Here is a 238,371-nt window from a genome sequence, read left to right on the forward strand (position 1 = left end):
AATCACGGCTCACTGCAGTCTTAACTTCCTGGGCTCTAGCGATTCTCCCACCTCAGCCTCCCGAATAGCTGAGACCTCAGGCGTGTTCCACCGTCCCCAGCTAACTTTTGTATTTTTTGGTAGAGGTGGGGTTTCACTATGTTGCTGAGGCTGGCATTAAACTCCTGACCTCAAGAGATCCACCTGCCTTGGCCTCCCAATGTGCTGGGATTAGAGGCATGAGCCACCACGTCCTGCCCTAAACAGACGTTTTAATTACGCTTGTCAAGTCCTCTTGTGAAATATTCATCTGCAGTGACTTGGTAAATGTGTTTGCTACCACACAGGATAAACAGTGTACAGACAAACATTTGACATACCTATGTTACCACAGTGTAAGAATGAATTTGGATCTGAGGTCGCTAAGATGCAGGCGTTTATCTTACCTCCCTCCAGCACCGGCATGGCTGTGGGGAAGGCCTCCCTCCTCCCTCTGAAGTTCTTGTCGCCATCAGTAGACTGGACATCTGCCTACAACCGACTTCACAGAAAGGACCTGACACCTGGCATGCTTCTCGTGTGCTTGAGAGCCTGTGTTTGTGTGGAAAGCAGGGATGTTCTCATTCACACCATGGGAAGAGAAGAATGTTGCGAGTAACAATCAGTACTTTTTTTTTTTTTTTTTTTTTTTGTGAGACAGAGTCTTGCTTTGTCACCCAGGCTGGAGTACGGTGGCGCGATCTTGGCTCACTGCAAGCTCTGCCTCCCGGGTTCACGCCATTCTCCTGCATCAGCCTCCCGAGCAGCTGGGACTACAGGCGCATGCCACCATGCCCAGCTAATTTTTGTATTTTTAGTAGAGACAGGGTTTCACCATGTTGGCCAGGATGGTCTCGATCTCTTGATCCACTGCGCCCAGCCAGGAACTTCTTTTTTTTTTTTGAGACGGAGTCTCACTGTGTCGCCAGGCTAGACTGCTGTAGTGCGATCTCGGCTCACTGCAACCTCCAACTCCCTGGTTCAAGGGATTCTCCTGCCTCTGCCTCCTGAGTAGCTGGGATTACAGGCGTGTGCCACCACACCCAGCTAAATTTTGTATTTTTAATAGAGATGGGGTTTCACTATGTTGGCCAGGATGGTCTCGATCTCCTGACCTTGTGATCCGCTCGCCTCGGCCTCCCAGAGTGTTGGGATTACAGGCATGAGCCACTACACCCGGCCTGGAACTTCTCTCTCTTTTTTTTTTTTTGAGACGGAGTCTCGCTCAGTCACCCAGGCTGGAGTGCAGTGGCACCATCTCGGCTCGCTGCAAGCTCCGTCTCCTGGGTTCATGCCATTCTCCTGCCTCAGCCTCCCGAGTAGCTGGGACTACAGGCGCCCACCACTATGCCCGGCTAATTTTTTTGTATTTTTAGTAGAGATGGGGTTTCACCGTGTTAGCCAGGATGGTCTCGATCTCCTGACCTCGTGATCTGCCTGCCTCAGCCTCCCAAAGTGCTGGGATTACAGGCGTGGGCCGCGGCACCCGGCCCAGGAACTTCTCTTATATCTAGAAGCCACCGGATGTTAACTAAGAGTCCTGGGAAGAAATGGTAGTCATTTAAAGCTTTTTTAAGAGGGAAGACTTGCACTGGGTCTTAATGAAAATACATAGGACAAAATTTTTCCTTCTGTATCAGCTCACGTAATCTTTCTGGCAATCTCATGAAGTAAATTTTAGCAGATAGAGTAGACACAGATGTAACATGACTTTTCCAAGATCACACACCTAGGAGGAAGGACCAGAAATGGAGCTCTTCCCATGTTGAATATCTGAATCTAATGATCTTTGCACTATGCCATAGGACAGGTGGCCAGGAAAGCATCTGAGACTGGGTGATGTAAGGGCTGGATACAGAGACAGAAAAAAGCAGGCAGTGTAACAGGAAGGAACGCAGCTAGCTATGGTAGATGGGATGTTGTTTTCAATTCCTCATTCCCTATTGCCATGTGACCTTGCAGTGCACGAAATGGGGGGAGTAGGATTCCTGTCCCACTGATGTTGGTTGGCTTCAGTCAAACATTATTATTATTATTTTGAGATGGAGTCTTGCTCTGTCGCTAGGCTGGAGTGCAGTGGCACGATCTCGGCTCACTGCAACCTCTGCCTCCTGGGTTCAAGCAATTCTTCTGCCTCAGCCTCCCGATTAGCTGGTACTACAGGAGCACGCCACCACACCCAGCTAATTTTTGTATATATAAATTTTTTTTAGTTGAGACAGGGTTTCACCATGTTGGCCAGGATGGCCTCAATCTCTTGACCTTGTGATCCGCCCGCCTTGGCCTCCCAACGTGCTGGGATTACAGGCGTGAGCCATTGCACCTGGCCAACCAAACTTATTTTTTAAGGTGGGTAGAAGCCATAGTGTACAGATCTGGAGATTGGCCTTAAGAGGTGTTGAGCATGTCATCAGCCCTTGTCACAAGTTTATGCCCTGAGTAGCTGTTGGATCATGGAAAGTGAAAGGCACTTGAAACAGACCTGAACTCAGCCTGAAGCCAAGCCTGCTGACCCTCAGCCTGAAACAAAGCTGTCCAAGCCTGCTGACCCTCAGTTTGAAACAAAGCTGTCCAAGCCTACTGACTCTCAGTTTGAAACACAGCTGTCCAGCTAGACCATAGTCACCTACAGTCTCATGAGCATGGCACTGAATGCTTTGTTGTAAGGCACTGAGTTTTGGGCTGGTTTACTAGGTAGCCTTTTTTGCAGCTCAAATAAAGGCTGTCTGATAGTGCAATTATATAAGAATGGTGAAATCAGGGCCTACGCCTTCTTAAGGAAATCTTCACTCACTGCAGTCTTGCAAGTCAATGGTCTTATTCTGCTTATCCAACTAATTCTGGAGCAGCTACATCTGGGAACCCCGTAGGCTCACGTCTACAACAGTGTCTTCATCCTGTCTTCTCAATCAGCCCCTTCTATTTCCAGTTCCAGGAATGGCCAACCACACCAGAAACCTGGGACTCACCTGGTCTCCCCACTCGCCTCTCCCTCCACCTCCTGCTCATCACCCAGCCTCAAAGGGTCTGTCTCCTCAGTGCCTCTCCTCTGTTCGGACCTCTCTGTCCCTACCACCGCTGCTGTGGTTGAGAGGGTTGTCAGCCCTGACTTCGAGAACAATCTTTTTTTTTTTTTGAGATGGAGCCTCAGTCTGTCGCCCAGGCTGGAGTGCAGTGGTGCGATCTTGGCTCACTGCAACCTCCGCCTCCCGGGTTGAAGTGATTCTCCTGCCTCAGCCTCCTGAGTAGCTGGGATTACAGGCATGCACCACCATGCCCCGCTAATTTTTGTATGTTTAGTAGAGACTGGGTTTCACCATATTGGTCAGGCTGGTCTCGAACTCCAAACCTTGTGATCCGCCCGCCTCTGAGATCAGAACTGAGATCACGCCACTGCATTCCAACCTGGGCAACAAGAGCTAACTCTGTCTCAAAAAAAAAAAAAAAAGTTTTTAAAGACAGGGTCTCGCTATGTTGCCCATGCTGGTCTTGAATTCCTGGGGTCAAGTGATGCTTCTGCTTTAGCCTCCCAAGGAGCTGGAATCATGGGTGCCCACCACCATGCTCGGCTACTATTTTCTTCAAAATTCAAATATTCTAGCTTAACAGTACCTATTAGATAAATAAATGGCAATTTTCTGGAACATTCTTTTTTTGGTTTTGTTTTGGTTTTTTTTTTTTTTTTTTTTTTTTGAAACGGAGTCTCCCTCTGTCGCCCAGGCTGGAGTGCAGTGGCGCAATCTCGGCTCACTGCCAGCTCCGCTTCCCGAGTTCACGCCATTCTCCTGCCTCAGCCTGCCGAGTAGCTACGACTACAGGTGCCTGCTACCACGCCCGGCTAATTTTTCTGTAGTTTTAGTAGAGACGGGGTTTCACCGTGTTAGCCAGGATGGTCTCGATCTCCTGACCTCGTGATCCACCCGCCTCGGCCTCCCAAAGTGCTGGGATTACAGGCTTGAGCCGTGGCACCCGGCCCAGGAACTTCTCTTATATCTAGAAGCCAGGCTTGGTGACTCTACTTGCTCACCAGATGATCCTACACCTGCCACCTCCGATGGATCCACTGCCTCTGTGCCTGCCTGTACTGCTGATGCTCCAGTGGATAACTCAGCATCCCAGCCTAGGCCCAATGCCACTGAAGATGGACCTGCCCCCTGGAGACCCAGGAGTTCTACCACTCAGCTGTCCCCAGAAGTGCCCAGACCCTCATTCTTATCCAGGACCTAGGAGCCCTACCCCCTGGCCTTCCGTCATCAGCCGTAAATGATGATTTACTGCTGTTACCATCATCACTGCATTTAGTAACCAAGGGCCTTCCAAGGTGCCAGCTCTGGAACGAAGGATGCCTTTGGGAGGTGATGACACTCAGGTACACGGGTGCTCAACAGATTGCTTCCTCCTATCCTCAGATGGTCTTTGCATGCATGCAGCCATTGGCACTCCCATTGTACGCAAGGAAACCAGCCCAGGGTCACACAGCTGGTCAGCAGCAACACAGCTGGTCTCAAATCTAAGGTGCCTGGCCATGCCTCCATGAGGGACCGCCTGCAAGGGAGGTTGATCCTGGCTTTGGGGAGCCTTTCCTGGGCTGCACGAGTAACCTCCAATGTTTGAGGCCCCAAACTCTGCTCACATCTTCCTTTCCCTGTCTCTGCTTGGGCTATGATCACGGTGACTCTAGCAACCCTTCATGGACATTATAGTACTCTCTGCCATTCACTTTTGGTCTAATCTGACTTCAACCCCCACTTACTTGGTCTCTCCTTTTACAACCAACACAACCGAAATCCGAGGGCTTCTTTTTTTTTGAGACAGAGTCTCATTCCATTCTGTCACCCAGGCTGGAGTGCAATGGCACGATCTCGGCTCACTGCAACCTCCACCTCCTGGGTTCAAGGGATTGTCCTGCCTCAGCCTCCTGAGTAGCTGGGATTACAGGCGGGTGCCACCGTGCCTGGCTAATTTTTGTATTTTTAGTAGAGACGGGGTTTCACCATGTTGGTCAGGCTGATCTCGAACTCCTAACCTCGTGATCCGCCTGCCTCAGCCTCCCAAAGTGCTGGGATTACAGGCGTGAGCCACCATGCCCAGCCAAATCTAGGGCTGGAACATGGCTGCAGCATATAAATAGAATTGAATTCCATAGTTTTGTTAACCCTGTTTTTTGTTTGTTTGTAGTTGTTGCTGTTTTTGAGACTGAGTCTCGCTCTGTCGCCTAGGCTGGAGTGCAGTGGTGCAATCTCGGCTCACTGCAGACTCTGCCTCCCGGGTTCAAACTATTCTCCTGCCTCAGCCTCCCAAGTAGGTGGGACTAAGGCGCCCACCACCACACCCGGCTAATTTTTGTATTTTATTAGAGACAGGGTTTCACCATATTGGCCAGGCTGGTCTGGAACTCCTGACCTTGTGATCCACCCACCTCGGCCTCCCAAAGTGCTGGGATTACAGGCGTGAGCCACCACACCCAGCCCCTGTTTTGTTTTTGTTTTGCTTGTTTCTTAGGGTTGTTTTTCTATTTATGGTAAAGGCATTGGCTTTCCATTTGTAGCATCAATAGAATATTTCCTGTTTACAATAACCTTATGTCATAGTAAATGGTAAAGGGATTTAAAGCAGTGGTTTTCAGCTGCCAGAGGCCTGAGTGAGTTTGGGCACACTCTGTGTGATCGGGCAGAAGGCCTGTGGGAAGTTCAGCTGAGGACAGGGCCAGGAAAGGTGATGGACAGTGGGGGTCTGTCCTGGTCACCAGACCCCTGGGTCCTGCCCACCTGCTTGGAGCTCCCCACCCATCACACATGATGCTGCCAAGCCCTCTGGGTATTGTGGGCAAATACCTTAGGAGAGAAGCTGATGAACTTTGTTTCTTGAAATGCACAGATTCCTTGGACGTCCCTGAGAGGTCAATGATGAAGGTCAACTTGGTTTTCTCCCCCTCATTTGGGTTCAGAATTTAAAGTCCACACACACAGGCAGTAAGATGATTATAGATAAGGACATCATCACTCGGTTTCAGATGTTAAAATGTCTAGGTGGGTTAGGGGTGATTTGAGATCACACAACCTTGTGCCACAAAGAGGAATTCCCAGGCCAGGGGGAGACATTTTATTGCCATGTTATGATCTCATCATTGAGTTGAAAGGCAATCTTGTTTCATTTTGGATTCTTTCTTATGTTTATGTCTTATAAGGGCACTTTGAATTTCCAAGCAAATAATAATTTTGAATTAGCTTTTAATCATTGACTTCTAGCACAGTTATATGATCAGAAACATGCTGTGTGATTTGATTGCTCTCAAATATATTGAGATTTGCTGGAACAAAATAAGTCAGGTTAATTTTTGTAAATGTACCATGCATGCTTAAAATGAATGTATCTACATTTGTTCCTGAGATACAGGTTGATGGACGGATGGCTACATGGATGTGATGGAGATGGTTTACTATCGGGACCTTCCGCATCCTGCTGATGTTTTGTTGCTTAGGATATGAATGGCTGAGCGGAGGCTGTAAAACCTGGCACTCTGCTTGGGTATGAAGTTCTTCCTGCCATCCTGCCATCATTTGTTTTTTATGTTTTGTCGCCAAAAGTGACCTTGAGGAACCCTGGGAGCTCAGGAAGGAAGGAGAGCCCAGAAGCAGGGACAGGGAGCTGGTTGGGGAGGACCAGAAATCAGGTTTGTGAAGGTTCCAGAGAGGACCTGTCCTTGCGAGGAGTGTGGGAGACTGAGATGGGGGAGGGGTCATTGGAATGATGCGGGCGCTACTTGGCATTGTCCATTGTGAGGCACCACCGGGGTCATCAGGGATTGGTGGAGAGGGAGTATAAAGCCCCAGGGTTGCTAAGGGAGGGCCCAGACCGAAGAAGGTTTGGTGGATAGCAGAACCTTTTTGTCTCCCTCTAATTGCTCCTAAGCCTCACGCTCCCTTGCCCCACGTGTCCTGTTGCTTCCCTGATCTTCTCCGTGACCTGTAGCTAAACCTTCCACCAGCGCTTGAGAACTTAATTTGAACCGGATCCTTTCCCAGACCCCTTTCTTCTCCTCCTCCTCCTCCTCCACCTCCTCCAGGTGCCCAACAGCCCCCTTCTCCTCCTTTCCCTTCCCTTACTTCCCCCCTTCCCCTCCCCTCCCCCTCCCCCTCCCCTCCCCCTCCCCTCCCCCTCCCCTCCCCCTCCCCTCCCCCTCCCCTCCCCCTCCCCAACTTAGATCCGGCCCCGGTCCCCGTCCCCTTCCCTCCCCCCTGCCCTAAGCCACCTCCACCTCTGTCCTGGCCGCCTCAGGGCGCCCTGAAAGGACCAGGACATGCGGCTGCGCTTTTGGCTCCTCATTTGGCTCCTGCTGGGATTTATCAGCCATCAGCCCACCCCTGTGAGTAGACGCTGGACCCGCCGGGTTTCTTCCTTTTTACTGGGCTGTGTCACGCGGCATGAAATTACACAGCTCAGGCCTGTAATCCCAGCACTTTAGGGGGCCGAGGTGGGCAGATCACTTGAGTCCAGGAGTTGAAGACTAGCCAGGGCATCATGGCGAAACCCCATCTCTACAAAAAATTCCAAAAAAGATTAGTCGGGCCTGGTGGTGCGTACCTGTTATCACAGTTACTGGAGAGGCTGAGGTGGGAGGATCGCTTGGGCCCAGGAGCTGGACGTTGCAGTGAGCTGAGATGGCCCCGCTGCACTCTTGTCTCTAACAAACAAAATGGACCAAAACAAAGTGAAATGTCATTTGATTTGTGTCACCTGGTTTGATGCCTTTTTTTTTTTTTTTTTTTTTTTGACAGAGTCTCACTCTGTCGCCCAGGCTGGAGTGCAGTGGCAAGATCTCGGCTCACTGCAACCTCCGCTTCCGGGGTTCAAGCAATTGTCCTGCCTCAGCCTCCTGAGTAGCTCAGATTACAACGCCTGGCTAATTTTTGTATTTTTAGTAGAGACGGGGTTTTACCATGTTCGCCAGGATAGTCTCCATCTCTTGACCTCGTGATCCGCCTGCCTCGGCCTCCCAGTGCTGGGATTACAGGCGTGAACCACCGCGCCTGGCCAAAATATATAACCTTAAGTGTAAGTTTACTAACTTTGGAAAGTACATACACCAGCATAAACCGACCCCCTTTCAAGATCTACATTATTTTATTTATTTATTTATTTATTTGAGACAGTTTCTCCCTTGTTGTCCAGGCTGGAGTGCAATGGGGCAATATCAGCTCACCGCAACCGCTGCTTCCCAGGTTCGAGCGATTCTCCTGCCTCAGCCTCCCGAGTGGCTGGGATTACAGACATGTGCCACCACTCCCAGCTAATTTTGTATTTTTAGTAGAGATAGGGTTTCTCCATGTTGGTCAGGCTGGTTTTGAACTCCCGACCTCAGGTGATCCGCCCGCCTTGGCCTCCCAAAGTGTTGGGATTACAGGCGTGAACCACCGTGCCCAGCCAAGATCTACACTATTATGTCACCCCAGAAAGTGAACTCCCACTCTTCCCAGCCAGTCTCTTTCTTATCATAGGTTAGCTTGCTTATTCTGGAATTTCGCGTATACAGATGCATGCCATGCCATAGGTACTCTTTTGTGTCTGCTTTATTCTGCTCAACACCATGTTTCTGAAATCATTACCGTTGTTGTATGGTTCTCTAACTCCATCATTTCCATTTCAGACTCAGCATATGCTGAGTTCCACCTGTTGAAGGGCTATCTCTGTTTAATTCACCATCTTGAAAGAAACATTTAAAATTGAGATGTTTTCAAGAATATATAGTTAAATCCTGAGGAATCGATGTAGAAATGTTATCACAAGCTGTCTGAACTTACTCAGGGGAAGTCTTCGTCTTCACTCACATAAGAGTCTAATGGAATTAATATCAACAATCTTAGAGAAATCCCACACTATTCATGCCATTTTCATGATCTCCACCTTGGTAATTTTTTTTTTTTTTTTTTTTTTGAGACAGAGTCTCGCTCTGTCACCCAGGCTGAAGTGCAGTGGTGCGATCTCGGCTCACTGCAACCTCTGCCTCCTGGGTTCAAGTGATTCTTCTGCCTCAGCCTCCCAAGTAGCTGGAACTATAGGCACGTGCCACCATGCCCTGCTAATTTTTTGTAATTTTAGTAGAGATGGGTTTCACCGTGTTAGCTAGGATGGTCTCAATCTCCTGATCTCGTGGTCCACCCACCTCGGCTTCCCAAAGTGCTGGGATTGCAGGCGTGAGCCACCACACCCGGCCCACCTTGTTAATTTTTAAGCACTAAAATTTGATACTTATTTGTGAATGAAGTAATCTCTTCATTGTATTTTTTTTTTTTTTTTTACTTATGCTGAGCTTTAAATGACAAAGATTCATATAATCCAAGAGAGAAGTATTATTTAGAGGGATTCTTTTACCATGTGATATATAATAAATGCATCCAATGTTATACATCAATTTAAAAAACAAGTAAATAACTTTAAAGAAAAGATAACTACTGGCCAGGTGCAGTGGCTCACACCTGTATTCCCAGCACTTTGGGAGGCCGAGGCAGGTGGATCAAGAGGTCACGAGTTGGAGACCAGCCTGGCCAAGATGGTGAAACCCTGTTTCTACTAAAAATACAAAAATTAGCCGAGTGCGGTGGCAGGCGCCTGTAATCCCAGTTACTCAGTAGCTGAGGCAGGAGAATCGCTTGAACCCGGGAGGCGGAGGTTGCAGTGAGCTGAGATCATGCCACTGCAATCTAGCCTGGGTGACAGAGCAAGACTTTGTCTCCAAACAAAAAGAAAAGATAATTACTTTATACTTAGCTTGTCTTAGCCATGAGTGACGGGCTGCATGTGGCCCAGGACAGTTTTGAATGCAGTTCAACACAAATTTGTAAACTTTCTTAAAACATTAGGAGATTTTGGCCAGGTACAGTGGCTCATGCCTGTAATCCCAGCACTTTGGGAGGTTGAGGCGGGCAGATTACCTGAGGTCAGGAGTTCGAGACCACCCTGGCCAACATGGCAAAACCCCATCTCCACAAAAAATACAAAAATTTGCTGAGTGCATTGTCAGGCACCTGTACTCCCAGCTACTCAGGAGGCTGAGGCAGGAGAATCACTTGAACCTGAGAGGCAGAGGTTGCAGTGAGCCGAGAGCACGCCACTGCACTCCAGCCTGGGTGACAGAGTGAGACCCCATCTCAAAAACAAAACACCAAACAAAAACAAAAACAAAAAAAAATGGCTGGGCACGGTGGCTCACACCTGTAATCCCAGTACTTTCAGAGGCCGAGGCAGGCAGATCGCCTGCCAGGAGTTCAAGGCCAGACTGGCCAACATGGTGAAACCTCATCTCTACTAAAAATACAAAAATGAGTCGGGCATGGTGGCAGAGACCTGTAATCTCAGCTACTCGGGAGGCTGAGGGAGGAGAATGGCTTGAGCCCAGGAGCTGGAGGTTGCAGTGAGCCGAGATTGCACCACTGCACTCCAGCCTGGGCGACTGAGTGGAGCGGAACTCTGTCTCCAAAAAAAAAAAAAAAGAGTTTTTTTTTAGATCATCAGCTATTGTTAGTGTTAGTGTATGTTATGTGTGGCTCAAGACAACTTTGCTTCTTTTAATATAGGCAGGGAAGTGAAAAGATTGGATATCCCTGCTTTATACCAAGAAAGACAACACCCCACATTTGCAATGCCTAAAAACACTACCAGCCATCTGAAAAACATGAGACTTCTAACTTCTGTTCTTTTTTGTAGCAGTGGAATCCCACGGTGATATCTGAGGGATGTGGTTACCTTTTGGAGGAGGTTGACGGTTTCTAAGGATGATTCTTTCTGAGTGAAATATTGTCGGTGTCATTGACCTTTTCATTCTTTCAACTATTATTATTCCAGGTCATCAATAGTCTGGCTGTCTATCGTCATCGTGAGACTGACTTTGGTGTAGGAGTTCGAGACCACCCTGGCCAACATGGCAAAACCCCATCTCCACAAAAATTGGATAATTTGATAATTATCATTATTGGGTTTCTGAGACGTGACACATTTACCATTCTCTTCTGCACAAGTTACCTTTGTGTGAGTATACTAACTTTCTGTAGAGGTATACTTGTAATCACAAATAAGAATAAATTATATAAAACAATTCACGTTTCTGGACTTCATTATGAATATGTGGTTTTACCCAAAAAATCAGGGAAATGATTTATTAGCATAAGAATTATGAAAATGTCTGCCATTTACATTATGAAAATTAAATAGGTCGGTGTTTGTTTAATAGAATGTCAACAGAGCTTTTGGTCAAAAATAAGTTTTTTTAGCCTTTGTGCTATTTATCACAAATGGAGTATGAGGTTTCGTCACTTAAATAGGAAATTCTTTCTAAACTCTTCTGCTTTATAGTTCTATCGTATGGGTGGAAGGAAAGCTTCCAATCTCCTCTCTGAAGATTCACTGCAGAAATGAGCTGACAACAGACAGCTTAACAGGAAAAGAAAAACATAGAACAGGCATAAACATGGGAACCAGCTGAAAAATGAGACTGCTAGAAGGGCCGGATGGTTGATGCTTAAAGAGCACCCTCTTCTGAGGGGAGAGGGAGATAGATGGAGATGTAGGCCATTTAGAGGGGCAGCAAATGATTTTTAGGGGAAATGAAAGAGGCCAAGGAACAAACAATTGGCCTGAGACAAAGTTCCTCTGAGGTCATAGGGACGAGGTGACAAACTGCCGGAAGGTGAAGGGCAGAACTGCACTGCGTCTCATGATGCAGAGAAAGCCCCAGAGAATCTCTTAGAACTGCCCTCCAAGAGAATCAATGAAAAGTGTGTCTGGGCAGGGTAATTTTGAATGACATCATTCAAAGTGCATGTTCCCACTTGCAACTGGAAAGAGATCAGTATGTCAAAAGTCTGTACTTGGTAAGAATTTGGCTGCTAAGTTGTGCCATAATTTGTCTTTTGAGCCTTTTTTCCTTTGGGTAAGTTGAGCTCTACATTTTGTCTTACCATTCATGACAGTAAAAATGTGGTTTTCTGGGGGCTGAACCTCCTTCTGAACAATGATCCAAGATAAAAGTACTAATACCACAATGCTTTTTTATATTCAAGGGAAGAGGAAGTATGTTTCAGTTTTACCACCTAGATAATTACAAGTCATTTGGCACTGCCTTTCAAGATATGTAGAAAACAGAAAATATATGAGTTATGAAGATATCTAGGCACATTTAACATTCTCTATGCCACTTAGTCCTGAACAGAGAATTTTTGGTATAAATTGGAGGAAGCTTTTTTTTTTTTTTTTTTTTTCTTTTCTCACCCCCGAAACGAGTCTCCCTCTGTTGCCCAGGCTGGAGTATAATGGTGTGATCTCGGCTCACTGCAACCTCCACCTCCTGGCTTCAAGCGATTCCCCTGCCTCAGCCTCTCAAGTAGCTGGGATTACAGGTGCCCACCACCATGCCCAGCAAATTTTTGTATTTTTAGTAGAGTCGGGGTTTTACCATGTTGGCCAGGCTAGTCTCAAAACCCGACCTCAAATGATCCACCCGCCTCAGCCTCCCAAAGTGCTGGGATTACAAGCGTGAGCCACCACGTGAGCCAGGGGAAGTTTTTAAATTTACCACTTTTTAACAGTTCCATTTAGGAAAGTTCAGTTGAGCTGCTGGACTTGGACAACTTCGCACCTCTCATCTTTGTCCTTGTCATCTAGTCATCTATACCATTACCTCCTAAGCAGGGACATCATGGGTGCCATGAAGCATTCATGCGTGATGGCATTTCTTTGCTTCTCATTTCTTCATGTGTTTGACATTTCTCCTAGCTCCAAACTGGGCCAGCTACCTTTCCTATGAAATCTAGTAGTAGCTGTGGGATTGACGTGGTTGCTCTTTTCATCTTTTTAGATTACCCATTGCTTCTCTCGAAATCCTAGTATATGATTTTTTTTTTTTATCCTATGTGCAGAAATCAGGAAAAAACAAATTCTACAAAGAATTTGAAAGATATTATTTCAGGCCAGGTGTGGTGGCTCATGCCTGTAATCCCAGCACTTTGGGAGGCTGAGGCAGGTGGATGACTTGAGGTCAGGAGTTCAAGACCAGATGGGCCAACATGGTGAAACCCCATCTCTACTAAAAAGACAAAAATTAGCCAGGCATGGTAGCAGGCACCTATAATCCCAGCTACTTGGGAGGCCGAGGCACAAGAATCGCTTGAATCTGGGAGGTGGAGGTTGCCGTGAGCCAAGGTAGCGCCACTGCACTTCAGCATGGTTGAGAGTGACACTCCATCTCAAGAAAAAAGTCATTTCAATGACTACCTCAGGAGATTCATAGGTATCTGACCCACATCTGAGATGGGATTTGCATTGCATTTTCGCTATGATGAGAACAAATATTTAATATCTTAGAAGATTAAAAGCATACTGTGATAATATGGAAATCTTGGTGGGAATTCAGTCATTAGTGAGAATGTTTTGCGTTAAGTTCAAACCAGCCTCAATGAAGCTGATGTGAGGGAAGGGAAAGTGAACTCTGAGTAGAGCAGGGACAGAAGGAAGATGCTCCAGTGCAGATCAGGAAGGAGCAGGGGGTGAAATGTTACAAATTCTAGAACTCAGAGAGCTGAAGGTAATTACTTCCTTTTCAAGTTGTGAAACATGTTAACCTGTGGTAAAATACTTATAAGATGATAATTACCATCTAACCGTGTTGAAGTGTACAGTTCAGTTGTGTGAAGTATATTCATGTCATTTTTTTTTTTTTTTTGAGACGGAGTCTCACTCTGTCACCAGGCTGGAGTGCAGTGGTGGGATCTTGGCTCACTGCAACCTCTGCCTCCTGGGTTCAAGCAGTTCTCCTGCCTCAGCCTCCCGAGTAGCTGGGACTACAGGCGTGCATCACCATGCTCAGCTAATTTTTGTATTTTTAGTAGAGACGGGGTTTCACCATGTTGCCCAGGATGGTCTCCATCTCTTGACCTTGTGATTCACCCGCCTCAGCCTCCCAAAGTGCTGGGATTACAGGCGTGAGCTACCGCACCTGGCCTATTTTTTTTTTTTTTTTTTTTTTTTTTTTTGAGACAGAGTTTCAATTTTGTTGCCCAGGTTTGGAGTGCAATGGCACAATCTCAGCTCACCACAACCTTTTCCTGCTGGGTTCAAGTGATTCTCCTGCCTCAGCCTCCCGACTAGCTGGGATTACAGGCATGCACCACCATGCCTGGCTAATTTTGTATTTTTAGCAGAGACAGCATTTCTCCATGTTGGTGAGGCTGGTCTCAAACTCCCGACCTCAGGTGATCCACCTGCCTCGGCCTCCCAAAGTGCTGGGATTACAGGAGTGAGTCACCGTGCCAGCCTCATGTCATTCTTGTGTGTGTGTGTGTGTGTGTGTGTGTGTGTGTGTGTGTGTGTGACAGAGTCTCATTCTGTCGCTCAGGCTGGAGTACAGTGGTGTGATCTCGGCTCACTGCAACCTCCGCCTCCCAGCTTCAAACGGTTCTCTGCCTCAGCCTCCCGAGTAGCTTGGATTACAGGCGCCCGCTGCCATGCCTGGCTAATTTTTGTATTTTTAGTAGAGACAGGGTTTCACCATCTTGGCCAGGCTGGTCTTGAACTCCTGACCCCGTGATCCACCTGCCTCGGCCTCCCAAAGTACTGGGATTATTTATACGCATGAGCCACCGTGCCCAGCCGTCATTCTTATATTATTATTTCCTAGGTGTCTTTCCTGAAGACTATCTTCTGGTCTCGAAATGGACATGATGGATCCACGGATGTACAGCAGAGAGCCTGGAGGTCCAACCGCAGTAGACAGAAAGGTATGGCTCTGTTGGAGTCCCCATAGTGTGGAAATGAGTTTGCCCTGGAAAGGGAAAGAACAGCTTCTTGACCTCAGGTTTCTCACCTTCTCCTCTCCTCACTCTCACCAAGGGCTGAGGTCCATTTGTATGCACACAAAGAAAAGAGTTTCTTCCTTTCGAGGAAATAAAATTGGCCTGAAAGACGTCATTACTCTACGGAGGCATGTGGAAACAAAAGTTAGAGCTAAAATCCGTAAGAGGAAGGTGACAACGAAAATCAACCGTCATGACAAAATCAATGGAAAGAGGAAGACCGCCAGAAAACAGTAAGATGTGCCTTGACACAAATACTGTTGTATGAACCATGTGCCAATCAAAGTAGACAACTGTAAAGTCCTTGAGAATATTTTCTACAATATTTGTGGCAAATTCAGTGGGCTCAAAATTGAGTTTGTCCTTTCTGCTTCATTAGTTTAAGCTGTATAATTCCTTTCCCTTCCTACATTCTTGTTTGTAATTTTTTCGGGGGAAGAGGAGTTGCTAGTACTGGCATTGGTTTTCCTTTCTCTCTTTTTTTTTTTTTTCCTGAGATGGAGCTTTGCTGTTGTTGCCCAGGCTGTAGTGCAATGGCACAATCTCAGCTCACTGCCTTTTGGCTTCAAGCAATTCTCCTGCCTCAGCCTCCCAAGTAGCTGGGATTACAGGTGCCCACCACCACGCCCAGCTAATTTTTGTATTTTTACTAGAGATGGGGTTTCACCATGTTGTCCAGGCTGGTCTCGAACTTCTGACCTCAGGTAATCCACCTGCCTCAGCCTCCCAAAGTGCTGGGATTAGAGGTGTGAGCCACCACACCCAGCCTTTTTTTTTTTTTTTTTTTTAAATTTTGAGATAGAATCTCGCTCTGTCGCCCAGGCTGGAGTGCTATGGTGCAATCTTGGCTCACTGCAACCTCTGCCTCCCAGTTTGAAGCAATTCTGCCTCAGCTTCCTGAGTAGCTTGGATTACAGGTGTGTGCCACCACATTCGGCCAATTTTTTTTTTTTTTTTTTTGAGACAGAGTCTCACTCTGTCACCCAGGCTAGAGTGCAGTGGCATGATCTTGGCTCACTGCAACCTCCGCCTCCCAGGTTCAAGCGATTCTTATCCCTCAGCCTCTTGAGTAGCTGGGACTACAGGCATATGCCACCATGCCCGGATAATTTTTGTATTCTTAGTAGAGGCGGGGTTTCACCATATTGGCCAAGCTGGTCTAGAACTCTGGACATCATGATCCACATACCTCGGCCTCCCAATGTGCTGGGATTACAGGCGTGAGCCACCGTGCCCGGCCCAATTTTTGTATTTTTAGTAGAGACAGGGGTTCACCATGTTGGCCAGGCTAGTCTTGAACTCCTGACCTCAGGTGATCTGCCTACCTCAGCCTCCCAGTGTGAGCCACCGCACCCAGCCTGGATTGTTGAATTCAATGCTTGGGTCACCTCCAGATTCATTTTCACAGTCTTTCATGTTTTGGTCATATTACATTGTATTTTGCTGCCATATGACTGATCTCTTTTTGTTAAATGTGAGATACTTGTTAAAAAATATTTAGCAATGAATTGAGGCCTAGTGGCATGTTATCTTGCTGCAGAAGAGATGGGAGTCTACTTCTGGGGGATGGTCACGGGTCCTCCATACAGGCTGCAATTGAGGTCGTCGGTGCAGGCTCAGTCCCTAGAAAGGCCAGGGTATTTCCTGTCCACCTCTATTCTGATGCATGACTCTTCTGGGTCTCAACCAGAGCCAGTGGACTTCAGTACGGGTCGCTTTCATTGGCAGACCCTCAATCCACTTGTTTTCCATCTAATCCCACGCATGTGTGCAAAAGCTGCTGTGCTTCTTTGCATCTCAGTAGTTCCTTCTGGAATTCAGCAATGAAACTCAGGGAAATGGATTCCAAATGCGAGGCTGACTTTCGTCCTGGGTTTCCTTCTTCTCCATCTTCACCTCATGTCTGTTTACTGCCATGTTAGCTATTTGATGTATTCAATCATGGGTTTTATATTCTGTTTGGTGTCCCCCATTGTTCTCATCGGAGATCAGAAGCTTCAGATGCACTTATGTCAACTCAAGAGTAGAATGCTTCCTTAGCTTCCCTCCAGAGTCAGGTTTTGTGTTTCTAGTTCCCAAGTGCACAGCAGGAGTAGTGATGTCCTCACTGGCTTCTCATTTGCATTAAACTGTGAGCTTCTTTAGCGTGGGGACAGGACCCTGCTCCCATTGCATTCTCAGCACCACACCACACACTCCTTGTTGGAGGCCACTCCAGACAGCATGTGCTGAAGGATGCCCTGTGGTCAGAAACAAGTTCATTAACTTTCCCTTTGAAGTGTTTTCGCCCCTGTTTCCTAGCGTTCTGGGAATTTTACACATCCTTCCTATAAAACCAAGTATCAGGTGAGATCCTTAGGATCAGGACCATGAATCAAGTGGTGTGAGGGCAACACAGCAAACTTACCCTTTTTAGGCCATTTCCTTTTTCTGCCCTCAAACTCTGTGAACTGAACCTTGTTAAAGTCAGTCAACACCAGGGTGGATGGTTTGCCGTTGTCACCTATTTTCAGGACATAACACCCTGACTTAGGAGCCATTCCGATCATTTCTAATTCAATAGATGCACCCAGCATTCAGATTGCCTTTTCTCTCAACCAGGATCTTTAAAGTCGATGACAAGAGTTCCAGTCCTGAATCATGGCAAAGTGCAGTAGTGAACTGCGGGGTTAATGACACCATATTCTGGAAGGATCTCTCTATGGCTGATGGTCTCAGTTCTGGCATCAGCCTCTGACTGAGAAGCAGGTCTCACACAGGAAGAGTCAGATGAGGAGCAATCCTCTGCTTCCGATGGAGTTAGTTGTGATGAGTTGGTGAGGTCTGGTTTTTCACACTGAACTAAAATGATCTTTCGCTGTGTCAAACACAAGACTGACCCCAGACACACACATAGTGCACCTCATAGAAGCTTTTAATAGTCTTTATATTTACTAAAGAATAGGACTAACTATGGAACTATGAAGATGAGCTGGAAATGACAGGTGACTTGCCAGCAGGCCAGAGTGTGATTTTTTTTGGTCCCTCAATGGGAGGTGTCCATTCTCCCTTCGGTTGTGAGAATCAGTTGGTTCATTTGTGGGAAGGTTGCAGGGGGGATCTTTGAATCACAGCCTTCAGATGCCAGAAGGGCAGAGGGAATCCCACATGGACTGGTGGATCATGTGTGTGCATTTCTCTCCCTTCTAACCTGAGGAAACTAAGCATGAAAGAATGTGAGCACACAGAAAAGGAGAGGCAGGTATCAGAGGCAGAGGAAAATGGGAAATTGGATATGAAAGAAATACACACCTACAAGTGAGTTCAGAAACTGAACCCCACCCTCCTGGGAAACGCCCATTGGAGTGTTGTTTATAACCTCTGTACAATGTTTAGACCCAGTAAATGCAGAAATAGAAACAAATGGTCAGAAGACCTATCGTGAGAGAGAGAGAGAGTTCACAAAACAGAAAACAAAGTACCTGAATATTTACCAGTGACCAAAAGATGTGAAGTAGCAAAACGTCTCCTGACCCCATTGCCAGCTAGACTGTGTGGAAACTCGGTTCATACCAGCCATTCTAGGGGTGGGGTGAGTTGTTGTCATCCTTAGGAAAGTGTGTTGTTGTAGGATCAACCACATCCTTCAAAAGGACTATGCCTGTTTATAAGCCCAGCTCTTTCTGCCCTGTGAAACACGGTAAGGATATTAATACAAAGAGAATACAGCTTTATGATAAAAGATGCTCAATGAAGGATGAATTAGGGATATACTGAGAATGGGGAAGGAAACTATCATCTCAGAAGTCAGCAGGCAGTAAGCAAGAGGAGGAATCAATATAGCAACAGTTTGGATCAGACCGTACAGTTTTTTTGTTTTTGTTTTTGTTTTTCTGAGATGGAGTCTCACTGTGTCACCCAGGCTGGAGTGCAATGACGTGATCTTGGCTCACTGCAACCTCCGCCTCCCAGGTTCAAGTGATTCCCCTGCCTCAGCCTCCCGAGTAGCTGGGATTACAGGTGCCTGCCACCACGCCCGGCTAATCTTTTGTATTTTTAGTAGAGACGGGGTTTCACCGTATTAGCCAGGATGGTCTCAATCTCCTGACCTCGTGATCCATCCGCCTCGCCCTCCCGGAGTGCTGGGACTACAGGCATCAGCCACCGTGACCGGCTCAGACTGTACTCTTATAGCCATCTGAAATACGTTTTCTAGGTAGAGATAGATTGTGTAAGGGTACAGTTGTGAGGATAACAGAAACATGGCAGATTATTTAAAATCATCCTGAACATGGTGCTTTATCTGATGAAAGTGATTGTAATCCATAGGAAAATGTTTCAACGTGCGCAAGAGTTGCGGCGGCGGGCAGAGGACTACCACAAATGCAAAGTAAGGAGCTTCCTCCCCGCAGTTGCAGGATAGTTCAGTGCTGATGCAGATGATGCCACGGCTCTTAGACTCTCTCAACATTCAATTTCTCATGTGTTGGCTTTTTCAGATCCCCCCTTCTGCAAGAAAGCCTCTTTGCAACTGGGTAAGTTTGCTTGTTTTCCTTGCTTTTGAACATAGTCTGCCAGGTCAGGACATGGATACATTTTTCTCCCTACAGCTCTGTGCTCAAGCCCTGCAGAGGGAGATGGCAGAGAGGAAGGCTGCCTACAGGCATCACAGTCCCATCCCTGTTGGTAACCGTGTTGTGCAAAAACACCTTCATCCCCACCCAGTGGGGCCCCTGATCTAATATTCAAAGTGTCAGAGGTTCCATATTTGTAATAGCAAATGGGCCCTGACTGTAAATTAGTGAAGAGTGAATGTAACTTATTACCCACAGGGACAATTCCAAATGAAGGCCTTAAATGATGCTCAGCTAAGCTGGTTCTTGTGTGGCCTCTGTACCTTCAAAAGCTGCCGAGTCCTATGATTACACGTGATGGGACTTGTGCACTTGAAGTGAAACACAGTTTTAAAACTTGCTTTGTTTAGAATTCCCACCTCATTTTTCCATGGACAAAAGTATTCTTTATGTCCTAGTGCACTTACAATTTGGTATTACCTGGGAGTGAAAAGAAATATTACAGCCATGCCTAACTGACTTCTTGAGGTAAGATTGTTCTGTCAGAAAACCCTCTCCCAGTTCCCCTGCAGCTCTTCAGGAACCCACATCTCTCCAGAGCTCTTTGTTCTCATGGGTGGCACCTCCAGAGTGAAGAAGATCCTTTGTCAAGAAGGGAAACAGAGGGGAAATGAGAGGGTCCTGCAGGCAGAGCTGGAATCAACTTCCACTCTGCCTCTTGCAAGCTGTGTGACCCTGGGCACAATTTCTCCTTCCTCTGGAAACCTCTGTTTTCTTAGATTTGGAGCAGGGTGGTCACACTGACCTTGCAGAGTCCTGAGAATCAGAGACAGAACATAAAAGGCCTGGAAAACATTCTCCAAAAAGAAGCTGCAACATGTGTGGACAATGGGCTTTTCATGCCTCTCTTACTGTCTCTTACTGTCTGTTGACCTGGTGCAAGAAACATGCTCTGGTGATGGCTGTGAGGGAGGAATGAGGATAGACATAGACACTCCTGTGTCTCAAACATGCCTCTTTATTACTCTGTTATGACTCTGTCTTCCCTGGGGCAGGACCCCAGCCTGCCTACATTTGCAGACAGACACAGTGGCATGTGGAGACAACAGTGTGTCCCAATGACTTTTCTTTACTCCCCAGCTGTCGGCAGTACTCAGTGGAAGGGTGATATCATGACACTGATACTGCTATTTTGAAACCTGGAGGATGGAAAGGTGCAAAAATCTATCACCAGCAACAGAAGGTGCAGACTGTGTTGGTGGCGGTAATTTTGTCCATCAAATGAATATGTGTGAAAACATTCCCTCCTTTGGCCCTACAGGTCAGAATGGCGGCAGCGGAGCATCGTCATTCTTCAGGATTGCCCTGCTGGCCCTACCTCACAGCTGAAGCTTTAAAAAACAGGATGGGCCGCCAGCCACCTCCTCCAACTCAACAACATTCTATAACTGATAACTCCCTGAGCCTCAAGACACCTCCCGAATGTCTCCTTCATCCCCTTCCACCCTCAGTGGATGATAATATCAAGGAGTGTCCTCTTGCTCCTCTTCCACCCTCAGTGGATGATAATCTGAAGGAGTATCTCCTGGTCCCTCTTCCACCCTCTCCTCTTCCACCCTCAGTGGATGATAATCTGAAGGACTGTCTCTTTGTCCCTCTTCCACCCTCTCCTCTTCCACCCTCAGTGGATGATAATCTCAAGACTCCTCCCTTAGCTACTCAGGAGGCCGAGGCGGAAAAACCACCCAAACCCAAGAGGTGGAGGGTGGATGAGGTGGAACAATCACCGAAACCCAAGAGGCGGAGGGCGGATGAGGTGGAACAATCGCCCAAGCCCAAGAGGCAGAGGGAGGCCGAGGCACAACAATTACCCAAACCCAAGAGGCGGAGGTTGAGTAAGCTGAGAACACGCCATTGCACTCAAGCCTGGGCAATAAGAATAAATCCGTGGGTCGAAAAAAAGAAAAAAATCAAAAAACAAAACAAAACCCACGCTCCAAAAACAAACTAACGAAGAATAAATAAATAATATAAAAATAAAATAAATACTGCAGTCCTTATGTTATTGCTTTGTTTCAATATCTGGTATGATTGCCTGAGGGACCTGAGGTTTTTAATTAATTGTAGGGTTTTTTTTTAATCTTTAGAAGTGGTTGGTTATGTAAAATATTATTATTTTTTTTTTTTTGAGACTGGGTTTTGCTCTGTCACCCAGGCTGGAGTGCAGTGGCTCGATCACAGCTCACTGCAGCCTCAACCTCCTGGGCTTCAAGCAATCCTCCTGCCTCAGCCTCCCAAGTAGCTGGGATCACAGATGTGTGCCACCACGCCTGGCCAATGTTAAAAAATCCTTTAACTTTTTTGTAGAGATGCACTCCTGGACTCAAGCGATCCTCCTACTGGTCCCGACCACCAGCCTCTTTCCGATAAACATTTACACTGTTTATTATCTGATGCCATTTCTATCTTCTTCCTTGTCGTCCAGACATCAAAGAATTAGGTTTCTTCAGGGTTTTCTTTTTCAAGTCCTCATTGTTAAAGATCACTCACATTAGGGCCAGACACCACGACTCATGCCTGTAATCCCAGCACTTTGGGAGGCCGAGGCGGGCAGAGCACTTGAGGTGGGGAGTTTGAGACCAGCCCGGCCAACTTGGTGAAACCCCACCTCTACTGAAAAACATACAAAAATTAGCTGGGCGTGATGGTGCATGCCTGTAGTCCCAGCCACTTGGGAGGCTGAGGCATGAGAATCGCTTGAACCCAGGAGGCAGAGGTTGTAGTGAGCCAAGATCACATCAGCACACTCTAGCCTGGGTGACAGAGCAAGACTCTGACTCAAAAAATAAATAAAATAAATATCACTTACATTAGATATACCCAAGGGGTGGTCTATAGAGAGTTGGAAGCAGTGGTTATTGCAACAGGGACACGGAAGTCATCTGGCTATGCCAGGATGCCCAGGGGATACTCGGGGTGGGTGGCATGGTGCTGCTGGGGACTCACCGCACAGGACGCTCTGATTGACGCACTGCCAGGAGTAGCGCTCTGTCTTGGGGCTGCAGCCGGCCTCCTCAGCTCGAGTGTAACAACAGTCGTGGCCATGGCAGCACCTGCGGATGTCACATGGGCAGGACAGCAGGTGGGTGAAGCTCTCTCCTGGCCCTCCTCTGCTGCCAGGACCATGGGTGACTGAAGACCCCCAGGGAGGCACAGCATCCTCTAAGATTTTTTTTTTTTTTTTTTTAATTTAAGAGACAGACAGGGTCTTTCTCTGTCGCCCAGGCTGGAGTGCAGAGGCACAATCATAGCTCACGGCAGCCTTGAACTCCTGGGCTCAAGCAATCCTCCCACTTCAGTGTCCCAAGTAGCTGAGACTACAGGCACACGCCAGCATGCCCGGCTGGTTTTTTAATTTGTATTTCCTTTGAGACAGCGTATCTCTCTGTCGCTCAGGCTGGAGTGCAATGGCTCAATCAGCTCACTTTAGCCTTGAACTCCCGGGCTCAAGTGATACTGCCACCTCAACCTCCCAAGTATGCTACTACAGGAACACAAACTCCTTTTTTAAATTTTTTGTGGATATGGGGTCTCACTATGTTGCCTAGGCTGGTCTCGAACTCCCAGGCTCAAGCAGTCCTCCTACCTCAGCCTCCCCAAATGCTGGGATTACAGGTGGGAGCTACTGTACGCCTGGCCTTATCTAAGCTGTTTCCCTGAAAATGCCCGTCTTGGGTAATGATTCCATTGGCCCCACCATGCCCTGTCCTGCCTTCCTGGCTGTGCCCAAGCTTGGTCCCTGCCTGCCTGCCTGCCTGCCTCACTCTCTCTCTGGGTCTCGAGCTCCTGTGACACGTGACTCCTCTCTCTTCCTGGAGTGATCCAAGCCCTGCCACTTCCTGACTTTGCCCACACTGTACCCTCTGCCTGGGGCAACTTCATGTCTGCCCATTGTCCCTTAGGCCTCAGCCCAGGCACAAGCCCCTGCCTGCGGAGGTCATCCAGGCCTCACCAGGCTACACCCTCTCGTAAAATTGGATTCCCTCCCTTCAGGGCAGGTTTATAATGAAACCCTCCTCAGAGGCCAGCTGCGGTGACACCCATCTGTAATCCCAGCACTTTGGGAGGCTGAGGTGGGAGGATCACTTGAGGCCAGGGGGTCGAGACCAGCCTGGGCAACATAAGAGAGACTCTTGTCTCTCCTGTCTCTATAACAAATTTAAAAATTAGCTCCCCAGGCCAGGCTCAGTGGCTCCTGCCTGTAATCCCAACACTTTGAGAGGCCGAGGCAGGTGGATCACGAGGTCAGGAGTTCGAGAGCAGCCTGACCAACATGGCGAAACCCTGTGTATACTAAAAATACAAAATTAGCCAGGCATGCTGGCACGCACCTGTAATCCCAGCTACTCGGGAGGCTGAGGCATGAGAATCACTTGAACCCAGGAGGTGGAGGTTGCGGTGAGCCAAGATCACGCCATTGCAGTCCAGCCTGAGCAACAGAGCAAGACTCTGTCTCGAGAAAATAAAAACACACAAAAAATTAACTCGCCATGATGGCACATGCCTATAGTCCTAGCTACTTGGGAGGCTGAGGTGGGAGGATTCCCTTCAGCCCAGGAGTTTGAGGCTGCAGTGAGCCACTATGATTGTGCCACTGCACTCTAACCTGGGCAAAAGCGAGACCCCAGGCCAGAGTGCATGATTTTGGGTCACTGCCACCTCCACCTCCCAGGTTCGAGTGATTCTCCTGCCTCAGCTTCTTGAGTAGCTGGGACTACAGGCATGTGCCACCACGCCTGGGTAATTTTTGTATTTTTAGTAGAGACAGGGTTTAGTAGAGACCATGGTGAAACCCCGTCTCTATTAAACAAATCTCTACTAACCCCATCTCTACAAAAAACAGCTGGGCATGGTAGTGCACACCTGTAATTCCAGCTACTTGGGAGGCTGAGGCACGAGAATCATTTGCATCTTGGAGGCAGAGTTTGCAGTGAGCTGAGATCGCACCACTGCACTCCAGCCGGGATGACAGAGCAAGACCCTGTCTCAAAAAAAAAAAGAAAAAGGAACAAACAACAGCAACAACAACAACAAAAAAAACCTGTGTCAATCACAGCCTTCGAGCTAGGGGAGAGGCGGCCGAATTCTGCCCTCTGCTAACGAGCTATAGCTTTGTGGAAATGGGTGAGTGGCGTGCCCTTGTGAGCCTCAGGGCCCCATCTGTAAAATGGGCCTAACTGTCATGCCCGTCTTTAAGAACAGCCTTGGGGGTAAATGAGTGGAAGTCATGGAAAGATCTCAGCCCACAACCTTCCACAGAACAGGCGCTTCTCACACAGGAAGTAGGAGGAGTGCAGAGGCTGCAGGCATGAATCCAGCCAGACTGCCTGGGTTCAAGTCCCAGCTCCCACGTCTTGGTAACTAAGTGGCCTCAGACAAGTTACTTAGTATTTCTTTTTTCTTTTTTTTTTTTTTCTCAGACAGAGTTTTGCTCTGTCACCCAGGCTGGAGTGCAGTGGTGTGATCTCCGCTCACTGCAACCTCCGCCTCCCGGGTTCAAGCAATTCTGCCTCAGCTTCCTGAGTAGCTAGAATTACAGGCACCTGTCACCACGCCCAGCTAATTTTTGTATTTTTAGTAGAGACGGGGTTTCACCATGTTGGCCAGGATGGTCTCGAACTCCTGACCTCGTGATCTGCCTGCCTCAGCCTCCCGAAGTACTGGGATTACAGGCGTGAGCCACCGCACCTGGACACGTTACTGAATATTTCTGTGCCTTGGTTTCTTCATCTGTGAAATGGGATTGTTATGAGAACACAACGGGATTCCCAGGGCAGTTCCTAGTGCATAGTCTGGCTGCCTTTGTGTGTGTGTGTGTGTGTGTGTGTGTGTGTGTGTGTTTAATATAGAGACACTCTATCACCCTCCTGTCTCCACCACATCTCAGATGGGAAGGGAGAGTGTCCTGGATTAGCCGCAGGCCAAGCATGGGTCATCCCTTCATCTGCATAGGGCGCCAGTTCACATTAGCCTTTTATGAGCCACAGACCAAATCCTTCATCCAGATAAGGGGTAGCCAATAGAACCTCAAAAGCAGTACTTCCTGGGTGCCATGGCTCGTGCCTGTAATCCCAGCACTTTGGGAGGCCGAGGTGGGCCGATTAACGAGGTCAGGAGTTCAAGACCAGCCTGTCCAACATGGTGAAACCCCATCTCTACAAAAAATATGAAAATTAGCCGGGCATGGTGGGTGCTTACCTGTAATCCCAGCTACTTGGGAGGCTGAGGCCAGAGAATCACTTGAACTCAGGAGGCGGAGATTGCAGTGAGCCAAGATCATGCCACTGCGCTCCAGCCTGGGTAAGAGACTTCTCAAAAATAATAATAATAAAAAAAATAAAATACAAAAACTAACAAAACACCTAGGAAACTTTGTAACCAGGCTCTTGAGCCGCTTGCTTAGGCCCACTCCCGCCCTGCAGAGTGCTTTATCTGTTTCATAAATTCCTGCTTTCACTGCTTCCTTCCCATGTCTCATTGCTATGCTACTTTGTGGATTTTGTTCAATTCTTTGTTCAAAATGCCAAGGACCTGGACGGCTCACACTCACAGCCCTGCTTCCCGGAACAGGCCTGGCTGAGTTCCAGCTGTGCAGTGAAGCCCAACTGTGGGAGGCGGGTGACCCTGGACTCCCTCTCATGATCTGGACAGAGATGGGGTCTGGGGGTACACCTGGTCTCAGACCAGCCCCAGATTCTTTTGTGACCTGAAGGCAGCTGGCTGGTCATTGGAACTGGCAGAGTCCCTCCAACGATTGGGGAGGGAGCCTCTGAAGCAATCTTTAGAGTGACATCTGGGACACAGTGAGGAACCCCCTGGCTGCTGAACGAGGGGTGTCTGTGAGCCAGGACCACTGGGCACCAAGGGCCTGAATCCAGGCTCCTCTGCCCCAGGACTCGTGGTATGCTGTGACTGCAGGGACAGGCAGGACCCCATCCCCTTCTCCCCAAATGCAGTCACACCCCAGACGGGCCCACTTGCAAGGGTCCTGCGCTTCATTTATGCTCTGCTGTCCTCATCTTGAAATTTTTAGCACATGCCTGTAATCCTACCACTTTGGGAGGTCGAGGCAGGTAGATCACCTGAGGTCAGGAGTTCGAGACCAGCCAGGTGGAGAAACCCTGTCTCTACTAAAAATACAAAAATTACCCAGACGTGGTGGCGGGCACCTGGAATCCCACCTACTCGGGAGGCTGAGGCAGGAGAATCACTTGAACCCGGGAGGCAGAGGTTGCAGTGAGCCAAGATCGTGCCACTGCACTCCCGCCGGGGTAACAGAGTGAGACTCCATCTCAAAAAAAAAAAAAAAATTCTTAGTAACTTCTGAATAAGGGCCCCACATTATCATTCTGTACCAGGCCCCACAAATGATGTAGCCAGCCCTGCACACCCGCCTTGCTCACCAGTTGCCCAAAGTGGCTGACCTGGAAGGATCCTTCATACTCTGAAGCCCGCGGTGCTTATGTCTTGGGAACTGCATCCTTTACTCTGAACAAAGGGCAGCGAGGTAGAAGAGGCTGTAGACAGGCCCAGAAGAACCTCACAGTCTCTATCTTTCCCTTCCATCTGGTAGGTTGGGCTGCCCGAGCTTCCCCTGCACAGGGCGCCCCGCAGGAAACTTGTTTCAGACAGAGCTGTATATTCTCCCAGTGAGGTGACAAAGTCAGGAGGAAGGAAACCTCAGGTCGGGCTGGAGAACTCTTTGCTGAGCTTGTTCACTGCTCCTGGCATCCCCACTATGCAGAGGAAAAGGGGACTCCCCAAGCAGTGGGATCCCCCGCTTCCCAGCCCAGGCTCTGTCTGCCTTGGCAGAGGCTGGGCTGGCTGAGCACCTGTGGGCAGCCACGCACCTCAGGATGTTGCGCTACAGCCTGACCCTATAGAAAGCCAAGTGCAAACGCTGCTCATTAACCTCCACTCCCAAGAATCAGGCTGCTTGGCCTTGTCTCTGCTGTGGCCCCACCACTCGAGCCCTTCCTGCCAGGCTTGGAACCTCGATGGCCATTTAGGGACAGCATCTAAGCCACCTTTGCAACCTTGGCCTTGGAATGGGCTGTTGCACAGGGAGCTCAGCAAATGTTCCTCCAAGTGCCTCAGGTCCCGATTCCCTCTCATCATCCCTAGAATAGCTTTTCCTTTTGAGATGCTCAGGACAGGCAGACACAGGCCTCCTGTTCCCAAGAAGCAGAGAAGGGGACATGGGGCTGCAGGGCCAACACAGGGAGAGTCTTCCTGAGTCCTCCTCCTGCCAGCTGGTTTTTGCAGCTGCGGCCAGCCCTGGAGGCAGGAGACACAGCCCCCGGGTTCTGCGGCAGCGCCTGCCCCCGTTCCTCCAAGACGGCGTTCTGGGTGCTCTGAGCAAAACTGGATGCTGGCAGGAAGCAGCTCAGCCCTGGCCTTCACGGGAAGGGCAGGCACCCTCTCCTGACCTGGGGCTTCCCAGGCCCTCCTTTGGCACGTACTGAACTGTTTGTGGAACCATCTATGCCACCTCCCTCTTCCCTCCCAGGCTGAGACAGGACAGAGCCGCTCTTTGGAGCTCCTTGTCCCTGTGCAAGGCCAGGGAAGCAGAGGGCAGGGGAGGAGCTGGGAGGAGCTGGCAGGACCAGCGCTGCTTCGGCTTCGCAGCCTCCACCTCCAAAACCAGACAGAGCAGGAAAATCAGACTCCAGGCCTGGGAGGGCAATGAGTCCAAACGCCTTCCCCTTCCTGGCTCTCACCCAGAAGTCCTCCAAGATGCCAGAGCAAGGGCTTTTCATCTTTACTTTCCTCCTGAAACCTGAGACCCCATGAAATCAACAAGGAGCAAGTGAGTACTTCCCGGAGGAAGCTTTACCTCTCAGCTGCTTCTCAGGGAATATCTACCCCAACGCTGAACTCCTGAAGATTTCAGTTAAATGCGACCCTCAGCCTGATCCCACGGAGAGCCCCAGGGTGTGAACTGCACATCTGAGATTGTCTTTGTTTTTTTGAGATGGAGTTTCACTCTGTTGCTGAGGCTGGAGTGCAGCGGAGCAATCTTGGCTCACTGCAGCCTCCGCCTCCCGTGTTCAAGGATTCTCCTGCCTCACCTTCCTGAGTAGCTGGGACTCCGGGCACACACCACCCCAACCTGGCTAATTTTTGTATTTTTAGTAGAGATGGAGTTTAACCATGTTATCCAGGCTGGTCTCAAACTCCTGACCTCAAGTGATCCACCCACCTCGGCCTCCCAAAGTGCTGGGATTACAGGCATGAGCCACTGCTACCAGCCTGAGATTGTCCTGTCACCTATAACACCTGGCCCACCCTGAAAGTCACAAAAGTCACATCTCCCCCTTCTCATTCCAGTCTAAGGATAAACAGCCGCAGCACTTCTCAGAGAAATTTGCACACTGGAGGATACTTTCCAAAGTCCTTTCACATCGTGTACAGGAGCCCTGTGACCTAAGAAGAGCAAATGTCTTTACCCCGTTTCTCAGATGAGTAAACAGAGGCCCAGGGAGACAAAGTTAACTTGCACAAGGCCATGAAGCATTTTGCCAGAAGTGGGGATGTAATCAATCCACGCACGATTCCCAGGCATGGAATCTTTCCAGTACCCTAGTGCTCACCCACACTCTCCGCCAGAACTTTTTTTTTTTTTTTTTTTTGAGACTGTCTCGCTCTGTCGCCCAGGCTGGAGTGTAGTGGTGCGATCTCGGCTCACTGCAAGCTCCACCTCCCAGATTCACGCCATTCTCCTGCCTCAGCCTCCCGAGTAGCTGGGACTACAGGCACCTGCCTCCACGTCCGGCTAATTTTTTGTATTTTTAGTAGAGACAGGGTTTCACTGTGTTAGCCAGGATGGTCTCGATCTCCTGACCTCGTGATCCGCCTACCTCGGCCTCCCGAAATGCTGGGATTACAGGCATGAGCCACTGCACCCGGCCGACCTGTTTCATTCTGCTTTCTTCCCATCTGGCTACTGACCTCCCCTGTCCCGGTGTCATCTGCTGTCATTCATGATGACCCTGCTCATTAGCTGCCCTACCTGTGCTCCATGCACTCAGCTGTGGCGATGCAGGAGGAAGTCCACCTGGGGAGTCCACTCCTGAGCCAGGAGTCCAGAGCAAGCATCTCCAGCCCGCTTCCAGGTGCTTGGCCCCGTGATGGTTCATTCATTTATTCTCCAGACCCCTACTGAGCACCTGCCTCATGCCCAGCCCTGAGCAGACAGCAGTGAGCAGGTTCCCACCCTCACTCTCTGGTGTAGAGCTGTCCTCTCTGGTAGCAAGTGCTGAGAGAGGGGCCCAAAACCAACCGTACCTCCACCAGGTGATCTGGCCGCGGGAAGCACAGGGGTGGCATCACCTGACTTCCCAGCCCTCCTTGAAGCTGACTCTTGCCTTTAAACCCATGGAGCTTTCTTTCTCTTTTTCTTGTTCTCTTTTTCTTTTTTCATTTTCTTTTTCTTTCTTTCTCTTTTTCTTTTTGTCTTTTTTCTTTGTCTTTCAAGAAATTGAGGCCAGGCATGGTGACTCACACCTGTAATCCTAGCACTTTGGGAGGCCGAGGTGGGTGGATCACCTGAGGTCAGGAGTTCAAGACCAGCCTCACCAACATGGAGAAACTCCATCTCTACTAAAGAAAAAACAACAACAACAAACACAACTAGCATGGTGGGAGATCACATCATTGCACTCCAGCTTGGATTTCAGAGTGCGACTCCTCAAAAAAAAAAAAAAAAAAAAAAAAAAAAAAGCCAGCCGGGCACAGTGGCTCACGCCTGTAATCCCAGCACTTTGGGAGGCCAAGGTGGGTGGATCACCTGAGGTCAGGAGGTCAAAACCAGCCCGACCAATGTGATGAAACCCCATCTCTACTAAAAATACAAAAACTAGCCAGGCATGGTGGCGTGCACCTGTAGTCCCAGCTACTCGGGAGGCTGAGACAGGAGAATCGCTTGAACAAGGAGGCGGAGGTTGCAGTGAGCTGAGACGGTGCTATTGCACTCCAGCCTGGGCAGCACGAGTGAAACTCCATCTCCCAAAAACAAACAAACAAAACAAGCAAGCCACGTGATCTGAGACTCAGCCTACAAGTGCTGGCTTTGTCAGTCCCATGTTCTGACCAGGGCCTCATTGACCATTGCATTCCATGCGGGGTGAAGCTAGTAGAGAGCGGCCTTGTGCAAAGGCAGTAAGGCCTGGAGCTGGGTGCCCTGAGTATCTGTGATGTCATCTAACTTCTTGAAACCGTGTATCGGTCATGAGGCAGGAGAGCGAGATCTCATTGCTCTCTCAAGGTGTTCTCCATGCGGCCCTGGACACATCTGTTAACTGTTCTGTAAGACGCGGGTATTAATAGCACCTGCTTTGTGAGATGATTTTGAGGATTAAATGAGAAGAGGAGGTTGGGCACCATGGCTCACACCTGTAATCCCAGCGCTTTGGGAGGCCGAGGTGGGTGGATCACCTGAGGTCAGGAATTCAAGACCAGCCTGGCCAATATGATGAAAGCCAGTCTCTACTAAAAATAACTTCTTTGCCCAGTTACCTTCTTTTTTTGGGGGATGGGGGTGGGGAGACAGCTCCTCACTCTGTCACCCAGGTGGGAGTTTAATGACGTGATCACTGCACCCTCGGACTCCTGGGCTCAAGCAATCCTCCTACCTCATTCTTCCAAAGAGCTGGGATTACAGGCACGAGCCACTGTGCCTGGCCCAATGTCTCTATTTTTTATTTATTTATTTTTTTTTGAGCCACAGTTCCGCTCTTGTTGCCCAGGCTAGAGTGCAATGGCGTGATCTCAGCTCACCACAACCTCCGCCTCCCAGGTTTAAGTGATTCTCATGCCTCAGCCTCGCCAATAGCTGGGATTACAGGCATGCGCAACCATGCCTGGCTAATTTTTGTATTTTTAGTAGAGACAGGGTTTCTCCGTGTTGGTCAGGCTGGTCTCGAACTCCCGACCTCAGGTGATCCACCCACCTCGGACTCCCAAAGTGCTGGAATTACAGGCGTGAGCCACCATACCCGGCCTCAGTTTCTTTATTCTTGTCCTTCCATCGACTTGGCCCCTATTTTTTTTTTTTTGAGACTAGTCTTGCTCTGTCACCCAGCGGGGAGTGCAATGGTGAGATCTCAGCTCACTACAACCTCCACCTCCCGGGTTCAAGCGATTCTCCTACCTCAGTCTCCTGAGTAGCTGGGATTACAGGCGTGTGCCACCACACCTGACTAATTTTTTGTATTTTTAGTAGAGACAGTGTTTCACCGTGTTGGCCAGGCTAATCTCAAACTTCTGACCTCAGGTGATCCACCCACCTCGGCCTCCTGAAGTGCTGGGATTACAGGCATGAGCCATTTTCTTTCTGCCCAGCTATTTTTTTTTGCATTTTTTGGCTAGACGGGGTCTCACCCTGTTGCCCAGGCTGATCTCAAACTCCCGTCCTCAAGCGATCCTCTTGCCTTGGCCTCCCAAAGTGCTGGCATTACAGGCATGAGCCACTGCACCTGGCCTTCGCTTTGAATTAAAGTGGCAGGCAGGAAGAAGCATCATCTCAAAAATTGATGGTGACAGCGGCAGCGACTACATCTAGCTTGCACAGGTGGCAGCTTCTGTCCCACTTCGGTGGTGCCAATTGTAGCTTCTGTGCCAGCAGAGGCTGTGGGGTCTTCACCTGGCCAGCTTTGCCCAATGTCCTCTTCCTGATTTGATTTTCTGACCCTTTTGAGCTCCTGGGAACTAGCCAGGACCTCTGACCAAGTCCCTTTCTGCTTAGAGTTGCCAGAATTAGTTTCTGTTGGTTAAAACTAAGAACCTTGATTCTCACAAAAATAGGACCAGGACTGGACAGAGCAAGAAGCCCCAAAGGAAACAGGAGCAATTGAAGGCTGGAAAGTGGCCAGAGGACAGTGAAAATCCAGCTGGTATTAAGGGACAGGACACCAGCAGCCCCATGGCACGCCCTGGCAAGACAGCTAATCCCATTGTCCCCGGGAACAAAGTATCCATCAAAGGCAAGGCTTTGGGGGACCTAATGGCTCCTGCCATAGAAGAGAATAAAGATTACACTGAAGTCAAGATCTGCTGGGCAGGGCGGTCATGTTAACAGCGCCACATAGCTTAAATGAAAAGACAAGCTCAGAATCCAAATTCTTGGCTCAAGGTATGGTTAGAAAACCCGAGTGTGCCTGGCCAAAATGGCAAAACCCCGTCTCTACTAAAAATACAGAAATTAGCCAGGTGTGGTGGCAGGTGCCTGTAATCCCAGGTACTTGGGAGGCTGAGGCAGGAGAATCGCTTATATCCAGGAGGCGGAGGTTACAGTGAGCTGAGATCACACCACTGCACTCCAGCCTGGGCGACAGAGTGAGACTTTGTCTCCAAAAAAAAAAAAAAAAACCAAAACTCGAATGTGTTATTTTGCAGCTGAGAGAGCAGAAAAAACTGAAAACTTGATCCAATGGTTACAGAATGACCAAGGGGACCCACACCTTAAAAGGTCTTTATTTGGGAAAGAGTGAAATGTGGAGACCAGAGGCTATGAAAATTAGGCTGTGTGGAAAGATAGGGAAGCCTTAGGTACCTAGCCCCTCCCCTCCCCACCACCCTTGCCAGCCAAAGCTTCCTCTTTGTCACTGAAGATCCTAGTAGCAGGAACTCCCTTGCGGGCAGTTAGGTGTTCTATGTAGCTGAGGTATGGCCTGCAGCGACGGCTGAGTCTGTTTCTACACTGCTATAAAGAAACATCCAAGGTTGGGTGCGGTGGCTCATGCCTGTAATCCCAGCACTTTGGGAGGCCGAGGTGGGCGGATCACCTGAGGCTTGGAGCACGAGACCAGCCTGACCAACATAATGAAACACCCTCTCTACTAAAAATACAAAACTAGCTGGGTGTGGTGGTTCACGCCTGTAATCCCAGCTACTTGGGAGGCTGAGGCAGGAGAATAGCTTCAACCCGAGAGGCAGAGGTTGCAAAGAGCCGAGATCACGCCATTGCACTCCAACCTGGGCAACAAGAGCAAATCTCCATCTCAAAAAAGCAAACACCGAGACTGGGTAACTTATAAAGAAGTTTAATTGACTCACAGTTCCACACGGCTGGGGAGGCTTCAGGAAACTTACAACCATGGAGGTAGGGGAAAGCAGACACCTTCTCCACAGGATAGTTACGAGGATGTAAGCACGAGAAAGAGGAACTGCCACGCTTTAAAACCATCAGATCTCGTGAGAACTCACTCACTGTCACGAGCACAGCATGGGGGAAACTGCCCCCATGATGCAAGTACCTCCACCTGGTCCATCCCTCAACCCGTGGGGATTGTAATTCGAGATGAGATCTGGGTGGGGACACAAAGCCTAACCATATGGGTGGGACGGATGGCAGTTATTTCCAGGGTGGGCTGTAGCCTCTTCCTCCAACCTACATCTCCTGTTTCCCAAGCTGGTAACCTGGATGCCCTGGGTGACCTAAGAAGCCATGTGCTAAAGATGTCAGGACCTCAGTCGGCCGGGGTTCCCCCTTCCCCATTTCAGTTGAGGGAGGAAGAGCCTTTCAAGAGCGAGAGCTAGCCAGCAGCTAGCATTTCCCTATGTAACACACCCTGTAATGACCCTGCCCCGAAGGAGTCTCCTTATAAGCCCTACCCCTCATTTTCTCCAGAATTAAATGACAAGTCACATCCCCGCAGGCCCCAGGGGCCAAATCTAGGAGGGTACTGAATCATCAAAAAACTCCAGGGGGAAGATACTGAATCACCAAAAGAAACTAAAGATTTTGCTAATTGATATTGGCTTACTCACAGTACATGGTTGGCTAAAAAATTTTTTTAATTGATATTGGCAAAAATCTGGGAAGGTGATCTGAGAATGAATTCTGAGGGTGCAGGATGGGTGAGGGAGGAAGGGGATGCTAGATAGGGATGAATGTACCGATATTGAGGATTCCACAGGGACAGCTTGAGAAGCTGGGATTATAGGCGTGAGCCACAGCGATAATGTAGTACTTTCAGTGCTGAAATCAGGATAGTGCCAGGCAAACTCGGACAATTGGTCAACCTAGCTGTTAAGTAACTAACTTGCTCTAAATCACAGTTATTAAGTGGCAGGGCCTGTATTCAAATGCAGGTGGGCTGACTTCAGATTCAAATTGTTTGCTTTTGCCAGTGGTTCTCAATCTTGAGCATGCAAACCTGGAGGCCTTGTTAAAATTCAGATAGCCCCATCTTCAGGGTCTCCAATTCAGTAGGTTGGGGCCGCCGAGAATTTGCCTAACCAGCTCCCTGGTGATGCTGAGGCTGCTGGACTGGGAAGACTGGGAACCAACTGAGAAGACCTTTGTATTTGGCTTTCTCACCTCCAGATAAGGGCTTTTTAACTTTTATTTTGTGAGACAAGGTCTCAATCTCTCACTCACGCTGAAATACAGCTTATGATCATGGTTCACTGCAACCTCAAACTCTTGGGCTCAAGCAATCCCCTGCCTCAGCAATATGAATAAACATATTGGAGGCCAGGTGTGAGACTCCACCTCAAAAAAAAAAAGTAAAGGAATAGGGCTGGGCGCGGTGGCTCACGCATATAATCCCAGCACTTTGGGAGGCCAAGGCAGGCAGATCATCTGAGGACAGGAGTTCGAGACCACCCTGGCCATCGTGGTGAAACCCCGTCTCTATTAAAAGTACAAAAAAAAAAAAAGCCGGCATGGTGGGGGCACCTGTAGTCCCAGCCACTCGAAAGCTGAGGCAGGAGAATCGCTTGAACCCAGGAGACGGAGATTGCAGTGAGCCGAGATCACGCCACTGCACTCCAGCCTGAGCAAGAGCAAGACTCCCTCTCAAAAAAAAAAAAAAAGTAAAGAAATAAAACAATGGCTACTCCATAGAGCAGCCCCGAGGGCTGCTGGTTGCTCATTTTTATGGTTATTTATTGATTATATGCTAAAGAAGGGGTGGATTATTCATGCCTCCCCTTTTTAGACCATATAGGGTAACATTCTGGCGTTGCCATGGCATTTGTAAGCTGTCTTGGCGCTGGTGGGAGTGTAGCAGTGAGGACGACCAGAGGTCATTCGCATCACCATCTTGGTTTTGGTGGGTTTTGGCCGCGGCTTCTTTACTGCTTGTGCCGGCCTCTCATCTCATCCTGTGACTTAGAATGCCTCCACCACCTGGGAACACAGCCCAGTAGGTCTCAGCCTGATTTTACCCAGCGCCTACTCAAGATGGAGTTGCTCTGGTTCAAAGGCCTCTAACAGAAGCTAAACACAGGTGGGGGCTTTCAAAGAAGCAGATCCAATGCCCACTGCCCTTCCTCACTCCCCTAATAGATGTAGGGCACCATGGACTTTTACAGACTGAGGGACATACTCTGGATGAGAATAGTTTACCCTATCAAGGAAAAGTAAGTTCCCCAGATGAAACGCCACAGATAACAGGCATATTGTAAGTCAGGCTTTGTACGTTTTCCAAAACTCACTACAGGGATCCCCTTTGAGGTGCAGAATCTTGTATCACAATAATCACGATTCCTTGGCCAAGGCCTTTTGATGTCATGGTCCGTGTTTTTCTCCGGATCGTTGGGCATGCGGAGGCAGAAGGAGAGCCTGGCAGAGTGAATGACAAACGCAAGGGAGGCTGCAGAGGGGAGGGAGTGAGGGCGGCCCAGGGCCCAGCCCGGCGGGAGCCGAGGAAGAGAAGGACCAGCCAGCCAAGGGCGGGCGGCTCCAGAGGAGGCCCGGGACTCCCCAGTTTCCCAGCCTCTTCCACCCCACGCGGATCCCTGCCCCGACGCTGATTCAGGGGGTCAAAGCCTCGGGCGGGGCGGACCGCGGCGGTGACTGGAGGCGCCCCAGTTTCTCTGGGTGTGGCCTGCGGACCCCCTCGGGAGCAGGTCGTCCCGCACCAGTGTCTGCCCCCGGCCCCCAGGGACACCTGCACCCGCCCCACTCACGACGGCGCGTCAGGTCCCCAACCAGGCGTGGGGCGGGGTGGGAAGGTCTCGGTTCGGCCGCCCCGCCTGTGCTGTCCCCACCGCCCCCCGGCCTCGGGCAGCGCGCTCCCGGGTCACCCACCTCCCGCGGGCACGCGCAGGGCGGCCCCTCCGGGCGCTGCGGCCGCGGCCCCGGCCAAGGGGCGGGTCCCGGGTCTGGGAGGAAGAGGCGCGGCTGCTGGCTGACCCGGGAACCAGACCGAGCCGGAGAGCGGGCCCTCCCGTCTCCCACCGGGCAGGAAGGCCTGGCGCTCGCAGGCGACCTTGCGCCAGTGCCCGGGCAGGGATCAGGGGGCTCAGCGCCTTCGCGGGAGGTAGAGAGAGCTGGGGGCATCTGTGTGACCACCCCGCGTAGGTCCGCGCTGAGCCAGGACACAGGACAACTGCCCGCGCCTGGTTAGACAGGCGAAGCCCTGGGAAGCAGTGGGAGAGGGAAAGACTGGGCCGGCGCGGGGCCGCATGCCTGTAACCCCAGCACTTTGGGAGGCCCAGGATGGCGGATCGCTTGAGCACGGGAGTTCGAGACCAGCCTGAGCAACATGGTGCAACCCCGTCCCTACAAAAAACACAAAAAATAGCGGGGCGTGGTGGTGCGGACCTGTGGTTCCAGCTACTTGGGTGGCTGAGGCAGGAGGATCGCTTGAGCCTGGGAGTTCGAGGCTGCAGTGAACCCCAGTTGCACCCCTGCACTCCAGCCTGTACGACAAAGCGAGACTCTGTCTCAAAAAAGAAAAAAATAGGGCCGGGCGCGGTGGCTCACGCCTGTCATCCCAGCACTTTGGGAGGCCGAGGCGGGTGGATCACGAGGTCGGGAGATCGATACCATCCTGGGTAACACGGTGAAACCCCGTCTCTACTAAAAATACAAAAAACAAATTAGCCGGGCGTGGTGGCGGGCGTCTGTAGTCCCAGCTACTCGGGAGGCTGAGGCAGGACAATGGCGTGAACCTGGGAGGCGGAGCTTGCAGTGAGCCGAGATCGTGCCACTGCACTCCAGCCTGGGCGACAGAGCGAGACTCCGTCTCAAAAAAAAAAAGAAAAGAAAAGAAAAAAAATAAATAAATGACAGCCAGACTCACTGGGTTTGACTCCCAGCTGTATGATCTTATGCAAGTTACTCAATCTCTCTGCCTTCATTTCTTCCGCTGTAAACTGGGACAGTGATAACCCCTTGTGGGTGATGTCTGAGGAGCTGGGTGAGGGAGCGGGACTGCACAGGCTCTGACTACCATTGGCCCTGGTGCGATGACACTCCGCCGGTGGGGGCAACACACACGCGTCGTCTCCCAGACATTCAGAGCAACTTCTATTAATACCCTGCCTGCCTGGGCCCCAGCCATGAGAACTGCCCCTCACTGAGGCAGAGTCTGGTCTTCCTCTTCTTGGGGAGACCCAGAACTTCCAGAGAGTGTCCTGGACCATGAAGGTGACCAGGAAAGGGAATAGGTGGGTGGAGGCCGCTGCAGTGAAGCCTCAGGCCCCCTCTGGTCTCTCCAGGGTCATCCTGGATCATCTGAATTTCCCTTTGAAATGAGCATGCACAGGTTCAGCTGATTCATAATTTAATACCCCGTGGGGTTCATGCCACAGGGAAGCTCCGCTGCCCCACAGGGTCTGGGCCAGGTGGAAGAGAGCAGCCTTTTTGGACCACTGGCGGTGTCCTCTCCTTCGCCATCTAATTGAAGCCCATCTTCCCAATCAAAAGCAGGCGAAGGGCCCCAGCTTCTTCTAACACTCACTCCCTGGCCCTCACTGGCCTCCCTGCCTCTCTCTGCCCAACTTCTGGCATTGTGCAAGGTCTGAGACCTCTTTGGACATGAGGCATGTGGTCTTAACCTGGCCCTTGTTCCAGACAGGTGGGCAGACAGGTAAGCAGAGCCGGTGCTCCCAGGGCAGGCGAGGGAGCCATGTGGTCAGGCCTCAGGACCCTGGGCCCCACCGGGAGATGTGCTCCTGGGCTGGAAGGAAGCAGAAGAGAGCAGGGCTCGATGGCAGCCCAGGCAGTCCCAAGATGGCAGCCCTGTTGCACTCGGTCTGGAAGTGCCCATGGCCGTGGTCCCTGTGGCGCTCCAGGCCTTCCTAGCAGAGGCTGCTGGGAGCTGGTGCCATGCTAGGTTTCACCTCCGCCTCCACCACAGTTCATGGGGCTCCCGGGAACACCAAGGAACCCAACAGGTTCCCAGGAAGCAGCTTTCATGACAGGAGAGGGTCCTTGGAGAAATCCCCTGCAGAGCTGTAGCTCTAGTCCTTCCTGCGTGGCCTTGCTGTATGAAGCTGGGCCCGTCATTGCCCCTCTGGGCTCAGGAGCCCACAGGTACAAGGCCATCAACAGGGCATCCTCTATGGCCCCGTGTGCCCAGACCCACTCTGAACCTGCCACCTAGATACCCTTGCAGGCTGGACCGGGTCAGCAGCACTCCCAGGGTCAGGGATCAGAGAAGGGGAGCCTCAGGAAGTCCCTCACCAAACTGGCAGATGTAACGGTTTCGGGTTTTGCAGCGCTGGTCGTTCCAGTTGAAGGCAGCTGAAGCCTGCAGCTCCACGCAGTTGCCAAACCTGCAGGCCAGGGTGTGGTGGTCAGGAGGCAAGAGTGAAGTCAGGGATCCGGGAGAGGCCTAAGCCCTCCACCCATCAGGACCCTGCATCTCAGGGGCTCCAGTGCCCCCACCTGCCGACGGGGCTGCTGGGAGCCAGGCCCGTCCCCAAGCCCCCAGCCCTGCTCCACTTCTCAGGGAAGCCCCTTCCTGGGTTAACAGCTCTGCCTACCCCATGGCAGCACTCAGCCACACCAGCCTGTGGGGATGGTGGGGATTGGAATAGACAGCCCACTTGAGAGGTACACCTGGGAACCCAACAAGGCCCAGACTTCCTCCAGGCAAGAGGCCAGGGGCACAGGCCGGCTGTTGGCAAGGAGGGCTGGCTGAAATCGCTGGAGCCCTTGGTGGCCTCGCAGCCGGACCACCTCCACCCTGGCCCTGGGCATTGCTGGGCTTTGAAGAGCAGGGTGGGGCCACGTGACCAGAGGGTTCTTGCTACAGGATGGCTGGTGGGTCTGCAGGTGCAGGGTTGTATTGTGAATGAGTGCAGGTGGGTGACAGCTAAGGAATGCTGGCATCAGTGTAACTGATGCAGGCAGAGGGCATGCAGAGGGAGGGGTGAGTGGATGAGAATTGGAGGGATGGAGTCACAGCCAGGGGACACTGGGGATGGACAGATGGATGGAGGCTTCCTGGGTCCCTCTCTCCCCCACGTGACGTGCCTTCCGGCTTGCATCTCCCTCACCCCACCACCGGCCCACACCAGCTGTGCCCACAACTCTCTGGCACCTGGGCAGGCACCAGGGAAGGATCAGACCCTCAAAGGGCCCAGCCAGGCAGCGGGATGGGGGGGCTCCACCAGGCAGGCCCAAGTGAGAAGGAGGCCCAGGGGAGGGAGGCACCCCACACTTACCCGTGGTTGTCAGGCTGCCCAAAGGCAAAACTGGTGAAGGCCTGGTGCTCCCCTGTGGCCCAGCGGAAGGAGTCCTTGGCGGTCTTGTAGGTGAGCCCTGGGCCGGGGTAGTCAAGGTTGGCCCACTCAGACCCTGGAGTCTGCTGCCAGCTGCCTTTCTGGCCCCTCTTCCCAGCGCTGGCAGCCCCCATGTGCTCCCTACCTGGGCCCTCCCCGGGAAAGGGGGTGAGCAGCTGGCCCCGCTCTGGGCTCCAGGCCCTCAACACACCCTTGCCATCTGCTGGCAGCCGCCATGGCCCAGGGTTCCTGCAGCAGGGTGGGGCATCACAACCCCTTACTCGCCATACCCCCAATCAGCTGGGCACTCACCGATCCAGAAGTTCCTGGTCTCGAAGTCACTGTCAATCACCTCGTTGGTGGTCTCCAGGCGGCCCAGATAGAAGGCGAGGATGTCCTGCACTTTCTGGCTCTTGATCTGGGCCAGCACCCCGCCTTTCCTCTGTAACCCCACCCTGGGTCACACAGGCAAGTCTCCCAGAGCCCAGGCTGCCCCTTCCTGCCACCCCTGCCCATGGCCTAAGATGCCACGTGTGTGTGCTGGCCGGGCTATCATCACCCCCAGCCCGCACAGCCTCCCTTCCAAGAGCAGGGGTCCCTTCTGCTCCCGTCTGCTTCTCTTCTCCCTGTGCACAGGGGCGCGACCAGCAGCCCACAAGCCCAGGCAAGGTCTGGCCCCTGAGGAGGTTCTGTTTCACCTGCACAGTGTCTTAAATATATCCGAGTTGATTGCCAACCCCAGTAATTAATTGTGGTTTCGAGAGTTGCCAGTGGAAGTCTGGGTTGCTGGTTTTCTTGAACAACCCCGAGCTCTGGCCACCCTGACCTTGCATTCCTGCAAGGCAACCAGTGGCTGGAACTCCCTTAGATGGAGGTTGGTCTTGACCTTGGCCCCTCAGGTCAATAAGTGACCTCCTGGCTTCTATGAGCCTTGGAGTCCACGACCCCTGCTTTATGCTGATGAATAGGGTGAGGTCAGAGACGTTGAAGGAACCACCTCTCACTCCAGGGTCCCTGCATTAAGACCCTCACTTGAGGCCCTAGGGGGTTCCTAGGAAGCTAGGGGTGACTGTCACCTGACATTTCATCCTGGCTCTGTAATAGGTGTCTGCCTCTGAAGACACCATGAAGCAGTCTCCGTCGATCCTCAGGTCACAGGTGTGGAAGGGAAAATGCACCTTGGCTGGGGTAGGGGAGCCTGAGTTTGTGTGTGGACTTCAGAATCCCTGCCCTTTCCTGCCCTGCCGGGGAGCTAAGCTCAGGGTGCCCCTTCCTCTGGCCACCTGCTCCAAAAGAGTGGGTGGTGAGGGTCAGGAGTGAGCTGGTCAGTTGGAATATTGAGCTTGCTCTCTCTCAAAAGAAAAAAAAAATCCATGGTTTATAGCATTTGCCAATTTCTTTGGTGTAAATATCCATGCTGTGGCCAGTTTCAAGATCTCAACGTGTTGTCACTGAATGAGTTGGAAAGAGAGGCACACAGCGGGCTCCTGGGAGCTGATGCCCCATTGAAGGGGGGTCTTGAGAGGAGCTGGCTCTTTGGGGGCCCTGGGGCAGGACTCACTGGCACACTGGGCTCCCCCGTAGCCGATGTCACAGACGCACGAGCACTCCTCCTCCCGGAACCGGCCGTGCACACACTGCAGGCTGCACCTCACTGCCAGGGCAGGGCAGTGGGGCAGAGGCTCAGCCCCCAGCCTTCTGGACCCCACGCTGCCCCCCAGAGGCCTCGAACATCCAGGGAATGCCAACCACAGCAAGAATACCCCTCCCAGAGACAGAACCCACCAAGGCTTCCGATTGCTGGCACGCCTGGTGTCTTTGGTTTGGTCCCCATTGCAGAGTGAGGCATATTGGAGTTTGGGAGGTGACCTGCCCATGGTCACAGAGTGGGTTAGGGTAGAGGGGCAGTAGGGCAAGAATCCACTTCTGGGTCCTAATTCTGTCCTCCTCCCAGAGCCTAAGGGGCTGAACCTGATTTCACTTTGAATCTCCTGCACAGCTCAGGGTCCGGCAAACAGCTAGTGCTCAGTGAATGCTTGTTGAAAGAATGTATGCAGTGGGCAGACTCAGGGAGTACACAGTCAGCACCTCTGACACCCTTGAGACTCTCAGGAAGTGTAGCAGCCCTAGGACCTGCCACGAGAGCAGGGCTGGGCACACCCAGGCTCCAGTGCCCTCACCTTGGCAGTATCTGCCCGTGTAGCCAGGGGGACAGTGGCAGTGGCAGGTGCTGATGTTGAGACGTCCATGGTTCTGGCAGCTCATGCGACAAGGATTCCTGGGGACCTCTGGTCAGAGGAGGAGGGGACTCTGAGAAAAGGGTCGCCTCCCAGCAGGCCGGGCAGGACCTCCCTGGGTGCTAAGGGCCAGGGCTTCTGGGACAGCCCAGTAGGATGCTACCACCCCCACCCCAGGGTCACCAGACTGAGCCCTCATGCACTCACCACAGAGCCCCCCTGCATGGTCCCAGGCTTTGAAGCAGCCTGAGACACTGGCTGTGCAGAGCGAACACCAGGCACCCTTCTTATAGGGGATGATTGTCTTCCCGTTGACCTCCCAGTTGCCTCTGTGAGGACGAGCAGGCACCACAGGGTGTGGGAGGGCCTGGCCTTGGGCAAGGCAGTGGCAGGGCCCTGCTGCCTACCTCCCTGGCCCCTTCAGCTCCTGCGGCCAGGCCAGGGAGTCAGGGAGCTGGGTGAGATAGGGAGATTCCCTGGGAGAGAAGAGATGGCCTCCAAACCAATCCTGGACAAACTCCCTGATACCAGGACCAGTATCCAGGAAGGGACATCCGCAGAGCAGCACCTTCTGCGTGGCCAGAATCTTTAGCACCCTCTGCCTTTCCTCTCCTCCCCTCTCCCACCAAGGGTGCAGAGCAAGGCATCAGGGACTCTACTTTCGGGTGGATGTGTGGGAATCTCACCCTCGGTGAAAGCACCCCTCCCTGTCTCCCAGACATCCCAGCAGAAGGTGTAGCAGGGCTTACCCGGGGGAGTAGGCACAGACAAAGGCTTCTATCGCTGTCTGGCCTGCAGAGCACAGGTGCCGCCCACAGCCCAGCTGGCTTGAGGTGGCCCACACGAGCTACAGGAGACACAGGGGATCAGAAACCCTATTGTGAACCACCCCTGGGGAGGGGGACACAGCTTTCGCTATCATCCAGGCGAACAGAGGGCTCCCTTACCTCTTCGAGGGCTCAGGAGCAGCAGCTGTCCTGGGCAGGGGTAGAAGCATGGGTGGGAATAGTTCAGGAAGGCTTATTTATTTATTTATTTATTTATTTATTTATTTATTTTTGAGATGGAGTTTTGCTCTTGTTGCCCAGGCTGGAGTGCAATGGCCTGATCTTGGCTCACCACAACCTCTACCTCCTGGGTTCATGTGATTCTCCTGCCTCAGCCTCCCGAGTAGCTAGGATTACAGGCGACTGCCACCATGCCCGGTTAATTTTTTTGTATTTTTAGTAGAGACAGGGCTTCTCCATGTTGGTCAGGCTGGTCTTGAACTCCCGACCTCAGGTGAACTGCTTGCCTCGGCCTCCCAAAGTGCTGGGATTATAGGTGTGAGCCACCGTGCCCAGCCTAGGAAGGCTTTCTTAGTTGAGAGGGGGATGGAGAGGGGAGGTACCTGAAATGAGGGGAGATTGTTGATGGGTGGAGGGGAGTAGCCAAAAAAAGACTGGAACGTCAAGGGCCTTGTGACTGCATGGTGACCACAACCATTCATTTCTTGCAGTAGGCCACTCCTTTAAATGTGACTCTGCAGCTTTTTGCAGCAAAGAGAGGTGTCTCTTTCCTTGCTCCTTGAATCTGGCTGGCTCTGTAACTGGTTTGGCCACCAGAATGCCACAGAAGTGATACTGAGCCGATTTTGAACCTAGGCCTTAAGAGACCTTGCCATTTCCACTCATTCTCATAGAACCATGCTCAGTCACCACATGAACAAACTCAGTATAGGAGTTTGGAAGGCCTCATGGAACAGAGATGAACCATTAGAGGCCTTTTTGCACAGCCAGCTCCCAGCCGGCCCCCTAGTTGATTGCAGGTGTATGAGTGGGCCCAGCCAAGACCAGAAAACCTCCCTGCTGAGCCCAACCCAAGTGGCTGACCTGCAGAATCGTAAGCTGCTAAATTTTGGGGTAGTATGTCATGCAATAAAACCTAATGGATACAGGTCTGCAAACCAGTTTAAAGTCTTAGAATCAGCAACAGCTTGGAAATAGCACAAATGGGCAATATATAAGAAGAGTGAAACAAACTCTCCAGTAGAGACTAAAAATGACATGTACAAGACTGGCTTGTAGCAGGCAGATGTGAACATGTGATCATATACATGTATCCAACACTTAAAGAATATGTATCATTTTTAGGAATGCATGGGACTTTTGCAAACCAGAAAGGAGGACCATACATTAGACCACTAAGCAAGTTTCAACAAATAGCAAAGAATCAGCACATCCTACAGCCCACATTCTATGAATTCAATGCAATGAAATTTAAAGTAAATAATTTACAAGTAAATAGAGAAGATAACATAGTTTAGAAACTTAAAGATACACTTCAAAATCTAAAACAACATCATGGCCAGGTGTGGTGGTTCACATCTGTAATCCCAGCACTTTGGGAGGCTGAGTTGGGTGGATCATGTGAGTTCAGAAGTTCAAGATCAGCCTGGCCAACATGGCAAAACCCCATCTCTATTACAAATACAAAAAATTAGCCAGGCATGGTGGCACACACCTGTAGTCCCAGCTACTCCGGACCTGAGGTGAGAAGATCACCTGAGCCCAGGAAATTGAGGCTGCAGTGAGCTGAGATTGCACCACTGCACTCCAGCCTGGGCGACAGAGCCAGACCATGTCTCAAAACAAACAAAAACAACATCATGATTGGAAATAGAAAAAACATCAAAACTTATTGGATGCAGCTGAAATCGTTTAAAGGGAAATTTATAGCTTTAAATGTATATAGTAGAAACAAAAAAAGATTTAAAATTAATGATCTAAACATTCACATCAAGAAAATTAGAAACAATAATAGAGGCTGGGCGTGGTGGCTCAAGCCTGTAATCCCAACAGTTTGGGAGGCCGAGGCAGGTGGATTACCTGACGTCCGGAGTACTAAAAATACAAAAATTAGCCAGGTGTGGTGGCAGGCGCCTGTAATCCCAGCTACTCAGGAGGCTGACGCAGGAGAATCTCTTGAACTGGGGAGGCGGAGGTTGTAGTGAGCTGTGATCGCACCACTGCACTCTGGCCTGGGCAACAGAGCAAGACTCTGAATCGAAAAAACAAAAACAAAAACAAAACAAACAAAAAACAACCACCAACAACAAAACAGAGTTAGGTTTTTCACACCTTTGAGTCTGACAAAACTTAAGGAGCCAAGGCTGGGCACAGTGGCTCACGCCTGTAATCCCAGCACTCTGGGAGGCCGAGGCAGGCGGATCATGAGGTCAGGAGATCAAGACCACCCTGGCTAATACGGTGAAACCCTGTCTCTACTAAACAAAATACAAAAAAATAGCCGGGTGTGGTGGCGTGTGCCTGCAGTCCCAGCTACTAGGGAGGCTGAGGCAGGAGAATGGTGTGAACCCAGGAGGCGGAGCTTGCAGTGAGCCGAGATCGCACCACTGCACAGCAGCCTGCGCGACAGAGCGAGACTCCGTCTCAAAAAAAAAAAAAAAATTAAGGAGCCAGAAGATCTTCGGGAAGTGGGAACTGGTTTGCTGGTCTGCACAGTTGGCGTAAGCACTTTGGCAGCACCTAGTTGTAGGGGCACATGTTCTTCTTTTTACTGAGCCAGGGTTTTACTCCTGCTGCCCAGGCTGGAGTGCAATGGCGCAGTCTCAGCTCACTGCAATCTTCACCTCCCAGGCTCCAGCAATTCTCCTACCTCAGCCTCCCAAGTAGCTGGAACTACAGGCGCACACCATCACACCTGGGTAATTTATGTATTTTTTTGTAGAGGCAGGTTTTTTCCATGTGGCCCAGGCTGGTCTCGAACTCCCGGGCTCAGGCAATCCTGCCACCTTGGCCTCCCAAAGTGCTGGGATTACGGGCGTGAGCCACCGCACCCAGCCTTGTGTAATATTTAAACATGCACAACCCACTTGCACAGGTAGTGGAGGTATTAAATATTTCCTGGGATTTTGCTTGTGTTTTTCAGTGCATCTGAAGAGCACCAGGTGTGTGTAGAAGACCCTCAACAAATATTTGTTGAATGAAGAGAAAAAATGGAAACTTGCTTGGCAGTGATGCTCCTGAACTTTGGGAAGATTCCCTCCAGGGAGGGACAGCGGGAAAAGGGGAGGAGCAGGGCTTTAGTTTAGTAGCATCTTCTAAACCTAGGTAGTGGGTAAGAGTGGGGCCGTTTTAAATTTATGTTTGAGGCTGGGTGCGGTGTCTCACACGTGTAATCCCAGCACTTTGGGAGGCCCACGCAGGTGGATCACTTGAGGTCAGGAGTTTGAGACCCAGCCTGGCCAACATGGTGAAACCCTATCTCTACTAAAAATACAAAAATTAGTGGGGTGTGGTGGCTCGTGCCTGTAGTCCCAGCTACTTGGGAGGCTGAGGCAGGACAGTCACCTGAATCTGGGAGGCAGAGGTTCTAGTGAACCGAGATCAAGCCATTGCACTCCATCCTGGGTGACAGAACAAGACTTCGTCTCAAATAAATAAATAAATACGTTTATGTTTGAAATTATTTATATTTCAGATTGAAAAAAAGTGGCTTAGGCCAGGCATGGTGGCTCACGCCTGTAACCCCAGCACTTTGGGAGGCTGAGGCAGGCAGATCATTTGAGGTCAGGAGTTCGAGACCAGCCTGGCCAACATGGTGAAACCCTGTCTCTACTAAAAATACAAAAAAATGAGCTGGGTGTAGAGGCGCACACCTGTAATCCCAGCTACTTGTGAGGCTGAGGCACAAGAATCGCTTGAATCTAGGAGACGGAGGTTGCAGTAAGCTGAGATCACGCCACTGCACTCCAGCCTGGGGTGACAGACTGAGACCATGTCTCCAAAAAAAGAAAAAATGTGGCGGGGCACAGTGGCTCACGCCTGTAATCCCAGCACTTTGGGAGGCTGAGGTGGGTGGATCACTTGAGGCCAGGAGTTCAAGACCAACCTGGCCAACATGGTAAAACCCTATCTCTACTAAAAGTATAAAGCCATTAGCCAGGCCTGGTGGCACATGCCTGTAGTCCCAGCTAGTCAGGAGGCTGAAGTACAAGAATCACTTGAGCCCAGGAGGCGGAGGTTGCAGTGAGCCGAGATCACGCCACTGCACTCTAGCCTGCGCAACACAGCAAGACTCCGTATCAAAAAAAAAAAAAGTAAAACTAAACCAATTGGAGGAAAAGGAATCCCAACATTTAGGACAAACTGTAGCCTCTTCTGAGATGGCCCAGTGGAAGTCTGTATCTGGGAGCTGGCACGCTGGCCTCACCTGCAGCACACTCACCTGCGTGTAGTGGGTGCAGGTGGCGTTGCGAGCACACTCTCCTGCCGCGTGGCTGTACCGCTGCCCCTCTGCAAACCACAGGCTGACCACTTCAACAAAGGACGCCAAGCCCGCGGGCAGCAGCTGCATGTTCCAGCCCACTTGCAGGGTGCGCCACAGGCCGGACGCCAGGCTCGGGGTTGGGATTCCACAGAGGGCTGCCCTGGCTTGAGCCAGTTGGGCCAGGCTGTCACTCCAGTCCTGGGGGCAGCACAAACAGACATCTGTGGGAGGCCTTTGACTGCTGGGCCAGGCCTCAAAGATTCAACTCCCCTGCCATCTCTGAGCATCCACCGGGTGCCAGGTCAGGTGGCAAAGAGAGCACTGGATGAGGAGTCCTGCTGGAGGAAGCACTGGTGTTGTCTGATGTCCCTCCAGGAGGAGCCCAGCTCCTCTCACGACTGAGCCTCCATCTCCAAATCCTGTCGTGGGCATCCTTCGGCCCTGCCCAGGCAGTGGGACCCGCTCCTGCTGTCTTTCTCCCATCTGGTCATGTGAGCAGTGCCCACGCGTTGCAGACTGGTTCTGTGTTTGGGCCCTGGCCATTGTCAGAAAGGCTCCACTGCTCCCACCCGGCCATGCTGCCCTCCTGTGATGCAAAAAGCCCTACAGCCACACCTCTCTGCCCTAGTCTCCTGCCCCCAGGAGCCTGGCCTCATATGCTCCCCACCACGCACAGCTGACCCCGCCCCCTCCCTCTTCTTTTTTTTTTTTGAGACAGAGTCTCACCCTGTCGCCCAGGCTGGAGTGCAGTGGAGAAATCCCGGCTTACTGCAACCTCCGCCTCCCAGGTTCAAGCAATTCTCCTGCCTCAGCCTCCCAAGCAGCTGGGATTACAGCCATGTGACACCACACCTGGCTAATTTTTGTATTTTTAGTAGAGACGGGGTTTCACCATGTTGGCCATTGCTGGTGTCAAACTGCTGACCTTAGGTGATCTGCTTGTGTCAGCCTCCCAGAGTGCTGGGATTACAGGTGTGAGCCACCGTGCCCAGCCCCCTCCCTCTTCTTAAACAAGGGGCCTGGCAATCACCACCCCTGGGTGACTTGGTGCAGTCCCCTGATCTCCCGAGACTCCCTGAGCTCATCTGTAAACGGAGCAGGGAGGTGCCTGCAGGATAGGACTCACAAGCACAGAGTGGATGCAGGGAGGGGGGCCCCTCGGGGCTGCACCCCAAGCCAACTTCATCCTGCACTAATGTCCATCGGGGTTTTACCTCTGATGAAGGCTGGGGCCAGGAGCTGGGGGCTCCCCGGGGTCCCTCAGCAGCCCTCCACCCCCACAAGACCTTCAGTCTCCACTGTGTCCAAAGAAGGGGTGCCCTGGAGCCCTAGAGGCCCGGAGGGTGCTCGGGGCCGGGCCACGAGGGAGGCTGAGCCATGGAGCTCCATTTGCACCTTTATGGAAATGAAGTTTTCTAAGACTTTGACAAAAGGGCCCTGGAAAGGGTGCCAGCTGCCAGCCAACGACCACCGCAGCCCCTCCTGGGGTCCCAGGCAGGAGTACCCAACCACGGAGGTCACAGCTGGGAGCACCCCTGGTTGCCCAGGGTCTGAGCCTGAGGAGAGGCAGAGCCACTCAGGGCTGGGAATGGGGGAGAAGCGACCCCCCGCATTTAGCCACCCCACCCCCACCTCCTGGGAAACTGACCCTAGAGTGTTCAAGGTCGCCACTGTGGCCACCTGCCTTGGAGGAGTTCATGGGAAGCAGCCATGGGGAACCCTCCCGCCCCCACCACCCTGCCCTGGCTCCCTGGCCTGCTAACATGGGCTGGGGCTGCTGGGGTCCCAGACAATGGAGGGCAGCGTTTCTGAGCCTCCAGATGACAGTCCCAACCCCGCAGCCCCAGCCGGGCTGGTGGGGAACTCTATACCCCCGACCCCTGGCCCCTGCTGAAAATGTGGAAAATGTGGACGAGTGAGTGAGCAGAGAACATGGGCAAGGCCCGTCCTAGTGGCTCAGATAAGCTCAGGAGGAGGCGCTGGGTCCTTGCCGCACAGAAGCCCCTCCCCAGCCCAGCACGACCTTCTCCCTCCCTGGCCCGGCCGCCCATCCTGCAGGGCTCCTCGTGAAGCTCCCCTTCCCTGGAGGAGGGGATCCGGCTCCTCCTGTGGCTCCTGGTCTCTGTGGCAACAAGATGCCAGGGAAGGCCCAAGGTCCTGCCCTTCAGGCGAGTGGGAGCCAAGGGGCCCGACCTCCTGAACTGAGGGTGGGGGGTTAAGAAACTGCAGAGACCCCCAGCAACCAGGGCCTCCGTCCCTCAGGGGCAAGGTGGCTGGCTGTGCCTGCCCACCCTGGTCAAGTGGAAGGGCACCTGGACAGGCGTGGCCTCCTGAGCCGCCCTCTGGGGTCCGCGCCTCCGGCCACCCCCCTGGCAGAGCCCAGCTGGGTCGGGTACTCACCAGCCTCCGCATGTCAGCCGCAGGGGGCTGGACCCAGCTGCGCAGGCGGTTGTGCAGGGAGAGGAGCAAGAAACTCTCCTTCCTGTTCAGGGCTGGGGTGGGGAGAGAAGGTCAGGCAGCCCGAGGATGGGGGGACCTGAACCCAACACACGGCAGAATAAGCATGTGTCCCTGCCCTTGGAAAACAAGATGGGAGAGGAGTGTGGTGGGTGCAGGGGACGTGGGGCATAGCAATGGAGCGAGGCTGAGAGAGAGACCAGGTACAGCAGGCGTGGGCTGAGTGCTGGGGTTGGGGTGGCGGGAGGGAACAGCGGTGCGGGCTGGGTGTAGGGGCCAGCCCTGGCTCCCGCAGGCCCCTGTCTGGGGCTCCTCCGGGCCACGGATTTCTCCAGGCCCCAGCCACAGCGCTCCTCGGCGTTCCTCCTTGACCCCAGCCCTGGTCCTCCTTCCTCCTCCTTCCTCCTCCTTCCTCCCCAGTCCAGCATCCACCCCTCACCGCCCCCGGGCTGTCCCAGGGCTTCCTCATTAAACCACCCGCACGGCCTGGGGCTCAGGCCTGGGACCGGGCTTCCAGAAGTCTCCTAGCACCCACTCCTCAGAGCTCATAATGGTGCCTCCACCTACCTCCTCACCAGGTGTCCCTTACCTCCGGCCATCGGAGCCTGCTCCTGCAGCTGGGGTGGCCACACCTCTGCCCAGGTGGTGCCAAGGAGGGCCAGGAGCACAGCCAGGAGATGCCCCCGGCCAGGGGAGGTCTCTGGATGCAGCATGGGTCTGTTGGGCCCGTCAGGCGCTCCGTGCACAGCCTGGCTCAGCCACCCGGCTTGTTTCTCAGGCTGGATGGAGCTATTCACAATCTCCAGGAGTCAGGCTGGGCTGGTGGACAAAAGAGGGGGGCTGGTGAACAAAAGAAGGAGGCTGGTGAGTGAGTAATCAGTGTGTCCAGACAGCCTCCTGTTGGCGCTGGCATGAAAAGAGACAACTCCCGGGGATGCCTGCCTGCTCCGGCCTCGGCCTGGCCAGCCCGCCCCCGACAGCAGGCAGAGTGGCGTGCACTGCCCCGCGGCCCCTGCTAATCATTGTGGGATTATTAGCACCCTTGGGGAGCCCCCAGAGACCCCGCTGATTGGCCTGGGGACATTCCGGTGCTGCAGATTAGTGACCGATGGCCGTGTCCTGGCTGGGACAGTGTCCTCCGAGCCCACTGATGGCTTCCGCTCCCCAGCCCCGGGCCCTGGGAGGAGGACCTCGGCTATGGTCCTTCTGGTGAGCAGGAACTGGGCAAGACCCCAGGGGAGTTCTTTCCTTTCTTGGGAAGCTCGTCCCAACCCCCCAGCCATGAATTAAACATAGGCAAGAGGTAACCGCACACCAGAGGGGTGCAATCTGTGGGCTCAAAGGGGGGTGGGCTGAGGCCGCACCTGCACGAGGAAAAGGGTGCCTTAGGAAAGTCTGTCTGGGCAGGGTCGGGGGCTGGGCCCAGCCCCGGTGCCCACCACCCTCACCCACGTGACTACAGGCCAGGGGGGGAGTGAGGCAGGAGGAGTCAAAGCAGGCGGGGACCAGAGCACGTGATGCCCTGGGCTGACTCCAGTCCTGCTGGGATCACGTCCGCCTCTAGAAAAACAGGCGGCGTAGCAGGTGGGCAGCACGTTGCCATGATGTGCCGTGGCCCGGCCGTGGCTGGCGTGATCCCACCAGAGTGAGCTGGAGCAGATCTGCACCATGGGCCAAGTTTCTCAGAAAATACATGGCTTCCTGCGGGCTGCAGCCTAATGCCCACGTTCCTCTCGGGGCAGACCGAAGGTTATTCAACCAGGGCAAAGGACAGCCTTGCAAACCAACTACGTCCTCCTTCTGGAGTTTGTGTGACCCCTGGCCCCTGAGCCCACACCCTCTCGGAGCGGGGTTCCAACTCCGTGGAAGCTCTGCTGAGATGCAGGTAGGGTTGGCTTTCCTGGGGAAACACCAGTGGAATGTGGCTATCGTCATGGGTGCCAGGGATGGGGATGAGGCCAGGCATACAGGCCATGAAGGCGGTCTGGAACTGCATGTCCCCCACAATACCTAGGGGCTCAGGAGTTTCTTCTCCCTCAAACAGAAACCCAGCACCCTCAGGGTCACTGCGTGTGGGTCCTAGCAATGCTTAATAGCTACCTGTTTTTTGATGTATTTTTATTTTTATTTTTTAGACAGTTTCATTCTGCCACTCAGGTTGGAGTGTTATAATCTCAGCTCACTGCAGCCTTGACCTCTTGGGCCCAAGTGATCCTTCCACCTCAGCCTCCCAAGTAGCTGGGACCAGGTGTGTGCCACCATGCCTGGCTAATTATTATTATTTTTTTTGGTAGAGACAGGATTTCATCGTCTTGCCCAGGCTGGTCTCCAACTCCTGGGCTCAAGGGATCTTCCCACCTTGGCCTCCCAAAGTGCTGGGGTTGCAGGCATGAGCCACCACACCTGGCCGAGCCACCTGTGTTTATGGAGCTCACAAAGCCTGTTTGCATGTGTGAGTTCAAGTTATTGCCACAAGAACCTGGTGCAGTAGCAGATGGGATGCCCGTCGTGTAGATGAGGAAACGGGCTTAGTGTGTCTAAGGGGCTTGTCCAAGGTCACTCAGCGAGTGCATGGAGCATCCCAGCTAATCCAAGGTCTCTGCCTTCCCATTCCCAACGCTTTAATTCACATCCTGATCTTTCCCAGTGCAGTTTCCACAGCTCTGCTATGCCGGGTGATAAAAGACCCACTTCCTACAATTGGGCTTCCATGGCAAACACGGCCAGTTGACCCATATAGTATGATGCCAGGCACTTGGGACAGGCGGGAGAAAAAGATATTTTGGGGATTAGGGTGGAGCAACTTTTGAAGGGTCCCATGGCCCTGGCTCACTGCAAGAAGAGTCCCAGGCCGGGTGTGATGGCTCATGCCTGTAATCCCAGAACTCTGGGAGGCCAAGGCAGGCGGATCACTTGAGGTCAGGAGCTTGAGACCAGCCTGGCCAACATGGTGAAATCCTGTCTCTACTAAAAATACAAAAATTAGCTGGGCAGGGTGGTGGGTGCCTGTAGTCCCAGCTACTCGGTAGGCTGAGGCAGGAGAATTGCTTGAATCTGGGAGGCGGAGGTTGCAGTGAAGCAAGATGGCACCATTGCACTCCATCCTGGGCAACAGAGCGAGACTCTGTCCCACCCCCGACCCCTCAAAAAAAAAAAAAAAGAGTCCCAGGAGAGCAAGGTTCATGGGCCAGAAGAGAAGCTGAGTGGATAAAAGATTAATGAGACACTGGAAGACCTAGGCTGGAACCGACACGCTGTGTGACCCTGAGGATGGCACTCCCACTCCTGAAGCTCAGTATCCAATGGCGTAGAGCTGGGATGACCCCTCTGCTGGGCCCCTAACCAGGGCATTGCAACTTGGTTTCCATGGTACTCCCTCCTGGGTTCAGACTTTTTAGTGGAGCCTGCTCGGTGGCTGGGGTGGGTTTGGAGAATGGGCAGCCTCATTCTTGCAAGGCAGCTTTCCCCAGGTGAGGCTACTACAGGGTTTACATCCACCACCCAGACTGTAGGATTCACATTTTGCTATATTTTCTTTATCACCTGTGTCTCTATCTATCCCACCCCTCTCCAGCTCATGCATAGCTGATACCTCTTCTCCCAGTCTGCATTTGAAGGTTATAGCGTTCGAGTCATTTTGTCTCTTCCTGAAGCAGCTCCTTTCTTCAAAGCCTTGAAATCTTGTTGATGGTCTCAAAAAAAAAAAACAAAAAAAAAACAAAAAGAAAACCATTTAACTCTAGGAGAGTTGTGGCCACATTTTCTTTTAAAAATTACATGTCCAGGACAGGCGTAGTAGCTCACTCACACCTATAATCCCAGCACTTTGGGAGGCCAAGCTGGGTGGACTGCTTGATCTCAGGAGTTTGAGACCAGCCTGGGCAGCATGGTGAAACCCCGTCTCTAAAAAAAATACAAAAAATTAGCTGGGCGTGGTAGCACGTGTCCATAGTCCCACCTACCTGGGAGGCTGAGGTGGGAGGATAGCCTGAGCCAGGGATGTCAAGGCTGCAGTGAGCTGTAATCGTGCCACTACACACTAGCCTGGGTAACAGACCAAGATTCTGTCTCAAGAAAAAAAAAATTAGGCCAGGTGCAGTGGCTCATGCCTGTAGTACCAGCACTTTGGGAGGCCGAGGTGGGCGGATCACCTGAGGTCAGGAGTTTGAGACCAGCCTGGCCAACATGGCAAAATCCCGTCTCTACTAAAAATACAAAAATTAGCTGGGTATGGTGGAACACACCTGTAATCCCAGCTACTTGGGAGGCTGAGGCATGAGAATCACTTGAGCCCAGGAGACAGAGGTTGCAGTGAGCTGAGATCACACCACTGCACTCCAGCCTGGGCAACAGAATGAGACTCTGTCTAAAAAAAAAAATCATGTCTATTTGATTTTTAAATTTTTCTTGAGACGAAGTCTGGCTCTGTTGCCCAGCTGGAATGCAGTGGCACAATTTTGGTTCACTGTGACCTCTGCTTCTGGGGCTTTGACCTCCACATCCCAGGCTCAAGCCATCCTCCTACCTCAAGCTCCTGAGTAGCTGGACTGTGGGTGTGCGCCACCATGCCAGGTAATTTTTGTATTTTTAGTAGAGATGGGGCTTCACCATGTTGCCCAGGCTGGTCTCAAAGCTCAAGTCATCTGCTGGGATTATAGGCGTGAGCCACCACAACCAGCCCCATATTAGTATGTTGAAGCCCTACCTCCATTACCTCCGTGTCACTGTATTTAGAGATAGGGTCTTTAAAGAGGTAATTAAAGTTAAATGAGGTCACTGGGGTGGGTCCTGATCCAGTCTGACTGGCCTCGTTATAAGAAGAGACACACAGAGGGAAGATCCTGTGAAGACACAGGGAGAAGGCGGCTGTAGACAAGCCAAGGAAAGAGGTCCTCAGAGGGAACCAACCCCCCGGCACCTTGATCCTGGCCTTTATGCCTCCAGAACTCTGAGAAAATACATTCTGTTTTTTAAGCCACCCAGTGTGTGGTACCTTGTATGGCAGTCCTAGCAAACGAATACAGCCCTTACGCAAAACGTACAGCTAATATCACACTTAACAGTGAGACCAAAGACTTTCCTCCCTAAGATCAAAACAAGGCAAGGATGTCTTTTGTCACCGGTCCCACTAAACATTGTACTATTGAATGCGCAATTTGTGCAATAAGTTAAGAAAAAGACATTAAAGGCATCCACACTGAAAAGAAAGAAGTAAAACTATCTTCATTTGCAGATGACATAATTCTACTGTAGAAAATCCGAAGGAATGTGTAAAAAAAAAAAAAAACCCTACTAGAATAAAGGTCTCAGAATACAAAATTAACATACCAAAATCCACTGCATTTCTACACATTGGCAATAAACAATCCGAAAATGAAATTGAGGAAACAGTTCCACACATGGCCAGGCACGGTGGCTGACATCTGTAATCCCAGCACTTTCCGAGACCGAGGCAGATGGATTGCTTGAGGTCAGGAGTTCAAGACCAGCCTGGCCAACATGGTGAAACCTCATCTCTACTAAAAATACAAAAAATTAGCCAGGCGTGGTGGTGGGCAACTGTAATCCCAGCTACTCTACTCAGGAGGCTGAGGCAGAAGAATTGCTTGAACCCGGGAGGCGGAGGTTACAGTGAGCCGAGATTGCGCCACTGCACTCCAGACTAGGCGACAGAGTGACTCATTCTCAAAAAAAAAAAAAAAAAAAAAAATCCATACACATAAAACTGTAAAACAACATTGCTGAGAGAAACTAAAGATCTAAAAAAATGCATAGACATTTCACATTCATCCAGGCTGGACTGCAGTGGCGTGATCTCTTCCTACTGCAACCTCTGCCTCCTGGGTTCAAGTGATTCTCCTGCCTCAACCTCCCGTGTAGCTGAGATTACAAGCACCTGCCACCATGTCCAGCTAATTTCTTTTTTTTCTTTTCTTTTCTTTTTTTTTTTTTTTGAGACAGAGTCTCACTCTGTCACTGAGGCTGGAGTGCAGTGGCGCGATCTGGGCTCACTGCAACTTCCACCCCTTCGGTTTAAGTGATTCTCCTGCCTCAGCCTCCCAAGTAGCTTGGATCACAGGCACCCGCCACCACACCCGGCTAATTTTTGTATTTTTAGTAGAGACAGGGTTTTACCATGTTGGCCAGGCAGGTCTTGAACTCCTGACCTCAAGTGAGCCACCCACCTTGGCCTCCCAAAGTGCTGAAATTACAGGCATGAGCCACTGCACCTGGCCAATTTTTGTATTTTTAGTAGAGACAGATTTCACCATGTTGGCCAGGGAAAACTCAATATTGTTAAGATAGATGGTAATTCTCCCCAAATTTGTCTATTAATTCAATGCAATGCCCATCAAACTTCCAAAAGATTTTTGTTGTTGTTGTGTTTATTTTAAAGCAATTGAGAGGCCAGGTTTGGTGGCATGCGCCTGTAATCCCAGCTATTTGGGAGACTGAGGCAAGAGGATCCCTTGAGCCCTGGAGTTTGAGACCAGCCTGGGCAATATAGCAAGATCCATCTCAAAAAAAATTTGAAAACTGGATCTTAAAATTTGCATGGAAACGCAAAGGAATTAGAATAACCAAAACACATTTGAAAAAGAATAAAACTGGAGAATGTATACTACCTGATTTCAAAACTTGCTATGAAACTTCTAGTAATCACATCTATAAGATATGGAAAAAGGACAAGACATATAGATCAAGGAACAGAATGAACAATACAGGAAAAAACTCTTACATTTATGGCCAATTTATTTTGTTTTATTTGAGGGTCTCACTTTGTCACCCAGGCTGGAGTGCAGTGGTACCATAATTGCTGAGTAGCCTCGAATTCCTGGGCTCAAGCCATCCTCATGCCTCAGCCTCCTGAGCAGGTAGAATGATAGGCACGTGCCACCATACCCAGCTACTTTTTTTTTTTTTCCAGACAGGGTCTCACTCTGTCACCCAGGCTGGAGTACAGTGGTGTGCTCACGGCTCCGGGGTTCAGGTGATCCTCCCACCTCAGCGTCCCAGGTAGTTGGGACTATGGGCATGCACCACCATGCCCGGCTAATTTTTTGTATTTTTGGTAGAGACGGGGTCTTGCCATGTTGTCTAGGCTGGTCTAAAACTCCTGGGCTCAAGCGATCCTCCTGCCTTGGCCTCCCAAAGCGCTGGCATTACAGTTGTGAGCCACCGCGCCCGGCTCCGCCTCCCGGGTTTACACCATTCTCCTGCCTCAGCTTCCCGAGTAGCCGGGACTACAGGCGCCCACCACCACACCCGGCTAATTTTTTGTATCTTTAGTAGAGAAGGGGTTTCACTGTGTGAGCCAGGATGGTCTTGATCTGACCTTGTGATCCACATGCCTTGGCCTCCCAAAGTGCTGGGATTACAATCATGAGCCACCGTGCCTGGCCCTTCTTTTTCTTTTTTTTAGATAGGGGTCTCACTATGTTGCCCAGGCTGGAGTGCAGTGGCTATTCATAGGTGCAATCATAGTGCACTGCAATCTCCAACTCCTGGTCAGCCGCTACTTCTTAAAATGTTTCTCTGTCTGGTTCATGTTTCAAAGTCTGGTTCATGACTCTGCTACACTTCAGTTTCAAAAGCTGGTAGCAAAGGAAAGAACATGCCAAGAGCTGAGGTTCTGCTGTGATGAGACCACCCAAGCTCCCCGTATCTATACCAAGGGATCTGTTGCCCAGGCTGGAGTGCAGTGGTGTGGTCTTGGCTCACTGCAACCTCTGCCTCCCGGGTTCAAGAGATTCTCCTCCTTCAGCCTCTCAAGTAGCTGGGATTATAGATATGCACTACCACACCCGGCTAATTTTTGTATTTTTAGTAGAGATGGCGTTTCACCATGTTGGCCAGACTGGTTTTGAACTCCTGACCTCAAGTGATCTGCCCGCCTTGGCCTTCCAAAGTGCTGGGATTACAGGCATTAGCCACCACACCCGGCCCAGATGTCTTACTTAGCTCTTCAAGGCTTACGGAAGTTGGTACCTTGTGGAACTAGGCTGGGGAGGTCTGGATGCCAGATGTTCTTCTGAGGTTGCTGTTCTTATAATTGCTGTATTCAAATATATCACCCAGTTGAGATGAAATGCCTAGAGCACAGCTGCGGAGTGGGACCAGCTGGGCTGAGGAGGGAATGAAGTACAAACATCCAGCGATGTTCAGGGCCCTGAAGCAGCTGGGAAGCGCAGGCGTTCAAATCACCAGAGGCATGGCTATATCAGCTCACATATCATGCACACAGATGCATGTCCTAGGCGTGGAAACAAAGCTCCCCAGACCATGGTTAACTCACCGCATGCACCTGGAGTTCCATCTGCACCAAGGCACCAGTGGTTACTTTTAGAAATAAACAAGTCACAATGAACACAGTTAAAAGATGTCAGCACTAGTGGCACTTGGGGACTCCAGCCCAGCTCCTGTCACAAGCAACTGGCCACCAGGTCTGGACCCACATCCTTTGCTCTTGGCCTACTGAGGTCATTCAGTTTTGCTCATCTCCCACAACCTGGAAACCCAAGGGGGCAGGCTGTGCAGTTCATCCTGGAAGAATAATAGAAGAGCAGCTGTCGTGCATGGAAAGATCATGCAATGGGTCAAGTATTTAATTAATTATTTTTTGAGACAGGGCCTTGATCTGTCACCCAGGCTGGAGTGCAGTGGCGCGATCATAGCTCACTGCAGTCTTGAACTTCTGGGCTGAAGCGATCCTTTCACCTCAGCCTCCCGGGTAACTGGGACTATAGGCACGTACCACTCTACCTGGCTAATTTTTTGATTTTTGGTAGAGACGGCGTCTCCCTAAGTTGCCCAGACTTGTCTTGAACTCCTGGGCTCAAGCGATCCTCCTGCCTCAGCCTCCCAAAGTGCTGGGATTACAGGTGTGAGCCACTGCGCCTGACCTGTTAATTTATTTTTTGAGACAGGGCCTTGATCTGTCACCCAGGCTGGAGTGCGGTGGCACGATCACGGCTCATAGCAGTCTTGAACTTCTGGGCTGAAGCGATCCTTTCACCTCAGCCTCCCGGGTAGCTGGGACTACAGGCACGCACCATTATACCTGGCTAATTTTTTTATTTTTGGTAGAGACGGGGTCTCCCTAAGTTGCCCAGGCTGGTCTTGAACTCCTGGGCTCAAGCGATCCTCCCACCTTGGCCTCCCAGTGTTGGGATTACAGGCGTGAACCACCATGCCAGTCTGGGTCAAGTATTTTATATTCATTACTTGAGTTTCATAACAACCCTATAAAGTAGGCATCACTGTCCATTTTAAAACAAGTAAACAGAGGCCTAGGAAAGGTAACCACCCAAGGTCGTATACACCAAGGAAGAGGCAATGCTGGCATTCAGACCCAGGCCAGTAAACCCAAAGCCCCATGCCCTTGACCCACCACAACAATCTGGGATTCTGAGGGGCTTGAGTCAGGTGACACCCCAGATCTAAGCATCTGAAGGTCCCTAACTGTGGAGGCTTTCATGAGAACAAGCCACTGGACGGTAAGCACACGTCGCTCTTCTCAAGGGAGGGTGTACTAAAGGAGCCTCATCTCACTCCCCCTGTGCCATGGAGGCCACACCAGGTGAGCACCCTTGGGAGGGAGACGCATAGCCTGACTGGGGTGCTAATGTGTCCCGGCACTGGGTTCTCCACATGAACAGTTGTGTGAATCCAGGAGGCTCAGATCACGTGCCACAGCGCCACCTACTGGCCTGCGAACAACAACATCAGGAGATCGATTCCACTGGCTTTTCTTTGTTGCTCTGTGTGATTTCTTTACATATTCTGGATACACTGTCAGATGTATGTATTAGTCTCTCTCTATATAGAGAAGAATTATATAAGGAATTGACTCACGTGATTGTGCAGACCGGCAAGTCTGAAATTTGCAGGGCAGGCTGGAAACTCAGGTAAGAGTTGATGTTGCTGCTCGTCTTGAGTTGAAGGCAGTCTGGAAGCCAAAATCCTTCTTCCTGGGGGAACTTTAGTCTTTTCTCTTAAGGTCTTCAACTGATTGGGTGAGGCCCACCCATATTATGGAGGGCTTTACTGCTTTACTCAAAGTCTACTGACTTAAATGTTAATCACATCCAAAAAGTATCTTCACAATAATATCTAGGCTGATGTTTGCCAAACGTCTGGGCACCAAAGCCTAGCAAAGTTGACACATAAAATTAGCCAGCACAGCATCCACTTACTTGCTTGTAAAATGGGCAGTGACACACCTTTTTTTTAGACTTAACTAATGCACATTAAATATGCGGCCTGTTGTAAAAATCTTCCCATACATGACAACTGCTTTTTACCTTCTTTTTTTTTTTTTTTTTTTTTTGAGATGAAGTCTCCCTCTTGTCACCCAGGCTGGAGTGCAATGGTGTGATCTCGGCTCATTGCAACCTACGCCTCCTGGGTTGAAGCAGTACTCCTGCCTCAGCCTCCCAAGTCCCAAGTAGCTGGGATTACAGGTGCCTGACACCACGCCTGGCTGAATTTTTTTATTTTTAGTACAGACGGAGTTTCACTATGTTGGCCAGGCTGATCTTGAACTCCCAATCTCAGGTGATCCACCCATCTTGGCCTCCCAAAGTGCTGGGATTACAGGTGTGAGCCACTGCACCCAGCCTACTTTTTAAATTACTCTTGCAAGACAAACTGCATGGCCTATCCCCTTGGATTTCCAGGTTGTGACAGATGACTGGAGATGAGCAAAATGAAATGACCCAAGGAGGCCCAGAAACATTCAGCTCGAGAAGCAAATAACCCAGGCCCAGGTGTGTTGGTCAGTTGCTTGTGATGAACGCTGGGCTGGAGTCCACAAGTGCCATTGGCACTGATGTCTTCTAACCGAGCTCCTTGTGTCTGTTTACTAATTATGTGGGCTTAGTGTAGACTTCCTCTAGGATGCAGCCTGGGAGTTGGTGCAATGGTCTGATTGCAGGGAGGTATCTTTGCATGCCCAGGACATGCCCCTGGGTGCATATCCTATGTGAGCAGCTCTCCTCCTGGCCCCTGGGGATATTGGCTAGCATGGGCCCTATGCTTTCCAGCATCTTCCGGGCCCTGCATGTAGCTCGAAGTTTGTGCTTCATTTCCTCCTCAGACTGGCTGGCCCACTCTGCTGCTGTGCTCCAGAACCTCTCCACTGTGTGACCAGTTTGAACACCCAACCTCTGCACCTATCGTCTGGGTTAGAACCTTTCAGCAGCCTCACAGGAAAGCTTTGTGCCCAGTCTTCCACAGCCCATCTGCACGGGGACCAACTGCTGCCAGCCTTGCAGAGCAAAGGTGGCCAGGACGGCTGGCCACAGAAAAGGGTGCAGACATGGGGAAGGCTGGCTAGAGTCTCATCCAGAGAGGAGAGCCCATACTTGTGACCCATTCCACATTCTCCTTTACCGGGCAGTTTTTTGTTTTTTTGTTTTTTTTAAAACAGCATCTCACTCTATCTCCCAGGCTGGAGTGCAGTGACACAATCACAGCTCACTGCAGCCTCGACCCCTGGGCTGGAGTGACCCTCCTGTTGACAGCTATTGTGAGGCCTTGGTTCTTGTCTTCTTGGTTTAAAAGAATTTAAACAAGAGACACACAGCAAAAGAAGTGCAGCATAGAGTCATTTACTGTAAAGAAAAGAGTATTTTGAAAGTTAACTATATATAGGCTGGGCATGGTGGCTCACGCCTGTAATCCCAGCACTTTGGGAGGCCGAGGCGGGTGGATCACAAGGTCAGGAGTTCGAGACCAGCCTGGCCAATATGGTGAAATGCCGTCTCTACTAAAAATACAAAAATTAGCCGGGCATGGTGGCAAGCGCCTGTAGTCCCAGCTACTTGGGAGGCTGAGGCAGAAGTATTGCTTGAACACAGGAGGCGGAGGTTGCAGTCAGCCGAGATCGTGCCACTGCACTCCAGCCTGGCCAACAGAGCAAGACTGCATCTCAAAAAAAAAAAAAAAAAAAAAGTTAAGTATGGAATAGACAGTGCACTGAGAAACAGCATTCGTAAGGATGAGACAGCAAAGACTGGCGCTAGGGAGGCTCCCTTTCTGGAAGCCTTTCATGATTATTCGTAAGTGGGTGGGAAGAGGCGTTACTAGTAGGCATGGTCTGGGTGGTCTTCTTGGTGCACATGTGCAGTAGTTGTACATGCTTGTTTATACATCGCATGTCTCTTTAGCATCTTTTTTTTTTTTTGAGACAGAATCTCACTCTGTCGCCGAGGCTGGAGTGCAGTAGTGCGATCTCAGCTCACTGCAACCTCCACTTCCCAAGTTCAAGCAATTCTCCTGACTCGGCTTCCTGAGTAGCTGGGATTACAAGCACGTGCCACTACCCCTGGCTAATTTTTGTACTTTTAGCAGAGCCAGGCTGGTCTCGAACTCCAACCTCAAGTGGCCTGCCCTCCTTGGCCTCCCAAAGTGCTGGGATTACAGGTGTGAGCCACCGCACCTGGCATCTTTAGCATCTTAAATCTCCACCCAGGGGTGTATTTTTTACTATTAAAATGAGCAGTGTGTCGGTTTGAGGACAGGTGAAATCAAAATGTGCATGCTCTCTACAGGGGCAATCGCCTACTGAAGACAGCTTTGCTTGAATGAGCTCGATTACAATGTGAATGCTGAGGCTTATTGTGTTGATTGTACAGTCACCACGCTTGCTGCGTTCCCAGAACATGGTCATTTCCTTAACTACCTATCCTGCCTCACTCCCACCCCAGCCTCTTGAGTAGCTGACACTACAGGTGTGCAACACCACACCTGGCTAATTTCTTTTCTTTTCTTTTTTTTAGACAGTCTTGCTCTTTTGCCCAGGCTGGAGTGCAGTGGTGCAATCTTGCTTCACTGCAACCTCTGCCTCCCGGGTTCATGTGATTCTCTTGCCTCAGCCCCCCGAGTAGCTGGGATTACAGGCATGCACCACCACGCCCAGCTAATTTTTGTATTTTTAGTAGAGACAGGGTTTCACCATGTTGGCCAGGCTGGTCTCGAACACTTGACCTCAGGTGATCCACTGGCCTTGGCCTCCCAAAGTGCTGGGATTACAGGCGTGAGCCACTGTGCCTGGCTCCTTTTCAATTTTTGTAGAGACAAGGTCTCACTATGTTGCTCAGGCTGGTCTTGAACTCCTGGCTTCAAGCCATCCTCCCAAAGTGCTAGGATTATAGGCATGAGCCACTGCACCCAGCCACTACCTGACAGCTTTTAAGCCAAAGCTTAGTGGAATCATGGGAGGGAGAAATCCTAGCGTCAGCAAGTGAGGACTCGGGCAAGGAAAAGGACCTCTCCTCTCCAGGTCCACTTAGTGCCAGAGCTCTGCGCCTCACAACACACTGCTTGTTCCAGGCTCCACTTTTTCTTCTCAAAATGCTTTATAAATGCCTGGTCCCCATCCTCTTTGGAGTAAGGGTTAACGCTATTCTTCAGGTAATAAAATAAGGCACAGACTCTCTTCATATGATCTGGTACAACACCTCATCCCAGATGTGAAATCCTCTTTGCCTAGCCAGGCCATGCTTTCCTCCTCCAGGCAGGCTTCCAGATCTCCAGCTGCAGCTACTCATCCAGTCAGGAGCCAAGAGAACGAGAGAGGTAGACAGGGTGCAGCCTGCAGCCTTCTGCAACCTCCAGCCCCAGAACCCCTCAGCACCAGTTTATAAATGAAAGAGGTTTAATTGACTCACAGTTCCGTATGGCTGGGGAGGCCTCAGGAAACTTACAATCATGGTGGAAGGGGAAGCAGGCACATCTTACATGGTGGCAGGCAAAAGGCGGCCAGAGCAGGGAAAACTGCTTTATAAAACCATCAGATCTTGTGAGAACTCACTCATATCACAAGAACAGCATGGGGGAAACCGCCCCCATGATCCAATGATTTCCCTTCCCTTCCTTACAGGTCCCTCCCTCGACACCTGGGGATTACAATTAGAGATGCGATTTGGATGGGGACACCGAGAGAAACCATGACAGGGGCTCTCCAGAGAAGCAGCCCAGCCTTGGGCAACTTAGTTCTCCCATCTGACCATCCAACCCAATAAGGCTGCTGACTCACATAGGACCAGGTTAGTGTTTTTCTTAAAGGCACTACCTTTTTGTGGCTAATTTTTAGAATTTATTTTTATTATTATTTTTTTGAGACGGAGTCTCACTCTGTTGCCCAGGCTGGAGTGCAGTGGCGTAATCTTGGCTCACCACAACCTCTGCCTCCCGGGTTCAAGCAATTCTCCTGCCTCAGCTTCATGAGTAGCTGGGACTACAGGTGCATGCCACCACACCCTGCTAATTTTTTGCAGTTTTAATAGAGATGGGGTTTCACCGTGTTAGCCAGGATGGTCTCTATCTCCTGACCTCGTGATCCCCCTGCCTCAGCCTCCCAAAGTGCTGGGATTACAGGCGTGAGCCACTGTGCCCGGCCGCTAGAATTTAATTTTTATCAGATATATAAATACTAGTTTGAAGTCAAGTAATACTACAAAGCTTATAATGATGAACAGCAGCTCCCTGACTCACCAAACCCTTGCAATTCTCAATCCTCAGGAGTAATAACTCTCAACTCTTAGAGCTCTTTCTTATGGTAATTAACTATTAATTCATGCTCATACTGTTATTTTATTGGTTTTCAGGTTTCAGATATTCTCCACTAACTAGGAAGATGATTTTGCTTTCAGACCACACAGACACTCATCGCCCCTCTTGCCACCCATCCTTTAAATTTGATTGTTTTTTCCTTCTGGGGTTCAATCAATATTCATTGTTTACATTGTTTTAATTATGCAAATATCACTACTTGAGGCATACCACATACTCTAATTACATTTCTGTTAGTTTTCCTTTAACTGAAAACGTCTTAATTTCACCTTCATTCTTGAATGATATATTTGGTGGATATAGAATTTTGAGCTGACAGTTCTTTTCTTTCAACCCCTAATGATGTTCTACTGGCCTCTATGATTTCTGATGAGAAGTCCAAGTCATTCAAATCCTTGTCTGCCTTAAATTTGTTGTTTTCTCTGTTTTCAAGATTTTCTCAGTTTGCTTTTTTTTTTTTTTTTTTTGAGACAGAGTCTCGCTCTGTCACCCAGGCTGGAATGCAGTGCTGAGATCTTGGCTCACTGCAACCTCTGCCTCTTGGGCTCAAGCAATTCTCTGGCCTCAGCCTCCCTAGTAGCTAGGATTACAGGCACCTGCCACCATGCCTGGCTAAGTTTTGTATTTTTAGTAGAGACAGGGTTTCACCATCTTGGCCAGGATGGTCTTGAACTCCTGACCTCAGGTGATCCACCAGCCTCGGTCTCCCAAAGTGCTGGGATTACAGGTGTGAGCCACTGCGCCCAGACTATTTTGCATTTTTAATAGTTTGATCATGAGGTGCTTAGGCATAGTTCTCTTCAAATTTATTTTGTTTGGGGCTTATTGAGTATATTTATTTATTTATGAGATGGAGTCTCACTCTGTCACCCAGGCTGGAGTACAGTGGCATGATCTCGGCTCACTTGCAACCTCCACCTCCTGGGTTCAAGCAATTCTCGTGCCTTGGCCTCCCAAGTAGCTGGGACTACAGGCATGCACCACCATTTTTTTGTGGCTAATTTTTGTATTCTTAGTAGAGATGGGGTTTCACCATGTTGACCAGGCTGGTCTTGAACTCCTGATCTCAAGTGACCTGCCTGCCTCGGCCTCTCAAAGTGCTGGGATTACAGGCGTGAGCCACTGCGTCTGACCTTATTGAGCTTTAATCTGTAAACTTATTTACTAAAGTTGGGATGTTTTCAGTTATTATTTCTTTAAATATTTTTCTTCCATGTTGTCTTTCCTATCAATTTTTTTCTGTCCTTCAGATTTCATTATTTCTATTATCCAACTTCATCTTCACTCACTCTTTTGTTGGTTTTTAAAAAATTTTTTTTTCTATTTTTTTCTTTTTTCACTGACTTTTCTTTTTCAATTCTGTTTTACTAGTAAGCTCATTGCTCTGGTTTTAATGTGTCCCCCAAAATTCATGCATTGATACTTAATGGACAATGTGATGGTATTAAGAATTGGGGCCTTTAGTAGGCAATTAAGTCATAAGGTTGGAGCCCTCATGGATGGGGTTAGGGTCCTTAATAAAAGATCTTGCAGGAGTGGGCTCATTCTCTTCTGCTCTTCCACCACGTGAGGACATAGCATTCATTCCTTCTGGAGGATACAGCAAAAAGATACCATCTCAGAAACAGAGAGCAGCCCATAGCAGACACCAAACCTGCCTTGATCTTGGACTTCCCAGTCTTCAGAACTGTGAGAAATAAATTTCTATTATTTATGCATCACCCAATTTCAGTTATTTTGTTATAGCAGCTCAAATAGAATAAGACACCCATCTAGTGATTATTTTTTTTTTTGGAGACAGAGTCTCACTCTTGTTGCCCAGGCTAGGGTGTAGTGGCACGATCTCGGCTCACTGCAACCTCCACCTCTTGGGTTCAAGTGATTCTCCTGCCTCAGCCTCCCGAGTAGCTGGGACTACAGGTACCCGCCACCACACCCAGCTAATTGTTTTCACTAGAGATGGGGTTTCACCATGTTGGCCAGGATGGTCTCGATCTCTTGACCTCATGATCCACCTGCCTCGGCCTCCCAAAGTGCTGGGATTACAGGCGGAAGGTACTGCGCCCAGCCTTTTTTTGAGACAGAGTTTCGCTCTTGTCACCTAGGCTGGAGTGCAATGGCGCTATCTCAGCTCACTGCAACCTCTGCTTCCCAGGTTCAAGTGATTCTCCTGCCTCAGCCTCCCAAGTAGCTGGGATTATAGGTACGCGCCACCACGTCTGGCTAATTTTTGTATTTTTAGCACAGATGGGGTTTCACCATGTTGGCCAGGCTGGTCTTGAACTCCTGACCTCGTGATCCACCCGCCTCAGCCTCCCAAAGTGCTGGGATTACAGGTGTGAGCCACCAAGCCCAGCCACTATTGGTGTTTTAGCTCCCAGGTGCTACAGATTGTTTGTTCCAAGTTTTGACTCCCCTCTGAAAACTGCCTGCTTTTGTTCAGTTTCCAGAGCTCTTGAGTAGTTCTTTTCTCAATATTATCCAGAGCAAGTAAGTATTTGAAAGAAGATGGCTTGTTAGCTTTCTCCTCTAAAATGGAAGTGATAACCCATCTCCCAAATACTTCACCTTTTATATCATCAATCCTTTTTTTTTTTTTTTTTGAGACCAAGGCTAGGAGGCTAAAGTGCATCTTGGCTCACTACAACCTCCACCTCCTGGGTTCAAGTGATTCTCCTGCCTCAGCCTCCCAAGTAGCTAGGATTACAAGCATGTGCCACCATGCCTGCCTAATTTTTGTATTTTTAGTAGACGCGGGGTTTCACCATGTTGGCCAGGCTGGTCTCAAACTCACTGCAAGTGAGCCTCTGGCCTTGGCTTCCCAAAGTGCTGGGATTACAGGCATGAGCCACTACACCCAGCCTAGAGATCAGTCTTATTTATAGCTTTGTTTTTTGGTAAAACGTACTAATAATGAAAAGCACAAGTGAATCATTTCTCTTTTTACGTGATTTTTTGGGAACATAGTGATGCATATGTGTGCTTTGCTCCATAAGGCAATACTTCTCTTAAAGTCCACCTAACTAAAAATGGAAAATTCTTATGCCTGTAATCCCAGCACTTTGGGAGGCTAAGCGGGGTGTGGATCACGAGGTCAGGAGTTCGAGACTAGCCTGGTCAACATAGTGAAACCCCATCTCTACTAAGAAAAATACAAAAAATTAGCCGGGCATGGTGGCGCACGCCTGTAATCCCAACTACTCAGGAGGTTGAGGCAGAAGGATCTCTTGACCTCAGGAAGCGGAGGTTGCAGTGAGCCAACATTGAACCACTGCACTCCAGCCTGGGCGACAGAGCTAGACTTTGTCTCAAAAAAAAAAAAAAAAAAGAAAATTCTTGCTTTTCTTCCTCTCCTTCCCCTTGGGGTTTGGTTTTAGGCTCTCTGATGATAGCCTATGATCACAATGCTTATGTAAAACCACTCTGGCTTTATCTGCTGATTGATCAGTTCCAACAGCCCCATAGAGCTGTGGGTTTCCTGTTTCATATCTGACAGTGGTCATTCTCAGAATAGTCTTTTCCTATCAACATGTAATTAAATCCTTTTACTGCTGCTCTTGTGAACACTTTTGAACACTGACAGTTACACTGATATGTAACTGAGCAAACTTCGCTTTGCCTTTATTTTAAAGTTGCCTGTGCTCATCAGGCGATCTGATACTCCACATCGAGAAGCTCCAACCTCAGGGTTGTGGGAGTGTTTTTAATTGTTTCCTGCGTTTCCTACCAGGCATTGCCAAGTGACTAGACTTAACCTTCTCAGGAAGACTCGAATGCTTTCCCCTCTCTTACCCTACCCCGTCATTAAGGCATAGCAGATCCTCGAGTTGACCTTTCATACTACTGACTCTCACGTCAGTCTGCCCGTTGGTCAGTTTATGCTTAGTGACTTGTCCTTCAGTTAGGAGACTTATGTTTTCTTGTTTGTTTTTTTGAGACAAAGTCTCACTCAGTCACCCAAGCTGAGTGCAGTGGTGCAATCACGGTCACTGCAGTCTTGACCTGCTGGCTCAAGCGATCTTCCCACCTCAGCCTCCTGAGTAGCTGGGACTACAGGCGTGCACCACCACATCCAGATAAATTTTTTTAAGAGATGGGGTCTCACTATGTTGCCCAGGCTGATCTCAAACTCCTGGCCTCAAGTCATCCTCCCACCTCAGCCTCTTTTTTTTCCCTGCGAGTTGCAATTATAGCTGAGTGAAACAAACTGTAACCGAATGAAAGCAACGACAACAGAATCCTCCCCAGGAAGCAGCTGATTAGACAGGGCCAAACGCACAGACATCTTGACAACCTGTAACCAGCAAGTTCTGGCAAGTTATTGATGGAGGCTCTTTGAAGTTCAGCCAAAGTTGGGATCCACTTGGCTGGGCACGGTGGCTCACTTGAGGTTAGGAGTTTGAGACCAGCCTGGCCAACATGGTCAAACTCTGTCTCTACTAAAAACACAAAAATTAGCTGGGCATGGTGGTGCATGCCTGTAATCCCAGCTACTTGGGAGGCCAAGGCAGGAGAATCGATTGAACCTGGGAGGCGGAGGTTGCAGTGAGCTGAGATTGCGTCACTGCACTCCACCCCGGGTGACTCTGTCTCAAAAAAAAAAAAAAAAAAAAGGGCTGGGATCCACCTACTAATTATTTTACAGTTTCCTTCTCTGCGGCAGAGTGAGAGCAACAGAAAACCCTCCACTGTTAGCTGTTAGCAGATGCCTCTCAGTGTTCTCTGCTGCTTGGAGGAGTGACCCATACACTTGTGTCCAGTGAGTGCTGCACCATGTTGGCCTCTTAAGGAAGCGCTTCGCTTCAGTGCTGTCCAGGACTTCCCACTTTCCTTTACAAGAACTGCGATTACATCAGTGGCCCCCGTTAGGGGACTGGGCTACTGTAATGTGTTTTAAAAATTAGGTGCCAAGAACATGTACAAGAATGTTCACAGCAGCATTACTCTTAAGAGCCAAGGTGGAAACAATGCAAACATCTTTTTTTTTTTTTTTTTCTGAGACAGGGTCTGGCTCTGTCGCCCAGGCTGGAGTGCAGTGGCGCGATCTCAGCTCACTGCAACCTCCGCCTCCTGGGTTCAAGCAATTCTCCTGCCTCAGCCTCCCGAGTAGCTCGGACTACAGGCACCCGCCACCATGCCCAGCTAATTTTGTATTTTTAGCAGAGACAGTTTCACCATGTTGGCCAGGCTGGTCTCAAACTCCTGACCTCAGGTGATCCACCCACCTCAGCCTCCCAAAGTGCTGGGACTACAGGTGTGAGCCACTGCACCTGGCCTGAAACAATGCAAACATCAACTAATCAATGGATAAAAAAAAATACATCCACACAATGGACTATTACTCTACAATGAAAAGGAATACATTTCTGATACATGCTACAACCTGAATGAACCTTGAAAACATTATGTGAAAGAATCCAGAGCCACAAAAGGTGACACATTATGTGATTCCATTTATTGGAAGTGTCCAGAATAGACAAATCCATAAAGACAGAAAGTTTCATGGGAATGAAAGGAGTTGGGGTGAATGGGGGTACATTTTAATTTTTTTGAGCTGGAGTCTCACTCTGTTGTCCAGGCTGGAGTGCAGTGGTGCAATCTTGGCTCACTGCAACTTTCACCTCCTGGGTCAAGTGATTCTCCTGCCTCAGCCTCCTAAGTAGCTGCAATTATAGGTGTGCACCACCACACCCAGCTAATTTTTGTATTTTTATTAGAGACAGGGTTTTGCTGTATTGGCCAGCATGGTCTTGAACTCCTGACCTCAAGTGATCAGCCTGCCTCGGCCTCCCGAAGTGCTGCGATTACAGGCATGAGCCACCACACCCGGCCAGGGGGTACACTTTAAATGGCTGAATTGAATGAAGTGTGTTATATCTCAATAAAGCTGTTTTTAAAAAAAGTTAAGATGCCAGGTTTCTGACCCCACAGTGGCAGGCAACGACCCTGTTCTGTGAGCATCCGGGATTATTTTTGGTATGGCAGCTGCCCAGGATTTTTGTGCAGAGCCTTCATACCTGTCACTGATGGAGGCTCTCCGAAGTTCAAGCCAAAGCTGGGATCCGCCTACAAACTGTTTTACAGTTTTCCTTCTTCTCCAAGGTGCAGTGAAAGCGAAGGAACGCTGCTGGACATGGTGAGACATGGAGGACTTTGTAAGGGATAACCTTTGGTTCCCTGATTTTTTGACATGAATCTAACGCTCTGCACCTTCCTCCTTCTTCTTGACAGTGACATTCATAAAGGCCAGAAGCTCGGTGTTTTTGTTTCTGTTGTCTGTATTCTGTATTCTGTTCCACTAGTCCATCTGTCCATCCTTGTACCAATACTTCACTGTCTTCACATTACAGTAACTTTTTAGTCTTGGTTCCTGGTAGGATAAGTCGGAGGTTTGTTGTTCTTCAAGATCACCTTGGATATTCTAGGTCCTTTACATTTCCATATAACATTTTAGAAACAGCTTGCCATTTTTCCACCCACAAAAACCATGCTGGGATTTGGTTGAGATGACTTTGACACCACACATCAGTTTGGGAAGAACCAACAACTTTATAATACTGAGTCTTCCAATGCATATACATAGTATATCCCTCCATTTAGTTACATTTTGTTAGACTTATTTCTAAGTATTTGATGCTTTTTGATGCTATCATAAATTATATTGTTTTGGCAATTTCATTTTCTATTTGTAGCTGTTAGGTATAAATACAGTTTATTTTTCTGTGTTCACCTGATACTCAGTGACCTTGCTAAACTAACTTATTAATTCTAATGGTTTATACATTTAAAAATTTACTGTATATTCCATCAAGTTGTCTGGAAATAATAAAAGTTTTATTTCTTCCTTTCCAATCTATGCTTTGGTTTGTTTTTTGAGACCGGTCTCATACTGTCGCTCAGGCTGGAGTGCAGTGTCAGATCTCCGCTCACCACAACCTCCACCTCCTGGGCTCAAGCGATCCTCCTGCCTCAGCCTCCTGAGCAGCGGGGACTCCAGGAGTATGCCACCAAACCCGGCTAATTTTCGTATCTCTTTTGGTACAGACAGGGTTTCACCATGTTGCCCAGGCTGATGTTGAACTCCTGGGCTCAAGCAATCTGCTTGCCTAGGCCTCCCAAAGTGCAAGGATTACAGGCATGAGCCGCCACGCCCAGCCAAAAAAAAAAAATTTTTTTTTTAAAGCTTTTCTCAAGTGGTTTTTGTTGTTGTTGTTGTTTGTTTTAGACAGGGCCTCACTCTGTCACCCAGACTGGAGTGCAGTAGCATGATCACAGATCACCCCAGGCTCAGGTGATCCTCTTACCTGAGTCTCCCAAGTAGCTTGGACTACAGGGATGCACCACCACACCTGGCTAATTTTTGTATTTTTGGTAAAGATGAGGTTTCACCATATTGCTCAGGCTGTGGAGTTCACGGAACATTGTAGCCTCAACCTCCAGGGCTCCAGCGATCCTCCCACCTCAGCTTCCTGAGTAGCTGGGACTACAGGCGCAAACCACCACGCCCAATTAAAAAAGTTTTTTTTTTGTAGAGATTGGGGGTGGGTCTTGCTATGCTGCCCAGGCTGGTGTTTCATTTTAAAAAATCCAATCTGACTTTTATTTGAGGTATTAGTCTGTTCTTGCATTGCTATAAGGAACTACCTGAGACTGGGTAATTTATGAAGAAAAGAGGTTTAATTGACTCACAGTTCTGCAGGCTGTACAGGAAGTGTGGCTGCGGAAGCCTCAGGAAACTTACAATCATGGGGGAAGGCGAAAGGGAAGCAGGGAAATCTTCCATGGCAGAGCAGGAGATAGAGAAGGGAGAAGAGTTACATGCTTTTAAGCAACCAAGTTTTGTGAGAACTCACTATCAAGAGGACAGCAAGGGGGAAGTCCGCCCTCATGATCCAATCACCTCCCCCCTGGCCTCTCCTCCAATAATGGGGAACACAACTCGACATGAGATTTGGGTGGAGATACAGAGCCAAACCATATAAAGGCGTTTAGACCATTTACAGTACAGTTGTTGACATGGTTTGGTCTATGTCTTTCTGATGGATTGACTCCTTTATATTATTAAGTATACATCTTTAATAATGTTTTCTGGTCTTAAAGTCTACTTTGTCTGATATAGTATAGCTACATAAACTGATATCTTTATTTTTATTTATTTATTTTTATTCAAACAGAGTTTCACTCTGTCTCCCAGGCTGGAGTGCAGTGGCATGATCTCGGCTCACTGCAACTTCCGCCTCCTGGGTTCAAGCGACTCTACTGCCTCAGCCTCCTGAGTAGCTGGGATTATAGGTGCACAGCACGACACCCAGCTAATTTGTGTATTTTTAGTAGAGATGGGGTTTCACCATATTGGCCAGGCTGGTCTTGAACTCCTGACCTCAAGTGATCTGCCTGCCTTGGCCTCCCAAAGTGCTGGGATTAGAGGCATAAGCCACCACACCCAGCCTCACTAGTTTTATTATCCACTGACTCGACTTGCTTGAGACGATTTTACTATGTTGGTTATCAAATGGTAACTTTCTAATTCTGTAATTCCTTCTGTGTTTATTAGCTCAAGGTCTATGGGATGCAGTGTTGACAGGGTTCTGTCTACTTCACTTGCCTCTGTTCCCAGGGCCTAGCTCTCCAAGTCTTTCAACTGAAATCCCATAGTATTCCCCAGGTTCCCTCCTTTTGAGAGATCTTGAAAACTGTCTACTCAGCTCATTGCAACCTCTGCCTCCCAGGCTCAAGCGATTCTCCTTCTTCAGCCTCCTGAGCTGGGATTACAGGCACACGCCACCAGGCCTGGCTAATTTTTGTATTTTTAGCAGAGATGGGGTTTCTCCATGTTGGCCAGGTTGGTCTTGAACTCCTAACCTCAAGTGATCCACCCGCCTTGGCCTCCCAAAGTGCTGGAATTACTGGTTTCTTTTTTTTTTTTTTTTTTTTTTTTTTGAGACAGGGTTTCACTCTGCCGCCCAGGCTGGAATGCAGTGACGCGATCTGAGCTCACTGCGGTGAAGCGATCTGAGCTCACTGCAGCCTCTGCCTCCTGGGTTCTAGCGATTCTCGTGCCGCAGCCTCTCGAGTAGCTGGGATTACAGGCACCTGCCACCATTCCTGGGTAATTTTTTTACTCAGCACTGTGACTCTGCAAAATTCCGCTCTGCTTTAGAGAGGTCTAAGCTTAGTGTTTCAGGTTTGCATCTTGTGTATTCAGATTTCACCAGATGGCTTGAGACCTAGCCATCTATTCGAGGCCATTCAAGCCTCCAAATTTTGTCACTCCGGCTGGTGAGACTATAAAAACATAAAAAACCTGGATCCTCAGCCTCTGGCCAGAGTTGGCAAATGCAAGTGGCTGCAGGCTGTCAGCTCTCCTCTCTACAATCCTGACCCTTTAGTTACTGTTGCCTCTGCAACTCACTTAAACCAAAACCTCACCTCTGGCTTTCATTTTCCTTTGTAAATCTCCATCTTAAGGACTTCACAGGCCGGGCGAGGTGGCTCACGCCTGTAATCTCAGCACTTTGGGAGGCCAAGGAGGGAGGATCACCTGAGGTCAATAGTTCAAGACCAGCCTGGCCAACATGGCAAAACCCCGTCTCTACTAAAAATATAAAAATTACCCAGGAATGGTGGCGGGTGCCTGTAATCCCAGCTACTCGAGAGGCTGAGGCAGGAGAATCGCTAGAACCCAGGAGGTGGAGGTTGCAGTGAGCTGAGATCGCATCACTGCACTCCACCCTGGGCGGCAGAGTGAAACCCTGTCTCAAAAAGAAACCAGTAATTCCAGCATTTTGGGAGGCCAAGGCGGGTGGATCACTTGAGGTTAGGAGTTCAAGACCAACCTGGCCAACATGGAGAAACCCCATCTCTACTAAAAATACAAAAATTAGCTGGGCATGGTGGCATGTGCCTGTAATCCCAGCTCAGGAGGCTGAAGGAGGAGAATCGCTTGAGCCTGGGAGGCAGAGGTTGCAATGAGCTGAGATTGCACCACTGTATTCCAGCCTGGGTGACAGAGCGAGACTGTCTCAAAAAAAAGAAAAGAAAAAAAGAAAAACATCTGGGAAAGTATTAGACTCAGTCTCTGGTTCTGTCCCCAACTCTCTGGGGCCCCTTGGGTGAGTCTTTTACCTTCTCTGGGCCTCAGATCCACCCGCCTACCTATTACACCCAGTTCTGAGGCTACAGAGTGAACAGAAAAGAAAACCACTGCTGTCCTTACAGAACTTAAGCCTAACTTTTCCATCTATAAAATGGGGATACTACAACCTCCCGGAGAGTAAGTGAGCCAGAGAGCTTGCTCTTTGGGAGGTGGCAGTGGCAGACAGGAAAAGCCCATGGAAACACAATGTCAGAGGTCAGCCCAACCTTTCACCTGGGCCTGTGTGCCCTGCAGTGAAACTTGAACAGATCTTCACTGCTGTCACCTACTGCTACCTGGGGCTGTTGGGTGCAGCTCAGTTCTATGGCCTGATCCTGGTTGCTCTCTGAAGAAATCCCTGCTATTTGGCCCACCCTAAGGGGTCTCCCAGCCAAATGGGTCAAGGAGCAGTCCCTGGCTCCAAGACCCAGGCAGGAGAAAGGCATAGTCCTGCCAGGGCCCTGGAGTATGACAGCCAAGCACTAGCAACTGCCTAGTCCTCAGAAGAGCGGCCTGTGCTCCAGCCCCTACCTCCTCATTTGAGCCAACTTCCTCCTAGTCTGCTGCCCCTGTTGCCCCTCTCCTCCTGGCTTTTCTCTTCCACATCGTCCAAGTGTCTCCCCAAGTACAGAGTGTTTGAGAAGACACTGTTCTGCTGTGGGTTGTTGTGGGCAAGTGAGGTAGGGATTTAGGGCCGAGGCCGAGAGCTCCCAGGGAAGGCCTGTCTGGGGAGTCTGCAGCATCCTGCGTTGGGGATGTTCCTATCTTCTCCTACAACCCAATGGCAGCTGGGGTTTTAGTTTGGTCATTCATTCAGGTCCCCAGGCTAATCTGGCCAGTGAGAGGGACAGTGCCTGGTGGGGCAGGCATTCCTGGGCACTGCTGATCAGCTGTCTGAGAAGGGCCTCCCCTCTCTGCACCTCACTTTTTCATCAAGTGAGAATTGGATGTCTAAGGTTCTCCTCATTTTGGCTAAAACTCTTTAATTCCTAGCCCCTTTTGAGGACAAATGCCAAATGCCTCTGAGGATTATGTTGGCCAAGGATTTTTTACCAGAAACATCTTCACACATAAAATGTGAGGGTGGGGGCGATACATTCAGACTATTAAGGCTTCAGCTGGGCAGCTGTCTCCATCACCGCCAGGGCCTCTGGGGCTGTGGCGTCCACTTATGGGGCAGAGTGGAGCTGGGGTAGGTGAACCAAAATCTCCCTTGTAGGGTGCACTGGTGACAAGGAGCCTGAACCATGGACCCCACCTTCCTAAGCTTAGATCAAAGCAGGCAGCCTCTCCAAGACGCTCACGGACAGGCTCCCCACATGCAGAGACTGATGGCTGCCTTGGGCTCCCTAGACAGAGCAAGATCTGCAGTGATGACTCACAAGGACCCCAAGTCCCTCCTCCTTCTTCCTCCTCTACTCTTCACCTTCTCCCCGTCTCTCCTCTATGTCTGGGCCCACAGCCTCCTAGGTGACAACTGCCTATGATGGGCATGAGTTCTGAGAACAAACCCTGGGTCCCAAGTATCTGCCTCCTCTCGCAGCACATCTCATTCCTCAAATCGTAGTATGGATATTACCACTTCAAGAAACCCCTGCTACCATGCAAATTCCTGAAGCCATTCATTTTTAACACGCAGACGCAAATTAACTTCGCCGAGACAGGCAGCAGCAGAAGGCTCAGGGAGGAGGTCTGGAAAGGCTACTGACGCAGGGACTGGGCTGCTGGAATGTGAGGGAGAAGACTGACAAGGGGGTGATGGGGAAGGGTGGCCACTGAAGATCAGGCGCCTCTCAGGACCAGCCATCCACACGTCAGATCTGTACACAGAGCTGCCAGATTCTGCTCTCCCCAGGACAGAGCCTCATGATGTGGGCTTAAACATATCAGTAGAATGAATAATTCTGGACACATTGGCTCAAGAGTCAGAAAACCCCAGACGTGACTTCCAGCTCTGCTACTAGCAGCATACAGAAACCAAGGGGATCAAGGTCCCTAGTCCTCTAAAAGTCCTTGAGTCCTACTCTGCTGAACCTAACTGGTCAAGAACTAAGGACCTGATCAGCAAGGTTTGTGAGCATCAGTTGGCAAGTTCAAGGCCACTGCTTCCACTAGCAGAGAGGTGGTTGAGGTTCCTCCCAGTCACCACAGAGAAGATTTAACAAGTAAAAACCTGCAAACTCTTTATTAAATTCTCCCATTTCATCTGTACAGAAAAAAATGCACATTATGTTCAGAACATATCTCAGTAACATCTCAAAATTACACAGCATGAACATGTAAAAACAAGGGACCACCACGATTTTATACATAGAAAGGAAACCCATTTACAAAAGAGGCTTGTTAATTGTATTTTTTTCTTTCTTTCAAAAACAAAACAAAACAAAAAAAGTGAAAAGCCTAAGATCTCACACAGCATTTGCTGTACAGACTGTTTTCCGGATGGACTGGTTTGGGAACACTGTGCTGGGGGAAGCTGCCCAGGAAGCGCTCCCGCTGCCGGCTTTCCGGAGGTCTCTGCCCAGTGCACTGCAGGGGGACCTGGAGGGCCCATTTCTACCACCCTAGCATGTCTGACAGAAAGCCCTGCTGGGCTCTGGGGTCCAGATGTCAACTCTACATTGGAGGAGGCAAAACACAATCTAGAGGCACTGTCTGAACTTTCCCCTGGCCCAGGGAGATTTCTCCACTGCACACAGCACAGTGTCCTATACATGTGTCCTGGTGGAGCAGAGGGAGCGGGAGAGGACCACGGGTCAGGATCCTGTCACCACCAGCCTGAGCAGACAGTCCCATCTTTGTGATCCAGGTGACAAATAATCAGTCCCTGGTCCCCACAATGACCTCACCAGATGGCTTTGGGGAGCTCTTCACCCTAAAGATTCGGTCTGGTTTGCTAATGACTTATCTATTATCTGAAGTCTGTGGAGGAAGGACCAAGAAGGGGTGCAGTTAGAGGGATGAGCAACCAAAGACCAATGGGAGGGAAGGCAGGCAAGAACCTCAGACCCGGCCCCACGCCCTCTAGGAACCAAAGTCTAGTGGAGAGGAGGCGAGTGGGGAGGAAGGAAGTGTCCCTCAAGGCCTGAGAGAGACCCACAGCACCAGATGCTGCATTTTACAAAACCACTTAGGTGCTGCCCAAATGGTGAGAAATAAAAGGAAGCATTCTGGCCTTTCAGGTTTTTCAAACTCACAAGATGTTGAAATACAAGTAAATATACCAAAATGCACATAATTGAGGCCAAGGTGGGTGGACCACATGTGGTCAGGAGTTCGAAACCAGCGTGGCCAACATGATGAAATCCTGTCTCTACTAAAAATAAGAAAAAATTATCCAGGCATGGTGGTGCATGCCCGTAATCCCAACTACTTGGGAGGCTGAGGCAGGAGAACTGCTTGAACCTAGGAGGCAGAAGTTGCAGTGAGCCGAGATTGCGCCACTGCACTCCAGCCTGGGCAACGAGTGAAACTGTGTCTCAAAAGAAAAAAAAAAAAAAGGCCAGGCCGGGCGTGGTGGCTCACGCCTGTAATGCACTTTGGAAGGCCGAAGTGCACTTTGGCCGAAGTGGGCCACTTTGCGGCCACTTTGGAAGGCCGAAGTGGGCACATCATGAGGTCAGGAGATGGAGACCATCCTGGACAACACGGTGAAACCCCGTCTCTACTAAAAATACAAAAATTAGCTGGGTGTGGTGGTGCATGCCTGTAATCCCAGCTACTCCGGAGGCTGAGGCAGGACAATCGCTTGAACCAGGGAGTCGGAGGATTCGGTAAGCTGAGATAGCGCCACAGCACTCCAGCCTGGCAACGGAGTGAGACTCCATCTCAGAAACAAAACAAAAAACCAAAAAAGCCATTACGGCCAAAATTTAGGCTGACTGTTCTAGGGCTGGCTGACTTCCAAGGTTCCTGGTCCAGCTTCCTTCTTCTTAGATTAAGTTCTGACTTAGAGTGTGTTCTAAGGAGGCAGGGGAGGAAATGGGAAGGGAAGGCCTCTTTTCAGTGGCCTCTCCCCAGATGACTCACTATAGTAGGAACTTCGGGGCAGAAGTCACACCACAGGCCTGGAGGATGGGAGGATAGGAGACACTTCCAGAAGCCACACTGACATAAGAACAGAATCTTCTCTTGGGAAGGCCAAGGGAAGTCAGCCACATAATTCCCTTTCCAGTGTGCCTTGATAAAACGTAAAACATGAATGAAGACACTCTCACCATTAGATTCTTCTGTTAGTTGATCTCAGGAAACAGAAACAAATGAAATCTGACAGTAACTTTCTGTAGCATCTTCAGGGAAAGCTGTCTCTTCACCAGGATGCATCCCCACCCTGGCCAGCTGAGTGACTCACTGTTCCCAAGAAGAGTAAGGACAGCATGAGACAGCCAAAGGCCTGCAGTGTGTTCAAGTCAATACCTGCTCACTCAACATTAGCTCACTGGTCACCCTAGAATTCTCCTAGCTTTGAAGGATGCACTAACACAGAACTGCAGCTGGGGGTGGTAGCCCGGGGAAGATCGCTTTCCCGGGGGTGATCCCAAGCCTATGGAGTGCATGGCTCCCCTGCCGGTGCTTCTTGCTAACGGGCTTGTCTAGGGACAACAGCAACAGCAATGGAAGTCCAACATGCACCCAGGTGAAGGCCTCACAGAGCTCCCCATCTGTGGGAGAAGCTCCATTGTGAACAGTTCGTCTTGTTCTTAATAGTTTGCCCAGACAGCTCACCTTCAGTACCCCAGAGCCTCCAGCCTGGCAGTCCGGGCTCCAGGTACCTCTAGAGGGCTGTGGCGCACACTATGCATAAGTCACAGGGACACTGGCATGAACTGGTAAGTCCAGATGACAGTGACCCAGCTGCTATAACTGTTAGCAAGTACCTGAAGCCTTAGCCTTGGCAAAACCCCCTACCCTCTACTTCTATTACTGTTGGTGGGCTACACATCAGGAGAGTAGACACAGGCCAGAGTCCATCATCCACTCACATCCACAGAAGGGTCATTGTTTCTTTTCTTGACCATTTCTCAGCCAGTTGACTGACCTATAAGGCCAGGAACCAGGGGTGCCCCAGGCCCTGTTTTGTTTTGCCAAATGAGGGACTTAATGAGTGCGGCCAGTTCAGACTTTGCTGGCCTTGGCACTTAGAAAAACTTGCTCGGGGCCCTGCCTGGGGCTCTCAAGAGCCAGTCATTGGAAAATGCTCCAAGTAAGATGATGAAAGACATTCTTGTAATAAGTAATTGAAGATACTGGCAGAGCTAACTTTTCTATTCTGACCATTTATAAAGATGACAAATGTTTTGGCCAGGCAGGGTGGCTCACACCTGTAATCCCAGCACTTTGGGAAGCTGAGGCGGGTGGATCATGAGATCAGGAGTTCAAGACCAGCCTGGCCAAGATGGTGAAACCCCATCTCTACTAAAAATACAAAAATAAGCCAGGCGTGGTGGCGGGTGCCTGGAATCCCAGCTACTCAGGAGGCTGAGGCAGAGAATTGCTTGAACCCAGGAGGTGGAGGTTGCAGGGAGCTGAGATCGCGCCACTGCACTGCAGCCTGGGCAACAGAGAGATACTCTGTCTCAAAAAAAAAAAAAAAGACAGATGTTTCAAGAACCAAATTCCTCATCAAACTTCCAAATCTGCAGACAACGAATGGGATTTTCTCTCAATTCAGAAAGAACAGAAATATCAACACAATTAGAACTATAAGGGTGTTTACGCATACTGGGAAGGAGACTGCAGAGAGGAAGGATACCCCACCCGGTCAAACAGTGAACATCCATCCTACCTGCAAACCACACCAGGCACGTCCGTAGGCACCTCCATGTACATGACATTCCTGGCTCTTGATATTAGGCCTCAGCGGCCCCCAGCCCCCAGGGGAACCTGCAGAGACTCTCGGGCCGCTCACTCCGGCTGGCAGTGGCGGGAGGCAGTGTGTGCTGCTCGCACCCTGCGTTTCCAGTTTTAGGAGACTGAAGCATCCCAGACAGCTGTTGACAATCAGGAAGACCCTACAAGCAGGACCGAGGGGACTAAGCAGCTTAGCAGCTTCCCTTGGTGACTTGGCAGGGGGACAATCAGTTGGCTTCTGGAACCCACTGCCTCCAGGAAGGGCAGCAAATAGAAAAAAAAGAAAGAAAACCACAGTATTCAAATATATGTCAGTCAGGTTAGACAAGGAGTAACTTGGATCAACTGATCCACAAACTGACACGCCTTGTACTGAACACCCTTCAGGGAAGACATGTGTCGCTCCGGTCCTGCAGTGCACGTGGACTGTGCAGAGCAGAGGCAAGAGTGGGGGGCGCCGAGGGCAGGCCTTGGTCTACATGGACAGTTTTAGGCACGTGATTTATAATACTTTGTGGACATCTAACAGGTTAATAAAATATATATTACATAAATGTCTCTCCTACTGTACACACTGCTCTCTTGTGCAGCCACTGTGATCTCATGCCCCAAACTCAACCAAAGGAGTGCCACGCTGAACCATGATGCCCGGACCCCTCCCTCTCACACCCAGACTTGTCATCTCCACACTGGAGGAATGAGGCGGGATGGCCAAGAATATTGCTTCTATAAAGCCCATATTCTGCAAAGGTTGATGAATCGCCAAAATACAACATTTAGCCAATGCCTACTAGAGTGGGTACACGCAGCAAATGGACAGAAAGAAAAAAAACAGAGCAAATCCTCCATCTTTTAATGTGATAACTTTCCACACCCTCTCCACGTAGAGGCACAAAGGAGCTTGTCTGGGAAGTTTGTCTGGAGTGTGCAGAAAGGTCAGGCTGGACTGCCTGTCACATCCTGAGACCACACTAAACCTTTATAAGCCATTGTCTCTGACCTGTATTGTAGCCTGAAAAATAAAGCAAAGTGAGTCAAACCTCTGGCTCCCACTTCCTGACCCACTGCTCCCCACACCCATCTTCAAGGACCCCTCCCGCCACAGTCCTGCCTCCTGATGAAGCGCAGAGCTTCCAGAGTGACTGTAGCCTCAGCAGGGCCGGTCCAGACATGGCTGAGTCCTGTGCTGCCCTGGAGGAGGAAGGTTCCTGGGATCCTGCTGCCCCGGGACTCAGGATCCAGCCTCTCAGTGCAGATGGATGGACTGTTCAACTTCACAAACTTCCGGTCCCTTCCCCTCCCCAGCTGCCCTTGTCTAGGAAGGCTCATGCTTTGCTTCAATGAAGCGAGGAGACCACAGAAATACCCATGGCTGTGGGGCTGTGACCAGCAGTGGCTGATTAGGGTGGAAACTGGAAAGCGTCACTGTCTCAGCAGAAGAAAGCAGGACCCCACACAGCCTGGGGAACGGCTGCCCACCCACGCCTCGGTGAAGACCACGGCCCTGGCGAGGCCCCAAGGTGCTTCTGAGAGATGAACGAGACACCTCAGTCATGGCACACTGGGTGGTGTGCTTCCCCTCCAAGTCCTGTCTTTGTTTTACACAGTCATATGAAAGACATAACCCCATTGCCCAAATCAAGCCTGGAGGAGATGCGTTACTATATACATTTTTTTCTTTAAAAAAATTTTTTTTTTTGGTGGTTTTCTTAAAAAAGCCTTTGAGTTGCAGGTCAGGTGAGTTGGTTCTGGAAGTACCGGAAGTTCTGTTGGTATGAGAGAGACTTGTCTACAGGCAGGTAAACCCAAGTTTGCCAAACAAAGGCAGTAACCCCAGCGACCAGCTGCTGCTGCTGCACGGTGAGGAGGAGGAGGACACCATGGACACGAGTGGAGGCTGGATGGGACAACGCAGTGGACATCTGCTAATGCTCTAACACGGGGTTGGTGTCACTTCTGAGAAGAGCGAGGTGAGTGGGGATGCTATACAAGAGGGCTGTACAAACTGGGCACTGGATAGGTAGTTCCTTTGGTGGTCAAGGTGGCTCTACCTGTCCTTGAGCTCTCGTGTCACTCGCTTGGTGATCCGTCCACACATCAGGCCAATCAGGAACAATATACAGATGCTCCCACTGATCACAGAGAGAATGTAGTTCTTAGATGGAGACGTCATTACTTGCATGGCAAGATCAGAGAAGCCATCTGCTGGGGCCACCTAGAATGACACAAGGCAATGTGATTCTCTGAGAGAGCACTGGGCTGGTGGCAGTGCTAGGTCTAACTTATCCCTCTCAGTTCCTAGTTTAATTTATGTCTTTTCTTTTGGAGAGGGAGGGCAGGAGATAAGAAAAATCAACACAGAGCTACAACTCTTTTTCCTGATCATAAAACTATACACACGTCTACTGCACAAAATTAGAAATACAGAAAGAGACAAAGTGGTGCAGTCACCCACAATTCCATCACAGTGATCACCACTAACACCAGGACACTGAAGATGTGTCGGGCCCTGGACGAAGGGCTCCCCCTGCCCTCACTCATTTAGCACTCACACCAAGCCTAGCAAGCAGATTTCACCACTCCCATACTCTGGATGGAGAATCAGTGCCCAGGGGTGAGTGTGGTTAAATGACTTCTATAAGGCCATGGGTTCTTCTATCTTTTGGTTTATGCTCTTTAAATGCGTTTGCTGCCTTTCTTTAAAAAACAAAGATAAAAGTTGACATCGTTTTACATATTCTATATTTTGTAAATTCTATTTTTTTTTTTTTTTGAGACAAAGTCTTACTGTTACCCAGGCATTGTGCAGTGGCATGATGTCAGCTCACCACAACCTCTACCTCTCAGGTTTAAGCGATTCTCCTCCCTCACCCACATGAGTAGCTGGGACTACAGGTGCACGCCACCATGCACAGCTAATTTTTTTGGTATTTTTAGTAGAGACGGGGTTTCACTGTGTTGGGCAGGCTGGTCTTGAACTCCTGACCTCGTGATCCGCCCACCTCGGCCTCCCAAAGTGCTGGGATTACAGGCATGAGCCACTGCGCCCGGCCTTGTAAATTCTATATTATTTCTAAATTTTATATTTTGGCTTTTTTTTCATTGAGTTGGGGTCTCGCGCTGTTGCCCAGGTTGGTGTACAGTGGTGCGATCACAGCTCACTACAACCTCAAACTCCTGAGCTCAAGGGATCCTCCTACCTCAGCCTCCTGAGTAGCTGAGACTACAAGTGCACCACCATGCCTGGCTAATTAAAAAATTTTTTTTGGCCAGGCATGGTGGCTCACGCCTGTAATCCCAGCACTTTGGGAGGCTGAGATGGTGGACCATGAAGTCAGGAGTTCAAGACCAGCCTGGCCAACATGGTGAAACCCTGTCTCTACTAAAAATACAAAAGTTAGCTGGGCGTGGTGGCGCTCGCCTGCAATCCCAGCTACTGGGGAGGCTGAGGCAGGATAATTGCTTGAACCCGGGAGGCGGAGGTTGCAGTGTGCCAAGACTGCACTACTGGACTCCAGCCTGGGCAACAGGACGAGAATCCGTCCCCAAAAAAAAAAAAAAAAAAAAAAAAAAAAAAAAAATTTTTTTTTTTGTTAGAGATGGGGTCTCCCTATGTTGCCCAAGCTGGTCTCGAACTCCTGGGCTCAAGTGATCCTCCTGCCTCGGTCTCCCAAGGTGCTGGGATTATAGGTGTGAGCCACTGCACCCAGCCTGTATTTTGACTTTTTTCATTCACCATTATATCATAAGCATTTCCCACATCAAAAACAATGTGCAGGCCGAGACCAGCCTGGACAACATAGCCAAGACCTTGTCTCCACAAAAAATTATAAAATTAGCTGGGTGTGGTGGCGTGCACCTGTGGTCCCAGCTACTCAAGGAGGATCACTTGAGCCCAGGAGTTCGAGGCTGCAGTGAGCCATGTTCACACCACTGCACCGCAAACAAGACTTATATTGACAGAATATATTTAACCGCCCTCCACTTGTGGACATTTATAATTTAACCTCAGCTATCTTTCATCCTCAGTTTTCCACTGCTTTCCCTAACGGACCTTGATGGTAGCCTGCTATGGCAGAATCAGGACCAAAAGGGTCCCCAGGTGCACATGTCCCCATTCTTTTGCATCCCAGCCTGGCTGCTGAGATGGTGTGGCCCAGAGGCATCTGGGCTGTTTCTATGCTCATATCACGTACACAGAACAGAGTAGGGAGGCGTGAGATGAATGAGATTTGAGCTCCAATAGTTGCCAACACAAAACAAGCCGTGAATTACTCTGAGTCACTCTGAAGCAATAATACACAGCTCAAAGGACTGGACACAATGAGGCAGAATGAAGTAACGCAGCATCTCCTGCTGCCGCTTCCCTGAGCCACCGGCTTTAAAGGCAACTTTCTTCCCTTGGCAGAAGGGTGAGGAGAGTGTTGACTACTGTGACAGACAGGAGCCCTCCCTTGTACCTTCCTGCTGTCGACCTATGAAGACTTTCTCTGATTGTTCCTCTTGACTTGTTACCCTTGACTTGGAAGTAAAAGGGTGATAAAATTGGCCAGGAAGGAGGGGTGGTCCTGGGATTACTCTCTTGATCTTAGGCCACTGCAGATGTCTATCCCAATATGAGTCAATACAAAAGCATGGCTCTAAAAACCAGAGGGACTCTGGGCAAGTCGTGACCTCTGAAGTCAGTTTCCTTCACTGTAAAGTGACGAAACAGTCATTATACTTACCTCACAGGGTTTCAAAGTTCAAATCAGGCAATACGTCCACCAAAGCGTTATGTAAACTACAAAGCAATGTATGCACGAGAAGAACTGTTATTCTTCTCACTGAGGCTGAACCTCTGTAGGAAAAATTACCCCTAGCCCAAGTCTACCTGGGTATCATACACATTCATGAGTGTCCTACAGTCTTTCTTCATCCCCTTCTTCTCCATGTTCCAGACCAGATGAGTACTGGCCTCAAATATGTATTTTTCTCCTAAAGACTGTAAAATGATAAAAGCAAGCTTCATCATAGGCGAGGCTGGATTTCTTTCTTTTGCCATGGGTGTGACATCTCTTTTGTCTTTGGGTGACTCACTTTTCAGCGGTGAACAGTGGGCGAAATGAGAAAGGAGGGCCCTGGCAAAGCCTTGCAGACAGCCCGATGCACAGGGAGACGGCTCCAGGCTCACGGGCAGCCAAGGAATTCTAAAAGCACACTGACCATGTTTACTGTTTTTTAGTAGAGACGGGGTTTCACCGTGTTGGCCAGGTTGGTCTCGATCTCCTGACCTCGTGATCTGCCTGCCTCGGCCTCCCAAAACGCTGAGATTACAGGCGCGAGCCACCGCGCCCGGCCCTGACCACGTTTTCAAACGCACTTATTGCTAGTCTCACAATAAGGACAAGACCAGTGCGATATCTAAAAGAGGCTGGACAGCCACAGCGAGGAGAGTGGCATGGCCTTTGCTCAAGGATGACATGCAAATTGGTGAAGTGTTCCATATTTTTTTGTTTTTTTAAAAAAGGAGATTCTCTTGGTCATTACCTTTGCTGCGTAACTCCACATCTCAATCCGGTCATTGAGGCGCTTTTTGCACTCGGGCTGTAACCTCACCCGCTTATCCTCCAGTGCTTCCATGAGACAGGACATTTCTGTGGGAGGAAATGAATAATAAGAAGAACCTGAAACTGTACAGAATAGAGAAATTTCTGTAAAGATGAGGAAGAGGGTGCACAACCACCAGAGAATTCAGATCTGCAGGCTCAACAAAGTTAAATACATACTAGGAAACTTGATCCAGGATCCAACAATGGAGAGAAATGATATGTAACCTCCAGGGTTGGCGTCCGAAGCCTCTCTTAAAACCTCCTTATTTTTAGAGCCAGGTGTGGTGGCAAACACCTGTAATCCCAGATACTTGGGAAGCTGAGGCAGGAGGATCCCTTGAGCCCACGACTTTGAGACTACATTATAGTAAGACCTTGTTTCAAAAAATTAAAACGAAAACAGGCTGGGCATAGTGGCTTATGCCTGTAATCCCAGCACTTTGGGAGGCCGAGGTGGGTGGATCACTTGAAGTCAGGAGTTTGAGACTAGCCTGGCCAACATGGCAAAACCCTGTCTGTACTTAAAAAATACAAAAATGAGCCAGGCATGGTGGTGGGTGCCTGTAGTCTCAGTTACTCAGGAGGTTAAGGTGGGAAAATCACTTGAACCCAGGAGGCGGAGGTTGCAGTGAGCTGAGATCATGCCACCACACTCCAGCCTGGGTGACAGAGTGAGACTCTGTCTCAAAAAAATAAATAAAAATACAAACAAACAACTTCTATTAGTTTTATTGGGTATACGTGGCTCAAAAAGAACTCTCACACTTGCCTTGGCTCCCTCCTCACACAGAACCTGTCTACTGAGTCCACTGTCGTCACCGGGGAAGTGTGTGAAGCTGGCTTCTAGTTTCGGCACCAGGAAAAGGACCATGATGATGACTTTAACTTCTGCTTCCCTAATAAATACCTCAATTCTCCCTGTTCATCAAATCTTTAGCTCCAGTCATGACAAGGCCAGTTCAAACTCGCAGGCTTATTCCTAAATTCATGATGCCATAAAGGTCTAGTTTTGGCATCACCCAGGTCCCCAGGGAATGTTGTCTATGACTGGGCTACAACTACAGACCATACAGACCACAGTAGCTGCAACTGATGTCTAAGAGGGAGTCTTTGCTCTTCCCAAGAGAGTTCAGACAGGATCAAGAGTGAACACAGAGACTTACGACGCCCGCGGCCAGGGGTGATGGCTGCGCAGTGGTGTTTAATGTCCAGGGCACAAGCAGTATGAAGTACCGGGTCAACAAAGATGTCTGCTTTGCTTTCCTTCAGCATGTTTAGCACTTCCTGGAAAGGGAGGGTCATTGCAGACAGAGCTTTTGAAGGGGAAATGCATCAGATCTGTTGTCTGTAAATACTTCATATACTAATAAAAAAGGGGGGAAGTTGAGGGCTAACAACAGAGACCACTTTGGGACAGGTTGCAAGGTGGTGATGATGTACAGAATGCAGAATTTAATTGAGTAACTAACTACTTTTAGGGATACAAAACTGTGTGTTGGAAAAAAGCAGGGGACTGTAAGTGACTGTAAGATCAGATTTGTGTTTTTGGCATTCCCGTATGTCATGTCGTATCATTTTAAAATACCTAAACGTTAATATTTTTATTGGTGTGATACAATTACTGTGTTACTTTAAGAAATATGAAAACGTGAAATCTTAAAATCAGAGTAATATGCTATATTAAAATTCTCAATCGGGACTGGGGGTGGTGGCTTATGCCTGTAATCCCAGCACTTTGGGAGGCCGAGGTAGGAGTCTGAGACCCGTGTGGGTAACACAGCAAGACCCCCATCTCTATAGAAAATTATTTAAAAAAAAATTAGCTGGGCATAATCGTGTGCCCTGTGGTCCTAGCCACCTGGGAGGTTGAGGTGGGAGGACTGCTTGAGCCCAGTTTGAGGTCCAGTGAGCTATGACTGCACCACTGCACTCCATCCTGGGAGACAAAGTGTGACCCTATCTCAAAGAAAAACAAAAACAAAAAAATACCAATTAGATAAAGGCACATTTGTTTACAAAATGTTCTACTTTACCTCTGTTGTCCTCAGAAAGAAAAACAGAAAGGACAGGGCATAACATCTACTACAAGAGCAATTCTTATTTGTGTTTACAGATGTCCTGAATGAGAGGAATATCAACATGATGGAACTGAAATCAACTCTGCAGATTCTCCATTTATACATAAGGGAACTATGGGAGGTAAAGATAGGCCAGAAATGTTTCCATAAATAAAAGTTAGTATGCTCCAGACAAGACTCTAGTCCCTATAAAACAACAGTAAGAGAAATAAAAACCAAAAACCAAAGGCCAAATAATATTCTAAAATCCTCCCCAAAGTTATATGGGATCATGTGATGATAAAAGAGGCAAAGGAAAATATACGGATCTAGCTTTCCACATTTTTAACAGACGAAAAAATGTGCACACAATGTTCTCAATTATTCAATAATGACATCAGTGAAATTCTTTTTTAAAAGGTTAATTTTGGCTGGGCGCGGTGGCTCACACCTGTAATCCCAGCACTTTGGAAGGCCGAGGCGGGTGGATCACGAGGTCAGGAGATCAAGACCATTCTGGCTAACACAGTGAACCCCCGTCTCTACTAAAAATACAGAAAATTAGTCAGGCGTGGTGGCGGGCGCCTATAGTCCCAGCTACTTGGGAGGCTGAGGCAGGAGAATGGCGTGAACCCGGGAGGCAGAGGTTGCAGTGAGATCACGCCACTGCGCTCCAGCCTGGGCAACAGAGCGAGACTCCGTCTCAAAGAAAAGAAAAGAATATTCACATTATAGGAGATGAGCAGTCAAAATCAAATGAAAGTTTGGTAAGAAGGAACAGCAAGAAAAGAGTGCTGGGCAGAAGGTTGAGATTTTTGGTTTTATTACCAAGGTAGGCAGACTACAGCATTAAAAGGAAGAAGAGAAAAAAAAAAAAAGAAATGAAGTGAGGAAAAGAAGGTGACGGTGGTTACCTTTTTACACAATTCTGTTTTGATCTTGAGCAGGTTGACCTTGAGGCACTCCTCCACCTGACCTGTCTGCTCTTGGGCTGCTGCTTCTTCAGCACATAGACTGGAGATCTGTTCAGGAGACACAAAAAACAAAGCTACCCCACTGAGCACAGAAATGAACTGACAGTTTCTTCTTTTTTTTTTTTATTTTTTGAAACAGAGCCAAGCTCTGTCACCCAGGCTGCAGTGCAGTGGTGCGATCTCGGCTCACTGCAACCTCTGCCTCCTAGGTTCAAGTGATTCTCCTGCCTCAGCCTCTTGAGTAGCTGGGACTACAGGCGCGTGCTACCATGCCTGGCTGATTTTTTTTTTTTTTTTTAGACAGAGTCTTGCTCTTGTTGCCCAGGCTGAAGTACAATGGCACGATCTCGGCTCACCGCAACCTCTGCCTCTCATGTTCAAGTGATTCTCCTGCCTCAGCCTCCTGAGTAGCTGGAATTACAGGTATGTACCACCATGCCCAGCTAATTTTGTACTTTTAGTAGAGACAGAGTTTCTCCATGTTAGTCAGGCTGGTCTCGAACTTCTGATCTCAGGTGATTGCCCACCTTGGCTTCCCAAAGGGCTGGGATTACAGGGCATGAGCCACCGCAACTGGCCTGATTTTTGTATTTCTAGTAGAGATGGGGTTTCGCCATGTTGGCCAGGCTGGTCTTGAACTCCTGACCTCAGGTGATCCTCCTACCTTGGCCTCCCAAAGTGCTGGGATTATAGGCATGAGCCACCACACCCGGCCTGAACTGACAGTTTCAAAAGCAGATGAGTCCGGTGATTCCAATCAGCTCTGGACACCGCAGGATCTGTGCCCCCTCTTCACTGGCCTACTGCTGTTTTACAAGCCAGGGGCAGTAGCACTGCTATCACCAGAACCCTTGGTCTCTAAACATGTCAGTTTGATGATCGTCCCACACCTGTGCCAGGGCTCATCACAAACAGTTTCCTGGGGGTTTCGTGCCCCTCCTCCTATATTGGATGCCAGGCTTCATTCTTCACAAGGACTGGCACACAGAGTGGAAAATCAATAAATGTCATATCTTTACACTGTAAACACTGAGACTTGAGTCAGATCTCAGGACTTGTCAAAAAGAAGGCTGCTACTTGATTCCACAGGAGCAAGGTTATATATAACCAAATCAAATACGAAAAGCAAACGCTTGACATTCACATAGGTTCAGGGTCAAACCAGACTCTCAACTTGAAAGTGTGCACACGCGCGTACCCGCACACACACGCACACATACACAGGAGTTGAGAAACACAGCCCACAGCAAAGACAAAAATATTAAGTTTCTTTGGACAGTTTTATGAGTGAGCTTTTTTGTAACAGCTTTTGTTATGAGCTCCTGAAATTAACATATGTTGAACACGCTCTCCACAAGGCCTTTTCTAGCTAAGAAGTCCAATAATCTCCAAAGATGGGCACTTCCTTACGGCCATTATAGAATTACTTTTTTTTTTTTTTTTTGAGATGGAACCTCGCTCTGTCGCCCAGGCTGGAGTGCAGCGGTGCAATCTCGGCTCACTGCAAGCTCTGCCTCCTGGGTTCATGCCATTCTCCTGCCTTAGCCTCCCGGGTAGCTGGGACTACAGGTATACGCCACCGGGCCGGGCTAATGTTTTTTTTTTTTAGTAGAGCTGGGATTTCACTGTGTTAGCCAGGATGGTCTCAATCTCCTGACCTCATGATCTGCCCGCCTCAGCCTCCCTAAGTGATGGGATTACAGGGGTGAACCACCTCGCCCGGGCTTTTTTTTTTTTTTTTTTTTTTGAGACAGAGTCTTCCTCTGTCGCCCAGGCTGGGGTGCAGTGGCATGATCTCAGCTCACTGCAACCTCCGCCTCCCGGGTTCAAGTGATTCTCCTGCCTCAGCCTCCTGAGTAGCTGAGATTACTGGTGCACGCCACCACGCCTGGCTAATTTTTTGTATTTTTAGTAGAGACAGATTTCTCCATGTTAGCCAGGCTGGTCTTGAACTCCTGACCTCAGATGATCCACCCTCCTTGGCCTCCCAAAGTGTTGGGATTACAGGCGTGAGCCACCGTGCCCAGCTGAAAGCACTTTTATCTTTCTGGCAGGTCTTGGGTTTACCATCCAGAATAAGAAGAAGGGAAGAACAAATTTACAGAGAGCTATAATGAAAGAACACCCTTGTTCAACAGAGAAATATGGAACAACGCTTTAGAGTGTCAGGACTAATGCCAAGTTGAATTCAGTGTTACAAAGAACAGGAATGCAGACCATGGAGAGCCTAGAAGATGGCCTTCAATTCACCAGATCATTCACGGCTGAAGGGAGAGAAAGTAAACAACTTTTCTCCAGTGGAAACTTCTCTGAGCAGCTCTGTGCGTAACCAGTTTTGCACGCAAATCCCACCTCGTCTGAGCAGTGCAGCTGGAGCTGAGGATCCAGGCGGTAGTCCAGGGCGGACTCCTGGATAATGATTCGGATCTGGTCTTCACAGTCTGAAGACAGGCGCTGCATGTGACAAAGGGAGGATACATGGGCTGATCAGAAAACGAAGCTTTTCTACAAAAGCAGGACATGAAAAAAAAAACAAACAACAACAACCACAAGAACAAGAAAAAAACAAAAAGAACAAGAAAAAACAAAATGCCTGCTTTTGATCTGGCCCCTTAGCCCCCCAGGTTCGGGAAGATATGAAAAAGGTCTTGGGAAAACGGGAGCAAGCTAGGGATTTCAAAAGAGAAAATTCCCAGGGACAGAGGCTCCATAAATACACCTTTGTGGAGAGCCCAGGCCAGTTTACCTGGTCAGCATATCTCAGCTTCAGGCAAGAGATGACTTGTCCTTCTAATTCTGAATCATCCTTGGCCTTAGTCAGGATACCGTGACAGAATTTAGGAATGTCAGCTTTACAGGCTTTTCTTAACATGGGGTTTAAGCGGTAATCTAGAGTAGAAAGCAGTGAGCATGTGACAAAACATTCCACCTGATTCACACATTTTTAGATATCCACCTTCCTAAAGGGAGCATATTATGTCAATGATCATGACTACAACCATGGATTTATCTATTCAATAAACATTTACTGAGCTCTCACTACACTGTTTTTAATCAGCAATATGACTTGTTAACGAGTACTTCTGGAGGTCCTCAGGAATCTTTCTACTCTGCGGGGTTTTGTGCAGACTCCAATACTCTAAGGAGTCCTCAGAAAAATCAAGGGGACATCAGCAACCTTCCCCATAACAGACACTTTTGAGAACACTGAAAAAGAAATACAATATCCAACTCACTGTGACCATTAACTTACGAGGTCTTCCAACTCAGAGGTGAAATGTTTCTGTTCCGAATCAGATTACCCGTACATTCTCCTGGCACACTCATGAAGTTTTATTGAATTTCTAGATTTTTCTTTCCAAGGACTGCCGGCCTGATTCCTTCTGAACGTTCTTTTAGGGCAGTTTTCTGGTTCTTGTGGCCTCCTCTCTCCCCTGACTCTCCCTCCATTTTTCTGGATGCTCCTCAAAGGAGGAAGGCCCTGCTTACACTCAGACTCCTCCCTTAAAATTCCCAGGCAACAAAGCCCTGGGAGTTTGAGCAGGTCACTCTACAGCCACTGAATTCCTTTTCAGATACTCCACGGGGCCAGGAGAGCCAAGCCAAGATCTTACCTGTGTTCTGGGTGATCTGGCGCTTGGTTATCATCTGTTTGCATTTGGGATCCATCAATTCACTGTTTTTATTTTGCTTCAAGCACTGCAACATGGTTTTAGAATCTGCTTCCGGACAGAACCTCTGCAAAGAAACAGTTTGATAAAAACAGCTATCTAAACATGGCGATTAACTCCATCTGCGACCACTTTTTTTTTTCTGGAGACGGAGTCTCACCGTGTCACCCAGGCTGGAGTGCAGTGGCGCAATTCGGCTTACTGCAACCTCCGCCTCCCGAGTTCAAGCGATTCTCCTGCTTCAGCCTCCCAAGTCAGCCTCCTGAGTAGCGGGGATTACAGGCGTGCGTCACCACGCCCAGCTCATTTTTGTGTTTTTTTTGTTGTTGTTGTTGTTGTTTTAGCAGAGATGAGGTTTCACCATGTTGGCCAGGCTGGTCTTGAACTCCTGGTATCAGGTGATCCACCCACCTGGGCTTCCCAAAGTGCTGGGATTACAGGCATGAGCCACCACGCCTGGCCACTTTTTTTTTTTTTAAGGCTAGTCAAGTGAAGCAACAGGAATGTAGAAGAACAAATAAATCTGTAAGTAGCTGTGATCAATTAGTTGTAAACAGCACCGCACTTGGACCAGCCTGTGGTCACCCTTAACATCTATCCAAAAGCTGATGAAAGCAGCAGCCTGAAGGCATCACGTGGTACAAGAGGAGCAGGTAGGCCTGAAAGAGCACCCCACCCCAACTTCCCCTTTCTTTCTTATTCTCTACTATTTCTCACATTTCTTTCTACTGCCTCACTGGTTCTTACACAGGATTGGTTCCCTATCTAGAGGGTGATGTTAAGTTTAATGGCATCTGAGGAACTTATTGTTTAAGCATGAATGTAACACTGTACCAGGTGGCTGTACAGCCCTCAAGCCCTACCTACCCAACTCTAGTGGGGAAACCTAGGAATTCTCCACTAACCAATGTGAACAAGGATGTGGGCTAAGGACCCACTTGGTTCATCTTAATTACAGGGCTATAATCCTACCAAGCAGTAAAGGGTAGGGTCCTGTACACTTACTGCTGTCCTTTAAGTCAGGGATCAGCTGTGGACTAGTAATAAACTCCCTATCCGTTCTGCTAATCCGCAAGTCTTCAAGTGTCACAGTGTCTGATAAACTCTGGTTGAGACACTTGAGCACTGAGCCTCTCTTCCTAGTTCTGTTTCTAGTTCTCTAAAGAGTGTGATTATAACCTGCTGACATCTTGTTATGGAGACATGGATTGTTCACTGACTTTTAGAAAATTTTCCAAAGCTCTCTCACATCAGAGCCTGACATTTCCATTTTTACATATGACTCAATTTCATCAGGCCAGTTAAAAAGACTTACATTCTAACTTTCAAAATTCTCTCTAGAATTTATTTGATAGTGTAAAAAGTAGCATTTTACTTTAAAGGAAAGCTGAAATAAAGGAGCTAGAACCTTTAGTTTAAGTTTAAAAAAAATTTTTTTTTTCTTTTTTGAGACAGAGTCTTACTCTGTCGCTCAGGCTGGAGTGCAGTGGCATGACCTTGGCTCACTGCAGCCTGCGCCTCCCAGGAGCGATTCTCTTGCCTCAGCCTCCTGAATAGCTGGGACTACAGGCATGTGCCACCACACCCGGCTAATTTTTGTATTTTTAGTAGAGACGGGGTTTCACCATGTTGGCCAGGCTGGTCTCGAACTCCTGACCTCAGGTGATCCTCCCGCCTTGGCCTCTGAAAGTGCTGGGATTACAGGCGTGAGCCACCGTGCCCTGCCGAACCTTGAGTTTAATGTATGTGTGGCGAGATCAGGGAACTGACATCTAGGTACTCAGGTCAGCCCTGCTGCAGGGAATACCTGCTGGAGGAGGGAATGAAGCAAAACAACCTGTAAAACAGAAAAATCTTCTGAATGTGCCAGATGGATGATCAGGACATTAGATGGTGACTTTCTTAGTACAGCTACTATTAATCGTCCTCAAAACCAATCATTTATTTATTGCACATCCATTTACTTGTGCCTCAGGTCAAAGTGAGGTCAGTTATCCCAGCTCTGTGGTTTCCAAACTTGAGCCTGCATCAGAACCCCCTAGGGAGGCAGCTAAGGCAGACTTCGTGCTCTACTCCCAGAGTTTCTGATTCAGCAGATCTGGAGGGGGGCCCAGGAACCCGCAGGCTCCCAGGGGGTGCTGCTGCTGCTGCTCGTCTAGGGACCACACTTTGAGAAAGCTGAGCCTGAGGAAGTTGCTGCCATTGTTTGTGCTTTGTTGTTTTGTTGTTCATCCGTGCTCGGCCTTTGGTGTCGGCTTCTCACCTTTATCATCTGCTTGCAGACCCTCATGAGGGTGTAGTCTAGCTCTGGGTCCATCATCTCTGTCTCCTGCAGCTTAAATACTTTTTGGTGGCAGCGGGTGCTTAGCTGCTTCTTGTTTTCTTTCAGACATTCGATAATCTATGGCAAAAGAGTTATAGTCAAGTTGAGAGATGTCAGAGACTGCTCATCCATGTGTTCTGATTGAAACATTCAGCTCCACTGTGCCTCCCATTTCTTTATCCATTTCTCATTCCCAGGCAATCGGAATCAGGATTTCCTTACCAAAGATAAGGATTTACAACCTTACAGCTGACAGCAAACCCAACTAGACAAAAACTCAGGATGACTGGCAGGCTGTGCTCCAGCCTAATGGAAAAGAAACACACCCACGATTTCTGGTTTCTTCTGCCTTCCAGAGCTGCTCCTTGTCCACATTCATTTTGGAGATAGGCTCTCTGCATTTTCCCAGAGCAACAGCTCCGACTAGACAGTGGGCACAAACCAGGAGGTTCAATTCAACCCACTATTTACCACCTGAGAAAGACTACTGGATGCTAGATATGAATCAGACCCAATTCTCAGCCTGATAAATTCACAGCTACACAGGGCAAACTTATGTAAACAAGTAACTATGATTAGAAAAAGATGAGTTATCACTCAAAATACAAAAGCATAAAGTGTCATGAAATGAATTTTAAGGTAGTGAATTAAGTATATCCTGAAATCTTCCCTTCCCTAAACCTTCAGATATCATGAAAAGAAAGAAGGAAAGCAGATGGGAAGGTGCAGCAGCTGGGGCTATCGCAGGAAGCCATGAGACTTCCGGGAAATCGTCAAGGCATGGCCAAGAATCACTAACTAGTTGAGGAACACTAATATCATAAGAAAGATGATAAATAAAATGAACCAAGGAGTCAAAAACTGAGGGAAAGGGGTAATAGAGCAATCAAAACAGAATTTTAAAATATACTTAAAATCCTCAGAACAACACAGAAGACAACAGTAAATAAGAATCAAGAATAGGTAGTTATGAAAAGAAGCAATGAGAAAGCTAGGAAATGAAAAACAAAACTTGATTGGTGGTCTCCTGGAGCAGAATGGACAAAGCTGAAGAATAAATTATATGCTGGGAAAGAGAACTGAGGAGTTACCTAAAATGTAGTACAAAGAAATGAAAAGTACCAAAGAAAAAGTTAAAGAGACATGGAAGACGGACTCAGATGCTCCAATTGCCTAACACGAGTTCCAGAAGGAAGGAAAGGGAAAGCAGTATGTGAAAGAGCAATGACTGAGAATGTCCCAGAACTGAAGGAACACATAGATTGTGAGATTGAAAGAGCCAACCGGAAACACACACAAAACAAAAACCATACCTAACCACATCACACTGAAACTACAGATCATTACAGACAAAGAGAAGACTCTAAAACCTATCAGAAACAGATTAACTACAAAGCAATGAGACTTATATTGACATCAGACTTTGCATCAGCAACAGTCTGATACAAGAGGACAATGAAGTAATTATCTCAAAGGCTGAAGCCCCATGGCAATGCCCTTAACTAGAAGAGGTAGCCGAGTAGTAACGAGAACATTTTTTTAAAAATCATTTGTTTGTATGTACTTCACTCCTGACAATTCTGGATAGGGTCCTGCTTCTGTCTATTAAAAAAAAGTGTCCTAGGTGATTCTGATGTGACGTCTAGTTAAGAACTTCTGTGCAATGGGAACACAGTGAAGTAACGGTTAATTTTGGAGGTGCAGAGCATTGAGAATGCTACAGAGGAGGAGGCATCTGAAGGATCATTAGGAGCTTACTAGGCAGACAAGGTAGGGAAGGATGAGGTAACCTGAAAGAGGGAAGAAAATGAGTTAGAGAGGAGTGCAGGTGAAGAACCCAAGGAAACGCAGCCTGATGTAGTTTAAGAAGGGATTAGGTTGGAAGGGATGAGATGGGTCCTGTCTCACCAGCAAAAAATTCATGACTAAAATGTTACCTTATGGGCACTAGCTTTTGAGAAAACATTAAATATTACCTTCACATTACTTTTACAATTACAAAAGAAAAGCAAAAAGTTACCTGAGCGTTGCCATATTGCACAGCGGAACAGAAGTTTTTGATGTCACTCTTGCAGGCTTCGTATAGATCTGGCTCCAAGCGGATGTCCTCCGTCTGCATGAGGGAGCCAGCATGGAAAGGTGAGCTTGGTTTAGGCTGGAGATGTCATATGTTCTGGAGACTTATTTGTTGACTGCATCTTGTCTAGTGACCCTGGCTTCTACATAGCAAAGTCGCCTTGCAGCAAGAGAATCAGGCTTTACTTTCAATTCTGTCACCAAATAGCTGCATGGCCTTGGACCTTCTTTGCAAAACACAATGCCAAGTCTACCCTGAAACACCTTATTTAGTCCTTCACAGGACTGCTGAGATGTGAAAATCACTTTGGAAAGTCAAAACCATTATATAAATGTAGAGTTCTACTTTTATTATTACTTTAATGAAAGAGCTAGGCTCAAAGTTAGGGAACCAAATCTTCCAGCTTGAAATGTCTTTTTTTTTTTTTTTTTTTTTTTTTTTGGAGACAGAGTCTTGCTCTGTCACCCAGGCTGGAGTACAGTGGCACCATCTCGGCTCACTGCAAACTCCATCTCCCGGTTCAAGTGATTCTCCTGCCTCAGTCTCTCAAGTAGCTGGGATTACAGGTATGTGCCACCACAGCTGGCTAAATTTTGTATTTTTAGTAGAGATGGGGTGTCGCCATGTTGGCCAGGCTGGTCTTGAATTACAGACCTCAAGTGATTTGACCGCATTTGCCTCCCAAAGTGCTGGAATTACAGGCATGAGCCACCTCGCTGGCCTAAGTCTCTTTTAGTACAGGCAGGGTTTCATCACGTTGGCCAGGCTGGTTTTGAACTCCTGACCTCAAGCGATCCACCTGCCTCGGCCTCCCAAAGTGCTGGGATTACCTGCATGAGCCACAGCACCCAGCCCCTGAGGACATTACTGATCCAGTGATTGGATCACATGCTTAGTTAGAGCCTGTCTTACAGCTGGACTTCCAGTTACATGTGGGAAGAAAGGTTTTATCATTCAAAATCAAAAGAATGACACAGGAAGCTAATGGTCGTATGTTAAAACTTTTGCACAGGACTTCAAGTCTTAACCATCACAGTAGTGGATAAAATGCCTCCCCCTTGCCCTAGCCTCTCCCCAGCTTTCCAAGCCCTGGCCCACTGTGGTTTCTGGGAGCAGAGGCTGGGAGGCATTACCATCTCCAGCTCCTCCACACGGAGCTGCCTGCGGCACTTCAGGGACACCCTGTGCTCCTTGGCTTCCTGCAGAGTGTCATTGCGCACGGTCGTGCTCAGGCAGATCACCACGTCCACCCTGCAGACGAAAGAAGCTTGAGGCTGGCTGGGGCCACACAAGGGCAGATGGCCTGAGAGCTGGGCTTGGGGGGGGTCACACCATTAAGAATTCAAGATGCCCTTTGGGGGAATGTCTTTCCTGTAAGGCTCACTGTATTTTTTTTCAGGGTGCTAAAAGCTGCAATTTGACTGTGGGTGTCATGAAAGGCAGGCAGCAGCATGAATGCTGACTACATTCCTGACAGAAGGGGAAGCCACACAGGGCACATGTGTGCAACGACAGTTCAACATCTGTGTTAAAAACATGTGACCACAGAGGAATGCTGCTCTTAACTCTAGGACTGTACTTTTGACCTACTGTGAAACTCACTCCTGAAAGGTAGAGAAACCTGAGCAAATTGGGAATTTGGTTTGTATGAGGGCAAGTGTTCTAGAAATGGTCCTTTCAAAGAGCAACATGGAAGAATTTGGACAGTCACGCTGAAAAAGCTCATCAGTTTCCTCAAAAAGACTTAATTCTTAAATGAATAAAGATTCTGTTTCTTCACTAAATATCTAATCCAATACAAAAACTGCTGCATCTTAGATGAGATGACATAACGGGACGACGCAGGGAAGAGGTCAGTTCGCCTCTTTCACTCACACTGCACCCTGCTTCTCTAAGTACACAATCCAGCCCTACTTGGTCAGTTAGATGGCCTGACCTGGAAAAATTAAAAATGCTCCTTTAGCCTATGGGACCTCCATGTGAGAACTACCATCGCCAGATGCTCTGTCCAGACAGTCCGAGTGTTTGCCACGCTAATCAAAGGAGAGATGCGGGAGGCCTCCAGGGCTAACCCCACGAGGCAGCAGGAGGGCTGCCTAACATCTCGCATACTCATTCCGGAGCTAAGAGGAACTTCGGGAAAGTGGAATGAAACAACTACAAGCTACATACTTCTTTTTTATGTTTGGGCAAAGCTTCAACACGTCCTCCTTGCAGGCCATTTTAAACTTGTAAGAAAACCGAAAATCCTTCATCTGCACCTGAAAGGTAAAGAGAAAGAAAGTCAGAAGTTTTGTGGCAACTTGTGGTCAGTAGTGGTAGGGCGCACTTTTTCATATAGCTCTCACAAGCCTGTTTACAAGACCCTGCATGGCTTGACCCACACGTGAGACATCACGACCTGCTCATCTCTCCAGTACTCCCCCTACAACAGGCAGGCTTCCTTCCTTCCTTCCCTCCCTCCCTCCTTCCTTCCTTTCCTTCCTTCCTTCCCTCCCTCCCTCCTTCCTTCCTTTCCTTCTTTCCTTCCCTCCTTCCTTCCTTCCCTCCTTCCTTCCTTCCCTCCCTCCTTCCTTCCTTCCCTCCCTCCTTCCATCCATCCATCCTAAATAAAAATAGGACATATATTTGTAATTTTTTTTTTTTTTTTTTTTTGACAGAGCCTCTCTCTTGTCATCCAGGCTGGAGTGCAGTTGTGCGATCTCGGCTCACTGCAACCTCTGCCTCCCGGGTTCAAGTGATTCTCCTGCCTCAGTCTCCCGAGTAGCTGGGATTACAGGCACCCGCCATCACGCCAGGCTAATTTTGTATTTTTTGTAGAGACAGGGTTTCACCATGTTAGCCAGGTTGGTCTCGAGTTCCTGACCTCAGGTGATCAGCCTGCCACAGCCTCCCAAAGTGCTGGAATTACAGGCGTGAGCCACCATGCCCGGCTGGAAAAAATGATTTTTTTGTTGTTGCTGTTGAGATGGAATCTTGCTCTGTTGCCCAGGCTGGAGCGCAGTGGCGATCTCGGCTCACTACAACCTCCGCCTCCCAGGTTCAAGCAATTCTCCTGCCTCAGCCTTTGAAACAGCTGGGATTACAGGTGTGTGCCACCATGCCTGGCTAATTTTGTATTTTCAGTAGAGACGGAGTTTCACCATGTTGCTCAGGTTGGTCTTGAACTCCTGGCCTCAAGTGATCCACCCACCTCAGCCTCCCAAAGTGCTGGGATTACAGGTGTGAGCCACCACGCCTGGCTGGAAAAAAATGACTTTTAACAGAACATCAGAGGTGCTCTGATGTTCCAAAAAAGGAAAGGATTCAGTCAACATCCAGGCAGCTATGATGGGATATTGGCAGCCAGGTGTCACTGACCAGCTGGAAGTGGGTAACTCCGATGGCACACTTCTCGTTCATGTCCTTCTGGTGTTTGTTCTGTATCAGACACTCCATCAGGTCCCCAGAGTCTATCTGGTTATCTGCCACATCCTGGGGAAGACAGCATGCATTTACACTTCATTGGTAACAATTAATGAACAAAACTTGTAGCCCAGTCCGAAACAAATGCAAGCAAGGTTAGTTCTAGAAGCCCTCACAAAAAAAAGACACACCATAAATTGTAATCAAAATAAGCCTGAAGAATCACAATGGTATACATTCAGTGGCATAAAACTAACACAGCACTGTGTTCCGTATAAGACATGATATACGCTTTTTTTTTCACTTTCCGAAAAGCAGCTGGCTTTTGGGACAATATCTAACATAGCCTCCCAACTGTCAGATCCTAATGGTTCCTGGGTATGTTTCACTCCCACAATTTAAATAGTTCAGTAAATGAATATGAAATAGTCAGAATTCACTCAATATTGAGGTACTAGGAGACAGTTGGAAGAAGGAGCCACTATTACTGCTAACAATTCCTGGGCAGATGCTAACAATTCCTAGGCTGATGTACTGGAATCAACCCTGCATACTAATGGGGGTTTCCCTGTTCCATCTCTTCTTAAAAAGGGCAACTCAGTAACTGCTGCTGGCCACATACCTGTTTTTACCTACAAAAGCTAATCAAACACAGGTTCCAGGATGGTAGCATCTCTCTCTCGATCTTGTTTACTTTTTCTTTTTTAGACAGGGTCTCACTCTGTTGCTTAGGCTGGAGTGCAGTGGCACAATCACGGCTCACTGCAGCCTCGACCTCCTGAGCTCAAGTGATCCTCCCACCTCTGCCCCCTAGGTAACTGGAACTACAGGTGTGTACCACCACGCCCAGCTAATTTTTTCTATTTTTTGTAGAGACAGAGTTTTGCCATGTTGCCCAGGCTGGTCTTGAAATCCTGGGCTCAAGTGCTCCTCCTTGGCTTCAAAGTGCTGGGATTACAGGTATTGGTCACCACACCCGGCCTGTTTACATTTTTAATTTTAACTTGTCAAAGCTGGCTAACACTCAAGAGTAATACATGCTGCAGACAGAGGTGAGTCTGAGATACTCAGGGGAGAGTCCCTGTCAATTTGTTTCTGTTTTTAACCCTTGCTCCTCCAGACATCACTTACGTGGCAGAAGTTCTGAATTATGGGCTCACAGGCTCTCATCAGCAAGGCTTCTATTTGAATATCCTGTAGAAAATTAAATATATTAATACTTCTGCTTTAGAAAGAGCCAGGGTGGAGGAGGAGCAGTTTCTCTTTCTGAATCAGTAATATCTGATGGGCAAATAATCTAATACATACTTTTGGAAACGATTCTAGTATTTGAAGTAGATAGCCCCAGAATAAATATAGAACTGCTCCTCCGTTATACTTTGAAAGGCAAATTTTTAAAGACATATTCCCTTTCGGCCTGAACAAATGAGAAGGCAGAATTAAGAAAAGTGAGGTAAAAACACATGTAGCAATAACATTAGAGTATGCAAAGCCTTTGCAGATTTTCCCAAAATGCTAAGTAGTTCAAAATGAAAACAGGGGTAACTGATATCCATCTTCAGTTTATAAGCTCATAAGCCAGAGCACTGCCCTCAAAGCAGATGCCAAACCACTGTTACTGGGGAACACATACTAATAATGCCTTTAAAGAGAGAAACCCGTGCAACACTAGCTCCTGAAAAAACACCTTCCTTTAAAGAGCTATACACCCAGACTGCTCTCATAAGTCCATGATGACAATGATAATGTGAGAGATGACGACGAAATGAGAGAAGGCAATGAACTTCTGAAAACTAGAAAGCAAAAAAGAACTGGTTGAGAAACGTAATTTTACATTATGACAATTCAAATAGAGTACTAAAAGGTTTAAGACAAAATGGTAGTTCCCCACTTCTCTGATTTCTGGCCCCACAAAATAACTTTAACATGTTTAGCTGCCCTCCTCTGTATTTCTAAATAACATCCCAGTGCTTTATGAGGGTTTCTAATCCCCCTTTTTTTTTTTCTTTTTATTGAGACGGAGTCTGGCTCTGTGGCCCAGGCGGGAGTGCAATGGTGCAATCTCGGCTCACTGCAACCTCCGCCTCCCGGGTTCAAGTGATCCTCCTGCCTCAGCCTCCCAAGTACCTGGCACTACAGGCATGTTTTACCACGCCCAGCTAATTTTTGTATTTTTAGTAGAAACGGGGTTTCACCATGTTGGCCAGGATGGTCTTGACCTTTTTTTTTTTTTTTTTTGAGACATAGAGTCTCGCTCTGTTGCTCGGGCTGGAGTGCAGTGGCGTGATCTCGGCTCACTGGAAGCTCCGCCTCCCGGGTTCACGCCACTCTCCTGCCTCAGCCTCCCGAGTAGCTGGGACTACAGGCACCCGCCACCACACCTGACTAATTTTTTTGTATTTTTAGTACAGACGGGGTTTCACCGTGTTAGCCAGGATGGTCTCGATCTCCTGACCTTGTGATCCGCCCGCCTCGCCTCCCAAAGTGCTGGGATTACAGGTGTGAGCCACTGCACCTGGCCTCTAATCCCATTTTTAAAATATTTTAGTGGGTTTCAGGATGGAACAGGGATAAACATACGTATTCAATCTTCCATGCTTAGCTGGAAGTCCTCAGCTTTTATGTTCTGAAACACACAAACATTACCAAATGACCTAACTAAAAGAGCGAGGGATGAGAGAACGGGAATGTGTAGATTGCTCTTGAATGTGACTGTGATGTGAAGTACTGCTGCTATTTTTTTTTTTTTTTTGAAACACAGTCTCCCACTCTGTTGCCCAGGCTGGAGTACAGTGGCGCAATCTAGGCTTACTGCAACCTCCGCCTCCCGGGTTCAAGTGATTCTCCTGCCTCAGCCTCCCAAGTACGTGGCACTACAGGCGTGTTTCACCACACCCAGCTAATTTTTGTATTTTTAGTAGAGACGGGGTTTCACTATGTTTGGCAAGCTGGTCTCGAACTCCTGACCTCGAGATCCGCCTGCCTCGGCCTCTCAAAGTGCTGGGATTCAAGGCGTGAGCCACCGCTCCCGGCCGTACAGCTGCTATCTTAAGGGAGAAACAGAGGCAAGTCTAATGACTATGATAAACCTAATTTATGAAGAAAACCAAAGGGCTGTATAGAGTGTTGTTCTAGAGAAATGAGGGAAGGAGCTCACAAAGCAACACAATATACTTCTTTATAAAGCAAACATGGAAAATTTGATCAGGTTTCTTTTGATTGACAGAAAATCTGCACTCTCAGGAGTCTAGAAACAGTAGAATCAAACACAAAAGGCCAGGATGCTGGCAGCCACTCTCCTCCAATGAGTAAGCTGCATACCACTTACCTCTGATTCTAACTCAGTGAGGTTGCCAACTATATCTCTACACTCCACCACCAAGTCATCCAGATGGTCCTGAAGGCACTCCAGCTCCTGCAAATATAAAGGCAAGCCACTGGCATTTATCAGTCACATACATGAACAAGGCAAGGGGAGATATCAGCGTCATGACACTTCCCTTTTCAGTGGTCCTCCTTTCTCTTCTTTTTAAAATTACCTCACTGAACAGGACACAAAAGCTTTGTTTAATTCCCCAGACTGAGATTGTTGAAAAGATAATTACTTCATGTAGCAGGTTGGTTATGAGGGCCAAGTGGGCACAAGAGCCATGCAAAGGCTGGGCATGATGGCTCACACCTTTGATCCCAGCACTTTGGGAGGCTGAAGTGGGCAGATCACCTGGGGTCAGGAGTTCGAGACCAGCCTGGCCAACACAGTGAAACCCCATCCCTACTAAAAATACAAAAATTACCCGGGTGTGGTGGTGGGTGCCTGTAATCCCAGCAACTCAGGAGGCTAAGGCAGGAGAATTGCTTGAACCCAGGAGGCGGGGGCTGCAGTAAGCCAGGATCGTGCCACTGCACTGCAGCCTGGGCAACAAGAGTGAAACTCCGTCTCAAAAAAAAAAAAAAAAAAAAAAAAGAGCTGTGCAAATCCCTCAGAAGACCAAATCTACAAGTGCAAGGAGAATCAATCTTCAAGTGTCCTCAAAGTCTAAAAACCTTATCAGGCCTTGATTCTATTTTCAATCTGTGCTTTGATAATTTCTCATCTCTCATTTTAAATATGCACTTTAATAATGATCATCAGACAAATTCACAGTGAAGAGCACAGATTATTTTAAGACTCTTTATTGGCAAAGTAATTGGGAACCAGGGGTCTGGAACACAGGATACAACTGATAGCTCCTGCAAGTCAGATCTGGGATTCTAACTCCAGTACACATCAAAAGGGTCCTCTGAAGAAAAACAAGTGAACACACTAGGGTTTGGGTACTTAAAAGCTATCTTGTGTGGGCTTTGGAAACCGAGCTGGAGCTATCTGTAGCATTAGTCTATTACTATTCCTTCTAGAGGTTTACAGGTTTAGAGGTTTCAAGTATAATATCAGCTCACTTTCACAAAGCATATCAACAGCTATTTCTTAGCAAAGTGCTCTGTTAAAGGATCAAGTTTAACTTACTATTCTGCAAGAATCTCTCTGTTTCAGAATTAGAATGTGAGGGGAAGAGAGGAGTTGTAGGAATTATACAACAGCCAGAATGGAAGAAGAAGAAGAAATAAAAAAGCTAAAGGAAAATACCCCAAACTTTTGGGAGTAAAATAAATGGCTAAGAGAAACATCCTATTAATAGAATCCTGGCTGGTCTCAGTGGCTCACACCTGTAATCCTAGCACTTTGGGAGGCCAAGACAGGTGGATTGCCTGAGCTCAGGAGTTAGAGACCAGCATGGGTAACATGGTGAAACCCTGTCTCTACTAAAATACAAAAAATCAGGTGGGTGTGGTGGCAGGTGCCTGTAATCCCAGTTACTAAGGAGTCTGGGGCACAAGAATTGCTTGAACCCGGGAGGCAGAGGTTGCAGTGAGCCGAGATCGTGCCACTGCACTCCAGCATGGGTGACAAAGTGAAACTGTCTCAAAATAAAAAAAAAAAAGAATTCTTAAGTTTAGCTTCTCCATGACGGGCTGCAATGTAGTGCAGCTTTCTAAAGTTTACTTTACTCGGGGTTCTAAAGGAAACTATTTTCTGGGATTCCAAATCACCATATCCCTTGTTTCATTGGACAGAGGCAACAGAAAGCTCAACTATAAGCATTTTCTAACAATATACCCAACAGAACTGTAGCAGGCTCAGGAAACAGACTGCTGAACATGATAGTCCTATGCTCAACAGACCTGAGTAGGCAACCATGTTTCTCCTTTAAAATGTCCAATTCCTGTACGTGTGACTTTTTCATACTGTACTTCCAGAGGGGGTTTTGTAGTGGTACAAATGGAACCCAGAAACCTGAGTTCACTCCTTATTTATGTGGCTTTAAACACGCAGTATTCCTACTGCTGAGTATCCTGCATTCAGATGGAAGACAGCTAGCTTCCCACATGACCTGCAGTCATGCATCTTTCCTTCTTTCCCTTAAACTGGGACACAATCCTAAGGAGCCAATCACAGCACTCAGGGAATTTTTGGGGGCTGCTCCTTCCCTCTGCTTCCTAGATGGAGAGGCTATATAATGAACTGAACTGAATTTTAGGTAAGGGAATGTATACACTTAACTTCTCTGAGCTTCAATTTGTCAACCAGGTGAGAAAAAATTCCATTTCTACATGTTTTTTGGGACTGTTCTAGGGCATGCCCACTATTCATGCAGACCAGTACTCACATACGCACAGATTTACACCCTGCTTATCTCAAAAGGACTTAATGGAGAAAATGAATTAAAAATGAGTAAAATGAATAAAGAAGAGAAACAAAAAGGAAAGGAAAGAGGATGTGAAATGGAGCCAGTAGTAAGCTTTCTACAAAAATGCCTACCATGAAATCTTATATACCTGTAAGAGGCAGGCCATACCATTGGCTCTAGAAGTTTTAATAAGCAACAGGAAGAGGGAAAATAATCAATTACAAAATACAATAACTATAATGCAAACACAAACTCACTGCCAACTATTCCTGATACAAAGACCAGAGAGAAAATTTTCCTGAGAATTTCTTCCAGAGAAAATATTGAACAATACAACAAATCACATCTGTAAGGTAAAGAGAGATGGATTTTATGGTGTTTGTACTCTGCATAAAATGTTAAACATTAACATCATCATTATTGTAAGACAAACAGAAAGCGATGTCACCTACCTGTCCAGTCTCTGTTTTCTCACTGCACCATTTTCCCAGATCAATCAGGCACTTATCCTGGAGGGCAGGATCCAGCTTGACATCCATGGCACGCTGGTGTAGGATCCTTTGGACTTCAGCTCGGCACTCCCGTGAGAGCTGCATGAGAAAAAATGAGCTAAATACTTGAAAGGTAACAAAACAAAAACACAAAGATATGAGATAAACCTGCTATGAGGAAACTAACAAATAACCCTGTATTTTATCTCCCAAATTTTATACCTCAAATATCTTCCAGAATAAAAATTAAATGTTGCGGCCAGGTGCGGTGGCTCACGCATGTAATCCCAGCACTTTGGGAGGTCGAGGCGGGCGGATCACCTGAGGTCGGGAGTTTGAGACCAGCCTGACCTACATGGAGAAACCCTGTCTCTACTAAACACACAAAATTAGCCAGGCATGGTGGCACATGCCTGTAATCCTAGCTACTCGGGAGGCTGAGGCAGAAGAATCGCTTGAACCCGGGAGGTGGACATTGTGGTGAGCTGAGATTGCACTACTGCACTCCAGCCTGGGCAACAAGAGCGAAACTCCGTCTCAAAAAAATAAATAAATAAATAAATAAATAAATAAATAAATAAAATGTGCAAGAGGCTTCGAAAAGCCCATATCTTTAGCAATGCGATTATACATATTCAGCAGTTTCTAATATACTATATAAACAACATTCTTTTATGACAGTATCCTGATAAAAGTGAACTGGCTTCATTCAGACTAGGTTAGTTGGAAAGTTTTGTGTTTGTTGTTTTGCTTAGCAAAACTAATGTGTCAGTCTATGAACACCAGGTAGAAGGTCAGATCCAATTCAAGAGAGCATATACACTTGACTCAGGAGAAATGAGTTCAAATTGACCTAAATCAGAAAAAGCAGGAAAATGTAGATATAACATTATGAGATAGGACTGGACTCTTCTAGATGAGCTATGAAGAATTAGCAGAGGGTAAAGCAGGTGAAAACTAGTATTTTTCCAAGGGCCATGACAAAGCTGTTATTGACAGATACAGTTAGTCTCTCTTGCAAAAAAAGAAAAAAAAGCCAGCATACCTGGGGCAGGAGGGATGGAAAGTAACTGTTTAATGAACACAGGGTTTCCTTTTGGAGTCATGGAGTGTTTTGAAACTAGACAGACATGATGACCACACAACACTGTAAATGTACTAAATGTCACTGAATTTTTCTCTTTAAAATGGTTAAGACCAGGAGCGGTGGCTCACACCTGTAATCCCAGCTCTTTGGGAGGCTGAGGCGGGCAGATCACCTGAGGTCTGGAGTTCGAGACCAGCCTGACCAATATGGAGAAACCCCATCTCTACTAAAAATACAAAAATTAGCCGGGCGTAGTGGCGCATGCCTGTAATCCCAGCTAATCTGGAGGGTGAGGCAGGAGGCGGAGATTGTGGTGAGCCGAGATCACACCACTGCACTCCAGCCTGGGCCAACAAGAGTGAAACTCCGTCTCAAAAAAAAAAAAAAGGGGGGGGTTATTTTGGCCAGGCGCAGTGGCTCACACCTCTAATCCCAGCACTTTGGGAGGCCCAGGTGAGTGGATCACCTGAGGTCAGGAGTTCAAGACCAACCTGGCCAACATGGAGAAACCCCGTCTCTATTAAAAATCCAAAAAAAAAAAAAAAAAAAAAAAAAAAGCCAGGCATGACGGCAGGCACCCGTAATCCCAGCTACTCGGGAGGCTGAGGCAGGAGAATCACTTGAGCCAGGAGGAAGAGGTTGCAGTGAGCCAAGATCACACCACTGCACTCCAGCCTGGGGTGCAGTGAGACACATTCAAGAGTGAGGCTTTGTCTCAAAAAAAAAAAAAAAAAAGGTTAATTTTATGTTATGTGAATTTCACCTCAATTTAAAAAAAAAAAGAAAAGAAAACCAGCACCACAGACTCCAACTCTTTCTTATTTAAAAGAGAATAAACCTCCTACCCCCTAGTCACTATAGTGACCAGAAAGATGCCGGGATGTGGGAGCCCCCATGGTTAATGAGAGGCTCATTATATGGAGAGAAAAAAAAAAAAAAAACAAATTCCCACGTTTTCTCACACAGCAGTATAAACACTGGGTTAGGGAGCAGCAACTGATGTATGCCATTTCCTTCTGAGTCCCCTCATTCTGGATTTGAGATAGCCAGGCTTTTGCATTAAGCTCAGAAGGGGTATTTCTAAGGATGGATGAGAAGTGATACCATCTCAACTCTCCGGAACAAAGGCAGGACTGATAATGGAGCATCTCAGAAGGTAGAGAAAGCCATCGTGGAGAACAAGTGCATGTCAGTGCGCACCGGGAAGCAGCCGATGCTGCCGAGACCCCAGCACACACAAACATCCCAACAAAAAGCAGCAGTTGGGGCAGACAAATACCAAGAGACTGAGGTATGGAGGTTTCTGCTCCAACCAGTCCATGGGCAGACAATGCAAATGTGTTCAGCTGCCAAGAGGAGAAGCCTAAAATCCATTTGTAGCCTGGCTAAAAGCTTCTAATGGATCCTTAAACCTAAATAAAGTTAGGACAGCAGAATTTAACTGTCCATTTGTGATTCAGATTTTGGGAATTAAAAAAAAAAATCTGGAAATCTTCCCCCACCCACTTTGTTAAAAACATAAAATCAGATGATAGAAGCTGGTAGGGCAACTCTAAGTGCACTCACGGAAGGAAGAAGTTTCTAGAAGTGCAGCAATCTTCTCCCCACAAAATAGTCTAAAAAGTTTTCCTAATATGACTGAAATCAGAAGAATATACAGCAAACAATTTAAAAAACAAATGACAAGAAGAAGAAATGAAGTCGATATTCACTGCATACCCTCCTTCCCTGTTCCTCAGTGCGGTAGGCGTGTCTGTATAAACAAGAGAACACAGCTCCCTGAGGCATAAATTCACTGGTCTCATTCCAACCGTGGGTGTGGCAAAGACGAGAAGCGTCTCCCTGGCACTTGCGGTACAGGACAGGGTCCAGCCTATAAGGTTAAGAGTTAAAAGATAACCACTAATTAATAGACATTTCCTTCTAACACAGGCTCAGGGTTTTTATGAGGTGTTTGCTTGTATACTCATTGATAATCACTTCCAGGGGCGTGGAGACAGAAGATATGTAAAAGTATATTCCTGAATTTTGTTCTTTTGTTTTTTTTTTTTGACACAGGATCTCTCAATCTGTCACCCAGGCTGGAGTGCAGTGGTGCTATCTTGACTCACTGGAACCTCCGTCCCCCGGGGCTTGAAGGCAATCCTCCCACCTCAGCCTCCCAAGCAGTTGAGGCAACAGGCACACACCAGGCTCTTTTTTGATATTTTTGGTAGAACAGAGTCTCGCCATGTTGTCCAGGCAGGTCTCAAACTCCTGAGCTCAAGCAATCAGCCTGCCTTGGCCTCTCAAAGTGCTGGGATTACAGGCATAAGGCACTGCACCCAGCCGTGAATTTTGTTCTTAATGAACACACAGTAGTCAGCACTGTGGGAGGCCTAGGCAGGAGAATAACTTTCTATAGAAGTTTGTTAACCTTCTACAGAAGATTTAAAGTCTCTCTCAAAGATATCTTGGCTTTGTTAGATACCTAACATTTTAATAGACAGCACTCACATGCCCTGGGTGAAAACAGAAAACTAGAGTTATAGCCACCACCAGGCAATTCACAACTTTTTACTTAATACTTTTTACTAAATACCTTTTTCTAAGTAGGAATGAAGTTCAATCCTATGTAATGTATTAGATTCAGTAAGATCAGGAAATGGCAAGATAAATAGTCTCCTATTCAGTTTTCTCTCTTCTTCCTGTGCCAGGTAAGGTGGTTATCTTTTTGGTTACTTGAGTGTGCTTATCAATTTATGAGACTTGACATTTAACTCTGAATCTGGAGACAGTGGATTAGACAATGAGCCTGCTTCTTCTCCACATCAGACCAGGGCATGCTTAATTCTGTCCATATTATATTGTCAACTTTGGTAGATGGCTAGTTAATGGGAGAAAAAAGCTAATATTTAATGAGTAACTATTAAGAACTAATATTTAATGAGTAACTATGCAGCACTTTTTTTTTTATTATGGGGGAAGGAATTAAAGAGGAGAAAACGTGATTTTGATTAAGGCAATACACTCAGTAGACTATTTAGGTTGAGATGGCCTGAGTAAGCAAAGGGAAATTACAGCCCAGCTTTCTGTAGTCCTTTCCAGAGCTAATCTGAAGGAATAGAAATAAGAATATATTGAATCTTCAAGTAATCTCTTTCTAGAAAAAGTATGTGGGCAAAACACATGCACACACACACGTCTTTTGAGATAGGGTCTCACCGTTAACATGCAGTGGCATGATCACAGCTCACTGTAACCTACAGCTCCTGGGCTCAAGTGAATCTCCTTTTTTTTTTGAGACGGAGTCTCGCTCTGTCTCCCAGGCTGGAGGGCAGTGGCGCGATATCGGCTCAGGGCAACCTCCGCCTCCCGGGTTTTACACCATTCTCCTGCCTCAGCCTCCCGAGTAGCTGGGACTACAGGCATGCACCACCTACGCCCGGCTAATTTTTTTTGTATTTTTAGTAGAGATGGGGTTTCACCGTGTTAGCCAGGATGGTCTCGAACTCCTGCCCTTGTTCTCCTCCCACCTCGGACTCCCAAAGTGCTGGGATTACAGGCGTGAGCCACCGCGCCCGGTTCAAGTGAATCTCCTGCTTCAGCCTCTCAGGTAGCTAGGACTACAGGTGCACACTACCATACCTGGCTGATTTTTTTTTAGTTTTTATAGAGACAAGGTCTTGCTATGTTGACCAGGCTGGCCTTAAACTCCTGGCCTCAAGCTATCCCCCTGCCTAGGCCTCCCAAACTGCTGGGATTATAGGTGTGAGCCACTGTGCCTGGCCAAAATATATATTAATCACCAAAAAAAATTAACTACCACACCATGGTGGCTTAACAACCGAATGGAGAAGCCACTGAACTTGAAAAGCTAGAGAAGCAGTTGGATCCAGCACTGGCTGCTTTGGAGGTGGGGAGAGAAAGCAAGATGCGGAAAGAGGAGGGGAATGACAGCCAATGAACTCAGTGATTCTGGCTGTAATACGGATCCTTCTCCTAGTTCATCCTCCCACCCCCACCGCTTTTTGTTAACAGAATGAGAGGGAAATTAGATAATCAAGTTGTCACTTATTGACAAAAACCCCTTAAGACAGACTTAATTCAGTAACTCTGAATAAATAAATAAAAGCCAATTACCATATCCACTGCAAATCAATAAAAATACAACTGCACTATTATCTTCTTAGAGACATATCTGAAGGCGCTTTTGCCACCCCCACAGGTGCCATACTTCTTACTAGACAGATCTTTGTAGTATCAGAAACATTTTGACCCTGACTTCCAAAGTCGTGGTGAACAAGGATGTGTGGTACAGGCTGGTAGTGGGCTGACTCTGCTTTTAGATAATGTTCTGAAAGTGATAAAGAATAGTTTTTCAGGGGATTGGAGTGTGTTAGCTGTCCCAGAACTGAACAAAAAGAGTTTCCTACTGATTATTTTAATAAATACAGGTAATTATGACTACACAGGAGAAGAGGCTGAGGCAATACATTTACTTTGGCTTCAAAATACTCACTTCCAATCCCGGGAGATGAAATACTGCAGCTCTAAGAGACGGTGTTCACAGTCTTCTACCATCTTCTCTGTGTATAAATGTTCCATCAGGCACGACAAGATCCTAGCCATTAAATGTGTAAAATTGTAACAAGAGAGAAGTGTTCAGAACTCTATGTCAATATAGTATTTCCCTGGTCTGTAGAAGGCGGCTTTTAGTTATTTTCTTAGGGCAATCAGATTTATTTTTCTAAGAATCACTCAAATTAACTGAACCTGACAGTGGTTATACCTTCGATCAACTTCAGAGCCACTCAGCACTGAAGACTATGCATGCACAAGGGCAGTGTGCAGCTGCTGTATTTTTAACTGGTTATGAAAACTTTCCAACACACAAAGAAGTAGAGAATAATGTAACAGCCACCTTCCCTCCCCATAACTTTATCAATCTGTGGCCAAGTCTGTTTTAACTCTAGGCCTCTTTGCTGATATTTTAAAGCAAAATCCCAGATACTCCATCATTTCATTTGTAAATATTTCAGCATGTTTCTTTAAAATATAAGGACTTAATACCATTATCACACCACTAAGCAATTATTTTAAAAGCTTTACTATCATGTAATACCCTGTTAGTTTTCAAATATTTTCCTTTCTTTTCTTTTCTTTTTTTTTTTTTGAGATGGAGTCTCGCTCTGTCGCCCAGGCTGGAGTGCAGTGGCGCAACCTTGGCTCACGCAAGCTCCGCCTCCCAGGTTCACACCATTCTCCTGCCTCAGCCTCCCGAGTAGCTGGGACTACAGGCACCCACCACCACGCCCGGCTAATTTTTTTTGTATTTTTAGTAGAGATGGGGTTTCACTGTGTTAGCCAGGATGGTCTCGATCTCCTGACCTCGTGATCTGCCCGCCTCGGCCTCCCAAAGTGCTGGGATTACAGGCGTGAGCCACCGTGCCCGGCCCAGATATTTTCAATTATCTTTTTTTTTCACAAGTTTGTTCAAATCAGGATCCAGAAAAGGTTAACTGATAAGTATCTTAAATGTATTTTCATCTGTAGCAGTTCTTCCTTCTTCCCTCTCCCCTGCCCCCTCTTTGCTTGATGTGGTTATTTTTACACTGTAAATATTCCTAATTAGTTTAACCACACAGAAAGCTTTGAGGAAGAATATGATTTTCTAATTCTCTAGCACAGCATGAACAGCAGGAGTTCTTGCATAGCAGCATGAGATAAACATGGACTATACTCACTTTGTTGTTGGGTATGGCCAAATGCAGGCTATAAAGATTTTTGCAGAATGGGAAAGCTGCTCTTACTTGCAACTGTTTTTTTTTGTTTTTGTTTTTGTTTTTTTTGAGATCGAGTTTTCCTCGTTGCCCAGGCTGGAATGCAATGGCACGATCTTGGCTTCACCTGCCTCAGACTCCCGAGTAACTGGGATTACAGGTATGCGCCACCAACACCCCACTAATTTTGTATTTTTGGCCGGGCGTGGTGGCTCACACCTGTAATCCCAACACTTTGGGAGGCCGAGGCGGGTGGGTCATGAGGTCAGGAGTTCAAGACCAGCCTAACCAACATGGTAAAACCCTGTCTCTACTAAAAACACAAAAATTAGCTGGGCATGGTGTCATGTGCCTGCAATCCCAGCTACTCGGGAGGCTGAGCCAGGAGAACTGCTTGAACTGGGATCCGGGAGGCAGAGGCAGCACTAAGCGAGATTGCGCCACTGTACTCCAGCCTGGGCTACAGAGCAAGATTCTGTCTAAAAATAAAAATAAAAATAAATTGTATTTTTAGTAGAGACGGGGTTTCTCCATGTTGGTTAGAGGCTCATCTCGAACTCTGGACCTCACGTGATCCGCCAGCCTCAGCCTCCCAAGGTGCTGGGATTACAGGTGTGAGCCACCACGCCTGGCTTGGTTTGGTTTTTTGAGACAGGGTTTTGCTCTGTCATCTGGGCTGGAGTGCAGTGGTATGATCATAACTCACTGTAACCTTGAACTCCTGGGCTCAAGCAATCTTCCCACATCAACCTCCCAAGGGGATGGGACTACAGGCATGCACCACCACGCCAGCTGATTTTAAAAACTTTTATGTTGCCTTGCTATATTGCCCAGGCTGGTTTCAAACTCGTAGCTTCAAGTGATCCTCTCACCTCGGCCTCCCAAAGCACTACAATTACAGGCATGAGCTACTGCATCCGGCCATGGTTTAAGAGCTGTTTTTACATCATAAAAAATAAAACTAAAGAATGAGAATACTTTAATATAGCATTTATTCAGCTTTTCTAGATCTTGGTTGCAACTTTAGTATTCATTTTGTCCATTACTACTCCCTTCAACTACCACATTTTGTTTTCTATTTCTATTTTCTGTTTCAAGTATTTTCTGATGATTACCAGGTAGTCAATGTATACAATGAGTCAATATACAACTAGGATGAAAAGTACAGAGTGCCAAAGTATGTACCACCTATCCTGAGTGTTTCTCTCTTTCATTTTAATTTGATCGTGATATAAAATTATTCAGTAACCTAATATATAGGTCCATATATGCTCAGTCATTGTCCGTAAACACCATCACAATATTGGGTCTAGGTGTCTCTATATCATGGATGAGGCAGATCCTAGGTTTTCATTCCAATACTAGTTTTAATAAAAGTTGGTGTATGTTCAACTTGTTCAACAAAATTTCAGTTAAGATGTCAACAACCACCCAAAAGTCATTTGAAGGAATGTTCCCTGTGCTGCCAAATGAAATACAATATGGATAAATACCATGGAGAAGATAACTTACATTGGGTCTCCAGATCTTATATGTTTGCAGGCTGTCTGGATTACAGATTCACAAGCTTCATTCAAAGCTCGATCAATGCGGTAATCTGCACCAGGGTCAGTCTCCTGAATCAGTGTTTGAAGCTGAATTAAAATAAATTAAGAAGGAAGAAAGAAAGTCACTTAGGTGCTAGGTAAGAGCAGTGTCTTCATACATTCAGTTGCTCAGTCCTATTTACCACAATGTACTCCAATAAAGTTGTCTACAGTTGTCACTAGCCAAGCTCAAGAGCATTTGCCAAATACTTTTCCAACTGGTTTCTCTACCTTGACTGCAGGTTTTTCTGTTTGAGTCATTGATGGGGACTGCTTATCTTTGTTCTCAGTAATCCCTGGAGGTCTTTACAACATGAATATGAAGGCTGCCTCTTTGCTTTCATCTGCCTACTTGTTAATCAGATTACTAAACCTGGTGCTCCCGGCAAAGCCAGATTTAAGTGGAAAAGAGTAAATAAAGAACATTTTCACTTAGAGACCTAATTGGGTCATAAGAATCTAGAATTTGAATTTTGCTGCAAAGACACTGGTATTAAGTCAAGTGTGCTGTGCTTTATTAAAAGCAGATGTGCAATTTCATTTAACTTGCAGAAATATCAATTACAAAAAACAGGATTATGGTATTTATAATTTCCCATTTTCCTCAACTATTTTTCTATAACCAAGAGGTAAACCAGAGCTTGCTCATTCTAAGTACATAGAAAAATACTTGTCATTATGCAGCTGGAAATGAGACTATATTCTTTATCATTTACTTTTCCATCTTGTCATGGAACAAAGGAAAGACAGGAGAATAGGTACTTCACATTTTTTTTCCTGCCTTTAAGGCACTTGGGGCATAGATGAAAAAGCTCTAAATTAAAATCAAAAGAACTGAGTTCTATTAATAGTTCTGGCTCTGACAGATTAGCTTTGAGAACATGGACAAATTGATTACCTCTAAGTTTTAGTTTCTTTAACTGCAGAAAATTGTAAGAAATAATAATATATGGGAGAATATTAGGTAAACTGCAAAGCATTTTACAGACATGAAAGATGATTATTACTACAGATAAGTAGCAGATGGTGTTTTGGGGTAGAAATCTTTTTTTTTTCCCCCCCGAGACAGAGTTTCGCTCTGTCACCCAGGCTGGAGTGCAGTGGCATGATCTCTGCTCACTGCAACCTCCACTTCCCGGGTTCAAGTGATTCTCCTGCCTCAGCCTCCTAAGTAGCTGGGACTACGGGCATGTACCACCACTCCCGGCTAACTTTTGTATTTTTAGTGGGGATGAGGTTTCGCCACGTTGGCCAGGCTGGTCTTGAACTCAAGTGATCCGCCCACCTCGAACTCCCAAAGTGCTGGGATTACAGGCGTAAGCCACCACACCCAGACCTGGGGTAGAAATCTTTAATAATAGAAAGCGAATTTGAAAACTATAATCCTTACTGGTTTGCGTTCCCTTTTGCCAAGTTAAAAAACTGGAACCCTGTTGTGTCACTGATTTGTCCTCTGATCCTTATACATCTAACCTATGATCCCACAGGGCCTTCACTGGAGCACCTGTGGGATCATAGGTTAGATCACAAATTTATCAGAGAACCATAATCAAAAGGAAATAAAGGAAAAAACCACAAACTTCTATTATCCTGAAAGAAGCTGGTAATCCAGAAGAGAGAAACATGAAAGATTTCCAATATTCTACGATAGAAGTTATTTATACCAAAAATTATTGGTGGCAATTTGGGAAACCTACAAAATGCTGTGGTTAGCTGGTAGGAAAATTACTATCGAATGATTACCAATGTTACTTATGACATTTGTTGACAAAGACCAAAGCATTTACATCTTTTTCTGAGAAAAGTTGGAAGCAACATGGGAGTCTGCAAGTCTCTGCAAGAACTGTATCAGTTAAATATCCATGACTGACAGGCAAACGTCAAGAAACAATACATGCACTAGACTGCAAATATTTACAGGCGAAAATGAATGCCCTCTAGAGCCTAGTGGGCTAACAGCTCCAGGGATCATTATCATTGCCACTCTGGAATTTAGTGACAGTAGCGTGGGAAATAAACACTGAAAATGTGAACTGCTACATGATTATACACCTATTCCAGCCCCTGGCATGCCTAGGAAAACCTGGGAAAATGCTTCAGAGAGATGACTAGAGAATAAGACTGGCAGTTATCTTTGGCCTAGGAGAGCCTGGGCCCACACTTACTCAGCCATGAACGAAGAGAATTTCACAGTTCATGATTATGGTGCATTTGGGAGAGTAAGTACTGAACAAGATGATAATTATGCTTACGCTTTACAGCTTACTACCTGCTGAGAAATCACTAAATCAATCACCAAGCAGAGAACAGGGAAAACTAATGGTCAACCACAGACAGGTATGGAAGTCTGCTGTATTAGGAAGAAAAATTTGAAAAAGAAAGAAAAAAGGGGCCAGGAACAGTGGCTCATGCCTGTAATCCCAGCAGTTTGGGAGGCCAAAACGGGCAGACTGCTTGAGCCCAGTAGTTTGAGAACAGCCTGGGCAACACGGCGAGACCCCATCACTTAAAAAACAAAACAACAAAAAAGAAATAAAAATAAGCTCCCCCAAAATGAATTACTTTAAAACATTCGTCAATTTGACTGGGGATGGCTACTGTAGTAGAACACTAAGGACATTTTTCTCCCTTTGGATCATTTAGGCCTTCAATTTTTGTGGGCAAAAGCTAAAAACCCTGGGTCCATAAAAATAAAAATAAAGCGCTTCTTCCCTACTTGGCTAAATTTATTTTTTATTTTATTTTAATGTTTTAATTTTTTATTTTTTGAGGTGGAGTCTTGCTCTATTGCCCAGGCTGGAGTGCAGTAGTGTGATCTCAGCTTACTGTAACCTCTGCTTCCCAGGTTCAAGCGATTCTCCTACCTCAGCCTCCCGAGTAGCTGGGACTACAGGTGCATGCCACCACGCCCGGCTAATTTCGTATTTTTCATAGAGACTGAGTTTCACCATGTTGGCCAGGCTGGTCATGAACTCCTGACCTCAAGTGATCTGCCTGCCTTGGCCTCCCAAAGTTCTGGGATTACAGGTGTGAGCCACCATGCCCAGCCTCACTTGGCTAAATTTAATATGGGCAAAACCATATGTTTCACTACTTGAAGCCACCCTCTAGATTTGGAAAGTACTTTTCTTCTGGACACACAGGGTGATGTGGGAAGTACTTATGTATCTTTCAAGCTGAGTCACTAGTTCTTTCAACAAGCTACATTTTAAAAAGCCCTGGGTGTGAATTAGGTGCCTCGAAATAAAGTCAAACCAGTCTATTTTCTTTTTTCTGTATCCCTTACTACAAGTGTAGCCTCAGTAAAAAGACAGGTTTAGGCCGGGCATGGTGGCTTACACCTGTAATCCCAGCACTTTGGGAGGCTGAGGCGGGAAGATCACCTGAGGTCCAGAGTTTGAGACCAGCCTAGCCAACATGATGAAACCCCATCTCTACTAAAAATACAAAAATTAGCTGGGTGTGGTGGTGGGCAACTGTAATCCCAGCTACTCAGGAGGTTGAGGCAGGAGAATCATTTGAACCCGGGAGGTGGATGCTGCTATGAGCAGAGGTTGCGCCATTACACTCCAGCCTGGGCAACAAGAGTGAGACTCTGTCTCAAAAAAAAAAAAGGTAGGTTCATTCCTAACCCCCGCCACAACAACCTTTCTGTGCTGCTTTAAGGATGAAGTGCAAATATAGGCTGTCTCCTGATTCATTTTTGGTCTGGGTCCCAGGACCCACACTGGCACAGAGGTTTCCCAAGGAAGTCACCAGTAACAACTGCACCCTAGAAACAACACTGTGGCAAAATCAAACGGCAGATTCCAGAAGCCTTCCCTCCTGCCCAGGTTGGTATTTTAAAGAAGTTACATTTGTCTGTTTTCCCACCATGGGATGCATAGACACGCATGCGTGCGCACACACACACACAGACACACGTGCACACATGCACTGGTGTCTACTCTGGGTCAAGGTGAGTAACTAAAGCTAAGACATAATTTTACTCCACATCCAAATTCTGTAAAACTGTTGTGTTTCAGACCGCAAAGTTTTGTTTCAGACTGTAAAAATCTGATTTTACACGATTATCAGGAAAATAAAATTCGAGTTGATATCCAGTTTTTAATAAAAATGCTAACTATAAAATAATAGACTGATTGTGGCTTTCTAAAGTTACACTGAGGGAGGAGAGCCTCAAGTTTCTACTATTCTAGGATATAAAGCGAAACTATCTCTTGTGCTCCCCAAAGGAAAGTTCACTGCACAGGGCACACTGGTGCACATGGTACGTTAAGTTGCTCTAAGACTCCTATCCAGTAAAAAGTAATCAACATGGACAACAGGAATGAAAGGGATGTACTAAATCTCTAATACATTAACTTGTGTTTTGTACCTGACCTACAGTTATTCAACTGTTTATAAACGCTAGATCAAGAAGAACTTTATCTCCCCAAGCAAAGTATGCTAACTGTGAGGTTTAGTGATAGAAAAAGGACTCCCACCATGGCACACGTTTACCCATGTAACAAACCTGCACATGTATCCTGGAACTTAACATTAAATTAAATTAAAAAGAAAATGGCTCTTCCATGCATAGTTGCCCTAGTATATGAAGAAAAGATAGTGTGATTTCAAAAATGACATGCTCTCTTGATCCTTCAGGCCAGGAATTCATGCCATGCGGTAAATTAGTAACAGAAAAAATTTAGAAACTTAGAAAAAATTTCAATTCATATCAACTCTTTTTCAGCCTCAACTCAATCAAATCTATTACAACAGGCAAATTCTCTCTTGGTAGAGGGCCTGTCGTCATTGATTGGAACCTGGTTTGCCTTGATTCTGAGTTTAGGAAATCCAGTCTAGCAAGCTGCCCTTTCTTTAGGAACTCTAGCAAATAATGCATTCTATCTATCTAAGAAGACAATTCTTTTTATTGATTATGAGCTCAAACTTTTGCTCTGTAGCAAATGTCACATTCTTACTAAGATATGCCTGAAGAAGCAACGTTCAGTCTCTGATCATTAGTACCTAATGTTCAATGTGATACCACAGATGATCCATATAAAGCAAGGTGGGACAGCATCAGGAAGAGGCTCTTCAGCTGATAAATGTGACATTCAAAATGGCAATAGCAATGTCTCCTTACCGCCTGCTGGCAGTTCATTCCAAGGTTCCCCTTCTCCCCTCGAACTACTTTCATCAGACAGTGTAGGGTCCGCCCTTTTCGATGTAATCCGGAACAATGGTGTTCAATCTCCCCCCGACAGCTTAGGATGATCTCAGGGCTCAGAGAAAAGTCTTCCATCAACATGCGTCGGTAATCCAGCATCTCCCCCTGGCACTCACTGCTGACTTGTCGCCCTAAGTTAGGATGTAAGTCATAACATTACGAAGGGTGATGCTATGTATTAGCATCAGAAATCACCACCTATTAAAAGTACATATTTCTATCTGTAATACAATATACCTATCAGACATGCTAACATCTGAAAAGTTTAGAATTAGCAAAAGCTTTAGCAGCATAAAATAGGCTTAGACTCCAGATATTCAGGCTTCTCCTGTCACTGTTCTGCATGAAACAGGTTTTATACTACTGCACTAATAATGCAAATGCTTTGCCCATGGAAATCCTATCAATAAGATAACTATTAGGGTAAAAATGAAAGCCAAAGAACAATCTCCATTGGCCTACACAATTAAAGCTTTTAGAAAAGACTACATTTAAGATATTCACTATAAGCTCCCCCAACTTCTTTGAGCTGTAAATGCCAATGGGGAAAACTTTTTTTTTTTTTTTTTTTTGAGACGGAGTCTCACTGTGTCACCCAGGCTGGAGTGCAGCGCGCGATCTCGGCTCACTGCAAGCTCCGTCTCTTGGGTTCACGCCATTCTCCTGCCTCAGCCTCTCCAAGTAGCTGGGACTACAGGCGCCTGCCACCACGCCCGGCTAATTTTTTTGTATTTTCAGTAGAGACGGGGTTTCACCGTGGTCTCGATCTCCTGACCTCGTGATCTGCCTACCTCGGCCTCCCAAAGTGCTGGGATTACAAGCGTGAGCCACCGCGCCTGGCCAGGAAAACTTAAAACAAAAAGATTAAAACAAAACAAAACAAAACAAAAACAGGTCACCCAGACGGTTTGTTTAGTGATAAAGCCAAAATTTGAAGCCAAGTCTGACCCATGTGCTAAATCATGCTACCCTGAGTCTCCTCAAAATGTTGCACAATGTGTATTTCAAAAATGAAAACTAGGCCAGGCGCAGTGGCTCACGCCTGTAATCCCAGCACTTTGGGAGGCCGAGGCAGGCAGATCACGAGGTCAGGAGATCGAGACTATCATGGCCAACATGGTGAAATCCCATCTCTACTAAAAATACAAAAATTAGCTGGGCATAGTGGTGCGTGCCTGTAATCCAAGCTATTCCAGAGGCTGAACTAGGGAGTCGGAGGTAGCAGTGAGCTGAGATTGTGCCACTGCACTACAGCCTGGTGACAAAGCGAGACTCTGTCTCAAAAAAAAAAAAAAGAAAAGACAAGAAAACTATTCAGCTGGGCACAGTGGCTCACGCCTGTAATCCTAGCACTCTGGGAGCTAAGGTGGGAGGATCACGTGAGGGCAGGAGTTTTGAGACCCGGGATGCCAACGTGGCAAAACCTCATCTCTATTAAAAAAAAAAAAAAATTGCTAGGTGCGGTGGCTCACACCTATAATCCAAGCACTTTGAGAGGCCAAGGTGGGCGGATCACCTAAGTTTGGGAGTTCGAGACCAGCCTGACCAACATGGTGAAACCCCATCTCTACTAAAAATACAAGAATTAGCCAGGCGCAGTGGCACTCGCCTGTAATCCCAGCTACTTGGGAGGCTGAGGCAGGAGAATGGCGTGAACACGGAAGGCGGAGCTTGCAGTGAGCCGAGATTGCGCCACTGCCCTCCAGCCTGGGCGACAGAGCGAGAGACTCCGTCTCAAGAAAAAAAAAAAAAAAAGAAAAATACTCAAAGAAGCAAATATGGGAGGAAACTAACGTTTATATATATAAAGCTTTAGAGTGTGAATCCAAAAAGGAACAGAAATGATAATTAAAAAAAAAATATGAATGCTACCTCTGTGTACAGCTGACTCCAGGCACATTAACAAGTAGGAGAGCCTGGCTTCACGCGATCGCGGAAGGTTTTCCACATTGCACCGGTATTTCTTCAAGTCACTTTTACAGGATTTGGCCAATGAATAACTGACTTTATAATCCTGGGCAATCAGCTTTTGGCGGGTTGTAAGTGCTTCTCGACACTGAGGAAAGAGTACAGCAACAGCCGTGAGACCACTCATGTAACTTTACTGTTGACGTGTACCACTAAGATGAGCACAGCGACTCAGCCAAGTACATGTCAACAACTGCAGTTATTACCAACATATCTATCTTTAAGTTTGGTTAAAATGTTCACAATTGAGCTAAACTAGTGTGGCATGAGACAGGGGTAAGTGGGTGGGGAACCTAGAAATTCTGTAGTCACTTGCTAGTTGTTGCTGCAATAGCAGCTATCCAAAACATGTAAATATCTCACAGATCCCAATATGTTAACTTGACACACAGCATTCTTTTCCACTTTAACAATACCCCGAACATAAATTTCACTAGCATCAAACTGGCAACTAACATAACATTTGGGATATTCTGTTCAATGCTTTAAAATACAATTATTCAATTATTCTATATCATCTGAATAATAAGATTTGAATAAGATTGTTCAAATGATACAAGAAAAAGGAAATGAGAAACATTTCTTCAGCTACACAGGAAAGTAAATGACAAGATAGCAAAATTAATTATTTCAAAAGCCATCAACTATTCTTGCATTCATTCAGGGACAAAGAACTAAAAGAGGATGCTTAATGATATAGCTGCTGAAAAATTAAATAGCTAATTGCCTAGAAAGCACATTGATTTGGTTAACCTAAACTTCTTGAGGAGGCAGGGCTGGCCTTAGTGTGGTTTTATATAAAATTCTCTGATTTTACTCCCCAAACAAAGTAATATCTGAGAATTTTATATAAAATCACACTGAGGATTTTATATAAAACCACAGTGAGAGGCGGGTGGATCACCTGAGGTCAGGAGTTTGAGAGCAGCTTGGCCAACATGGTGAAACCCCGTCTCTACTAAAAATACAAAAATTAGCTGGGCGTGTTGTCAGGTGCCTGTAGTCATAGCTACTAGGGAGGCTGAGGCAGGAGACTTGCTTGAACCCGGCAGGCAGAGGCTACAGTGAGCCGAATCATGCCACTGCACCCCAGCCTGGGTGACAGAGAAAGACTCCACTCAAAAAAAAACAAAAACAAAACAAAACAAAAACACCTAAAAAAACCACCACAGTGAGAACCCTACTTGGCTTCTCACTATCTAGATATCACAATCAGGGTTTCATTTTCTTGGTTTCAGCCAAATATGCTTAAAACCCAAGTACCTCACCTCTGAAAGCGGTGAGCTTTATCAGTCATTTACGTTTCGGTATAAGATTATAAGAAATATTGTTTCAGAGAAATTGAGAAAGCTTTTTTTTTTTTTTTTTTTTTGAGACAGAGTCTCACTCTGTCACCCAGGCTGGAGTGCAGTGGTGCGATCTCAGCTCACTGCAACCTCCACCTCCTGGGTTCAAGTGATTTTCCTGCTTCAGCCTCCCGAGTAGCTGGGATTACAGGCGCCCACCACCACGGCCGACTAATTTTTGTATTTTTAGTAGAGACGGCGTTTCACCATCTTGGCCAGGCTGGTCTTGAACTCCTGACCTCGTGATCCACCTGCCTCAGCCTCCCAAAGTGCTGGGATTACAGGCGTGAGCCACCGTGTCTGGCTGAGAAAGCTTTTAAAAAACAAATAAAACATTCATTAGTTTCAAAATAATACTTACCTTTTCACTCATGGATTCTTCAAATTTATGGTTAAAGAGGCACTTATACACTCTGCCCTCACCAGCTTGTGTCTATAAGATGGAACATACACATTATTATTACTTTAGCTAAATAGTTATGCTGAACATTATCCACAATCTCATATAGAGCTTTCTATTAAACGATTATAATCGTACATACCTTTGGACAAACAGCGCTTCCATTTATAAAATTTAATAGGCTTTTAACAAAAACAGTGACTGCAGTAAAGACGAAAAAAATATTCCCATGATATTTGGAGTTTGTCATTTGTTCTCAGATGTATTTTGTTAATTAGGGAACCAAGAGAAGTGTTAGAGTCTGAGTCTTTTTTTTTTTTTTTTTTTTTGAGATAGAGTCAGTCTTGCTCTGTTGCCCAGGCTGGAGTGCAGTGGCACAATCTTAGCTCGGTGCAACCTCTGCCTCCTGGGTTCAAGCAATTCTCCTGCCTCAGAGCCCCAAGTAGCTGGGATTACAGGCCCCCGCCACCCTGCCCAACTAATTTTTTTATTTTTAGTAGAGATGGGGTTTCACCATATTGGTCAGGCTGGTCTCGAACTCCTGACCTCAAGTGATCTGCCTGCCTCGGCCTCCCAAAGTGCTGGGATTACAGGCGTGAGCCGCCGCACCCAGCCTCTGAGTCTTCTTTCTTACAAGTGTATGCTAGAGTTAACGAAACTCTTACATCAGTGGCTCTGATGGTTAAAGCTGTTAATGCAAACCAGCAGGCAGAGTGGAAGTGTACACAAGTTACTTTCAGTACTTTGTTGTAAGGATGGAGAGACCATTCTATTTAAAGACTTAGAAGGCTGTTCTGTAGAGTCAGCAGGTGGTAATCAAGGATTTGGTTTTAAAGATTAGCCACCTGCTGTTTTCTTCACCTTAGCCAAAAACACATAAATATATAATGCGTCAAAGTTTTAGCCATTGAATAGATGTAAATAAGATCCTGGGTAAAATAAAATTCCTATAGATAAAACAGACTTCCAAGAACTGAAATTGAGAAGTGAGATAAAGCAGAAAAAATACTAAGTGGAGATCATTAGAAGCCAGCTGTTAACCAAATGTTCAGTCATCAAGGTTGAGCATCCAGTTACCACTTTCTGCTATACTGGGACCAATTTCTTCTTCCATTTCTGTGGCTTTTCTACATGTGAGGTTTCTTGATGGCTTATTTTACGTTAGAATAGAGTATTAAAAAATATTTAAGTCACAGTGGCTCGTGCCTATAATCCTAGTACTTTCAGAGACAGAGGGAGGAGATCACCTCAGGCCAGGGGTTCAAGACCAGTCCGGGCAATACAGCAATGCCCCATCTCTACAAAAAATTTTTAAAAAAATTGGCCAGGCAAGATGGTGCTTGCCTATGGTTTTAGCTACTTGGGAGGCTGAGGCAGAAGAATCGCTTGAACCCAGAAGTTGGAGGCTGCAGTGAGCCATGATCACACCACTGCACTCCAGCCTGGGCACCACAGCAAGATCCTGTCTCAAAAATTGGGGAGGCTGAGCTGGAGCACTGCTTCAGGTCAGAAGTTCGTGACCAGCCTGGGCAACATAGCAAGACTCAATCTCTCAAAAAACAACACAATTAAATTAATTAAAACAAAATTATATATGTGTAAAAATAAAAGGAAGAAAAGAACAGTTTCTGAGCTGACTCACATTTTCACAAAAACGCTCCCGATCATCTCGGCAAGCAAAATATAAATGCCGGTCTAAGTGAAAGTCATCCGATGACAGCTCAGCCACCCGGAGAATGGCTTTCTTGCAGAGTTCAGAAACTTGAATCTTGGGTTCTCTTTCTTCTGCTTCTTTCACCAGGCCTTTCTCCAAGCATGATACCACCTCACCTTGTGAATGTGCATCCTAAAATAGCGAGGATATTAATATTTTAAAACTTTTATCACATGGGTTTCAAATAAACAACATTTGGCTACACACACACACACACACACACACACACACACACAAAGTAATAAAACCCCATCATAGAGTTGACTTATTAACGTTCTACCAAGAAATCAAGTAAGAACCAACCACATTGTGGAAGTTAAAGAAAATGCTCTCAATAATCTTCAGTTAGAATATAATACTTGCATGCTACAAATGGAAACAGAGATCCTGGAAAGTTTAAGTATTATAGTTTAGTTAGCACTAGAAATAAGAACCTGAATTTTTAAAAATTTAAAATGTCAAAAATTCATAAGAAACACAACAGGGCCAGGCATGGTGGCTCATGTCTGTAATTTCAGCACTTTGGAAGGCCGAGGCAGGTGGATCACCTGAGGTCAGGAGTTCGAGACCAGCCTGGCCAACATGGTGAAGGCCCATCTGTACTAAAAATACTAAAAATACAAAAAATTAGCCAGGCATGGTGGTGTGCGCCTGTAATCCCAGCTACTCAGGAGGCTGAGGCAGGAGAATCACTTGAACCCAGTAGGCGGAGGTTGCAGTGAGCCGAGATCGTGCCACTGCACTCCAGCCTGGGCGACAAGACAGAAACTCTGTAAAAAAAACACACACACACACACACACACAAAAAACCACATCGGCTCAAAGTTCTGGTCATAGTTCATGTCAAGACTGAAATTACACTGCTGAAATCTCTGTTCATTTGTCTCTAAAAACCAGGCATTTCCCAAATAACAGTGCTTGCTTTTTTTTTTTTTTTTTTTTTGAGACGGAGTCTCGCTCTTTCGCCCAGGCTGGACTGCAGTGGCGCTATCTCGGCTCACTGCACGCTCCCACTCCCGGGTTCACTCTATTCTCCTGCCTCAGTCTCCTGAGTAGCTGGGACCACAGGCGCCCGCCACCACGCCCGGCTAATTTTTTGTGTTTTTAATAGAGACGGGGTTTCACCGTGTTAGCCAGGATGGTCTCGATCTCCTGACCTCGTGATCCGCCCGCCTCGGCCTCCCAAAGTGCTGGGATTACTGGCGTGAGCCACTGCGCCCGGCCAACAGTGCTTTCAGTCAAGTTAAAAACCAACAAACCACATAATCCACTAAGAAGTTAGAGACTTTCTTGCTCCTTTCCCTACTCTGTGGTGTCCACAAACATCCCAATATGTAGAATCTGTTGTTTAATACTCACGTTGATGTTCTGGATTTATCTTAATGGGATTTAACAAGATTACCACTGTTTACACAAAACGCTTCTGAGAGTTTTCTTAAAAACCATCCAATTATCTTTAATTGTACACTTCATCATCCCCATAGCAACCACAAACATTCATTCATGCAAAATATGAGATAGTTCCCCTAAATATTTTCTATTCAAGAGTCCTAATCTATACTTACAAGATATGTTTCAACAATTTAAGGTATAACCACTAATATAGCAAACCAAAGCATCTTAAAATATAGTGCTATTAGCCCGGCACGATGGCTCATGCCTGTAATCCTAGCACTTTGGGAGGCCAAGGTGGGCGGATCACGAGGTCAAGAGTTCAAGACCAGTCTGGCCAACACAGTGAAACCCTGTCTCTACTAAAAATACAAAATATCAGCTGGATGTGGTGGTGTGCACCTGTAATCCCAGCTATTCGGGAAGCTGAGGAAGGAGAATCGCTTGAACCCAGGAGGTAGAGGTTGCAGGGAGCCGAGATTGCACCACTGCACTCCAGACTGGGAGGTGCAGTGCAAGGCTCTGTCTCAAAAAAAAAAAAAAGTATATATATATATATATATTATATTTTATATATATATTTTATATATAGTGCTATCATTTATACACACGCAATTAAAATCTTGTTATAATAAAATACCTATCTATGAAATAATCTGCATATAATAAAAAGATTCTGGCCAGGCGTGGTGGCTCATGCCTGTAATCCCAGCACTTTGGGAGGCCGAGGCGGGTGGATCATCTGAGGTCAGGAGTTCGAGACCAGCCTGGCCAACATGGTGAAACCCTGTCTCTACTAAAAATTCAAAAATTAGGTGGGTGTGGTGACACGTACCTATAACCCCAGCTACTCAGGAAGCTGAGGCGAGAGAATTGCTTGAATCTGGGAGGCGGAGGTTGCAGTGAGCTGAGTTAGTGCCACTGCACTCCAGCATAGACAACAAGAGTGAACTCCGTCTCAGGCAAAAAAAAAAAAAAAAAAAAAGATTCCTAAAACCAAGTAGCGTAACATCTACTTCAGACAAAATTTCAAATCAACCAAAGAATGTATTTTTTTCTATTTTAATTAAAGGATTTGTCTATAGCACCTTAATTTCCAAGTGTTTCCATGAAAGCTTTCGTGTTATCTCCTAACACACATATGAAGAAAGGACACAGCTCTGATATCTACTGCGGACATGAATGAACAGAGGCTCAGAGGAGTTAACTAACTCATTTGAGTTGTAGAACATGAAGTGTCTAGCTAACAGTCCATTATTTATTTATGGGGTTAATCTGGGTGAGTGGGTGGAGTCTATAAAACTCCTAAAACTTGTTTGTTGTTGTTGTTTAACTTTCATTTTTATTTATTTAAGAGACAGGGTCTTGCTCTGTTGCCCAGGCTGGAGTGCAGTGGAGGGATCACAGCTCACTGCAGTCCCAAGCTCCTGGGCTCAAGTGATTCTCCTGACTCAGCCTCCCAAGCAGCTGGGACTAGAAGCACACACCACCACCCTCAGCTATGGAACACTGTGTTTTTTACTGTACCTTTCCTATGTTTATATGTACTTATATACACAAATACTATACTTGTGTTATAAATGTCTCCAGTATTTCAGCATAGCCACATGCTGTACAGGTTTGTAGCCTAGGAGCAATAGGCTATACTACATAGCCTAGGTGTGTAGTAGGCTATACTCTATGATACTCACACAGTGATCAACTTGCCTAACAACACATTTCTCAGAACGTGTCCTGGTATTCTCATTGTATCCTCATCGATAAGCAACGTGTGACTAAATGTAACTACACTGGCATTAGGTCATAACAACACTTCTGGCTGGGCACGGTGGCTCACGCCTGTAATCCCAGCGCTTTGGGAGGCCGAGGCAGGTGGATCACAAGGTCAGGAGATAGAGACCATCCTGGCTAACACTGTGAAACCCCGTCTCTACTAAAAATACAAAAAATTAGCCGGGCATGGTGGCAGGCACCTGTAGTCCCAGCCACTCAGGAGGCTGAGGCAGGAGAATGGCATGAACCTGGGAGGCGGAACTTGCAGTGAGCCGAGATTGTGCCACTGCACTCCAGCCTGGGCGACAGAGTGAGACTCCGTCTCAACAACAACACCAAAATAAAAAAAAACAATACTTCTCTACTAGATGTTTCCATTCATTGTAACTTTCAGATAAATATTTTTTTCAAATAAGGGTATTTCAGGAGTTCCTCGGAGTCTCTGAGCTTTTAGTGCATTGGAGTTTATAACTGAAAGGCATATAAATATTTGACAGCGAAGACTGCATGGTTAGTTACCAAACATTAATTAAAGTGAGGTGAACTACACACCTGCACATTATGAGAAAATAAGCTCATTTAGGTTTAAAAAGTTATTAATACACAGGCTTGGCATATGAGTAATAAATTATCCTATAAATGAACTTACAATAATTTTTTGTTAACTTTATTATGGTAGAAAAACATCTGCTTAAAATCTACTGCCATTGCCTTGATCCGTTTTTAGAAGTTTGATAGGCAGTATTTTTCTTCCCCATATTCCGTGTCCTTTAACAACAACGGCCCCCACAAAAAAAAACAAAAAAAAAAACCAACAACAGATGCTAACACTAATCTCTAAATAGTAGGCGAGAACTCAGTTTTTATCTCTGCTATAAACCATTCTCTATTTCAATCCTTCTGCTGTCTTCTGTAATCTACCTCACTAGATAAAGGAAAAAGGAATATTAGAATTACTCAAATTAACTGGTTAAAAGCAGGAAATAATAAATGAAATAATAAATAATAAATGATACAGCTACCGAGAGAAAAGCATAAAAGTACTAATACTGTGGCACATGTCCGCAATTAAGTTCCTTTGTTGGCAGCCACAGTCTTTTTCTTCAGATGATGTAAATCATTTATATCTTTACTTTTGGAAATCTGCCCTTTCATTTTGACAACATTTATTATTATATAAAATTCTAAAGCCTTTATTAATGTATCTTCTTTGTTCTAAAATTTATATTAACATTTGAAAAAATCATAGTTTTGAAATCATGACATTTATGTGTTCATACAAAGGCAAGGTACAAACAGATTAACCATGAATCCTCTCCTCGGTCCTCTGGAGGAGGCCAAGTCAAAGCCAGTCATAGAAGAGTTTCAAGCTTCAGTGGCAGCAAATTTGAAACTGACAAGCCTGTTGTTTTCTGTGTTCAGAAGCTGCTTTGTTAATTTTCAGTATAAGTTTTCTATCTGAATAACTGGCTTCAGAAAAGCAAACTACGGGTTTTAGAAAAAGGCAGAGAAGAGCTGAGAACATGCCTCCCTCTTTTTTAAATTTGGCTGTAGTACAGAGTGAATGATATAGGAAGGAAGGTGTTTTTTCAGAAGTTCATGTGTGAGTCTATCTCACCGTCCCCAAAATACAAGAAAGCCTTTGATGCTGGTGTAGTGACCTGGTATAAACTGAAATTTCACCCAACTGGTAGACATACTGAAAGATTAAATGACAAAAGTGTCATTTCTATCTTTAGTCCATAGGAACAATTTTTATTATTTTATCTAAGTGAATAAACAATCCTGTCGTGCCTTTTGGCTCCAGCAGTACTATTTTCTGCAATCGTTTCAGTCACTACAGACTTAGTAACTCATACATGGAGGTGACAATTCAGAGAGCTAGAAGGAGGCTAATCAGCTGCTACCTTGGTGGTTACCAGGCAAGAACTACTCCACAGAGGGACTGAAACGCTTGGCTTTACTGCATGGAGCACTCATCACGAGGGTGAAAAAGCCTCATTTCTGATTCCTGAAAAGTATGTTTGGAACCCTGTGGAGACTTTAAAAGGAGCCAGGTTTGGAATTGGATATAATTTTCAACATCCTAAATAAAGTCAGAAGAGCTTCCTGAATCATCAGTGACTTAAGTGCTTTTGTGTCATTTTGAGAGTCTGCTGGGAAGGAAAACACTGCGTTCTTTATTAAAGCTGTCCTTTCTTTATTTGCCTGAAAGATTTATGCCAAGCCACAGAGTTTTTCAAGACCAACTCAGTGGTACACTCGGATAAGGGATCAGGCCCTGTGCTCATATTAAGGAAAGGGCATCAGGGCTTTGGTGACAGCCAGACAATACACAGCAAGAAACCCTTCATTTGAACGGTGTGCTCAGTTCCAGGATCCTAACACCATGTCCCCTTTGTCAGTGATAGACGCCTGCCAACCATGAACAAATAGAGGGCAAAGGGACAAATGGGTTTTATTTTCCATCATATTTCCTGAACAGTAGATTAATGAGCAGCAGCAACTAATAGGTGATGCCACAGGTCTCAGGGTCCCTCTCCCACTGGCATCCATTACTTTTCAGGAGTTTTTTTCATTTTTGCTGAGCAAACAAATTCAGAATAAACCTGGCCAGATCTCTATTGTGACCTTCTGTTCAGCAGACTAAGTCAAAAAATAAGATCAGATATAACTGTGGAAGAAGAAACTAGCTAGGTAGTTATTTTCTTTCCTGTCTTTACTAAAATCAGTTCTTCTGAGATGAAGATTAATAATATATCACATTTAGAGAGGACTTTTCTTCCAACTAACTAGAAGTACCTTCACATATCTTAAAATTTTCTGATATTTTATAGATGGACAGCAGCCAGTGTGCTAAGTAATTTTTTTTTTTGTTTTTTTTGAGACGGAGTCTCACTCTGTCTCCCAGGCTGGAGTGCAGTGGCGCGATCTCGGCTCACTGCAAGCTCCACTTCCTGGGTTCATGCCTTTCTTCTGCCTCAGCCTCCCAAGTAGCTGGGACTACAGACACCTGCCACCACGCCCGGCTAATTTTGTTTTTGGTTTTTTTTTTTTTTTTTTTTTGTATTTTTAGTAGAGACGGGGTTTCACCGTGTTAGCCAGGATGGTCTTGATCTCCTGACCTCGTGATCTGCCCACCTCAGCCTCCCAAAGTGTTGGGATTACAGGCATGAGCCACCGCGCCCGGCCAGTAATTTTTTTTATACTAACAGTGGGACATATGCAGAGAAAGATTACTGAACTTGGCCGGGACCGGTGGCTCACGTCTGTAATCCCAGCACTTTCGGAGGCCGAGGCGGGCAGATCACTTGAGGTCAGGAGTTCAAGATCAGCCTGGCCGACATGGCGAAACCCCAGCTCTATTAAAAATACAAAAATTAGCCAGGCGTGGTGGTGCATGCCTGTAGTTCCAGCTACTCAGGAGGCTGAGGCAGGAGAATCACTTGAACCCAGGAGGCTGAGGCTGCAATGAGCGGAAATCCCACCACTGTACTCCAGCCTGGGAAACAGAGGGAGACTCTGTTTCAAAAAAAAAATATTAGAGAACTCAGGTCTCTCCTTTGCCAGAGGCACATTACAGGTAACCAGCAGCTGGTCTAATATTGTGAAGATAACACCACTCTTTGCAGGTATTAATTCCTCTGCTTCCCATACAGTACTGAAAAATTTTGCTACAAACACATGAAATACATTGTCAACCAGCCTTAGCTCTTAGGGCTGTCTGGACAAGTTTCTTCAATTTCAACTTAAGGTCACTCCAGTCCTAAATTTTTCCCATGTCAGTTATACAAAGCTTTTCATACACCAAATTTTAAGACCCCTTTGTTGAAGCTAACGTAGTATTAGATACCTTTTCTCCAAGCCGAATACTGCCACATTTCAGAATGTTGATGTCATTTTTGCAGTCATCCATGAAGCCACAGATTAAACGGTAATCACTAAAAATGATGGCCGTCATCTTGGTAATGTACTGGTGACACTGATACTCAGTGATGTTGCCTCGGTGATCCACCAAGCAGGAAACCATGTAACCTTTTCCAACCGGTTCATCAGCACATTCTTTAATCTGCTCAAAATAAAGTAGCTGTTTTACAAAAGTGTTCCATGCTCGTATCAAACAATATTTATCAAAGAGAAAAATGTCTGAAATTTTCCTGTTGATTTCCTAATTCTTTACTTGGAAGAAAAAAAGAAAAATGCTTAGAAATATATCCAAGGAAAACATTTAGGAATACATTCATTTTAAAGAAAAATAGTGTCATCCCTACTCAGACTGTTGTGCCTTCTAGAAAAACCTGATTAATGTGTTTTGCAAAAGAATACCTACATATCAAATGCTTAGGTAATGCTCACTTCTAAATGCAGTGAAAAGAGCTGTTAACATCTACAGCTTTGGCATGGTCCTATGAAGTCCTTGTAACCATGCAAAAAATGCAGGAGACAGCGAGGGGATGAATCTAGGGAGGAAGATTTGACAAACAGGTGCAAAAGTGAAGTCCAGCTGCATACCCTAAGCCAAGCTACACAGAAAACTATTATTGTTAGGCAAACCTAAGGGCCAAGGAGAGACAGGAGGGAAGGTGTAATATTACTTCTTGACATGACATTATTATTATTTATCTTTTGAGGCAGAGCCTTGCTCTGTCGCCCAGGCTGGAGTGGAATGACATGATCTCGGCTCACTGAAACCCCTGGCACCCAGGTTCAAGTGATTCTCCTGCCTCAGCTTCCTGAGTAGCTAGGATTATAGGAGCTCACCTCCATGCCAGGCTAATTTTTGTATTTTTAGTAGAGACGGAGTTTTGTCATGTTGGCCAGGCTGGTCTCGAACTCCTGACCCCACGTGACCCACCCACCTTGGCTTCCCAAAGTGCTGGGATTATAAGCGTGAGCCACCTCACCTGGCCTACTTCTTGACATGACATTAATGTGTTCTAAATTAACTATGGATTGAACATGTGTTTTTGAAATCAGTAGAATCCAAACTTAACCGCTGTGGTCTGGGACACATGTGGTCTGGGAAACATGTTTAAAATAATGTTCAGTGCAGTTTAGCAAGAAGTTTGGGAAGGGGAACCTAGTTTGGATGGTTTAGACATATGATCTAGTGGATCAGGCACAGAGTGATTCTGCATGGTGGTGTTCCTGCAAAGTGCATTCCAAACCACAAAATGCTAATAAAGCAAACTAGCCCCCAAATGCTGAAATTCAGGCAAAAGTAAAACCTAATAATAGAATTATAAGCTTAAATTATAAAACAGAGAAGGGTGTTTGGAAAAGAGCCTATTGCATTTGGGGAAATTAAGACAAACTGAAGTGGCAATTCTGACAAGAGGAAGGAGTTAAATGGGAATGTTTATTTTGAATATAAACAAGAAACAGTGCTTTATTTGTCCTTTGAATGCAATAGAGAGCATTCTCCCCATTAGGCCTATCTATCACAAGCATGCCCATAGGGCAAAACAAACACAATCTCCTCTTCCAAAAGGTGCTGGATGAAGGACACACCACCGAGGAATTATCCTATAGGCAACAGGTTGTCTTCACCTCTAACTCCAGTATCAAATCCAGACCACGTAAATAACTCAGTTCAGAAAAGAAAGTTGTGTTTACTTCTAAAGGGGCAAACTTGGGAATTTAGTAAATAATAGTCTCACACTGGTTTCAGAGACAGCAGAGATTTTCAACAGTCAAGATGAATGAAATTCTTTCAGTTTAACCCCAAGTAAGTTTTTGTGATGCCTAAAAGAGGGCCATGGCTGGGCACGGTGGCTCATGTCCGTAATCCCATCACTTTGGAAGACCGAGGGGGGTGGATCACTTGAAGTTAGGAGTTTGAGACCAGCCTCGCCAACATGGCGAAACCCCATCTCTACTAAAAATACAAAAATTGGCCAGGTGCGGTGGCTCATGCCTGTAATCCTAGCACTTTGGGAGGCTGAGGCAGGTGGACTGCCGGAGCTCAGGAGTTCGAGACCAGCCTGGGCAACACGGTGAAAGCCTGTCTCTAATAAAATACAAAAAATTAGCCAGGTGTGGCGGCGTGCGCCTGTAGTCCCAGCTACTTGGAAGGCTGAGGCAGGAGAATTGCTAGAACCCGGCAGGCGGAGGTTGCAGTGAGCTGAGATTGAGCCATTGCATTCCACCCTGGGCAACAGAGCGAGACTACTTCTCTAAACAAATAAACAAAAAACCCAAAATTAGCTGAGTGTGGTGCCACGCATCTGTAGTCCCAGCTACTTGGGAGGCTGAGGCAGGAGAATTGCTTGAACCCAGGAGGTGGAGGTTGCAGTGAGCCAAGATTGCACCACTGCACTTCAGCCCCGGTGACAATGAGAGACTCCATCTTAAAAAAAAAAAAAAAAAAAAAAGAGGGCCAGGACTGTATTTCCTGGAAAAGATTTTTTTTTTTTTTTTTTTTTGCCGAACAAAACAGACTTAAGTTTGAAAAGTGAAAGGAGGAATAGATGCTTGAAAATCCCAGCACTTGTAATTCAACCACAGAAAAACACTGGATACAAAACAAGACTAGTGGCAGACACCCACTTAATGAAACAGAGAAACATTTTTCCAGGCCCTAATATTGAGCAACCAAAAGTTTTAAAACATCTCAAGAGGCCAGGAGCGGTGGCTCACACCTGTAATCCCGGCACTTTGGGAGGCCCAGGCGGGCGGATCACGAGGTCAGGAGACTGAGACCATCCTGGCTAACACAGTGAAACCCCATCTCTACTAAAAATACAAAAAAAAAATTAGCCATGTGTGGTAGCAGGTGCCTGTAGTCCCAGCTACTTGGGAGGCTGAGGCAGGAGAATGGCATGAACCTGGGAGGCGGAGCTTGCAGCGAGCAGAGATCGCGCCACTGCACTCCAGCCTGGGTTACAGAGCAAGACTCCGTCTCAAAAAAAAAAAAAAAAAAAAAAACTCAAGAGAAACCAGGAGCACATTTTGAACTGTAGCCTCAATAAGAAACTAAATGTAAATTTTAGCTTCAATCACTTGAGATTTTACTGAAACAGAGATGTGGCACCTACTCATTTTTCAGCTCACTATCCATTACAACAGGGCGTGGTGTTAGAATGAGAAGTTTGCATGTTTCTTCATTCTGCTGGATAGCACTTTTTCCTTCTATCTTACTAAACTTCTAAGATGAACAGCAAAAAAGGGGCACTAAATCATCATCAACATATTTAAGAATAGGAGTAAACTCTGAAGTGGCTGGGGAGCAGATTGAAAAGGTACCATGAGCAAAATGCTGCAGTCACTCTATTTTTTGACTGGAGCCAGAAGGAAAGCAGGCAGGATTTAGCTCAATCCTGGAGATTAAGTTTGGTTTGTATTAATAGTTTACAGGTATTCTTGTGATGTTGTTTTTCTCCCTGGAAGTAGGATTCCAAAATTAAGAAAGATGATAGAATGAAAATACAGAATGAAATGTTTTGCTGGAGACTGTGTTCTTCCTGATATTTAATTTCCCTGACTCCAGTATAATCTTCCTGTGGGAGGGAGAAGTGTCCTTGTTAATGCTAATCTTTTACAAAACTAGAACACCCCAAAAGGTCACAGAGGACCATCGTGATACACACATTATATGGAAACCAGCCTAATGCAAAGAGTGAAATTATTCTAGTGAATATGTACATACTCAACTAAATTTCCCTGGGCCAATCAAACTGGTATGTATTTAATGGGACACAAAATGGGGCAAAACAAACATATGCGGGTATATATATATGTATCTCTCCAATGTGTTTTTTAAAAAAAAACTACTTATGGCCGGGCACGGTGACTCATGCCTGTAATCCCAGCACTTTGGGAGGTTGAGGTGGGTGGATCACATGAGGTCAGGATTTGAGACCAGCCTGGCCAACATGGCAAAACCCTGTCTCTACTAAAAATACAAAAATTAGCCAGTCCTGGTGGCATGTGCCTGTAATCCCAGTTACTTGGGAGGCTGAGGCAGGAGAACTGCTTGAACCCAGGAGGCAGAGGTTGCAGAGAGCCAAGGTGGCACCACTGCACTCCAGCGTGGGCGACAGAGCAAGACTCCATCTCAAAAAAAAAAATCTACTTACAATTGTATAGTACCACAATATAGAGGGAAAATACAAACATTTAAAGTTCAAGCCTAGGAATAATTTGTTAGTATTTAGTTCAGTTATTAAGCAAACATCTTTGCCCTTGATATTTTAAAGTTAGAGGTTTAGTCCTATAGCTAGCTAAGGGAGTTTGAGATGTAGAATATTAAAGCTAGGAGCTAAAGATAAATTTTTCAACGATATGCCTTTCTGCTCGGAAGCCCCAAGGTAAATATGAGGGGTCACTGCTTTAAAAGAATAAAACATAACTGATCTAGTATTAGAAAGTTTGAGAAAACAGGTTCTACGAGTCCCCATAATGACACAAGGAACACAGGCTGATGGTTTATCTGGATGAGACAGGGTCTTCCTTAAGAGCTCTGAAGAATGTGGCCCTGACTTAATTCATCAATAGGGCCAGCTTGAGGACAATTAGTATGGTGTGAGATCTATGACTGTTAATTCTGGGGTGGAAAAATAGCAACTGTTTTCTCTGTGATTCTCATATTTCAGTATGCAGAAACTCTGGCTTCCTGGAGTTTCTATTATTGATTCAAAAAAAAAAAAAACCGTTAAAAAAAAAAGAAATTTAAAGTACCACAATTTTCACTAATATTATTTGTTGTTTACACTGGGCCAAGATAAATAATTTTTAAAATCTTAACCTTTTTAACACTAACTCCTATTATTTGAAGTATATACCTCTGTGGGTCAATTGATCCAGCTGCATAGCCAAAACAGGAATGCTGACAGACCTCCTGTAACCAGGCTGATATGCTTCAGACACAGCATGTTGTCCAATGTGTGAGAGTAGCACTGATACCTCAGCACTTTTACTTGCTGTTTTGAGACCAATAGAACCTGATTTCCAACTGCCTCAATCAATAGTATCCTAATGTAAGCGTAGGTGGACATTAACAAAAAGAGTCTAATTACACCCCCCAACTTCCTAATTTTCAACCAAGACAGATGTGAATTCTAAGAAAAGTAATGTAACTGAGTCATTCTTCTCATAAGGGCTGGTCTGGTAATTTTCTCCTCTAAGCCATTAGTTGTCTACAAAATTCTTTGACAACTTACCTCTGTTATAGTAGATTTGCAAACCTCTCTGGCCACAGATTCAAATTTGGGATCTGTAGTTAGGTTCAGCTTATAATTCCACAACAACTAGATAGGAGAGGAAAAAAAAAAACAAAGAAAAACTCCAGTTAGAACAGTACGAAATTTATTATCAACGTTAAATGACAAAAGCCAATTATACAGAGTCAGACAAAGCATATTCACATCAGATAACAAACAAAGTAGGATAAAATGCCATCACATTCCTAGATAAAAGGAAAAAAATGCAAGCCAAATAAAAGGATGACTATTCAGATATATTTTTGTCGTTTTTACTAAAGGACAATTTTTTTTTTTTTTTTTTTTTTTTTTGAGACAGAGTTTCACTCTTGTTGCCCAGGCTGGAGTGCAACGGCGTGATCGTGGCTCACTGCAACCTCCACCTCTCGGGTTCAAGCGATTCTTAAATGACAATTTTTTTAGAGCTATAAATTAAAAACCATTAAAAAGTCAAGAAAAAATGAAAAATTAAGATCCTTGGTAAGGTTTTCAAGGAAAATATAAATAGGTTATATGAGCTAAATTCTGCTTGAACCAAAAAGTCTAATCCAGAAGCTCAGATTTGGTGGATTCAGTCTCAGATCTCACAATCAACAGTGCTTTCATAGATCGGTTTCATGGAGGAGAGTCGCCCAGGTTCTAGTTTCTAGGCATATTTATCTTCATTCATTCATTCATTTAAAAAAAAATTGCCAGGCGCGGTGGCTGACGCCTGTAATCCCAGCACTTTGGGAGGCAGAGGCGGGCGGATCACGAGGTCAGGAGATCGAGACCATCCTGGCTAACACAGTGAAACCCCGTTTCTACTAAAAAATACAAAAAATTAGCCGGCGTGGTGGCAGGCGCCTGCAGTCCCAGCTACTCGGGAGACTGAGGCAGGAGAACGGCGTGAACACCGTAGGCAGAGGTTGCAGTGAGCCGAGATAGCGCCACTGCACTCCAGGATGGGCAACAGAGCAAGACTCTGTCTCAAAAAAAAAAAAAAAAATTTGTAGAGATGGGATCTCACTGTGCTGCCAGGCTGGTCTTGAACTCCTGGCCTCAAGCAATTCCCCTGCCTTGGCCTCCCAAAGTGCTGGGATTACAAGTGCGAGCCAGCATGCCCAGCCTCTTGATTCCCTTAAAACACTTGACACATACACTATAAGGTCTACTTTTTTTTTTTTTTTTTGAGACAGAGTTTCCCTCTTATTGCCCAGGCTGCAGTGCAATGGCGCGATCTCGGCTCACCACAACCTCTGCCTCCCAGGTTCAAGCAATTCTCCTGCCTCGGCCTCCCGAGTAGCTGGGATTACAGGCATGTGCCACCATGCCTGGCTAATTTTGTATTTTTAGTAGAGATGGGGTTTCTCCATGTTGGTCAGGCTGGTCTTGAACTCCTGCCCTCAGGTGATCCACCCACCTTGGCTTCCCAAAGTGCTGGCATTACAAGAGTGAGCCACTGCACCCAGCCCATAAGGTCCACTTTATACAACTGTTTTAACACATGTTACACTAGAAAATATCTAAAGCCTATTCTTGCAGATAATGACTAAATATTACTTTATTTTTGAAGCTTCCATAAAAATATTTTGATAAGTGATCCAATTTCTGAAACTAAGCAAAAATGAGCCTTAAATTGTTCAGTTGGTGAGATAGAGCAGAGACTTGGGATGATGTAGAACATGAAGATGTATGTATATATTCATTTTTGGAGGGGGGTACATTCCTCTCTGGCTACTATATACTCCTAGACAAAAAAATACAGTCATCAATCACTGATTCAGTTAAATATCTGCTTGGCAATGCGTTTCACAGATAGGCTATTAGAAGAAACAAGCAAATGTTTACTGAGTACATACTGTGTTCCAGACACAGTGTTAGGAACTGGTGGATAAAACATAAGGAGAAGGACAAAGACTGTCCAGTGGCAGCTACAGTCAATGGCAGGGAGTATGATCAAGTAATTGGCTAATGGCATCACTGGGTACCACAGCAGTATAGGGGAGGAATATTCCAAACTGGGGAGGGATGGGGAGTTTGGTCAGGGAAGATTTACCATAGAAAATGCTAAGATGAAACCTGAAAGGCTAGAAGCAGTTAGCCAGATTCAAGGGTAGGGAGAAGACTTTTTTAGGCAGATGACACCGCATCCATGGAAGCAAGGGGTGGAGGGAACCAGAAGTCCAATGGAGGACTGACCGAGGAGCCTCAAGCCAGGCCAGATCAGAAAGCCTTTGTAAGCCATGACTGAACTTTAACCCAAGAATAACGGGGAATCGCAGAAGAGAAAGTAGGGGGTGACACGACCAGATCTGCTTTTTAGAAGGACAGAGGCATATAAAAAGTACATTAGAAATGACATGGAAGCATGCAGTTAATTCTGTATGAGTGCTGAGGAAGATCTGAAGAAAACACAAAGGATGGGTAGGATTTCTTCTCCTCCCTCCTCAAAAACAAAAATATGAGTAAAAGCTCTCATCTCTCGGCTACCATCAATAACTGAGTTTTTAGGCTGGGCATGGTGGCTCATGCCTGTAATGCCAGCACTTTGGGAGGCCAAGGTAGGTGGATAACCTGAGGTCAGGAGTTCAAGACTGGTCTGGCTAACATGGGGAAACCCGGTCTCTACTAAAAATATAAAAATTAGCCAGGCGTGGTGGTGCATGCCTGTAATCCCAGCTACTCTGGAGGCTGAGGCAGGAGAATAACTTGAACCTTTTTTTTTTAAAAAAAAAAAAAAAAAGAAAGAAAGAAAGAAAGAAAAGAAAAGCTTTCTGGTATCACAAAAATTTAGGACAAACAGTAACAAAAGCCAGAAAAATTAAAACTATAAGCAGAATATTTCCTTACTATTTTATCGAATGCAAAGTCAGATGTCCTACAATTGAGCTAGAAATAGATTTTCCGCCAACAGACGTTTAGATGACCATTTAGATTTTTTGAATGTCTTCACCTTTTAATTTGAAAACTTACTTGTTCTGACAGGCATAAATTTCCTTATGAACAAGTCTCTTCCCTAAGAACCATGACAGTATTGTCAAATGCTAAACATTTTACTGTATCTCATCTTTTTTTTGTTCATTTCAAATTGATATATAATTCATATACCATAAAATTTACCTCTCTAAAGTGTACAATTCAGTGGTTTTTTACTTTATTCACAAGGATGGGCAACAACCACCATTGCCTAATTATAGAACATTATCACCCCAAACAGAAGCCCACACCCATTCTGTCACACTTTATCCTCTCTACCCTCATCTTCTGGCAACCATTAATCTACTTTCTGGTCTTTTATTTCTTTTTTTTTTTTTTCTCAGACGGAGTCTTGCTCTGTCACCCAGGCTGAAGTGCAGTGGCGCGATCTCGACTCACTGAAGCCTCCGCCTGGGTGACAGAGCGAGAATCCATATTAAAAAAAAAAAAAAAAATTTTTGCCCAGGCTAGAAGTACAGTGATGCAAGTGTGATCTCGGCTCACTGCAACCTCCGCCCCCCGGGTTCAAGCAATTCTCCTGCCTCAGCCTCCGTACTAGCTGGGATTACAGGTGTGCGCCACCACATCCAGCTACATTTTTGAATTTTTAGTAGAGATGGGGTTTCACCATGTTGGCCAGGATGGTCTCGATCTCCTGACCTCGTGATCTGCTGGCTTCCAGCCTCCCAAAGTGCTGGAATTACAGACGTGAGTCATCGCGCCTGGCCTCAAATCTTAAGACATCCATCCATGAATCTATCTGTTCATCCATCCCAAACGTGTAATGAGTAACTACTATAATCTGGACATCCTTCTAGGTAATGGGGATGAGAAAGGTGAAGGAAGGAAAAAAAAAAAAAGACCATTGTCTCAGCAAGTCAAGAAGCTCAACCACAGGAGGACAAAAGAAGGAAGAGTCAGGTTGGAAAGGGAATAAACAATAAAAATATAGTGTGATAAATGTGATAACAAGCATGCAGGAGATTTTACAGAACACAAAGGAAGAACACATTTTGGTGAGTGGTAAGAGGAGGGACAGGGAGTCTTGGTAGCAGTCCAGTCATCCTGGGCTTGATCCTCAGGGATAAGAAGCAATTTAGTCAGATGAACTGACGGAGATTGGGCTTCTAAGTGTACAAAAGTAGAAAGGACACAAAGAATAAATGATAACCTATGGAAACAGAGTTCAGAATAGCTGGAGTTGAAGGTATGAAAGATGAGATGGGGCGCAGGGGTCAGATCACATTGAATACCGCAGTTCATATTAAAGGTTTTGAATTTTATCTTAAAGGAAATGGAAGGTTAATGGATAATTTTGACCAAAGAACTCAAAAGATCACATCTGATTACACTGGAGAAGGGCAGGATTTAGGGAGGTTAGTAGACCAAGAGGCAAGAACTTATTTGAATGAAAAAAGATGGGATATACTTGAGATACTTAGAATAAAGTAATTACAGGATTAGGGTGTGGGCTAGGGGATGAAGGGAAAAATTTCCTTCAGTCAAGCTCCTTGAAAATATAGTCAGCCTACTGGGAGACACCTCCCAGTAGGGGCCAACAGATATCTCATACAGGCAGGTGCCCCTCTGGGACGAAGCTTCCAGAGGAAGAATCAGGCAGCAATATTTGCTGTTCTGCAGCCTCCGCTGGTGATACCCAGGCAAACAGGGTCTGGAATGGACTTCCAGCAAACTCCAACAGACCTGCAGCTGAGGGGCCTGTCTCTTAGAAGGAAAACTAACAAACAGAAAGGAATAGCATCAACATCAACATCAACAAAAAGGACATCCACACCAAGACCCCATTCGTAGGTCACCAACATCAAAGACCAAAGGTAGAAGATGGGGAGAAACCAGAGCAGAAAGGCTGAAAATTCCAAAAACCAGAATGCCTCTTCTCCAAAGGAACACAACTCCTCACCAGCAAGGGAACAAAACTGGAAGGAGAACGAATTTGACAAGTTGACAGAAGTAGGCTTCAGAAGGTCGGTAATAACAAACTTCTCTGAGCTTAACGAGCATGTTCTAACCCATCAAAAGGAAGCTAAAAACCTTGAAAAAAGGTTAGACAAATGGCTAACTAGAATAACCAGTGTAGAGAAGAGCTTAAATGACCTGATGGAGCTGAAAACCACAGTACGAGAACTTCGTGAAGCATACGTAAGCTTCAATAGTCGATTTGATCAAGCGGAAGAAATGATCAGTGATTGAAGATCAAATGAATGAAATAAAGCCAGAAGACAAGATTAGATAAAAAAAGAGTGAAAAGAAACGAACAAAACCTCCAAGAAATATGGCACTATGTGAAAAGACCAAATCTGCATTTGATTGGTATACCTGAAAGTGACAGGGAGAATGGAACCAAGTTAGAAAACAATCTTCAGGATATTATCCAGGAGAACTTCTCCAACCTAGCAAGGCAGGCCAACATTCAAATTCAGGAAATACAGAGAACACCACAAAGATACTCATCAAGAAGAGCAACCCCAAGACACATAATTGTCAGATTCACCAAGGTTGAAATGAAGGCAAAAATGTTAAGGGCAGCCAGAGAGAAAGGTCGGGTTACCCACAAAGGGAAGCCCAACAGACTAACAGCAGATCTCTTTGCAGAAACCCTACAAGCAAGACGAGAGTGGGGGCCAATATTCAACATTCTTAAAGAAAAGAATTTTCAACCCAGAATTTCATATCCAGCCAAACTAAGCTTCATAAGTGAAGGAGAAATAAAATACTTTACAGACAAGCAAATGCTGAGAGCTTCTGTCACCACCAGGCCTGCCTTACAAGAACTCCCGAAGGAAGCACTAAACATGGATAGGAACAACCGGTACCAGCCACTGCAAAAACATGCCAAATTGTAAAGACCATTGACACTATGAAGAGACTGCATCAATTAACGGTCGAAATAACCAGCTAGCATCATAATGACAGGATCAAATTCACACATAACAATATTAACCTTAAATGTAAATGGGCTAAATGCCCCAGTTAAAAGACACAAACTGGCAAACTGCATAGAGTCAAGACCCATCAGTATGCTGTATTCAGGAGACGCATCTCATGTGCAAAGACACACATAGGCTCAAAATAAAGGGATGAAGGAAGATCTACCAAGCAAATGGAAAGCAAAAGAAAAAAAAAAGCAGGGGTTGCAATCCTGGTCTCTGATAAAACAGACTTTAAACCAACAAAGATCAAAAGAGACAAAGAAAGCCATTACATAATGGTAAAGGGATCAATTCAACAAGAAGAGCTAACTATCCTAAATATATATGCACCCAATACAGGAGCACCCAGATTCATAAAGCAAGTTCTTAGAGACCTACAAAGAGACTTAGACTCTCACACAATAATAATGGGAGACTTTAACACCCCACCATCAATAATAGACATATCAACGAGACAGAAAATTAACAAGGATATCCAGGACTTGAACTCAGCTCTGGAGCGGGCAGACCTAATAGACATCTACAGAACTCTCCACCCCAAATCAACAGAATATACATTCTTCTCAGCACCACATTGCACTTATTCTAAAATTTATCACATAATTGGAAGTAGAACACTCCTCAACAAATGTAAAAGAGGAGAAATCACAACAAACTGTCTCTCAGACCACAGTGCAATCAAAGTAGAACTCAGGATTAAATATCTCACTCAAAACCGCACAACTACATGGAAACTGAACAACCTGCTCCTGAATGACTACTGGGTAAATAACGAAATGAAGGCAGGGATAGCATTAGGAGATATACCTAATGTTAAATGACAAGTTAATGGGTGCAGCACACCAACATGGCACATGTATACATATGTAACTAACCTACACGTTGTGTACATGTACCCTAAAACTTAAAGTATAATTTTAAAAAATGTAAAGGGGCTAAATGCTCCAATTAAAAGACACAGATTGGCAAACTGGATAAAGAGTCAAGACCCATCAGTGTGCTGTATTCAGGAAACCCCTCTCACGTGCAGAGACACACATAGTCTCAAAATAAAGGGATGGAGGAAGATCTACCAAGCAAATGGAAAACAAAAAAAGGCAGGGGTTGCAATCCTAGTCTCTGATAAAACAGACTCTAAACCTAAACCAACAAAGATCAAAAGAGACAAAGAAAGCCATTACATAACGGTAAAGGGATCAATTCAACAAGAAGAGCTAACTATCCTAAACATATATGCACCCAATACAGGAGCACCCAGATTCATAAAGCAAGTTCTTAGAGACCTACAAAGAGACTTAGACTCTCACACAATAATAATGGGAGACTTTAACACCACACTGTCAACATTAGACAGATCAACGAGACAGAAAGTTAAGAAGGATATCCAGGAATTGAACTCAGCTCTGCACCAAGCAGACCTAATAGACATCTACAGAACTCTCCACCCCAGATCAACAGAATATACATTCTTTTCAGCACCACACCACACCTATTCCAAAACTGACCACATAGTTGGAAGTAAAGCACTCCTCAGCAAATGTAAAAGAACAGAAATTGTAACAAACTGTCTCTCAGACCACAGTGCAATCAAACTAGAACTCAGGATTAAGAAACTCACTCAAACTTGCTCAACTACATGGAAACTGAACAACCTGCTCCTGAATGACTACTGGGTACATAACGAAATGAAGGCAGAAATAAGGATGTTCTTTGAAACCAATGAGAACAAAGACACAACACACCAGAATCTCTGGGACACATTCAAAGCAGTGTGTAGAGGGAAATTTACAGCACTAAATGCCCACAAGAGAAAGCAGGAAAGATCTAAAATTGACACCCTAACATCATAATTAAAAGAACTAGAGAAGCAAGAGCAAACAATTTCAAAAGCTAGCAAAAGACAAGAAGTAACTAAGATCGGAGCAGAACTGAAGGAGACAGAGACACAAAAAACCCTTCAAAATAAACCAATGAATCCAGGAGCTGTTTTTTTGAAAAGATCAACAAAATAGATAGACTGCTAGCAAGACTAATAAAGAAGAGACAAGAATCAAATAGACACAATAAAAAATAATAAAGGGGCTATCACCACCGATCCCACAGAAATACAAACTACCATCAGAAAATACTATAAACACCTCTATGCAAATAAACTAGAAAATCTAGAAGAAATGGATAAATTCCTGGACACATACACCCTCCCAAGACTAAACCAGGAAGAAGTTGAATCTCTGAATAGACTAATAACAGGTTCTGAAATTGAGGCAATAATTAATAGCCTATCAACCAAAAAAAGTCCAGGACCAGGTGGACTCACGGCCGAATTCTACCAGAGGTACAAAGAGGAGCTGGTACCATTCCTTCTGAAACTATTCCAATCAATAGAAAAAGAGAGAATCCTCCCTAACTCATTTTATGAGGTCAGCATCATCCTGATACCAAAGCTTGGCACACAACAAAAAAAGGGAATTTTAGACCAATATCCCTGATCAACATCTAGCTGAAAATCCTCAATAAAATACTGGCAAACCAAATCCAGCAGCACATCAAAAAGCTTATCCACCACCATCAAGTTGGCTTCATCCCTGGGATGCAAGGCTGGTTCAACATATGCAAATCAATAAACGTAATCCATCACATAAACAGAATCAGTAATAAAAACCACATGATTATCACAATAGATGCAGAAAAGGCCTTTGACAAACTTCAACAGCCTTGCAAACTAAAAACTCTCAATAAACTCGGTATCGATGGAACATATCGCAACATACTAAGAGCTATTTATGACAAACCCACAGCCAATATCATACTGAATGGGCAAAAACTAGAAGCATTCCCTTTGAAAACCAGCAAAAGACAAGGATGCCCTCTCTCACCACTCCTATTCAACATAGTATTGGAAGTTCAGGCCAGGGCAATCAGGCAAGAGAAAGCAATAAAGGGTATTCAAATAGGAAGAGAAGAAGTCAAATTGTCCCTCTTTGTAGATGACATGACTGTATATTTAGAAAAGCCCGTCATCTCAGCCCAAAATCTCCTTAAGCTGATAAGCAACTTCAGCAAAGTCTCAGGATACAAAATCAGTGTGTAAAAATCACAAGCATTCCTATAAATCAATAACAGACAAACAGAGAGCCCAATCATGAGTGAACTCCCATTCACAATTGCTTCAAAAATAATAAAATACCTAGGAATCCAACTCACAATGGCTGTGAAGGACCTCTTCAAGGAGAACTACAAACCACTGCTCAAGGAAATAAGAGAGGACACAAACAAATGCAAAAACATTCCATGCTCGTGGATAGAAGAATCAATATCGTGAAAATGGCCTTACTACCCAAAGTAATTTATAGAGTCAATGCTATCCTCATCAAGCTGCCACTGACTTTCTTCACAGAATTGGTAAAAACGACTTTAAACTTCATATGGAGCCAAAAAAGAGCTAGCATAGCCAAGAAAATCTTGGGCAAGAAGCACAAAGTTGGAGGCATCATGCTACCCGACTTCGAACTATACTACAAGGCTAAAGTAACCAAAACAGCGTGGTACTGGTACCAAAACAGATATACAGGCCAATGGAACAGAATGGAGTCCTCAAAAATATCACCAGATGTCTACCACCATCTGATCTTTGACAAACCTGACACACGTAAACAATGGGGAAAAGATTCCCTATTTAATAAATGGTGTTGGGAAAACTGGCTAGCCATATGCAGAAAACTGAAACTGGACCCGTTCCTTACACCTTATACAAAAATAAACTCAAGATGGATCAAAGGCTTAAACGTAAGACCTAGGATGATAAAAATCCTAGAAGAAAACCTGGGCTGTATTAATACCATTCAGGACATAGGCATGGGCAAAGCAATGGCACCAAAAGCAATGGCAACAAAAACCAAAATTGACATATGGGATCTAATTCAACTAAAGAGCTTCTGCACAGCAAAAGAAACTATCATCAGAGTGAACAGGCAACCTACAGAATGGGAGAACATTTTTGCAATCTATCCATGTGACAAAGGGCTAATATCCATTAAGTCAAGAAACAACAGATGCTAAAGAGGTTGTGGAAAAATAGCAATGCTTTTACACTGTTGGTGGGAGTGTAAATTAGTTCAACCATTGTGGAAGACACTGTGATGATTCCTCAAGGATCTAGAACTAGAAATACCATTTGACCCAGCAATCCCATCACTAGGCATATACCTAAAGGATTATAAATCATTATATGATAAAGACACATGCACATGTATATTTATTGTGGCACTATTCACAATAGCAAAGACTTGGAACCAACCCAAATGTCCATCAATGATAGACTGGATTAAGAAAATGTGGCACATATACACTGTGGAATACTATGCAGCCATAAAAAAGGATGAGTTCATGTCTTTTGCAGGGACATGGATGAAGCTGGAAACCATCATTCTCAGCAAACTATCACAAGATCAGAAAACCAAGCACCACATGTTCTCACTCATACGTGGTAGTTGAACAATGACAACACATGGTCACAGGGAGGGGAACATCACACACTGGGGCCTTTTGGGGGTGGGGGGCTAGGGGAGGGATAACATTAGGAGAAATACCTAATGTAGGTGACAGGTTGATGGGTGCAGCAAAGCACCATGGCACATGTATACCTATGTAACAAAACTGTACGTTCTGCATATGTAACCCATAACTTAAAGTATAATAATTAAAAAAAAGTATAGTACATACGATTATGTGCAATACATACTTGATATTGATAATAAATGACTATGTTACTGGTTTTTGAAAAAAAAAAAGAAAATTTAGTCTATAGCTCGTTTAATCTACTTCCTCTTTTATTCACCCTTAAAATTTTAAGTCAAAGCTATGTTGAGTCAAACGGTTCTATAAAGTTAGTTTAAAAAATCAAAACAAGAAATTCCCTGTCCAAAGCCCCACCCACTCCCCAGAAGCGGGCACTTTCAATTCTTTTTGCTTACGTTAATTACCTCCATATTTTTAAACTACATGCTTAAACTGTCATTTCTTGACTTGTCACTTTTAGATATTCTGTAGTAACTTACACTATAAAAGATGAGGAATGAATTCTCATACCCATCTTCCTGGTCCCACTCCTCCCCATACAGTTAAATCATCATGTTGTTAGATACTCAGTATTCACATTATTGACTATGTAAAAAGTTATATATACTGAGACACAGAATATTGTATTTATTTTCCTATACGACTTTTAGTTTGCTCTATAGTTAAGTCACTTATTTCATAGGCCTATTTTCCTATACACCCATTATTAATTAATCCTCAATCTCTTTACTAGAAATGTAAATCTCCTCTCAAAATGTTCTGCTGTGTCCAGTGAGACATTCATCTTGCAGTCTTTTCATTTTCCTGTTTCCATCAGGGACTGGCTATTTTCTCTGTACATGCATCATCCTTCTCCAGCATCCTCAGAATTTCCTTTGCTTTTCTCTCAGGCTGATTCATTAGTCACTGGGTTCTTAATCTTTCTCTGCCTTGGTGTATTCCCTCATTTTCTTTAAGCACATCCTCCAGGGGCTTTATTTAAAAACACGTGGCCGGAGACGGTGGCTCACACCTGTAATCCTAGCACTTTGGGAGGCCGAGGTGTGTGGATTACCTGAGGTCAGGAGTTCAAGACCAGCCTGACCAACATGTAGAAACCCTATCTCTACTAAGAATACAAAATTAGCTGGGCGTGGTGGCGCATGCCTGTAATCCCAGCTACTTGGGAGGCTGAGGCAGGAGAATCGCTTGAACCCAGGGGGCGGTGGTTGCAGTGAGCCAAGATCACACCATTGCACTCCAGCCCGGACAACAAGAGCGAAACTCCATCTCAAACGACAACAACAACAACAACAAATATGCATGAGTCATAAATGTTTGGAAGAACTGCATGCCAGAAATATCTTTATATTACTTTGACTGGATATCATTTTTCGGTAAGCACTTGTCCACTGTCTTCTAGCTTCTAGGAATGCTAATGGGAAGTATATTACTCAAATTGCCACTACTTTGATTTTGACCTGGGTTTTTCTTCTCTCTGAAAGCTTTAAGGTATTTTGTTTATTCTCAGGATTGTGAAATTTTACCGACAGGCAGCAGTGAGCAAAAAGGACAACAGCCTTCAAGGAGTTTACATTCTATGAAAGAGAGAAAGATAAGGCACAAATTATCAAGTAAATGTGTCAGGTGATAAGCTAGGGCAAGGTGAATTGAAAGTAGGGGAATGGGGTACTATTTTCCATAAGAGAGTAAGAGAAGGAAAATGAATAGCCACGAAAGATGAATGTTCCATGTGGAAAGAATAGCGAATGCAAAAGTCCCGAGTCAGGAACATTTTCTGAGTATCTGAAGAATAGCAAGGAGGACACTGTGGCTTAAGTAGAGGTGGCAAGGGGCAACGGTCGTAGGAGAAGAGGTCAGAGAGTTGGTATTTGCACGCTTGCAGGGCACAAAGATTTGGGAGTTTAATCAGTGAGAAAAAAGTTTTAGGGGTTTTTGGACAGAGCAGTAATATGAACTAACATGATAGAGGGATCATTCCAGCTGTAGGATAGACTAAGCAGGAGGGAGACTGCTTAGGAGGCCAACACAGAAGTCCCGGAGAGACATGATGATGACTTGTATCAGGGCAATAGCAGTGAAAATGGCCAAATTCAGGATATATTTCAAGGAGCAGCCAGAAGATTACTAATGGATTGAATGTGAAGTGTAAGAGGAGAAGAATCAAGGTTTCTGATTTGAGCAACCAGAAGAATAGAGGAGCCACTAGTGGGGATGGGGAAGACTACAGGAAGAGAAGGTTTAGGGGCAGAAAAATCAAGAGTTTCGTTCTGGAAATGACTATTAGACAAAGTAGAAATGTGGAATCAGCAGCTAAAGTCTGAGGTTCTATGGAAAGGTCTGGGCTGAAAAAAGACAATAACAACAAATTGCCAGGAGGACAGCATCAACTGTCCCTCCTCAATGTAAGTCCTGGCAGCAGTTCATGGAGCCATCTGGAGGCATTTTCTCCCCATGGCCGTTGTGACTATTGTCTAGTCACAGGGGCATGGAAAGGAGGTGCCTTGGCTCAGAAGCCTCAGGCCCCATGGGAACCAATATCCTTTGTAACAACGCTCTGGGCAGAGTTTCCAGGGTCCCTGCAAAGGATACATCCAGGCTTATGAGTCACCACATTCAGCAAAGCATGAAAGTACGGCATCCCGATTGGGCATTTATAATTCATTAACAGCTCTTCACAGCCCATCTAAAATTTACCAATCAGGGTCATTTTAATTATAAACAATGCTGCCTAGGCATTTAGTTGATATTTTGCTCTCATTAGGTTAAGGGAAAGGGAAATTAAGAAGTTAATAGAATTCAAATACTTATGAAAATGGGAAAAGGGCTTTGCTAACCTTTTACTCATAGGGCTGTTGCGAGCTGCTACAAATATTTAGCCCTTTTGGGCAGATTTACAAGTATTTGTGTAGGGTAAACACCTAGAAGTAAAATGGCTGTATCATTTGCTATGCTTTAGCTAATACTGCCAAGCCAGCTTTGAAAGCACTAGCTGTGCTAACTATCACCGTTGTTCCACATTCACACAGATACTCGGTATTGGCACTGTCAAGGTACTGGTATCTCACTGAGATTTTCATTTTCACGTCCCTGATTACTAAGCGAAGTTAAGCACCTTTTCATTGTTTTTAGTTCATTCAGACGTCATCTTTGAGACATGGCAGATTAAGTATCTTACATATTTTTTTTTATTCCACTGGCTTTTCTTTGTTGCTCTGTGTGACTTCTTTACATATTCTGGATACACTGTCAGACGTATGTATTATCAATTTTTTTACTTTTCCATGGTTTGCCAGTTCATACTCTTAATATTGTATGCTTGTTTATTTATTTATTTGAGACAGGACCTTGCTCTGTCACCCAGCCTGGAGTGCAGTGGCGTGAACATGGCTCACTGCAGCCTGAAGCTCCTGGGCTCAAGCGATCCTCTCGCCTCAGTCTCCAAAGTAGCTGGGACCACAGGCCTGCATCACCACACCCAGCTAATTTTTCATATTTTTTGTAGAGACAGAGTTTCACCATGTTGCTCAGGCTGGTCTCAAACTCTGGGCTCATGCAGTCCTCTCACTCTGGCCTCCCAAAGTGCTGGGATTACAGGCCAGAGCCACGGAACCCAGCAATACTGTCTTTAATGAAACAGATTTTTAAGTAACCAATTTATCAGTCTTTTTGCTTTATACTTAGTGCTTTTTGTTTCCCAATTAAGAAAACTTAAATTTTTAATTTCTGGGTACATAGTAGGTGTATATATTTATGGAGCACAAGAGATACTTTAAAAGAGGCACACAACCATTTAAGAAATCTTTGCCAATCTCCAAGTCATGAAGATATTTTCCTATTTAGAAATTTTACTGTTTTACTTTTCACATTTGGATCTGCAGGGCATTCAGAATGGATTTTCCATGAATGGCATACATTAAGGGTTAAGATTCTTTATTCAAGTATCCATTTATGTATGAATCTGCTTCTACCACACTGCCTTAATTACCGCTGCTTTACGGTAACTCTTCCACCAGGTAGTACAGTCTCTCTGCTTGGTTCTTCAAGATCGCTTTGGCTGTTACAGGTACTCTGTGTTTCCACATAAATTTTAAAATCACGTGGCAATTTTGCTAACAATAAATATGGGATTGCACAGAATCTATAGTCAATGTAATGAGCATTCACATTTTTTATAACACCAAGTCTTCCAACTCATGAGCACAACTGCTCATTTATTTATTTAAAGGCCTTCAAATTTCTCTTAATAATATTTTACACTTATCTGTAGAGTGGTCTTACACATTTTTGTTAGATTTATTCTTAAGTATTTGATGCTTTACATGTTACTTTAAAATAATATTAATTTTTAATATATTTTTAAAATTGGCTTGTTAATAATATATAAAAGTACAATTAAATTTTACATACTGACCTTCTATCATGAGACTTTACTAAGTTCATCTGTTAAGTACTTGCTGGTCCATTTATAAATTCTTTTGGATTTTCTATTTATATAATTACCTCATCTGTAAATAATGACAATTTATGATTCTGCTGATAGTGCATTTTAAAAAAAATAATAGGCCAGGCGCGGTGGCTCACGCCTGTGTAATCCCAGCACTTTGGGAGGCTGAGGTGGGCACATCACCTGAGGTCAGGAGTTTGAGACTAGCCTGGCCAACATGGTAAAACCCCATCTCTACTGAAAATACAAAAACTAGCTGGGTGTGGTATGTGCCTGTAATCCCAGCACTCAGGTGGCTGAGGCAGGAGAATCACTTGAACCCAGGAGGTGGAGACTGCAGTGAGCCGAGATTGAGCCACTACACTCCAGCCTGGGTGACAGAGCGACACTTCATCTCAAAACAAAAAAAAAGAATAAAAAAAATGACAGCTCAATTTTTTCCTTTTTAATTATTACCTGTTTTCTTTTTTCTTGCCTTACTGCACTGGCTAGGACCTCTACGATAATAAGTAACTATGTCTTGTTGCCAATCTTGGGTAGAAAGCTGTTAATATTTCACCATGAAGTACGATGCTTGCTGTAGGCCTTTTTATAGACACGTTTTATCAGATTAAATAAATTCCCTTCTAGGGTGGGTGCTAAAATTGGAAATTTGAATGCTAATTTGATATTTGATGATGTTAAAGAATTATGGTATTTTAAGATATGACAACAGTACTATGGTCTTTTTTTTTTTTTAAAGTCCTTATCCTTTAGAGTATTTACTGAAATATTAACAGATGACATGATATGATGTCTCGGTTATGCTTCAAATGAATACAAAGGGAGGGGAAGTACATAAGGATATAAATGACACAGTACCAATCTGAATTAATATTTGAAGCTGTATGGTGATTCCATGGGGGCTGGTTATACTACTCTGTTGAGATAGAATTTACATTGTAAAATTCGCCCTTCCAGAGCACAACTCAGAGGTTATGGTTGTACAATCATCACCACTAATTCCAGAATATTTCCCCAAAAGAAACTCTGTATCTATTAGCAGTCACCTACCATTCCCCACTTCTCTGAGTTCCTGGAAACCACTAACCTTCTTTCTGTCTTTGTGTCCTTTTTGTGATCTTTTGAGTCCAGTTATTGAGGTTCATCCATGTTGTAACATGTATTAGTACTTCATTTTTTTGCAAACTGATATTTCACTGTATGGCCACATCATGTTTTATTTATCCATTAATCAGTTAATAGGCATTTGGGCTGTTTCCATTTTTGAGCTTTTACTAATAATGCTGCTATGAACACTTATGTACACATTTTTGTGTGAAAATGTGTCAGCTCTCTTGGGTATACATCTAGCAGGGGAACTCATGGGTCATATAGTAACTCTATTTAACTTTCTGAAGAACTGCTAATCTGTCTTCCACAGTGGCTGCACTATTTCACATTCCACCAGCAATTTCTCTAGACTCACACCAACATTTGTTAATTGTCCACCTTTTTGATTACACCCATCCTTCCTAATGAGCGTGAAGTAATATCTCATTGTGGTTAGGATACACATTTCCTTTTTTTGTTTGCTTTTTAAAGAGACAGGGTCTCACTATGTTGCCCAGGCTGTGGCATGATCATACCACCGTGCCTGGCTACATTTTTAAAATTCTTCTTTGTAGAGATAGGGGGTCTCCGTATGTTGCCCAGGTTGGTCTTGAACTCCTGGCCTCAAACTATCCTCCGGTATTAACTTTCCAAACTGCTGGGATTAAAGGTATGAGCCACCCCACCCAGCCCTGCATTTCCTTAATGACAATGATGTTGAGCATCTTTTCATGTGTAACTGGCTATCTGTATATTTTCTTCTGAGAAATGCCTATTCAAATCCATTGCCCGTTTTAAAATTTGCTTTTTATTCTAGAGTTGGAAGAGTTTTTGTATGATCTCAATACTAGACCCTTTATCAGATATATGATTTGTAAGTATTTTCTCTCATTGTATAGGCTGCCATTCAACTTTCTTGATAGTGTCTGATGCACAAAAGTTTTTAATTGTGATGAAGTTCAAGTTATCTGGTCAGGCGCAGTGGCTCATGCCTGTAATCCCAGCACTTTGGGAGGCTGAGGCAGGCAGATCACTTGAGGCCAGGAGATGGATACCAGCCTGGGCCACAGAGCAAGACCCCCATCTCTACAAAATAGAGACAGAGCAAGACTCCATCTCAAAAATAAATAAATAAATAAATAGAAGTTATTCAGGCTGGCCAGATACCCAAACAATTTTCCGAGAGAGAAGTATCAATTGAAAAATGAAAATAGTATATAAGTAACAAACAGTTTTAAAGTAAAATATAACTTGTACATAAAATATAACATAATGGAAGGTCATTGTACTCTCCAAGGGAGAAAGAGAAGACTTGAGAGTTGGTGATGGTTGGTAAAGGCAGGGTATGAGGGAATCATTCTCTGGAAAGTAATGTAAAATCAGATGACTGACTATGAGGCAGGCATTCAGTATCAGTATGAAGACATATTTTATGGTAATTCTTTTCCTTAGAACTTTGGCACTTAGAAAAAACTGATGTGGAAAGATTCATGACATTACCTGTAGATGAATCTTTGAGATTTAAAAAATACACTTTGGGCCGGGTATAGCAGCTTACACCTGTAGTCCTAACACTTTGTGAGGCTGAGAAGGTTGGATTGCTTGAGCCCAGAAGTTAGAGGTCAGCCTGGGCAACAAAGTGAAACCCCATCTCTACAAAAAATACAAAAATTAGCAGGGCATGGTGGTGTGCATCTGTAGTCCCAGCTACTCAGGAGGCTGAGGTGGGAGGATCACTTGAGCCTGGGAGACTGAAGCTGGAGTGAGCCGTGATCACACAACTACACTCCAGCCTGCGTGACAGACCAAGACCTTGTCTCAAAAAGCAAAACAAAACCAACACCAAAAACCACTTTTTGACATGGAGAAATACTGTATGTGCAAGACACACTGAAGAGGAACAGAAGATGCTACTTGATCACTTCCTGCTATCACTCCTTTAGCACTCCTAACTATGAGGTAGAATTCAAATTTGTTCCATGTGATAGTCTGACTAGTGTTGAGTAAGTCGCTACACGCAAATTTGCTTAGAACAATAATGTCTCAGGGCATAATCTGTGTTTTGGGTAAAGTGCTATCAACCTGTAAGGGTCATGATGGCTAAATACCATTAACTGAACAATCATTATGTGAAACAAATCTGTATCCTGATTATACATCCTTAACTTGGTCACAGTCGAAATTGAATTGATATTATGCTACCTCATACACAATATAAGAATATTCCAAAGTAAAATTATATTTTTATTCCTACCCACCCTTTGTGCTACTGTTGTCATATATTTTATTCTACATGTTATAATCTGAAAGTATACTGTTATTGTTTTGGCTTAAGTCAGTTCTTTTTTTTTTTTTTTTTTTTTGAGATGGAGTTTTGCTCTTTTTGCCCAGGATGGAGTGCAATGGCGCTATCTCGGCTCACTGCAACCTCTACCTCCCAGATTCAAGTGATTCTCACGCCTTGGCCTCCTGAGTAGCTGGGATTACTGGTGTGCACCACCACACCCAACTAATTTTTATATTTTTAGTGGAGATGGGGTTTCACCATGTTGGCCAGGCTGGTCTCGAACTCCTGACCTGAGGTGATCCACCCACCTCAGCCTCCCAAAGTGCTGGGATTACAGGCGTGAGCCACCACGCCTGGCCAAGTCAGTTATCTTAAAGCATGAAAGAATAATAGTCATACGTATCAATTATTTTTCTCTTCTAGTGCTCCTACTTCTCTGCTTCAATTTGTGATCCTTTTACCTTCAAGAATTTAGGATTTCTCACAGTGTGCAAATGTGGGAGATGAATATTCTCAGCTTTCGCTTGTCTGATAACACCTATTTTATTTTTTTTGAGATAGAGTCTTGCTCTGTCGGCCAGGGGTGAGTGCCGTGGCGGGATCTCAGCTCACTGCGACCTCTTCCTCCCCAGTTCAAGTGATTCTTATGCCTCAGCCTCCCAAGTAGATGGGATTACAGGTGCGGTGGTTAATTCTTTTTTTTTTTTTTTTTGAGATGGAGTCTCGTTCTGTCACCCAGGCTGAAGTGCAGTGGTGCAGTCTCGGCTCACTGCCAGCTCCACCTCCCAGGGTCACACCATTCTCCTGCCTCAGCCTCCCGAGCAGCTGGGACTACAGATGCCCACCACCACACCTGGCTAGCTTTTTTGTATTTTTAGTAGAGATGGGGTTTCACCGTGTTAGCCAGGATGGTCTCGATCTCCTGACCTAGTGATCTGCCTGCTGGGTTTACAGGCGTGAGCCACAAAACCTGGCCATTTTTGTATTTTTAATAGAGACAGGATTTCACCATGTTGGCCAGGCTGGTCTTCAACTCCTAGCCTCAAGCGATCTGCCTGCCTCTACCTCCCAAAATGCTGGGATTACAGGGGTGAGCCACGGTGCCTGGCCTATTTTCATTTTTTAAAGGGGTATTTTTTGCTGGATATAGAATTCCATGTTGGCATTTTCTCTCAGCATTTTACATTTATTGTTTCATTTGCTCTAGTTTCTACTGCTTGCTTTGTTGAGAAGCCAGCTGTCATTTTCCTTCCCTCAAGAGAATGTCTCTTTTTCTCTGCCTGCTTGTTGAGTTTTCTTTTTATCTTTTCGTTTTGGCAGATTGTTAATAATGTGTCTAGGCTAGGTGTGGTGGCTCACACCTATAATCCCAGTACTTTGGCAAGTCGAGGCGGGTGGATCACCTGAGGTCAGGAGTTCGAGACCAGCCTGACCAACATGGTGAAACCCTGTCCCTACTAAAAATACAAAAGTTAGCTGGGCGTGGTTGTGGGCACCTGTAATCCCAGCTACTCAGGAGGCTGAGGCAGGAGAATCACTTCAACCCCAGAGGCGGAAGTTTCAGTGAGCCGAGATCACACCATTGCACTGCAGCCTCAGTGACAGAGCGAGATTCTGTCTCAAAAAAAAAAAAAAAAAAAAAAAAATTGTTAGGTGAGTATGGATTTCTCTTGAGGTTCACTAAGTTCGTTGAATTTATGGGTTAATGCCTCTCATTAGATTTGGAAAACATCTTGGCCATTATTTCTTCGAATACTGCTTCTATCCCATTCTGTCTGCCTTTTTTTTTTTTTTGAGACAGAATCTCGCTCTGTTGCCCAGGCTGGAGTGCAGTGGTACGATAGTGGTTCACTGCAACCTCCACCTCCCAGATTCAAGCAATTCTCCCGCCTCAGTCTCTTGAGTAGCTGGGATTACAGGCACCTGCCACCACACCCAGCTGATTTTGTAATTTTTAGTAGATATGGGGTTTTTTACCGTGTTGAACAGGCTGGTCTCGAACTCCTGACCTCAAGTAATCCACCTGTCTTGACCTCCCAAGGTGCTGGGATTACAGGCGTGAACCACCGCACCTGGCCATGAATCTGTTTTTATGTCCACTAAAGCTGTCTTTTAAAACTACCCATAAGTTCTTAATTTCTGAAATTACATTTAGTCCAAAAATGTCTAATTGATTTTCTTAATAAAGACTAATTCTCGGTTGAAATACTTCATATTTTCATCCATTTTAATTTTCCTCTATTTATAGGAAAATATTTTATTTTCCTCTATTTTATTTATAGGAAAATATTTTATTTTCCTCTATTTTATTAGTTATTTGAAGTCCTTGTCTGCTATTAATAATTCCAATATATGAATTACCTCTTCTCTGGATCTCTCTCTGTTGGCTACTTTATCTCTTGATATCTTCCTGCTTCTTCTCATATCCAGCCATTTCTGATAGCATGCGGGACATTATGAATGGCTATATTATAGAATTTCTGGGTTATATAATTGTTCTCTAAAGAGTCCTGACTGCTTCTTACATAGACCTTCCACCAAATCTCCTGTTTTTTGGATACTATTTGTCCCCCATTTTCAGCAGTATCGTATCCTTCCTATTCCTTGGCTCTTTGAGAGTTCTTTTTTTTTTTTTTTTTTTTTTGTGACGGAGTCTCACTCTGTCACCCAGACTGGAGGGCAGTGGCACGATCTCACTGCAACTTCTATCTCCCCGGTTCAAGCGATTTTCCTGTTTCAGACTCCTGAGTAGCCAGGATTACAGGGGTGTGCCACGACGCCTGGCTAATTTTTTTATTTTTAGTAGAGGGGTTTCACTATGTTGGCCAGGCTGGTCTCAAACTCCCGACCTCAGGTGATCCACCCAGCCTTCCAAAATTCTGGGATTACAGGTGTGGACTACTGCGCCCGGCTGGCTCTTTGAGAGTTCCAAGGCACACATCAACTTTTTTCTGGGTTTCTCTTCTGTCAGATTCAGTCTATTGATGGATTTTGAGGTTTTCCCCTAATCCTTTGCTTTATAAATAATGCCACAACAAATATCCTTTTATAGACACATCTCTATCCATTCTTTTAACTATCCATAAATTCATAGAAGTAGAAATGCTGGGTCAAAACATATGCATTTTAGGTTGACTGTTTTATAGCTTGTTTTTATTCCCATACATAGGCTTGAACAGGGTTCAGCCAACTTCTTCTGCAGAGAGCCAGAAAGTAACAGTTCTCAGGGAACTGTAGTCACTGTTGCAGTTACTCAACTTTGCCATCCTAGTGTGAAAAGCAGCCACTGGCAATACATAAATAAATGGTGTGGCTGTTTCAATAAAATTTTATGTATAAAAACAGGTAGTAGACTGGATTTGGCCTAAGTGTTGTAGTTTTTTGATCTATGGGCTAGAGAATGCTTAAATACACACATCCTTATCAATACTGTGTATTTATCCTTTTTTTTTTTTTCTTTTTAAGAGATGGGGGGCTCACTTTGTTACCCAGGCTGCAGTGCAGTTTTGTGATCGTAGGTCACTGCTACCTCGAACTCCTGGCTCAAGGGGTCCTCCAGCCTCAGCCTCCCGAGTAGTTGGGAGTACAGGTGCGAACCCATTTATCAAATTTTTGATATTTGCTAATCAAATGGATGACAACAGTGCACTCATTTTTTGCTGAATTTTTATGCTTTTGATTCTGAGGGAGAATAAACTTTTTACTGTTTATTGGACACCTTTTTCTTTTCCTGTGAACATTCTATTCATGTCTGTTATGTTTATTAATAGCATTTTCTATTAACAAATATAGTCCTTTTCATCTGCATTGTGAATACTTTTTTACAAAACATTTTTTGGGGAGAAAACTTTCAATGTAATCAGATATAGATGCAGATATATATTTTTAAAACATCATTTGGGGTTGTGTCATATTTAGAAAAGCCTTCCCTCTAATCTTCTAGTATTCTTCTAGTTTTATTTTGTACTTGACTTACCTAGGTTTTCGTAAGAGTAAGTAGTTAACCTAAATAGCCAATCTGTCTCTGCTTATACAGCCTCCGGTCCCATCTACCTTCTATAATGTGATAGAGTGACTTTTGCCACATATAGATGCCTCTTCTAAGACCCAGATCAAGTGTCACCTCTTTTATTTATTGATTTATTTAAGACAAAGTCTTGCTCTGTTGCCCAGGCTGGAGTGCAGTGGCACCATCTCGGCTCAATGAAACCTCCGCCTCCTGGGTTCAAGCAATTCTCCTGCCTCAGCCTCCAGAGTAGCTGGGATTAAAGGCATGCACCGCCATGCCCAGCTAATTTTTGTTTTTTGTTTTTTTTTAGTGGAGACAGGATTCTCCATGTTGGCTGGGCTGGTCTCAAACTCCTGGTCTCAAGTGATCTACCTGCCTCAGCCTCCCAAACAGGTGGGATTACAGGTGTGAACCACCATGCCCGGCCTCATCTCCATTATTAAGCCTTTTCTGACATCAACTCACCTGGACAAAATTCATTTTTGTGTCTCCAGTGTCTTCTGTATAGACTTCTACCAAAGCACCCAATACTTTTTGCACAGAGTTGATTTCACATCAGTCTCCTTTTAATGTGCTACTATAGCGTTTGGCAAAAAGAAGATGACTGTGTGATAAGTAAATGAGAAAACTTTAAAACAGGAAATTCTAAAGTTGTAAACTTGATAAGCAGAGAATTATTTTCACATGGTAGCTGTAACTGAAGAAAAACTTAAGTACGTAAATATTATTTGGGAGAACCTGCAGGCTTCTACAATGAAGGGTTATTTGTTGATTTTACCAGCATCCTTAAAGTTTGTCATCCTTTTAAGATTAAGACTGTAAGAAAACATAGCACTTCCCAGAACAACAGGAAGAGCATCCCGAAATCTGTCATCGTATCTATAAAGCACATATGGCGCATCACAGAAAATCCATACTTACATGATTGCAGTCTGAAGAAATTTCATTTTCAGGCTAGAAGAGAAAAAAAAGAAGAGATGATGTAAAAAAAAAAATATATATATATATATATAGAGAACCTTTCAAGTTTTCAAACACCACCAAAATAAACTCAAAACAAGAAATCTGAATATTCAACCAAATATGCTTCTTCAACATAAGGAGTAAAATGGAGCTTGCATATCTTTTAGGCTGTTGGGGAGAAATGTACCAGAAAGGTACATGAGACTTAACCCCTTCCCGATGGTGCAATGTGAAGATGGGGAGAATGGAGAAGAATATGCTAAAGCAATAAATAAAGCAACAATGACATAAGGACTCCTACAGGACACTTTATAATTCACTTATTATAGAGTGCAGAGAAAGTCGCTCAATTTTTATTTATTTATTTTTTATTTTTTTTGAGACAGGGTCTCACTCTGTCACCCAGGCTGCCATGCAGTGGCGCAATCATGGCTCATGGCAGCCTCAACCTCCCAGGCTCAGGTGATCCTCTGGCCTCAGGCTCCCGAGTAGCTGGGACTACAGGCGCAATGTCACCAAGCCCAGCTAATTTTTTTGGTATTATTTATAGAGACGGGGTTTCACTATGTTGCCCAGGCTGGTGTACAACTCTTGGCTCAAGTGATCCACCCACCTGAGCTTCCCAAACAGCTGGGATTACAGATGTGAATTACCGTTCCCAGCCCCCATCAATGATTTTTAAATTGGCCTAATGCTGCTATTGGGGGAAGCTATGTGATGGGTATGTAAGATCTCTAGGTACTGTTTTTGAAACTTCCTGTGAGTCTATAATTCATAACAAAAAGTTTTTTAAAAAAAACATTTGGAAATATATTCCTATGGATACATTTGCTTTGTAAAGCCAGATACACATACCAGAGATAAAATGAACTTTCAGGCAGGGCACGGTGGCTCACGCCTGTAATCCCAGCACTTTGGGAGGCTGAGGTGGGCGGATCACAAGGTCAGGAGATCGAGACCATCCTGGCTAACACAGTGAAACCCTGTCCCTACTAAAAATACAAAAAAATTAGCCGGGCGTGGTGGCAGGCGCCTGTAGTCCCAGCTACTCTGGAGGCAGAGGCAGGAGAATCGCATGAACCCGGGAGGCGGAGCTTGCAGTGAACCGAGATCGCACCACTGCACTCCGGCCTGGGCCACAGAGCGAGACTCCGTCTCAAAAAACAAAAAACAAAACAAAACAAAACTTTCAATTCCATGACAGAAAAAAAGTGTGGACTAGGTTTCACGTAGTATTACATAGCTTTGCAATACATAACTCCTTTAGTTTCCTTGTTCGTGCCTTCAAAGGAGACACAACTGCAATAAAACACACCATAAGGCGGCACCATTTCCTGGGTGAGTGCAGTGGCTCACACCTGTAATCCCAGCACTTTGGGAGGCCGAGGCAGGCAGATCACTTGAGGTCAGGGGTTCAAGACTAGCCTGGCCAACATGATGAAACCCCGTCTCCAGTAAAAATACAAAAATTAGCCAGGCGTGGTGGCACGCGCCTATAGTCCCACCTACTCAGGAGGCTGAAGTGGAAGAATTGCTTGAACCTAGGAAACAGAGATTGCAGTGATCTGAGATTGTGTCATTGCACTCCAGCCTGGGCAACAGAGCGAGATTCCATCTCAAAAAAAAAGCATAATTTATTTTGAGTTTCCATAGTATTCGAATCTGTTTATATAAAGTGAATTCTGTGTGCCTATAACTTAAATATTATCAATTTAGGTAGCAAAACATGCTAGTTTTAAAATAAACAGATGTTTTCTATCCAAGGATAAAGAAAAGGCAATAAAGAAAATAGAACACATCAAGTAGCCACACCTAGCATTATTTCAAGAAGAAAAAGGTTTCCCTATGGAATTATTAATTCCACTGCAGAATTCAGTAGGCATTAGCAACATACAAACTCATTTTTATACTTACAACATATATTAAAATTGACTTTAATTAGGTTGCTAGGTAATCATAAGATTCTATTATATAACACAGTACTTTTGAACTTTCTCCCTACTTGTCTAATAGCAGATACTTTAATGCCTTTTTAAGGTGCCTTTCTCAGTCTCAGAAATCAGCCTCCATGCTGAGTCGACCTAGCTTAACTCTGTTCCCACCACCTCAATCTGAAGTTTAACTTATATCTCTTAATAGTTTATTTACAAGAATGCTTTTTCTTAGACAGTTTTCTACACTATCCTTTTAAAATCTATCCTTTAAGTTTTCCCAATCAATTAGCAATTCTAGCTCTTTCTCAAACAAGGGATGGAAGGCAATTAATATCACAATCTTCTCTACTTATACTCATTTCTACTAAACAACAAATTTGGATTAAAGGTGCATTCTTGAAAGAAATTTAGAGCATTGGAGAATTTTCAAAATAATGTCAAATAAGATGTAAGCTCCCCATAGAAAGAAATGTATTGTCATGTTTAGAGTCCACAGGACTATATTAGCAAATTAATTACTGTTTTAATGACTTGCTTCCCTACAGCGGGAGACTGGATTATTTCTCCCAATTTTTCACTTGCATAGGATTTTACATCCAGATCCTCTGTTTTGTAAGTCTGTACCGCCTCCTGCTATAAACTGAGTATACACCCGGCTCCGCTGACGTTGAGCAAATCAAGATAGCAAAAGAGATGAAAAGCAAGCACTGCAGTCCACATTTGCAGTTAATTGAGTCTCCATGGATGATGTCATTCCTTCCTAAGAGGTGCAGTACTGTGTGCTTAGTAATACTGTTAATGTAACATAATATAATATAGGCCACTGACATGCTCAGGCCAATGGAGTTTTAGGAGATACAATATGAGCAGAGGATTTAAATGTGCCTGGGTAGTTTGGCCTGTATTCCTGCACCCCTGCCATTCCCCATGAGAACATGGTAGTACAAAGAAAAGAGACATGTGGAGCAGACCTGAACTTAACCCTCAACCTGTAGCCTGAAGCAAAGCCATCTCGAATAACCCATGGGAAAGAAAAACAAGCCTCGAGTTAAGCCCATGAAAGTTTGAGGGTGTCTGTTATGAAGAAAAAATGACTAATATATCTATCAAACAAATAAAATAAAAATATCAAAGCCTTTAAATTAGAACCTGTAACAGCTATGATCTAAAATTAGTGAATTATATTGGAAAGCACAGAGCACTACTGTACCTTTCATGAAGAAATGACATAATCCATGGAGACACAAAAGTGCAAATCTGGACACCAGTGCTTGCTTTTCATCTCTTTTGCTATCTTGATTTGCAACTGACTATAAATGCGTCTTATTTTTGCATTCATTCATTCATTTAGTTTTGAGATAGAGTCTTGTTCTGTTGCCAGGCTGAAGGGCAGTGGCACCATTATGGCTCAATACAGCGTCCACCTCTTGGGCTTAACTGATCCTCCTGCCTCAGCCTCCCTAGTAGCTGAGACTAAAGGTATGTGCCATGATAGCTGGTTAATTTTTTAAAATTTTATTGTACAGACCGGGTCTCGCTATGTTGCCTAGGCTGATCTCAACTTCTGGTCTCAAGTGATCTTCCTGCCTCACCTGCCCAAAGTGCTGGGACTGCAGGCATGAGCCAGTATGCCCAGCTTTTTCCTAGGTTTAGTTTCTCTATGCAGAAAGAAAAGATGACAGAATAGGAATGCCGTAAAAACAAGGTTATGATGTTAGGTCTTTGAGATTCATGGAACCAAATCGCTATGAAGAATTGTTAAGCATAATTGTGACAATTAATTTCAGAAATTTAGAGGGGTTTTTAGAATCCAAGAACACAGTGGTGATTTAGAGGAAGAGAAGAGAGAGAACGAAATATAAAATACAAAGGAGTATTTTATACTACCCGGGGAATGGTGGGTGCATCAATAATGTCAGAATAAATGAACTCGAGAAAGTAAATAAAAATAATAAATAAATAAAAAGAAAACACTATGCTTCAGCACTCAGTCATGTGATAAAGAACCAATGAACAGAAATCTCAAGGAACGAAAACAGATGCAGGTGCTGATTCGGGTTTGGTTCTCATACTGCACCATTCTCATTATGTCCCAATTAAACCACTTCATCAGATATAGTACATCTATTTCCACAAAACTTTAAGTGCAGACAGGCTCACTTGTCTCTAATCCTAGAAGATGAATAGCATGAGGAATAACACCCATAATTACTAAAATAAGATAAAACTGAGGATTTTTTTTCTTCCTCTTTGGTAATAATTAGTGAAATAATGCTCTGAGATGATCCCAAGAAATTAGCCAACAAGTATATATTGAATAATGATGATGAACTCAAAATTGTGCTAGGCATTGTTGCAGGATACAAAGACAACATTCTATCTGGTCTCTAATCTCAAGTTGTTTACAATCCAGTTATACAGTTAAAATAGCGAAATCAAACAAGCAAGAGGAGGGACTTGAGATAGGCCTAAAGAATTAGAAGAGTGATCTCCAAAAAGGAGTGGAGTGATTCCTCAAGGAAGAAGTTACATGATCCCTTGGGGGTCAGGAAGAAAATAACAGAGCTTCTGTTTTTAAAAAAGCTTATCCTTTAATTTATGTTTTAACGTATTTTTATAATGCATATAACATGGGTGTAACTAATATTTTATGAGTATGTATCTACTGGGGGAATGGTTACTGATTTTTCAAATGATAGGAAGAACATGACCAAGATAGAGGAAAAAAACTTCTTCTCATCATTAAGATTCCTACCTCTACCTGCATTCTTCAAACCAGGGGCAAAGTGCTGGCTCCTAGCCTGTGGAGGCATCAAATTAGAAGCTGAGCTATGTCACATTATCAGCTACTCCTTATCTGGAGATAGAAGTCTGGGCTTCAAAAAGAAGGATCTCTTACATCAAGTATTTACTCATTGGAAATAAAACTGTCCTCTTACTATGGAAAACTGTAAGAAAAAAAGTTATGAAAAGTATAATAAATAGCTGCTAATTTAATGACCAAATATGAGAGAAATGATTCCTGACATTGCATATATTAGTATCAATAAGTAAACTATTATAAACAGAAGAATGAGAAAATGAAGAGAATTTAGCACATCCCCATCCCAATGCATCAGTGACTAAAACAGAGAAGGAACTTGGGTAATGCTGTATAAATGATACAGCAAACAAAGGCAGTAAAGGGAAAAGCACCAAGTACTTGGAGACACCTGCTTGACTTCAATAAAGAACATGATGAGTGTATCAGGAAATGGTTAAAAAACAAAACAAAAAACCTCACAAAAAACAGAAAACAAAAAAGAACCCTGCCACTTTTCTATAGTAGTTAGCAATAGAAGTGTGTGACTTTAGGTACATCACTTAACTTCTCTAAACCCCTAACAACAGGCTTTGAACTAGAGTGGGAATCCATGAACAGGCTTTGGGAGTCTGAGATATCCTGAAATTGAACGCAAGCATTTGTGTGTATGTATATTTTTCTGAGAAGAATATCCACAACAGCTATCACCATCTCAAAAAGATCCACGAGACAAGAAAAAATTAAGAAATACTGGTCAAACATTGGTTGCGGTTCTTTCCAGCTTTATGAGTCCATAAAATCTGAGATGTGGAATTTAAAAATGTACTTACTGAATTTCAAGTTTTTTTAATGCAGATAATTTGTATATTATGATGGTTACTACTGTTTCACCTTAATCTCTCCTAGTCAAAGTCACAACAAACAGGTTTCAGAATAAACTACTGAAAAGCTTGAGTCTGAATGTTCTCAAATCAACTACCGCATTCACTTAGGAGGAAGGTTTTTACAGAAAGTCTGGAACTATGATTTCCCCAAGGTGAACAGGCTGAGTTAATGAGTCTGGAAGGAGAAATTAAAGGATTCATAAAGCTATCTTGGAAGGTGTCCCAGTTTCTGAAACAGAAATGCTTGGGAGTTGGATGTTGTCTAAAATATGGAACATTCTACAGTTTCCACTGAAGCTGAACTACATCAGATCACATAAAGGAATAGGGTCCTTTTTCTAAGATAACTGGTACTAAATTAAGTGACAACCAACTTTGTTTTTGAATCCCTCAGGAGAAAACAAACAAAAGATGCCAACAGTATCAGTGCTTTTACAGCCTTAGAAAAATTTGAAGTCACGCGATAACCTAATGCCTCCTTTCAATTGGAGACACTCTGCTGCAGTATTAAGTCAAGTCTTCTGGGAGTTTATTCATTAAGAACCCAGTAACTTCCCATCACACGAACACTTCATTTATTAACCTTGTCCAAAGCCCCAATGACAATGAAGATAATGTAGCTGGTCTCTAACAAAATAAACCCAATCTTTTACCCCCGGGAAACTCTCCTGAGCAAGTCTAAATGCAATCTCGATCCTCAGGTTTAGAACTGCTTTCCTCTTAGTGCCTTATTCTGGCTCTATCAGAATTTATTTTTCTTATTTGTACCCAGGGATAGTGGCTGAGTATTGTTTTTCCAAAAGGACAGTGATCAGCACAGGCTTTATGCCTTCCAACAATGTTCTGATTCACTAAAGAGTTGTAGCTGCTTTTATTTAAGTCTTTAGCATTCAACTACCTTTTCAAAAAGGAGTTACTGTACAGGTCCAACGGGAGATTTTGAGATTTTTTTTTTTTTTTTTTTCTTAAAAAGACATGAGATACAGAAGCTGGCTCTCAAGTGCATATCTAATCATCATACAAGGCTGAATGTGGAGTTTTTAGGGGGAAAGGAGGACTTGATATTTTAAAGAAGGAAAAAAGCACCAATAACCCTATGAGATGAGTATGGCAATAAAGTCAGTCAGAGAAAGTTTCATGGAGGGTACATTTGAATTAAGTCTTATAGGCGGTTGTGGTTTGGTTAAGGATGCTGTGTGCAGGCTGAGGCAGATGAGAGGTAGGCTGTGAAAGGTGGAGCACTAGGCTGTGGGTGGCATTGAAAAGGCACATTCTGTGCCGATGGCTGAGAAAGTGAGGGACCCCATGACAATCACTCCTAGGCTTATTCATTTGGCATCTCCTAATACGTGCTAGGACAACTACAAGTCTTTAGTAAAAATCCAACATTGGTCCAATAATGGTTTCTCATAGTTCAAATTAAGATGTCATGCTAAACACAGTGTCATAATTTGATTTACTTTTATTACTTGTGTGCTTCCCAAGTGGACGGTGGGATAACAGTTGTCAAATATTATATAGTTACTCCTATAGGAACACGTTAAGTTTTAAAGATAGACGGGGAAAGACCCTCACAGACAAATTAGAGCTCATTTATCCCTGGTTCTTAAAAGGTCTCACATAAATATAGAACAGTGAGTGGGCTATGTTGACGTTAAAACTTGTCTTGTACCTTTAAAATGAAAAATCTCCTCAAAGCCCTTTAATTCTAATAAAATAAAAGGGTATACGTATTTTACAGTGGGAATTAGCAGAATGACTCAGAGAGCATACTTACACATAGGTATAAATATACTGACAGGACTTTTAGCTTTGTCAAGTACTAATTAAGTCATCTTCAGTGAGGTTATATCCCTATTCTGAAAATATGAAAACACAGAGCAATCGCTAATTACTCAAAACCACTGCTTTGGACCTAATGGTTGACCTCCCTCCATCTCCCAAAAAAGACTGAGTAACTCCTGACTCCCTGACAGAAAGATCCATCTCTCTAGAGAAGATGCTCTGCCCCAAACTTTACTTTGAGAAGTCAAATTACATCTTAGTTTTAAGAAAACTCTAACACTAGTTAAACTGACCAAGTGGAAACACTCAAATTAGTATAATTTCTCATCTTCTATGCCCAAAGCAGGAAATAAAAAATAACAAATAAGAATATAGTTCATGGTTGACCTGTGAGTGAAAAAATAAACAAATACAAATATATATATATTTTATATATATATATTTTATATATATATATTATATATATTTTATATATATATTATATATATTTTATATATATATATTATATATATTTTATATATATATTATATATATTTTATATATATATATTATATATATTTTATATATATAATATATTATATATATATAGCAATTTAGTTATTGAACAAAAACTGAATCATTACATTATGGCAAATGTAATGACTTTTACATTGGATTATAATATTTATTAATCCATGAATATAAAAATACATAAATTTTATAAAGTATTAAATGTAAATTTTGAAGTATAAACTGTAAATTTTATAAAATGTAAATTACAAAAACATGTAATTTTTTTCTACCGTGTATAAAAAAATGTAAATTCTTTCCTTATATTTCCCATTTATTTTACTACCAGGAATTAGAAACAAGGTGCTCATAAACTATAGGAGATAGGCCATCCCTTTAGGGAAACATTTAGAGATATTTCTTTTCATATACAGAGCTCAACCAATCTTTTCATCAAATTCCCATCTGGGACTGCCTAACATTTAAGAAACGTAAGGATTGTCTTGCAATGACAAGAGTTTTTAAGTCTGCTGGGACTAAAAATCATCCCCATGACAGTCTACTATCTGAAAATTTTTTCCTCCCACCACTCATTTTTTCTCCCTAGGAGATGACTTAGAAATCTAGAATACAGTTTGGTGCTGGTGTTAACCATTTTTACCTAAATTATGGGGGAAGGAAACAGAGTCAGGCACTCTATCAAATGCTTGTTCAGATTCCACTTTGGCATCGAGGGGAAGAACCTTGGACAGGTTTATCCCTTTGGCTCCTAGCCACGGCAGGCACACAGCTATCAAGAGATAAAAGGCCTTGTTTTCACTGCTCAGCTGCCTGAATAAAGTCAGTTACGGTGTCCACATGTAATGAAAGTGGCGCTAATGTTTATAAACTGCTTTGTAGGAAATACATCAAAAAGGTCATATTTCTGAACTGTGAGGTTGTAACTACCACACTACTACTACCGAAATACAGTATAAAAATTCTTCTGCCGGGTGTGGTGGCTCACGTCTGTAATCCCTGCACTTTGGGAGGCTGAGGCGGGCAGATCACAAGGTCAGGTGTTCGAGACCAGCCTGGCCAATATGGTGAAACCCTGTCTCTACTAAAAATACAAAGATTAGCCAGGCGTGGTGGCGCATGCCTGTAGTCCCAGCTACTTGGGAGGCTGAGGCAGAAGAATCACTTGAACCTGGGAGGCAGAGGCTGCAGTGAGCCAAGATCACACCACCACACTCCAGCCTAGGTAGCAGAGCAAGGCTCTGTCTCCAAAAAAAAAAAAAAAAAAAAGTCTAAAATCAGCTACTCATGGTATTTTTCACATCTCATAAAAGAAGATACAAGATAACGGATCCCCTCAAGCTATCATGTTTGAGAGGCAAAATGGAAACAAGAATTCTGGAATAACAGCCAAAGACTTGGGTTTTGATTCCAGTTCCACTGCACATTTATCACATAACATTCTTTAAGCTTCAAATTTTGTGTAGATAAAAGAGGTAAATCCTGCTTTACCTACCTCATGGGGCTATTATAAGCATCAGGAGAAAAGTTATGTAGAAGGCCTTCAAATATTATAGAAGGCTTTGCAAATATATGCGACCACTAGCCTTTCATTCTCTGTATAAAATCTAACCATTTTAAACAACAAAAACGTTACTGCTATCCAAGAGGCCATGCTTCATACAGGCAAAGAATAAGAATTCAAAATACATGACACACATGTTTTATTGTATGTGTATAGGTTATTTCTGAAAGGATACCTAAAAAGGCTTATTTTTACTACATACTCTTTGCACTTTAAAATTTTTATACCATGTGTAAGAAAAGGAAAAAAAAGGTCATTCCAGTTTAGGATATACACAGACACCTCAGAAAATATTTAGAATACATCTTCATGACTGGGAAAGCAGGGGAGTTTAATGATACATTTTCCCAGTTCATATTTTCCTATTTTTCCCCCTTCCACTGTCTATTTCAAAGGGGTGGTGGCAGGGAGGAAATATATATTTACATCCTCTGGGACACAGCAGGTAGCAATCTGCCCTCTTAGAGTCCTAGACTGACAGTTCTACTCTAAGAAAAGCACATGAACCATCTGATGATCTGGTTTGAATAGTATAGCTAACTTTTACATGGGAGTTTTAGAATGCAGGGTGAAAAAAATTATCTGAAGGGCACCGTATGAATAATGAACAGAATTATCAACTTTGATATGGCATCCTTTTATATTCTTTCTTTGCCCTGTCACATGATTTGGAACAGCTGAACAAAGGTACAAATTTGTCAAATCAGTAGCTACTATAGCCAAATGCAAAGAAGAAAACTAGACTAGGCCGGGCGCGGTGGCTCACGTCTGTAATTCCAGCACTTTCGGAGGCTGAGGCGGGCGGATCACCTGAGGTCAGGAGTTCCAAGACCAGCGTGGCCAACGTGGTGAAACCCCATCTCTATTAAAAATACAAAAAAATTAGCTGGGCATGGTAGCAGGTACCTGTAATCCCAGCTACTTTGGGAGGCTGAGGCAGGAGAATCGCTTGAACCCAGAAGGCGGAAGTTGCAGTGAGCCGAGATTGCATCATTGCACTCCAGCCTGGGTGACAAAAGCGAAACTCTGTCAAAAAAAAAAAAGGGAAGGGAAGGAGGGAGGGAGGAAGGGAAGAAGGGAAGGAAGGAAGGAAGGGAGGAAGGAAGGAAGGAAGGAAGGAAGGAAGGAAGGAAGGAAGGAAGGAAGGAAGGAAGGAAGGAAGGAAGGAAAAACTAGACTAAAAGAAAAAATTTCCAGACATCTGACAATACCATTAATGTTTACAACCAGTAAATCTGGAATGATTCTGTCAATGCAGCTCATACTACCAATCCAACTTTGTTACTTCTATAATTTTGAAAACAAAATACAAATGAGGGATGTAAGATTACATGATGCAAAAAAGTCCTGAAATTAAATATAATTTCTCACACCCCAGACCCGAGTACCTGCACATGCCACAACTCTTCCATACTGACCCGTGGTGAGTGCATTGTTTACTTGAACTGGCCTAAGCAAGAGCAAATAGGGCTGAGCTGCCAGAATGTGCTGAACTCTTTCTGTATAACCCAGTGCAAATTACTGGTGCTTCTGAAGAGTACAGCTTGGATTCAGGAAGTGGACTTCCATCTGAATTAAGACAGCACACTTCACTGCACAATTCTGAAAGATGCGTAGCTCAAAGAAAGAGACCAGGGCTAAATTGGGAAAAAAATTTAATATATTTTAAAAACAGAATCAGGCCAGGCTCAGTGGCACATGCCTGCAGTCTCAGCTACTTGGGAGGCTGAGGTGGACAGCTTTCTTAAGACCAGGAGTTGGAGGCAGTAATGTGTTATGTTAGAGCCTGTGAATAGCTACTGCACTCCAGCCTGGACAACACAGTGAGAACTTACCTCTAAAAAAACAGACAAAAAACTGAAATCTTCTGGGTTTGCAAATGTTAGTAATGTGCATAAAAATCTGATAAAATCCTCAAAAAGTCCCTACATTTCTTCTTGCTTAGATAACATCATTCTACAGTTGGTAGAAAAAAGGTATACATCAATAATTACCACTATATCAAACTATATTATAGTTTGGGAAATACTGATAAACTAATCTAAATATTAACAAAGATGCAATCTAAAAATTACCCATAATCTCCAAATCACATCTGTGCCTTTTAAAGTGCTAATTTTCTGTTATGAAATTAACTGATTTTGAAAACAAAGTACAAAGTACAAAAGACCGGGAGAATCCTGCTGATGGTACTCCACCTGAGCCAGTGATCACCACACGACCTGAACAAATTCTAATTCCCTGTGCTTCAGTGAGAATAGGGGGGAGATGGGATAAAAAGCAAGACAGCTTGACTCCAATTGATTGCAAATCTAATATGATTCCAGAAAAACAGATGACTACCTTTCCAAGGAAGGGAAAATATTGTTATAGAAATGGCTTGGAGAAGTGAAAGGAGATGGGCAGAACAGATGCAGATCCTTTTAGAATTACTGTTTTAAAACATCTCATAGGTATGTCAATGGTTGAAAATGTATTAGCTCCCTAATAAAGAATGTTCATCTCCATTAACGGAAAAACAAAGAAGACTCCTAAGTACTTCTAAGCATTCATTACTATACAATCTATAGGTCTGGCTATGCAGCACAAATTTTGGAAAGAGATCTGGGAACAAATTTGGGCTCTTCCAGGTACTAGCTGCAAGATCTTGGAAAAATTATTTAACATGTTTTTGTTTTGTTTTGTTGTTTTGAGACAGAGTTTCACTCTTGTTGCCCAGGCTGGACTGCAATGGCACAATCTCGGCTCACCACAACCTCCACCTCCTAGGTTCACGCGAATCTCCTGCTTCGTGTGAGAATCTCCTGCACATGCAGGCGTGGTGGCATGTGCCACCAAGCCTGGCTAATTTTGTTTTTTGTTGTTGTTTGTTTGGTTGGTTTTTTGAAATGGAGTCTCACTCTGTTGCCCAGGCTGGAGTGCAATAGCGTGATCACGGCTCACTGTAACCTCCGCCTCCCAGGTTTAGGCGACCCTCTTGCCTTACTTAGTCTTATGATTACAGGCGCGTGCCACCACGCCCAGCTAATTTTTGTACTTTATAGTAGAGACAGGGTTTGGCCATTTGGGCCAGGATGGTCTCAATCTCTTGACCTTGTGACCCTCCCACCTCGGCCTCCCAAAGTGCAGGGATTACAGGTGTGAGCCACCGCGCCCGGCCATTATTTAACATCTGTAAGCCTAAGTGGAGCAAAATACTTAAAGCACCTAGCACAATGCTAGTAGTAAGTATGTAATAAATATAATCTATAATTATAATAATAATTATTGCATACTTCTAGAAGAGTGTTAATTCTGCATTGCCCCAATCCCAAAATAAATCAATCTCAAAAATAAGAAAAAAATACAAAAGAAGTGTTCTATTAAAGCCTCAACTTCAGGAATAAGTTTGCAGATATGTAGATTCTGGCTACAGGAAGGCAACTTCGGTTTAAATTACATCAATCACATTAGGATAAACTAGAAAAAAGGAATAAATTCAGGAAATTCTGGTGGAAAGATCTAATCCTAATGGAAAAACAGGATTTAAATCACTCCACCAAGTATTCTTGTTTTTGTTGAGACAGGGTCTCGCTCTGTCACCCAGGCTAGAGTGCAGTGGTACAATCTCAGTTCACTGAAGCCTCAACCTCCCAGCCTCAAGTGACCCTCTCACCTCAGCCTCCCTAGTAGTTGGGACTACAGGTGCATGCCACTACACCTGGTTAATTTTTGTGTATTTTGTAGAGATGGGGTTTCACCATGTTGCCCAGGCTGGTCTCGCACTCCTAGGCTCAAGGGATCCACACACCTCAGCCTCCCAAAGTGCTGGGATTACCAGCATGAGCCACACCATGCCTGACCCACTCCACCAAGTTTTCGAAGCCCAGAAAAGTATGTGTGGAATTTCTGTCTGTTCCAGACCCTAGTCTTTCAATCTAATGTTTATACACAAATTTAAATTCAGATATCTATTTTGAATTTCATTTAGGTTTTTGTTTCTAAGTAAACATCAGAGGATTAGTTTGGGTTTTGTTCACCCATGTCTTTTAAAGTTCTAAAGAACCTTTGTATCTGAGCTCAACTTTATATTTAAGTTCAACTGCTCAGATGCAGACATCTTTTAACATGCAAACAAACCAAGAGGGTATTGGTTAACTAAGGTCTCTTTTCTAAGTTTTACTTAGGAAATGTTTCATGCCTACCACTTCCAGTCAATATAATTCTCTCATCACATCAAACTCATGTTGATTAATTTTGTAAAAGTAAATGTTTGTTACCAACCGGTCAACTTTAATAAAGCAAGATCAATGACTTCAATAACTCAGTTTAAATGTCATGCATTTGTCTGAGTTTGTTACTGAAATCACCTGACAGTCACCTGTGAACAGGTAGTACAAAGCAGTATAAAAGGAAGTCCTGAGCTACATTACTATAATTCTTTCAAAGACGATCAGATCTTACCATAGTATCTTTGAAATCTTCATAATCATAATTACTGTTCTTCAGGAGAGTACTGGGAAATCTAATGTCTAAAACACAAGGCTTTGTAGCTCATGCCTGTAATCTCAGCACTCTGGGAAGCTGAGGTGGGCAGACTGCTTGAGCCCAGGAATTCCAGACCATCCTGAGCAACATGGCGAAACCCTGTCTCTACAAAAAATACAAAAGTTAGCCAGGTGTGGTGGCATGTGCCTGTAGTCCCAGCTCCTTGGGTGGGGGGCGCTGAGGTGGAAGGATCGCTTGAGCCCAGGAGATAGAGATTGCAGTAAGCAGAGATCGCACCACAGCACTGCAGCCTGGGTCACAAAGTAAGACTCTGTCTTAACAAATTAATTAATTAAATAAAATACAAGGCTTTGATTTAAGACTTCTGAAACTTTAGTGTAGGCCATAAACAAAGGTAAGAATTTATGATTAGAAGGATCCCTGACTAGGCCAGGCGTGGTGGCTCACACCTGTAACCCCAGCACTTTGGGAGGCCAAGGCAAGGCGGATCACCTCAGGTCAGGAGTTTGAGACCAGCTTGGTCAACATAGTGAAACCCCGTCTCTACTAAAAATACAAAAGTTAGCCAGGCGTGGTGGCAGGCACCTGTAATCCCCGCTACTTGGGAGGCTGAGGCAGGAGAATCACTTGAACCTGGGAAGCGGAGGTTGCAGTGAGCTGAGATCATGCCACTGCACTCCATCCTGGGCGACAGAGTGAGACTCCATCTCAAAAAAAAAAAAAAAAAAAGGATCCCTGACTAGAAGTGGGTAACATGTGATAATTTGGACCCACCATTTTAATGAAGTTTGAAAAGAGAGAGAAGCCTTCCTTCCCCAAAGGCTTATCACTGAGCAAAGGATCACAACACTAGACCTAGCAAAATAATTTACTCAACTGGTTGCTAGAACTGTCCCCGCTTCCAGAACAAAGAAATGGTGCATAAGAATAGGAAGTTGACTTCCCTGGTTTAAGACAGTCTTTTATTATATCATTTTGGGGCCATAACAAATTCCTAAACTTTTCTGGTTTTGTTGTGTTCCCTTGCCTCCAAGGGGGATGTAGAGGTAGTGCCTCAATTAAACAAAAACAATTTCTATAAATGTAAATCACCTCATCGATCTTTTCCTTACTTTACCAATAACTTATTTAATACAATTATACATCCTGTCCTTAAAGCTCAGAAAAACAAAAACAGAAAAAATGAAGAGTAGATCCTTTTTCCAAAGATGACTAATCACATTTCGCTTTAGAATTTAAGATTAAGCAGATCTAGCTTACATAAGTAATTGCCTCCAAAATAGATCAGACACAACAAAAGTGTCTTGCATCTGTGTATTGGCTTAAGGCTCAGTTTCTATTTATGACAAAGTATATATTTTTTCACATTTAGCATTCTTTTGGAATAGTGAGGAAACAACTCACAGGGTAAGACTATGGAATTGTTCATTCTAATTCCTGTTCTACCAGTTAATTTGTGCTATGTTTTGGAAGAAGCCAATCATTAATTGCATGAAAATGCTTTGAATGAAAGTGCTTTGAATTTGAGCTATGATGAAGAGAGAAAAAATACATTTTTTTCAACCTTTCTCCCATAAAAATTAGAGTCCTATCTTTCCAAACCCCTCTGACAAACTCTGATAGCATAATCACCAACTCACAACGTTGACATCTGTGACAAATTTCCACTTCCATAGAGGGATCATTTCCACTGTCTCTGATACCAAAAGCTGTATCCTTTTGATATAAAGTATTCATTTAATCCACTGATGATGGCTTAAAACAGTATTTTCAGAACAGAAGAATTCAGAAATAAAAAATCCAAAGTTGTTTGTTTGTTTTGAGATGGAGTCTCGCTCTGTCGCCCAGGCTGGAGCAGAGTGGCTCAGTCGCGGCTCACTGCAACTTCCACCTCTGCATTCAAACGATTCTCCTGCCTCAGCCTCCCGAGTAGCTGGGATAATAGGCGTGCGCCACCAAGCCCAGCTACTATTTTTTTGTAAAGTCAATAGTCAATATCTATTTCTGGGTAAGAACTTGACTCACAACGAGCACTTTAGCTGCTCTGCATTCTAAAAATATCTGCCATAGGACACCAGAAAATAAGTATTCTGAACCTGTGTTCCAATTCTTACTTGGTAAAACCATAACATCACAAAGCAGGCAACGGCATAAATGATTTTGCTGGCATAAATCTGGCTCCAAATTATAGCTATCTTTAAATTCTTCCCGAAAATATCTGAATTCAAATGAAAAATCCTTGGTTGATCACAGAACCTCTGTAGCCTCTGGCAGAAGTTTTCTTCTTAAGATAACAGTCCAGACACTTATATTTAAGAAAGTTCTTTGAAGGCAGTAACCACAGCTTGGCCTACCACACAATTCTAGGCATTCACTGGCATTCCATATGTTATCTGGTTGACAGAAATCTGACATCTAGGCTTCCAAAAACAGCTTACTGGGGTCAAACTGACATCAACAGCTTCTCCCAAACAACTTCCTTCGTGGACAATTTTTCAGGACTTTTAGCCTCAATTTAAATCTCAATTCTCTAAAAATTCCCATAAGACTATTAGATGATCAATTCTTAGACATAATACCAAACAGGGCCAGGTACAGTAGCTCAGGCCTGTAATCCCAGCACTTTGTGAGGCTGAGACAAGCGGATCACATAAGGTCAGGAGTTCAAGACCAGCCTGGCCAATATGGTGAAACCTCGTCTCTACTAAAAATAGAAGAATTAGCTGGGCGTGGTGGCAGGCACCTGTAATCCCAGCTATTCAGGAGGCTGAGGCAGGAGAATCACTTGAACCCAGGAGGTGGAGGTTGCAGCGAGCTGAGATCACCTCACTGCACTCCAGCCAGGGTGACAGAGACTCCATCACCAAAAAAAAAATAATAGTAATACCAAACAACACTTAATTTTTCAGTCATTTGCCAATCAGCAAATGAACCAATGTTGGTTCAATGAATCAATCTTATACATTCCTCTCTGAGCTTTAAGCATTTCTTGATGGATCAGGCAATAACACTAATAAGCACTTCTGCAAAAATTTAATATTTTCCTTTTGAGTTTAATTTTATGAGTCACTTCAAGATATGACCACAGTATGCTTTCTATCTCTCTAGTAAAGTAATGTACTGTATTATAACCTGTTTACATATTCCTTGCAGGTGGAATTTTGTCTTCTCCATCTTTTTTTTTGATATGGAGTCTTGCTCTGTTGCCCAGGCTGAAGTGCAGTGATGCAATCTCAGCTCACTGTAAGCTCCGCCTCCTGGGTTCACGCCATTCTCCTGCCTCAGCCTCCTGAGGACTACAGGCGCCCGCCACCACGCCCGGCTAACTTCTTGTATTTTTAGTAGAGACGGGGTTTCACTGTGTTAGCCAGGATGGTCTTGATCTCCTGACCTCGTGATCCGCCCGCCTCAGCTTCCCAAGGTGCCAAGATTACAGGCGTGAGCCGCTGCGCCTGGCCAGTCTTCTCCATCTTTTTATACATAGTGCCTAGCACAGCTAGCATAGCACGTTCAATATTTGCTCCAAGTATGACTAGACAAAGCTGGTGAACAAAATCTGTACACCTTTTATTTTCAGGAGAATTTGCTAATTTTATATTAAAAAGCCTTAATAGTAATTTTATAACCTTGAGAAAAGTTTGGATGAAGTCCACAATGAACTAAATGACTGCTCTATAAAATGGAAAATAAACAACAGGAAAAGGGGCTGAGCGTGGTGGCTCACGCCTGTAATCCCACCACTGTAGGAGGCTAAGGCAGGGGGATCACTCAAGCCCAGGTGTTCAAGACCAGCCTGGGCAACATAGCAAAACCCCAAATGTGCCAAAAAGAAAAAAAAAAGTTAGCCGGGCGTGGTGGGAGCACCTGTATTCCCAGCTACTTGGGAGGTTGAGAGGACAAGACTGCTTGAGCTGGGGAAAGTTGAGGCTGCAATGAGCCATGATCACACCATTGCACTCCAGCCTGAGCAACAGAGCAAGATCTCTAAAATAAAAATAATATAAAAAGAAAGGGCACAGTGGTGGACGGGTGCTAGAACTTAAGGGGCACTAAAATACTTATTGATTGTGCTTTCCTTTCTTGCAGCTGTCATTCAAAAGCTTCTTCCTGAAGTTGAGTAAGAGAGTCCATGATGTTTAGAATATGTGTTTTCATTATGTGGCCAAATGTTAAAGCTGTTGGAGAAAGAGCTCGAAGTCTCAATTGATAGAAGACCATGATGTACTGGAATCCTAATATATCCTGGTCAATATGTTGGCTTACAAAGATAAGCATATGAGAGCAGAGCCTCAGCTTCATGCCTGGCAATGTGTCCGCCGTGTGTGGGTTTCCTAAAGTAACAGCAGTCATACCATATGGTGTGGCTTTCATTGGCATGGGCAGGCGAGAAGATGCCAAAAACTCAATGTGCTATTTTGGGCCATGAAACGTGATAAGCTCTAAATTTAAAACATAATTTTTTAAATTAAAGAGTATTTTTTAATTGTAAGATGTTTTTATACTGGATTTTATAATCTTAAGACTCAATTAGGTAACTGTTCTCAGTGTGTGAAATAAGACAAAGATGCAAAAGTCAAGAGGGGGACAAGCTTGGCAGCAATCTTCTGAAAAAAAAAATTTAGAGATTTAAATGAAATCTTTTTTTAGTGATACTATAAATATAAAGGTGAAATATACAGAAACAGCTTTTGGAATGCTACATTTTGATAATGCTGAACAAGGGCAGTAGATGTGAGAAGCTGAGAGGCAGTATCAGTGGGATGGAATCTCTTATTCCTCTCGAGCCACCATTCCAAATTTTGTACAATAACACACCTCCAGCCTATCAAATAAGCTGATCTAATGTCTGAAGTTAGAGCAACCCTGGAAATATTCATGTTGAATCTAACGGACAACTTATTTAACCCTTACAAACTCAGCCCTAGATTTGAGCAACTAGGTTCAAGAATTCTAATAACAATTTCAAATGCTATACTGGGGCTGGTAATACTAATCTCAGGAAAGCAATTTTTGAGCTTCCTTGTCTCAGTGCTAGCCTTTCCCGTAAGTCTGCTTCTTTTTCCTAAATTAGGTTAATTATACATAATAAAAATAGTTTTTCATTAGTCCTGAGCTGGCAAAATGGGTTTTATGAACTGCTTCATATAAAGCAAGTGCTATATCTTATTTTATTTATTTATTTTTTGAGACAAGGTCTCGTTCTGTCACCCAGGGTGGAGTGCAGTGGTGTGATTTCGGCTCACTGCAACCTTAGCCCCAACCCCCACCTCAGCTCAAGCAATCCTCCTCTCTCAGCCTCCTAAATAGCTGGGGACCACAGGCGCACACCACCATGTCTGGCTATTTTTTTTTTTTTTTTTTTAATTTTTAGTAGAGACGGGCGTCTTGCCATGTTGGCCATGCTGGTCTCGAACTCCTGAGCTCAAGCAATCTGTCCACCTCGGCCTCCCAAAGTGCTGGAATGAGCCACCATGCCCAGCCCTTATTTTTTTTTTTTTAAATAAAAGAAAATACAACTTTAAAGTGTCAGTTGGCTAATTTGGGAAGAGGTGTGGGTGTCAGTGTATGGGGGGAGGGGGACCTGCCTTTAGGTGTCATTACCAAAGGCTATGATGATGTCATACAGCCCATTTCAAATGTACAAGGAGAATTACTGGGGAGAAGAAAGAGAAGGGAAGTGGGGAAGGTATCTTTTTAAGATACTTTTTGCACCTGCAGATCCTTAAACGTCTTCGCCATTAGTCCAAGTAGATACAACAGAAGGTAGTCTAGAATAGGGAGTTAATTATAAACGGAAGAAAACGGCAAATATCTTTCTAGTTTTCCTTTTCCTACCAGTCCTTCACCTTTCCTACCGAAGAGTTAAGTTTAATCTAAAAAGTTTGAAGTTTGCATACCCTTTAAGCCCCACTGCTATGATCTAGTTTGGGGGATGTGGAAAATAGGTTATATAAAAATTTTTCTGAGTAATCAAAAGCACATCCAACATTTACCAGAGACACAATATTGTCTTCTACGGGATGGATTAGCATCTCTTCCTTCAAATGTCCTGACTTGGAAGATGCGATCTCTGTTAAGTTGCAGGTCTCTCCAGCCCCGGACCTGGGCCCTGCAGCCACCAAGATGCTGATGCCTAAGAAGAACGGGATTGCCATCTATGAACTCCTTTTTAAGGAGGGAGTCATGGTGGCCAAGAAGGATGTCCACCTTCCTAAGTACCCAGACCTGGCAGAAGACAAGAATGTGCCCAACCTTCACATCATGAAGGCCATGCAGTCTCTCAAGTCTTAAGGCTACATGAAGGAACGGTTTGTCTGGAGACATTTCTACTGGTACCTTACCAACGACTGTATCCAGTATCTCTGATTACCTCCATCTGCCCCGTGAGACTGTGCCTTCCACCCTATACCACAGTCATCCAGAGACTGGCAGGCTTTGGCCTAAAGGTCTGGAGGGTGAGCAACCCGCAAAGCTCACAAAAGGGGAAGCCAAAAGACACCCACAGACAGAGTGCTGTGTCCCCTGGTCCGATGAGAAAGCCGAGGCTGGGGTTGGGTCAGCAACCAAATTCCAGTTTAGAAGCAGATTTGGTTGTGGGTGTGGTCAGTGACCTCAGTAAAACTGGAGAGGATTATTTTGCATTGAATAAACTTATAGACAGAAAAAAAAATGCAGGTCCTTCTGCTTAAGCCAGTGTTTAACCTGTGGTTTGATTCTGAATGTCTTCCCTAGTTTTGGAAACAATTTATATTGAAGTTCAGTTGTGTCACAGGCCCTTATTTTACTTTTTTTAAAAAAAACTTGTTTTTGGCCAGGCGCAGTGGCTCACGCTTGTAATCCCTGCACTTTGGGAGGCAGAGGCGAGCGGATCACTTGAGGTCAGAAGTTTGAGACCAGCCTGGCCAACATGATGAAACCCTGTCTTTACTAAAAATACAAAAAATTAGTCGGGTGTGGCGGCAGGCGCCTGTAATCTCAGCTACTCGGGAGGCTGAGGCAGAAGAATCACCTGAACCTGGGAGGCGGAGGTTGCAGTGAGCTGAGATCACGCCACTGCACTCCAACCTGGGCAACAAGAGCAAACTCTGTCTCAAAAAAAAAAAAAAAAATTTTTTTTAAAGACAGGGTCTCGCTATGTTGCCCATGCTGGTCTTGAATTCCTGGGGTCAAGTGATGCTTCTGCTTTAGCCTCCCAAGGAGCTGGAATCATGGGTGCACACCACCATGCTCGGCTACTATTTTCTTCAAAATTTGACTATTCTGACAGATTCTAGCTTAACAGTACATATTAGATAAATAAATGGCAATTTTCTGGAACATTCTTTTTTTGGTTTTGTTTCGGTTTTTTTTTTTTTTTTTTTTTGAAACGGAGTCTCGCTCTGTCGCCCAGGCTGGAGTGCAGTGGCACGATCTCGGCTCACTGCCAGCTCCGCTTCCCGGGTTCACACCATTCTCCTGCCTCAGCCTCCCGAGTAGCTGGGACTACAGGTGCCTGCCACCACGCCCGGCTAATTTTTCTGTACTTTTAGTAGAGACGGGGTTTCACCATGTTAGCCAGGATGGTCTCGATCTCCTGACCTCGTGATCCACCCGCCTCGGCCTCCCAAAGTGCTGGGATTACAGGCTTGAGCCACCGTGCCAGGCCATGGAACATTCTTTAAAATAGTATAGACTTCATAGCAGTTGCAACTTCAGTTATTGTATTCTGCTATCATTTTGGTCTTCTTGTGGCTTCTAAAAGCTGAATTTTCACTGCATATCCAAACTCCATAACTTGGTAATCAGCTCTTTAATAGAAGTAGCTATCTGACAATAGCACAACTCACATATGCAAAAATACAATTTGTCAATCTAGATTTATGAGATCATTTAAAATTCTCAACCAAAGCGTAAGCTTTCAACATTCTCAACCATGGCCTAAGTAAATCTCAGTGACTGAGTATTTAAGAACCAGGTACAACACAAAATATAGTCATCTATGGGAGATAACTAGGGAATTACCTTTCGCACAAAATCAGTCAGGAAAAAAAAATACAATGTGTACAATTCCTCAGAATTATTTATTTAAACCCTACTTTGTTACAAAATGATTTAAGACAGGATTTCCTCAATAAATGGGAGGAGAGCCAGGCGCCGTGACTCACGCCTGTAATCTCAGAACTTTGCGGGGCCGAGGCGGACGGATCACTTGAAGTCAGGAGATCCAGACCAGCCTGGTCAACATAGTGAAACCCCATCTCTACTAAAAATACAAAAATTAGCTAGGCGCGGTGGTGGGCGCCTGTAACCCCAGGTACTCGGGAGGCTGAGGCAGGACAATCACTTCATCCCAGGAAGCAGAGGTTGCAGTGAGCAGATTGCATCACTGCACTCCAGCCTGGGTGACAGAAAAAGACTCCATCTCAAAAAAGAAAAATAAAAAAATGAGAGGGATTCCAGCACTTTTCTCAATATATTCTGGCTAAATGTAAGATGGTCACTTAAATTGAGCAGATGGGACTTCATTAAATCACGATGAAAATGAACAGCCAAGAAAAGAACTATTGTATAGAAAGGAACTTTGGTAAAGTGCATGAATAAAATTACATTTTGGTGGATATATCTAATTAATATTCATTTCCTCAACTTGCAAAGCAAATGACATCATTGTTTGTCACTTTAACTAGTTCTCTGTTCAACAGTGGACCTACTGACAGATGCCCAAATAAAGATCACACACTAACATAAAAAGATGTAACTGCAGCCAAACATGGTGGCATGCACGTATAGTCCCAGTGCTTTAGGAGACTGAGGTGTGAGGATTGCCAGAACCCAGGAGTTTGAGGCTGCAATGAGCTATAATCTCACCACTGCCCTCCAACCTGAGCGACTGAGCAAAACCCTGTGTCTAAAATAAATAAATAATAAAAACATATAATTGCCTTCAGTTTATAAGACTTTGTGATAAAACGGGAAAAAAGAAAAAACAGTTGTAACTGTGCTTGGAGATACCCACCAGATGGGCCATTCTCACAAACTGATCAAATGATCACTATGGTGGTGTTAAAAATAAGTTTACAAATTGTAACTTTTCCTTCACTGAAAACTGATCAAGAAAGCCAACTCCCCAAATTATAATCTTGTCTTATCTAGTGGTCTGTCCTAGATTGACAGAACATAAAATTGGGCAATTATTCATGTTGTGAAAGGATCCACTACACAAAAAACAAAATTTAAAAATTAACGCAAGTTTCCTTGACATTGTCAACTCCATCAGTACATTTAAAATGGGATTCCAGGCTGGGTGCGGTGGCTCACACCTATAATCCCAGCATTTTGGGAGGCTGAGGCAAGACAACTGCTTGAGCCCAGGAGTTCAAGACCAGCCTGGGCAACACAGAGAGACCTCATCTCTACAAAAAAATATTAAAAGATTGGCCAGGTGTGGTGGTGTGTGCCTGTAGTCCTAGCTGCTTGGGAGGCTGGGGCAGGAGGATCACTTAAGCCAGGAATTCAAGGCTACAGTGAGCTGTGACTCCTCCATTGTGCTCCAGCCTGGGCAACAGAGAGAGATCCCTGTCTCTAAAGAAAAGAAGAAAAAGGAAAGAAAGAAAAGAAACATGCTGGGTTTCAGGAACAATTAGCCTAAGATTTAAAAGATTTCTGTGGAAAAATCAAGTCACTAAGTCACACAAAGACAATTATAGCTGGTGATAATTCATCTTTTTTTTTTTCTTTTTCTTTTGAGACAGGGTCTTGGTCTCGCTGTATCACCCAGGGTGAAGTGTAGTGGCACGATCATGGCTCGCTGCAGCCTCACTCTTCTGGGCTCAAGCAATCCTCCCGCCTCAGCTTCCTGAATCCCTGGGACTACAGGCACATGCCATCACATGAGGCCAATTTTTAATTTTTTTGTAGAGAAGGGTCTCACTATGTTGCCTGAGCTAGTCTCCAGCTCCTGGGCTCAAGCAATGCTCCCACCTTAGCCTCTCAAAGTGCTGGGATTATAGGCATGAGCCACTGGTAAGAATAAATCGCCTACTTTATATTACAGTTAACAGTTAATTACAAATTCCTAAATCACAAAATGTCCCTCTTACTCTTACTATAACAAAGTGAAATAGTCCTACAGGAAAGATCCATTACAATAAGATATACAGTTAGGTGCTGGAAACAAGCAACAGTAAGTAGCTATTGATTATCTTACCATTTTACAATAAATCATGACTTTAAATACTTTACTAGAAAATTTAAAGTTCTTTGACTAGGAAAAATGGACCTCTTTCCATAAAATTTTTGGTTTTGTTTGGGGCTAACCCAAACAATTTATTTAAACCAACTTTAGTATGAAATATACAGATTATACACAAAATAATCTAATACACTCTGGGGCAACCTGGTGAGACAATGCCTCTACAAATAAAATAGTCAGCTGGGCGTGGTGGTTCATGCCTGTGGTCTCAGCTACTGGGGAGGCAGAGGTGTGAGGAATGCTTAAGCCTAGCCATCAGAGGCTGCAGTGAGCTAGGATTATACCACTGCATTCCAACCTGGGTGGCAGGTTGGAATAATATTATTATTTTTTTATTATTTTATATATACATAATTTTGAGACAAGGTCTTGCTCTGTCTCAAATATATATATTATAATAAATATTATTACTAATAAAAATATATAAAATAATATTATTATTACAACCTAATAGTCTTTAGCCAATGAGTAAGAGAATAGCTGAAACTGTGTAACAGTCTGTTTACAGACTATTTCCATATGTAGGCTGATAAGAACAACTCTAATAATATAGCTTTTAAATAATACAGCAATTATTTAAATGCATTCTCATAAATAAAATATATTCTAATTTTCACTGCTCAGGAACAGTGAAGTACTTTATAATTTGGCAGGAGGAAGATTTACTCCCCATACATTAAAGATAAGCAGTAGAAAGAATCTTTATATTTTTGCATCTGACCAGTTTCAACAGCACCCCTAATTGGTGTGGGGTTAGCAAAAAGTTTGTGGTTATTACAATCATTGTATAAAGAGCTAAGTAAACTAGAAGAAACCCAGGACCTTTGATAAAACAGCTTTGTAAATCCTTACCTCAAATATTACAAATGTTTCTATAACTATATATGATTTGTTTGACTTTTGTAGATCTTTATTTCCTGCTTATCCATTACTATGTAATAGTAAGTGTGCTGAAGTAAAGCTGTGAGACTCAATTAAAGGAAAATTTTAATCATAGAGGTCTTTAGATAGCAAAATAGGCAAGAAGCTCTCTTTAGGTCTGGGGAGAGGCAAGAAGCTCTCTTTAGGTCTGGGGAGGGGCCAGAGCATAGGCTTACTTATGGGTGACCACTTAGCCCAAGAGTGTGAGCAGGTGGAAGTGAGAATGCTTTGCAGATACTAGTAGGCCAAAACTCTAGGCATAGTTAATTCAGATACTAGTCCAGACGCAGAAGATTTCAGGAAAACAGACCAAAAGCCTGAGTCAGGAGCTCTTGAGACTGAGCAGGTAACAGGAAGCAAAGGAGGCTAAAGAACATGGTCAGAAGACCATATCCCAGAAGCATCTGAAAGAAGTCTGGTGCAGCTATCTGGAAGCAGCCAGCTGGTTCCTTGGTAGAAAGTGTCCTGTGTGTCTTTTTTTTTTTTGGTAGGGTTGGGGTTTCACCATGCTTTCTAGGCTGGTCTTCAACTCCTGGGTTCAAGTAATCCATCTGCCTCAGCTCCCAAAGTGCTGGGATTACAGGCGTGAGCCACCAGGCCTGGCCATAGAAAGTGTCCTGTCTTGAAGATTGTGCTGAGGGGATAATGAGTCCTTTTTTATGGAAGACATACCACTCATTTGTAAAGAACATATGCTGAACAAAATAGAAAAATTTTAAATGCTAGACACACACATAAGGAAAGCAGTAAAACCCTGAAACTGTAGGTAGTTAAAAATTTAAAATATTTGCATTTTTATTCACAGATGGTCTTCAACTTTCACAGTCTGATTTTCATATATTATATACTTATGTACCTAAGAGGCTTTTCAATGTGGATTTTATATTTTGTGTTCACCAGCTGACAAACTTTTGAGCTACTGAGTGAAGGTGGTACTGGCTCACCAACATTTCACTTTTGGCAGTATCACCACATTGATGCATCTCTGTGAAATTATTAGAGTATTTTATTGGATTTGGGGGAAAATGCAAGTGTTAGTATCAGCAAAAAGAAGCATCTCAATGTAACAGATTGCTTTCAGGTGTTAAGCCAGCCTTCCATGTGCTCAATTATGAATAATGGATAATAAAATGAAAGTGTGTGCACAAATGTTTGAACTGTATTACTGAAGATTATACCAAAAAGGTTAAGTATAATTTAGGATTTTATAATATTTGTTAACTCGCTGAGCACCTGCTTTACAACATTTGAGTCTGACTTTAACCTGCATGGCTTTCGCCCATGTTTCCATGGATACACACACATTTGTAAATTTCAGGACTTGAGAACCTTAAGACATTTTTAGAAAATGTGAAGAAATCTCCAATTTTATTTTTAGCTTTAAAATTTTTTTGTAACTTATTTCTTACCCCCAAAGGATGCGGAAAGTTTCCTATATTAACTATTTTGACCCTACGAGTTTCATGGTGGATTAGAATAGTCAGAAGAAAAGAGAAGGGCAGATAAATGTTTCAATCTGTCTTCAAACATTTAATTATGGCTTACAATAAAATAAAATTTAACCTAATTCTATTACCTATTTTGTCACAGACTGTACATCTTCTTTTTACTTTTTATATTTTCTTAGAGACGGGGTCTCACTCCGTCACCCAGGCTGGAATGCAGTCACACAGACATAGCTTACTGCATCCCAGAACTGGGCTCAAGCAATTCTCCCACCTCAGCCTCCTGAGCAGCTGGGACTATAGGTGTATCCCACTATGTGTGACTCATTTTTTAGATTTTTTTGCTATGTTGCCCAGGCTGGTCATGAACTCCAGGCTTCACGCAGTCTTCCTGCCACAGCCTCCTAAAGTACAGGGATTACAGGCCTGAACCACTGGGCCTGGCCTTTTATTTTTTAAACGAGGTATCTGAGTACATTTCCTTATTTCCTGCTTCATATGACTTTTACTATCAGAAGTAATCCTTTTTACCCATCTTTAGGCTTCCTGCTGTTTAAAAAAAAAAAAACTTAGCTGGGCATGGTGGTGTGCAACTGTAATCCAAGCTACTCAGGAGGCTGAGGGCAGGAGGATCGTTTGAGCCCAGGAGTTTGAGGCTGCAGCAAGCTATGATCACACCACTGCACTCCAGCCTGGGTGACAGAGGGAGATCCTGTCTCTAGAAAAGGTGAGGGTAAGGCTGGGGGAGGAGGGGCGATGGGGGGGCAGGGGACAACACAAATACAGTCAAATAAAAATATAACTCTTCCTTAATCCTCTGTCCTCTTTAGGCCAGGCTCTCTCCTCCTCAAACCTCTCTCATCTTAATTTTAGAGAGTGAAATATGCAGATAGTCTTGGATCTCTTCTTCCCTTCTAATTCTAGACATTCTTAGAACTTAATTCTTTGCCTGCTTTTTCTTCATTACTCATTCCCACCGAGATTACGTCTTCGTATCATGTCTCTATTGATGAAGACTTCATTTTTCATCTTCAGCCTTCTGACATATGTATTTTCAGTTTCTTAATGTATTCACTTTGAATGTCCACTGTCACCTAAAATGTAACATGCCTAAAACATAATTTTATTTTGAATTTATTATTTTAAAAAATAAACCACTGGAGAATTTTAGACTTAATGGAAAAGTTGAGAAGACAGCACACAGAGTTCCCATATGCCTTCTCATTTTCCCCTATTGTTAATAGCTTACTTTATATAGTGCAATCTGTCACAACTAAAGAACCAACAATGGTACACATTTTATTCAGATTGTACTAGGTATTTTATGAGGATGATGGTTAATTTTTTGTGTCAACTTCACTGGGCCACACGCGTTTCGCCAAACATTGTTCTGGGTGGGTCTACGGTGCTGTTTTTGGATGAGATTAGCACTTGGACAGGCAGACTAGCAAAGCAGACTGTCCTTCCCAATGTGGGTGGGTCCCATTCCATCAGTTGAAGGTCTGAATAGAACAAAAAGGCTGAAGCTCCCCCAGGACTCCAGAATCAAAGAAAGGGGGGATTTCCTCCTAACTGCTTTGAATTGGGACCTCAGTTTTTGTCTTTTTTTTTTTTTTTTTTTGAGACGGAGTCTCACTCTGTCGCCCAGGCTGGAGTGCAATGGCACGATCTCAGCTCACTGCAACCTCCGTCTTCCAGGTTCAAGCGATTCTGCCACCTCAGCCTCCCCCCGCCGCCCCCCTGCCCCCGCAGTAACTAGTAACTTGACTGCCATCAAGCCTAGCTAATTTTTGTATTTTTGTAGAGATGGGTTTCAGCATGTTGGCCAGGATGGCCTTGAACTGACCTCAGGTGATCTGCCTGCCTCAGCCTACCAAAGTGCTGGGATTACAGGCATGAGCCACTGCGCCTAGCCCTAAAAACTCTTTATAAAAGGCAAAGCTTAAGCAACTAATTGTAAGAAAAATTAAACCTGAGCTGGGCATGGTGGCTTAGGCCTGTAACCCCAGCTACTTGGAGGCTGAGGCAGGAGGATCTCTGGAAGCCAGGAGTTTGATTGAGACCAGACTGGGCAACACAGCAATCCCATCTCGAAAGAAAAAAAGAAGGGAGGAAGGGAGGGAAAGAAGGAAGGAAAGAGAGAAGCAATTCTGTATATAGAATATGTAAAGAAAGTAAGATATGTTTTTGTAAGGAAAGCTATAAAGGCATAAAAATATGTGTTTGCTGAGAAAAAAAGTTATTTAAAGGTTATTTCAAATTGAATGAATTTTTAGAAGAGATATAGTCTGGCACCACGCAGTCCTGCGCAGTCCTGCACAGTCCTGCTTGGTTGCATGGCAGCACCTGGGGGTGCCCAGCTGGAGGGATGGGGCAGGATCGGGGCCAACAGGCAGCAAGCCAGGATCCTGCAGCAGCCAGCACCTTCCTCCTGCTGGTGTCAGAGCTGGGCATGGGGGGCAGCATGCCTGTGAGTAGCCTCAGAAGGCTGAGGTCCCTGCCCCCAATATTGGCACCTAGGCCTGCACCCTCACACCCTTCATGACCACAACCAAATTTTCTTGTCAATTATGTCTTTAACCATGATCATTTTGTTTCCACAGTTAATTGCTTTATACGGATGCATTTTCTTTAAGCTCTTTACAACCAAGTAAAATCCTAGAGCATTATGTCTTCAAGAACGTTCATGGAAAGTAATGGAAAGGACCCTAATAAGCACTACTGAATACAAGTTTCTGATAACTTTAGGCTCATCTAATTTGGACTGGGTAAGAATTCCCAGAACTTTAATAAAGAGACTGGTTTATAAAACTGCTAACCCAAGCAGGACAAAAATTAACTGAATACTAAGAAAAATACTCTGCCAGATTTTCATGCTAAATCAGCCAGTACTAAAACTGTTAAGATATGCAACTTGAATGAACTCTATGTTCCAAGTCAAATTACCTATGATAACCCATTTAATGAACAGTGCTATGCACCTGAATTGGAGATACAAAATTGGTATTTAACAGGCTATAAATGCAATGTTAAGCATGGAATCACAGAGATCCTGCACAGCCACCTGGTCCTTCCTGAATCCGTAAATCTTCCATTATTAAAAGCTCTGCACTCCATGACTCATCATGGAAGACAGAAAATGATCCAAATAGAAAACATATACATTGGTGTGGTGACTGCTCTAAATCGCTAAAAATGGTTTATGACCAAGGTTTGGCTTATCAAACCTACAACCTGGGAAGATAATTAAAACTTCAGCTACCTGATGGGTCATTGGAACACTTATAGAGGAATTTCATTCAACTGTCATTTTCAACACGTTTTCTGGTAAAAGCTTTCTCATGCAAGAAGGCTGATGCTATAACAGTAGCTAAAAGGTTGTCAGAAAATGTGTTTCCCTCACGGGGCATTCCTGGAGAAATCTCCAGTGATAGTGGTACTTGTTTCACTGGACAAGTTGTAAACAGTTAAGTAAGGTATTACAGACACAACAGCTTTAGGTGAAGCTAACTGAATTGACTGGTTGCCTTGGTCAAAGGTATTGCAGATTGATGACAACCTCATCTGCTTCCAGTAGAAAATATAAGTTGACTCATTATGAAATAGTCACTGGAAGGCCTATGCCACTAATAATAGAACCTCATGTATCTTCCTCTCCCAAACTCTGATATGAATAAATGCTGCAAGCCTTTAATGCATTATACCAAAGTGTATTTTCACCAGCTAAAGGAAGCTTTTCTTTTTTTTATTTTCTGTAGATGGTCTCACTCTGTTGCCCAGGCTGGAGAGCAGTGGTGTGATCTCAGCTCTCTGCAACCTCCACCTCCCGGGTTCAAGCAATTCTTGTGCCTCAGCCTCCCAAGCAGCTGGGATTACAGGCATGCGCCACCACACCCAGCTAATTTTTGTATTTTTAGTAGAGATGGGGTTTCACCATGTTGGTCAGGCTGGTCTTGAACTCCTGGGTTCCAGAGACCTGACCTCCAGTGATTCGCCCACCTCGGCCTCCCAAAGTGTAGAGATTACAGGCATGAGCTACCGTGCTGGCAGTAAAGGAAGCTTTTCATGACCCACCCACTGAGGACATTCAAATCCTTCACAATCTAGAACCTGGAGGTTGGTTCTTCTGGAAATGACGTCAGGAAAACACTGCCCTTGTTACCCACAATGAAGCAAAACTCTGGGGCCTCAAACACTGGGTCAATTGATATCACAATGCAGGAGGGCCCCTCCAGACTTGGAATTGTACACCCATTGGAAATCTTAACGTAAAGCTAACCAGTTAGAAAAGGTTTTCCCCCAGAAGCAGATGGCACCCTAGACATGGACAGCTTTCCCAAAAGCATGGATCAAAACTTCTCTGTCATCATGAGACTCTTACCTCTCAATGTTTTCCTTGTTTATGCCTCTATGAACAACAGAAAAGGGGTCTTATGGTGCACCAATGGGGCACACTTTTATTTGTGAAAACTTTTACAGCCAACCTTATCCATAGGCAGCATTATGTCTTAATGGATGAAAGATGACAGTCCAATGTGGGTTAGGAATTTTAATGGTTCTGTCAGAAAGAGAACACTGGTCCACTCCTTTTAACCTACATCAGAGGTGAAAAAGAACACTAGTGCTTGGAAGCCTTCATCATTCTGAATGGCCTTCATTGTTAGGTCACTTTTTCCAGAGTTTGGAGTAAACGATACAGTGTCTAGAAATTTGTCCCTCATGGGCTGGACGCAGTGGCTCATGCCTGTAATCCAAGCACTTTGGGAGGCTGAGGTGGGCAGATCACTTGAGGTCAGGAGTTCAAGACCAGCCTGGTCAAAATGGGAACTCTGTCTCTAGCAGAAACACAAAAATTAGCGGGGCGTGGTGGCGTGTGCCTGTAGTCCCAGCTATTTGCGAGGCTGAGGTGGGAGAACTGCTTGAACCCAGGAGGCAGAGGTTGCAGGGAGCCGAGATCACGCCACTATTCTCCAGCCTGCGCAACAGAGTGAGACCCTGTCTCAAAAAAAAAAAAAAGAAAGAAAAAGAAAAAAAAAAGAAATTTGTTCCTCATGATATGCTCCATAGCAGATTCTACTGCAAAGGCTATGGTTACAAAACAGACTTCTTTAAATTATCTTGCTAAAGGTCTACTGGATAACAGAATTGCTCAAGGTTGCCTACTGGCTAATCAGGGAAGTATCTGTGAAGTTGCTGACACTTTTATTTTTATTCTTTGAGACAGGTTTTTGCTCTGTCACCCAGGCCGGACTGCAGTGGCTCAATCATGACTCATTTAGCCTCAACCTTCTGGGCTCAAGTGATCCTCCCACCCAGCCTCCTGAGTAGTGGAACTACCAGCATGTGCCACGAGGCCCGGCTAATTTTTGTATTTTCTGTAGAGACAGGGTCTTGCTATGTTGCCTACGCTGTCTTGAACTCCTGGCCTCAGGGATCCTCCCGCTTCGGCCTTCCAAAATGCTGGGATTAACAGGTGTGAGCCATCATACCAGGCCTTGCTGACACCTCTTGTTGCACGTGGATGAATATACTGGATATTACAGAGATTCAGTTGTAGGGGATTAATGAACTGGCTGCTTGGTTGAAATGAGTAGATTGTTTATCTTGCTCATTCTTTGATCTATTTGATTTTAGTTGGTTTGGTTCATGCGAACTCTGGCTAAGGAGCATACTCCAAACTCTTAGTATTATCCTCCTAACAGTCATAATAGCAGTCTCCCTGCTGCATTATATTCTCTCAAAAGTTATAAATGTTTGCATGCAGCCATCTATGTAAGTTCAAATGGTCTCTCTTCAGCAGGAATGATAAACACTCAAAGACATGCATGATCATGAGGACACCAAAACCTATGAATAAAGTGCTAGGACTGGAAACCCAAAAGGATGGTAACTGAGTAGCACTAAAGCCCTAAGTTTCAGTAACACTCACACCCAAGTGAGAACCTGACCAAAAAGGCGAAGCTGTTAAACAAAATTGTGAGAGCCCACTGTTTTGGATTAAGCTTATTCACTAGGCATCAATAGGCTAGACCAGATCAAACCTAAATGAAGTCACTCATGCTAAATGCAACATCATCAAATTGAAACTTTAAGGAAGCAGAAAGATCCCAAACAGCCCAGGTTTTTTATTCCTTTCCTAAAAACAAGAGATCCCAGCATAAGGAGGTTGCCCCTGCTCTAATCCCTACAGAAAACTAACCTGAAGTCCTTGTTCCCCACCTTGCAAAAGCCAGTTTTGTTACCTCCCAGTTGGATTTGAGATCAAATAAGTACATTTATGGATGCCTAAAGTTTTGTCAACCTCTCAAAATTGACAAACAATACAAAATTGAGGCCAGATGGGGTGGCTCATGCCTGTAATCCCAACACTTTGGGAGGCTGAGATGAGCAAATCACTGGATGTCAGGAGTTCAAGACCAACATGGTGAAATCTGTCTCTACTAAAAATATAAAAATTAGACAGGTGCAGTAGCACACGCCTATAATCCCAGGTACTTGGGAGGCTGAGACATGAGAATCACTTGAACCCAGGGGGCAGAAGTTGCAGTGAACCGAGATTTTATGACTACACCCCAGTCTAGGCAACAGAGCCACTCCATCTCAAAAACAACAACAATAACAAAACAAAACTGAGAGGTTGACCAAAGAGGGGAATTGTTAAAGTTAGCCTAAAGCTGCCTTCTTACATATTTTAAGTTCGGGCCTAAAGATTTCTCAGTACATAGGGAACTGTAACCTGACTAGAAGAGAAAACAAACTGCAACCTACTCCTGTAACAAGTAACTCAGTCTCCGCCAATCACAGCAGCCATACTTCACTCATAGACCGCCAACTGCTTAAACTGTGTTCAGATAAGCCAAAGGCCCAGCTGTAACCAATCCTGCAGTTTCTGTACCTCACTTCCTTTCCTGTATGTCACTTTCCTTTTTCTGTCCATAAATCCTCTCCAACCATACACCAGCACCAGAGTAGTTCTCAACCTTTCCTGGTTCGAGAGGCTGCCTGATTCGCAAATTATTCTTTGCACAATTAAATTCTGTTAAATTTGTCTGAAGTTTTTCTTTTAACACACCTTATTGGTTCTATGTCTCTGGAGAACACTGCCTAATACAAACCAAACTAAAAAGTTTGGTTTAGGTTTGGTTTTGCTTAAAGCAGTGTTTTCTAACGTTCCGTCTTTGTTACAGGATCCCATCCAGGATTTAGTCACCATGCCTTCTTAGGCTCCTTGTTCTGATGATCTTGACTGTTTTGAGGAAACCTCGTCAGGTATTTTGTAGAACGTCCCTCAATTTGGGTTTGTGTGACGTTTTCCTCATGGGTTATAGGCTTTTTGGAGAAAGACCATATAGGTAAAGTGCCATTCTCAACAATCGCATCAAAGGCATACATGCTACAAACACCACCTCACTCATAACGTCAACTTTGATCACTTGGCCAAGGTTTCTCCACTGTAAAATGATTCCCTTTCCACCTTCCCATAGGCTACTCTTTGGAAGCAATTCACCAAGCTCAGCCCATCATCAAGAAAGAAATGCAGAGGCCCACCTCCTGGACAGGGAAAGTATCTACATAAATTATTTGTGATTCTTCTCTACAGGACATTTGTCTTTTCTATTTATTTATTTAACAGAATTTATTTTTGTCCCCAAGCCAGTTCTTTCTACCACGGCTTCATCGTTCCCACAGGGAGTAACCCCCACATACCCAGTGAAACTTTTGGTTTATCTTTAATTTTTCTCCTGTATGTCTCATATTTTAATCCTTTAAAGAGCTCTCCATTGTCATCTTTTTCCAATGTTGTTTAGATTTAGTCAATCTCTTTTCCTTCTGTCATGACTTTAATCCAGACTACCGTCTTCATTCTCTCGAAGAGTTAACCTCTGAGCAGGTCTCTTTTTTTCCCCTCCATGCCTATTCTGTTGTAATTTGCCTTTTATATCCTTTAGTCATACTATTAGATTATTATTCTTATACTTTCAAAAGTATAATTTTAGTAGCATTACAGAGTCAAGACCATTCCCAACCCTAGAACTCAGAATGGAGAAAGTGCATAATAAATATCTGATGGGAAGTAGAAGATACAACAAATTTTTTTCCACCACAATTTATTCTCCACACCAGGAAAATAATACCCTGCAGGAAACTTTAAATAAACAACAGAAATATTTAAACATTAATTATTTTAAACCTAACACATATTGCTAAGATGTGAATGAAAAGTATATATAGTCACGCAAAGAATATAGATATCAGAGGAGAAAATGTTTAAGATGTTGCAAAACTATAGGAAGCTAAGAAAAAGAAAATTGTCTTTGCCCAGAAAAAGAATCTAAGAAAACCTTTCAGGCCGCTTAATGGGTCTCCTAAAATCTAGCATTTTTGAATTTTCTATAGGAGAAAATCTTGAATAAAATTACATGATTACATGTAATTGTGTGTGTGTGTGTTGTGTGTGGGGGGTGTAGGGAGCGGGGAGAGAGAGACAGAGAGAGAGAGAGAGAGACAGACAGAGAGAGGAGTTAGCTGTTTCTTTTGTTTTGTTGGTAGGAGGAACAGAGTTAAGTTCAATTACCAATGTTGTAACACGTCCCTCAGCTCTGGCCTGGCTCACAATAGTTTCACTGAAATTTGTAATGCCAGCGCTTTAGAATTTGAAATGAGAAATTGACAGGTATCTCTTTATTCTAATGATAGAAGCAAATACAAAACATTGGGGTTTCCTAGGACACAGGACTATTCTTCATTTGGGTCACGTCAGAAGTAAAACTCCAAAAGATAAAAATCACTGCTTCCTGTGCTGAAACCTTACTATATATGGTGCACTTTCTTTTTTTTTTTTTTTTTTTTTTTTTGAGACGGAGTCTCGCTCTGTCGCCCAGGTCGGACTGCGGACTGCAGTGGCGCAATCTCGGCTCACTGCAAGCTCCGCTTCCCGGGTTCACGCCATTCTCCTGCCTCAGCCTCCCGAGTAGCTGGGACTACAGGCGCCCGCCACCGCGCCCGGCTAATTTTTTGTATTTTTAGTAGAGACGGGGTTTCACCTTGTTAGCCAGGATGGTCTCGATCTCCTGACCTCATGATCCACCCGCCTCGGCCTCCCAAAGTGCTGGGATTACAGGCGTGAGCCACCGCGCCCGGCCATATGGTGCACTTTCATTGTCTGCTTCTCTAGCCTCCTGGCTTTCTTTTGGGGATTCACCCAACTCTGTCAATCTCAGTCTGAGTGCTCCAGGTCGGGCCTCATTCCTGACACAGATAGAGCAAATGAGTCCACATAATCCAAGACTATGCACATAACATTCCTAACTGGTTCAGGGACTCAGACAATGACAAACAATACAACATTTGCAATAATGCTGGGACACATGGAGGAACAGGAATAAAAGCTACTTTGGCCACCTTGCCACAACGTGGAGACTGTGAAAGAAGCCAGCCCAGAAGCAGATGGTAAGAGAAGTCAGTCCTGCTAAGATGCCAAGTATCAATACCTATCTAAGCCTGAAGCCTGTGCTAAACCTTGTCTTTACAGTTATATGAGGCAAATTCTCTTTTTACCTGAAGCTAGTTTGGAAAGGACTTCCTATTACTATAAAAGAATCATAACTCCTAACTGATATAGTGAGGAACATGAACTTTTTACTTAAATCTCACTCTGATAAAGCAGAAAGAAGTATCAGAATAATTTTACTGCTTTTTTTTTTTTTTTTTGAGACGGACTCTTGCTCTTTCGCCCAGGCTGGAGTGCAATGGCATGATCTCGGCTCACTGGAACCTCCGCCTCCCGGGTTCAAGCGATTCTCCTGCCTCAGCCTCCTGAGTAGCTGTGATTACAGTTGCACACCACCACGCCTGGCTAATTTTTATGTTTTTAGTAGAGACGGGGTTTCACCATGTTGGCCAGGCTGGTCTAGAACTCCTGATATCAGGTGATCCGCCCACCTCGGCCTCCCAAAGTGCTGGGATTACAGGCATGAGCCACTGCGCCTGGCCTGTACGTATATTTTCTATTTGCAAAGTGCTTAACCAATAGTATCTTAAATCAGGTGCACATGCAAAGTAACAGAAAAGCTTAAAAATAAGTGCAGTTATCTGCTTCTGGAAGTGGTTATTTAGAACAACCCTTTAACTATAAACAACTAAAAGTGTTGGAAAACAAAAATCTTCTTAAAAGCAATAAAGAGCTAAAAATACCGTAAATTACTGTCAAGCCAGAACTGAAGGAAAAGGGGGTACATACCCAAGAACACAGGAGAGCTCAAAAGCTCACTTCTGCCTTGAAGGCACTTGCTAAACCCATCAAAATGACTGAAGGGCCGTGTGGGCAGAAACCAAGCCCAAGGCCTGCCCAAGGTAGGAAATCTAATGAGATAGTCCTCACTTAAAGCTGGCATCTCAAAAGGCTACACCCTTAAGACAAGGGTGAATCAGAAGTAAACCAGCCTTTCCACAGATCTGAGCACAGATTTGTACTGTATGGGTGTTTCAGAAAACCTCGAACTGTGAGAATGATGTAAGATGGTCTTAGAATGGAGTGGTCAGAATTCCCTAGCATAAGCAAATAAAAATCCTTTCTGAAACAAGACATCATAAACGATAATCAGCAGAAAGGCAAAGAAACTTTAATAGACATTTAAACACAGTAAACCCAAGTATTTATTCTATGTTTCCTTGGGTTTGAAGGTATATATACCTGAACTGAACAATGCCAGCTGCTTATCAACTGTCATTCACAAACCTGGAACACATCCACCTCGTAAATACTGATTCCAGTTTCAAATACATCTCTAACAGAGTCTAGCTTATCATTATTTCTAGTTCTCATATTTGCACTTGTATCATCAAAATGCAATAGTGCCATGCACAGTGGCTCACACTTGTAATCCCAGCACTTTGGGAGGCCGAGATGGGTGGATCACCTGAGGTCAGGAGCTCAAGACCAGCCTGGCCAACATGGTGAAACCGCATCTCTACTAAAAATACAAAAAATTAGCTGGGCATGGTGGGGCTCACCTGTAATTCCAGCTACATGGGAGGCTGAAGCAGGAGAATCACTTGAACCTGGGGAACAGAGTTCCAGCGAGCCAAGATCACGCCACTGCACCCTAGCCTGGGCGACAGATTGAAACTCCAACTCAAAAAAAAAAAAAGAAAAAAAAAAAAAAGCAACGGTTTTGGCCGGGCGCAATGGCTCACACCTGTAATTCCAGCATTTTGGGAGGCTGAGGCCAGTGGATCGCTTGAGCCCAGGAGTTTGAGACCAGTTTGGGCAACACAGCAAACCCCGTCTCAAAAAAAAGAAAAGGAAAGAAAAAAAAAAAACAATAGTTTTGAAATTTTTTGATGGCTCATAATTTTATTGAAAAGACAAATGGTTTTTGCTCCATAATTACAAAATATTTTCATTTTTATATTAATAAAAATCAATCAGAATAATAAATCCAATGAATATTTTCACTTCTACATCACCTATTTCCTTCTAGGTGCTTTTGTACACACACCTGACTTCACCATTTCTCCAGCTGTCTAATAAACTTTGGTGCAAAAACATCATAAAACCACCAGCTATTTGTCTCTCTACTGGTACCAGCAAACTACCAGGTATTTGTCTCTTTACATTTATCTTTTAATTCACATAATAATTGTGAAGCATTTCTCAGCCTCAGAAAATCTTAAAAGAAGCTATAGGAATAAACTGCTCAATAGCAAAAATGAAAGCCAAAAGACAGTGGAATAAAAAAAAATGCACTGAAAGAAAAATATATTCCAACCTAAAATTCTATACTGTGATGGATTTTTTCAAGGCCACAAATCCCACCTGCCCCCCTTTCTGAAAGCACAGCCCTTTGAATGTGACATTGTTGCTCATGCCATCAACAGATGGAGTCAGGCCAGGCACAGTGGCTCTCATCTGTAATCACAACACTTTGGGACGCCAGGGCAGGAGCATCACTTGAGATCAGGAGTTTGAGACCAGCTTGGTCAACATAGTGGGACCCTGTCTCTATAAAAAATCAGCCAGGTGTGGTGGCACACGCCTACAGACACAGCCACTTGGAAGGCTGAAGTGGGAGAATGGGTTGAGCCCAGGAGTTTGAGGCTACAGCAAGCTACAATCATGCCACTGCATTCCAGCTTGGATGACAGCATAAGACCCTGTCCGCCTACCACCCGCTGGCCCCTCAAAAAACAGATGGATTATAATTCCTTCACTCTTTGTGTTTTTTTGGTCTTTTTTTTTTTTTAACCACACCTCACTTGGCACTTTAACCTTTTGAATCTGGGCATGGCTACCTGACCTGCTTTGGTCAGTAAAACATTAGCAAATGTGACATCAGAGGACTGAAAAGTGCTTGTACACTGGAGCTTGTCCTTTCCGTATTGATTTTTGGACCCAGCCATGTGAAGGAGTGAGACAGCAAGCTAGATGATGAGACATGGAGCCCAGTTGCTTTTTTCACCCAACAAACTACCAGACATGTAAGTGAGGCCATCTGGGTCTGTCCAACCCACAGCTGACCTGCCAAGTGACTACAGATACATGAATGAGCCCAACTATAACCATGTATACCAGAGAGATAAGGGATCCCATTGAGTACTGCCCAAAAATCTGACCCACAGATTCAGGGGCAAATATGTAGTTGTTGTTCTTGAGTCATTAAGTTTGGGACCGGGTACAGAGGCTCACGCAAGTAATCCATGTTTTGGGCAACTGAGGTGGGAAGATCACTTGAGCCCAGAAGCTAGAGACCAGACTGGGCAACATTCAGAGACCTTGTCTTTATAAATAATAATAAAATTAGCCAGGTGCCAGCTACTTTCAGGAGACTGAGGCAAGAGAATCGCTCGTACCCAGGAGGCAGAGGCTGCAGAGAGCTGAGATACAGCCACCGCACTCCAGCCTGGGCAACAGAGCAAGGCTCCATCTCAAAAAGGAAAAAAAAAAAAAAATTAGCCGGGCACAGTGGTGCACGCCTGTGGTCCCAGCTATTTGGGAGGCTGATGTGGGAAGATAGCCTAAGCCCAGAAGATCGAGGTGTGACTGCACCACTGCACTGAAGCCTGGGTGACAGAGACCCTGTCTCAAAAAATAAAAATAAAAATACTAAAAAGATTAGAAAACAAAATGAAAGTAACTAACAATAAAATGCAAAAGAAGTTTGGGGTGGTGTGTTCCCAGCATGTGATACTGTGGAATAGATACTTGGTCTCTGTGCCTGTTTCCTGACGCACAGATCTAACTAAAAGCCTTGGAGTCTCAGAAGAGATAACTGTCTTTTGCATGCTACTGAATGAATTGAATGGTGGTGTTGGGGGTGGTGGTGGCGCTTAAAAAGCTAATTTAGGATGGGGCTAGTCACTGGAAAAACCAAGGCATGATTGGAGGGTTGGGACTTTCAGGCCCACCCCCAATCTCCAGGGAGGGGAAAGGGGCTGAAGGTTAAGTTGATCACCAAAGGGCAATGATGCCTAAGTAATGAAGACTCCATAAAAACCCCAAAGGGGCTGGGCACGGTGGCTCGCACCTGTAATCCCAGCACTTGGGGAGGCCGAAATGGGTGGATCACCTGAGGTCAGGAGTTCAAGACAAGCCTGGCCAACACAGTGAAACCCCGTCTCTACCAAAGATATAAAATTTAGCTGGGCATGGTGACACCCACCTGTAATCCCAGCTACTCGCAAGGCTGAGGCAGGAGAGTCACTTGAACTTGGGAGGCGGAGGTTGCAGTGTGAGCCGAGATCGCACCACTGCCCTCCAGCCTGGGAAACAGAGTGAGACTCTGTCTCAAAAAAAAAACAAACAAAAAAAAAAAAACACAAAACACCCCAAAGGACTGGGTTCTGAGGTCTTCCAGATAACTGGACACAGGTTCCTGGAGAGTGGCCTGCCTGGAGAGGGCATAGAAGCTCCTTGCCCCTTCTCCCATACCTCGCCCTATGCACCTCTTCCAACTGGCTGTTCATCTGTGTCCTTCATAATATTCCTTAAAATACTTGTAAATAGAAGTGTTCCCTTGAGTTCTGTGACCTGCTCTAGCAAATTCACTGAACCCAAGGATAGTGAGGGGTGGGAGGGGGTGGTGCCTGTGGGAAGCCCAATTTATAGCAGGTTGGTCAGAAGCACAGGTCAAACCTGTGTTTGAAACTGGCATCTGAAGTGACGGGCTGTCTTATGGGAATGAGCTCTCAACCTGTGGGATCTGATGCTATTTCCAGGTATATAGTGTCAAGGATTGAGCTGAATTAGAGGACACTCAGTGGGTATACACTGCAGAATTATCTGCAGAATTGGTTGTTGGTGGGGGTAAAAAAATCCATACATCTGGTGCCAGAAGTGTTGAGTGACTATATTGAGAGTAGATAGTAGGAAAAACTCTTTGGTTTTTCACATATCCTCAGACCCAGAAATAGATAATTGACACATAAGCCCAGCAAAAATATCTTTTAAGAATAGGGTAGAATGAAGATATTTCTAGACAAAAAAACCCTGACAGTTGGCCCTCAGAAGATCTTTACTACAAGAAGTTCTGAAGAATGTATTGTAGGCAGATGAGAGATGCAAGAAGATACAGGGAGAAAAGAAAGTGCTAAATATCTGGGTAAATATATTTTTTTTAAAAATTGCTTTTTAAGTACAATAATAATCGTATCTTAAAGGATTCTGAAAATTTGATGCCAGTATCCACTCTCAGACATTCTGATTTAATTTGCCTGAAACATCTGGGTATTACTATATTAAAAATCACCCTAGATATAACTAGGGTTAGGAACCACTGACTTAAATTTTAAAACTTATACTTATATATCTAAAGCTGGCATGAATCCTCATCTTCCTTCCCCTTTTATTTATCTTGCCTTTTTTTTTTTTTTTTTTTTTTTAAATAGAGACAGGGTCTCACCCTGTTGCCCAGGCTCGACCTCCTGGGCTCAGCTTCCCCAGTAGCTGGGACTACAGTCGCACACTACTGAGCCTGGCTAATTAGCCCTCCTGGGTTCAAGTGATTTTCCCACCCTGGCCTCCCAAAGAGCTGGGATTACATGTGTGAGCCACCTGGCCCAGCCTATCTAGCGTCTTTTTTTTTTTTTTAAACGGGGTCTCACTCTGTCACCCAGACTGGAGTGCAGTGACGCAATCTCGGCTCACTGCAACCTCTGCCTCCCAGGCGAAAGTGATTCTCCCAGCTCAGCCTCCCAAGTAGCTGGGATTACAGGCGCACACCACTACACCCCACTAATTTTTTGTAGAGGCATGACTTCTCCATGTTGCCCAGGCTGTCTTGCCTCTTTTTAAGCTACTGACTCATGATTCTCCACGGAAGTAAGCAACATGCGTGTGCACGCGCACACATACACACATACACTTATTATCTCTGTAATACAAAGTAGCTCAGCCTAAAGATACTAAAGGTCTAAAGAACACTAAGCTTCTCAGCCTTTGGTGAAGATGAAGTGGAAAAAACAATTACTATGTAATTTCTAATTATTTCCCATCAACAGGATATGACTATTTAAATTCAGAGGGTGTTCACAGTTGCAAGCATCCAAGAAAATCTCAGCTAAAGCTAACGCTAAACAGGTTTTCTGGTTAATGTTCTTCTACGGTATATTCAGCAAAATATTATCTAATATAAAAGACCAGACTGCAGGCCATCTGTTAACAGTAACAGATAGGGATACTGCATTACTCAAAACTGACTATGTTAACTGTTCATTTTCCTAAACTGCTCTGTTGACTAGCTATGAAGGATGGTGCTTATCATCTAACTCAAAATGCAAATATCAGAATTAACCCCCAAAGCAAGCCTTTGAATGATGAAAGATTTCCAAAATAATAAATTTTGGCAACAAAATCAAAATAAAAAAGAGGTAGAATCTAGGTCAGTGCAGTGGCTCACGCCTGTAACCCCAGCACTTCGGGAGGCTGAGGAGGGAGGATCATTTGAGGCCAGGAGTTTGAGACCAACCTGGCCAACACGGTAAAATGCCATTTCTACTAAAAACACAAAAAATTAGCTGAGCATGGTGGTGCACACCTGTAGTCCCAGTTGCTTGAAAGGCTGAGACACAAGAATCTCTTGAACTCGGGAGGTGGAGGTTGCAGTGAGCCTAGATTGCACCACTGCACTCCAGCCTGGGTAAGAGAGCAAGACTCTGTCTCAAAAAAAAAAAAAAAAAAAAAAAAAAAAAAGACAGAGAGAGAGAGAGACAGGAGGAATCCATATAAAGAACAAGAAGCCGGGTGCAGTGGATCACGCCTGTAATCCTAGCACTTTGGGAGGCCGGGGGGGGGGGGGGGGCGGATCACGAGGTCAAGAGTTCAAGACCAGCCTGCTCAAGATGGTGAAATCTCACCTCTATTAAAAATACAAAAATTAGCTGGGCATGATGGTGGGTGCCTGTAATCCCAGCTACTCAGGAGGCTGAGGCAGGGAATTACTTGAACCTGGGAGGCAGAGGCTGTAGTGAGCTGAGATCACACCACTGCACTCCAGCCTAGGCCACAGAGCGAGACTCCATCTGAAAAAAAGAACAAAAAAACACTGCACCTAACAGTTAATACAAATGAGTAAACTGTCTGAATCACACACTGATTTTGAGATGCACCATTACTTTACGTACCACTAGGGGAGAAATATTCTACCAATCATATGATGTCATAAAATTTAAGATGCATTCTGATTTCAAAGATGTTAAGATGAAAAATTAACAGCATGTTTTAGAATCAATAAGACATCACAAATAACAAAATATTATGACCAGGTAACCAGAGGACTTTTGCTGGAAGCTAACTACCAATATTAGAACTCAACCAAACCAAACATACAACCAACTGTAACACCAAAATACAGCCTCAAAGATCTCTCGCTCTGTTTTTGTTTGTTTGTTTTTTTGAGACAGAGTCTCCCTCTGTCGCCCAGGCTGGAGTGCAGTGGCACAATCTCAGCTCACTGCAACCTCTGCCTCCCGGATTCAAGCAATTCTCCTGCCTCAGCTTCCGCAGTAGCTCGCTCTTTATTTTTATGCTGTAAATATAGATATCAATGAGAAAATATTGATTTCATAGAGAAGTGGCAATATATTCAAATTCATCACCAACAAAAAAGCAGTATCACGAAACCATATACAACCAACAGTAAGCATACAAGCACAGTGTGCTCTCATGCTCTCTCTCTCTCTCTCAAAATTCCAAACTAGCCAGGCGCGGTGGTTCACGCCAGTAATCCCAGCACTTTGGGAGGCCAAGGTGGCAGATCACCTGAGGTCAAGAGTTTGACACCAGTCTGGCCAATGTGGTGAAACCCTGTCTCTACTAAACATACAAAAATTAGCCAGGCATGGTAGAGGTTGCCTGTAATCCCAGCTACTCAGGAGGCTGAGGCAGAACTGCTTGAACCCGGGAGGTGAAGGCGGCGGTGAGCTGAGATAGCACCACTGCACTCCAGTCTGCGCGACAGAGCGAGACTCCTTCTCAAAAAAAAAAAAAGTTCAAACTATTTTAAGTCTGTGGTGTCATACATACACATTTGGCCCTGGTTAATAAAACTCCACACCAACTATTAAAGACTGACAAATTCCGTGAATTTCTATAAAAATGCAAGACATATAAAGAGAATACAGCCAAACATTTTTCTAACTTAAAATGACACCATGATTTGGATGGATCATAGACCATTTTAAATGAGTTGCATGTACATTATATATTATAGTCTAAGACACGTGTCAGCAAATTTTTTCAGTAAAGAGGCATACCATACTTATTTTAGGCTTTGCAGAACACATACAATCTCTTGTGGTCTCTATGGCATCCCCTTAATAACCTTTTAAAATTATAAAAACCATTCTTAACTCCAGAGCCATACTAAAACAGGTTGTGGGGCTGGATCTGTCCCTTGGACTACAGTTTGCCCACCTCTGGTCTGAGATATAAATGGGGCATAAATGAGTGCTTCATAAAATAAGGTTGCTGGAGAAATTAGAGAACAAATCTATTCTTTTTTAAGGTACAAAAATTGCTAAACAAAAAAATAATGAAGCCTGCTGAAGAAAAAATTTTTATTGTTTTCATTTTAAATATAATCTTTGAGTATACTTTCTTTACTCATGAATGAGATACTGAATTGAGTAGCTGAAGAAATATTTTTATTTTTACCTCTTGGAAGAAACCATGTACCCTGCATATAAATTCTAACCACTCCTAATTTTTTTTTTTTTTTTTTAGAGGCAGGGTGAATGTCACTCTGTCAGTCTCCCAGTGGCATGAACATAGCTCACTGCAGCCTCAACTTCTTGGGCTCAAACAATCCTCTTGCCTCAGCCTTCCAGGCAACTAGCACCATAGGTGCATGCCACCATGCCTGGCTAATTGTTTTTAATTTTCTGGTAGAAACAGGAGTCTCTCCATGTTGCCTAGGCTGGTCTCAAACTCCTGGGCTCAAGAGATCCTCCCACCTTGGCCTCCCAAAGTGCTGCAAATACAGGTGTAAGCCCACTTATTTTAAAAAATAGACATTGAGGACTGGGTGTGGTGGCTCCTGCCTGTAATCCCAGCACTTTGGGAGGCCACGGCGGGTGGATCACCCAAGGTCAGGAGTTCGAGATCAGGCTGGTCAACATGGTGAAACCCCATCTCTACTAAAAATACAATAATAAGCCAGGTGTGGTGGCAGGCACCTGTAATCCCAGCTACTCGGGAGGCTGAGACAGGAGAATCGCTTGAACTCAGGAGGCAGAAAGTGCAGTGAACAGCAATGGCACCATTGCACTCCACCCTGAGAAACAAGAGTGAAACTCCATCTCAAAAAAAAAAAAAAAAGAATCCCAAATACAATAATGAAAAACTATAAAACAGGAAGGGGTAAGTATTCTGACTTCACACGAAAACATTCTTTTTATTTTTATTTTTTTGGAGACATTGTCTCATTCTGTCACCCAGGATGGAGGGTAGTGGCATCATCATGGTTCACTGCAAGCTTGATCTCTTGAGCTCAAGCAATCCTGCTTCAGCCTCCTGAGTAACTGGGACCACAGGCACTACCAGCCACCATGACCGGTTAATTTTATTTTTATTTTTTGTAGAGATGAGGTTTCAGTATGTTACTTGGGCTGATCTCAAATTCCTGAGCTCAAGTGATTCTTCCACCTTGGCCTCCCAAAGTGCTGGGATTAAAAGTGTGCAGTGGCTCATGCCTGTAATCCCAGCACTCTGGGAGGCCAAGGTAGGAGGATTACTTGAGGCCAGGAGTTCAAGACCAGCCTGGACAGTAGAGAAAGACCTTGTCTCTCAAAAACAAAACCCATTCTAACAGCAATCATTTGGATTTGCTCCTTGTTCTCTGTTAAAACTAAAAGAATGAGTAAGACACAATTTTGGTTGTCTGAGGTATTTTGTTTGTTTTTGTTTAATTAGACCTAAGTTGCAATACATTTGATCTCTTTTTGAAAAACTGTTTATTATGAGTATGTGATGACTCATGACTGATGAATAAGACTGAAACAAGAAGGAAATGGACGAAAATTGATCTCATTAAAGTAGATAAAAGCTTTTTGTAGAACTCAGCCAACTAATGCCATCTCCTGCAGCTACTGCCTTGTCCAAATACTCTTTGTGGCACCGCACAGTCCATTTTATCCTCTAGCTTTGTAGGATGTCTTACTTTATGAAGTTCAATTTCAGAGTAAACTCTGTCAAGTGTGTTTTATGAAGACTAAATGTTGCTTGTAATAAGTCAACGGATAATGTCTAATTTTTTTAAAAAAATCAAGAGAACAGCTTACACATTCTATTTAAAAATTAGGTAAATAAGAGTAAAGAGCTAAAACAGTTGAAATTGCAGAGAACTAAGACTGACTGTAGTCCTTCATTATCAACCTGATAGCGCTCTGACTTAAAACTATGAAGATGCATTACTTGGTTTAAAGGGAGACGAAGAGATTAAATCCATGTGCCTGCCAGAACACAGGCCTCCTTAGAGTATAGGAGTATGTTCTGAAGGCTGAATGCACACACAAAAAAAGCTATCTGATGTAGATATATTGATTCTGTGGTTTTTTAAAATCTTCCCCAATACAATTAACATGCAGTATCATAAGTCATTCTGTGAAAACAAGATTTAGGATAAGGTTTTTGAAATAACTTTTTCTCCAAAATGACATGGTCTCACAAGGCATTTAAGTAATCTTTAACAAGATGAAAATAGGTAAATGTGTCCTGAGAATTCTGCATTTATGTCTGCATTTATTAAGAGCCAGCTCTTATTGATCCATATGAATGGGTTGGAATCCTGAACAACAAGGTTCAGGTTTGCCCTAGGAATGCTGAGTTGCAATAACGTACACAAGCTGAGAAGTTAAATTCATAAGTTGTTTTTAAAACTCAACCCAGGAGTTCCAGGCTGTAGTGAGCTATGATCGCGCCACTGCACTCCAGCCTGGGAGACACAGCAAGACCCTGTCTCTTAAAAATACAAACAACAACAACAAAAAAAACAGCCTGGGCAACATGGTGAGACCCCATCTCTACTAAAAACACAAAAATTAGCCAGGTGTGGTGGCATGCGCCTGTAGTCCCAGCTCCTGGGGTGGTGGAGGCTGAGACAGGAGGATCACCTGAGCCTTGGGAGGTAAAGGCTGCAGTGAGCCGTGATTGTGCCAGTGCACTCCAGGCTGGGTGACAAAATGAGAACTTGTCTCAAAACAAACAAACAAAAAACCCTTGGCCAGGCGCAGTGGCTCACGTCTGTAATCCCAGCACTTTGGGAGGCCGAAGTGGGTGGATCACCTGAGGTCAGGAGTTCGAGACCAGCCTGGCCAACATGGCAAAACCCCATCACTACTAAAAATACAAAAGTTAGCCAGGTGTAGTGGCACACACCTGTAGTCCCAGCTACTAGGGAGGCTGAGGCAGGAGAATGGCTTGAACCAGGGAGGCGGAGGTTGCAATGAGCTGAGATTGGGCCACTGCACTCCAGCATGGGTGACAGCAAGACTCAGTCTCAAAAACAAAAAACAAAACAAAACAAAAAACCCTCAAGAGATCTTCATATGAAGACCTTAGCATGGCCACGCACAGTGGCTCACGCCTGTAATCCCAGCACTTTGGGAGGCGAAGGCAGGTGGATCACAAGGTCAAGAGATAGAGACCATCCTGGCCAACATGGTGAAACCCCGTCTCTACTAAAAATACAAAAATTAGCTGGGCGTGGTGGCACGTGCCTGTAGTCCCAGCTACTCTGGAGGCTGAGGCAGGAGAATCGCTTGAACCTGGGAGGCAGAGGTTGCAGTGAGCCAAGATCCTGCCACTGCACTCCAGGCTGGGTGACAGAGTGAGACTCCGTCTCAAAAAAACAAACAAAAAACCTTAGGATAACTTTTCCAGAAGAGCTGAATCTCATGTTGCACCATTTTTTAAAACACAGGCCTAAATCCTAAAGGCTATTTATCAGGTATAAAAGATGCTAAATCAAAAAACCAAATTTTACGCCTGTGCAGTGGTTTATACCTGTAATCCCAGCACTTTGGGAGGCTGAGGTGGGAGGATTGCTTGAGCCCAGGAGTTTGAGACCAGCCTGAGCAACATGGCACAACCCCCATCTCTACAAAAAAAACTAAAAAAAAACCAAACAAAAAAACCAAGCCTGGTAGCATCTGCCTGTCGTCCCTGCTACTCAGGAGACCAAGATGGGAAGAGTGCTTGGGCCCAGGAGGTCAAGGCTGCAGTAAGCCATATTCACGCCATTACACTCCAGCATAGGAAACAGAGAGAGACCCTATTTCAAAAAGAAAAATTTTTTTTAAATTAACTCAAAATGGATCAAAGGCCTAAATGTAAGATCTAAAACTACAATATACTGTGAAGCAAGCATAGGAGAAAAGCTTCATGACATTGAATTTGCAATAATTTATTGGCTATGACACTAAAAGCACAGACAACAAAAGAAAATGATAAAGTAAACTACATCAAAGTTGAAGACGACCAAATCAATAGAGTGAAAAGGCAACCTATGAAAAGGAAGAAAATATTTGCAGGTCATCTATCTGATGAGAGGTTAATATTCAGAATATATAATAAACTCTTACAACTCAACAACAAAATACAAACAGCCTGATTAATAAGTGGGCAAGGATCACCTGAGGTCAGGAATTTGAGACCAGCCTGACCAACATGGTGAAACTCCATCTCTACTAAAAATACAAAAAATTAGTGCACCGTTGCACTCCAGCCTGGGCAACAGAGCGAGACTACGTCTCAAAAACAAACAAACAGAAAATAAGTGTTGGTGAGGATGTGAAGAAATTAGAACTCTCTGAACTGTTGGTGGGAATATAATATGATGCAGCTGCTGTGAAAAACAGTATGCCCTAACCTCAAAAACTTAAAAATAGAATTGCCATATGACCTAGTAATTCCACTACTGGGTATATACCAAAAAAAAGTGAACACAGGGTCTCAAAGAGATATTTGTATACCCACATTCACAGCAGCATTATTCACAAAAGCCAAAAGGTAGAAGCAATTCAAGTGTCCATTAACAGATGAACAGATAAACAAAATGCAGTGTATACGTATAATGGAATGTTATTCACCTTTAAAAAGGAAGGAAATTCTGATACACATGCCGCAACATGGATGAACCTTCAAGACATTAAAAGTGAAATAAGCCAGACATAAAAGGACAAATATCACGATTCCACTTACATGGAATACCTAGAGTAGTCAAATTCACAGAGATAAAAAATAGAATGGTGGTTGCCAGGGACTCTGGAATGGGAAGTTGTTATTTAATGATTATGGAGATTCAATGTAAGATTTAAAAAAAAAAAAAAAAAAGGCCAGGAGGTGCTTCATGCCTGTAATACCAGCACTTTGGGAGGCTGAGACTATCTAAAAGGGAGGACACTCCTGTTAACAAAGATCTTTCAAGATTAAGGAAACCCCAGCACCTCGGGATGTTGAGGCAGGCAGATCACCTGAGGTCAGGAGTTCGAGACCAGCCTGGCCAACATGGTGAAACCCCGTCTGTACTAAAAATACAAAAAATTAGCTGGGCTTGGTGGCGGGCGCCTGTAATCCCAGCTACTCGGGAGGCTGAGGCAGGACAATCGCTTGAACCTGGGAGGCAGAGGTCACAGTGAGTCGAGATAGCGTTACTGCACTCCAGCCCAGGCGACGGTGAGACTCCGTCTCAAAAAAACAAAACAAAACAAAACAAAAACAAATTCAAAGTACAAATCATGTTCTGTGACACCACATTGGCTTGAACCCTCTCCTCCTTCCTCTCTTGCGTAGCATTTTACATGCACCCTCTTCCTCTCCAGCATTTCCAATCTCTCACCCTCTCTACTGGTTCCCTGTTTCTTTGCCTTTAAAACAGATTTTCCTAGATAGTAAGATTGGGGTGAAAAATATTTTAATAAATAAAAAAATAGATCTCCATAATCTGTTTTTTTGTTTGTTTTTTGAGACAGACTTCCGCTCTTATTGCCCAGGGTGGAGTGCAATGGGGCAATCTCAGCTCACTGCAACCTCTGCCTCCCAGGTTCAAGTGATTCTCCTGCCTCAGCCTCCCAAGTAGCTGGGATTTTAGGCATGCGCCACCATGCCCAGCTAATTTTGTATTTTTAGTAGAGATGGGGTTTCATCACGTTGGTCAGGCTGGTCTTGAACTCCTGACCTCAGGTGATCTGCCTGCCTCAACATCCCAAGGTGCTGGGATTTCCTTAATCCTGAAAGATCTTTGTTAACAGGAATGTCCTCCCTTTTAGATAGTCTCACCTTCTCTTCACTATCAAACTTTTCGGTCAAAATCTGGGTTCTGCCGGGCGTGGGGGCTCACGCCTGTAATCCCAGCACTTTGGGAGGCCAAGGCAGGCGGATCACGAGGTCAGGAGATCAAGACCATCCTGGCTAACACAGTGAAACCCTGTCTCTACTAAAAATACAAAAATTAGCCGGGCGTGGTGGCGGGCGCCTATAGTCCCAGCTACTTGGGAGGCTGAGGCAGGAGAATGGTGTGAACCCGGGAGGTGGAGCTTGACAGTGAGCCGAGATCGCGCCACTGCACTCCAGCCTGGGTGACAAGAGTGAGACTCCTTCTCAAAAAAATAAATAAAATAAAATAAAATAAAATAAAATAAAATAAAATAAAATAAAAATCTGGGTTCTATAGAAGGTATTCTATCTCTTTTACCAGAAACCATGCTCTTTTCTCAGTCATTAACTTTAGCTGTGCTACTCTAGTTACCCAAGGGTTTACTACCTTTTAAATTTCTCTTTTCTTGACTCTCACAACTAAAATTTCCCTTTCCTTGGCTTCCACAACTAAACTCCTGTAAATCTTCTTGTAACTCCCAACCACTCCTCCTGTTACCTATAATTCCCTCCACAAGCCTCTTTCCAACCCTTCATCGCAAGCTGTCCCCAGGGCTCAGTCCTTGGAATCATAGTCTTCTATTTACACATTCTTTAAGAGGGCTTGGCCATTTTCATAGCCCCAACTATAGCCTTATAAGCAGGATGACTCTAAAATTTAGACTCAGTTCAAGAGTTAGTTCCAAGTTTATATCCTCTTACTGGAAACTGCCTGAAATGCCTAGCTGTCATTTCAAATTCAGCACAAATTACATATTTTTGGAGGTAGTGTAACAGTTAAACTTTGACTTTTTTGGGGGGTTGGGCGCAGAGTTTCGCTCTTGTCCCCCAAGCTGGAGTGCAATAGCGTGATCTTGGCTCACTGCAACCTCCATCTCCCGGGTTCAAGCAATTCTCATGCCTCAACTCCCTAGTAGCTGGGATTACAGGCGCACGCCACCACACCTGGCTAATTATGACATTTTTAGCAGAGGCAGGGTTTCACCATGTTGGCCAGGCTGGTCTTGAACTCCTGACCTCAAGTGATCCACCGGCCTCAGCCTCCCAAAGTGCTGGGATTACAGGAGTAAGCCACGGCACCCAGCCTAAACTTTGACTTCTCTTCACTTGGTTAAATTCTATCATTCCTTCAGCTCAATCATCATCTTCTCAGGGAGACATATCCAGACTCCAATTAGCCAATGTCCAAGCATCTCTCTTTCAAAGCTCTCACCATGGCTACGTCCTCCACTCGACCATGTCTTTTAGAAGGGGGAGCTGAGGGTATCATCATCACCACATTCCCAGCACCTACAATTAAGGTGCTGGCACACAGTAAATAATATTTACCCAAAATTTGTCAAACGAATGAACAAAAGCACTGTAAATTTTTCCTAGGTAAGAAGTCCCCATCAATCCCACTTCTATCTCCTTTGCTACTAGTCTCCTTTGGCCCAAGTCTGTTTTGAGGTCTCATTGTAACAGCAGCTTTCTCAGCGCCTTCAATTTTCCTCACTTCAATTCATAGTGCCCCGAGTAATTTCCTTAACTATTTCATCATGACATTCTCCTACCCAAGAATGTTTATAGACCTCCTAGTTCCCCCGAAAACAAAACTAAGTTAATATAGACATTTCAATAGACAGCCAGCTTTGACAAGAACAGTAATGCCAGCTGCTCAGGACCCTTCCCACTAGCCATGCACGGCTTCGAAAAACATTGACTGTTTTCTTTGACTCTCCTTTATTCTCCTTGCAGACAATAATATGAACTTGGAAATGTTACTATTAATTGCATCATAAATGCCTAACATTAATTAACGAAGTTTTGTTAGCAATACATTTATAAACCATCTCTTAGGGTATCTTTCTTACAAAGCATGATTAATATTATTTATAACACTCTTACCAATTAGTTTCAGTTTCACTTTAGAAACCTATCCTTAAATCCTAGGGAGCTAAGTAAGCTATGAAGAGGCAAAGGCATAAGAATGATATAATGAACTCTGGGGACTTGGGGTAGAGGGTGGGAAGCGGTTGAGGAATAAAAAAACCACACACTGGGGGCTGGGCACGGTGGCTCACACCTGTAATCCCAGCACTTCGGGAGGCTGAGGCGGGTGGTCACAAGGTCAAGAGATCGAGACTACCCTGGCCAACATGATGAAACCCCATCTCTACTAAAAATACAAAAATTAGCTGGGTGTGGTGGTGCGCGCCTGTAGTCCCAGCTACTTGGGAGGCTGAGGCAGGAGAATCTATTGAATCTGGGAGGCAGAGGTTGCAGTGAGCTGAGATTGTGCCACTGCACTCCAGCCTGGCGACAGAGCGAGACTTGTAAAAACAAACAAACAACAAAAAAACCCCTACACACTGGGTACAGTGTACAATGCTCGAGTAATGGGTGGACCAAAATCTCAGAAATCACCACTAAAGAAAGAACTTATTCATGTAACCAAACACCACATGTTCCCCAAAAATCTATTGAAATAAAAAAAATTTTTAAAACCCTATCTTTAAATCGCAGATTCAAAAACTCTAAGTAAAATTGACCAGGCACAGTGAGTGACTCATGTCTGTAATCCCAGCACTGTGGAAGGCCAAGGCAGGCAGATCACCTGAGCTCAGGAGTTCAAGACTGGTCTGGCCAACATGGTGAAACCCCATCTCTACTAAAAATACAAAAAATTACCTGGGCGTGGTGGCACACACCTGTAGTCCCAGCTACTCGGGAGACTGAGGCACGAGAATCACTTGAACCCAGGAGGTGGAGGCTGCAGTGATCTGAGATTACAGCAGTGCACTGCAGCCTGGGCAACAGAGCGAGACTCTGTCTCAAAAAAACAAAAAAGAGGCCGGGCCTGGTGGCTCACGCCTATAATCCCAGCACTTTGGGAAGCTGAGATGGGCGGATCATGAGGTCATGAGATTGAGACCATCCTGGCTAACAGGGTGAAACCTCGTCTGTACTAAAACTACAAAAAAAATTAGCCGGGCATGGTAGTGTGCGCCTGTAGTCCCAGCTACTCAGGAGGCTGAGGCAGGAGAATGGCGTGAACTCAGGAGGCAGAGCTTGCAGTGAGCCAAGATCACGCTACTGTACTCCAGCCTGGGTGACAGAGCCTGAGACTCCGTCTCAAAAAAAAAAAAAAAAAAGGCCTCTAAGTAAAATTATGACAAATAAAGTTTAGTTATCTAAAGTAAGATTTGGCCGGATGAGGTGGCTCATGCCTGTAATCTCAACACTTTGGGAGGCCAAGGTGGGTAGACCACTTGAGGTCAGGAGTTCAAGACCAGCCTGGCCATTATGATAAAACCCTGTTCCTACTGAAAATACAAAAATTAGCCAGGTGTAGTGGCGGGTGCCTGTAATCCCAGCTACTTGGGGGGCCGAAGCAGGAGAACTGCTTGAACTCGGGAGGCAAAGGCTGTAGTGAGCCGAGATCACACCACTGCACTCTAGCCTGGACAACAGAGCAAGACTCTGTATCGGAAAAAAAAAAAAAAAACAAGAACAGGTGGTAAACAGGGTGAATCCTATGGTAAGTGAATTTCATCTCAATGAGTTAGAAAGAGCTGATAAGGAAAAAAACAAAAACAAAAACAAAGGCAAGGCCCTAGGAAACGAATGGAACCACAAGATAAAAGGAACCTGGGTCTCTGGATCACCAGATGACTGCATCACAGTCCCCCACAACTTCTCTTGTGTTCAACCACTGATATTTTTGGGTTTTTTATGGAAGTTAGTTTTGTCCTAATTAGCACATGAACTGAAAGGAAATCTTTTATCTTGTACACTGGTAAAGGGCTTATTATTAGCTCAACTCAATTACAAGACAAGTTGACCACCTTGACACACAATGAAATTATATCATGCTTAAATATTTTTCCATTGGGCAATGGAAAGATAATTTTTTTTTTGAGACAGGGTCTCGCTCTGTCACCCAAGCTGGAGTGCAGTGGCACAATCATAACTCACTGCAGCCTCAATCTCCTCAGCTCAAACAATCCTCTCACCTCAGCCTCCAGAGCAGCTGGGACTACAGGAGCCTGCCACCACGCCTGGCTAATTTTTTTGTTTTAATAAAGTCAGAACTTTGGATCAAAATACACACACATTTGTAATTCTAATTTTTTTTTTTTTGAAATGTAGTCTCGCTATTGTTGCCCAGGCTAGAGTGCAGTGGCGTGATCTCAGCTAACTGCAACCTCCACTTCCTGGGTTCAAGCAATTCTGCCTCAGCCTACCAAGTAGCTGGGATTACAGCCTCCCACCACCACACCCTGCTAATTTTTGTATTATCAGTAGAGATGGGGTTTCACCATGTTCGTCAGTCTGGTCTCAACTCCTGACCTCAGGTGATCTGCCTGCCTCAGCCTACCAAAGTGCTGAGATTATAGGCGTGAGCCACCGCACCTGGCCTCATTAATCTCTCTTTCTAACAAATTCTCCCCATTCCTTCCCACATTTAATATGTCAGAAGTTAAAATCCAAGAAGTAATGATTTCTACTTCCACTCATGAGGATTAACTACTATGGAAACTATCTCCCTTACTCCCATTGTGAACGAGACACAATATATGACGTAACCTTCAGTCACTGGACAACAGGCAGCATTAACTATGATCCCTGAGAGAAGGCAACAAACCAGGTGAGCCGATGATTACCTAGCTTACTGTATGGAAGTGGCTTCCCGGCTGCAACACAGGGAGAGGGAACCCAAACAGAATTGGATAGTCTTGCTGAAAAGAGGAGAGAAATTAAACTTTAGGGTATCTAAAGCAGCTAGAATTTGAAAGATTTGAATAGTGGAACCAAGAAAGAGTGAGAATAAAGAGTTCTGTACTGAGAATGGTCACAGGAGATTTGTGGAGGGATCCCCTTGAATCTAATAAACAATTACCACACTTGTAAAGCAGGAATATGACTAATAACAAAACTTAATCAATAGAAAAAGATCAAGAAATGACAGACATGATGGAATTAGCACATGAGGACCTCAAACAGCTATTACGGCTGGGCACGGTGGCTCACGCCTGTAATCCCAGCATTTCGGGAGGCCGAAGTGGGCGATCACGAGGTCAAGAGATCAAGACCATCCTGGCCAACACAGTGAAACCCCGTCTCCACTAAAAATACAAAAATTAGCTGGGCATTGTGGCACGTGCCTGTAGTCCGGAGGCTGAGGCAGGAGAATCACTTGAACCTGGGAGGCGGAGGTTGCAGTGAGCTGAGACTACACCACTGCACTCCAGCCTGGCGACACAGTGAGACTCCGCTTCAAAAAAGAAAAAAACAGCTATTGCAAGTACACTAAAGGGTGTAAAGAAAAACATGAACATAATGGATAATCGAATATATAAATAAAACACCCAAATCAAACGTCTATAGGTGAAATATACTTAAAATACAAATTCACTGGATGGTATTAATAGCTGACTGAAAACTACAAAAGAAAACATCAGTGAACCTGAAGATCAGCAATAGCAATTATCCAAAATGAAACACAGAGAGAAAAAAAACAGGGGGAGCGTTGGTGGGGGGATTAAAAACAGAGCCCACTTGTGGGACAATAGCAATCAATTTAACCTACATAAGATTAGAGCCCAGGAGAGAAAGAGGGACAAAAAAACTGTCTGAAGAAATAGTGGGCAAATAGTATGTGATCAAATATTTGTTGATGGATTTAAATAAAAATGGTAGGGGCATAAAAATATAAAAAAAATAGCATGAAAATATGTTATCTATGTAAATGTGAAAAATAACAGAGAAGCAATGTGGTAACATGGAAAGACAGAGGCTTTGAATTTTAAAAGATTTGAATTTAAGCTTTTTGGATTTGAATTTAAGCTCTGTTTCTTTCTTTCTTTTTTTTTGAGACAGGGTCTCACTCTGATGTCCAGGTTACCCATTCTGTTGCCACTGCAGCCTCGACTTCCCAGGCTCAGGTGATGCTCCCACCTCAGCCTCACAAGTAGCCAGGACTACAGGCTCTCACCACCACACTGACTAATTTTTGTATGTTTTGTAGAGATGAGGTTTCGCCATGTTGCCCAGGCTGATCTCAAACTCCTAGGCTCAGGAAATCCACCCGCCTTAGCCTCCCAAAGTGCTCGGATTACAGACATGAGCCACCACACTTGGCCTGTTCTTAACATTATGTGACTTGGGCAAATAAAAATCTATCTGATTCGTGGTTTTTCACCTGTAAAATAAGTCTCATATCTGTCATATCTACCACACATGGTTATCAAGAGCTACAAATAAGATTAAAAGGGTTCCATAAACTGAAAGCTAAATAGCAACTTGACTAAGAATAATCAAATAGGGAAAAGGTTGTTAGACCAATATCCTTTTTTTTTTTTAAATCAAATGTATTTGGTGAGTGGCCGGGCATGGTGGCTCATGCTTGTAATGCCAGCACTTTGGGAGGCTGAGGGGGGTGGATAACTTCAAGTCAGGAGTTCGAGACCAGCCTGGCCAACATGGTGAAACCCCGTCTCTACAAAAAGAACAACAACAACAACAAAAAATTAGACGGGCGTGGTGGCGTGCACCTGTAATCCCAGCTACTCGAGAGGCTGAGGCAGGAGAATCACTTGAACCCAGGAGGCAGAGGTTGCAGTGAGCCAAGATTGCGCCACTGCACTCCAGCCTGGGTGAAAGAGTGAAACTCTCTGTCTCAAAAAAAAAAAAAGAACAATTATGTTAAACCATATGAAAATGTTTTTATAAGTCAAATATGATGAAATATTGGTAATTTCTTATAGTTCATTCAATCTAACAAAAATGAAGGAAGAAAACAATGCCTAAAGCAGACCTAGCTGGCAGGGGAAGAGAAGCAGCGGGCTGTGCTGAGGGAAGGGCACTGGGAAATATTTTGGTGCAGCAAATTCCCAAACCACTGATATAAAATATTTTCCCAAAAATAACACTTACATATAAGCCCTGTAAACTCTGAAGCTGTAACTCTGTACTCTCCAAAAGCCCACACCACTACACTATTTATTTGCGGGTGTGGGGCAGCAAGATGTGTATGGAGCCAGTGCGAAGCAGAGGCAAGCAGGCTGAGAATCTGGGCTAAAGAATGGGAATTTCCACAAGAGGAAGGGAAACACAACAATGTCTTCTGACTTCTGCTTTCAGTGCTCTAATTTCTCCTATTTCACATATACTCTCAAGTTGAAAAGGAAAGTATACCAATAGTAAAAATTCTTGGCCGAGCACGGTGGTACACGCCTGTGGTCCCAGCTGCTCAGGAGGCTGAGGCAGGAGAATTGCTTGAACACGGGAAGCAGAGGTTGCAGTGAGCTGAAATCCAGCCAATGCACTCCAGCCTAGGTGACAGAGTGAGATTCTGTTTCATAAATAAATAAATAAATAATAAAAATATACCGATAGTACAAATTCTTGAAACTTCACTTTTGTTGTTGTTGTTGTTTTTTTGAGATGGAGTCTAGCTCTGTAGCCCAGGCTGGATGGAGTGCAGTGACACGATCTCTGCAAGCTCCGCCTCCAGGGTTCATGCCATTCTCCTGCCTCAGCCTTCCAAGTAGTAGGGACTACAGGCGCACGCCACCACACCCACCTAAGTTTTTTGTATTTTTTAGTAGAGACAGGATTTCACCATGTTAGCCAGGATGGTCTTGATCTCCTGATCTCGTGATCCGCCCACCTCGGCCTCCCAAAATACTGGGATTACAAGCGTGAGCCACCGTGCCTAGCCGATAATTTTTCTTTTTTTACCATTATAAGAAGTTTCAGGCCAGGTGCCATGGCTCACGCCTGTAATCCCAGCACTCTGGGAGGCCGAAGCAGGCGGATCACCTGAAGTCAGGAGTTCGAGACCAGCCTGACCAACATGGAGAAACCCCGTCTCTACTAAAAATACAAAAAAAAATAGCCAGGCGTAGTGGCGGGCGCCTGTAGTCCCAGCTACTCAGAAGGCTGAGGCAGGAGAATGGCGTGAATCCAGGAGGCGGAGCTTCCAGTGAGCCGAGATTACACCACTGCACTCCAGCCTGGGCAACTGAGTGAGACTCCGTCTCCAAAAAAAAAAAAAAAAAAAGAAATTAGCCGGGCGTGGTGACACCACATGCTTGTAATCCCAGCTACTCAGGAGGCTGAGGCAGGAGAATCACTTGAACCTGGGAGGCAGAGGCTGCAGTGAGCCGTGATCACACCACTGTACTCCAGCCTGGGCAACAAGAGTGAAACTGTCTCAAAAAAAAAAAAAAAAGAAAAAAAAAAAGGAAAGCATCACCACCACCAGACACACTAAAAGCTGCTATCAATACACATAAGTCAGGTTCTAACAAACCTACCAAACTCAGAGTTTTAAAATGAAATTGTGTCAAAGGAGGGCCTTTCTTGTTAAAAAAAAAAAAAATTAAAATATAAAAATATGAAAATGAAGTTGTGGATTTTCAACTATTTCAAAACTCTGCTGCCTAGTTACTTCTGAAAGAAGACTTACAGGGCCGGATGCCGTGGCTCACACCTGTAATCCCAGCACTTTGGGAGGCCAAGGTGGGCGGATCACGAGGTCAGGAGTTTGAGACCAGCCTAGCCAACACGGTGAAACCCCGTCTCTACTAAAAATACAAAAATTAGCTGGGTGTCTTGGCATGCACCTGTAGTCCCAGCTACTCAGGAGGCTGACGCAGAAGAATCACTTGAACCCGGGAGGCGGAGGCTGCCGTGAGCCAACATCGTGCCACTGCACTCCAGCCTGGGTGACAAAGCAAGACTCCATCTCAAAAAAAAAAAATAAAGGCCTGGCACGGTGGCTCACGCCTGTAATCCCAGCACTTTGGGAGGCTGAGGCAGGTGGATCACAAGGTCAGGAGATCGAAACCATCCTGGCTAACACGGTGAAATCCCATCTCTACTAAAAATACAAAAAAATAGCTCTGCGTGGTGGCGGGTGCCCGTAGTCCCAGCTACGTGGGAGGCTGAGGCAGGAGAATGGCCTGAACCCGGGAGGCGGAGCTTGCAGTGAGCCGAAATCGCACCACTGCACTCCAGCCTGGGAGACAGAGCAAGACTCTGTCTCGAAAAAAAAAGAAGACTTACAAACCAAAAATTTTTTGCGCTGTCCTTAACGTATGGCTAAGTTTAGTATTTATATCTTAGTATCACAGACTGTTTCACAGGCCAGAGAAATGTTCCAACCTGGGAAATATGAGAGCAAAAGGCCTTACATATTATTTTCCCTCTGAAAAGTCACCATCTTTCAGAAAAATTTCAGTAATTTTTGAATTTATCTGGTTTTATACAGGGAAAAAAAGCAGTCTTCTGAACTATTCTTTTTCCCCTTATACGTGGGAGCAGAGTTTTCCTTTGATAGGCAGTATTCCAAATTTGGCAGAACATAATTCCTTTACCCAGAGGATTTACCCCTTCATAGTGTACACATTTAAATACCATGCATATATGTATGTATGTAGAGTTGGGCTCTCACCGTATTGCCAAACTGGTCTCAAACCTCTGGCTTATGCAATCTGCCACCTTGGCCGCCTAAAGTGCTGGGCTGTGGGCCACTGTGCCTGGCCTTCTGTAATTTATTCACTGATTGATTGATTGATTGAGATGGAGTCTTGCTCTGTCATCCAGGTTGGAGTGCAATAGAGCGATCTTGGCTCACTGCAAACTCCACCTCCTGGGTTCAAGCGATTCTCCTGCCTCAGCCTCCTGAGTAGCTGGGATTATAGGCACATGCCACCACACCTTGCTGATTTTTGTATTTTTAGTAGAGACAGGGTTTCCCCCATGTTGCCCAGGCTGTTCTTGAATTCCTGACATCAGGTGATCCACCCGCCTTGGCCTCCCCAAGTGCTGAGAGCCACTGCACCCGGACTGTTTATATAAATGTTCTTGACCTTATTCCAAAGCTTTATGGAAGAAGCTCTGGAAGGATTATATAAAGGGTGTGAAGCATTCCAGTTTATTTCACACTTCTCTTAAGGCAGCGAACAAAAAGCATTATCTCGAATGATCTCACCTATAACAACAAAGGGGAAAGGGAAGACCATTTATAAATAAGAAAACTGGAGGTCTGAGAGATTAATTTGCCCAACATCATAATAACTGGTAAGTGAGCTAGGGTTTGAATCCAGGACTGCAGCTCCAAAGCCCATTCTATTTTTCCATTTACCACAATGCTTTTCCTCTCATCACAAGCTTCACATGACTATAGGACCTTCTCTCTTCTTATTTTATTTCATATATAATAGGTGTGTCCTCAGCAAATGGCTGCTATCGTTTGAATATGTCCCCCAAAGTTCATGTGTTGGAAACTTAATCCCCAATACAAGTGTTGAGAGATGGGACCTTTAAGAGCTCACTAGGTCATGAGAGCACTGGTCTCATGAATGGATTAATGCCCTTATCTCCGTGATCCTGGGAGTGGGGTTCTGATAAAAGGATGAGTTCTGCACATTCCTTGTGCAAGCCCGCCCTCCCTCTTGCATTCTCTTGCCCTTCCACATTCTGCCATGGGATGATGCAGCAAGCTGGCCCTCACCAGATATGGCCTCTCAATCTTGGACTTCCCAACCTCCAGAACCATGAGCCAAATAAATATTCCTTTATATATTACCCAGTCTTGGGTATTCTGTTATAGCAACACAAAATGGACTCAGACAATGGCACTAATTAACAGATGGCATTACGTTTGTCAATGATTAAAATTCTCCATTACACCCCTTTCTGCATCGTTGAAGTTACTGTCCACTTCATGCTATTTATCACATTACAGAGCTGATATGGCCAGTGCAAGAATTTTGAGAGTTCTGTTAAATGACTTGCAGGGCAGTCTTTATAGTTTACACCTAAATTACAAGTGAAGTACCAGAGCTTTTTTTTTTTTTTTTTTTTGGAGACAGAATTTCACTCTTGTCACCCAGGCTGGAGTGCAATAACGCGATCTCCGCTCACTGCAACCTCCACCTCCCAGGTTCAAGCGATTCTCCTGCCTCAGCCTCCTGAGTAGCTGGGATTACAGGCATGTGTGACCATGCCTGGCTAATTTTTGTATTTTTAGTAGAGACAGGGTTTCACCACGTTGGCCAGGCTGGTCTCAAACTCCTGACCTCAGGTGATCTGCCCGCCTCGGCCTCGCAAAGTGCTGGGATTACAGGTGTGAGCCACCACACCTGGCCAGGTACCAGAGCATTTTTAACATAATTTCTTTTGCTGTCATTTGTTTAAAACTTGTATTTCAATTGATGTAGAACTTACATTCCTATTCTCCTGGTTAATTTTACTCATCTACCATTTCACTTCATTGTTTATCATTCTTATGATTTTAAATAAGTATAACATTTTTATTTTTTTCTTGTTGTCATTTTTTTGAGACAGAGTCTCACTGTTGCCCAGGCTAGAGTGCAATGGCACGATCTTGGCTCACTGCAACCTCCGCCTCCCAGGTTCAAGCAATTCTCCTGCCTCACCCTCCTGAGTAGCTGGGGTTACAGGCATGCGCCACCATGTCTGGCTAATTTTTTTATTGGTAGGAGAGACGGGATTTCGACATGTTAGCTAGGCTGGTCTCGAACCCCTGACCTCAGGTGATCTGCCCACCTCAGCCTCCCAAAGTGCTAGGATTACAGGTGTGAGCCACTGCGCCCAGCCTATCACATTTATTTTTTAAAGAAACACAAAATTATTTTAAGAATTTGTTTTATTTTACAAGTGTATAGATCCAGGATTCAAGTCAGCACCCATTTTTAATATGATTCACCCTATCAAGAATTATAGGTGTTATTCAAGCCTTTAATAGGAAAATGTACAGGTCCTGTAAATATCACACATTCAGTCAAACAAAACTTTCTGATTTCAGTAAAATTATTAAAGCTGAATGACTACAGATGCCTGGTTCTCTTAAGTCATTGTTTTTAGATTCCAGTCCACACTCCTTGTTCCTTCACACTCTATTTTAATGCAGATACAAAGGGTAGTACTGGCACAGTTCTGAGGACCATCACTTAGGATCTTTTCTTAAGTTTCAAATCTATCTAAGGCAACCAAAATAAGATGAGTCACTAACTGACCTCCAGTTTTATCAGAGTATTGTTCTCAAGTGGAAGGAGCTAAAGCACCCCTTACAACTCATAAATTAGGCATTCGGAAGATGAAATCTACTCATGAACAAGATTAGGAGGCTTTTGTTTTGTTTTGTTTTTGAGACAGACTCTCACTCTGTTGCCCAGGCTGGAGGGCAGTGGCACGATCTCAAAATGTGTACACTTTGAAGGGGTAAATCCTCTGGGTAAAGGAATTAAGTTCTGCCAAATTTGGAATACTGCCTATCAAATCAAACCATGTTGATTTAAGGCCGGCGCGGTGGCTCACGCCTGTAATCCCAACACTTTGGGAGGCAGAGGTGGGCAGATCACGAGGTCAGGAGATCAAGACCATCCTGGCTAACACAGTGAAACCTCGTCTCTACTAAAAATACAAAAAATTAGCTCGGCGTGGTGGCAGACGCCTGTAGTCCCAGCTACTCAGGAGGCTGAGGCAGGAGAACGGCATGAACCCGGGAGGCGGAGCTTGCAGTGAGCGGAGATCGCGCCACTGCAATCTAGCCTGGGCAACAGAGCAAGAATCCGTCTCAAAAAAAAATAATAATAATTTAATTAACATGAACCACCAATTTAAGAAGAATTAAAAGTACTGAAGGGCTCTGGGTGTGGTGGCTCACGCCTGTAATCCCAGCACTTTGGGAGGCCGAGGCAGGCAGATCACAAGGTCAGGAGATCGAGACCATCCTGGCTAACACGTTGAAACCTGGTCTCTACTAAACATACAAAAAATTAGCCGGTCGTGGTGGCGGGCGCCTGTAGTCCCAGCTACTCTGGAGGCTGAGGCAGGAGAATGGCATGAACCCAGGAGGCAGAGCTTGCAGTGAGCCAAGATCGCGCCACTGCACTCCCGCCTGGGCGACAGAGCAAGACTCCGTCTCAAAAAAGAAAGTACTGAAGGGCTTTTTTTTCTGATTCTCCCAACCATTTCCTGTACTGTACGCCTACAGCATTTAATTTATTCTTCTCTTATGACACTTATTACTTTAAAACTTGTATTATGGTTTTCAGTAAAGATATCTTTTTCTTCTAGATCAGTGCTATTCATAAGTATGTGAGACACATACATAATTTTATGTTTTCTAGTAGTCATTTATTTTTAAAAAGTAAAATTGATTTTGTAATTTATTATTTAACCCAATATATCGAAATTTTTTTTAAGACATAAACAATATAAAAATTATTGGGCCAGGTACAGTGGCTCACGCTTGTAATCCCAGCACTTTGGGAGGCCAAGGCGGGTGGATCACCTGAGGTCAGGAGTTCGAGATCAGCCTGGCCAACATGGCGAAACCCCATCTCTATTAAAAATATAAAATTTGCCAGCCATGGTGCCACATGCCCATAGTCGCAGCCACTCGGGAGGCTGAGGCAGGAGAATTGCTCGAACCTGAGAGGCAGAGGTTGCCCCTTATACGTGAAAGTGGAGTTTTCCTTTGATAGGCAGTATTCCAAATTTGGCAGAACTTAATTCCTTTACCCAGAGGATTTACCCCTTCAAAGTGTACACATTTTGAGATCATGCCACTGCCCTCCAGCCTGGGCAACAGAGCGAGACTCTGTCTCAAAAAAAGAAAAAAAATTTATTGTGGGCTGGGCGTGGTTGCTAATGCCTGTAATCCCAGCACTTTGGGGGGCTAAGGCAGGTGGATCACCTGAGGTCAGCAGTTCGAGACAAGCCTGGCCAACATGGTCAAACCCCTTCTCTACTAAAAATACAAAAATTAGCCAGAAGTGGTGGCGTGTGCCTGTAAACCCAGCTACTCGGGAAGCTGAGGCAGGAGAATTGCTTGAACTCGGGAGGCAGAGGTTGCAGTGAGCCAAGATCGTGCCATTGCACTCCAGCCTGGGCCACAAGAGACTCCACCTCAAAAAAAAAATTATTGTGATATTATGCATCCTTTTGGTACTAAATCTTCAAAATCAAATGTGTATTTTATACTTACAGCACATCTCAATTCAAACAGGCCATGTTTCAACTGTTCACTAGCTGCACGTGGCTGATGACTACCACAGTAGACAGTGCAGTCCTAGGTTACTTATGCTTTAGGGACAGGGGGGAAAATGAGCTATCACACAGCTGGACTGACTTGTTTTCAAATCTTGATTCCACTACTTACAAGCCCTGAGGCAAGCTATTTAGAATCAGTTTTCTCACTAAAAATAATAGGATGTAATAGGCTGGGTACAGTGGCACATGCCTATAATTCCAGCACTCTGGGAGGCCAAGGCAGGAGGACTGCTTGAACTCAGGAGTTGGAGACCAGCCTGGACAACAGAGTGAGACCTCATCTCTACAAAAAAAAACAACTTTTAAAATTAACCGAGTATGGTTACTACTAAGGAGGAGATACTCAGGAGGCTGAGGTGGGATGATCACTCGTGCTCGGGAGGCAGAGGCTGCAGTGAATCATGATCATGCCACTGCACTGCAGCCTGGGCAAGAGAGTGAGACCTCGTCTCAAACAAACAAAAAAAAAACCCAAAACAAAACTCACCAGGCACAGTGGCTCACGCCTGTAATCCCAGCACTTTGGGAGGCCGAGGCGGGAGGATCACCAGGTCAAGAGATCAAGACCAGCATGTCCAACATGGCGAAACCCCGTCTCTAGTAAAAATACAAAAATTACCTGGGCGTGGTGGGGTGCGCCTATAGTCCCAGCTACTCAGGAGGCTGAGGCAGGAGAATCGCTTGAACCAGGGAGGCTGAGGTTGCAGTGAGCTGACATCATGCCACTGCCCTCCAGCCTGGATGACAGAGTGAGACTCCATCTCAAAAAAAAAAAAAAAGAAAGAAAAAAGAAAAAAAAAGCTCCGGTGATAGATGGTGGTGCAAGCAGATCACCTGAGGTCAGGAGTTCAAGACCAGCATAGCCAACATGGCGAAATCCTGCCTCTACTAAAAAAACAAAAATTAGCCGGGCGCAGTGGCTCACGCCTGTAATCCCAACACTTTGGGAGGCCGAAGCTGGCGGATAACGAGGTCAGGAGATTGAGACCATCCTGACTAACACAGTGAAATCCCATCTCTACTAAAAAATACAAAAAATTAGCCGGGCATGGTGGCGGGCGCCTGTAGTCCCAGCTACTCGGGAGGCTGAAGCAGGAGAATGGCGTGAACCCGGGAGGTGGAGCTTGCAGTGAGCTGAGATCGCACCACTGCACTCCAGCCTGGGTGACAAAGTGAGACTGCCTCAAAAAAAAAAAAAAAAAAGCTGGACATGGTGGTGTGTACCTGTAGTCCTAGCTACTCATGAGGCTGAGGCAGGAGAATCGCTTGAACCCGGGAGCCAGAGATTACAGTGAGCTGAGATCACACCACTGCACTCCAGCCTGGGCGTCAAGAGCAAGACTCTGTCTCGAAAACAAAATCAAACAAACAAAATCAATAAGAATGATAATAATAAAACATCTCTCATAAGATTAAATGAGATAACGCCTAGAAAGCATCCAGTCCCTCAGAACAGGGCACACAGAAAACCCTCAGTAAATGCTAACCATTATAAGTAGCAGTAGTATACTTGAACACTGAGCAGTGTCTTGCACACAGGTTTCAATAAATGTTTGCTGAAAGAAGAAAAATTGGTCGGGCGCGGTGGCTCACGCCTGTAATCCCAGCACTTTGGGAGGCCAAGGCGGGCGGATCACGAGGTCAAGAGATCAAGACCATCCTGGCCAACATGGTGAAACCCCGTCTCTACTAAAAATACAAAAAATTAGCCGGGCGTGGTGGCGGGCGCCTGTAGTCCCAGCTACTCGGGAGGCTGAGGAAGGAGAATCACTTGAACCCAGGAGGTGGAGGTTGCAGTGAGCCGAGATCGCGCCACTGCACTCTAGCTTGGTGACAGAATGAGACTCCATCTCAAAAAAAAAAAGAAAAAAGAAAGAAGAAAAATTAATTTACATGATAGCCTATAAGCCATTTTAACTGCTGCTTTTAAAAATATATAAATAAGGCCGGGCGCGGTGGCTCACGTCTGTAATCCCAACACTTTGGGAGACTGAGGTGGGTGGATTGCCTGAGGTCAGGAGTTTGAGACCACCCTGGTCAACATGGTGAAACCTCGTCTCTACAAAAATTAGCCGGGTGTGCTGGCAAGTGCCTATAATCCCAGCTACTCGGGAGGCTGAGGCAGGAGAATGGCTTGAACCCGAGAGGTGGAGGTTGCAGTGAGTCGAGATCATTCCACTTCACTCCAGCCTGAGCAAGAGCGAAACTCCACCTCAAAACAACAACAACAAATATATAAATATATATATATATAACTTATATAAAGAGGAGATTTTTGTTATTGTTCCTGAGTAAATTTGTTTTGAACACATTAGGAGAAATGCACAAAAGAGAAATACAGCATTTCATCTTTTGGACTGTTCAAGTATTTTATTTCCTTCTACAGAACAATGAATTATTAAGCAACTATATACTGTAAAGCATTCTCATCAAGAGATTTCTTAAAAAGTATTTGCCATAAACGACAATGCTACTTTACAGGTAATTCTCAATTATCTGCTGTAATATTTTTATCTGAGGTAGGGATAAAAACATCCCATTTCTGGACTTTACTTGGAGAACCAGCTAGAGGTGAATATACGACCCTTCATGACCTGGACTGAAAACATTTTCAAGTTCTCTATTTCGGTCAATACAGCCCCTTTAATAATTCCCCAAAGCATCTCCCCTTTCCACCTGTGCTACGACTCTCTTGCACACGTTTTGTATTCCCACAGATCACAAAATCACAAAGCACCGGAGCTGGAAGAATCTTAAGAGATAATCCAAGGCCAGGAGCGGTGGCTCACGCCTGTAATCCCACCACTTTGGGAGGCCAAGGCGGGTGGGATTACCTGAGGTCAGGAGTTCAAGACCAGCCTGGCCAACATGGTGAAAACCCGTCTCTACTAAAAATACAAAAATTAGCCAAGCCTCGGCCGGACACAGTGGCTCACGCCTGTCATCTCAGCACTTTCGGAGGCCGAGGTGGGCAGATCACGAGGTCAGGAGATCGAGACCATCCTGGCCAACATGGTGAAACCCCGTCTCTACTAAAAATGCAAAAAATTAGCCGGGCATGGTGGTGGGCGCCTGTAGTCCCAGCTACTCGGGAGGCTGAGGCAGGAGAATGGCGTGAACCCGGGAGGTAGAGCTTGCAGTGAGCCGAGATCGCGCCACTGCACTCCAGCCTGGGTGACAGAGCTAGACTCTGTCTCAAAAAAAAAACAAAAAAAAAATTAGCCAGGCATGGTGGCTGGTGCCTGTAATCCCTGCTACTAGAGAGGTGGAGCCAGGAGAATCGCTTGAATACAGGAGACAAAGGTTGCAGTGAGGTGAGATCGCGCCACTGCACTCCAGCCTGGGTGACAGTGCGAGACTCCGTCTTAACCAAAAGCAAAACAAAACAAAAAAACAACAGAGAAAGATAATCCAGTGTTAGTGCTTTCTGAAGCATGTGCTATTGGTAATATGCAAGATGATTTCAGGTGGTATGTGTTGGTACTTATATTTTATAGTCATATATTTAGTTTCATATATATTAGAGAAGTATACCTACCACATCAAATTCATGAGTTCACGTATATTTCCGCTTAGAACAAGGCTAAGTGGTGTTGTGTACCTATAGTCCCAGCTACTCGGGAGGCTGAAGTGGGAGGAGAGCTTGAGCCCAGGAGTTTGAGGTTGCAGTGAGCCATGATCATGCCACTGCACTCCAGCCAGCCTGGGAGATAGAGTAAGACTTTCAAAGAAAAAAAAGAACAAGGACAAAGCTAAAGTAGACAGTCCTTGCTTAAGAAAAGAGGCCGGGTGCACTGGTTTACACCTGTAATCCTAGCACTTTGGGAGGCCAAGACAGGCAGATCACTTGAGGTCAGAGGTTCAAGACCAGCCTGGCCAGTGTGGCGAAACCCCCGTTTTACTAAAAATACAAAAATTAGCCGGGTGTGGTAGCGCATGTCTGCAGTCCCAGCTACTCGGGAGGCTGAGGCAGAAAAATCACTTGAACCCAGGAGGCAGAGGTTGCAGTGAGCCAAGAATACGCCATTGCACTCCAATCTGGGCGACTGAGAAAGATTCCACCTCAAAAAAAAAAAAAAAAAAAAAAACAAAAAAAAACAGTGACAGAAATTTCAAGCTAAGAATAGCAGAGCTGTGTTCCACCCAAATCTAAATCCTAATTTTGTCTTATTACACTGCCCTAAAATAATTTACTATCTGTATGACATCAAGTGATTAACACTCTTATATAATCGCTTCTCGATCACAACAATCTCACTTATCAAACCAACTGTAAGCAATGGTGGTGTCTTAAAGTACTAGTGTCCTTCCACAATGATAGGTGTATAATAGAAGATCAATAATGACTTGATTATGTGGTTAGATTGCTTCCAACCAGACAGACAGCATAGGAGGAAATTCCATATTGGCTCAAACAAAACAATCATAATATATCCTAAAGCCAAACAATGTTTGGATTAATTGCTGTTTGAATTATTCATTGTCACTGATTCCCTCCATGAATGAATATGGAATCAGGAACTGGTACATATATAATCCTAGAAACTTTACAATATATACATACCCAGAGAATATATACAGGAAACGACTCATATAAGTTAGACAGCAGAGATCTTAGAAACCGTACTGTAGGGGCAGGGTGTGGTGGCTCCGCCTGTAACCTCAGCATCCGGGAGGCAGAGGAGGGTGGGTCGGTTGAGCTCAGGAGTTAGAGACCAACCTGGGCAACCCGGCAAGACCTTGTCTCTCTTAAAATTAAAAAAAAAAAAAAGTATACCCCAACTACTCATTTAACACATCAGGAAGCAGAGAGAGAAAATGCTTACAGTCATTTGTTAGTTAATGGCACTGACAGCTCTAGTCTCAGTTCACTTTTTGTGATGTTCCATGGATTCAATATAAATATCAAGGAAATACAACTAAATGCTTCCAGTGTTCTAGTACAAATCCTGCTTAAGGTGAGTTGGGATTTGAAACTCTTTTCATAAAGCAGAAATTCGGTTTATGATGCACTCAGACTAATTAAATTAGCGTTGGGTGATAACGCATTTGCCTGAGAAATCTACAAATACTTCAATGCACTGTTACAACTCAGTTGTTCTTGTGTCCCATTTAGCATACATTTATAAACCTATGGCATTCTCAACAGTCACAGACTAATGTCCTTAGCTACAACCACCCATGGTACATTAGAAAGAGTATGGTCTTTTAAGTCAAAAAGGACTTCCTGAACACCAGCTCTACCACTTAGGATATAACATCAGACAACTTACTTTAGCTCTTTGAGCCTATTTCTCTGCTAAAAGAATAACACTAGCACTAGCACTAGCACCTCATTATCATTATCATTGATAATGATAGTCATTATCAACAGTGAGACAATAGAGATGGTGTAGTCCACTATCTCAAGTATACAGTTAAGTGAAAGGTTAAAAGCAGAGTATAAAAATATTTACCTATGAGTCTAAAAGGGGGTTTATGGTTTGCAACACTGAAATGTTAATTCCTGTTCAATACCTAAATTAGTTTATTTAAATATTTACAAAGCATTCACTCTGTGCAAAGCTTAGAGCATGGCTACAAATTTATAATCTGAGACTGATATATCAAGAAAAGGTGGCAAGAAAGAATTTTTTTATGTTTTTCTTTTTAGTGTCAGAATTACTTGCAAAAGAAAGATTATACATTTAAATACAAAAACAAACAAAAAAAACCTTCTAGTTTTTAAAAAGTATTTATCACAGACATGCTTGAAGTATTTGAAATGACAGTATCTGGGATTTGCTTTTAAATATGCCAGCCTCCCAACCCTGTGCCCTAAAAATAAAAGGGCGGGGCTGGGCGCGGTGACTCACGCCTGTAATCCCAGCACTTTGGGAGGCCGAGGCGGGCAGATCACGAGGTCAGGAGTTCGAGACTAGCCTGGCCAATATAGTGAAACCCTGTCTCTACTAAAAAATACAAAAATTAGCCGGGTGTGGTGGCGGATGCCTGTAGTCCCAGCTACTTGGGAGGCTGAAGCAGGAAAATCGCTTGAACTCGGGAGGCTGAGGTTGCAGTGAGCCAAGATCGTGCCCCTGCACTCCAGCCTGGGTGACAGAGTGAGACTCTGTCTCTCAAAAAAAAAAAAGGGTGGGAACAGTTGAAGCTGGGTGATGTATACCCAGGGACTCATTACCCTATTCTCTCTACTTCTGTGTAAGAAAATCTATGGGGCACGCACAATGGCTCATGCCTGTAATCCAGCAGTTTGGGAGGCCGACGCAGGCAGATCACCTAAGGTGAGGAGTTCAAGACCAGCCTGGCCAAGGTGATGAAGAGGCTGAGACAGGAGAATCACTTGAACCCAGAAGGCAGAGGTTGCAGTGAGCCAAGATTGTGCCACTGCACTCCAGCCTGAGCAACAGGGCAAGACTTCGTCTCAAACAACAACAACAACAACAACAGCAGCAGCAGCAGCAGCAGCCAGGCGCAATAGCTCATGACTGTAATCCCAGCACTTTGGGAGACCAAGGTGGGCAGATCATGAGGTCAGGAGATCAAGACTATCCTGGCCAACATGGTGAAACTCTGTCTCTACTAAAAATACAAAAATTAGCTGGGCGAGGTGGTGCGTGCCTGTAATCCCAGCTACTTGGGACGCTGAGGCAGAAGAACTGCTTGAACCAGGGAGTCAGAGGTTGCAGTGAGCCGAGATCACACCACTGCACTCCAGCCTGGCAACAGAATAAGACTCCGTCTCAAAAAAAAAAAAAAAAGAAAATCTAATCTATGAACATCACAAACTTTTTATTAGAGACGGTGTCTCACTATGTTGCCAGGCTGGTACTGAACTCCTAGCTCAAGCAATCCTCCTGCCTCAGCCTCCCAAAGGGCTAGGATTTCAAGTGTGAGCCACTGCGCCCGGCTGAACACCACAAACTTCTAAGGAACCAAGGTCTCCATCTGAAACTTCGAAATACAAGACACTAGTGGAAAAAAAAAAAGTGCTACTGGCCATTTCAACCAAGAATAAGTAAAGTATTTTAAAATGACTGACAACATCAAGCATGCCTTCCTTATCACATACTAAGCAACAGTATCTTCTCTTTCTTTGGTATTATTACTCCACCTACTAGAACAGCCCAGGGAATATTTTTTCTTTTCTGCCTTACACTTTCTAATTTTTTGTTTTTATTTAAATAACTTGAACTACTAATAATTATACACACACAACTAGGACTACTAACACACCATTACTGGCTATTACATCTATTATTTCATAGTGGACCCATGATATACTTGGCCTTTTTAAAAGCATGACTCATCCGAGAGCGTTAAAAAAAAAAAAAAAGAATCCCAAGGCCAGGCACAGTGGCTCACAACTCTAATCCCAGCACTTTGGAAAGCCCAGCTGGGAAGATCACTTGAACCCGGAATGTGGAGGCTTCAGTGAACTCTCAAACCCAGAAGACTGAGGCTGCAGTGAGCTATGACTGCACCACTGCACTCCAGCCTGGATGACAGAGCGAGACCCTGTCTCCATAATAAAAAATTTTTTTTCAGAAAGAAAAGTTCCATAAGGTTCCAAAAAGCAAAAGTTAAGTTTGACATATGCCAAGTACTACAGTGAATCCACATGAATGAACTGATATGTAGGCACTGTACTAGGTATCACAAGTATTTTAGAGAAGACAAGAATTCGGAAGGGTGTGCACAGATGATATGGAAATACGACACCATTTTATACGGTATAAGGTACTTGAGCGTCCTTGGATTTCAATATCTGCAGGAGGCCTGGAACCATCCTCCAGTGATACCAAGGAACAACTGTACTCATATGCTCTGCCTTTTCATAATTCCAATAATGGGTACGGATAGGAAAATGTTCCCTGCATTTGCATGCAAAGGGACAGAAAAGTACATATATCTATTTCACTATCAAATAGTTCTACTTACTGAACAGCAAATACAAAACATATTCTATACATGTTTCTTCAAATGTGCCTAACTAGTTTACTTCTTTAAGTTATGCTCTTTCAAACACATAGATCAGATTTAATTAACTCCCAGACTAAGCAGAATGAAATTTCCTTTCGCTGTCTTTAAAGAAAAAGAAAATAGGGTGGGGGTGGTGGCTCACACCACTAATCTCAGCACTTTGGGAGCCCGAGGCTGGCAGATCACAAGGTCAGGAGATCGAGACCATCCTGGCCAACATGGTGAAACCCTGTCTCTACTAAAAATACAAAAATTAGCTGGGCGTGGTGGCGCTCGCCTGTAGTCCCAGGTACTCAGGTGGCTGAGGCAGAATTGCTTAAAGCCGGGAGGTGGAGGTTGCAGTGAGCCAAGTTCAAGCCACTGCACTCCAGCCTGGCGACAGAGTGAGACTCCATCTCAAAAAAAAGAAAAGAAGTTTAAAAATAACTCCACCTCCTGAAGAATACACATAGGTGTTCACAGTACTCTTCCTTCATTATTTCTGTATGTAAAAACTGGAGGAAAAAACATTAAATTGGAAATTTGGTCCCTCCACCTCCCCCCAACCCCCCAAAACCCCCATTTCCAATTTATATGACGCCTTTCCTCCTCTGGAGCATAAAACTGCCTCCTTTAAGTGGAGGTTTCCAAATGTCCGGAATACACATGAAGGATATATACACTCCTTGAATAGGCCACTTTTTGCCACTTTCCCTAATAATGTGCTGTTTCTACCACAAACTACTACTAATTGTTTGGTCACCAGTATTAGGATCCTAGTTTGATGAAACGACATCTATTATGTGTCCTCAAAGAGCGAAAAGAAAATTCCAAAAAGTTCGACAGAGTTAGGAATATTAGCTGTATCTACCAGAGGACTATCCCTCTAGTCGTTAAGCTGAAGATGAGAAGTCAGGTAAGGCCTCACATTTCTAGGGGCTCTGGAAACTTCCTTTCTTTCTGTCTCCTGCTTATGTATGTCTTTTCCTCTATCTGAATTGCTTTTGTATAGAATACTAGAACACGAGATGAAGGGGGGAAATGCCAAGAGAAGCAAATTTCTACAAGCAAGTGGTCTTGCTATAGCTTGAACGCCTTAAACAAATCTGATATTTAAAAAAAAAACCAAAAACAGTATCAAGTGGTAGCTTCATTCTATTTGTCCACCTTTAGGGCTAATTTTATATACCTACACCTCTGGAAAAAGTTACTACTGTCAGATTTGCTCCCAAACTTTGAGAATTGTCATTATGGTCTGCAGCATTAAACCTAGATTATAAATTATCAATGTCACTTGATTATAAATTATCAATGTCACTCAACTGAATCACACCAAGCAACGACAAATGTAGATTTCATTAAGAGATACTGTTAAAATCACATTCAGACCTCAGAAAGGCAAGATCCCATAACCCAGTCACAAACACAGCTTCAAACGCTTCCCCAACTTTTCAAGCTTTGGGGCGCCAAGTCACTGGGAGTTAACAGCTTAAACATGGGGTTCAATACAACTGACCAAAGGAAGTGAAGAAAACAAAGCATACATTAATTTCAGCACCAAAAATATGGATTTGCGAATTACATCTACTGCTAATAAACAGATCATTCTTTACAGCCTAAGTACGCCAGGCATTTTTTTATGTTTAAATGGCTTGCCACAAATTGTCCTAGTCGAAACTGATGGCAAAATCCTAAACTGATCTTCGGCGAGGAGACACTCTGCATAGAGCATCACACAAAAGACAGGAGCGAACAGACACGCTCTGGGCCTCGGCGGATTGCGGCCAGGAGCCCAGGTTTTCGTCCCAGACCCCGGCAACAGGGAGGGAAATAAGGGCGGGGGAAAGAAGGAGTGGGAGTGGTATCCTTTTCCCTGAAAGCGCCTGGGAGTGAGGAGCAAAGAGGGAAGGAGCGAGTGCAGCACAGAGGAAGCAAGGAAAGCAGCCGACCGGCGTCAGCGGCTTCCAAGGCCGGCAACACCCTCGGGCCCGCACCAGGCCTGGCCCTCCCGGCTTCGTCCCACCTCCTCACCTCCCTCACATCCTGCAGGCACTCGAGCACCGCCAGGTTGTTGCTCCAGGTGTGCTTAGGGCACACGCGGGTCACGTCCTCCCTGCAGGACTCTTCCTCCGCCAGCTTCCAGCCCCCACCAGCCCCCGCTCCTCCCCGCCGGGCCGGAGGCCCACCCGCCGGGAAAGGCGGCTGCGGCGGCTGAGGCTGCTGTTGCTGTTGCTGCTGCTGCTGTTGCTGCTGAAGCTGCGATGACTGAGGCAGCTGGGGCAGCTGCTGACCCGCCGGGCCGCCGCCTCCGGCCTGCCCTACGAAGGACACAAAGTTGGCCCCGGGACCCTGGCCCTGGCTGTGGACGCCCTGGCCGGGGAGTTTCTCGGCCCCGGCCGCGAATAGCAGCAGCAGATGCAGCGCCGCCGACAAGCGGAACATCCTCCGTACACGTCCACACGCCGCCATCTTGAGTCCGCGGCGAGCTCGACGCACTCGCCGGCGCCGCGTATTTAAATGAGGGGGTGGAGACGCTGGGCGTGGCAGCGTGGCCCTGCCGAGCCCCGCCCCGCCGGCGCCGACCCGCGAACCCAGAGTGGGGCGAAGGAGGAGGCCGTGCTGGAAACCGCACACACCCTGGACCGGCGGGCGGGAGAGCGGCGCTCCTTACCCGGGGGGGTTGCTGGGGTTTCTTAAAAAGCCCGGGCAGGGCGGCCTACTCTAATTCCATTTGCTGTCACAAAAAAAAAAATCAAGGGAATTGGGGTTGCCACAACCAAAATGGCCGGTAGAATATGTCGCCGGTTCAATGACTTGGAAAACAAAAACTTTATATGTAGAGGTGAACTTTGCACAACCAGGTGTATTACGGAATCGGAAAGCCTCTCCTTGTATCGCTCCCTCCTTCCTTCCTTCCTTCCATCTGCCTCAGAAGTCTTTCTTAGCCAAAGAGAGAGACAGCATTGAATAGGGTTAAGAGCATAAGTTCTGGGGTAAGAAAAAAAATTAAGGTTATAATCCTTGCTCTGGCAGGGTACGCAAGAGCTCAAATGTAAAGTACCATTGGCAAGATTCGAAATAATAATTTAAGTGCCTGGCCCACAACACTGAACTCAAAAAGTCACAGCCAGTATTGTTAATAAACTGGGAAGCCGTTTATGCATGAATCCTGATTTTAAGCCAGCATTTAGATTCATGTTTAAAGGATGAAAAAATAATAATAAAACACATCTTTGAGGACTCGGGTTAAGTCTGTGTGTCGGTAACTGTTCTCATTGACCTGCATGCAACACCGCAGGCACCCCACACTAGCATCCCCTCCCTGTCCTTAGGAGAGAGGATATGTTCCCAAAGCCTCTTCACATCCGCTGTGTAATCTGAGCCATGCATCAGGCCTGCGTTAGGTTCTCATTTAACTGAAGAATGGCACAGAGATGTTAACAGTTCTGCGTGGAGGGATTAAATGAGCTGCCCAAGAGGAACTCTGCCATCCTGTAGACAGCTAGGCTAGCCACCAGAATCCCTGGGGCTTCCCACCACCCTGGCGCACTTTCATCCCACTCTGTCCATGCACATGTTGGGGAATGAGGGCAGTTTGGGTTGTGTAATCTCCACTGGTCATTGTGTCCAAAAATGCGAATTACATCTACTGTAGTAAACAGACAGCTTCTGCTGTCCTGACCCGCAAATGAGCAGTCAAGACCAAGTTAGACATAACTAGAACCTGAAAAGTCAGGAGCTCAGGGAACCCAAAAGGAGCTCCTGAGACTGAAGATATTCTGTGAGTACAAATTACCCACTGTGGCTGACCCCAGGCCTCTATCATGGGGAATGAGAGCTTGTTGGCATCTCCACCAACGGTCACCTTTGCTACTGTCATAAAATGATCATGAGGCTGCTGCTAACCTTGAGCACTGACTAAGGCAGCCCCATGTTTATTAGCAAACACATGGCATAGGTAAGTTTCAGTCAGGCAGGCTGGACACATCACCAGAAGTCCTTGAGATGTCACTAGCGTATGTTAATTTTTTTTTTTTTTTTTTGAGACGGAATCTCACTCTGTTGCCCAGGCTGGAGTGCAGTGGCGTGATCTCTGCTCGGAGCTGCCACCTCCACCTCCTGGGTTCAAGCAGTTCTCCTGCCTCAGCCTCCGAGTGGCTGGGATTACAGGCATGTGCCACCACACCCAGCTAATTTTTGTATTTTTAGTAGCGACGGGGTTTTGCCATGTTGGCCAGGCTGGTCTCGAACCCCAAACCTCAGGCGATCTGCCCACCTCAGCCTCCCAAAGTGCTAGGATTACAGGCGTGAGGTACTGCGCCTGGCCTCCATTAATTTTCAATGCTGAGTCTGCATGTGTTCAGACAAGTGGGAGATTATTTTAAGCCAGTTTAACTAGAA

At 45.0% G+C, this 238,371-nt stretch overlaps 3 protein-coding genes, 2 long non-coding RNA genes and 2 pseudogenes across 28 annotated transcripts, besides 15 other annotated features; 4 read left to right on the plus strand and 3 right to left on the minus strand.

Annotated features, from left to right (window-relative positions):
* Nucleotides 1–5,650: 5,650 nt before the first annotated feature.
* Nucleotides 5,651–21,460, plus strand: NPIPB15 (nuclear pore complex interacting protein family member B15). 9 transcript variants are annotated; one of them, XM_047434161.1, is made up of 9 exons: nt 6,592–7,084; nt 7,297–7,384; nt 10,861–11,043; nt 14,687–14,786; nt 14,899–15,094; nt 19,170–19,230; nt 19,340–19,375; nt 19,451–19,522; nt 20,736–21,460. In XM_047434161.1, exons 2-9 carry the CDS (start codon nt 7,319–7,321, stop codon nt 21,423–21,425), a joined length of 1,404 nt encoding a protein of 467 aa, XP_047290117.1. In that variant the 5' UTR covers nt 6,592–7,084; nt 7,297–7,318; the 3' UTR covers nt 21,426–21,460. The 9 variants fall into 9 exon arrangements, with proteins under 9 accessions (NP_001293023.1, NP_001372667.1, NP_001372666.1 ...); NM_001306094.2 differs by lacking the exon at nt 19,451–19,522 and having other exon boundaries at nt 5,651–6,691; NM_001385738.1 differs by lacking the exons at nt 7,297–7,384; nt 19,451–19,522 and adding an exon at nt 5,651–6,047 and having other exon boundaries at nt 6,415–6,691.
* Nucleotides 10,326–10,543: a silencer, noted in NCBI's record as "fragment chr16:74414879-74415096 (GRCh37/hg19 assembly coordinates)". NCBI's record gives its function as "represses an EF-1alpha promoter that drives an FKBP-Casp9 reporter gene in an ReSE screen in K562 erythroleukemia cells {active_cell/tissue: K562}" and the evidence as "EXISTENCE:reporter gene assay evidence [ECO:0000049][PMID:32094911]".
* Nucleotides 26,758–27,599: an enhancer, noted in NCBI's record as "H3K27ac-H3K4me1 hESC enhancer chr16:74431311-74432152 (GRCh37/hg19 assembly coordinates)". NCBI's record gives its function as "activates a minimal SCP1, AML or CMV promoter by ChIP-STARR-seq in primed H9 embryonic stem cells {active_cell/tissue: H9 hESC(primed)}" and the evidence as "EXISTENCE:reporter gene assay evidence [ECO:0000049][PMID:30033119]".
* Nucleotides 29,428–29,927: an enhancer, noted in NCBI's record as "H3K4me1 hESC enhancer chr16:74433981-74434480 (GRCh37/hg19 assembly coordinates)". NCBI's record gives its function as "activates a minimal SCP1, AML or CMV promoter by ChIP-STARR-seq in primed H9 embryonic stem cells {active_cell/tissue: H9 hESC(primed)}" and the evidence as "EXISTENCE:reporter gene assay evidence [ECO:0000049][PMID:30033119]".
* LOC105376772 (uncharacterized) lies at nt 35,634–36,564 on the minus strand. Its single transcript, NR_135170.1, has 2 exons — nt 36,513–36,564; nt 35,634–36,044 (listed from the first exon to the last, which is right to left on the minus strand). It is a non-coding gene; the product is annotated as an uncharacterized LOC105376772 (long non-coding RNA).
* Nucleotides 36,569–37,469: an enhancer, noted in NCBI's record as "H3K27ac-H3K4me1 hESC enhancer chr16:74441122-74442022 (GRCh37/hg19 assembly coordinates)". NCBI's record gives its function as "activates a minimal SCP1, AML or CMV promoter by ChIP-STARR-seq in naive and primed H9 embryonic stem cells {active_cell/tissue: H9 hESC(naive and primed)}" and the evidence as "EXISTENCE:reporter gene assay evidence [ECO:0000049][PMID:30033119]".
* On the minus strand, nt 37,976–53,594 carry CLEC18B (C-type lectin domain family 18 member B). Of its 12 annotated transcripts, none has more exons than XM_047434174.1 (13): nt 53,495–53,594; nt 50,492–50,721; nt 49,846–49,937; nt 47,404–47,643; nt 42,924–43,021; nt 42,382–42,503; nt 42,118–42,225; nt 41,499–41,591; nt 41,014–41,120; nt 40,250–40,379; nt 39,881–39,977; nt 38,895–38,986; nt 37,976–38,388 (listed from the first exon to the last, which is right to left on the minus strand). In XM_047434174.1, the coding sequence occupies exons 2-13, from the start codon at nt 50,613–50,615 to the stop codon at nt 38,351–38,353; spliced, it is 1,341 nt and encodes a 446-aa protein (XP_047290130.1). In that variant the 5' UTR covers nt 50,616–50,721; nt 53,495–53,594; the 3' UTR covers nt 37,976–38,350. The 12 variants fall into 12 exon arrangements, with proteins under 12 accessions (XP_047290130.1, XP_047290129.1, XP_047290128.1 ...); XM_047434173.1 differs by having other exon boundaries at nt 50,492–50,742; XM_047434172.1 differs by lacking the exon at nt 53,495–53,594 and adding an exon at nt 51,267–51,486.
* On the plus strand, nt 51,465–64,917 carry LOC107984827 (uncharacterized). Its single transcript, XR_001752253.3, has 3 exons — nt 51,465–51,787; nt 63,788–63,953; nt 64,515–64,917. It is a non-coding gene; the product is annotated as an uncharacterized LOC107984827 (long non-coding RNA).
* Nucleotides 60,554–61,107: an enhancer, noted in NCBI's record as "H3K27ac-H3K4me1 hESC enhancer chr16:74465107-74465660 (GRCh37/hg19 assembly coordinates)". NCBI's record gives its function as "activates a minimal SCP1, AML or CMV promoter by ChIP-STARR-seq in naive and primed H9 embryonic stem cells {active_cell/tissue: H9 hESC(naive and primed)}" and the evidence as "EXISTENCE:reporter gene assay evidence [ECO:0000049][PMID:30033119]".
* Nucleotides 64,918–76,784: 11,867 nt separating the features above from the next.
* GLG1 (golgi glycoprotein 1) lies at nt 76,785–236,459 on the minus strand. Of its 5 annotated transcripts, none has more exons than NR_027264.2 (27): nt 236,002–236,459; nt 161,466–161,498; nt 138,184–138,270; nt 132,876–133,091; nt 125,786–125,989; nt 124,105–124,176; nt 122,302–122,485; nt 120,346–120,560; nt 115,141–115,262; nt 112,368–112,469; nt 109,586–109,739; nt 106,741–106,878; nt 103,891–103,977; nt 101,871–101,979; nt 101,694–101,756; nt 100,518–100,631; nt 99,330–99,418; nt 98,291–98,408; nt 97,101–97,193; nt 95,021–95,158; nt 92,701–92,824; nt 91,833–91,975; nt 91,439–91,540; nt 89,027–89,134; nt 87,219–87,339; nt 85,994–86,100; nt 76,785–82,679 (listed from the first exon to the last, which is right to left on the minus strand). NR_027264.2 is itself a non-coding variant. In NM_012201.6 (27 exons), exons 1-27 carry the CDS (start codon nt 236,437–236,439, stop codon nt 81,401–81,403), a joined length of 3,612 nt encoding a protein of 1,203 aa, NP_036333.2. In that variant the 5' UTR covers nt 236,440–236,459; the 3' UTR covers nt 76,785–81,400. The 5 variants fall into 5 exon arrangements, 3 of the variants coding, with proteins under 3 accessions (NP_036333.2, NP_001139138.1, NP_001139139.1); NM_012201.6 differs by lacking the exon at nt 101,871–101,979 and having other exon boundaries at nt 76,785–81,476; nt 82,516–82,679; NM_001145666.2 differs by lacking the exons at nt 101,871–101,979; nt 161,466–161,498 and having other exon boundaries at nt 76,785–81,476; nt 82,516–82,679.
* Nucleotides 85,886–85,956, plus strand: RNU6-237P (RNA, U6 small nuclear 237, pseudogene; annotated as a pseudogene).
* Nucleotides 91,460–92,659: an enhancer, noted in NCBI's record as "MED14-independent group 3 enhancer chr16:74496013-74497212 (GRCh37/hg19 assembly coordinates)". NCBI's record gives its function as "activates an origin of replication core promoter dependent on BRD2, BRD4, P300/CBP and CDK7 cofactors, and independent of MED14, by STARR-seq in HCT116 cells {active_cell/tissue: HCT116}" and the evidence as "EXISTENCE:reporter gene assay evidence [ECO:0000049][PMID:35650434]".
* Nucleotides 115,208–115,760: an enhancer, noted in NCBI's record as "NANOG hESC enhancer chr16:74519761-74520313 (GRCh37/hg19 assembly coordinates)". NCBI's record gives its function as "activates a minimal SCP1, AML or CMV promoter by ChIP-STARR-seq in primed H9 embryonic stem cells {active_cell/tissue: H9 hESC(primed)}" and the evidence as "EXISTENCE:reporter gene assay evidence [ECO:0000049][PMID:30033119]".
* Nucleotides 124,706–125,381: an enhancer, noted in NCBI's record as "NANOG hESC enhancer chr16:74529259-74529934 (GRCh37/hg19 assembly coordinates)". NCBI's record gives its function as "activates a minimal SCP1, AML or CMV promoter by ChIP-STARR-seq in naive H9 embryonic stem cells {active_cell/tissue: H9 hESC(naive)}" and the evidence as "EXISTENCE:reporter gene assay evidence [ECO:0000049][PMID:30033119]".
* Nucleotides 135,032–135,531: an enhancer, noted in NCBI's record as "H3K4me1 hESC enhancer chr16:74539585-74540084 (GRCh37/hg19 assembly coordinates)". NCBI's record gives its function as "activates a minimal SCP1, AML or CMV promoter by ChIP-STARR-seq in naive H9 embryonic stem cells {active_cell/tissue: H9 hESC(naive)}" and the evidence as "EXISTENCE:reporter gene assay evidence [ECO:0000049][PMID:30033119]".
* On the plus strand, nt 181,559–182,137 carry RPS10P23 (ribosomal protein S10 pseudogene 23; annotated as a pseudogene).
* Nucleotides 181,886–182,387: an enhancer, noted in NCBI's record as "H3K4me1 hESC enhancer chr16:74586439-74586940 (GRCh37/hg19 assembly coordinates)". NCBI's record gives its function as "activates a minimal SCP1, AML or CMV promoter by ChIP-STARR-seq in naive H9 embryonic stem cells {active_cell/tissue: H9 hESC(naive)}" and the evidence as "EXISTENCE:reporter gene assay evidence [ECO:0000049][PMID:30033119]".
* Nucleotides 186,903–187,103: a silencer, noted in NCBI's record as "peak2638 fragment used in MPRA reporter construct". NCBI's record gives its function as "represses an SCP1 promoter by STARR-seq MPRAs in K562 erythroleukemia cells {active_cell/tissue: K562}" and the evidence as "EXISTENCE:reporter gene assay evidence [ECO:0000049][PMID:32103011]".
* Nucleotides 194,942–195,443: an enhancer, noted in NCBI's record as "H3K4me1 hESC enhancer chr16:74599495-74599996 (GRCh37/hg19 assembly coordinates)". NCBI's record gives its function as "activates a minimal SCP1, AML or CMV promoter by ChIP-STARR-seq in primed H9 embryonic stem cells {active_cell/tissue: H9 hESC(primed)}" and the evidence as "EXISTENCE:reporter gene assay evidence [ECO:0000049][PMID:30033119]".
* Nucleotides 197,086–197,585: an enhancer, noted in NCBI's record as "H3K4me1 hESC enhancer chr16:74601639-74602138 (GRCh37/hg19 assembly coordinates)". NCBI's record gives its function as "activates a minimal SCP1, AML or CMV promoter by ChIP-STARR-seq in naive H9 embryonic stem cells {active_cell/tissue: H9 hESC(naive)}" and the evidence as "EXISTENCE:reporter gene assay evidence [ECO:0000049][PMID:30033119]".
* Nucleotides 236,030–236,209: a silencer, noted in NCBI's record as "silent region_7697". NCBI's record gives its function as "represses an Ori minimal core promoter by ATAC-STARR-seq in GM12878 lymphoblastoid cells {active_cell/tissue: GM12878}" and the evidence as "EXISTENCE:reporter gene assay evidence [ECO:0000049][PMID:35858748]".
* Nucleotides 236,440–236,629: a silencer, noted in NCBI's record as "silent region_7698". NCBI's record gives its function as "represses an Ori minimal core promoter by ATAC-STARR-seq in GM12878 lymphoblastoid cells {active_cell/tissue: GM12878}" and the evidence as "EXISTENCE:reporter gene assay evidence [ECO:0000049][PMID:35858748]".

The sequence above is a fragment of the Homo sapiens genome, chromosome 16 (genome assembly GCF_000001405.40).
Source record: "Homo sapiens chromosome 16, GRCh38.p14 Primary Assembly".
Classification (NCBI taxonomy): domain Eukaryota; kingdom Metazoa; phylum Chordata; class Mammalia; order Primates; family Hominidae; genus Homo; species Homo sapiens.

Bases quoted from the DNA above. Each gene is read 5' to 3' on its own strand.
- NPIPB15 (XM_047434161.1), top strand. From the start codon at position 7,319: ATGCGGCTGCGCTTTTGGCTCCTCATTTGGCTCCTGCTGGGATTTATC. The intron at 15,095-19,169 runs GTAAGATGTGCC...TGTAATCCATAG, and splicing joins AGGAAGACCGCCAGAAAACA to GAAAATGTTTCAACGTGCGC. The intron at 19,523-20,735 runs GTTGGTAACCGT...TTGGCCCTACAG, and splicing joins GGCATCACAGTCCCATCCCT to GTCAGAATGGCGGCAGCGGA.
- CLEC18B (NM_001011880.3), bottom strand. From the start codon at position 50,615: ATGCTGCATCCAGAGACCTCCCCTGGCCGGGGGCATCTCCTGGCTGTG. The intron at 42,226-42,381 runs GTGAGTGCATGA...TCCTCTGACCAG, and splicing joins CCATGCAGGGGGGCTCTGTG to AGGTCCCCAGGAATCCTTGT. The intron at 39,978-40,249 runs GTGAGTGCCCAG...ACCCCGGCCCAG, and splicing joins GACCAGGAACTTCTGGATCG to GGCTCACCTACAAGACCGCC.
- GLG1 (NM_012201.6), bottom strand. From the start codon at position 236,439: ATGGCGGCGTGTGGACGTGTACGGAGGATGTTCCGCTTGTCGGCGGCG. The intron at 103,978-106,740 runs GTAGGTGACATC...TTATATTTGCAG, and splicing joins AGAAAACAGAGACTGGACAG to GAGCTGGAGTGCCTTCAGGA. The intron at 95,159-97,100 runs GTAACTTTTTGC...CTTTTGCCATAG, and splicing joins TGCAATATGGCAACGCTCAG to ATTATCGAATGTCTGAAAGA.